The sequence below is a fragment of the Cygnus atratus genome, chromosome 4 (assembly GCF_013377495.2).
Source record: "Cygnus atratus isolate AKBS03 ecotype Queensland, Australia chromosome 4, CAtr_DNAZoo_HiC_assembly, whole genome shotgun sequence".
Lineage (NCBI taxonomy): Eukaryota > Metazoa > Chordata > Aves > Anseriformes > Anatidae > Cygnus > Cygnus atratus.
Genome location: NC_066365.1, coordinates 659,146 through 947,503, shown reverse-complemented (window position 1 = coordinate 947,503; position 288,358 = coordinate 659,146). Strand labels below are relative to the sequence as shown.

The 288,358-nt window shown below is 39.4% G+C and overlaps 4 protein-coding genes, 2 long non-coding RNA genes and 1 other non-coding gene across 21 annotated transcripts; 5 read left to right on the top strand and 2 right to left on the bottom strand.

Moving 5' to 3' along the window:
* Window positions 1–56,085: 56,085 nt before the first annotated feature.
* On the top strand, window positions 56,086–124,356 carry LOC118245019 (bifunctional heparan sulfate N-deacetylase/N-sulfotransferase 3). 2 transcript variants are annotated; one of them, XM_035540577.1, is made up of 14 exons: window positions 56,229–57,066; window positions 79,463–79,550; window positions 83,146–83,300; window positions 90,418–90,603; window positions 93,345–93,473; window positions 106,436–106,618; window positions 108,580–108,676; window positions 109,487–109,610; window positions 112,335–112,509; window positions 114,193–114,363; window positions 118,023–118,132; window positions 120,282–120,384; window positions 121,036–121,146; window positions 124,086–124,356. In XM_035540577.1, exons 1-14 carry the CDS (start codon window positions 56,272–56,274, stop codon window positions 124,131–124,133), a joined length of 2,475 nt encoding a protein of 824 aa, XP_035396470.1. In that variant the 5' UTR covers window positions 56,229–56,271; the 3' UTR covers window positions 124,134–124,356. The 2 variants fall into 2 exon arrangements, with proteins under 2 accessions (XP_035396464.1, XP_035396470.1); XM_035540571.1 differs by lacking the exon at window positions 124,086–124,356 and having other exon boundaries at window positions 56,086–57,066; window positions 121,036–121,155.
* Window positions 124,357–126,877: 2,521 nt separating this feature from the next.
* Window positions 126,878–192,886, top strand: LOC118245045 (uncharacterized). Of its 8 annotated transcripts, none has more exons than XR_007708255.1 (7): window positions 126,878–127,060; window positions 127,371–127,449; window positions 128,060–129,002; window positions 159,275–159,680; window positions 161,803–161,951; window positions 164,343–164,375; window positions 166,954–167,317. It is a non-coding gene; the product is annotated as an uncharacterized LOC118245045 (long non-coding RNA). The 8 variants fall into 8 exon arrangements; XR_004777745.2 differs by lacking the exon at window positions 159,275–159,680 and adding an exon at window positions 144,101–144,363; XR_007708254.1 differs by lacking the exon at window positions 159,275–159,680 and adding an exon at window positions 192,730–192,886 and having other exon boundaries at window positions 126,919–127,060; window positions 166,954–167,541.
* Window positions 127,125–127,255, top strand: LOC118247886 (small nucleolar RNA SNORA24). The gene has a single exon (XR_004778607.1). It is a non-coding gene; the product is annotated as a small nucleolar RNA SNORA24 (small nucleolar RNA).
* On the bottom strand, window positions 134,603–173,701 carry PRSS12 (serine protease 12). Its single transcript, XM_035540587.1, has 13 exons — window positions 173,446–173,701; window positions 165,102–165,240; window positions 161,799–161,977; window positions 159,501–159,651; window positions 156,150–156,328; window positions 155,361–155,502; window positions 154,213–154,409; window positions 151,071–151,212; window positions 146,880–147,085; window positions 146,132–146,210; window positions 144,196–144,318; window positions 137,490–137,770; window positions 134,603–135,987 (listed from the first exon to the last, which is right to left on the bottom strand). Exons 1-13 carry the CDS (start codon window positions 173,699–173,701, stop codon window positions 135,680–135,682), a joined length of 2,382 nt encoding a protein of 793 aa, XP_035396480.1. The 3' UTR covers window positions 134,603–135,679.
* Window positions 192,887–194,753: 1,867 nt separating the features above from the next.
* On the top strand, window positions 194,754–220,859 carry METTL14 (methyltransferase 14, N6-adenosine-methyltransferase subunit). The gene is made up of 12 exons (XM_035540662.2): window positions 194,754–196,106; window positions 196,607–196,794; window positions 197,038–197,126; window positions 197,852–197,939; window positions 204,645–204,725; window positions 205,059–205,146; window positions 207,458–207,548; window positions 209,124–209,265; window positions 211,668–211,760; window positions 213,106–213,222; window positions 215,868–216,078; window positions 219,259–220,859. The coding sequence occupies exons 2-12, from the start codon at window positions 196,729–196,731 to the stop codon at window positions 219,570–219,572; spliced, it is 1,380 nt and encodes a 459-aa protein (XP_035396555.1). The 5' UTR covers window positions 194,754–196,106; window positions 196,607–196,728; the 3' UTR covers window positions 219,573–220,859.
* A 4,204-nt stretch (window positions 220,860–225,063) lies between these two features.
* LOC118245068 (protein transport protein Sec24D-like) lies at window positions 225,064–283,759 on the bottom strand. 6 transcript variants are annotated; one of them, XM_035540638.2, is made up of 25 exons: window positions 283,606–283,740; window positions 282,399–282,516; window positions 280,512–280,740; window positions 280,223–280,417; window positions 278,185–278,311; window positions 275,898–276,046; window positions 273,563–273,832; window positions 270,635–270,756; window positions 267,117–267,228; window positions 265,643–265,770; window positions 247,507–247,645; window positions 245,700–245,815; window positions 242,754–242,878; window positions 237,599–237,790; window positions 236,881–236,974; window positions 234,588–234,704; window positions 233,936–234,106; window positions 233,064–233,160; window positions 232,286–232,431; window positions 230,549–230,687; window positions 230,007–230,125; window positions 228,540–228,719; window positions 227,847–228,038; window positions 227,239–227,328; window positions 225,064–226,815 (listed from the first exon to the last, which is right to left on the bottom strand). In XM_035540638.2, the coding sequence occupies exons 4-25, from the start codon at window positions 280,371–280,373 to the stop codon at window positions 226,675–226,677; spliced, it is 3,117 nt and encodes a 1,038-aa protein (XP_035396531.1). In that variant the 5' UTR covers window positions 280,374–280,417; window positions 280,512–280,740; window positions 282,399–282,516; window positions 283,606–283,740; the 3' UTR covers window positions 225,064–226,674. The 6 variants fall into 6 exon arrangements, with proteins under 6 accessions (XP_035396531.1, XP_050566500.1, XP_050566499.1 ...); XM_050710543.1 differs by lacking the exon at window positions 282,399–282,516 and having other exon boundaries at window positions 280,512–280,592; window positions 283,606–283,754; XM_050710542.1 differs by lacking the exon at window positions 282,399–282,516 and having other exon boundaries at window positions 283,606–283,743.
* On the top strand, window positions 226,713–235,258 carry LOC118245086 (uncharacterized). Of its 2 annotated transcripts, none has more exons than XR_004777754.1 (4): window positions 226,713–226,825; window positions 227,849–228,080; window positions 231,473–231,607; window positions 234,636–235,258. It is a non-coding gene; the product is annotated as an uncharacterized LOC118245086 (long non-coding RNA). The 2 variants fall into 2 exon arrangements; XR_004777755.1 differs by lacking the exon at window positions 226,713–226,825 and adding an exon at window positions 226,974–227,089.
* Window positions 283,760–288,358: the final 4,599 nt, after the last annotated feature.

Sequence of the window (288,358 nt, the reverse complement as noted above, 5' to 3'; positions counted from 1 at the left end):
CTGTTTTGTTAATGCTGCTCCTCTAGCTTCTAAGTCTCATGATTTTTGCAGAAGAGAGAGTCTCCTCACTTTGAGAGGAAGATACCCTTTCAGCAACCTCTGTGCAGGGGACCGTGCAGCTGAAACACGGCCTCGTGGGGTGTGCAAGGCAGGCCTGGGGGAAGCTGCATGGTGCTGGGGCACTGCTAGGTCCAGATGTAGAGATGTGCTCTGCCACGGTCTTGTCTTTCAACTTCTTGTACCTACAAGTCTGTAATAAAGCACCAGCACGCTGTGCAACCTGTGTGTGCTTCAGAAGTATCCCACAAGTAAAGCATAACCTCACATAAGTATGTGTATGCTCACTTTCTCCCTCTCTCTCTAATAGTTTTCACTGAGATTCTTGAACAACAGAGCAGACGGAAACCTTATTTAAATTTAGAAACCGTGAATGCCACATGCTGAGCTCATTGAAGCAATTCAAGTTGGTTTCCCTTAAATGATTTTTTTTTAATGCTGGATTCTAGTTTGAATGTTTACAATTGCATAAACACTTGACATAAAGCATTTGAAGATACCTGTATTTCTTACCACATAATGCCTCACTTGTATCTAAGTGTGAAATTGTGTCCTAAACAGATCAACTTTTACAGCTAGTTGTCTTAAAGGACATTAACACTCCATTATTTATTAGAGCCATTATAAAAGAAACTCCTGCACCGTCCCTAAAGAGAGAAAATCTGTCATGGTTCCCAGGAAAAAGAAGCAAGGATTATCCTTGAAAGCAGTCAAAGGAGAGAATAGTTTTTACCAACTTGTCAGTGGAGTTGCCATGGGCACCAGCCAGGAGCCTAGGTTTAAATGTCAGATTTCCCTTCCACTACTGTCTTCTCCTTTTCTTTCACTTTATTTTTGCATTCATTCCATTAGTTTCTTTTTATAAGAATTTATCTACCTATATCCTTTCTAGCTAAGGAACAGTTTTGCTTCTTTCTGTGCCTATCCTCAGACATCATGCCAGTCACAGGTAAAGAAATCTGTTTATCACACTTTTAAAAAGACTTAAGACAGCATGCTCTTGGATGCTCATTTGAAAGTCATTAGCATATTAATATTTTCCCAGCGAAGAATGAAAAAGCAAAGAAAATTGTGTTAAAAGTCTGGCACAGTTAAGAAAGAAACAGCAGTAACAAAACCGTGTAGAGTCAGCAGCAGCCTCACTTCAGCGTTATTGTGCCTGGTTGCTCTGAGCCATGTGCCACATTTCATTATTTGCTAAAATATTACACAGAGGGGGATGGGTGGAAGGAAAAGAGCAGAAGGAAAAAGCTCACATCTGTGGTAACGTCTCTGTGGGGGGGGGCGGAAAAGGCAAATCCTACCATTTGTGGAAGGTATTCATGTGTTGCCGGCTGGCTAAACTGCACATCAATTGAATTAATGTATCTGTTAAATCTAGATAAAAGCTCAGAAGAAGCAGTTTAGAAAACACTTTTTTCTATTCTGTTCTTTTTTTTTTCCCTTTCTTTAATTCCTCTAAGCTGGCGCAGGACATCTGGGTTGGTTTTGTTTTGTGCGCTGGGTTTTGATTTGCCTTGTGTGCCTTCACTGTCAAAACCCCAAAACAAGCCCAGCTGTCTTTAAAAAAAAAAGTTTTTTAAAAATTCATTTGTGTTTTGCTTGCTTGCTAGTAGCATTAACATGTAAATGAACAAATCCAGGCTCTAAGGTGATCAACTCAGGAGTGAGCAGGAAGCTCACATCTCCGTTGGTGCTATTGTTTGGCTGCCTAGCTGCAGACGCAGTAGGGCAAGAAGAGTACAGCCTTTTGCATAAGTGAAGGAAATATTTGCAAAAAGAAAACATAATTTTATAAGAACCAAATAATGTTTTCATCGACTGTGTGCCTTTAACCTCCATTTGGTTGTGGAGTTTGTTCTGGAGAGCAAAGATAAAACTGTAGTGCCAGCAGATTTTCTAATTTAGAGCCTGGTTTTAGTCTCAGAGTTTATTCTCACACTTTGTGCCTAACTGTGGCTGTGGAGAGTGTGATAAGTTAATTCTTGTGGTTTTGAAACCTATTTCTGATCTGCCTTCCTATGGTCCTGCCTTTCCTTTAAGAAATGCAGACAATGTTTCTGCATGAATTATTGACATGCAATTAATGATGAGTAAACACTGATTTGAAACTAGCATGTTAATAGAGCTAATAGGATGCAAATTTTAAGGATGCACATTTTTAATCAAAACCAAAGTTCCCACAGTGATTTTGAATGACTTGCTTATTCACTGTCTTGTTTCTATGTTCTTGGCACACAAGCAGTGATGCTGGATGGTGGAAGGCTGCACAATCAGGGAGTTTGGACAACAGTGTCACGAGCAGAGAAATCACTGTTCAGATGCTGAGCCAGAGCCATGAGTCCACTACATGTGGCCTAAAATGTTTCATGCCATGTACAATTCAAAGGTCTGTTACCATTAGACCATCCAGCCTCTGAAACAAATACTTAGAAATCCTCCTGCACAAAAGGGACGAGGATGTGAAAGCTCCGTGTCTACAACAAATCATTTCAAAGATCGGGAGATGGTGTTAGTGGCATTACTGAAGAGCAAGAAATGTCTTGTTTGCTAATGGCTGACAGGAGGTAACACAGATGGAAGCGGTTCCCTTGATTTGGGTTTCATATGGCATGTGGACTGCTCCTGCTTTGCCTTGGACATTAGTCCTTGTCATGGGCTGCTGGTGCTGGCCTTGCACTTTGCTCCAAAGAGCCTCAGCAGCCGGTGAGGGTGCTGGGAGCCGGCACGTCCCTCTTCCTCCCAGCTGGGCACTTGCAAGGGTGCTGGTGCCAAAGGATGAAGCCCTCAAAGCAGCTCCTGGCAGCTCAGTTACAAGCAGAAACATCTGCTCCTTCCTCTAAAGCTTTAGCATTTTATATAAGCATGCATCACCACAGTCATTTAAAATCTTATATGTAAAATTACAGCAACCCACTTCTGGCATCTCTGAAACATCTTTTTGAGAGTAAAGACTCTGGTTTCACTAGTGGTTTAGCACTCTGTATTTAGTTATTTACTTTTTCTTTTTTCTCAAAACATGGCAGGGGGTATGTTTCTTTCAGACAAATTTAATTTATCCTGCTCGATAGGATAACTGATTGATTCAGGTATTTTGCAGTCTAAAGCCAAAGTAATCTTGATCTTCCAATGTGATATGAATACTCTTGCCTTTTAATTCCAGTTTATTTGAAAAATCTGTTTTCATGCCTTATTTCATTCCCATTGAAGTATGATCTTACTCTGAAATATATTAAAATACAAATCCAATGAAAATACCTAATGATTTTTTGCCAGAGACTTCCTGTTTCTTTACACGTAAATTAAAATCAAACTCTCTATGTTATTCGTGTCTGTCATGCCAGTGAAATCCATATTAAGTACACTCTGCTGGGGCACCAGCCTTTTAACAGAGAGATTCCAGCCCTTCTAAGCAAGATATGTACAGAGAAATTAAAATAGATGTGGTCCCAAACCACGTGTGGTCCCAAATGAAAGTAGATGTTTGGGACTACATCTTTTAAAATTTTGCAGTACAAACTCTCTTTTTTTTCTTGTCTGTAAATGAATGTATACTTCCTTGATTCTGCGTACATGATAAATAATGATGATGGTTGTATAAAATCAGGCATGCTATTCTTCCTTTACAGTAAAAAAGTGCAATTCTTTTTTTTCCACACCCCACTAATGTCATTTTGGAACTAATTGGCTGCAGAGCAAATGACAATGCATGTGTAGCCATACGTTAGTTTAGCAACCTTGGACTTCAGCTATGTGACAGTATAAAAAAGGAAATCGGATTACCAGATAGAAACGTAAAGTTGACATATGAACATAGACTAATATTTGAAACTTACTACCCCATTATTAGCAGCAGCCAGAATGGAGAATTAATATCTTGGTCCAACAAATGATTTGATAGGTGAAACCACGTGAAAACGAGGGACTTCCCCTGAAGCATCAGTGGTGGTGTATGTTTAATACATGATCAGTCTTTAGCTGTTATGGTGCAATTCCATTTACATTAGTAGAAGTTGGAAAAGTAACTGCTAAAATTGGTTTAAAATGGCTGTATCAACAAGTCAGCTTTTCAGGGATGTTGCAAAGCCACTTTCATCTGTTGTTTCCAATGGCTGTCATTTATCCTGTAGCACCACTGGAAGCCTTACATGGTATTTAGGCTCTGTGAATTGTGTGATTCCTGTTCAGCTTTGATTTATTCTGTGGCAGTGTTAGGAATTTTATCAGGGCTTGTCCTTACAGACACGATTATGGGAGGTAAGCATAGGGCTTAATTTACAGTGCAGAGCTTCTCACCCGAGGTGCCTGTCCTGGATAATCTTTGATGTAGTACACACCAAATAGCTTCTTCTGGGAAATGCCAGCTGATACCAAGTGCAGATCAAAAATAGTATAAAACACAGGGTAGCTATTCCACTACCTGACGACTGCCCACAAACTTCCTTGTGTTCCATCAGAAAAAATGCATAAGCAGGTGCTTGGGGAAGAATGAAGACAGGGTGATTTCTTAAAATTGTGTCAGCCCTCACCTATTGGTGGCCCCCAGGACTTGTTCAGGTGGATGTGGTTTCCGTGTAGTCAGGAACATTTAAGGATTTACATGCACTTCTCAAGTTTCCCCTTGAGTCCCATTTAACCCTGAGCATTCACAACATCCCTACTGGTCATATGGGAACTTTCTCTGCATGAAGAAGTTAGGTGCAAAGCCATTCATGCAAAAAGATTTATGCTATTAGCTAACTCTGAAAATAGAGAGTAAAATAATGCGGTCAGAAAAAGGGAAGCTATCTGAAAATGCAAACCAAAATACTCTGATACAGGTCTGCGTGGTAACATCTATGAACCTAAATGGACTTCATCCTGTTGGATTCACAATTTACTGTGTCACTGCACATCAGACAACAGTGTCATCGCACTGTAGTTACAATTTCTGTGCATAAGCTATAGAAATTACTAGGAAATTTAATAGACTGCACATGGGAACAGCTGTCGTTCTTATGCTGACAGTGTTGCATACATGAAAAGAACAGAAATAAGAGCAAAGAAAAGAAATCTAAAGTAATGGGGGGGACATGGTAGAAGACATGGTTTTATACATATCAATCAATCAAAGTTTAAATATTTCTCTTTTGATGTTGCACACTGTTGGTTGGTTTTGTCTCTTTATGAAAGTATTATTGATAGCAAACCAGGAGGCTATTTTTTTTCTTGTTCACCTACAGAATTTCTGTTCCAAAGCATCATCAGCTTCCCCCTTCACAGTGCAGCCACTCTGTTAGAGAGACCAGTCATGAACTCAGATGAGGATTGTAAATCCATCCCATTGAAATGGAAATCAGCAAAGATGTTGCACAGGTCTTTCACCACTCACTTTTTATTTCACTCTTTGTTTTTAATTCCCAGACAAGTATTAGCTTAGAAAAATTCCACAAAGGATTTTATTCCCTTTCTCTCTTTCCTTTCTTCCATTTTTGTCTGTTCCATTTTACTTTGTGTAAGAAAGATCAAATCCTGTTCCTGGCTAGACCTAGGAGGAGAACTGGTAACAAAAATGCTCGAGAGGAGGCTTGCCTGAGGAGTACTGGGGACTCCTGCTGGAGTACTGGGGGGCGCTTGCTTTCTCCAACAAATGTATTAAAGAGCAAATCATGAATATTCTGTAGAGTGCACTACAAATTGCTCCTGGGTATGGTGCTCTGGTAAGACTGCAGAACGGGAAGTTTTAGCTGAGGTTTTGCTATTTGCCTGTGCCAGACTCAGGTAAGGCACAGTTCCTTTCTGCCTTGTCATTTATCTCATCAGGCTATTAATCCTCAGGGGCAGGACTGTTTCTCCTTTTGTGCTTGTCTAGGACTTGGGATAATTTTTTCATGATGGGTCTGTAGAAGCCGCTGTAATTCAAATCAACAAATCAACAGTGCTCAGAAGAGTTGTATATGAATGAGTATACTGGATAGGTACACTAATGTTGTTTAGCACCTTCTGCGTGTAAATAGGAGAACAAATAGGTTTCACACCATCCCTCATTCTCCTCCCAGATTTCTAGGCTTCCTTCTGATTTCATCCTTTCAATTACTTTTGATTGCTTCCTTTTGATTAAGTCATAACATACTGTTAACGGACTTCTCTGCGAATAAATGCGATCCAGTTGAGTTCATTCCTACTAACATCTACTAACATATTTCACCGGAGGGTTTCTGGTCATTGTGGATAAACTGCAATTTGTCAAGGATGAATATATGTTGCTGGTGCAGCACTCACTGGTTTGCAAAACATGCTGCTCTGTGGTGTTTTCTGCAGGTGGCTCTGCTAGGGAGAAATGTTAAGCCTTAGGATTTCATCTCTCCTAAGGGAGGAAGACGTCTGTATGCATCTGCCCTCTTTCTACCGTCCGAAGTACTTCATAGTCTAGAAAACAGAAAACAACAAATCACATTTACATTTAATAATATACTGTAATAATCAAGTACAGATCTTATTACTAAAAACATCTAGTATCTGAAATGGAAGCTTGTTATTAACAGAGGAGGCTGCTCTAAAATTCATTTGTATAGTTCCAATTTACAGTAGTTCCTCACAACTGCCAGGTAGTGTATTCTAGAAGAACATCACAGACCTTCCCAAAAGATACGGCTTGATTTAACTGGCGTGAGGGGAGAGTGCATACTGGTATCTACAAGAACACTGCATACATAGTTCAGGAATGGATGATGATAATGGAAGGAGTTAAAGTCCCTTCCTCACATGTTTGTGCCTTTCCCTGGTTTAATAATAGAATTTTGAAAAAATATTTTTAAAATGGGACATGGGAACATATGAGAGAAATACAGTCAGTCATGTCTGTTGTTTGCAGTAGTGTTTTGTTTAAAAAAATCCCAGCAAACTATAAAAAATAAATCAGTGTCACACCCCAAATGCCTAATCCTCTTCAGCATATTTGGATATTATATGAAACAGAAAACGTTTCATTGCCATATGTGAGGCCCAGCTCAAGGCTGTTCTGCTCCTTTACAACATGCCTATGGCACCATGGCTGGCTTTAGTTCCCTGGAGGCAGCTCATTTGCCTGCAGACATCACAAGGCAGCAGTGGCATTGCCAAGGGCTTTAAGGAACAGACTGAATTCCCAAATCCCTTCTAATGTATCAGGAGCATCCTTCATGCTTCACCATTGTATTGTGGCAGTTGGAGGTGGTGAGTTTGTTAGACCATGTCTGATGGGAATTCATCCTTCTCTGCAAGACCAGTCTCATCCAGTCTGGTGCAAAGGAGCCTCCAGAGTCAGGTTCTCAGTCTATCTGGAGGGCTTTCTGAAAGGTGGGATCTCATTCTCAGCCAGCACTGTGAGATAGCTTAGACAGCTTCAGATTAAAAGCTGCAAAAGAAAAAAGGCAAAGAAAGCTTTGATAAAAATTGAAGTTCTGTCTCTAAGAGTAGCAGAAACAGTATCAGAGCAAAATCCTCAGGACATCCTTCTATGTATATTGCAATTCCTCAGTAATTATTTATCATCTGAAAATACGAAAATAAATCTAAATGGCTACTTTACTGTTTATAAATATCTTTCCAAGTGGTTTGTACTTTAAAGTTGTCTGTTTATTCACTTTTAGAAGTTTGGGTGTGCTTCACTGAAGAAAATTTTTTTTTTTCTCTTTTAACCATTCTCGGGAGAACAAGTTCACTCTTTCAGCCCAGGTATCAGTCACTTTGTTTGAAGAATGATGGACACCTGCCTACAATAACTGTCCTTTGGCGACTTGATGCACAATAACATTTTCACAATTAATTGCCCTTTCTTTTAATGTTGTCCTAAAAATAATGGGGATTTTTTCATCTTCTAGAAGTTTTTGTGGTGTCTGTCTTAGGTTGGAGGAATTTGCCTCCACTGAATTAAGAAAGTTTCTCCACCTTCAAGAGCAAAGTAACAAAAAGGAACTCCCAGCATCTCTGGCTCCAGTAAAGAAAAAATGCAAACAGAAGCAAAGATGTTTCTACTTACAGAGCAAATGTTCCTAAGACATGATTAGAAATGTTCAAATTTCCAATAATGTATATATAACATACTCTGTCATCTGCAGCATATTGGTAGCAAACCTTAAACAGCAGACGCTCCGTGGGACTTTTTTACTGAAGTCCAATCAATATAGGAGAGAGAACTTCTAATGAGACATAATGTAGTTGTGAGACAAGGCATCACAGACAATTTCCTGAAAGAAAGAGTGAGATTTAATCACTTTGGGCTGTTTCTGCAGCTAGTGCTGAGGCATGTTAGCTTCTCCGTCATGGAGAGAGATGCATGTCGAGATTGTAAGCAAGCTGAATTGCTGCCAACCATTTACTCACAGACAACAGATGATTCTCATAGACCATTTGTTTTATTTCTGCACATTTCATCTTGTGCTTTGCTGTCTTTCTAAAATCCAAGACCTTTTCTGTTACAACAACAGGGCATTAACAGTTATTGCCGTAAAAATGCTCTATGCACAAGCAAAACCCCCTTTCTGCCACAGTAGTCATCAGAGCTCAGTTTGGTTGTTAGCTCTGTCAGTTCCAAAAGTTCCAATTCCAACAGCTTTAATTACCTCCGGGAAGTAATTTCACAATTTTTGACTGATAAAAGTAATTTTTCAGCTACTTGGAGTGGACAGTCTTGTGTTCTATTTGGGATTTGCTCCTCCCTGAAAGAATTCTGAGTGGAACAAGACATTTACTAGCGTTAGAAGGGGACGGCCACAGCTTCCTAACTGCTAGGCATGGAGAGATGAGGGGGATGAAATTCATGTTATCTCAAGAGTCATATTTTCTGCAGTTCACATGAAATGCTAGCTGCAATTAGCATTCTTGTTGCCAATCTCAGCTGACATTTTGCTTCAGCATTGTAAAGGAAAAGTCGTACCCTGCAGATAAGCAGCTAGGCAATTACTCAGGTAATTACTAGACACCAATTCCTTATCCAAAGGCAAGACGTGGACTGTCTAACGGTCCAGCATCTCTTGGACCATTCTGCCAGCCACTGTGCTGTGTAGTGGCTGCTACTCCTCAACAACATCTATCCAGTTTTCCTCATGCCATCCTCTCCTGTTGAGATTATTTGGAGCTTGCAGTCTCCTTCTTGATTTCTAGGTTATTTGCACAGATTGAAACTCAGGGCAGATTTGGCAGAAGGACTATAGGAGATAAGGAAAGTAGAGACAGATGGGTAACAGTGACTTTGACCCAATTGTCTTGTCTGAACTAGATCGAAAGTTATATCCCTGTCCCATCGCTCTCCACATACCAAATATATATATCTATATGTACAGTATTCCTATAATTAGTTCAGCTGCATCATTTCCATGGCCTAGGGCTGAGCATTCCTAAAGTGAATGCTATACTACATAATCCTTTGAAGCAAGCCTGATTGTCACCACTTTTTCTCCTCCAGTACCTCCAGACAACCAACTTCCCCAGCTTAGACCCTTGCCACTGGCTAACAGCACTGACTAAAAGGCCCACCAGAGCCCATTGCCACAGACTTTACACTGCGCCATGCATCAACTGCTGCTGGCAGATGTCCTACCTCAGTGGCTGGGAAGCAGTGCTCTGCTCTAGTCCAGGATGGTGCAGCAAGAAATCATGAACAAATTCTGGTTTTATTTGTAATTTTCTGGTGAAGGAAGGGGGAGAGTGATAAATTGCTCCTGGAAAAAATAAAGCTTTATTGCAGGACATAATTCAGGACAATGACCTAACTGTAGCAGTAGTTATTGGAATCTCTTTCCAGGATAAACATCACAGATATCAATATATTCCTAAAAGCCAGTTCAGGTTTTTTGTTTTGTTTTATTTTGTATTGAAACTGAGAGCAAGACTGTAATCCAAGTGAGAATCATCCTGTAAACCACTTAGTCTTCTCTAGGGCTTTGTCATACAGCAGATTGAAAATTTCCTTAAAAAATAGGCTTCCATGGCAGTGAATAGGGAATGGCACCAGTTTCAGTGCAGGACCTGTCGAAACAGGAGAGTGTGGTCCAAAGGATTATGGCCTCCAGAAAAAAAAAGGGATGGTGGGAGGGCTAGGGACCCTGTTTGCCAGAAAACAAGAGTTATGTGGTAAGTTTCATCAGAAACTCAGTTCAGCTATCAGAAATTTGTTCTTAGAAACATAAAGGTGAAATAAGAATGTGGAGGCAGTATCCAAACGTGGAAACCAAACTTCTCAAAATTACATGGAAATTAGCATTGGTGGCAGGGGGACTGTCCGTTATTTTACCTGACTCAGTTGCAGTCAGCTTTTGAGTTTTGGTTTGCTTCCTTGTCCAAGAAATCCCTCTGTTGATTTCCATGAGATTTTGATCAGGCTATCAAACTGTCAGGGTATCCTTAATATATAGAAGTAATGCTTTGTGATTGACTTTTTTTTTTTTTAACAAATAAAGGCACATGCCATTATAACATTTCACAATGAGAAGACCATTTTCTCTATTGTATTTAATACAATTCTAGCACAATCTAAATTAAAATGTGAGCAAGACACTTGTTTAATATATCAAAAGCTAATTAAGTCTGGATTTGAAAAGGTGTTAAAGCTTTTCCTTTCATAAAATAGAATTAGTGCTAATTTGCTTATGAAGTTTAAACTGAAATGAATTTATTGTTGAAATATAAACCAATAGTTTAAATCCAAGCCTAATGCAATTAACAAAATGAGGAAAATTCATAAGGTTCAAATTAATATTATTGTTATGCTTGCAAGCTGGGGAACAAATCATCATAGCAATATTGAAATTGTTAGAGCTATGATGATTGATAACCCCTGAAGCTTATGACTGGGAGAGACCAGGAACAGGAAAATAAAGAAATACACAAATACACAGAAGATTTTTAGTAAACTTACACATGTAAATTTTGATAGTTGTTTACAGTGAGTCATTAGTAATATGAACACATGATCTGAAGTCCAGTACTGGGTATAAATATGGAATTGCACTGCAGAGATGTCTTATTTGGGGGTTACAAATTCTCTCTTTGTGTGTTTACATCCTTTTCTGCCTGCTCTTCATCCTATGTACTGAATGAGTTTAGTAAGCCAAATGTGCACACAACTGGCAAATATAATATATAAACATTTGTCTAAATTGCTGAAAACCAATTATGAATTTGGAAATATGACTATTTGTTCAAGATGCTAATTCAGCGGTAATGGAAAAACACCATACCAACCATCAGAACTAAATGATCAAATACGAACTGAAAGCATCAGATAGCAAGGCCTAAATGAGAGCCTGATTTAGAAAATGTTGAAATTTGATAATTAGGTCACTCCTCAGGGCAGATAATTCTGAATTTAATCCTACATTTTAGGCATCTGGTTTTGGAGAGGTTTGATCTCTCAGCCTCAGTTTTTCTTTTTGTTAAGTGGAAGTAGTGATATTTTCTTTTCTTACAGAGATGGTAAGAGGATTTATTCCTTTTTTTTCTTTGAGTATGGAAAGTCCTATAAAAGCGTTATCTAAAAATTTCAGACAGCTCTACTGTTATCCTATTACCCACTCATAGAGGAAAGTAATGGATAATTGGGTTCCTACTTACCTTCATTAGATAAGAGATTTCTCACATAACTCTATCAATAGAAAGATTAAGAGTCCTTGGTACTGCAGAAGGATAAGGTTGTATAAAACAGAAATGAATAATAGTGAGTATAAAACCATGGTTGTAAACCAATAGATCTGTTGCAATAAAGAAGCTTCAGATTATGAAATACCCTCTCTAAACTTTATGGTCATGCTTCCAATTCAATACACAGAGACACGTTATTCTGTATCATGTAAAGCAGAATAAAGCGGCCCATTAATTGCATCAGAAGTTTACAAGTTGACTTCAGGTTTTCACATCTGTCATGTGAAGACAGACTACTCCCAGGAGTTAGAGCAGAGCCTGTGCAGAGGAGCCCATCTTGACTTCCATCATCTCTTCTGGGTAACACTTATTTATCATACCTGTGCATTTTTTTCTTCTTTTGTTACAGCACTTAGGTGTTTACTGGGTGTACAAAATACTTCTACCTTAGAATTCTATTTCAGTAGAATCAATTTTCTATTTGTGACTGGCAAAACCTTTTTTAGAAGTTTGGTTAAAGGAGAATGATAGAAATTAAGTTTTCAGCCTGACGTGTATGTGCCAAGTTCATAACCTTGTACACAAAGTGAGACACCATTAACTCCTCCTGCTTGTCATAGCCCATGGCACAACTGAACAGGCTTTCCCATTGGAAAATATCTGATGTTGCTAGCAGCAGGTACTAGACCTAATATGTTTTCTGAAGCCCCAAAGGTGGTTTATTCTCTGCTTCTATAAGGGAGAGTTTTGATACAGGGTAGCAGTTAGTTCAGAGACTCTTTTTGCTTTCTTTATCCTCTTTTATCCAGAAAGCACTTTGAAAAGTACTTAGCCAGCTTCCTGGCAAAGTTAGTGATTCCTAACCATGCCTTTTCTATAGAAAGCTGTATCTGAAAGAGTGTAAGACTGTTTTTCCAAGAGTCACACAATATTTCTGAACTATTCTCTTTATTTGTCTGTACTGACCTTACAAAAGTAATCCATCCTTATGACTACAGAGCTTAATTACTGTAATTCTGCTTTTGTTTTGCTGTCACTGGTGGTTTTTTTTTTTTTCCTGCCTCATGCAGCTCTAGAGTATCATTTATCAGCACCCTTATTCCTTGGAATAAAGGGATGTAACCAGTTACCATAGGGTGCTGTTTGTCTACAAAGCAGCAGGTAGACTTCAACTTGCTCTGTTATTTTTTAAAGTCTGTAACAGGGAGACAATATCATATTATAAGGCCACCTTTCTGTGTCACCCCCCTAAACACTCTCTTTGTTTTGATACTGTCCATATTTCTCAGATTTCCACTGTTCTTTCTGTAGCACCCAGTTTTCTGTTGCTGCTCACATGTAGAAAAAGTGCTCTTCTTCTGGGTATTTTTTGTTGTTGTGGTTTAGCCCGGCTGGCAGCTAAACACCACACAGCTGTTTGCTCACCCTCCCCCCTCCCTCTCTGGGATGCGGGAGAGAAATGGGAAAGTGAAGCCTGTGAGTTGAGATAAAGACAGTTTATTAAGACAGGAAAATAATAATAACAATAATAATAATAATAATAATGATAATAGTATTAATAATAATAATGTGTACGAAACAAGTGATGCACAATGCAATTGCTCACCACCCGTTGACCGATGCCCAGCCTATCCCCGAGCAGCCGCCCCCCCCCCACCCCGGCTAGCCACCCCTATATATTGTTCAGCATGACGTCAGATGGTATGGAATACCCCTTTGGCCAGTTTGGGTCAGCTGTCCTGGGTCTGTCCCCTCCCAGCTCCTGCTGCATCCCTAGCCTGCTCGCTAGCAGAACAGAGCAAGAAGCTGAAAAGTCCTTGACTTGGTGTAAGCACTGCTCTACAGCAATTAAAACATCAGCATGTTATCAGCGCTCTTCTCATCCTAATCCAAAACATAGCACCCTACCAGCTACTAGGAGGAAAATTAACTCTGTCCTAACTGAAACCAGGACAGATATCCACCCCTTATTCCATACCATTTATGTCATGCTCAGGTTACACTCTTTCCAATACCTTCTAATTAATCACCATTTTTATCTATGATATATAGCAATCATGGTAGTGATGACATACAGTATTATATGATAATTAACATACTACAATTCAACTCATGGGCTATTCTCACCCAGTATTAGGTCCCCTTGAGGTACACACCAGACCTCCCCATTCTTTTGCATTACCCACCAAGTGCATCCAGGTCCCTGGGCAAAAGCAATCCCACGAATGGGCTTGCCTTTTCCTGAGGCAGGAGTAGCCCAGACTGTCTTACCCAGCATGTTTCTTATGTGCACTACAGGAACTTTATCCCCTTCTACAGTGCATAACAGGTTTGATTGGGCAGGTCCAGCTCGGTTGGCAGATCCCCTAGTATTGACTAACCAGGTGGCCTTTGCCAAATGTGTATCCCAATTTTTGAATGTCCCAGCACCCATTGCTTTCAGTGTAGTCTTTAACAGTCCATTGTATCGTCCAACTTTCCCGGAGGCTGGTGCATGATAGGAGATGTGATACACCCACTCAATACCATGTTCTTTGGCCCAAGTGTCTATAAGGTTGTTTTGGAAATGAGTCCCATTGTCTGACTCAATTCTTTCTGGGGTGCCATGTCGCCGTAGGACTTGCTTTTCAAGGCCCAGGATAGTGTTCCGGGCGGTGGCATGGGGCACAGGATATGTTTCCAGCCATCCGGTGGTTGCTTCCACCATTGTAAGTATGTGGCGCTTGCCATTGCGGGTTTGAGGGAGTGTGATGTAATCAATCTGCCAGGCCTCTCCATATTTGTATTTCAGCCATCGTCCTCCATACCAAAGAGGCTTTGACCGTTTGGCTTGCTTGATTGCAGCACGTTTCACAATCATGGATAACCTGTGCTATGGTGTCCATGGTCAGGTCCACCCCTCGCTCATGAACCCATCTGTATGTTGCATCTCTACCTTGATGGCCTGAGGTGTCATGGGCCCATCGGGCTATAAATAATTCACCTTTATGTTGCCAGTCCAGGTCCACCTGAGCCACTTCAATCTTAGCAGCCTGATCCACCTGCTGGTTGTTTTGATGTTCTTCAGTAGCCCGATTCTTGGGCACATGAGCATCTACATGGCGTACCTTTACAACCAGGTTCTCTACCCGGGCAGCAATATCTTGCCACAATGCAGCAGCCCAGATGGGTTTGCCCCTGTGCTCCCAGTCATTCTGCTTCCATTGCTGTAGCCACCCCCACAGGGCATTTGCTACCATCCATGAATCAGTATAGAGATAGAGAACTGGCCGCTTTTCTCATTCAGCAATATCTAAGGCCTGCTGAATGGCTTTCACTTCTGCAAACTGACTCGATTCACCTTCTCCCTCAGCAGCTTCTGCAACTCGTCGTGTAGGACTCCATACAGCAGCTTTCCATCTCCGATGCTTTCCCACAATACGACAGGACCCATCAGTGAACAGGGCATATTTCTTCTCATTTTCTGGTAGCTTGTTGTACAGTGGGGCTTCTTCAGCACGGACCACCTCCTCCTCTGATTATATCCCAAAGTACTTGCCTTCTGGCCAGTCCATAATCACTTCCAGGATTCCTGGGCGACTGGGGTTTCCTATTTGAGCCCGCTGAGTAATCAGTGCAACCCACTTGCTCCATGTAGCATCAGTTGCATGATGTGTAGAGGGGACCCTTCCTTTGAACATCCAACCTAGTACCAGCAGTCGGGGTGCCAGGAGGAGCTGCACTTCAGTACCGACCACTTCCGAAGCAGATTGAACTCCTTCATATGCTGCCAATATCTCCTTTTCGGTTGGAGTATAGCGGGCCTCAGATCCTCTGTATCCCCGACTCCAAAACCCCAGGGATCGACCTCAAGTTTCCCCAGGTTCTTTCTGCCAGAGGCTCCAGGTGGGACCATTCTCCCCGGCTGCGGTGTAGAGCACATTCTTTACATCTGGTCCTGTTCGGACTGGCCCAAGGGCTACTGCATGAACTATTTCCTGCTTAATTTGTTCAAAGGCTTGTCGTTGCTCAGGGCCCCATTCAAAAGTATTCTTCTTACGGGTTACTTGGTAGAGCGGGTTTACAATCAGACTGTAATTTGGAATATGTATTCTTCAAAACCCCACGACACCTAGGAAAGTTTGTGTTTCTTTTTTGCTAGTTGGTGGAGATATAGCTGTTATTTTGTTGATCACATCCATTGGGATTTGACGACGTCCATCTTGCCATTTTATTCCTAAAAACTGGATCTCTCGTGCAGGTCCTTTAACTTTATTTTGTTTTATGGCAAAACCGGCCTTCAGAAGGATTTGGACTATTTTCTTCCCTTTCTCGAAAACTTCCTCTGCAGTGTCACCCCACACAATGATGTCATCGATGTACTGCAGGTGTTCAGGAGCTTCCCCCTGCTCCAGCGCAGACTGGATCAGTCCATGGCAAATGGTAGGGCTATGTTTCCACCCCTGGGGCAGCCGATTCCAAGTATATTGGACTCCCCTCCAAGTGAAAGCAAACTGTGGCCTGCACTCTGCTGCTAGAGGGATGGAGAAAAATGCATTAGCAATATCAATTGTGGCATACCACTCGGCTGCCTTTGATTCCAGTTCGTACTGGAGTTCTAGCATGTCCGGCACTGCAGCACTCAGTGGTGGCGTGACTTCGTTCAGGCCACGATAGTCCACTGTTAGTCTCCACTCACCATTAGACTTTCGCACTGGCCATATGGGACTATTAAAAGGTGAATGGGTCTTGCTGATCACTCCTTGGCTCTCCAGTTGACGAATTAGCTTATGGATGGGAATCAGGGAGTCTCGGTTGGTGCGATATTGCCGCCGGTGCACAGTTGTGGTAGCGATTGGCACTTGCTGTTCTTCAACCCTCAGCAACCCCACAACAGAAGGGTCCTCTGAGAGACCGGGCAAGGTAGACAACTGTTTAATGTCCTCTGTCTCTAAGGCAGCTATGCCAAAAGCCCAGCGGAACCCTTTTGGGTCCTTGAAATATCCTCTTCTAAGATAGCCTATGCCAAGGATGCACGGAGCATCCAGGCCAGTCACAATACGGTGCTTTTGCCACTCATTTCCGGTTAGACTCACTTCAGCCTCCAATACAGTTAACTGCTGGGATCCCCCCATCACGCCATAAATACAGATGGGCTCTGGCCCGTTATAGCTTGATGGCATTAGAGTACATTGTGCACCGGTGTCTACTAAAGCCTTATACTTCCGTGCGTCTGACGTGCCAGGCCATCGAATCCACACAGTCCAATAAACTCGATTGTCCCTTTCCTCCCCCTGGCTGGAGGCAGGGCCCCTCTAGTCCTGGTCAGAATCTTTGTTTCTGTGTTTAAAGGACTGCCTGCTGGAAGTTGGAGCAGCAAACTTTTCAGAGAACCCCTTTTTCCTGATTCTTTTCTTTTGCAACTCACGTACCCGTGCTTCTAGGGTCGCGGTAGATTTTCCATCCCATTTTCTCATGTCCTCTCCATGGTCACGTAGGTAAAACCACAGGGTGGCGTGGGGTGTGTACCCACCATATTGTCTTCTTTGCACAGATGAACGTTTACCCCTAATAGCCGAGACACTGGTTTGTACAGGTGGGGAAGAAAATAAACTCTCTTTAAGTTGGTGGACCTCTTCAGAAAGTTTCTCCAAAGTATTCTCTTTTAGTTGGTGGCCACTGGTTCGTTCAGGTGGGGGGGAAGATAAATTCTCTTTAAGTTGGTGGAACTCTTCAGAGAGTTTCTCCACAGCCGAGACACAGGCCTGTAGGGAAGAGGAGAGATTTTCTTCGTACTGCCGGAGTTGCTTAGCCACTTCATCCACTGTGGGTTCATCACCATCTTTCCAGGTTATTATTGCCAATGAGCTGGCATATGATGATGGTGCACTCCGTACAAACTTCCGCCACATGGGTCGGGTACACTGGACTTCATCTGGATCTGTGGATATTTGTGCGTCGTCTAGGTCCTTATAAATTACTTCCCGTATGGCTAATTCCCTCAGGTACTGAATTCCCTTCTCCATGGTGGTCCACTTGCCTGGTAGACATACAAGTTCTTCCTTGAAGGGACACCTTTCCTTCACAGCTGACAGGAGACGCCTCCAGAGGCTGTGAGATCGTGCTCCATCTCCAATTGCTTTGTCAATGCCTGCGTCTCTAGCAAGGGATCCCAGCCGCCTGGCTTCCTTGCCCTCTAATTCCACACCATTGGCTCCAGTGTCCCAGCACTGGAGCAGCCAGGTGACAAGCTGCTCACCTATACAGCGACTAAAATCTTTTCGCACATCTCGTAGCTCACGCTGGTATAGGGTTCGGGTAGTTACTGTTGATTTTTCAACATCCTCATCCTCATCTTCATCCTCCTGCACATTTGATGGCCCAGCCTCCATGCCTCCATGGCCTCCATGCCTAGACCTAGCAGAAGACTGTCTGCGTTCTAAACGACCTGAGTCTCTATACCATTTTTTCACCTTGTCTACAGGGGCAACTTGCACTGCTACAGCTCGCTTCTCTGACCCAGCTACAGGGTCCGTCACAGGGGTTGGAATACCCTCTGCAGGGGCAACTTGCACTGCTACAGCTCGTTTCTCTGACCCAGCCACAGGGTCTGCCACAGGGGTTGGAATACCCTCTGCAGGGACAACTTGCACTGCTACAGTTCGTTTCTCTGACCCAGCCACAGGAGTGGGAGCGGCTGCAGGAGCTGGAGCAGCTGCAGGGGCTGGAACGGCTGGGGGAGCTGGAACTGGAACAGCTGCAGGAGCTGGAGCTGGAACGGCTGCAGGAGCTGGAACTGGAACGGCTGCGGGAGCTGGAGCTGGAATGGCTGCAGGAGCTGGAGCTGGAACGGCTGCAGGAGCTGTCACTAGGTTGATAGTAGCATCAATTGCAGCTCGATAGGCACAAGCCAGACCCCAGCACACTACGGTGATTTGTGTCACTTTGGAACTGCCAGAGTCATGACGCCTTTTTTTCAAGCATTCTACCAGTTTTTTAGGATTTTGCAGTTGTTCAGGGGTGAATGTCCAAAATACTGGAGGTGCCCACTGCTCTAGAAACCTGCCCATATCCTCCCACACTCCCTGCCACTCGCAACTATCCCGCCTCAAGACAGATCTCCGGATGAGATTCCTAAGTAGTTGTTTAACCTTAAACAAAACCTGAAGCGCATTCAGGAGACATAACAACAAGAACATGCTGGTCTGAGTATCCCAAGGATATTCAACATCTTGGAGAGCTACCGTAACTAGCTCAGGGGATAAGAGGGTGGTGAAGGAGAAAGGGAGAGTGAACAGGTAGGAAAAAATATCTTCCCCTGTCCCCTCCACAGATTGACTCCCTGATGAAAAAAGGCAATAGGTGTAATTGCTAATAGTTTCTGAGATATGGTTTCCGAAGTATAGAGTCGACGACAGTGCTGAGTACAAATACCAGGTTAGAGTCATGACCAGAAATCTCATAATTTCATAAGCCATCGTTACACCACACAGTACCATAACAATCTTAAACCAGGGCCTGGAAAGGATAAACAGCGCGACAGGGAGCACATACAGAAAGTAACATGCTATAAAACTCAATTTGGGAAACAGGCACAGCAGACTTGAGATTAAGGCAATCAACATTGTGACCAGCAACTATTAAGCAGGTCGAATACTTGTACCAATTTTAGTTTAACACACTCTGGTCAAATCTGTCGTTATCTCAACCCTTCGGGCCCCACATTGGGCGCCAAAAAGACTGTTGTGGTTTAGCCCGGCTGGCAGCTAAACACCACACAGCCATTCGCTCACCCTCCCCCCTCCCTCTCTGGGATGCGGGAGAGAAACGGGAAAGTGAAGCCTGTGAGTTGAGATAAAGACAGTTTATTAAGACAGGAAAATAATAATAACAATAATAATAATAATAATAATGATAATAGTATTAATAATAATAATGTGTACGAAACAAGTGATGCACAATGCAATTGCTCACCACCCGTTGACCGATGCCCAGCCTATCCCCGAGCAGCCGGCCCCCCCCCCCCACCCCGGCTAGCCACCCCTATATATTGTTCAGCATGACGTCAGATGGTATGGAATACCCCTTTGGCCAGTTTGGGTCAGCTGTCCTGGGTCTGTCCCCTCCCAGCTCCTGCTGCATCCCTAGCCTGCTCGCTAGCAGGACAGAGCAAGAAGCTGAAAAGTCCTTGACTTGGTGTAAGCACTGCTCTGCAACAATTAAAACATCAGCATGTTATCAGCGCTCTTCTCGTCCTAATCCAAAACATAGCACCCTACCAGCTACTAGGAGGAAAATTAACTCTGTCCTAACTGAAACCAGGACACTTGTCTATCTTGAGATCCCAAGAGGGAAACATTTCTCCCAGTATACTACTTAAGGAGCATGCTATTTGGATAGTGCTGAGGTTGATATTATCTGTGTCTATGTTAATAGCTTTTTTATTTATTTGTTCATTTTTCCTGACATACATGAAGATACCATACAGTCAGCAGTCCAGGTATTTTAAAGCCAGTGCTGGGCAACTGATATATGGCTCAAATACAAGGTATTCATGAAGTTGGTATTGTCATAAACCATGATCATGCAAGTTAGTCAAGAGTTCGTGATGACTTTCATACTTCCTTTGAACAGGGACCAAGCGTACCTGCTGTCCTTACATCTCATGTCAAACAACAGGCATGCTGCCCAGGTGTAAATGCTCCAATGTTTGATTTGCTGGAGAGTAGGTAAGATACAGACCCACAGCCTCCTCCCTGTATCCCCATCTTGTGTCCATCGCCTGGCAAAAGTGTAGAGGGATACCCTCTTTCCTCAGGCCCTGGATGAGCATCTCCACACAGTCCTGGCTGTACCTCTGCTAAGACCTTATTTATTCCTTCCTCCTTTTAGGGTGTTTACTTTGCAGCAACTTCACTGCATTGTTTATAAATTTAAAAATAAATCTTGTCAGTCTCTGAAGCACGGATTGACTAGGTTTTTCATGGCATACTCACAAACCTTTAAATAACTGGGACATTGTATTGATGATGAGAAACGAAAGCATTTACATAAAGAACAGCTTGCCCAACATTATAATTTTCTTCTTCAATAAAGAGAAAAATAATGCCTGTGGATTCTCCTTGCACAAATTGTAATGATTATTCTGTGCTATTATTTGATATGAATATTTGCAATAAGACTATAGGAAAAACATTGTTTGTAATCATCTCATAATGGAAAAAAAAATTCACATGGGTCAGGCAATGTCAGGAAGGCTAGGATTATATTGGTATGCAGCAAAGGTCACCAAGGTACAAAATACATAATTATGATGTGGCCTGTTTCATATCCATGGTTAAGGAAAAGTAGTCCAAATGCAAAATCTTGGTCCTTTTTTTATTTTTCTGATGTTATTGTAAATGTGTTTTCCTGCAATATTTGTATGTCAGTCTTCAAAGTAGGAATTGGTGAGGAAATAGCAGTGTGCTTACAGTGCAAGGACTGAGATAACAACCATGAGAAAGTACATTAGACAGTCAAGGGAAAGCACTGCAAACACAGTTTCTGATTTGTAGCATTTTCATGATTTTCAAAGGAAAAAAAAAAAAAAAAGCCCTTTGAAAAGTGTATGATGGTCCCTGAAGGAGATTTCCTTCATTATAGTTCCCCAACACAGATTATAAAACAGAAAGGGAAAGTGTGGTTCAAAATAGTGAACAGTTTCAATGGCATCCATCAACAAAAAGCAGTGACAAAATGAGAGGGAGGAACATGAACAACATCAGCTAGTGTTTTTACATGCAGAGAACAAGAGAATACACCCGCCTTAGGCTTCCCATTACCATAAAGACACGTGGGCCTGAGCCTCACTAGGGAGAAATGATCATATTTTATGCACCAGGTACAAGCATGGACTGTGTTTCCCAGACTTCACATATTGAATTATACTGTTTTTCAGCTGTAATCTTTTCAAATTTATGAACCAGACATGATGGGGAAAGAGATTGTTAATAAAATTTGCAGGTGATACTGAGGTGAGAGGTGCTATAAACACTATGGGAATAGAGACGTAATAGAACAAAAAAGTGCCTAGTGAGAAATATATATGTGCTGGAAATGCAAAATGAGAATCAAGCTGGAAGAAATGCAGGCAGATGTCTCCTGGGGAAAATAATCCTGAGAGCACACATTCAATGAGCAAGAGAAAATTGGGAAATAGTAATGATTAAAGAGACCCTCAGGTGAAGCTAGTCAACAAATTAGACAGTAGTAACAATATGATATGGATAAACAACGGGGCAGTTTTGGGGATACATCCTGTCCCAGAGATGGTCATTTCCTGCTCGGAGGAGCGGTGCGAACCCTTGGATAAGAAATAAACTGTCATTTTACCTCTGTGGTGTGGGGAAGCCCTTATTCTAAGATGCTGCATGGGTAAGTTTCACTCCGGCTGATTGATGAAAACAGAGATTAATTTCTTGTGATGTGAAACACAACAGCAACTTTCCTAATTATTATTTTCAATCAAACCATTGTGATTTTCTTGTGAGAACAGAAATAATTAAGAAAAATAGAGGCCTGAACAACTACATTGCTTTTAAATGTATTCAGTTCATACTTTAGTCCTGGAGAAGAGAAATCATTTCTCTTTGTATTCTGATGGAAAACTTCCTCCTTCCTCCCTACTTCACAATTTTTTAGAAAAGAATTTTTAGCACGATCATCTAGAAATCATCTCAAGAGTAAAAAATTGCAATCACCAGTATTATCATTTAAGACTAAGGCTGACATGCTCTGATTCAGTATAAAGAGATGAATGCACAAATGCCAGAAAATCCCTTTACACTAATAAACTCCCTGGTTCCCAGTAGGAAAAAATAAATAAATAAATTACAAAATGAGTTAAAAAAAAAAAAAACAAACACTCAAATGTCATCCCAGTACTTTATTTTCAGCCCTTCTTGTAGCTCTGAAATGTGTCCTGAGCCAAAGCCTGTTAAAATGCATTAGTTCAGGGAAGTACTTGAGTATGTGCTTAATTTTAGTGAGGCACAGAAGCATGCTGGGCTGAGCTGTGATAATCCCTTGAACGGAGGGCTCATTCATATACTGACCCCCTGTAGATTCAGGGGTAAGAACCTCCTCAAGAAGCGACCAGGTAAAAGCAGATGCTAACAACCTGCTCAAATAATAATCTGCAACCCCTCCAATGCCCAAAATATATTTTCTTTCCTCAAGAAAAATATGCTTAGACATTGGCAATCTCTTTCAAGTGAAGTAAATTTTTATTAAATTTTGTCCATGAATTAAATTTTGTCCATGACTAGCTTTTTCTTAAGTTTACAAACTGCACAAAAAAATAAGATGTAAACGTTGAATTTTTGCTTGCTTCTTCACTTTGGGCTGCCATAGCCCAAATTATGCTAGGGAGCCCATTCCACAAAGCTTTGCAGAAATGTTAGTAGTCGAGAGGCTCAAGATAAGTGCTCTTTCAAGAGCTGTATTTGCTTATCTCTAACTTTTCCTCAATTCTTATTCTGCAGTGAAGAGCCTGTATGCATCTCTAGTTTACACTTTTTTTTCCTTTCACAGAAAAAAAGAAGAGAGACCCCAATCCAAATTTTGATCCCATCACCTCAATATAAATCTCCACCAAAATAAGCAGAGTCACTTTGGAAGAATATTTTTCTATTGCCTTTGTCTCATTTTGGGTTTATCCTTCCCTGCCATTTCTGTCACTTATCACAGTACATTTCTTGTGATGCCTGTCCTCAGAAGGAGAACAACAGCTTCCCATAGAGCCTGAATGAGCAACATGACATTCAGTGCTTTTTTAATTAGATAATACAGTTCATGGAAGAACCGTGAGCCACAGCTGATAAGTGAAAGTAAAATACAACCCTTGCTCTTTTAATCCTTCTTACTTATTTTACATAAGAAGGGAGTCTTTGTAAGTGCCATACTGGAAGCTAATTATGCAAGAGGAGTAAAATTCAGCTCCTTGTTTTTATGTTACTGTTGTTGGAGACATAGCCCATATAGGGATCTCAACTATAAAGAAGCCTTAATATAAAAGAAAGAAACGACAGGATCAGGGACAAGCTTAATTGGCTTTTTCAGATGTTTAAAACATGAGGCCCGCATATTCATGTATGTAATGTACATGAGATGAGTTTCTGGTAAAGAACTAAATGAAGGATCTTGTAATGGTATACTGAATATGTGAATTTCCAGGGTTTGGTTCAGGGCTAAGACATTATGTTAGGGTAAATAATCCACAGGAGCTAATAGGACCAGCTGTACAAGGAGCACGACACATCTGTGGTAGTGGTGGTGCGTTTTGCTCTAGTTTAACAAATCTGGAAAAATCTCATTATGTACAGAGAAAAAAAAAACGTTATCTGGGATTCAGGAAGACCCCCAGAAAGATTTACCCTTGAGTTGCAGAACACAGAGCCTAGATTTCTTTCCATAGGATGCAAAATCTGTCAGGCAGGTGAACAAGTCTGTCTGTCCTCTGATCTCCTTAAAGGCAGTAACGCATGGTCAAGTGCTGCTCTCATTTACTCTGGTGTCCATAATGTCCTGCAGTTACTGAGAGCTTTCGCATGGGTTTTGTACCAGGAGGGCTGGGGGGCATCCTTCAGCCTTCCGTTTCCTGCAAGCGGGCACAGGAGAGGCGGCTGGCAGTGGAATGTGGTCCCTCATGAAGTCACTTGTCTGGTACCTAGCCCAGCGGCTTCCTCTGTATCTCAGTGTCACTACAGAATCCAGCTTGAATCACATTTCTTCCTGTTTTCTTGCTGGTTTTTATATCCTGAATAGAGTCCTGGAGCTTCACAGAACCCTAATCTTTTTGAGTATGCTGTTTCGCATCTACCCTGAAAAAAGGTTGTTTACAATTGCAGAATAGCCTCAATTAAAGCCGCTGCAGTTCTAACAAACATTAATTTTACTTTCCAGTGCTTACATTTCATTTTTTGTGTGTTTCTGTATCAAGTTGCCTTAGCATAACAGTATCTGAGCAGTGGGGAATTTGACACTCGCTCGCTGACACTCAAAGATTACGATCAACTTCAGTGGATTTTAGATGATCCCCGCTATAGGAAAGAGTCAGAAATGTAACAAAGGTGGTTCAAATTGTAATCAAGTAATTGATTCTCAAAAAGCATGCCCTCCTATCTGTGTAAATTGGCACTGAGCTCAGCAGATTGTTTATCCAAAAAATGAAATTCTGAAGCTCTGAAAATAAAATACAAAAAATGTTCTTCATTTCAGATTTATATCATTAGATTACATTTATTGTCTCTTTAAAACAATGAAGAATTGAAAATATAATAGCAGAGTCAGTTGGGTGTGTTGTGTTTTAACCCGGTTGGCAGCTAAACACCACACAGCTGTTTGCTCACCCTCCCCTCTCCCTCTCTGGGATGGGGGAGAGAAATGGGAAAGTGAAGCCTGTGAGTTGAGATAAAGACAGTTTATTAAGACAGGAAAATAATAATAATAATAATAACAATAATGTGTACAAACAAGTGATGCACAATGCAATTGCTCACCACCCGCTGACCGATGCCCAGCCTATCCCCGAGCAGCCGCCCCCCCCCCCACCCCCCCGGCTAGCCACCCCTATATATTGTTCAGCATGACGTCAGATGGTATGGAATACCCCTTTGGCCAGTTTGGGTCAGCTGTCCTGGGTCTGTCCCCTCCCAGCTCCTGCTGCATCCCTAGCCTGCTCGCTAGCAGAACAGAGCAAGAAGCTGAAAAGTCCTTGACTTGGTGTAAGCACTGCTCTACAGCAATTAAAACATCAGCATGTTATCAGCGCTCTTCTCATCCTAATCCAAAACATAGCACCCTACCAGCTACTAGGAGGAAAATTAACTCTATCCTAACTGAAACCAGGACAGGATGATAAAAAATAAGAATTGTTTTGGATCAATTCACAAGTTTATTTGTTTGTTTAGCTGCCAGAAAATATCCCAAATCAGTATTTATTCTTAAGTACTGTGACTCTGACTGCAGTTTGGATATAGGACTGTACCATTTGTGAAAATAGGACCATGTGCTCTATGAAGCCCCTGTTTTTTGAAGCAGACATTCATTCTGTTATTCCTCAGAAAAGTTCTGTTAGATTCAGGAGTACTTTTTTTTGAATAAGGTTACTTGCTGCATAACTGTTTAATTGACCACATTTGCAAGTTTTTTTTTTGATTAATGGGGAAAAAAAACTCATTTCTTAAACCAAGCTGTTTTCTGGGTGCTTCCTGAGTAATACCTGAAGTGTCAACTTAAAGCTAGTAATACTAGGAAAGGTCAAAAACCTATTTCCAGAGCCCTGGTCTGAAAACTGTTACAAATTCTCTATAGCAGGCTTTTATTGCACATTATTTTTAATAGGTTATTATTGGTTTGTGAATACCCTTTTCCCAGATGCTGCCTACGAAGTATTTTTATTGCATAGCACTTTTAATATGATTTTACTGCTTTATAAATACACTTTTCACCATTCTTTCCTTGAAACCATGGATATATCAATATGCTTGCACATTACTGTTACATCTTCCTTAAAATCAAGGTTAAAGCAATCACAGTCAGGCTTTGCAGAATGAATGATAATTGAAAATGCATCTAGCAGGATGCTCTTGATATTCTATAAATAAACAATGCAGAATCTTTATTCATTATTTATCACTTGTTCTTTGTGACATTTCTTTAGAAGATGTATCTTCTTTCCACAGAGTAAAGCCAAAACATGTCAGGCCAGATGCATACATTTACCCGTGTCCTTTTCTCCCACCTTGACTCAGAATCTCGTGCTCTATTTTGGTTCTGTCTGTACACTGAACCAAGTGGTCCAGCACCATCAGCCGTGGACTTGTTTCATCTTGCAACACGTTGGTGTATGGTTATCCCACTTGTCTACTCCTTTTCAGTCCATGTTAAGTTCTGTGCTCACTGTTAAACAGCTACCTTGTTCTCCATCCAGCTCTTCTGGGTCTTGCTCAGCAACCCTTCTGCCCCCATGAGCACACGAGGATTGAAGAGTTTTATGCAGATCTGACTCGTGTCTACTTTTATAACCAGCTGAATCCTTAGCTAACACTGCTTTGTTTGCTTGCTTTTCTCCAGTAGGGATGAAGGTAAAAATTAAGCCATTAATTTTCTTTGCAGCTCAAAACACAGGGGCCTTGTTCAGAGGAGTATAAGTAAATGCATTTTTGTCTATCTCCATGTTTTTAACCAAAGAGATTATTGGACTTACAGTCAGTTTTTATTTCTCTGAATTTGAAAAACAAAACAAAACTGTCAATCTTTTGTTAAATTAAAAGTGTAACTAATCATGTCTCTCCATACCTATTTTATTAAGTTGCTTTTACTGCCTATAGATTCTGATTCCTTTGCGCCCTATAGCCTCCTTCTCTCCCCCAGTTTTGATTTGTTGTAGAACATTGCTATATCCAACTTTTCTTTATCTAGCTAGTCACTCTTAAGTTAAACTTCAAGTCTTCTGTTTTCCTTTGCTGATAAGTCTCCTGTACATATTTGAGGGAGTCACTCTGATGGCTTATCTGAACAGCTGTATGCTATAACCCTTTTTTGCTTGCAGCTGCAGCTCAGATGTCCCGATTGCCAAAAGGCAATTCACCTGACTTGATTTTCACCAAACTGTGCTTTTTATATGGAGTCACTGTATTTGCAGAGTGTACCATGCAAAGGTTTTAAAATACTGGCACAAGATTTTGGTACCTTTATATTCTACCTATGTGCTGATATTACAGCATGTATTAAAAATTAATATCAATAAAAATTAACAAGCCAAAATTTTAGAGTTATGAATAAAATAGTCTAGATCTGAATAAAATGCATTTATTCCTCTTGGTTGTGGTGTAGCATCCTCTTAGCTACTGATGGACTGGAAAGCACCTGTTCTCAGATGATATGGGTGCACCATCCTGTTTTTTTCAAAGTTCAACAGAATATTTATGATGTACTTCCATCTGTTCTGCATCTCTAGTAACAGCAGTACTTATCTGCCCTCTGGTCACCATGCATTTTAATCTTTGTTTCTTTAACAACCCATATGAAATTTCTATACTTTTTAGCCTGTAATTTTATTGACATCTGTCTATTCCTTGGGTATTCCATGCTTAGAACTAGGTTTTATTTTTATTGTCGCCTGTATTTCTGAAGCAGAAGTTGCCTGCAATCCTCTCCATTTATAGCACAGTTTTGATTTAAAATACATTTTATTCATATTTTTCTTTATAAATTTTCTTCCCAACCCATTTCTCTCACATTTTCTGCCAGTTTGGAAAAAATAACTCCTTTGAAATACATGTAGGGAAATAATTCCAATAGGTTGGTATACTTTCCTGTTCTCAAACTGGACATGGAAGGGTCAAGATGACTGCTCCTCAAATGGCTACCAGTGTTTAGTCCAATGATTTATTTTTCCTCATGCATCATCAAGTTACAACAGACTTAGCCCATGGGGCTTGTGGAGCCTTTTAGACAAGTAAGACCCTTACTGAAGTCAGTGGAAAAATGCCTGACAATTTGAATGAGGCCTGCGTGTAAGACTACTCTTTTTGGCACACCATTCCATCCAAAACAAGCCATCAGAACAGATTTTTTTTTTCATATTCTTTTTTTCTTGATCGGATTTGATTGGGGGTATAGCTTTGCAATTCTGTGAGGAGTAATGTCTCGTTGTCCTTTGCTCTTTCTTACATAGCAAAGCATGCTGGTTTAATTCAATAAGATTCTGCTATGTACTTTTCTTCTGATCTGTGAAGAAACTAATTTAATTCCAAATTAACTGCTCTCAAAAGTACTATTTTATTTTATTTTATTTTATTTTTTGCATTTTAGTGCCTTGCAAGGCTACAAGTAACTGTAGTCCAATTTTAATGAGCACAATTGAAGGAAATACCGTAGATAAATGTCAGTGCATGTCAGAGTTAGGATTTCAGGGATGAAAAGATTGTTTCTTCAATTGATTTGTATATTTTCACCCTATGTAAATGCTTGTTTATTCAAATTTATTTTTATTAGGTCTAATAAGATGTATAGCTTCATGCAATTGAAGTTCTTGTGATGGCAAGTCTTATTTGCGGGATATCTGAAAGGCATTTGAATGATTATGCAGTACCTCTAATGCATAGTGTAAATTAAAGTACAACACAGCCTGTTCATCCTGATGCCTCAGGAAGAGTGTTTCTTATTTCTGTGGGTGAACATACTACCAGTGACTGGAGCAGCTCAGATCTTGTGCAAAAGGTGTAAATTCTTTTTCCCTATTCTGTGTACATTGTGTGGACCTATGCAGTTGCTGGTATAGAATCCAGTGATTGGCTATTACAAACCACTAGAAATATTAATGTAACGCATTTCAATTTCCATGATTGTAATTCAGACACAGGACCAGCTGTGGGTAAGGACAAGGTAGGCAGTTTCCGTGGGGCAACAGGCTACTTGCAGCAGCAATGAGCCATTCTGCCCATGCTGGAGGAGGCAGGGGACTTACCTGTTCGAACAGCAACTATTTCTTAAGCAACCAGACCCTGCTTTTCCTCTGCACGGTTAGACATGGCCTTCCTGCTTCCTTCTGTAGTTCCTGCCTCCACTTAACACAGCCACAAGGAAAGAGGCAAGAACGCAGCTCTTGCTGGGAGGAGAAGATGGGGCAGGGATGCCCTATTACAGATGGCTGCATAAAGGAGTGAATGGGAGTTGGGAGAGGATCCTAGGAGCAGAGATGTTTCAAAATCAGGCTGGTTTCCTGAGGAAGGAGAGCAATATTGAAATCCCACCGGTATTTAAATTCTCTCCAGCTTCTTATTGCTCTTCAAAACCTAACTGACCTTCACCTTAGCTTCCTCAGCCCAGAGTCCCCCAACTTTTGTGATCCTCCTACTTCATCTCCCTCAGTTATTTTGTCCTTAATTTTGCCTGCATGGCATGAAAGCATTAAAATCACTTCAGACATGTTTCTTTGTGTGCCCTTGGTCTGTCTGTGTCCATCTCTTCCCTGATATTTGTATTCTTCAGTAGAGAGAATCATTTTTATTCTGTGTTTGTCCAGCAGTTAACAAAGTGAGGGGGTTCAATGTCAAGGGCTTACAGGAAATAATTTTGGCAATAACTATTAGGAGAAAGTGTTCCAATATTTCTACACCAAGATTCTTTGCTAACTCTAACCTTGCTATGAGTTTAAACACAAGCATTTCATCAACTTGTTACTTAAAGAAGGTTTGCTGTCATGTTCAGTAGGGGTAAGGCAAAATGCTTAAGGTATCCAGAGACATCTCTTTTGAAGAGATGGTCATATGTTCTGTTTTCTCGTTTTCTGCAAAGTCCTCATTCTGTACCTTGTTCATGCAGCCTATAGGAGAATATTCCCGGCTTTGAGTAAAAAACAAAACAAAACAACAACAACAATAAAAAACTGGCCATATGCATAAATCACCAACCCTTCACATTTATCATCTTAATGAAGTTTGTAGTTTTTGTTCCTTTCTTATTCTTCTTCACATAGCCAATGTATCTCAGAGACACCGTCTCCACTCACTCATAGCAGTAGCCCATCCCAACGTGCTAACAAGTTGGAGAGATAGAATTTTGTACTGTGCAACAAAGGAAATACCACAGTGCGCATACTTATCACATGAATACAAAAACTGATTGCATCTCTGTGCAAGGCATGAAAGCACAAGGATATTGAACAAAAATAAAGTTGGTATTTCGTAAATCTCTCTATATTGACCTTAACTCTGAATTGTATATATAAGAATCAGTTATACGTGTCATCTCTTTCACTCTACATCTTATGTAGAATGCACATTCCTTTGTTTATATTAACAATAAAACCAGGATAAATAGCTTTTTGACCTTCAAAACAGTTAATTTTCTTAACTTGCTTAGGAAAAGCAAGAGTTTTTTCACAGCCACATTCCCAGGTATGCCATTCCCACAGACTTTTCCCCAAAAGAGTGACATGAAATAAATTAATTTTAAGGACAGATACATATATATATTCATGAACAAGAACAAAGACTCTCATAATACTCATCATAATAAGACCATAGTAGTAATCTCATTTCATTTTTTGCAGTGGACTATTCTTCAGGCTTCGTTTCTTGAATATAGGTCAAGTGTCAACCAAAAAGAGCAGTGCCCAATTTCAAATTATGTGAATAATGAAGGTCAAGAGAATGGGCAAATAGGATTTGGGGTTAGTTTGGGTTTGGGGTTTTGGTTTGTGGTTTTTGGTGTTGGTTTGTTATTTTTGTTGTTGTTTTTGTTTTTGTTTTTCATTGAATGTAATTCAGTCTGATTGCTTCTGCATACAGTGAATTGAAACTAAGGAAAAGCCTCATTAGCATCATGACATATACTTGTGCCTGTGTTCCATAATTCTTTCAGGTTTGACAGAAGAAAAAGACATGCTCCTTGGTCTCAAGGATAGAAAACTAATGAGTTTTCTTTGGAAATGACTGCAAGCTTCTCTGAAATGAGTTGGGTGTTTTTTTCTAGCTTTTGAATTATTTCCAGTCTCAGCATAGTCTAAAAGTTACAGACCAAGAAAACTGTACTAAGCAGAGCAGAACATTCCTGTAAGAACATCTTCTGTGCCTCAGAGAATTTGTCTGTGTATCTGCTGGTAATACATTTGGTACTTATTCTCAGCACTACAGTCTGCTATTAAACCAAAGCAACTTGTAACATTCAGCAGTCGCCAAGGTTGGCTAGTGCTGTTAACTCGGTACATCAGAATCCCACCCATACCTGAGAGCACAGAGGCTGTATGACTGCTGACATAGCACCAGTCTAAATTCAAGTATGTAGTTTTTGCTTTTAATCATATCATCTACCAGCAGAGCAAACGGCTTTGCAGTAAAAGAGTTGTAAGTTGTATATTCCTACACTGTGAAGCATAAATAAACTGCAGGAAGCACCATAGGCGATTTTCCTCTAAAAATTCAATTTGAGAAAACAAAGGAAAAGTTTTATGGTTTTCTAGGGTTCATACATAGAGTAATTATTACAGCAATATTATCATTAAAATCAGTGGAGGTTTTGCCTCATTGAATAAGGTCTACAGGAGCAAGATAATGTAAGAAAAACTAAAGAGTGTATGGAGAGAATGAGAGAACTGATTTGTTCTCAAGCAAGTCAGACATCTCACCAGAGACTATAAGAGAAACTGAGAAACTTTAAGAATTGAATTTAAGACATTTGGGGCAGAATTCCGTCACTGCAGCAGGAAGTATAGAGTAAAATCCTTTCGCTTCACAGAATCACAGAATGGGTGAGGTTGGAAGGGATCTCTGGAGGTCATCTGGTCCAACCCCCCTTGCTCCAGCAGGGTCACCCAGAGCAGGCTGCCTAGGCTGCCCATGTCCAGGAAGCTTTTGAAGATTTCCAGAGATGGAGACTCTACAACCTCCATCACCCACACAATAAAGAAGTGCTTCCTGGTGTTCAGAGGGAACCTCCTTTGCTCCAATTTGTGCAGATGGCCTCTTGTCCTGTCAGTGGGCACCACTGAGAAGAGCCTGGGTCCATCTTGTTACACCATCCCTTCAGATATTTGTACACATTGAGGACTCCTCCCTGAGCCTTCTCTCCTCTAGGCAAAACAGTCCCAGCTCTCTCAGCCTTTCCTCACACAGGAGATGCACCAGATACTCCATAGATATGCTCTGGTTTGCTTTGGGCATTCTGCTTTTGCTTTCTATTTCTGCTTTTGTACAAAGTCTGACCTGGCCCATCAGTAGCTAGTGGGACAGAGGTGCAGGTTCCAGTAGGTCAGCAAGGTTTCTACCTACCAATTTTATAGAGGTAATGTCTTAAATGTATGCATATGCATGTTAGATCCCTTGCTGTTCTCTTAAATTCCCTTAAACTCCATTCATATAGAAATGTGTCTCAGATAAGGTAATTTGTGTGTCAGAGAACTGGAGGAAAAGGTAGCAAAGTTTAAGTTCTGTTATTGGTAGGCTGAATGCGATCGACTCCAAGAGAACCACAGCAACATTCCCAACCAGCACATTTTTCTTCTGGCTCTCACAACTCTCAAGGGTCATTGTGGATTCCCCCCTTCAATAACTTTAGGATTACCTACTTAAATCTTTTCATTGAGTCTATCCCAGCAGTACAATCTTCTTTCACTGAACAGACCCAGTATCACTGGATCCCCGCTATTCTGAATTTGCTTACTTCTGTCACTTTATGACCCCTTATATCTGCATCCAAGCATCATATTTTTGAGTCTTATCACCTGCATTTAAAAGATGAATAGAAAGTGTAATAATATACCCTACTAGCTGGAAATCCCACTAAGAAAATCAGTATCTTCTCATACAGGTAAATGAAATTCAGCAGCATCCTGGATATAGATTCTGCTCCTTCTGAAGAAATTCTCTTCCAGGATTTCTCTTGTTAGAGAAGATAATAAAAATGAGCCTTTAAAACTGAACTTCAGTCTCACAGGCTGATTAGAGTACAGGAAAGGTTTTGTTATGCAGGAATATTTGGATAAGGCTTATTAGATGTTTTTCAATCAATTTAGGCACCACGTAGTGCTTTATTGTGCACTATATTGTATAAAAGCTAACAAAGAATGAGAAAATTCAGTGAATTTTTGGAAAACTGTGGAGTAACAATGGGGAGTTCACTCTATCTGGAAGCAGTGGGTGACAGCGGCACAAAAACTTTGTGAAAAAGATGGTACTGGAGCACCTGATGTTTTTATTAGCTTTCATTAAGCCAGGTGCAAGAAGCTAACAAAGCAACTCCTGTAAATGTTGGAGGAGAACTGCATGTCATGAAGCATACAGAAGGGGCATTTTTGAACAGATGCACCTTATACCAGTAACACTGCTGCCTTGTAATAGTATCAAAGAAAAGATTGTGTATTTTCTGGTGAAAAATGTATGAAGTCCTTCACCTCATTCACAAGAGGCTAATTGATGAGTCATGGATCCATAGTTGAGATCCTTATGATGTTCATCTTGGCCTGATAGCCCAGAAGAGTACCTGGGTATATTGATTTCATTGGCAATCCCAGCCCAAGTAGAGAGTGGGTTGTGCTGGCTGTTACAGAGGGAAAACGAGACAGTTTCAAAGTAATAGAAGTGTCAAAAGGCAATGTTTTCCACCACCCACAGGGAGAGTGGCATTTGGGGAGATGGCCAATGCCAGGTGTGTTTCCATCCTGGATGTTGCAGAAGGGTTCTGGCAGGTATCTTCTGAAAACCATACAGGTGTTCTTGCACAAACAGCACATGCTGACAGAGAAGCTTTCTCCTCAGACTTCTGTTTCATTTGTATCTGATACTTAGGGTACTCTGGCTATTTCTCTGGGAAATAACATTGCATTTTTTATGGTAAGGAGATCTGAATAACACATTGCGTAACTGAAAGTTAGCAGTAAAAGTATGCCTGCAGGTCACCATAAAGTTGTTTGTATGTACACCTTCGTCTTAGTTAACTGGTAGCTCTCAATTGCTCTTGTCAGTAATTTTGGTTTGGAAAGGAAGAAGTACTGTTGGATGCTGTGACCTTAAAAAGGCATCCTTCTGAACACAGATGCCTTTCTGGTTTGTCCTTTTTCTCGTACTTTACATTTTCCAGCCTGTCTATGCATGTGAAACTGTTCCTATTATGCACAGTCAGTTGGAAGAGGGCACAGAATAAAGCTGAGTTCTTGCATTGACCTTGGGCATTGAGTGATCACTGAACAACCACTGGAGAGCTCACACAAAGTTTCAGTAAACCCAGGACCCCAGCTAGTAGTCAGAGCACTCCTCCCTTTTGTACAAAATTAAAGTACCAAGTGGCAGTTCAGAAAATGCGCAATTACTAATACCGGAAGAGAGATCACTTGTGAAATCCTATTGCTTTTGCTCAGCAGTTGAAGAAATGAATCAAACTGAACAGGCAGTGTAATTTAAACACCTATTTTGTCCATGACCATTTGAACATGAGGTGGCAGGAGGGTTAATGTGTTTTAACTTATCCCGGCTCTCCTATAAGAATACTACTTACCTGTCACTTTAATGCAGAAGGAGCTGCATTTTCAACGTGGTGACACTTTCCCAGCTCTTGAATAAGTATGAGGTTTTTTTCTTCTTCGTTTTCGTAAAATAGTTTTAAAGACAAAGCTCATGGCAACCACCTGATTTCAAAACGTAAAACTAATGTACTGTGTTTGTTAATGACTAGGGCTATAAAAAAAAGTCATATTCTGGCTGCCATAATAAAATTAACACTGCATTATACTAACTCTTGCCTTGATTTAAAATTTGTATTGTCATCTGTTATGTAAAGTTGGATTTCTGTTCTGGTGTAAGGTGTACTGTTAATGGTGCATCTAATTCAAAAAAGAAAAATGAAAAGCTTGCACGGACAACAACAAGAACAAGCGAATGCTTCAAAGTTCAATTAAGGCTGAAAGAAAAAATGCTGCACCAGGGAACATCTACTGCAAAATGTAAGGGGAATTTTCTCTGCAGTCTATAGCACAATAGTCATATAACTTCTTTGAAGAATACTGGAGTTGTCATCACACTCAGTAGATTATGTTGAGAATGCAGCCTTTGCAACCTTTTGATCAGATGGAAAAATGCTATACTTTTGATTTAAAGGGGTAGGGAAAAGGATGCAATTCATTATTTTTAAAATGAAGGCCAATATAACAAGGTGCCTCAAGGACATAGTTATGCTCACAGATTTTTTTTTTGCTTCTGGAGCTGCTATTTCAAGCTGGCTTGTGTCCACACCAATTGGAAATCGCCACCATCTGAGACCTGTTCCTACATTTCCTGGTACACAAAAAAATCCTCTTAAGTCAGTGGTAGCTTTCTATGCACAAGGAATTCATAATAAACCTTCTGTAATTGCTATTCAGTGGTTTTTGTGAAGTGAGAATTCCCTGTTCAGTTCCCAATGGATGGCTTTGGCAGGGAGAATAACCAGCACCACCACAGCTAGTTCTGTCTTAGCTGGGACACAGCAAATGAACAGGTAGCTACCCACTTGCTGCTATCTGTGACCCTGCAACCACAGAGTACTGCCTCTTGCAAATTGAGATGTACAGGTTTGCCTCTCCATTATTTCAGCAAGTGGGAAGTGAGAAGCACAAAAAGATTCACTTGCTGAAAATCTTCTCTTTCATAAACAGTGCGTAAGTTAAAAGAAAAAAATAATAATAAGATGGAGTAAAATAAGAACATGGACTGTAATTAAAAATCTCTACAAAACATTTTTCTGTTTGTCATAGGGAAATTCTTCGCTAGCCTCAGGCAATCCATTGCATAGCTAGGCAGAAATGTGTTAGTGTAGTCTAGTGTAGTGTAGAAATGTGTAGTCTCAAAACTAGCTTTAAAGCAGTGGTCACCACTGGACTTCTTAGCAGTCCAACACTGTGTTTTAAGTATCTTTCATAACAATTAATATCAACACAGCACAATACTAGGAGAGTATCCATATGCTTCACTGCTTGGAGTGTTTCTGAGCACAGACAGCTATTTTTTTTTTGAAAGAAATATTAAAACTCCAGGCAGGTACCTGGTTTTGCCTGCCTTGCCAGGCTGCAGTGTGTCCTTTTGTCCTTTCCTAATGCTGTTCTCTATTAGAGCTTTGTATCATACTGTTGATCCACCATCTGTCTGGGGGACTATATATATTACATACATGGCTGCTATCAATGTAGGTGGGTTTGACTTCTTGGGTTCAAATGAGGTGGTTCATTGCCTTCTATCTGAGTATAATGAGTCACTCCACTTTGGGGAGTGCGATGTGTGCAAAGAGCGACAAGCCAGGACACCTTTCTGCAATGCAAGCACTGCTTCTAGCTGTTCTTCCTCTGGCCTTTCAGTCTCTGCTTTATTCCTGGACCATCACTGCATCTCTCCCTTGCTATTCTCCTCAGTAGATAGAGAATGCCTGGGTAATTATTTTGTCTTTGGGTGTGTATATTCACACAATAGTAACAGTAATACCCCAGATCTCATTCTAAAATATTAATGGAAATTTGAAAACTACTGAAAAGTATTGCAATATGCCAGCCTGAGAACTAAGAGGTAGCGGACATTCTTTGTTACTTCACCAATTCTAGAAGATTTCTGAAAATGCTTATATAAAGACTGATTTATTAAAAACTGTGATGCAGCTTGTCTCACATGAATGCTGTCGGTATGTTTCTTTTGGAAGAAGGAGCTTGAAAATCTATTTTACTCAGTATGTACATGGGTACAAAGTAACATACTGTGGGAGGACACATTAAATTTGAGTTTGATTGCTTCATTTTGAAAAATGAAGAAAACAAAAGGAGAAGGAAAATATAGCTTATATGTCGTTAATTTACTGCTTTGTTGGTTTGAGCAAGAGCTAATATACCTGTCCAGTGAGTTCAGTGCAAACTGCTTTGGGCCTTTTTTGATACCAAATTAACACATATCAACAATATGTGCTTTTTCAAATACAAGTTTTCTATAGAAAAAAATCATAAATTACATACGATAGTTGTGCATGACTTTTCACAAGATGCAAGCTCCAGGCTTTCTGTCAAATAGCAACAAAGCTAAATTATTGCTCTGTATGTAAATTGTCAGATTTGTCTCTGAAGTGTCTACAAAAGCAGAGAGTACTGTGTCTATAATAATGATGGAGGGAGAGAAGGAGAGGATTAATTCCTTTGCTTAAATAACATCATCAACAGCTGGCAGAAATTGGGAAATGGCATCTGTCATAGAACACAACAGCAGCATCGTTTGTAAGTGAGGCAAAGAGCTGCATCTTGCAGCTATGGCAGCCTGCTAGCAATGGAGCCTATTTCAGGACTCCTTCAGGGCCACATGTAGTGTGCATCGCACAGCAGAGAACACCAAATGGAAAATAGCAGCAGCATGCTAAAATACATTTTCAGAAGACACGAGATTGAGCACTAGAAATCTACAAAGATGGATTTTTCAGAAGAATGTGTCCCTATCCAGTAATTCGTCTTCATCTAATAAGATATAGAGCACAGTAAAGTATGCATAAATCATTCCTTGTTTGTTCTATTTGTACAGTTCACGTATGGGATTAGAGTACTTTGGACACTGTTCATGTCAAAGAGAAGAAATATTGCAGTGTTAAGATAAAGGAGTATCCTTTATGTGCTACAGGCAAAACATATGCCTCCACCAGCGTGCAATCAGGAGCAAGCTTCAAATGGCAAATAGCATCTAGAAGGCTACTTCTAGCCAGTTAATTCATTTCAAAACAGTGCCATGTACAATCTAAGTGGGTTTGGTAGGGGTAGGGTAGTGCAACTCTATGAAAAATATCTTAAACAAAAATGTGTTGCGGTGGAAGCACATCAATAGGAATCAGAACCCTTTAGTTGATCCTCTGACTCTGCCACTCGGACGTTGTGAACTTGGGCTTTTTATTTAAACTCAGTGTGCCTCATGTTTCCTGTGTGCCTTATGGCATTTAATAATCTTAAAACCAAAGAGGTATTTTGCCTCTTTACTCCAGTTGATTACTGTATCAGGGGAACAGTTCACAAGATAAATATTATCACAATATTATTTGTCTGAAACACGAAGGAGACCAATAGACTGAATATTTAGATTCAGGAAACCTTCAAGCTTTATCAACATGTCTATGACCATAGCAAACCATTGTGTTCTTAAGACTGAAGGCCATTCAATTGAACAGGGGAATCAGGCCCATCCACTGAACAGAATGAGAAGCAGAGATATCAGTAATTAGCCTCCAAACATCCCAACGGTAGAGATGCACAATTAGTAACACTTTCAGTTGTTCTACTGTTTTTTCTTATGCTGGAAAATTACAACCTGTCCTCTAGCCTACAGACATTCAGTTTTAGGATGTTATATTGATATTACTAAAATTATAAAACTTCCGGATCTGATTTATATGGAAAGTAAATGAAATGGAGGAGAAAGGGAGGGGAAGGTCAGTCACCATGGTGAGATTTATCACAGTGCAGTATCACTGACAGCCTCTAAAGCCAAGGATTGCTAATCAGATAGCTTAGATGTTTTAGTAGGGACTAACAGATGCTAAATATACATTTGTGTAAATTGGCATATAAAAGTTGACAATGCTTCTGTGTATTTTTGGAGCACCACTACTACAGGGTAGACTTTGTCTTTTTTTTCATCTAATAATATCCTTGCTGATATCAATATTATTGTAGTTCTGTATAATGTGTGGTTTTGTTTTGAACATGCAGACCTTATTTATCTCTGGCTCCTGGGGGAAAAAATGAAAAAAGAGGGAAGAAGGATGAAGGGAAGGGAAGGGAAGGGAAGGGAAGGGAAGGGAAGGGAAGGGAAGGGAAGGGAAGGGAAAAGGGAAAAAATGAGAGAAATCAAGAAGGGAGGCAGGAAAAGAAAGGGAAAGGAAAGAAAAGGGGAAAAACTGAATCCTTTCCCTTACTGTCTGTCTAAGATCCTTACCTATTTGCAGCCCTTTTGAAGAGGAAACTTTGCTTCAGGCCATGGGGATAGTGTGCTGGTAGAAAACAAAACCAAGGAAGAAGGGACAATTCCCCAAAGAGGCACGGAGATTCTGAGAGATGAGGATGTAGCTGCTTTGCTGATGTCCCCTTCACTGGTAGGAGAACGCCGTGGCTGCCTCACATTCAGTTTATATCTGAGCTCTGCCCTACTCACACCAGTAGCAAATGGCACTGCCTAGCACACAGAGAAGTGCATGTGCTCCTTGTGATCGCATTGCAGGCCCACCTGGCTTTGGTAATCTAGCTCTTCTGAAGTGCCTCTCGAAGAGAAGAGGCTTTGAGAATTAATCAGGGCTTTCACTGCGGTGGGAGAATAATACTTGAGGAAGTACAAGACTTGTAAGTAGCTTGCTATTTTTGTTTGAATTCATTCTTTAGTTGATAGCAATATGTTTGTTTTCCTTGAAGGGGCAGACTGTCTCCCATGTACTCGCAGCCCTTTCCAGCCCACTATGCTGGTAGGTCCTGCAGAGCAAACCAGCCCCACAGCAGCCATCACCAAAACCCAGCCTTCATTTAAGCCCAGAAGCAGGGGATGCAGTGATGCAGCATGCCACCCTGAATGTGCTTCAGCCCTCTACAGCCATGGGAAGAGACATTAACCCCCTGACCCAACCCATAAGTCCCTTACTGGTATACCAGAATTATTTGTACTCTCATGGCAGTGCTGCAAATCATGTCAATTCCTTGCCCAGGCATGTAAGCCTGAGGCATCGCGAGGGAGGAGGGAAGGGGCCAACTCAGTAGCTGAGTCCAGTCCTCTTAATCTGAAGTCATGCAGAGCCCACTCCTATGGGTGCCGTTCAGTGTATGCTTGATTGGTTTGCAGGACCAAGACTTTAAAAAATAAATTGTGTTGGAGCATACAGCATAGTATTACAGAACCGCCATAGTGTTGTCATGCAAGAGAGATACTGGTTGTGCTCCCCCTGCTGAATTGAAGAATGATAGTAGTATCACTTGCTGTTAGTATATGTAACATAAAGTGTGTGACACTTCTGTGGTGGTGTCACACTGATGGCTAGCTAAGCTCCTCCACACCTCTCTCTCACTTTCTCTCCTCAAAGAAGTGGGGAGAAAATATGATGAAAAAAGGCTCAGAGGTTGAGAGAAGGACAGGGAGATCACTCACCAATTACTGTCACAGGCAAAACAGACTCAGCATAGGGAGATTAATGTAACTGCCTATCACTAGCAGACTAGAACACTAAGGAACTGAAAGCAACCTAACAATGCCTTCCCCCCACCCACACTCCTCTACCTCCTCCCTGCGAGCAGCTCAGGGGAACAGGGAATGGGGGCTGCGGTCAGTCCCCGACGCTTCATCTCCACCGCTCCCTCACGGTCCCTCTCTGCCCCTGCTCCACGTGGGGTCCCTCCCACGGGATGCCGTCCTTCCCGAACTGAGCCTGCAGGGGCTGCCCACAGGCAGCAGCTCTTCAAGAACTGCTCCCACATGGCTCCGTACCAAGGGGTCCATCCCCCAGGAGCAAACTGCTCCATCAGGGGTCCCCCACGGGCGACAGCTCCCCCCAGACCCCCTGCTCCTGCGTGGGCTCCTCTCCACGGGCTGCAGCTCCGGCCCGGGGCCTGCTCCTGCGGGGGCTCTCCATGGGCCGCAGCCTCCTCCAGGCCCCATCCACCTGCTCCACCGGGTGCTCCTCCACAGGCTGCAGCGTGGAGATCTGCTCCATGTGGGATGCATGGGCTGCAGGGGGACAGCCTGCTCCACCAGGGGCCTCTCCACAGGCCGCAGGGGAACTTGTGCTGAGTGCCTGGAGCACCTCCTGCCCTTCTGCACTGACCTGGGGGGCCGCAGGGCTGGTTCTCACTCCTCTCTCTCAGCTGCTGTTGCACAGCATTTTTTTCCCCTTTCTTCAATCTGCTCTCCCAGAGGCCCACCCAGCGTCACTCTCTGGCCAGCTCTGGCCAGCAGCGGGTCGCTTTTGGAGCTGGCTGGAGCTGGCTCTGCTCTGATGTGGGGCAGCTGCTGGACTCTGCTCACAGAGGCCACCCCTGCAGCCCCCCTGCTACCAAAACCTTGCCACGTAAACCCAATACAACTTAATGGGCAAATAATGGGCAATGAGCCATATCTGGATTTTATGTGTCAGCTTCCTTGTTGTAGCTCTTTCTGCATCCACGTCCAGTGGATAATCTAAGACAAGGCAGGATGCCCATGGGGTGTGGCACATTAAGGTAAATAGAATTAAATGGTAAATCTGACATTTGGGGCTATACTGAAGAATCATTTTCTAGGCAAAGCCCCTAGAAAAGTTCATAGGAAATTACATACAACATTCATGGTATTTTAAAGCACTATAATTCAGTGCTATTATATGACCACCAGCTGCTAGCTTAAACCTGCTACAATTTCTTCTCTAGAAAAACACAGACTGAAAGGTAGAATTAAACTCATTGTGACTAGAACCACCTTTTTCATGTATTTGCACAACATCTAATGCAGTGCAGCACTAATAACAATGGGAAATTTCAGCTTTTAATTTTAATCTTCAGTGTTTCCGGGTTAGCATTTACATTTAAGGTAACTTAACTTTTTGCATATAATTATGGTCTCTGGATCTTTGCAAAGAACTGTTTCTCTTGAGTTTTCTGAGTGGAATAAAATACTCTTATTAGCCTGTAACCTTTTCTAAATCCCTCTCCCATATGGTGTTCATGTGGTATCACATATTACAATATAGGATAATACTCTGGATGATATGTGCTATCCTTATTATTATCCTTATTATAGGATATTGTATATCCTTATATAGGATATTATAGGATATTATATATCCTTATCCTTATTTGATGAACTGGGTAATTAAGATCTCTGCGCATGGTGCATGATTACATATGGTCAACCTATTAGTGTAATTCATGATGATTAAATCAAAATATGACAAAAATAAAAGTCCTACCAGCATATCTGATATTTTAGTCCATTTCATGTTTTGCGAGAACTGAAGGCAGGAAAACATTCACTTTTGTTCCAAAACTTCAGTTTTTCTCTCTCTTTTCTTTTTTCTAGCTGTTGACTTCTGGGACAGGTGACAACCTAATACGTTTCCCTGGAGGCTAACATATTATGCTCCAGAATGCAAGCTTTCATTACAAAATCATGACTAGGAAGGTGATGTTCATATTCACGTGAACAGAATGCAGGTGCTTTTTTTTACTAGTGCCTACAGACAGCCTGAAACAATCAATGTGCCAAAGAAAATACTGCAGCTGTGTCAGCTGATAGCAACTCCAGATGTCAAAGATGAGGATTTATTGTCAATGTTCTAGTTGTTGTTGATGCCAGCATAATAAAAAATATAGGGTTATTGATTGATAAGATCCTCTTAAGTCATCAAGTCCAATCTACCACTCTTATGAATAATGTCCTGTAGTCTCTCAAGCTCCATCTTAAAGTTAGCTATATTTTTTGCCCTCGCTTTTCATAGAATCAGTTTGCTTCATTCTGATGATTTAAAACTTTCTTCTAATTTCCTCCCTATGTGCACAGTTTTTACGCAATTATTTGTATGCCAAAAGTCTCTTTCATCTTAAAGAATGGTTAGTTACACTTCTTTGTTTATCTCCCTTCCCTCACATGCAGCATCTACATCAAATCTCAGCCTTCACCTTGCTTGTCATAAGACAGGGCATGTTCCCCTGCTCATGGTAGCAGCTCTTCTCTCCACCTCTCCCACTTTGAATTACTCTTTCTGAACTTTAAACAGCATTCCAGATGAGGACTTATTGCAGCCTTATGCAATAGCATCAACACTTTCAACATTTCCATCTCTTTTCCTCTGTAGGCAATTCTGTGGTATTTTCTTATTTTTTACAGACACATCACTTTGGCAGTTGATAGACATTCTCTGACTTTGACTAGTACCCATGTCCTTTCTCACCTCAGTGATTTCCAATTGATGAGCTCCCAGTTTATAGCAGACATTCATGTCATTGATCCTGCAGTGTGTTACCTTGCATTCTCAACAACCTACAATTCCCGTGCAAACTCCTCTGTTTATTGCTCTTTGTTTGCTGCCTCCAAGGGCACAGGGAAACTAGGCTGTGTTTTAGGTGTTGCATGTTCAAGGAACACAGAAGGCAAAAGGAATTTATTTATATAGAAAAATGTGAAGGTCATGTGGAAGTTGAAGGCAGTGCAGAAGGATGCTTCTGTTCTTAAAAAAAAAAAAAAAAAAAAAAGCTAAATTAGCCTTGGTCTCAAAGTTACATTTGCTGAAGGAAATCAAAGATGAAATTATGATGATTTTTCCAGCTGACATTCTTCTTTTGGAAGAGTTTGGATTATTGCTGGACTGAAGAGCTGGGTGTATCAATTTAGTTCTTTTTCCGCTTTGCAAATTAAAAGATTTTTTTTTAGGACTTTTCTTTCTTTATTGTTGGGAGTTGTTTGTAGGGTAATAAAGCAAGTTCTTCTGAGCCCAGAATTTGTCCTATTTTATTACATATCCTAAAATCAATTATTAACAGACGCTTTAATTACATATTGCTTTAAAAGGACAAAGATACTTTAGAGTGCTGATTGTGCTTATAACAGCTTGGTTTCTCTTTAATTCTTTTCCATCCCCATTATCAATTTCCTCTATCCAATTTCGATATTACTAAGGAGCTTTCAGTCAAATTGACATATATTCAAAACAGCTAACTTACATTAATACATTCTGAATCTGCGCTGATATTTTTTAATATTTTTAACTTGAAACTTATGAATCTGAAATAATGGAAGGAAGTCTTTCCTCTCTTTTCATAAGCAAATTTCCTGGAGTATTACGACAGAACATACTTACTTAGTCCTCCTCATTAATGAATCTGTCTTACACTTTACATGGCATGTAACTTGAGCAGTATCTCAGAACAGAAATACCTAATGATTTCTTCAGCTTCTTGAATTCCAAAGCTTGCTATTTTATCATTCTACAAAAAAAAAAAGACAACTGTTTCAGTACCCTGATTAAAATGGAACAAAACATATTTATAACAATGGTTTACTCTAAGCCTAGAGATAGAAATGCTTTTCCACTGCCAAGCAGTCATCACCAACAGCGTGTAATTAGCAGCTTGCCTTCAACTGTTTGAAAGATATTATTACAATGCATGCAAATAGTAGGATTCTTCAGGGCAAGGTCTTGAAAATGAAATAGAAACTACTGCAGAGAAATGATAGATGTATTTTCTATCTCAAAGCTAGTGATGTTTTAGAGAAATTGCATAAGCATGGCTGGTTTCCCATGTTGTTTGCTACCGAATAATCTTTAATCGCTTCAGAAATGAAGGGCATTGGAAAATACAGGTGGTAGGGGGACGGTTGGACCAGATGATCTTGGAGGTCTTTTTCCAAGCTTAATGATTCTATGATTCTATGATTATTATCTTGAATTTGTGTTTTTTTTCCTCTGAGATAGCCTCTTAGTCAATTACATTTTTGACCGTTTATCATGGAATCATAGAATCATTAAGGTTGGAAAAGACCACATTTTTCTTGTCATTATATGGATGCAGCTTGTAAACAAGTATTTCAGTTTAACCAAGAGGAGAAATTAGGTCTTTGCGTTTTGACACGGAAAAGCATTCCCTGGCTTCAGACAACGTCAGTTATAATACAGTGTGATAGGATGTGGTGCTCTGAACTCAGCCCTGAGTCAAAAACTTCTGACTTCCAATCATAACGTTCATGAGCCACTGCCCAATCTTGGGCAATTTCATGGACTAATCTTCTATGTCAAGTATGCGTACAGCAATATTGATATCAACACTCATGACAAAAATACCCTGTAAGGACTCATTAGTTAATATTTGCATTTACTTAGAGATTTAAAGTATTTTAAGTATTGTTGAGATTGAGTATTTATTAGATTTGATTTTAAATCTAGTTTCTGATTAATCCAAGAGCATTATGAATCTAGAATAACTTTACATTTTGGCTAGTAGAACTTAGTAATAGCTTAAAAAAGCAACCATACAATTACTAATAACAGGCAATTACCTAGGTTGTCTTTGTTGTCAAATATCTATGTCACTGTAATGGCTCCCTGCAAGAAAATGTAAACAAAAATAATACAAACAATAATTAGTGTTTGGATAAAAGATGTACCCAATCTTTGAAATGGCAGGACTAGAAAAAGTATTTCTTTAGTAATTGAAAACTGTTGTTTTTATGTGTAACTCCCCAACCAATTACCTTTTCCTGGTTTATGGAATGATGCCCAAAGTAATCAATCTGTGTATCTTAGAAATAGAAATTTGTGGAGGGAGTTGTAGTAATGACAACCATAACAAAAATACCTAAATTTTCCACTGATTTCAGGAGGACTTTGAAGGACCAAGAGATCATTTGCAGACTTAACAGACATCCAATGGTCAGAACCATTTCTCAGAGTGAGAGCCTGAAAGAGAGAAGACCACCAGACAAGATAGGACTCAGTACATTTGAGAAAGATTGCTGATTATACAGAAGGAGGAAGCACTGTGGGAAGATTTGAATTTGAAGAAAAATATGACTGTGGAAGAGATCATGCATGTGCAGAGGCCAGCAGTAAGGCAAAAAGCTGAGGATATCACCAGGGAAGGTAGGCCACCTCTTTTTTAAGTCTTTCTTTGCTGCAAGAAAACAGGTTTAAAATGTTCCAGATAGGGGATAACTAAAAAGCCAAGCTAAACCCAGATGGAACTGTTGCTGGAGGTTCTCAAACACTTTTTTTTTGGTATTTTTTTTCACTATAATATTCAAGGAAAAAGAGCTTAATTGGAATTACCAACTTCCATGTCTGTGTAAGTGTGCACACATATCTATGTGTATGTAAGACATAAGTAGTCAGCAGTGCTGTCAGAACATGATGTGATTTATATAGATAGGAATTCATTAAGGTATAATTTTCAAAGTAATTAGCTTGAAAATGGCCAATTTATCAGAAACAGGACTGATATTCACACTAAGGATTAAAGGCCAGATACTGAAAGGCATTTCAGTTCTTAATTTACATATTTCAATATGTGACTGAAGGCTTGTGTGTACAAAGCATTTTATTTTTCCCAAGTTTAGTTAATTCATGCTGAAATGACCTGTGTTCACATATACTGAAGGCACCCATTAATGGGAAGTAAGGGAATTCATATTAGAACGCATGCGGTATGTCTGTAGAGGGACCTCAGCAGGCTGAGAGAAGTGGGCTGACGGGAACCTCCTGCAGCTCAAGAAGTGCAAAGTCCTGCGCCTGGGGAGGAAGAGGCGCTGGCACATGCTGGCCAGAAAGCAGTTTTGCAGAAAAGGACCTGGGGGTCCTGGTGGACATCAGGTTGAACATGACCCAGCAATGTGCTCTTGCTGACAAGAATGCCGATAGTATCCTGGGCTGCATTAGGATCCCAGCAGGTATGTATTGCCAGCAGGTTGAGGGAGGTGGTTCTTCCCTTTACTTGACACTGGTGAAGGCTGGAGGAGGCTCAGGGGAGGATTTCTCAATGTGTATAAATACCAAACGGGAAGGTGTAAACCAGATGAAGCCAGGCTCTCTCCAGTGGTGCCCAGTGACAGACCATGTGCACAAACTGGAGCACAGGAGGTTCCCTCTGAACACCAGGAAGCATTTATCTACTCTGCAGGTGATGAAGCACTGGCACAGGCTGCCCAGAGAGGTTGTGGAGTCTTCATCCCTGAAAATCTTCAAAAGCTTCCTGGGCAGCCTGCTCTGGTGACCCTGCTTGAGCCAGGGGTTGGACCAGACAGCTTCTGAGCTGGTTGCAGCCATTTGGTGATCTGTACTGTTAGCCTAGATCCTAGTGTATTGAGTGCTTTATCTGGAATGCAGTTAGTTTGCGGCAACAATCTGAAATGAGCTAAGTATCTCCCTTGGCAAATGCTTCCAGGTTTGGAACAGAGGGCAGTTTGCTTCAGTATCTGTTCCATGCTGAATATATGGACACAAGTGAGTATGTACATCTGTGAGACAGGATTTGGTCTCTGTCTTGTGTGACGACAGCAGCACAGATGTTGCCTTAGTTCATGGTGCAGCCACTCAGCACAGACTAGCAGTTGTCTGAAAGCACTTTTGTTTTGCATGCAGTTAGTAGTCCACCAATTTTCTTCCCACCTATCTCCTTGCCTGAATTAACTGCTCACTGACCTGTGAGCATTCAGTTCTTGGGTGACGCACATTGGATGTGACCTCAGATCCTTACACACAGCCACGACGATGCTATTTGTGGTAGCACTCTGTGATAATGCAACACCACATTGCTACAGCTTGCTTTGTGAAGGACTTGGAGCCAGGAAGAAATCTTGGCCAGGAGCATACTGAGCATTGTATTAAAGATGTATTGCTGAAAGAATGGCTAAGCGTCACGCCCAGTTCACACTGCAATGACAGCTCAAGAGCAAAAAACTGAAAGTAGCACCAAGAAAGATCAAAGCTGTTAATATTCCTGCCAAAACTGCTCAGTACTGCAGCTGCTGACTCACAGTACTGAAGCCCTCAGCTGTGAGATGTCTAGCACATCTCTGTGAGCATCCAGGTGCTTATGAGGACAAGCCCCGTGTAATGCTCTTCCATCCACATTGGCCAGTGATAACTTAAACACAGCACCAGCTACTCAGAAAGAATGGTAGGAGGGAGATGGTGCACATTTGTGAGTTTGAACTCACATCCAAGAATTTCAGTCACTTCTGGCTGCCTTCCACCTTGTACCTCATAGTACATTGTAGGAAAAAGCCTTCATAATAGAGAGGCCCCAAAGCAAGACTGTATCAGGATATCCACACTGCAGAGAATCTTAGTGTGGCAGAAAATCCCTTTGTGTGGCATATCGTGAGGGCAACAGCATTTTGGATGGACACTCCTGCAGATTAATAACCTCATGCAGACCAAGCCCTCGTGTCGACAATTCTTCTGCACGTAGGGGCCTGCGACCTTATGCTGCTTTTTAAAGCAAGAGCAATAAGGGATTAGATCATCTCCATTAAAATTTTTATGTGCTTTCAATATAATGGAAATTTTAATTGGAACTCTGGCTTTGCAAACTTTTGAAGCTTAGAAGACACTAGAATGTGAGGAGTTCCTTCAGTCGGTTATGGAAATAAAAAGGAGGGGGGAAAAATGAAACATGAGAAAGCAGTTAATCACAACGTTTCTGAATCAAGAACTGTAAATTCTGCCGATGTTTGGAAAAGGATGGAGAAAAAATCCTTCAGAGGACGTCGACTCTTCTCCATTCAGTTTCTGTCAGGAGTGAGCCACAAACAGGAGGGCTTGGGCAGACAACCGCCAGTGCCCGACTTATCGCGGCGCACCGGATCCGCAGCCGTGAGGTGAGCTAGGGAGCACCGTGCAGTTGCGAGGTAAATTACTCGGATCAGGAGGGCACTTGTGGCATTTATTAATTTCAGCTCCCACCTGCGATGGCTGGCAGCCAGCCAGCGCAGTTCAGGCCGGGGCCCGGCGGCTCCCTAGCGGCACCGGGGAGCAGACACCCCGCCGGGGCGAAGCGGGCAGCCCCCGACCCCTACGTGACGGGGCTGGGGGCGTCAAAACAAAACGAAGAAGCGGATCCGGGCTGCAAACGCCTCGCTCGGCACTCTCACACCACGCCTGCTCCCGTGGGCCGCCGGCCGGGACCCCCTCGGCGGCGGCGGCGGCACCTCCCAACCCCGGCCCGCCCCTCGCCGGTGGGCGCGGAGCTGGGCCCCTCCTCCAGGGGGCGAGGCGAGCCGAGGGGCGGCTCTCGCACCCCTGGGCGGCCGGCACCGCCGTGCCTGCTTGCAGCCGGCAGCTCCCGGCCCGCTGCGGGGAGGAGAGCGGCGGGCGGCGGCGGTATGGCGGCGGGCCGCGGCCTGAGGTGACGGCCGCGGCGGGCGGCTCCGGCGACGGGCGGGGCGCCTTTTGCCGCCCATCTCCGGACCGCGGCGAGGCTGCCCCCCGAAAGTTGTGCGGGGGACGGCGCCGAGGGGCCTGGGGAAGCCCCCGCGGTTCGGGGCCGTGTCGTGCGAAGCGGAGCGGAGCTGTCCGGTCGCCCCCCGTTCTCCCTCGGCTGGCGCCCGGTGAGCTCCCCCGGCCAAGCCGCCTGCTGCCTTTCGGATACCCGGGCGGGTGTTTCGGCTCCCCCTGGCTGCTTCTGCGCGGCGCTATTGCCCTCTAGCGTCTGTGGGGTGGCAGCGTGAGGGAGCAGGGTGAGTGCCGGAGTGCCCCGGGGTGCTGGTGCCGCCTTGGCGCCGTGCCGAAACGGGGGCCTGTCCCAGGAGACCTCGGGGAGGCGGCACAAAATTCGGCGGTGACTGAACCGCTGCTTTGTGCTGGAGAGCTACTTGGGGGATAGCTCGTGGCGGGGTGAGTTTTTGCCTTTTTCTTTATTGAAGTAGCGGTGGCGTCGCCCCCCGGGCCTCTGTGAGGGGCGCTGGTTGCTGCCGCCTCAGCTTCTGCGGCTGGGGTGTGAGGGGAGAGGGGCTGGCAGTGCCCTGCCTTTTGCTTGTTTGCTCAGTCGCTGAGGAATAATAGGAATAATCTCAGAAATATTGCATGAGGTACAAGGTATCTTAAGATTTTTTGGCTGGAAGTATCACAGGTAAAGTAATTTAAAGCTCTAAACCAACTTTTGTACTGAAGTAAAGGCTTGCAAGACTTTAAATACCATATATTTGATATTTATTTATAAACTTAAAAACAAATTCTGAAGCATTAATTCCTGTCCTGTAAGATACTGGCTAAAGCAGTGCAGCACAGAGCTAAGGATAACAGGTACAATAGAAACTGAAAACTGTTTTCACCAAGGACTTGAAAAAAGCATCTGTCTGACAGAGTTTTTGTTCTGCGTAAGTTGTTCTTTTATTTTTTTTAAAGATATGTGAGAAAATGGAAGCCCTTCAATACTCACATATACGGGACTTGTTATGCGATACTAAAGAGTATTGATGACTGCTGTCAGCAGTCTGTGTCTCATAGTGCTATCTTCTCAAGTTGAAAATGTGTTCTTAATATCCAGTCATAAGACCTCATTCTCAACCTGTGTTTGCTTATCTGAGTTATTACTGCTTGAATACTTCAGTCAGTGGAGTGATGTAAGTCGAGGTACGCAGCATTTGGAGAGCAGTTTCCCATTTTCATAGTTGATTTACGCAAACCTGAGCACTACTGCCCACCCCAGGTGTAGTCATTTTCAGATGTGCTTTGCTGCTCTCTACCCTGTCATTTGTGTATCTGAACAGCTACCTTGTGGTAACACTGACTTCAAAATACTTCCCCTGAGGCTGTATTTCACACTGGCTGGCCAAAGCAGGCTTTTCTGTTCAGAGCAATTATATAGCATTCTAATCGCTATAAATTTAAAGTGCCCATGTTAACACACTGAACAGGATGTCTGTTTCTTTGCCTCTTTGTGATTTAGATCTTGTCCCTCATTTAACGTATGAGGAGTTTGTTGCTATCGCTGTGGTAGCAGCCCCTTTGGGAAGGAGCAGGAACAGAAGATAGTGATGGGGTCTAGTAGGATGGGAGACATTAAAAAATACGTGCAGGTATAGCTAACCAGACAAATGTAGTAACTGAATAATATTGTTGATTAATGAATCCTGAATTTGCAGCACTTTTTGGCCATTCTTGATAAAAAGGATTTTCTTTAGCCTGTAACAATGTGCTTGTTTGTTGGTTTGTTTTTTTTTAACTTTTGTGTATGCGTGACACAACTTTGTTGCTCCTACTGAGAGGTCATGATATATAGCTGACTTTGCACATTTCTGAGGTAAAACTAAACCTGAGGGCACGTTCTGAGGTAAAACTAAACCTGATTTTCATATTTGGCATTAAAAATGTAATTTGAGAGCTATTTCTCTTTTGTTTGTGGTTATTTTAGTTTAGCCCATTGTTTTAATCTTGGTAGTTTAAAACATAAGTGAGTTCAAGAAAAATGTTTTTCATAGTTTTAAGTCTGACTGATATTCATGACAACTTCAGCAGGTTAATTTTGTTCTAAATATAAAACTGTATGCAGTTTTATGTGTCTGTGTTTATGCGGATACCTGGTTTCCTATTTGGGCATGTATTCCTTGCAGTATGAAGACGTGAACATGGAATCGATAAAACTTTTTTCTTTAGTTTCCAAAAGTATAATTATCAGTTATGAAATTGTATGGCCAGAGCAATGTTTCTTTTGAGCTACTGAGTCCAGAAAATAGCATGTTTCTGCTGCATGGACAAGCCACTTGTATTGAGCCCGTGCCGTGCACACTGTGGAAGTCTTGGTGCAAAAATGAAGCAGTGAGGGCACAATGTTTGTGATGTTTGTGGTGTTGCCACGACATGCACGCAGCGTAGGTTTTCAGCAGCTGTGCAGAGCCTGAGCCCAAGGTCTGGGTTCCAGGCAAACTGCAAAGACTTCCCCAGAAGTTGCTTTGATATCATATTAGCTTTACTGCCAGTAAATACAAAAAAAAAACACTATTTCCAATTTCATGTTCTCTATGTTTGCTAGAGAATGCTAATGCATCTCATTAATAGGGGAAATCCCCAGCCAGTTTCGTGTCATGTGTTTCCAGTACGGTTGTTGTGCTGAAATGACTTGTAGAAGCCAGGGATCTGGTCATTTCTGGTTAGCAATTAAACAACAAACTAAAGACAGCTACAAATGGTAGGAACTCACTGGAGTCCTGTGAGTTCATCATGGTATTTGTTCTCTCATCAGTACCATCTTAGTAGGGAATTTGGAGAAGAAGGGGTGGAGGTGGGGGGGAAGAAGTTCATGATCTCTGTTCTAGTGGATCTGTTTCATTCCGGCTGTCTGAAGACACCTGTAACTGTGACTATCCAGTAGTATTGTATCAAAGTTGTAAATCTTCCCATTAATAAGGTGATACTTATTTCCTGTACCCACAAGATTTTCATGAGAACTTGTCTGGGGCTTCAGAAATTGCTTTTGCAGGAGAAGAGAATGATATCGAGCCTTGCTGCATTCAGAATAAAATGGGAAGCTTATTTCCATGACTCAGCTTACTCTTAACAAGATCTTCTGCATAGTGAGTCTCCAAGTTAAAAACAAAATTCTAAATATTCAAACATATTCAAATAATTTTTCTTACCAGTTTTCACCTTAGAGATGTTTTAATACTTTACACTTGGAACAACAAAATAGATAAAAGGTACTGGTCTCAATTTTCGGATGGTTGCATAAAAATGCAAAATTCTGTAAGAGATCAAATGCAAATTCTTCTAAAATAACAGGGTTCTAGACACAGAACACTGAGGCAGCTTTTATTGCTTCAGACTGTGAAAAGTAATATACAAATTGTTTTACTTATAAAAACTTCTCTCAGTGACACCTTTGTGGACCACTGGATTTGTATATTGCCTGGCACACCTTTTCGAGATACAGGTGGGACCATGTCCTCCTTTCATGTGTGGCTCCATTGAAATTAATAAGCTAAGCTTGCTTGTTGTTTCATTCTCCTTCCTTCCTTCCTGTTCTCAGTGTTGAGGATGCCAGGTCTGGCTGTTGTTCTGCTGGTCTCAGATAATTCTTCATTCCTCAGAGTGAGACCTTGGATCTGTCTTAGCATTCCCATCCACTCCTTCTTGCAGCTGCTCTCTGTAGCCCCAGGAGATACCTGCAATTAGGAGCCAAGGATAAAATGGCATGGGCTTTCTTGTAATAAATAAATAAATAATGCAGGTCTCTGGGTTGCCTTCAGATTTTCTGCTCCATGGAGGTGGATTAGGACATCCTTGCTGCAAATATTTCAAGTGCACATGCTTCTTCCTTTAGCAGCCCTTGAGTTGCAACCCATCTTGTATTATCTCATTGAAACAACTGTCTACAGCTGCTGCATCTAGTCAGCCCTTTTATGCCATCAGCTAAGGGCACTGTGTATTTTTCCTTCTCCAGGCAGAATTGTCAAGTTCAGGCAACTGGTCAGGAGCATAGGCTGGTGAGGAAAGAAACATCAAGGTTGCGCTGGTGGGAGCCTCCTGTTGATATGACTTGAGTGGTTTCTGTCCTAAGAACAGGAGTATTTAGGGCTGTGTTAGAGGAGCCTGGGACTAAAAGAAGCACCGTGCTGCTGGTTGTTTGGTGACCAACTGTTATTCAGGGAAGTGATGGTGCTTTGGTCAGCAAGAGTTCCACTTCGCAGGCTATCGTCTCTCTTGTGTACTAACCAGACCTAACCTGTTTGTGGGGTTAAGAAAACCAGGTATGTGGATAGGCAGGCATATAGAGTTTTTCACAGAATGCAGGAAGCGTTAATTTTAGCCACTAAAATTGAGTTTCTTGGCGTTCAGTCAACTGCATTGGAGATGAAAAATAAAAACAGTTTTATTCAAGAATCCTTTGTGCCCATAACAGATATCATCTGTCTGGAAACATGTCTTAAAAAATCTAGTTTTACTCATTTAAGTAAAATGGAGCTGCTTCTTTGTCATCTGACTTCTTACCAGATTAAATAGCAGAAACGGGATACCTGAATTGATGTTCTTGAAGTTAGCATGACAAAAATTAGACAGCTCAATACTGAAATATTCTTTTGAGTTCTTCTAAAGGTACTTTTGGATCTCTCAGTTTGGTCTTCGTGCATTCTTAAACTTCTTTGCAGATACATGCCACCACTTTCTACAGGCACAAATTACATTGTTTTTGGTTAACAGTGAATAATGCATCTATATCTCCAGGTGAAAGGCAAGTCTGTTGTCTAAAAGCTATGTATAAAGCTTTGTCCAGCTGCAGGTAAGATTCAAGGCCAGATTTAAGTCCACCAAGAGCAGAAAGGGTAGAGTAGAAGAGTAGAATATGCCCATGAGGTGGTCTTATCTGATGATACACAGGTTTAAAGGGAGTCTGAATTAGGAATGAGAGAGTTTACGTATGCTTAATTACTCTTTGTGCTCAATTTTGCTGTTTTGATAGATAGGATGCCATGTACTTTCTCTCTTATCCCTTATTTTCCTACTCACTTTGTTTTACTTTGTGCTCATTATGTACCTGGCACTGGGAGCATCAGTCTTTGGGATTTAATTAAAGTAATGGAAGTTACAAAGGTGCTGTTAAGTATATAATTTGTTTTAACTTGTTCTGAAAGCATAGAGTGAAAGGCCACCTTTTTGACAAGAGCTCCTCATCCTAAATTGTGAAGCAGTTGAATGGCCCAGGTACACAACAAGTTGTTTGGTTTTGTTTAGTGTTATTTTATCCCCAACTCCTTTTTCTTTATTGATTTGTAACTAATATTTTATATACTTCAGTCTTCTTTTGGATCACAAGTCTGCCTTATTCTTTGATCATCATTTGGTCCATGATTTAGCACTCAAGGATGCCAGCCATTGTGGGAATAAAAAGTTATAACAAAAAAAAGTGAACTTTTCAATGTATAAAAGGTGGGATAGAGCTTGACTAGGTATCATTTATTATCATTAGCTCTGTCAATCTATATAGAAAAGTTCATATTTGATACGGACTATACTTTTGTAGCTTTTTTACTTTTTGAACCCTGCCTTTTTTTTAAGAGCAGGTAAGGATTAAGTACTCAGGAAGTGACCATGTTAAATATACATGCAGCTTATTCCATTGCCATTACAGATTGTGTGCTGCATGGTGAAGTTACAGTAGCGTGTTCTGTATCTTTAATATTTTCCAAAATCTTCTGTTAAGCTTCCTTTATAATTTCTAGTACTTAATTATTTTATGCTTGTCGCATCTTTCATTTATTCTATTAGAAACTTTTGACAGCAATTGTACTGTTGGCTTGAGAAATGACTGCTTTCTGTAGGTACAAGGTAGAGCATAAATATGTCCTTAGGTGATCTGCCTCTTAAGTTAGCTGTGGATTTATTACTCTCTTTTCTCAAGTTTAAGAGGTGAATTATTCTATGCTTTTTTTAATACGCAGAAATACAAAGCACTTCCAACAATGTAAAGAACAATGGTACATTGTTCAGTAAAATGCGATTTTTATGCTTCTAATGCTGCAGGAAAAATTGTATTTTGTTTAAAAAAAAAAAACACTCCTACAGCACATGCAATATATAGTATACCTGAGTGGGTGTATATTGAACAGTTAAAATGTGCATATTGGGTGAAGGACTCTCCAATTTTTCCAAAATTAACGTAAGAGAGAGTACATTTAATTATGTACACTAATGTTCCCCCAGCTTCTTGGTGTTGAAGGAGGAAGATTATGAAACTTCCTCAGTGTTTGGGTTGTCAGCAGTTGTTTATTTGGAGTTTTTTTGTCTTTGGGTAAAAAAAAAAAAATCTAAGGGAAGCAGTAAGTTCTTTGCCACTATGTCTTGTGTTTCAGTGCCTCCTGTGTGAACCCTGTTTTACGCAGTCTTAGGGAGTGAGGAGCCTGTGAGATTTAGAGACATTCCAATGTAGATGGCAGCCAGTGGTGTTTCTGGAAGGGCCAGATAAGCAAAGCCTTGCTGGACTTCTTTGCTCAACTCTTGGACTCAGGCTTATAGTGCTTGAAATGTTAGGTGTGGTTTCTGTTAGATTGAAGTGGAGGTTCTTACAACTACATCTTCTATGCTTACACAATTGCTTTAGAGCTGGTTTGATGTTGTGCTGTTACTAAAAGCAGAGTGACAGCTGTGTGTTTTTTTTAATAATGGGGAGCAGGAAGAAACAATGCTACTAATGCAAAAATTCAGAAGAAAGCTACCAAAGCTTTTGAACTGTTCACTTCTAAACCTCGGTTTAGCAGTGATTCTCTGTTCTCCATTAGTTTCAATGTGACGATACTTAACAAACTGTGGTGGCTCAATTAAATCTGTGATTTTCTTTTCTTCTAGACTAGATCTTCTGTAAAGCTTTGTGGAAGATAGATGCGTGTGCTGCAATGGTGACATAAATATTTAAGAGGATTGGAACAAGTTGCTGAGAATCTGTTTGTTTTTAATGCTTGGAACAATCTAAGGCAAGTAAACAACATGAGTTTTATCATGAAACTTCACAGACATTTTCAAAGAACAGTTATTTTGCTGGCCACTTTTTGTATGGTGAGCATTGTTATTTCTGCATACTACTTGTATAATGGCTACAAACAGGAAAATGAACTTCCTGAAATCTCTTCAGAAGTGGAATGTGGTGATCTTCAACTGTTGCCATACAAGCTGATGGAGATGAAGACCATGAAGCCTATCGATCCCCTGAGAACAGATCTTGTAGTGCTGGTGTTTGTGGAAAGTCAATATTCAACGTTAGGCCAAGATATAATAACCATTTTAGAATCCAGCAGATTTCAGTACCATATCGAGATTGCATCTGGTAAAGGTGACCTCCCAGTGCTTATAGACAAAAATAAGGGCAAATATGCTCTCATAGTATATGAAAATATTTTAAAATATGTGAATATGGACTCTTGGAACAGAGGTCTTCTAGATAAGTACTGTATGGAATATAGTGTAGGTGTTATTGGATTTCATAAAGGCAATGAGAACAGCTTGCAGAATTTCCAGCTGAAGGGCTTTCCTTTCCATGTCCACAGCAATCTGGGTATTAAGGACTGTTGCATTAACCCTCATTCCCCATTGCTCCATGTGACTAAATCCTCCAAGCTTGAGAAAGGTCCCTTGCTTGGAAATGACTGGGCAGTTTTCCAGATTAATCATACTGCTTACCAACCAGTGATATTTGCAAAAGTAAAGACACCAGAAAACCTTTCACCACCTGCTGCTAAAAGTGCTCTCCATGCCACAGTAATTCATGACCTGGGACTCCACGATGGGATTCAACGAGTCCTTTTTGGCAATAACTTGAATTTTTGGCTGCACAAACTGATTTTCATAGATGCCATCTCTTTCCTGTCTGGAAAGAAGCTCAGACTATCCTTGGATAGGTACATTCTGGTTGACATAGATGACATCTTCGTTGGGAAGGAGGGAACAAGAATGAACGCCAACGATGTACAGGTAAAGGATGTACAGCAACTAATAGTTGTTAGAGCAAAGTACCTGTTTTTTAATCTTATTTTTAAAGTGAACAGTTACTAATAGTTGCAGCTCAGAAAGGACACAGATCACAGAAAGTAGCAGTGCAAACTGTGCCTTGAGAGAAAAGCCAGTTTGTCTGGCTTTCAGTGGTCACTGACTCCAGGTGTAGCAGTTCCTTCCTGCTCCAGGCTGGAGGAGAGTCAACACAACTTTACTTCTATAGTTACTAAAAAAGAAAATATGATATCACTTGTTTTCTCTCAAGTGACACAAGTCCTTCCAGAGCTATGTTCTGTAAACTGGGTGGTGGGGGCACCTCTGAATTACATTCTCTCTACGATACATGGAAAATAGTCTCCCAAAAGGAAATTAAATATGACTAATTGCTAAGTAACTGTTAAAAGAAAGGGGGTAAGAGAGGTAGTGTTTTTGTTTTTCACTGCCCCCTCCCAAACACACATTGTTCTAACTAAATAATTGCAGTGTTTAACTTTCTAGTCCGATGATACCTATCTAAACACATACTTCAAAAGAGCTTGGAAACAGCACAGGACTTCAGAGCTCGACCTAAGATCTATTAGTAGGTAACGTACATGTTGCCAGACTTACAAGCAGGAAGTAAATGTAGTGAACAAAAGTAAATGTCAACATAAATTTTGAAGAACAGATTGGATTATTAGCTGTTTGAAACGGGTTTCAAATGTCAGGAGTTGGTTGGTTTTAGCATTTCACCTTTCTTATCCCTGTTTTATGGCTCTTGCTTGCAAGCAAGGTTTTTGTTAATGTAGGTCTTAAAATCTTGCTCTGTCACTAAATGACTCAATGTTAAAAATGTTAAATTTCTATTTTAACATTTTAAGTTGGTACATTCCTGAAGGTCCCTTTTCACTCTGTATTGTTGTGCTGTTCAGATGAGGTGGTAGGTCAGCGTTGGTAGGAATAACATTATTTCTCACTGTATACCTCACTTTCTTTTTGTGAAGTGTTGTTACAAAGCAGATGGTGAAAAAAGCGCCTTGCAAAACTGATACTTGGTCTAGAAGGTAAAAGTCTATAAGGTGCTGATTCTTTCCCTGTTTGTACTAGAAATAAGGGAAAATGTTTTGTGAAAACTTTCAATATTGAAAGAGGAATGTGGAGCAATGAAGGGCACTCCAGTAGTACTGCATGCAGTAGATAGCTTTTCTTTTTTTTTTTTTTTTTACAATTTTAGCTAGGTTTTCCGTTTGTGGTTTTTTTTCAGTGCTAATGTATTTGTCAAGCTGCAGTAGCCCTGCATTTACTGTTTTGTTAAACAAGACTTGAACTTGTATTTACTTCAATTTGCTTTAAATTTGCATCATATGCTAGTTTCTGAAATGTCCTCTGCATTTGCAATTAAATATGCCTCTCAGATAAGTAGGTGTTTTCCTTATGCAAAAAAAAATTGCGTGGGAAAGGGATGGAGTAAAGATGAAACTCCAATAAATGGAATTTTTGTGTAGGAGGTGGTGGCAGCGTTTGAGTTAGGTGGGTAAGCGTTCTTTGAGAGTCTCCTAAGGGCAAAGTCACATCACAGAAGCAAAGTAAGGAAGGTGTGACCCACATCAGTGGCTAAACTCCTGTTGTTCTGCAAAAGAAGCAATTTCTATTAACAAATTAAATAAAGCCTGAGTAAATCTCCGACTATGTCTTGCAGTAGCAGTTTGAAATAGTACGTTTCATATTGTCTGTCTCTGTAAATGACACCTGAAGATAATCATTCCAATTTATCCTAAAATGACAAATTGCCAGAATTACTTAGCAAAAAGAAGAGTCTATTGAGACAAATTTGATTAAAGCAGATACAAAAGGTTGAACTGTGTTGTTTTGAAAGAATAATTTGCAGCATGTCAGAATGTTATCTTCCCAAAATAAAACTGTCAAATTGAATAGAAATAATATCAAAGTGGAAATAACTTTTAAGTAGGATAATTTCATTTATATAGAACTGTGTTCTGAAACAGTGGAACGTGAAAAAGTGTTCCCTTCAGATTCTTCATCTACTTAAGTTAAAATGTTTTATTAAGTGTGTTGTTAGGACTGTCAGGTACAATGCATCTTCATTACTATTATTATCAAAGAAATTACCCTCTGTGACACAGTGACATGTGGAAGGAATGAAACAAAATCAAATTGTGGTAGTTGAAAATCAGTTACTGTATAGTGTATTTGTGCATGAATGACATCCTGTTAGACGTGAGTGTTTTACTGAGCTCTGTTGCATTGACTGTGACAGAGAATTGCGTGCTACAAGTGTGGAAAGAGGTTGCTAAATGAAGATTGTATACCCAGTACTCGCGATTAACTCATTACTACTAAGATTACACTTTAAATACTAGCAATATAGAATTGGGTATAATGCTTTTTTGTGTTTTAATTTGGTTTTGTGTGTTTCCTAGTTAAAATTTTCTGGACATAGTCATGTCTGGTAAGACTGAGCTTACTTAGAGCAATGTGGATGTTTCTACATGCACTCTGTTAATTAATGCAATGTAATCTAGAACGCTTCAGAAAGCTTCCAACATCCAGAAAAGCTATGTGTTTGGTTCTGCTATCTGGATAGGGCAAAGTTTAGAAACTGGAGGGTTATCACAGATGAGGTAGCAAAAATAATCACTCGTTAGTGATTCAGTACTGAACTCTCTGGAGGCCATCTAGTCCAGCCCCCTGCTCAAGCAGGGCCACCAAGAGCAGACTGTCCGGGACCGTGTCCAGGCAGCTTCTGAAGAACTTCAAGGAGGGAGGTTCTGGTTGCAAGTAAGGCCAGGTTTTCAAGGGAATTTCTTCTTCAGGTGCTTAAATGAGATTTGCAAAGTGGCCAGAATAGTCAATGTTTGGATGTTAGGCTGAGCTGTTTTCATCTTTAAATTTTGTGAATTGGAGTTGAACATAACTGAAAATTGCTGTTGTAAGGTTAAGTGGTAGTTTTTTCAGTAGTATATATTGGTCTCAAAAGAGGTTGAGTCAAAAGCAACCCCTCTAAAATGAGTGTCTTCTGCATCTCTATTAGGCAGAGTGGTGCTACTTCAGATTGAGTATCCGTAGTGTCAGGGATACAAGGTGTAAAGAGCCCTTCTGAAAAACATTTGACATGGTTTTTCAATGCAAATTATATAAAACTGATAAATGGATTGTCTTATTAAACAACAAATGAGGCTTATACTAGTTTTGTCACAGGTTTTTGAGTTTAAAAACAAACAACAACAACAAACCCTGAAACTGTACTTGAGATTTTTAGACTACCTGTTTGTGATTCAAGTATTGCTATATTAAACTTGGACCAATAGTACATTGCTCTTCAATGTACCATACTGAATAGCAGTCACTGTATCAGCAACAACCATCCATCTTCATATTTATTTATCTTCCTCTGGAATAATAGAAATAATGGAAGAGAACATTTTCATAGTCTAATTGCCTCCCACTTTGAATTTAAACGTGGTAATGCAATCTCAGCATTCATTTTTCAGTAGTTCTTTTTTTCCTCTTAATCTCTCTCTAGCAGGAGAGACCATTATGCTGTGACAGTGTTACATTTTTTTCTTTGTGTCTTTTAGTCTCAGCAGTGCAAATAATTCGTTAAAATGGACGTACAGAAAAAATCTATCTAGATATTCACAAAGTTTATCTCAATAGACCATGATTGTCCCCACTGACAGTCCACTAATTTAATATAGTCTCTTTTTGTTACAGTTACTCTGAAAATTTTAAGACTGTAAAGCACTGAGATTTTTTTCAAGGGAAAAGCCATCTGGTATCAGGAGGAAAATTAAAAGTGACTTTTTTTTTCTGCTGACTGTACAGTGCTGGTGGAGCATAATGGCGTAGACATAAGTTGGTCAACCTTTTCCTTCATTTCCCCAATACGTGCCCTTTCTGTATTTCCGTGAGAAATGATCATGCTTTCAAAATGAGAAATTAGAATACTGTGGGGTTCTTTTGTTTATTTTTTTAAAAACCATTAGCTATGTGATCTCTTTATTGTCTGGTCTTTTATGTGCTTTTCAAAAGAGGTAATTTGAACTGAAATCAGGAGATGTCTCCACTTTCTTCATGTAAGACTAATCTTTTTCTCCTCTTGTAACTCCTACATGTGCTCAGTTTTGGATCAGTGGTGTTCATGTTATTAGGGAAGATTCTGGTCTGAATGAGCATCTTTGGTCATGTAATGTAGACAAACAGAGCACAAATGTGATCATGCTAACACGTGAAAATATTGTGATAGGTGGTACTTGTATTTTCTTATTCTTTTATAATTGCCAAGGAAAAAGTTTAATATTAACCATATGCATTCGGGGGGGGGTTCATTTTTTCTTGTTCTGTTTTGTGAGCACTTTGGTGATGCATCTGTTAGGAGACATGCATATGGGAAATACAAGCTTGAATCTGCAGTCTTTCTGCATTATACTCAGTGAAGAGTACAGTGAAGGACAGCAAGAGCTGTCCTCTGAGTGATTCTCTTACATATCATCTGTTCCAAGCAGTGTGCTGATAATGGAGAGGAGTTAGCCAGAAAGAATAAATTAATAGTGTTTTAGTCTCCATCACTCGCAGTCTGTCATCTTGCCCAGACTTTGAGGTTTATAATATACACATCTGTATCAGAGCTAGTCCTCTGTCTTTCCATAGTAGACAACATAAACAAGTAGTTCTTTAGGCTGACAGTGGTTAAGTTAATTGCACCTTAAAAGTATGTATTTTTCTGTTGCTCATAAAATGTTTCTAGAGTGACTAAGACGAAGTATAAACATTTGCTCTTGGTCAGATGAATCTCATTCTGTGTTCCAAAGCCAGTGTTGTCATCGTTATGATATTTCTTCATTGTGGCGGTAGCCTGGTCTTTTGTTTAATGCATCAGATTTCTCCCCTAAGAGCTTATTGTTTATTCCGTACATTGCAAATTTGTCCACATTAGTCAGTATAGTTTAAATAAATACTATTATTTAAAACATTAAAGCGTCTTTTCCCTCCTGTAGTGTATGTGGAAAGAAATAAGAACTTCCCATGGTAAAGCATACCTCTTGGATGCAAACTTTAAAAATACCATGGCATATCTTTTCAACTTCTCTTGCACAGGAGTGACCTGAATATTTGCCTCAGAGAGGCTTAGATCTATTTTATATTGAGGCAGAGTGGCTGGAAGGTGCCAGAAAGCCTGAACTGTCAAGACACAAGACAGTTCCTGTCACAGGAGAGCCTAATTCTGCAAGTTAATTTTCTTTACCTATAGGATCACCCAGAAGGTTATCAATAAAGAAATGATAGATATGTCATCAAATGTGTCGGTTACAGAACTGCTGGAGATGCCCCTGTCAACTCAGTTGCACTGAGCTGCAAATCTTTCCTCTGGGGAAATTCAAAAGATCTTTTTAAAGACTTCTTTAAATGATAGCATGAATTAACTGTTAGGAATTTTTGATTAGATAAATCATTTTATATTCCCAGTTCATGAGCCATGTTACCTTTGTGCAGTTGTTCAATGCATTTACTGCATCTGTACGTACGTTCTGTCTTAATTTGATCTGAAGCTCCTATGGTATTTTATACTGGCTTGGCCGTAATGATAAGTAGAAAGTACATGCCTAAAAAGAGGCAAAGGAAGGGAATAATAGAAACTGTGATGTTTCTCTGGCTGGATGATGCCTTAGGAAGTCTGACTTAACTGCTGGAGCATGTTGGTTCAGATACAGTGCTGTGGAGTGTTCTGCACTGTCTAGAGCTCAGACCGAAAATACAACTTCAGAAAAAGTTATAAAATTATTTTATGTATATTATGGGCTGCAACCAGCTTATGTAACACTTTACCAGTCAGTTTTATTAACATGTGACTTATTAAAGCAATTTTGTTTATGTACCAACTTCTGTGAATCTTAATATAGCAAGACTGATACAACTGCTGCTCAGCACAGGGCAGCATTTGGTTTCAAAGGAGTGTACTGATGTTTGAACAGAAAGCTGTGTAAAACTCCTTGACCAGAGGGGAGAGGCTGCAAAGGAGTGGCAGGAGAGAGGAGAGCTGGGTCTGTCTCACATGCCCTACCCCTGGGATTGCCAGGGCAGTGCTGGGTATTTCTGTGTATCCTTGCTCTTCCCTCTCTGCACCTGTGTACCACTAGAAACAACCAAACCCAATGGAACGAGCTTGGCACAAAGATTAATTGCACGGTTTATCTGCTGTATTAAATGCACGAAGACAAAAACTTTGCACAGTAACCATGTGTCTAATAATAGCCAGGACCTGCATTGCATCTCTGTGGACTGTCAGGCCAAAGGAGAGCAGGCTTCCATTTTTTTCATGTTAAAATATTCCTGGTCTATGCTTGATGTTAATATTCTTACAGGTATATCTGGGAGGGACTGGGATGTGCACAGTGCTTGGGTCACCACTGATGTGCAAGAAGGATGGTGATCTGCGGGGCTGGAGATGTTCTTCCTTTTTTTTCCAGAAGGCTCAGAAATGTTTGCACAAATGATGCTGCCTGCTTCCCTGGGGCTGTGGGACAAGCGTGGTCCTCAGAATGAAGTCTACAAGTAGGGCGTGTGTGTCAAGCAGCAGCACTGGCAGCCGTGCTTCTTGTGCCAAAAGGATAACTGTATTGACCCATTCTCACTGGCTGGTTGAACTATTTTGTTCATTTGTACACAACTTCTCAGGCACAACAGCTGTGAAGAGGGTGCTGTGTGTCTAAGCCATATTGCTCTGTATTAAAAAAGTGGAAGTAAACGCTGGTTGATCTGCAGATGTTCATCTTTCTTGCTCAGAATCAATTTGTGTTGGTGCTTTAAGCATGAGGAAGCTTTAATTTTTAGTGCTGTATCAGATACACAGAAACTAAATTTCATTCCTCCTGTGAGTTTAGCATCTTCTGTTAGTTCTGTGTTTGCTGGAACTCATAGCTTGTGTTTGTTTATTTTGCTGATGGGGTTCTGGAGGACATGTCTTAACAGCTGTTCCTATCTGGTCAAGGGGGGAATCTGAAGGTTGTCCTTAGCCATGTAAAAATATCTGTAATGTACCATATAAAACTGATGTCACCTCATTATGGGCCATCCTTTTTCTAACAAATATATGGACACCCCCAGAGACAAAAGGAAGGAAAAAATGACACATGGCTAAACATAGTTTTCCACTTGATCTGGTTCATGAACTGCATCTTTAGCATGTACTAATAAAATAAATCAAATAATCCCAGAGTCTGGCCAATGAAGACTCAGGATTTTCTGCAGTTGGTATTTTACTTGAACACACGTGAGTTTTGTTAGGCTATCTATGAGAGCAGATGCTTTTCAATGGATGACTTGAGACTAAATCAATTTCTTTTCAGGAAAGGAATTATTTAAAATGTAGGGCAGAAGAGAAAGGGCCACTGCTGAAAAGGAAGCCATGGACTTCTTGCTGTAACTCCTCATTTGTTTGACTGCAGTCGTTTTACTTGTTCAGTGGGTCTTTTTCCACGTGGTGGGGTGTTCCCATATAGCGTTTGTACATGGTACTTTCTCAAGTTTTTGCTTATAATGCCATTAGTAAAATTACAGATATTAAGGAAAAGGAAGTTCCTGATTTTTTGCAATAATCTTCAGATACATGTGTGCTTCCACTGAAATGTTACTTCAATTTAACTAATATGCTGTGGTTCTAGCAGCTGCCATATGTATGAAAGTAATAGAGAGAAGAAATACGACTCCCTTTTTATAACCAAATGAAGGCGAATGCTCTGAGGACTGTCACACATGACATATGGCAGGAGGGCTTCCTTCCACCCATAGTGATTTGCTGCTGTTCAGGAAGCTCATTAGCATTCTTAGGATAACGTTGTTATTGATCCCATTATTTCTTTGCCCAGAGGTTAAACCACTCTAAGTACATTTAAGGGGGAAAAAATACTGCGCTTCCTGCCTGTGTCCCTGCTTAAGTGACTGCTGTTTTGTTTACGTATATCCCAGGTCTTGCAGTCTAACTGCTGTGCAACTGGAAAAAAATGCTGCACTTCTTGGTGTTGATGTAATTTCACAGCTTTTATAATTAGCACACTTCCTGACTTACCAAAGTAAATTGCTTCTATGAATCTACTGTTGACTTCCCAAATAAGTAGATGTGCAGTAGGGATGCAGTCCTATATATGTTTCTACCAATTACAGTAATCTTTTTCATTTTTTAATTTGCTTTTTCTGTGTAGTGGTGAATACTTTGTTCTTAGGCTGAATGAATTACCTTACCAGTGGTGTCTGCCTGTTGTAGTTTCATTCCTGTTCTTAACGGAATTGTGTTGTAAGACCTATTTTATTTAAAATTAGATAATTATGCTCTCATAGGATCAAGTAAGCTAACTGAAAGCTTCCTAACACTGTTTCTGCTTTTCCCTTGACTTGGTTTATTATGCAGAGATTATCTTTACACTTGAGCATAAGGCTTTGCTTAGAGAGAAATCCACACCAAATGCTTCTGTCCACCGAGCATGCCATACTCAAGCAATCATGTTTGGTTCGCAGCCATGGAGCTAGCAAGTTCTGTTGTCTTCTCTCTTCTCAGAAACTTATACTTGAGGAATGTATGAATATTTTCATGGATGAGATGAAAACACATGTAATGCTGCACACTTTACTTTGAGTATTGTCAACATAACCTAAGCTGAGCTCTGTTTGGGTTGTTCCATATGGCTGTCAAAGCAAAACCAGTCATTCCAAAATTTATAAAGTGAAATGTGAGTCAAGACATACTGAAACCTTAGTATGTGCTGTAAGGCATTCAACTCTGCTGGATAGTTCTCCTCCACTGAAAAAGCCTTTTCGAAGTTTCAAGATCAGTACTTTCAAAGCTGAACGTTGTTGTTCAATGAATAACAACATCCAGAGAGTAAAAGAAAAACGGAAGTTGAGGGACATCAAAGTCCTGTAAGTACCTTCTCTACATTAATGCACCAGACCTGAGATAACGTTCAAACTTCCTACAGCATGCGTGGCATCCTAACTCAGGAGTGATTTTGTGCTGGAACTGCTATCCAGGCAGTGTATGCTTTAGCTGCCCTGTCAGTCCCTCTCCTTTCTTATGCTTCAAGCTCTCTAGGTCAGAGGCTCTTTTTATTCTGTTTGCACCTTTCTTTATTAAGCCTCTGGGCGTGTCAAAGGCATTAAGAAGCACTTAGGTAATACAAATAATAACAATGCAACTACAGCTTATTGCAGAGCTGTACAGATTTATCACTGTACAAATGGCTGCTGCAAGATTTATTCTGGGCTTTTTTCAAATGACAAGTTTGCTGTCAAATTCCTGCTGCTCACAGAACTGAATAAAACTTTCACGACCAACAAATAGAAACACAGTGCAGACATATAAAAGACAATAATTAACTGTAAAACAAAATTGGGCCTAACATCTTCCCACTTCCTTCATATTAAGAAGGCACAGTGGCAAGAAGAGAAGAGTGAGGAGTAAAAGTGGGGCTGTGTTTCCATAGCTGCTGTTACAGTACAGCTGCATGGAAAATGTCCTTACTTATTACTTGCTCAGTCTGCAAGAAGTCCATGCAACTGCATGACTGATTCTGAATGACCATGCTTAGGAAACCAAGTAAAAGAAACTCAGTAGTTTGCCAGCGTGTATGTAATTCCTCATGAAATAACAGTGCTGTATCTCCTTCCAATTCCCTTTTCTTTTTTCTGTGCAAACTTCAGTATCTTTTTATAAGATAAAACAAGATAGAAGTGTTACTTCCTCTTTAAAAATTGTTTGACAGAACATAAAGACTTTATGACCACTTTTTAAAAATACTTAGGAGATTTCTTCTGACACTTTACAGCCCTTGCGATGAATTAGTATTGCCACTTAAAATACAGCTTCATGGTGGGAATAAACCATAAATATAATTGTGTACTGCAAAAAAAAAAAAAACAGACTGCGATATATTTGTAAGTACAAATGGGGGAAAAAATAAAAGGTCAGTGACCGTGCAAAGTAGGAATCCATGAACTCATTCTAACCCAAGTCAGTAAATTCACATGGCAAAGGCCATGCCGTGCTGTACAGATGTGCCAGGTTAGGTTTGAGAACACTGGTTGAAATTTTGTGGAGCTAACAAGCCACATAGCTCTACATCTATCTCATGCAGGTCTGCTTTCAGTGTTTAACACTCCTGGGTATAGCTCAAGTGCCTCTGCTCCCATTTTAAAACACCTGGAATAAAGGTAACTTAGAGTTGCCTTTGATAGAACTCTAACAGAACTGAAAAGGAGTTTGAAAAACGCTTTATTTCTATAAAAAGAGTTGTCAGTGGGTTTTTTTGGGTGTTTTTTTTTGTGTGTGCGCACGAGAAACTTTTCTCTTATCCTTTGTTCTTTCTTACTGTCTTCCTTAAAGGTAATAGAAATTTTTTAAATGGTTCTTCTGAAAGTGTCCTAAAAATGAGATAAATAGGAAATTACACCTGAATTTGCAATGTAACATGGATCGAAATTTAAGCTACTAAAAATCATATTTTGTAACAGGCAAGTACTTCATCTTTCTGGCTGAAGAGGTTTCTAGACTGTGCTCAGTTCTGCGCCACTTAATCAGAACCATTGAGAGACTGCTTAGACGGAGACACCAGCGTAGTCAGGAAGTTTCTGAGCTAAGACTGAAAAGGTAAAGGCTAAAGAACTTGGCAAGTGATGATGACCAAAGCAAAAAGCAATAGGCTACAGATGTCTGCAGGGTATAAGCAATGAGGCTGGATAAACATTATTTGATGTAAGGCACTGAGATGTTTTAAGTGTTGGCTGAAGAGCTGCTAGAAGTTCTTTAAAATAGCGTGTGATTGAATAGGGGGTAATATCCAAAAGGAATTAAAAGGGTTATGTAAGTCTTTAAAAATTAGATTCAACAAGAGAGGATGAAATATGCTATTGGAAGCAGTGTAATATTGGGAAGGAATTTGTACTAAGATGTACTCTCACACTTGTACAGTGTAATGAAATGTGGAGTTCAGTTTAGATCTCTGTATGTTGGTTTGAGTCCCCATGTGTAGGATTTTGTCAGTTGGGATATTTATCTACCTGGTTCTAGTTTCTGTAATCTTGTCTTTCAGAAATGTGGACATTCATGCAAAACCAGGAGAGTTGTATTAACACTTCAAACTAAATCCTCCCCCTCTGTTTCTCTTATTAATGTCTCATGTTTCACAAAAAATCCTGTTTTTTTCTCTGCTAAAGTGGTTCTCTGACTCTTACATAATACATAGCCTATGAAGCTATCCAAATTTAGGTTAAGGTAAATTAAGTTCTTACTATGTCTTTCTGTGTTGACTACATATAATCATAAAGCATAGGACTTGAGAAGACTTATATGCCAGCTGTTTCATGCTGGCCTTCCTTTCTTGCTTTTTCATTTTCTGTCAATTCTTTGATATCAATGGTGATGTAACAGAGGACTTTCACTTGACAATCTGGGGACTACTGAAAAGAAGAAGGGTTAAAAACATAGGTATTTGTGACCCTTAGCTGGTGAGCGGGCTGAAGGCTGAATTCCCAGCTGTTCCTGACATCAAGTTTTGAGACAGAAAGAGACAATGAAACTTTATTGCCAGGAAAAAAAAGTCTTTGACCAAAAAGGTGGAGCACAAATAGAAAAAGCTTTGCTGGGCATCAGCTCACCCAAGACAAGAAACAAAGGTGGATAGATGGGTAGGTAGGTGGTTTTACGCAGACTGAGTAGTAAGAGAAGCTCAGGCATCTTCTAGGCTCCATGAGGGGAATGGGGAAAGAAACAAGAAACCTATTTCTGAACAGACTGTAATGTTCATGTTATCGAGTCTTCATTCATTAATCCCTTACTTATTCTCCACCATATACAGCTGAACATTAGTACAAATATTATTGTGCTTGTCTAGAAGCCATAGTGTTACCAGGAAAAAAGAGGATAACCTGGGGAACAGAAAAACACCAAAGGATCTCTCTTTGTCTGGTACCAGTGTTTTAGACATATCATGTGATATCTACTTTTTCAAGCTACCTAAATTGCAACTTGTTTTTCCTTAGTCTGAGATCCGAGTTTTTGTGTGGCCACATAACAAGTTTATTTTGTAATTGCAGTTACTGTGTAGTGATCACCCTTAAATGCTGGAAAAATATAAAATTTTAACTGCTTTAAGTTTTTGTATTCTCTGGAAAAATAGATAAATACCACCCACTGTTGAGCTGTGATCATCTGTGTAAAGATTTAGACAAAATTTCAAGTTCTTGTTTGTTTAAACTTCTGCTGAAGAGGGAGCACAAGCTTTTGGGCTCATGGGACAGCTCAGTCCAAGCATAGCCAGGCTCAGGCACAGAGGTTGAGAATACTGATGCTGAAGAAATAAATTAGAGTTTTTTCAGAAGGACGTAGTCACAGACTGTTAGGGCTTGACGTACACAACAGTGGTACCGTATTTTAACTTTCCTTTCCTGAAGAAATCATGTGTTTTTAATGTCCCCATTTGCCTTTGTCAATACATCAGTCTAATGACTTTTGAACTTGCTGGCCAGTTTCAATCCGATGTGACAGATAGGGACTGTTCTCGAAGATGGTTGAATTCTTCCTGGCTGCTGGGGAATCGGTGCGCTATAAGACACGGACACAGATCGGTGCCTGTGCTACAGCAGAGCTTTCAGAGCGAGCTCTGTGTTTATTCCTTTGCTTTGACCTGCCCCTGGCTGATCAGCACTCTGTGCCCTGGGGCTCCCCATGGCACCTACTGTCCCTTTTTCGTCTAGATGGAGGGGCTTTGGAGACCTGAAGGGAGGTGTGTCCTAGGTAGCAGCATGGGAGAGAACGCAGGCTACTGCATGGTAGGAATAGGTTTGGGGGACGAATATCTATAAGACAAACTTTTTTGAACAAGCTTACTGTTTTGTGTGCAGGCTGTGGGTGAAAAGGTGGGCCTGAAGTCTAACTTGCGTCTCTAAAAACATTCCCATTTTGGATGGGGTCATACAGCCACCGATAATCGCATGCAAACAGGGCACATGTAGTTGCATGGCTGCTGCTGCTTGGTATGTATTCTAGTAAGGCCACTGGGGTCTCTCCTGTGGAGAGATTAAGCCTGGAAGTTCTTAGTGTTGAACCTTCTGGGTACATTCAGCAGCTACATGGAGCCACACAGTGGCCACACAAGCCACTGGTCCTTGAGCCAAACGTTGACTGCTGTGCCTAGTGGTGAAAGCTGGAAGGAAGCATTAAATAAGACACCAAGATGCTGATAATGAATATAGTATTAGGAGCTTGGGTAATTGCTCTGTAAAATACACGCACCCTTGGATTGAATAGCCTTCATGTTCTAACTTCTTTGACAAAATACCATGCATGTCACCAAACCAGGTGCGAAGTGTGTCTTGTCTGAAGAGGAGATGCAAAGGTAGAAATGCTTTGCATCTGAGTGGTTGAGGCCTGACACTTGCAGGTACCAAGAAAAGTGTCTACATGAATCAATAAACAGCTTGTATAACTTTTCTGCTGCTGATGGATGTGGTGTAGACAAACATGACTAAGCAGTCACAGCAAAGTGGCCAAGAGGTGAACTGGAATAGGATCTGACCCTAAGAGCTCCCTCATAGGATCTGTCACCCTAAGAGATGGTCTGTGCTCAGAGTTGAGGCAGCTGAGTGGTGTGTGTACCTTTGCAGTACAGGTACTTGAATGCTTGCACTGTGGCTAACAGACATCAGTTTCCAGCTGTACTAGTTCATCAACAATTGCCAATTTACAAGAATTTAACTGGATTAGTATGAGGAGATTTTAAAAGTATTTTAGAGTTATTTTGTTCATACTTTGATTTTTTATACTGAGAGTTTACCTTTTCCTATGTGTTGTTTCACAAGCAGATGATGTGTTAGACAAAAATGCAAGAACCAACAAGCTTTCCACTGAATTCTGCCTGACCAAAATCCAGGAAAAATATCCTATGCAGTATTAGGGTGTGTATTAGTTCTACTTCAGTTGGCCTAGGTGTTTTGACCTCTGATTAAAAGAAATGCAGGGCTCTTTTTCTCTTAACTGCAGGATAATGAGATCATTTAGCTGTTTAGTGCTAGTCACCTCTTTCATCAAAGTACAGTTTAATTAAGAGCTAATAATGCAGGATTTCATACAGAATCCTGAAAACAGCATGCTAATTACATGACTTTATTTGATATCATTGGCACCAAGTATTTAAAACCTTCAATTTACCTTGCCATAATTAGCTTATTCTCATTAGCTGTTATCTCAATTATCTCAACCTCCAAGAAGTGAAAAGTTGACTAAAGAACTTAGAAGTATTTCTTAAGTCTCTTGATTGTACAAATGATATATCTAGATGAAAGAGCCTAATTGCTTGAAAATGTATGATTGGACCATCATCAAGATCATATTTATGTGACAAAAAAAGCCTCCAAAGGAAGACCTAGTAACATTAAAACTGTGTGTTCTGATAGAACACTTTGGAAAATGTCTCAAATGATTTGTATCAAAAGTGGCTACTTGTACATTTTTAGTATATTTTAGTGGACATCAAATTCAGATCCCTGTATCAAGGTCGCATGTCACCATGGTTACAGTATTCGTGTGCACAAATTGAAGGTGTCTCCCCTGAATTTTTTGACAATCAGGTCTGCTGTGTATCATATTGGACACTGTAAAAACGAGATGCACGTAATCAGGCTTCAGCGTGATACCTCAATTTATTAACACTTGGAAGAGAAGCAGAGTTGCCAAGTTATTGAATTTATTGAGAAGGTTTGCACTGACTTCTTTAACTGTTGGCTATGGTCCCTAATATTTACAGGAGGTCTGTTAAGATCCTCGGATGAATGGATGGGGCAAACAGTCCAAGCTAATGCCATTGGTGGGAGCTCTCCTGCCCTGCACATTAAAGATTTGGGCTCTGAGGTATTCCTGTTAGCTAATTACTGCAGGTAGAAGCTAGCTGTCAGTAAACCATAATGATTTTTAAGTAACTGACACCAGGGACTTAAACTCTTCCTCAAAGAATTTTGCACACATTTTCTGTTTTAAATTGTACCATGTACTTTGTAAACAGGCATCTTGCTGGCGTATGGTACTTTTCAACTGTTAATTTTTTAAAGGACTTGGCAGACTTTTCAAAATCTGTTTTTAATTGAAAGAGTATTTTTTCTGTAAGTTACTGTATCTTAAAGTTTTTTTTCCCTATTTTAATTTTGTTGTACAAAGTAGCAGGCACACTTGTCCTCAGCTCACCTAGAATCTGATGCCTTATAAACTTGAACATAGTTACTGTCAGCAGCTTAGCTTTTCCATCCCTGTTTCAACAGTCTTCATCTTTGCTGGAATGTCTCCTCCTGGACGCCTTGCTTCTGCCAAACTGTAGAGCACTGTCCTCTCCATGCTTACATGGTTTAGGGTCTGTTCATAATTTATGGACTCTGCCTGACAAACACTTCGCTGAAAAGGCTGGAGATTTTTTTTAGTTTTCTTCCCTTGCCCTCTCTGTAGCATCAGCTCTGTTAAGAAAATGCACAGGGAAAATGTAAGCGGTCTTCTCCTTTTGTCTGAAGGATATCAAAATATACCTGGTATACCCAAAGCAATTATTCTTTCTCCTGCATAGATTAAATGTTTATGGTAATGGGTGTTAAGATGGTAGTCTTGGAAATCCAGGAAGAATAGATATTGAATTTTAATGATGTTCTGAAATACATAATTTATCATGAGGGAAACATTCTTCCTCAGAAGCAAAATAGTCTGTCTAATAAAATGATGATTCCCAGCCATTTGGGAGGGACCCTTATTGACACTGCCTTCTGTTTCTCCTTGCCGTGCTGCCTCCAAACACCCCAAATTCTTGCCTCTGCCTTCCCATCTCCTGGTCGCTCTATCACTGGGGCTCACTCTCAGTCCCTTATCACACTCCTGCAACATTTCTTATGGATCCCTTCAGCTCTCCCCATCTCTCCCTTCCCTAGGCAGTGTGTCTCTCCTTCTCCCTTTTCTGCCATAAACCCCAGCAGTGCCAGAAGAAGCCCAAACCTGGTACTGAGGCACAGGTTGTTAGCCTGGGCTCTGCTCTATGCCATGCTGCCACACCGAGCCATGTCTCGCTTCTAACGCTGGACACCTTGCTACTGCTTCAAAGCTTGGGGGCTAGTATGCAAAATATAATGGAGAAACCTCAAAGTCCACATGGGAAGTTTCAAATGGTGATTGTTGAACTGCTGAAAAAAAGCACAGTGCTCTAAAAATCAATATTTTTGAATGTATCATAAATGCAAACTTCAGCTGTATGTTACATTCCTCACTTCTGTATTTCTTCCCCCACTGTCCCTTTTTTTTTTTTCTTTTAAGCAAGTGAATTTGCAGTGTGGATAGGAACTTTAGGAAAGGTTGGATGTTGCAGAAAGGAAGGATGGAGGGAGGCAGGTGGTGTGCTTGTACATACCCAGGCAGCTTCAGTTGCAGAGCTTTCCTCAGAGCTTGTACAAGCTCAGGAAAGGCAAAACAATGGCACTAGAAGTGTACAGTAAAAGGACATCACATCAGTTACGGCTCATTAAAGCCCTATATCAAGACCTTCAGTCAGAAGTCAAAGTGGCTTTAGTTCTGTTTCTCCTCTCTCTCGCAGGGCTTAACCTATAAAGGAAACATGGTACAGAAAGTTAAAGCTGCTTCTGCGTAAGACTGTGCTTAACTCATGTGCTTTCACACTATACTTACTAAATTGTTTTAGCTTTTCAGAAAATCCTTGCCTTTTATAAAGAGCCAGTATGACGTAAGAAGCGAAGTAATTCCTAATGTAATATGAAACAGTAAAGCAAGTGTTCTAGAAATGAGACTGTTTTTTTCCTGGAAAAAGGAGGAGAAGATAGACTTTCTTGGAAAACTATGAAGCTGACCTTTCTTCTTTTTCTTACCAACATGAAAGCATGTACTAATTTGAAGTTTAGTATCTTAATGCTGCAGCATTGTTAGGCTATGTCTATTTCCTTACCAATTTAGTTAAAATTGATTACAAGTAAAATTAAGTGTTATGAACTGTTTTGCTTTTCAGATGTCTAAGTTCTCCAACAGCTTTTGAGGAGGAAAATAGTCATAAATACGTTGGTATGACTACAGAAATACACAATAGTTCATTTTCTGTAAAACAGAGTTAGTGTTTCCAACTTGTTTGGTTGATCAGCCAAGATGTTTAGGTCTGAAAAATTTGATGCTGAAGAAATTACTACTGTCTGTTTACCAAAGACAAGTTGACACTTCTGGTATCTCTGTGACAGGCTATAAAGTGAAATCATACAAGGAGGTATATGAAGAAGAATGGTTTCCTGACTATGGAGACGGGAAGCAAGTTTGGCAATAGGAGTTTTGTTCTTGGCTTTACTACTGATTTACTTGAGGAAAAGCTTTTAACAACCCATGTCATCTGTCTGTGTCTCTGTTTGTCCTGTCCGCAAGAGGAGACAAATGAAATAAAACTATTTCTTCTGTAAACATAGTTCACATTTCTGAATGAAAAGTGATGAAAAGAGCTAAATATTATGGTTGTCAAGAAAGGAGACCATCTATATACAAGGGCAGGGATTTTCATGCGTTTTCATTGTGTGAATATTTCAATTCAAGAATAATTCTCTTGGCTCCTCCTGCTCCATTTGTGATCCTAGAGCCCATTTTCTCTTAAATTCAAAATTCCATGAGATCCCACTGGCAGTTACAGCAGCTTACATTTGCTGAGCTGATTAATCACCTGAGAATCCGACTTTATTTACAACATACACGATTTCTTATATTCCTTTCATTATACTATAAACATGTCAGATGCAAAGATTGGGAGAACTCTAAACTGTCAGGGCAAATTTCATCTATTCATTGGATTGTTACAGGGCCTTTTTCTGAGATCGTTTTGGACTGTTGGAGAACAAAGGGGTCTCTCATCATATATTGAATTCTCACATTTGATTTCTGGTGAAAGGAATTTCCTAAACCTAATATGTGAGCTAGGAAAAGTTTAAAAGAAAATACTCCATTGTAGTTGTATACCTAATAATGATTACACGTCCTGCACTTTATTTTCCTTACAGGTACCAGTGGAAGTATAACAAATATACTAAATAATTATTTATAAACACGTGAAGATTTTACCGAACAGTTTCTAAAATATATTCTTCATTACTAGCATATTTATGTAACATCTCATACCCAGAGGGATGTTTCATAAAGCAATCATAAAATAAATATCACCAGCTTACCTTCAGTGTATAGAATAGCATTTAGAAATGAAATTTCAGGCTTTTCCTCTCCCCTGCTTCTCTTTCAGTGTCTCTAATCGAAACTCACAGTAATAGTCCCCGCCATCTGCTACTATATATTTGTCATGAGTTTTAACATTTTGTTTTTAGAACCTGAAAAATGCGTAAAATGTCAAGTCACTAAGAAAATAATCATAAGCACGACAACTCAAATGTTATCTCAGCTTGTCTGTACAGAAGATGGTTCACAGTAACTTTTCGCACACCCTCTTTGCAGATAGAGCAGGTAAGCAGCTACACCCTTGGTATTAGCTGGTACATTTTCAAACAGCATCACTAGATTCTAGCAAAACACCTGTTGGTTTTAATGAGAATAAGGTGGCCAAAAAAACAACAGGCTCTCTTTTGAAGTTCTTTCTGTAGCAGGTGAACTCCAGATCTCTGTTACTCTCCTTTTTATTTGTGGTGGAAAGAGATCAGTCAGGAGTGGAGCGAGGGATGTCTTAGTGACCACTGCCCTAAAGAAAATGCAGCCACCAGGCAGCTGTGGATGTGAGAAGGTGATAATTACACCAGTAACACTAACTCCCAGTGAAGAAGTAAACCCTAAATTGCATTATCACAGAAACACGGTGGGCTTTTTGCTACCCTTCTCTCACCTGCCATTTGCAAACCCAAAACCACAGCTCTCCTGTCAGCTGGGTGGCTGCAGCACACCTGGAAGTGCAGCAGCAAGCTCTTCCAAGCTTGAGCATTTCCAGCTTCTGTGCTTTCCTTCCTTTCTGTTTTTCCATCACTGGGAAGCTGTGAGGATGTTAGAAAGGTAGAGGATAAGACCATCAGCTCAAAAACAAATCACAGTTCCTTACAGTTCAGAGGTCAATGCTCAGGGGCAGTAAACACACCGTAAAGAATTTAATTTAAATGTTTTGGAGCCAGAGACTACACACAGTAGTCCTCCAGTTTGCTGGGAAGGGGGCAGATAGCTTTGAGATTTTTTTTATATTTGATATTACGCATTTAGAAATAGTCATGTTACCAATCTGATCTGTTCATTTGGGACTTTGACTTTATCCTGTGTAACTAAATTTTTACCACAGTAAATGTAATTTTTTCCCTAAACTTCTTCAAAGTCACACAGCATAGGAAAATCCAGAGGTCTGCCTCCCTGCTGGGTTTCTGAGGAACCTACTTCCCTGGTACGCAAACGCCTTCAGAATGATATTTTTGACGGGTTTCTAAACATATGTTTCATTCTTCTGGCGGGGTCTGTTGAACCTAAATCCGAGGAGCAGAGCTTTACAGCCCATTCATGTCATCTCGCTGTCAAGCTGTACTGAGTCTTTTTCATTTGAAGTTACATACTGTTAATCTAAGAAGTGTATAGCCATAGCATTTACCTCCTACGTTTTTAACTGTGCCTCTCGCTAAAAAGATAAATTTTTCACTGAATCAGTTCCCAGCAGCTCAAGGATGGTTTTAGTAATATCCTCTGCAGATTTGCTACCTTTCATTAGGACAAGGAGCCTCCTCAGTGATCCTTGCTCAGTTCGGCTGTGCAAAAGTCCTCGCTACGCTGGTGCAAAATTTCTCTCAGTATTTCACTTCAGAAGGCTCAAGCTTGTTTTCAGTGATCTCTGTTCTGTGCTTCATTTTACTCATCCCTTTTTAAAGGTCGTGGTTTGCAGGACATTTTTCAGGCTTTCCTTTCCAGTGGAAGAGGATGATCTTTGCCTTACTGCTACTGCTCTGTGAAGCCTCCTCTCACTGTTGCTGGAGCTATGTGCTGAAGAGGACAGTGGGAAAGCCAAGATGATGGGAAGGCAACACGATGGCCTTCCTGACCCGAGGGGACCTATGGGCATGGGAGGCAGAAACATGATGGCTCATTCGTAGGTTTAGCTTTGTGATTGATGTAGTTTTCATGCCTAATGCTCTGGTCTGCCAAAATGGAAAACAAGGCAAGTGCTAATGATGACTCAGAAGTGAAAGTGCTCGTATTTTGTCAGCCATGTCAGCAAAATTCAGCTTTGCAGCCCTCCAGGACAGGGACGAAAGGACTCTCTCTCCTATTGCTGCCGACCAGCTCCCTCAAGCACCAGGCTCCCAGAGCCAGGCAGAGCCACAGGCTGCTGAGCTCCTGCAGCCTCAGTCTCGGGGGGCCATGGCCTCACCCCACATTTCCCCCAGGGCTCCTCCTGTCCCAGCAGCAGCGGAGGCACCAGGGACAAGAAGCCATGGAGGTGAGGGGCCATTGTGACAGCAATGAATGGGTTAGTAAAGAGAGATTGGCTGTTGTGTTCCCCTTCTGGCAGCGCTGTGGTCTGTGGCTAGGGCCAGGTGAAATGCTCGGCTCTGGAAGGGGAGCGCAGAGCAGGGTAGAGGTACCCGCTGTGGTGCGCAGCCGCCTCTCGCTGGGCATGGGGAGCTCTCTGCGCCTGCTGCCTTCGGCCTCTAGAGGTTAGTGTGCAGGGCAGCCCCCTGCAACTGTCAGCCTTTGCTGGGCTTTGTTAACGCAATGTAGGTACAATAGCTTAAGGAGGCAGGCTTGACTGAGTTTGTAGATAGAGGTTGTACTTTTATTAGAACTGAGGTAGGTGAGTCCTCTAAAAGACCTGAAGGAGAGCTTGTGTGCCCAGAAGCATGTCTGATAAGGTAGATATCACTGTGGTCTGTGAAACAGGGCCATATTTTAAGAAACTTAACTGTGCTATGCCTATTTCCAAAGCTGGACTTGAATTCTGTGCTAATATTTTGTTGTCTTTGGCTTTTTGTTTTAAAAAATAAATAAATTGTTAGCTGCTAATACAATGAAAATGGCTATAAGGGTCATGTATCTCAAGGCAGCAAATTGTCATTGAATTCAAAGAGCAGGATGCCTACTTCACCTTTAAACTTTTAAAAATTTCTGGTGATTTTAATATTTTTTTGTGATTTTAAATACTCACCCCTTTCACAACACACTTCAAGTTACTTCCAACAAGGGTATTGTTTTTAACTAGTGTATTAAAACAACTATGGAATAATGTATGTTGACTTTGAAAACTCCTTGATGACTTTTGATGTACAAATTTTCCTTTCTTTCCAAGGTGTTGCTACTTAGCAGTCGGCACGAGTGCCTGGGCATGTCCATGTGCTGTGGCTGGCCATGCAGCTTGGCTGTGCTATGTGCAGTCTCACAAATCTCGAGGAGCCCAATGTGCTGAGAAAGTAGCTACTGTCAGCTCGAGGCGAGCTGTTTAGAGGAATGAGTGGTCTGGGCCTCGTGTTAGAGGAGGCTTTTTGGTTTTAAGTTTTGTTCTTGCTTTGCAGAGGGGTTTGGCTTTTTGTATTTTTTGTATTGGAGAGCTAGGTTTTCTCCATTACTCCTGAAAAATTGAAATAGTAAACAACAACAGCAGAGTAGGAGAGTTTGGGAGATAACTCCTGAAAGTAATCTGTAAATCTTGGGAGTGACAGATGAAGGGGAGCATATTGAAATCAAAGAGTGAAGCTGTATCCGATGAGTAATAGCTTTCCCCCTTCTTTCTGCATGCTGTTTTTTTGTTTGTACTAATGTAGTGCGAGTACATTTATGCTGACAGCCAGGATGATAACTGTCTGAGAAATGAGTCACAGTTTGGGGGTAGGATTAAGTTCTTTGATGTGGAATAGGTTTCATTTAACTTCTTTCTTTCTGTCCTTCTGTGTGTTTTTCTTTCATTGACAGTAATTTCAAAACATGAATAAAATGCTGTGTATGTGCTTGACCTGATCTAGAGAAAAGTAATTCTAATAAATGCTATTCACCCTAGCAAACAGAGCAGCAGTCTGGGACGTAAGATCTGAGTCTTGATCCTGGCCGTGTTCCACATTTGTTGAGTAAAGAGAAAGGTATTTTCACTGGCATGTGCCTTTGTCTCCCTATCTAATGACCCAGGGAGTAAGACAGCTTTTAGTAGCTGGTCACCTTTATAAGAAAAATAATGCTGTTGCATCCTGTCTTTAATCTTTAAATGGTAATTAAAATATCACTTCTTTGTCATACATAAAGTGCTGCTTTTATAGAGAGAAAACAACTGGAAACATATGTGTCTTTGAAAGTATTTATATTGTTACATTAAATTTCTGTGCCAGATGTAGTTTGCTACAGTTATATGTTTTTTTTCAGGCCCTACTTGACACTCAGAATCTTTTGAGAGCTCAGATTACAAATTTTACTTTCAACCTGGGATTTTCAGGGAAATTCTATCACACAGGTAAGAATGAAAAACTAAAACAATTTTCATTTTTATGGTGTTTTTTGTAGTACTGAGGAACATACAAATGACAGGGACTAACAATCTGAGTAGAGGGAGTAATTTCCTTCATTTTAGTATAACTGAAAAAACAAAATGTTCTTTCCTCCAGGTTGCTGTGGGACATAATTTGTGTGATTTATCAAATCAATTTTTTTCTCCTAAATTTATTATTCTGGATTAATCTTTTGTTTGAGCTAAGTCTCTGTGGAAATAATCATGTAGGTAGAGTCTATAAATACCTCTTTGCAGGTACATTTCTCTCTTAAAAAATGATTGCATTCATTCTTTGTGTAATAGTCCAGTAAGGAGAGCACTGACATGGAAGTAGGAGAGCCAAGCTGTAGTTTCTAAGCCTGAGAAGACTAAGCCCTTCAGAAAAGTGTCCTGTCAGGCTATTAAGTTTCCTGAGTAAGAGGAACATTCCCTTCTCCGTCTGCACGGCAAGACACACAGAAATGCCAGAGTCACTGGGCCAGGAAGAAAACTTGCAAAAGGCAGTCCATGTCTGGAATGACAGTTTTCTGTATGGTTTATATGTGTTACACGTGTGTCATAGGATAACACTGAATCAGTTCTGATGGTGTCATAAAAACATCTCATATTGTTTCTTCATGCTTTCATACAAAGTGTGGGACATGAAATTTCAGCTTAGATGCTTACTACAGAACCTGTCCCAGGAAATGGGGAGAGGGAAGCATGTAGAGTAGTGAAATGAATTTTTCTCTGCAACCATTTCCTGAGTACCCGGAGAATTTAGGTAGTAATTTTAGGTGGCTGGAGCATCTTAGGATGAGGAATCTGAAATTTTTAGTAAGGTGTGTTACCTGCAGTGGGTGCCTGTGGGGAACAGATTGAATTCCTCCTCCCCTTTTATTAAAATTCAGTTCCTCTTGACCTTTTTTGAGTGATAAATTCCACCAATCAAATGAAATTTCCTATTGACTTTACTGAGTGATCTTTTGAACTACCACAGTTTGTCCATTTGGATAGTTTAACCTCTACTGTAGAGATACCATAGCAATATATATTATTCATTAAAATAATGTTATACTTAAGCCACTGCAGCAATATGAAAAAATAAAAGATAAGGTATTAAATAGGATGTGATATAGAAGAAGCAAAGAAAAAGGTATGCATGCAAAACAGCACAACATGAGAGCTTGGAAGAGAGAGACGGAAGACAGTACAAGATAATGTCATAGTTGAGGGATAGTAATATGAAAGAGACAAAGTGACAAGTTGGCTGAGACTAGGAAACAAAAAAAAAGGCTCTATTCAAAGCTGAAGAAACACAGAACTTGACAGTGCTTGATTGCTGTGCATGTTACGTAGCAGAGGGATGTGTATAACTCTTTCTGTGTTTGTTTGTGCTCCTTGGTCAGTATTACTTGCCACACGACGAAAAGAGGCAGGGAAAGAAGTCAGTTATTTACAACCGATTAGTCCCTCACAGGTTTCTTTTGGGTACAGCAGAGATCAGCTAGACTCGCTAAATGTTTGACCCCTGACATCCAGGTGTCACCTGCGCAATTCAGAGAGACCAGAGATGCCTTAAATTTTTCACATTCAGTGCATCACTTTCTCCATCCAGTCCCAACCTTTTCTCCTTTCTCTTGCCTAGAATGGCCTAGTAAAAAGGTCCTGGCTGCCAAGCCCGTCACCTGCCAGTTCCTCAGCAGGCAAAGGTACTTTCCAGCCCGCTTCTTTTGCCTCAGTTAACAGTTCAGATGCTTTGGAGGGAACATGCACATGGGTTGCCTATTTTTGGTTGATCAAGATTTGGCAAAGGTATTGCATGTTTGTAGTACAAACTGACCCAGTTACCAGCTGTAAACTGAATGAGTTGAGCCTCGCTCTGTTACAGCCCATCTCCTGCTGTGGCTTTCTTCCTTTCTTGAAGAAAAGTTTCTTCTCCCTGACCTGGCTGTTTTATAACCTTTACCCACTCCTGTCACTTTCTTTGGTAGCATGTGAACATCACATAGGGCCACATGGAGTCTTAAAATCTAATGATCCAACAGATACTGATACATCATTACATGCTTCTGCACACATTTTTCCTTCATTGCTTTAGTTCCCTCTGAGGTAAAGGGAAATACATAGCAGTGAAGGAATGTTGGACAAGGTTTGTTGAAGGAAAGAAGAGAAAGCAATAGGCTTAGAGGGTTAATGAGAGTAAAGCCTTACTGATGGAGAAAACACAGGGGCTGAAAAGACTGAATAAAAGAGAATAGGTATTGCAAAATGCTGAGAAAAAGGATTTATGAAGTTGTGTTGACTATTTTGGAAGGAGTAGGAACAAGTAGCAAATATGCACACCATGAAGATTTGTTAATGAATAGGTTGTCAAAGTTTAGCTCATGCAATCTTTATAAGGCATCCCATTAGGGGTTTATTTAAATATAGCTGTCTTTGACAGGACTAGCCTATCAGTAAAAGTGCACTGGGACTAGGATAAATACCTGAGCTTGGAGGTGGAGGAGCGGGTGTCCTGATCCGTCAGCTCATTAGGCCCTGGTTCTCCCCAGCCCCGAGGTGCTGTCAGGGATGCAGGCTAAATCTCTGCTAACTTGCACAGAGCTGAGGCCCAGGAGTGAGCGCTGAAGGTGATGGTCATGGCTGTCAGGTTACCAGAATGGTCTCTGCAGTGCTCTTGGCCCAGGCCAGCCCCCGCTCCACGCAGTGCCTGGGTGCACCCCGGAGGGGAGCATGGGCAAGGAGCCACTCCCAGCAGGGAGCTGGGAGGCAGCTGCTTCTCTCGCAGGCTAGGATTTATGAGCATCCAAGTGGCCAGCTGGCTCGGGGTCAGGCCCTGTCACTGTCGTATTTCCTGCTGTAGCTGTAGTATATTCTAGGGGAATGACACAGCTACACACTGCTGCCTGAGCAGTTCCTGTTAATCAGCACACCAGTTAGAAATTGCTGCAGGGTCTGTGCCAGGGCACCACATCATTAGGAACAGGCAGGGGAGAGCACCTGAAAAGACAGATCTGGGGGCTGAGAATAACTTGGTGGGCTCCAGCCACTCTTTATCTTCAAAGATGCAGATTTCTGGGAACTCCTAAATAGGTTGTAACTGGAATGCAGGGGAAGAGAAAGCAGTTGTGTTTTGCATAACGTTCTGAAAAGGATGCTAGAAAAATTAGTTCCACATACCACAGGTAACAAAAGGAAAAGAAATTTGATTGGAGAGTGAATTTCATTTGGATACAGAATACCAAAAAAGAGTTGTCAATATTTTCATTTATCCTCAGTACTAAACAGTCTTGTACACAATTTCCCTGCTTCTGTCCCTTAATTGCTGATGTTATTGATACAGCATGCGAATGTGAGAAGTGTTGTGCCATACATTCAAGATGCCATGAAAATGGGACTCTCGGTCTTTTACCTGACTATGGTTATTTCAGGAAAGGGAATATATACTTGGAAACATTTAAAATTCTAAGTAATTTCAACAGTCAAACTTTATTTTTCCAATTTTCTTCTTTTCCAAATATTTGTAAGAATATAATAGAAGTAGAAACTATACTTCAAGATTTATTTTTTTTTTCAGGCACTGAGGAGGAAGATGAAGGTGATGACCTGTTGTTGAGGTCTGTGGATGAGTTCTGGTGGTTTCCCCATATGTGGAGTCACATGCAGCCTCATCTTTTCCACAATGAATCATCACTAGTAGAGCAGATGATCCTCAACAAAAAATTTGCCTTAGTAAGTAATATTTTTACACTTTATATTGAATTTGAGCGTTCAGAAACCACTTTTTCTATTCTGTAAGAAAATCAGTGCTTGTAGGATTTACTTTAATCCCAATGAATGGAAAAAAGAAATTTTTGATAAAGTGATTTTCACAGTCACTTTGTGGTATAAAAGTTCTGTTTCTCTACAGTTTGAATTTCCTTCTCAATTAAAAGTTTGAGTTTGTATTTATTAAAAATAAATAAATGGAAAAAATGTTTCAGAGTGAAGAATGACTATGTTCCAGGCTTGGAAAGGTGTATTAGAAAAAAAAAAATCTTCTAGTGCAGAATTCTTCTAAATAGAATTTTGTCCAAATAACCTCTTGTTTGGATTAGGGAAAAAAAAATCCTGATTAGAATAAATACTCTTGCCAAAACACATCAAAAGACTGTGAAAACACTGCATGTTAGAATTAGTGAAGTGTGCCACTTTTTCAAAGATGCTTTTCTGTGGTGATATCTAATAACATCCCATATATTCCCTTTAGATCAACTTTATCAAAACTTGTTTTGAAAGCCATTGCCATTACTAATTATTTATTTACAGCAAAGTTCTGGAAAAAACTTAAGTGAGAACAGAAGAAAAAATAAAAACAGATCCTTAGGCCTACTGATACTAAAAAAAGCATCCTTATATCTTCTCAACAATTAATTGCATGCAGTAAAACCAAACCATAACATTCACACGTAATACAGTATATTACTTGTCCGGAAATGGATGTTGCTAAATTTAAATTATATTTGACTATAAATATACCTTATTACTTAAGCTTATTTGAAAAGATTGGTTTCAACATTTAAAAGTATTCTGGCGACTAAATTATTTCTGCCATGTACAAGAAAACTAGATAAAATGGTAGAAGAGGAAGCAAATGCCAGAAAAAGGCAGTTACATAAAGCACACTGAAGTGAGGTATTATTTGGGGGATCAAAATTATAGATTAAGTAAAATGAAGGGAAATTACCAAAACTGGTAACCCTGGAATGACAGTTTCTGGAAAAGCTCCTGAATGCTGGGTAGGCTCTGTGTGCTGGCAAGGCGTAATATGGCCACTGTGGTTCTTTCCTCCCCAATGCTCTATAAATACTCCATTTTCCTCCCTGCTCCCATCACTGTCGAAGGTGACTCTCTTAGAAGTTAGTGTAACTGCACTGGGGATGTGAGAGAAGAGGAAGGTCTGTGCTGCCTCAGAAGCATAATAGTCCCCAGATTTGGACTTCAAGTGAAGTTGCTCTCCCACAGATCTTGCACCACTTGACTAAGGGAGCTCCTGAGGCATGAGGTTGTGCTAAGTAATCCTTCCACCAGAACAGCTGGGGGGCTCCTCAGCCAATTGATAGAGCACTTCACCAGGGCTAACCTGAGGGAGTTGTAAACAGCTGTGTTCACCTACAGGGCACACAGATGGTAAAATAGCTCAGGGAAACGTTGTTCTCATCCTTTTGGAGAATACACATTTTAGAAAAATAATTCACACTGAACCTCCTTGTTTTTATAACTTTTTATCAGTTTTTATACAATTTTAATAATCCGGTACTGTCTTTTCTGTTAGGTAACTGTGAAGATCACTTTTACAGTGACTTGTATTTTTGATTAATGCAAAAAATGCATGCTCAGACTGCTCTGACTACACCAGATGCAGTTTCCCCCATTAATTGTGCCCCTTGTAAGTACAAGTTGGCTTTTGTTGTGTATAGGTGTACTACCAGGTGTTCTGAAGCTGTAAAGTTGCTATATAGAGAATGCCTAGCTATTTAAGGATTTTATTTGGAAGACAAGGAGCTCAGAAGTAGTCCTATGAAATAAACTGATATTACATGAGTGTTCTCAATAGAGAAGAGATAAATGAGGAGGCATATCATATAATTTATCAAAAAAAAAAAACAGAACCTCTTGGTTCACCCTCATGTCTAACTATGGGGAGCAATAAGGAAACTTTCTCTGTACTGGAGTAGCCTCCTATCCTGCCATGACATGTTGCAGAGTGTCTTTAATCACCCATGATGATTCCTGGTCACTCTCAGCTGTGGTTTTCAACTACAATACCCACTGCTGCAGTCCACTGTTACCATACTTGTGCTCCAAGGATAGATTAAGGGTTAGGTTACATTGAGATTTAAAGATAGTGAAAACTGAGGTTTATTTTAGATCTGTAAAATGTAGTGTGTTAGTCAACAGCAGTTAGTCAATTGTGTTGAAAATACAAAAAGAAAATACAATGATTTATACAGATAACTGTTAAATTGAGATGAAGGCCCCTCCAGTTCTGCTGTTCGCACACTTATAAAGCTTACAGTCTGAAAAATATGCTTTCTTGTAATCAATTAAAAATTAAATGTCACAACCCAAATCTCAGAAAGCAATTTTTCTGCCTTTACAGCTGTAGGGGGGCAAGGAAGCGGAAAGGAGGCTTAATGGACTATTTGAAAGTTTGGTCTCTATCATGCTGTATTTGGCTTGGTGACACAAGCTTTTCTGTATACAGAATTTTACAGTAATGTTCAGCCAGCTAGGGTGACAGAAACAGGGCCTGAGACTCTTGTGCCTCTAAAGTCCCTGAGTAATACAAAAGCTATTACGGAGCTGCTAACAGCTGGCAGAAGTTAAAGTCTCAATACAGATAATGACCTTACCCTGTCTGTGTTCTGAGCTACCCAGGTGCACTGAGAGCATCAGCTACCCCACTATGCCCTGACTACTGCACTTCTAGAGAAGGGGGACAGAATAGTTAAAATTTGGAAACAGTATGTTTTCAAATGCTTTAGCACTGCAGCTATGTAAACAACTCACAGATGTCTGGAAAACAAAAGCAGAGCATGGTACAAAACATGCGCTCCAGATCTGCTGCTATAAATCCTCCTCAGCTGTTCTCAATGGTCTTTTTAGGCTGGCAAACTTTAATGGAAGTTTTACTATTTAAGTGTTGTGTTTTGCATAGATAATAGGATTTAAGGGCTAATAACAATGGGAGGCTATTGAACTGGTTGAACGTAAGGACATAAAGAAGTGTTACATCAAAATACCTCCAAAAACACAGCTCATTTGCAGAAAAGGTTCTATGCTTCCAACAGCCTAATTTTACTTCCCCCTGTTTATAACACAGTGGTTGCTTTTTAGCTGGTAGGCAATGACTTTGCTCCTTGAAAGAAGAGACAGCTTTGAAGTACCAGTACAAAAACCAGCATGCTGATTGATGGTCATGTGTCAGTGAGTGAAGGAGGAATGTATAGACCAAGAATATCAAGCAATTAAAACTTGTATTTGAAAACATTTTAAGAAATGTGCATCCTTTTTTCCTACCAAAGATTTTACCAAGTCTCCTGTAAACTGTAGTTGTACTGAGTACAGGCCAGCTCGATTTTATTGTTTGCTTTAGAGGAATATTTCAGTGAAAGTTAGAATCATGAAAATTTGAACACCCTGTGTGTTTTCTTAACCTTCCTTTTTCTCTGTGAATCTGCATACTGTTTAAAGATTCTCTGGAAATGAAATGAGTTTTTGTGGTTCTGGTGTGATGCAAAAGGACCTAAGACATCCCCTGGATGTCTACAGGATTAGTATGTTATTAAGTATGTTATCAGTATGTGTAAGTTATGTTATTAGAATAATTCATATTCAACTGTTTTAGGTAACTTCAACAATTCCTATTTTCCTCACTACTTTCAATACTCTTAATACTTATAGATACGTTAAACTTTTTTTTATGTCTGAAGCTACATTATAGTACCATGCTTGTTTCGTTTGCTTAAAGTGTTTAGATTAATAACAAAGATAAGCATTCTGCTTATTTGAAAGAGTCTGGAAATGATAATACATGAGGTATCAGCAAACTGAATGTGTACAATGCGTGTGAAATGCTCAACTTGGGAATTAGTGACTGAAAAGTAATGGAGGCACTAATACATTGAAGATGATAGGCTCATAATTAGAATGAAAGATTTTGATTACCTATTTATTACTGCATATTGTAAAACGTGTGGAAAAAAAAACTTAAAATTCAGACATTTGTTTAGACCTGAATGAGGAAGATTAAATTAGAGAATGCAATTTCTTGTGTTCTATAAAGATTATTCTTTCTGATGTTTATGCATGCTTGAGTGAAGTAGACGAGATTAAGATAAGAGGAATTGAAATATTGATGATGGAATTAAATAGTGTAAAGCTGTGTAATGGGTTGTGTAGCCGTTCTTCATCTCCCCAAGCGCTGAAAGCAATAGGACAGATCTTGCTCATTCCTACTTTGGCACGTTATGCATACAGCACCCCAGCTGCAGAGCCACAGACGATGTGGTCCGTGAGTGTAGTGTGATTGGGTGCCTGGATCTTATCAAGGAGCAACGAGGCAAAAGCTACACCAACCTCGGGGCGATAAAATCTTATGTCCCATTATGTGTTCCTAGTGTGCCATGAATTGCCACAGAGAAATGGTAATTATACCTGTATTTTAAATATTAAAAAATCAGGATTCTCCAATGAGATTAGACGTTATGTGCCTTTACGCACACCATTACACTACGTTCAAAGTAACCCTTAAATTAGGAAAAATTGCCTTTCTTCCCTTGAAGGCTTCATATCTTTTAAGTCTTCTTTCTCATGTTTTTCTGGAGCAGAAGCAAACGGTGATTTTTGTGAGTTTGCTTTGTTCTGAGCTTTTAATAAAGTTATCTTACCTATAACCAATACGTCTCATATTGAGTCCTCAATGTTTAACCTTAGCACAAATGGCAGACATTACGAATGCATAGGTGTGTCTTCATTTGTGCATGAACAACATATACCCACATATGGGTACAAAAACATGCAATTTTAACCCTATATGCACTTAATGATACTTGTGACACATGGAGGATTTACCCCTGTGGTAAGGAAGAGGTAGCTGCTAAGTTTAGGTTGAAGAGCTTCTCATTTAATGAATTAGAGATCTGTGATAAAAACTACAGCAAAATTCAAGAGATTCACTGTTCTGGAAAGCAAAGCACACACCAATTTTACATCATTAAACTAGCGGAAGTAGGGGAAAAAATCTCTTACAACACTTGGGAAGGAAGGAGTGGGTGGCTATCCAGATTTTGGTGTCAAACACCCAAACACTGTGCTGCTGCTTTCTGTAATGTGTCTGGAAACACAGTGGGTGCAATAGGTGTGATTTTAAAAATATTGTGGCTTTTGTGTAAAGTACTTGGGTATTTAAATTACTGTATGTGGTCAAAGCGATAGCAGTTTGTTAAGCGTGTTACATTCCTTATATATATTTATTGCTGTAACGCGGGCTTCCGTGTAATAATCTGCTTACACATCACTTCTGAGTAGGTGAAGAAAATTTGAGTATGGGAGCCTTATTGTCAAAGGGCAGAATGGATGTCCTTACACCGAGGGACCTAAACCTATAGATGGAGACGACTGTCTGATGCTATTGCTCCTGTGCTAGTTCTCAGAGGAAGTTACCTTTTAGATTTTTATTTCATGAGACCCAGATGGCTCAGAAAATTAGCAAGCACTTAACCTTCTTATCAGAAATGTGAATGACTCGTTCCGAATACCAGTATTCCCATTTGCTTAGGCATGCCTCCCAGGGGTCATCCTCGTGCGTTTATGTACCAAACCTTTGTGACCATGTGGTGGTGCAAACAAATAAGGCTGTGCATATTCTATATTTCAGGCAGCACAGGAACTTTTCAAATGTAGGCAGATGAAGAACGTCTCTTTTTGCATTCTCTTCCTCACTGTATTGTGTGGGATCTGTTCAACAATCCTCAGTGTGTTGTTAGCATTTCCTACAGAATTCACTTCCTGCTCAGGCTTTTCCTTCTGGTTGCAAAGACTTCTTTCATTTCTACCTGATCTCCTTTTACGTTAAATCCCTTGTATAAAAATTGGGAAAATTCCCATGTTTTTCAGCACACCGGTTTTTAAAGAGTCTACCCTGTTTTCCTCGTCTTTGTTGTCCTGTCCATCCGGTACATTTGATCTCACGCAGTAGTCCAGTCCTCCTCCAGAAAAGATGAAGAAGGATTATTTTACGAATGTCATGAACCCATTTTTCTTTAAGAGAAGACTTAGAGTTTTTCAAATTCCTTAATAACTGGTTTATGTAATGGAAGGAACCCAGGTATCAACCGTATCTTTTCTTGGCACACAAAGTGTGATTTTAAAATGTGGTGAAGATGATACAAATATAAACAATATAAAAAGCTCTTAAACCTAATGCAACGGTTGTGCAAAAGGCAGTTTTCCTAAATCATTCCACCACAACAACCACCTATGGACAGTGTGTTGTACTAACCAGATATCACAGAAATATCTGCTGTATACTGTTTTGAAAAGTAACCTGAAAGAAAACAGATGAAGTGTCAGAACTCCTTAGAGTACGTTGGAAACCAGAAACAAAAGAGTAGAAACTGAATTTCTAGATAAAGTAACACTGGCAAGATGATTATGTAAACAAGATAAATGATAGAAATCTGCAAAAATGAAAGATGTGCTACAAAAGGTGATAATCTAGAACATCTGCGTGTTATCCTCAGGATTTTACAAGTGGCTAATTTTTCTTCTTTTTTAAAATGATACAAAAATAGTTGAGATGTTTTTTTTGAATATGGTTTATGCTTCTGTTGGATTAGAAGGGAAATCTAGTGATCCTCTGTGAAATTCAACTAAGTAATTGTGTAGGGAAATGTAATGGATATCACTTTTTTTTCTTAATTTTAAATGCCAAATGCTAGCTGTTTTGTTGCATATGTGCCAGTAGTTTTCTCTGTGAATTCTTAGTTTGTGAGCACGTTCCCTTTAAGAACTTGAAAGAATGCAGCAGTGAATAATGTATTGATTAAAGAAATCAACATAAAATACATTTGTATCACTTTTTCCTACATACTAATAGAAATATTTTTAAAAGGCTTATGTATTAAAATCCTGTGTTTTATCTTCACCATTCTGCCTTCAATCTCCCTTTTATACCTCATATTTTAATATCACCATTATTTGTATTTCAGACTTGTTCTCGATCTCTCAGAATCAAAGAATTTGCAAAATGCCCAAACACGAAGTTTCTTAAATTTTTGAAAGCTGTTGTTCTTTTCTGTTTTAGGAACATGCTATTCCAACTGACATGGGCTATGCAGTGGCTCCACACCATTCTGGAGTCTATCCAGTGCATGTTCAACTTTATGATGCCTGGAAAAAGGTCTGGAATATCAGAGTTACCAGCACAGAAGAATACCCTCATCTGAAGCCTGCAAGGTATAGAAGAGGCTTCATCCACAAAAATATCATGGTGAGTTGTATTTATGATGTCCATGTTACAACCAGTCTACCATTTTATGAACTATTTAAGTCGAAAAAGCATGTTATCCTGAAAATTCACTTTGTGAGAAGCACATACTGCTGTGCATAAGTAGCAAGATATATTTGACAGTATCTTGTTAATTAAAATCAGTCTGTTGCTGATGTTATTGCTGAGGAAGGTGGCCTCCAGGAACCTTGCTGTCAACAGTTAACAGGCTGTTAACTGTTCTGTTCCTACTGTTAAATACTGGCTCAGAGAGCTCAAGGAAAAAGTCTACTTTGCATCTTTTAACAGAATATTATGAGTTAGATTTTTAGCAGGTTTTAAACTTGCATAGTACCATTAAGCAGAAGAGCTTTGCCAGTTTATGCCATCTGAAAATCTGGATCTTTATGCATAAATATTTTATCCTCCATATGAACTATGCACAGTTGCCCTCGTTTTGCTTCTTGATGTACAGAAACGTGAACTGTGCTTTGCACTGTGATTTAACCCCTCACCTAGGTTCTGGGCCCAGGTGATCTGTCTGGATGCAAGGCTAACACCTAGAAGGGTGAGGGAAGGAAGACTTCCCCTCAGGCTATGAAACTGCGCAGTTGACGCAGCTACAAATCAAATCACATACATTTTCTGTATTACATAATTCACAGTTTAGCTCACTGACAGCAGTATTTGCCAAAAGTGTTGTACACTGCTGACGTGGAAGGCATTACACTAATACCATCCGGTCACCAGGACTTAAGCTATTTCTGAATCAAGTGATGTCATTATTATCTGAGAAGTGTTTCAAAAGAACTTGAAAAAATACTTGATGGCATGTTGTTGAGTAACCTTCTTCTGGAGCATTTAGGAAAGCGGTGAATGGGAAAGATACTACAATGTGTACTGTGTTACACATCTGGATGCACCAACAGTTTTGGAGGGTTGTGTGCCCCGGCACAAGACTGCCGCTGAGCTTATAACATAATTTTGGTATTGTCCTCCAGTTCCCATGGATACCGCTTTTCTAAGCAGAATAATAATATGGCAAAGTTTTAACGTTTTGATCTATATTTGGATGAAGCAAGATGAAATGATCTCCAGACATCCAGGAAAAAAACTGACACCATACAGATTTGATCTAAAGTTTGTTCTCCTCAAAGAAAGCATTAGCGGCATGTAAAATAATGGGTTTGGTTGTGCTCGGGGGCATAGAGCATTTGAGTAAGATTGGTTGACTCTGAGAATCTCCAGAAATCTCTTTCATAACTTTTTGTAAAAACGTACCATTTGAATACACATAATGAGATTTAACATAAGTTTTGAAAGTAAGGACAGTGGGGCCAAACATTGATTTACTAAGAGCAGTCATATAAAACCACCTGTTCTAGGAGTCTCAAGCTTTCAGTTCTCCAGGGCAAACACATAAATATTTTACATCTGCAGGCTTACAGTGATGAATACGTGCAGTAATAAAATTGTTGTGTAAGATTTGCCAGAGCATTTCCCATCCACTACAGCTTCATTCCCTGTCTCAGTAAAGAATTGTTCTCATATTTAATCAGTGAAATCCGAAGGTTTTAAAAAAGCATATGCAAGTTTATAGCAAACACACAAATTCCATGCAGCTTATGAAAACACAGAATTTATGATCTATAGCCACAGCATCCTGTACAACACTAAAAGATGTTGAGAAATGTATCTGCAAAAAAAAAAGGGGAGTAAAAAACCACCAATTAAGGGAATTGCATGTTTTAAAAGTTTAACCTATTTTATAATAAATGACCTAAATTGGACTAAAATATTTCAGAACAGTCTCAGTTTAAGAATTATACATGAAAATCAATATTCAGCTGTTGAGTTTCCATAAAAATAGCCATAATTGAAATACTCCCCAGCGAATTATTTTCTGAAATTGATAGAAAACATTCTGAAGTTTTACTGGAAATCCTAAATACATTTATTGGTTTTGCTTATTCAAAAGATTTTTTCTTTGAATGTTTTTAAAAATACATGCTTTTTTATGCTACTTTTTATTGCAACTCGTTTTACAAAGCCAGCACACTTGAATGAGAAGCAAGTATTTTTATAACGTGAGCATTTCCAGTAAAAATCATCACATCAGCAGAGACGTTCTATTGGTCACAATGCCTAAGCCAAAAAAATTTGACTTTCAAGTTCCAGTTGAAATTTACAGCAAATCATAGAATCATAGAATGGTTTGGGTTGGAAGGGACCTTGAGGATCATCTAAATCTATCTCTTAAATAAAAGTTGGAACTAATAAATACAAAATAGATTGATATTTCAGATTACATTTCTATGGTTTTTTTTAATGACTTGAAATCTTTGATGAACTTCAAATATATGATATTAGGACCAGGTGTAATGGACAGAATTGGTTTGAGGAGGTTGCTGAATTGTAACAGCTACTGACATCAATCTCCAGTTTCAAACAAAGTGTGATGAATTTTTGGACGACATGATTTAACTGATAATAAAAACCTTGTCTCTTTCTGTGGGCACTATTTATTGATCTGTCAGTGTATTAATGAAACTAAATCACTGTTGACTTTTGGCAATGTTGCAATGCCAAATCTACACAGTAGTTATTACAAAGAAACACGATCAGTTGTGTTATTTATCTGTCTTTTATTATCTCATAGAAAGTATAAACATTTTTGATTTGTGAATTTCTCTTGAATCTTTTGTTGTTTTTTGTTTTGTTTTGTTTTGTTTTTACAAATTCAGGTGCTTCCTAGGCAAACTTGTGGCTTATTCACCCACACTATTTTCTATAAAGAATATCCTGGAGGCCCAAAGGAACTAGACAAAAGTATTCAAGGTGGGGAATTGTTCTTCACAGTGGTTCTCAATCCAGTAAGTACAGTGTATTTTTGAAGTGATTTTAAAAAATCCGTTAATGGAGAACTGAACTAGTGCTTCAAGGATAATCAGAACTGGTTCTCCAAATAGTAATGATTGTGTAAGCTCTTCTGTCTTTTTAATTCATGAATTTAAGATTAATGTTATATGTGATCTGTTGTACAAAGATAATCTCAACTTTTTCTTGAATACTGTTTTGTTAGTAATGTAGTAGTAGAAACCTTTCTTGTTCTGTTTTACTTTTGCATGAAAGAACTCTGAAATGTATTTTTTAAGAGAATTCAAGCATTAAGAACTGTATTACCATGAAACAAATACCTCAGGTGACGTTGATTATCCTGCTCTTCAGAATTCACAAACAGGTTGGGAACATCCATTGGTTTGTGAGGGTTGCAAGCAAGAAGTGCTTGCACTTAAACCTGTTTTGAGAATGTTCAGTTGCTGATTTATAATCGCTTCAAAGAAGAGATTGAGTAAATGAACCACAGAGTTAATATGTCTGTTTAACCTTTCATTTACCTTTCCTGGAAGAATAAAGAACAAACTAGAACAGAACAGTACAGTATTTCAAAATGGCACCAAATTAGGTCGGTTGCATCTAAACTGACCTTTCAGACAAACATTTAGGTGATTTTTTCATTCGAAGTTCAAATGAACTGAAATTAAAAGGAATAATGGCAGAAGCTGTTTTATAGCAGAAACATGTAAGTAAATTTTACTGTACCTGTTTTATACAAATTTAATCACTAGGGCTAGGTTTTCTAGAACACCCAAAGAGAAAATAACATATTTACACTCAAATTCTTTGAAATAATTGCCAAAGTATTTTTGTGCCATTTCTTAACCTTCCGTAATTCAATGCAAGTCCAAAGGAAACAAACTTCTGCCAGCTACCTTACCAATTTATATGCAGGTCTTTTTTTCAAGCCTCAAATTCTTCAAGGCTATCATTTTGATTCTCTAAGAATAGTTAATGTGTTTTGTTCTCCTTTGTTTTCGTGTTCACATAGCAAACTTAGGAAATAAAAACTTCCTCAGCACACATCTGGTCTCCCTGCTAGGGGATGGCAGTAATCCCAGTCCTAACTTCGACGATATATATCATGTCAGGCAAGGCACATAAACAGAGGTGAAACCTGGAGAATTCTTTAGATGGAATTTATTGGTACCTTAGTGGTGCTTTGGCAATGTGTACATACTAACTAAGAGTTTCTAGCTCAACTAATGAGACTTTGCGGAAACCATATTGTAACACTCTGAGTTAGAACAAATTGTATTCTGTGTTGGAAACACAGCTACAACTTAGCAAAAAAGCTATTTTACTGTCTTACAGCAGCAGTGAAACAGCAAAATTTAGTATGATTGCTTGAGGCTTAGCCCCTTCAAATTAAAAGAACAAAGAGAATAGAGGGGAAGAGAAACAGTAAAACAATCATGATTATTGATATAGATCATACATATTTCAGCATCCTGCCTTACATACTTGAAAGCATGTACAGAAATGTCTTTCTAGATACTACGTGATCTTCGATTTGTGCATTGCAGTGTAGACTGCATGATCACATAGTTCTGAGAAATGTTATCCCCAATACAATGCAGGCTACAAGCATAGACGTTAAATGCACTATTTTATAAATACAACTGTAAATGAATATCAGACCAAAATATGGCCAAAACAAATTACTGTAATCCTTTTAAGCACTGCCTTTAAAAAGATGATGTGTTGCATTTTAAATATACGCATATAAACAGTTCTTAAGGTTGTAAGCATTAGCCTGGCAGGTAATCAATTTAAAAATTAGATTTTTGTTTGTTTGTTTTTGTTGTTTGTTTGTTGTTTTGTTTGTTTGTGGTGTTTTTTTGTTTTTGTTTTTGACTGGTTGTTTTTTATTTAAGCATTACATGTATTTGTACCACAATTCATAAGTCAAGGTTTTAGGTATTTGTCAAATTTTGTAGTGGCATATTGGGTTTCATAGGCTTTCCTGTGTTTCATTAAAATTGCTGGGATTCCTTTCTGAATAAATTCACATGAAACATCCAGACTTTCAGAGGAAGCAAAAATTCCATTATGAGGCATTTTTTAAATATTATTGGTCACTGATGCAAAACCTATGAAGAAGAAACACTACCCAGGAATCATTACGCTGTCAGACATATAATCTCAAAAAAGAGTAAATAAATATTTAGTTTCCAAAAAATGGAAAGTGCAGGTGTAAATTAAATGTAAATATTAACAAAGGCCTTCATTACATTCACATGTTCATTTTGGATAGCTAATCTTTAGTGAATATAGTTTGAGGTATAAGTTGTTAGACTGGCTTTAGGAAACGAGTGCCCTATACTGAAATAAACGTCCCTAAGAATAAAATCCAAATTTTCTTTGCTGTCTGGTTGTGTAATGATAGCTAATCACAAGAGAGGCTCTGCTTCCCTATAGTATGCTAGAATCAACCACAAACTGCAGTATAAACCACAAAAAAGCACTAAACCATATGTGAATGTGTAAGCTTTCCACACAAGAACCAGTATTACTGCCATTTTCCCAGGTCATTCTATAGTCAGAGGCCCTGCAGGTAAGAAGAGCATCAGTCTCCACAGGAAATCCTGCTCTGCAGACACTCTACTGGTAATATTTTATCTGGGAAATAAGAATTGGTTTGCTGGAGTAGCTAATCTTGTGGTCTGCAAGCTGTATTTATTTGGTATGCATTTATGTGCCCACACTGCTGGTTAAGTTGTGATCTGATAGTGGTTGTAAAACGATCGTGACAGCTATACCCATTGTGTTTGTAAAGCATTCAGAATGCTGAAGTGTCACCAAGCTGAAAAAGAGACTAAATAGTACTATAACATGCTATCTGCTTTTCCAGTAATGTTTTGTCTGTCTGTCTTCTGTTATAGATCTTGCTGACTACAGCAGCCCTTAGGCAAGATCGTACTATATCAAGATCTTGCACAAAACGTTTTACACCCCACAAAAAAAAAGGAAAAAAAAAAAAAACTTCAGCAGTACTGTATTATTAGTACACAGGTATTAATTTACCCACTTTATCAGTTAGATAATTGACTAACAGGGATGTTGTTTGATTTGCACAAATTTAGCCAGGGAAATCTGTGACAAAGCTAAAAAGAAGACACGAATTATAGAAATCTTTAGTGAGAACATAAATCCCTTATCCAGTAAGATAGCTTCCTATCTTTGTTCTATTATTTCACTTTGTTACTTCTTTTTCTTCTTCATTTTTACTTTCTGAGTAGCAGTGGTTGCATGTAAAAGCACAAAGATGTTTTTCTCCTTGTTCCCACTGCTTAATAAACTGTTATAGGAAAGAACCTGGATGTCAGTGCAAACAGTTGGAAATAAAGAGGTATAACATACTTTTAAGTGGTGTTGAAACCATATTAAGAGAAGCACAGGGAGAGGTGATCCTGTCAATTAAAAAGAGACCGAATTAAGCATATATTTTCATTTTAGCTTCGTTTTGAAATGTTTGAACGTTTAATGTTCTATCTTTGCTATGCTTAACTGCGTATCCCAGAGTAAATAAAGCTTACTGCTAGTTTTGTGAAATATGGCGTCCCCTTACAAAGAAAATATTATTTCTTTATCGATTTATTTATTTTGCATTAGCTGCACCAGAACTGTTCCAAAATAATTCCCAAATAATTTCTGCAAAATTTAAGTCAGCATATTTAAGTGAATTAGGAATCTGTACTGATGTTAAAACATTTAGCAAGCATTTTGCTTGATATACTTGTTAGAATCTTCAGTGACTCCAGATTTATCTATCTCTGTCTGCAATATTCAGTGAAGTTTTTGGATAAAACAGATTTCCATTAAATGTCCTTTGTCAGGATTCTGCTAAAGAGAGCACTGCATATTCCAGCATTTTCTCTAATGATGTACATGTTCTCCCGTGGGACCAGCTATTAGAGATTAGGTATTAGAGCAGCTACTGCCAGATGAACACTTGACAATCACACAGAGCGCAAAGTAAAGGACCACTCAACTTTCCCATGAGGCTGATAGAGGCTACAGAGAAAAAGGCAAACAGGTTGAACAGTTCTTGTCCTCCTGGAGGCTGCATGGCCAGCAGCCTCAGTTGACACGACTGATGTGTTACCTTAGTCTGCGCTACACAGACAACAATGGAGTTATTTCTCTGAAATAACTTGCTTAGAGTGAGTTTGTGTATTTGGTTTCCAGAGAACATACGCTAATTGATAACCATAATGTGCCAATCTGCACAGCAAAATCAGTGGGATTTTTCCCATTTCCTTCCCACTGACATTCTTATCAGTGAGATAAATATATCCAGGTTCCTTTTTGTTAAGGCACTAACACTATGTGGAAGGAATAGGGTGAAAAATAATGCAGAGATATGTATAATGACATTGTGGAAATCCAAGCTTATCCAACACCCTCAGTAGACTCAGTCTTCTGTGTAAAACTGGAAGCAGTTGATTGAAGAGGACTACGAAGCAGTAAGAAAAACTCCACTGTGAAGAGAAATCAAAATGATCAAGATTGATTATATTTGAAAAGATATGAAAAAAAAGCTGGAATTTCACGAAGAACTTAAACAATGAGCTCCCTTTAGATGTCCTGAAACAGAAAAATAGAGTATAGGCAATTAAATGAGGATGAGAATTTATATGAGAATTGTATCAAAATCTTGCTCCAAGATAGCATTTTTGACATTAAGAATTTAGCTGAGATTTGAACTACAGAATTAAATTCGGTTGGATATTCATGCCTGTAATAGCTAATAAGACAAGGGTTCTGTATAAACTTCAATGCTTTATGTAACCCTCAAGAACAGGGAAGACTTTTATTGAGGCTTGTTTTTCACGTCTCCCTGCTGTAGTCTGTGCAGTACTTTCCTCATACACATCTGCTACCATCTGCTTCTGTAGACATCATGCAGCACCGGATAGGCTAAATGCAGGACAGATTTAGTGGTTTCATTGTTTTGTTTTAACATGGAAGAGCTTATTTTTTTCTTAAGTACAAAGTTTTGATTATAAAAAATAAATTTCTGAAACAGACCGATGATATTAAATGCAGTATCTCTCACCTGTTTCCTACCAGTTCACTAGATTTTATCGCTAGAGTCTATTTCAGTTTGTTAATCTAATTGCTTTAGTTTTCAAATCCTTATGTGGGAGATGTATTTTGATTCTAGAATCCAGATAATCTAATAAACCCAGTTTTTCTTAATATAAGACTGTAACTTCCATAAGAGACATGGTCCAAAACAATATTATATGCCTCTCCTTTTCCATTAACATCGATAAAAGTTAAGCTGTACCAGTTTAAATCAGTAGCAGGCATGTATAACCCTGTGCCAAACATCCCAGGGTTTTTTCCTTTGAACTGTGGAAGATACAGATAGGGAGCTTTGCTATCGTACAAGATGAATGTTTAAAGCAAACAACGGTCTATGAAAATCTTCTATGCCTTTTCTGCCTCCAAGAAAAAAAAGCAGAACAAAATACAGTAATTGCATTATATGCACTTACGTGCACTTCCTTACAAAGTACTGTGTGTCTGCAGATCTGAAGAAAAAGGAAAGTGCCCTGTGGAGAGAAATTTGGTGAAAGCCTTCAAATAGTTGACAGCCCAACAATGAAACTGATGTGTAGCCAGCTGTGTGTTCCCCATAAGGTTACAGCAGTACTGATCAAGAGGAAACTGTTAATGGTTTAGGCCCTGTGCCTGATTGATTTTAAAATAATTGTAATCTATATATGCTTTCACTTCTAAGTATTATTTTCCTCTAATTTTTACCTCTCCCAAGTTACAGTGAGTAGAACTGTTATTAAGCTAATTGACTTGCAACAAGAGGGAAATTATCTCCTTTAGCACTGAAAATGAGGGTTTATATGAGCATCAGCATAACCTACTGGATCGTAATGTGACCCTGAGCAAGCTGAATAGTCAGGCCTTGGAACTACAGAGAAAAATACAAAAACAAAGGTATTCAGGCTCAAATCTTCCATTTCTGTCTGTCCTGCTTTCCACATCCTCATATTTAATCATACTAACTGCGAGAGGCAGCAAAGACAGCAAATGTGTTGAGAAGCACTCTGATGGGTGAGTACCTCCCTGAGCCCCGATGTGCTGGGGTCATTGTAGCCTTCCTACCACAGCACTATCGGGAGTGTAGCCTGACCTCTCCTGCAGGCTGCTGCCACTCAACAGGCTCATCCCACGTCACAGGTGAGTGAGGAAGGCAAGAATTTCATCTCTTTCTCATTCACTCCTGCCTGTTTCAGGAACGCATGGGAGCTCCAACAAGAGTTCAGGGAGTTGCCATGAGTTGGGGAGGGAAGGGAAGTCAGTTATGCCTGGCATCTGGTTGACTGCAAAGTACTAATATTCTTTGCCTTTCTGTTCTTCAAAACCCACCCAAAAAAAAGCCAGAATCTGGTATTTTTTGGATGGAATAGAGAGAGTATAGAAACAACTAAATGAGCAGGTAGCATGGAAAGTCCAAGGAACAGACAAGCTATCTAGAGGTGATTCCGTGTAGCAGTGTACAGGAAATGCATTTAAATAAAGCTTTGTCTTCAGAATTCTCAAATGGGAACTCCTATAGAAGTGTTTTACAACCTTTAGTGAAGCAAGTCTCTTGGACAGGCTCATAAATAAGACACTATTACCAGCTAGGATATTGAGTCACAAGCATAGTAAGCAATTTTTGGAGAATGCCAAAAACAAACAAACAAAAAAAAAAACAAAAAAAAAAACACAAAACAACACCTTGTGCCAAAGCTGAAAATAAATTCAGGTTTCCTCACTGTCAGACTAATTATTCAGAAGTATGCAAAATATGTAATTTTGTTTGATCTTATAAATCTTCCCCGGCACTGTCATATTTATAGAGAAGACACTGCTATGCCAATCGAATTCAACTAGTTGCCCTGCTCTCTGTGCAAGTGGGCAGATCCGTGGTAGCTCTGAAACTAGCAGTACAGCCTAGGAACAAAGAGGTGAGTTGCAAGCTGGAATCTTTGTGTTGCGGCATTGAACACAGCTTTTCTGGTAGCATACAGGTCTTAGGGGAATATGGTTCAACCTAGTAAAAATATATATTCCAGCATAGGCTGCAATCTAATTCATTATTCTATCACTTTGTGAGTCTAATGGAGCAAAAACAGCTGTTACCGAGTCTCTGAATACCTGAAACAAAATTCTTCTGAGTAATATGGAGGCAATATCAGAACTGCAAACAGAGTGTACACAATGCCAAATTAATTGGAATATAGGTGTTCTGAGACTTAGGCTTACTCTTGTGGCCTGTAAACATTTGTTCAGTAGCTAAAATAACAGCAATATACTAAATTGGTAGTGCATCTGCTTCTCGTGCCTAGCAGAGATCACCTAATTAATTGTCAGTCATAATTTTACTTCATTTTAAGATGTTGTGCTTAACTTCATTGGAAGACCTCGGTGCTGCCTTACAATGCTGTTGCACAGATTGGAGGATGACACCATGCCCATGACAAAAATACCTTGATGACTGCTTTAATAGTATGAAAATATGAATTAGTTGAAGTGGAATTGCCTGCAATAGATACGTATATGGCAAAAAAAAAAAAAAAATGCCCACTCTGCGAGAAATGATTACCAGCTTTTTCTTTTACCAACTTCTTCTAGTTCCAGATTCAAAATGTCAAAATAATAATAAATCTGGTTTTCAAGGCCAATGTTACTGGTCTCTGTCATCCCTCCGCTTTCCAAATGCTAGCCAAAGAGGGAACAGCTAACCACCAACAGGAGAGTCTTCTGTCTGCTGTGTAATCTTGTGTCACAGTCAGATCCTGACTGCTTAGTGCAGTGGTCTCCAAAGGGGGGTATGTGCACCCCAGAGGGTACCCAAGATAATCCATTGGGATGTGGGAAGAATATAATAGAACTTCAGTAGTGGATGTATGTAATTTATAAATAAATAAACACTGATATATGTGCACTTCCAAAGAAATATGGAGACCACTCACCTAGTGGGCTACTGTTCTCCAGGCTTTTGTGCTTAAATTTGTTTTACTCTGCTGTAGATATAACCATTTTTTTCCCTTCATTATTACTGCTACTGAAACCAAATTAAAATGCCCTTGTGTTGAGGTACACCATTAAGAAAGTATAAACAGATAAGGAGTATGAAAAATAGTAGTGAGGTGTAAGTGAAACCTATTCATCTTCAAAAGAGTTGTATAAAATGGAGTTCGAATATGAGTCAAAGTAAATTTTGCTTATCTGGAGAAATGGAAAGGAGTGGGAATATTCTCAGGTTGCCCAACACAGAGCATGCTGGACATGCCGCTGCTTTCCATAGGAGCAGCTAGTCTTGCTCACCATAAATCATTTATATCCCATGTAGAGGGGCTTCATAATTCACCCTTCCCGACCTTTACAGGAACTTGCAAAAGTCTTTCCCACTGTCTTTGAATGGGTTGTCTTATCCCCGTCTGTTCAGAAGTAGAGTCTGCTTGCTTCCACGTGAGAAAGCCTGGGACACAAACATGCCACAAACCTGCAGCCGTAGGAGCAGCTTCTCACATTTGGGGATGAAGGAATAACCTAATTCCCTTGGGAGGTGGTCTCCTCTGTTTTTGTCAGGAAAACGGCTGTTGTCAAAACTGTAGAAGCTTAGTTAGTAATGTCCTTGCTGTGTGGTTTTTAACAGATGTTGCGTCCTAATAATACTGATTTTGTGATGATTGATATTTATTAGAATATCCACCCTGCTGCAATAACAGCCATCTCTAGAAGCTGGGTAACTTGTTGCAGGTGGTTTGTTTTTTCTTTTTTTTCATTTTGTGTAAATTGTTTGTCAAGCTTGTGTTATTTTCTCAGTTCTTGACACTTAAATGAGATCATGCCAGTTCATCTTTCCCTGATACACGTGATTTAATAACAGCAACTCAATCTCAGTCTTCACTGCAATTTGTTGACCTAGAAGCTATTGCCTCTAATTGGGAAATATTGTTGTAGTAAGAAAATATGCAGTACAAAATGAGTGTTTAAAAAGATAAAAGCTATTTCTCCTGAATGCTTGTCCTCATTTCCCTGCATCTCTGTGGTAGTAGTCAGAATCCCAAATATCATCAAGGTTAGTAATGGGAAGGAGAGCAAAACAGAAATGCCTTTTTGTTCTGGAGAAGAAGGAATACAGAAGTGCCGAGAAGCAGCTGAAAGGAGCTGAGGCTACAGCTGCCTGCAAGGCTCTGTGGGAAGGCAGTGTACAGGGAAGCACCTCTGCTACTCTGAGCTGAAGATGGAAGGAAAGACAGGTGGGAGCGAGAAAGGAGCTGCTGCCTAGAGGCCAGGTTTAGTCCCAAGCCATCATTTTAAATATTGTCTGCGTTCCATTTCAGCCCCCTCATGAAAGATATTAAATCCCGTCGAGAGTGTGTACTGAAGTGCAACTAAGATGATAGTTTGCTTATGAGGAAGAGCTAAAAAGGGTGATCCGTCTTGCACTTGGATAAAGAAAATGCTGAGATGCCCTGGAAGAAATGGTTTTAAAAGAGGGCTAAAAATAATAAAATCAAATAGGCTCTTTTTAGCTGAAAGAGAGGCTAAAATGCTTGTTAGAATAAATAGAAATCCATTCACAGCTGCTTCCCTTTTGAAGAAGGAGTAAAGAAATATATGAAGCTCTATTTATATTATATGGCATTGCCCAAAGGTGCAAGATTATTGAACAAATTTTTTTTTTTTTACTAGATATAGCCTTCTGAGATGCCCACAAAGGATTCTTTTTATAGCTCCTGATCTGTAGTTTTAAGAGAATAAATCTTTAACAGCATAGTATGGTAGTTATTACCTGGGATGGAAAAGTAATCATCTTCATTAGTTAGGACTTGTTTGAATAAAACTTGGAGTCTGGTATGATGGAACAAAACAACGCGTCATGGCTCAAACAGAAGGCAAAAAAGTAATGACTATGTTTTGCCTAGGTATGAAACTGCACACCTGTGAATGGAAAAACAATTGCATCGTTTCCCATCGTCTGTTCTGCCCTACAAATTGCTAAATACTCTTCTTCTGCACAGGTTGGTGGGAAAGCAGGGAGGTAGCTAGCAACTCACCATCCCTGCAGTTGGGCTCACACCAAATTGAAAACCATCCAAATGGTGCTTGGCTGGCATTTTCTGCTGTAGCCAGGGAAATGGGAGGGTGAGCTTAGGCATCTCCCTGATGCCATGGCTGTGTAACTGTTGTCACCAGGCCCTCAGGAATGCCCCTGGAGCAGCAGCGAGTGCCTGGCAAGTTGGCATCGTAGGCTGTGACGCACCTCCTGTGGGAGTCCCCCGTGTGCCAACTGTTCCAGGGTTGTTCTCGGGAAAATGTAAATACGGCCATTACAGCATCGTGCTCCTGTTGGTTTTACAGGCTGGTAGATTAGCCAATAAAGAAAGCAAAAGTCAGCAGTTCTCAGGTCAGACTGGGTGACTTAGGCCCTGGATCAGCAATATTTTCTTGTTTTATGAAACACAGGATTGTTGTTTGCTAATTCGGCCCAGTGGTAGTGGCAGTGATTGTACTAGGAATTTGCTTGCACAGTAGCAACAGGAGGGGAAAAACTTCTGCTCAAACTTTATTGAAAGGTAATCTTAGCTGATCTGCAACATTTTTGATGCTATATAAGTAACGCAGACCTTTTCTGCCATGCAAAGTTATAGATTAGGTCATACATTGGTAACAGTAAATATAGATTTCTTTACAAGGTATAGTTAAAAGTGCTCTAAAAGAGCATTTGTTCATCCTTTTGTTGCTGTTGTAAATAATTATCCATAAAGTATCTGATGTAAAAAAAAGACTGTAAAATGGAACTAAGATCTCTGATATTTCTGCCCTTCATTGACACAGTTCCATATGCTGGAAATGATTTATGATGATGTAGCCAAGCAATTTTTTAGCCTCCACTCTCACATTCTTCAAATTACAATGATATTCCCTCAGGGAAAAAATACTATATATTTTCCCTGAGCTGGCAATCTCTTCAAATTCTCTTCTTTTTTTCTTCCAGTGCAGTGCTGAAGTTGGCAGGTAAGGAGCTGCCAGAAGGTGAACTGGCATTAGAAATGTCAGAGGTCAGCCCATGTGTGGGAAAGAAAGGGGTTGTCAAGAAAGCAAGTTAACCTTTTTTATGGAAACACTCTGATTGTATCTTTGTTGAGAATGACACAGTCCTGTGGCTGGGGTGTTCGTGCCTGGAGAACAGAAGTGAGAAAAGGAAACTTGGAAAGGTTATAGATTTAGCAAAATGCTTGCTGTTGGTTGCCTAAGGGGAGTATTTAAAAAGAAATCTTGCTCTTATCTGAGATGAAAGATTGTACCCTAATGATTAATCGATGTGTATCTCCTTATTTTACCTGAGTCTGACAAAATGAAGCTCTCTGTTTACTTTGTAGGCCAAAGAGGTGTCACCAAATGACACTATTAATAAAACATATTTCCTGTAACATAATGTGTTCATTCACTGCAAGTAATGCATAGTGTTATAGTGAGGTGTTCAAGAAAAGAAATTCAAAAGCTTTGAAAGTTTACTATCATAAAAAGCCAGTGTTTTAAATACTCTAAAACAAAAGGATTAAGCTGTGGATCCACATTTTTCATCTTTCTTTTTCCTTGTTAAATTGAAGGCTGGAATTCCTTTACAAAATTAATTTCAGTTCCTGAGCTGACTTCAGAGTTCTGGTCGTGATAAGTCTTTTTCAAGTGATTTACTTCAAGTTTCACTTGAAATAGAAATTACCCATTAATGGCATTGGCAGATTTATTTATAAAAAGAGCCCTGTTTCTAATGTTTTAATAGAAATGAGTCTGGAGAATTTGTCATGGGAGAGCTCTCCTATTAAAAAAAATATATATATATGTATATGTATATATATATATATATGTATATATATATAAAAAATCCCTGCTAGAGAAGCAGGAGTTCACAGATGTCAGATGTCAATGTAAGAACAGGCTGTTTCATCAGTAAAAATTACTCTGAAAACAGATCATTTTCCAAATCAGAGGTTTCAGTCTTCAGTCCTTCCCCAGCCCCTGAGAGAGCATCCTGACAGGCTGGGTACTGCCGCTCTGCTCAGCACAACGGTTTATGTGCATCCAAGTCGTGTTTCTCTCCTGGAAGGAAACCGTGATGGCAAGCGTTGCTTCCAGGTGGAGTGCAGGAGTGCGTTTGGACCTAGGGATGTAGCGGGGAGGATTTATCTGCGTCACAATTTCACAGTGAGATAAGAGCAAAATGCATGCAGCCTGGCAATTGACAGGATAGGGAGCTCTTTGTGTGTGTGTGGAATATTTTATGAACTATTGTTTAAAAGTCATGCTTCAGACTTTTTGTTTCTGCACGTGATTTAACTACCTGCTCAGTTCTTGAGGAGTAGCTCTGTAGAAGCGATGAGTTACATATCCTATGAAATTTACAGCTGGACCAGCAAGATTTAAATTGCTGTAATAGAGGTCAGCTCTCCTTTTGGTCTCTGACTTCTTTGCTCTTCTGCTAAAACAGAATTATATTTCTAATATTAACTTCTGTTCCCTGTTGCATATGTATTTCACTTGAAGTAAAACTGCAGGTACTGCTTTTGCTGTATTCTCCATTAAGTGAATTTATGTAAAGATTATGTAAATATTATACAACCCCAGGGTTGGATGGCATATCCTAGTTAACACAGAGCTCCTGGTACCTATTCCACAGTTTTCTTCAGTGATTCCACTGAGTTGACTTGAGAAGGAGGATGTAATTCAATGAAGAAGAAGGAGAGTAAAATCTGCACGGATGTGGTCAAAGTCCTGCAGGTCTAAATCAGAGCAAAATGCAAATCGGATTTATATTATCTGTGGTTACACTGCCATCTAGTGACGCAAAGAGTCAATGTATACTTTATTTTGTGTTTGGTGGTTTTTTTTGTTTTGTTTTTTTTTAAAGATTAGCATCTTCATGACACATTTGTCTAATTACGGCAACGATCGCCTGGGGTTGTACACCTTTGTGAATCTGGCCAACTTTGTTCATACGTGGACAAACCTGAAACTGCAAACTCTTCCTCCGGTGCAGCTGGCTCACAAGTATTTCGAACTATTCCCTGAGCAAAAGGACCCTCTCTGGCAGGTAGGCAGGCTTGCTGATAAGGAGATCAGGAAAAAAAAATGGTCTTGATGGTGTTTTTTGTGAAGTTCTTTGTTTCAGTTTTTTGTAAAGTAATATTTTCAGATTTGCTAGTGAGTTTCAATCCAAGCAAATGCTTGGCTTGCTATTACTTTAATCTCCACAGACTGCAAAATTAATACGTACTACCATGTATAGTAAAAATTAATTTGTTTTATTTGTGTCTTTACTTATTTTTAGAATTGTGGGAAATGAAGGAAAGGCATTTGGTGTTAGTTCTCGTCTTCTCCTTTTTAAACTAACAAGACTGAAGCATTTGAAAGAGAGATGTATATGCATGTTTTAACAATTGGCCATTAAAGGCAAACTTTATTGCGAAACAAGTGTGTGAAGAGAAGAGGGAATTCAAAAAGAGCAGACAGCACTAAGACCATGGGTACCTTAATACTAAAATCGACTCACCAAGCAGAAGTAGATTAGAGTAGAAAGTTACTCACAAAAGGGTAAGTGTCCAGGCAAGAACTTGACCAGCACGTAGTAGTACATTGATGTTGTCAACTCTGCTGTTTGATTAAGCCACTCTCCTAAGTGAGCAAATTGAATATGTCAGGAATCTGAAGATAAGCTACGGCTGAAGCCTGCACTACCTTGCAGCTGACACTTCTTCAGCCAGTGACCCAGTGATAAGAGCACAGTCCCTAAAGAGAAACTGCTGCGGGAACCACTGACTGTTGTGATGCTCTGTTTGCAGCCACTCGGTGACAGTTCAGTGGAATGCCTCGGTATTATAGATACCTGTAACCTTGCCTGGATATTGTATATCCCGAATAATCGTATTTGTGAGGTGACTCAAAATATTCTAGAGAGCAAGCTTTACTAAATCAAACCTTAGAATGAATTTAAGCTTGTTTATTCAAATGTTTTCAAGTGTCAGATATTGAATTGCCAATTTAGTAAGAATCTGAATATGAGATTGCAAATTTGGCCTTAAATTTACAGCTTGAAATTTGTGCTGTTCCTGAATAAAGCATTGAACTAGCGGAAGATATGTTGAGCACTTTGCATAATGTTAAGAGAACATGAATTTAAAAAATGGAAATTAGCCTGTAGCCAAAGGACTTGAATAATTAGTATAACATAACACAGACATTTTTGAGTAACAATGACTAACATCTGCTGAAAGTGGTGTTTTTTGTCTATAACTCACATAAACGTAAATGCAGTTAGAAGATAGGTAATTCCCTTCATCTCAGCAAAGTACTGCCAAAGAGCAGTGTCAAAATTTGTATGCAAGTAGCATTTGTAAAACAAATTTAAACTGATTCAGATGTAAAGCAACACGTGAAAAAAAACTGTTACATCAGGACTCACTGTGAACTCAGTAGTCTGTACTGATTTGTACTGGGGGATCAGAAGATGTATATGTAAATGGAAATCCTTCTACGATAGTTAATTCACCATTTTAGTTTTAAAACTGCGGTATATATAAAGTGATACCCGTTAAAATAATGTAAAAGAAAAAGTAATTAGAGATTTCATTAGCAATTTTAAGTCTTCTTAACCTCTATGTAATTGATCGATTTTGAATTATTCCCAAATCTACCATATGTTGGATCAGATCTGTCTTTGGCATAATTCTGTTAAATTTACTGACATTCGTTTGAGAAATGATCCTGTCCCAGGGTCTGTTGAGTAGCTTGGTCAACTATATATAGGAATGAGTTAAAATGAAAGCTGTGTTTCTGCTGCATACTCGTCTGAAATTGTCTATTCCCACAAAAATAAATTACTGAAATAGTTCTTTCATACATAACATGGTTTTCTATCATAAGGGAAAATAGTAGTTTATGGTAAGAATATTTGCGTATTGATGACAAATTGTTAATTTACGTAAACAGAATTTAAGAACCATGTCAGGTATGATTATCAATAAAATTCTTAGTAGTTGTTGTTCTCCATTTTAGAATCCCTGTGATGACAAACGGCACAGAGATATCTGGTCTAAAGAAAAAACTTGTGATCGATTACCAAAATTCTTGGTTGTAGGACCACAGAAAACTGGTGAGAGTTTATTATTTCATCAAGATCGGTAGGCTATGTATAAGTTGAAGTAACTAGACCAATTAATCAGGTTTTTCTCAGGGTGCTCTGTATAGATCTTGGTCATCTAATAGTATTTTTATTTTCAGGCATCCAAATACAGTTTAATAATATAAGTTACAACAAAAGACCATATACATTTTTACATAAACATTTGCAGTGTTCTGGTGCGCATCAGATTTTTGTGAGCTTTATTTCAAAATGAGTAATAGTGCTAAGTCAACAAGATTGACAAGATCTTGTCATAGGTGAGGGAGAGACAGACAGACATTTTTCCAATCATGTAGATTCTTAACTGCAAGTTTTTGTCTGTGCTGCAAGTGTCTTTTTTACAGAAACTTGTTATTTCTTGGAATTTACTTTATGTGAAGAAGTTTCTAATGGACAGTTTGAATTGCAAGGTTACAATAGTTTGTGAAATAACTTCATGGTTAATTTTCTTCTCTGTAATTATAAAATTGTTTATCTGTTTCCTTTCGTCTTCACCTTTTAAATTATTTTTGTAACAATCTCATGAAAAATAATTTTTAAAGCAGTTTTTAAAAGCATGAAAAACAGCATGGGCACTCTAGTTTCTCTGTTACCTATTTAGAGTTCTTTAAATCCCTTTGATTTAAAAGCATAGAAGATACAGATTCATAGGTGACGTAAATCAGCATCCCTTCACTGATGTGAAAAGGAATAAAGTCAGTTTAGTCCATCTGAGGGTATGACCCATAAAATATGTTTGTGCATGTGTATTTTAATCTTGCATTTTTATCCAATCTGCAGGTACCACAGCCTTGTATTTGTTCCTGATCATGCATCCTTCCATCATTAGTAACTCCCCCAGCCCAAAAACCTTTGAGGAGGTACAGTTCTTTAATAGAAATAACTACCACAGGGGGATTGATTGGTAAGATGGGTTATTAGTATAAATATAAAAGTTTATATATTGTGAACAATACAAAAATGGCATTGCTGTTGGTAATGTTAACTGTTTATACATAGATAAAAAAAAAACCTTCAGTGTCCTTCTAAAATAAGTAAATTCAAGTGAATAACAGTCATAGTGCATATCATAAGTGCAGTAATTTTTGTGAGGCTTTCTTGTAAATATACAAGTATTAGTATGTGCAGAAACAGTAAAAACATTAATTTCTTAATTCTCCAAGTCTTTAAAGGTAAATTGTAATGTATTTCTATGACAGGTAACTTATTCCTTACTACACATGCCTCTGAAGTTGGGACAGTGACTGTTGCTAGTTGAATATATATGGATGCAAAAAATATGTTCCTATTAGAAATCTCACTTCTTACAAAAAAAAAAAAAAGGAAATAGATCAGAGATGCAATTTTTCCTTTACCTACAATTTAGGAATAGCAATCAGGTAAAGCGGGAAGAAGGAGAGACTCTCAAAATGTTTTTCAAAGATGTAGTAGTTAGCAGAATGTTAATCGCTCAGTAGGGTAGGTAAGTAGTGCTAAAAAGGACTATGTTTCACTGCCGCCATGCTCACTGTGGCTACCAGGGAATCACCAGATGTTTCTACACCCAGAAGGTCATTCTTGATTTCTCTTGCCTTCAGAAAGTGCTGCATTATAAAACATTACAAGATGAAAGACAGTAACATCCAGTAGTGGCTGGGGAGCACCATTAAAAGATTATTGATGTTTTGTCTTGTTTCTTTTTTTCCCCAGTCTGAGGGAAAATAGTTTTATTGCCTTTGACTTCGTATTCATCCATAAAATTAGCAGGGTGAACACGGTTGTATGGTCGTAGTGTAGATATGTCAGATCCAATTTCTTTTAAAGTCACTTAGTTTTTACAGAGTTATAATTGTTTCAGCAGTTTCTTACACAAAGTGTGGTGAGTCATCCAGTTAATACCAACTGAGAGATTCTGGCTGAATGACTGGAAATTAAAGAGCTGAATCTTTGCTGTTAAGCTTTCTGAAGTCAGGGAAGATGACATGCAAACAAGGCATAGTGGATTTATGCTGATGGTGACAGATTAAGTTCAGTGAGCCAGTTCTACAAAATCATCATTTTCATGTGGCAGGAAGACTGCTTTGCTGCTTCTCTCATTCCTCCTGCCTTAACCACTTCCCTAACATGCAGATACAGTTTGTCTGCTAGACATGTGCCACATTACCTTCATCTTAACACAGCACTGGTGCGTAAGGCTCCCAGTGGTAAACTTTATAGACCAGGTACATCATTTTGTCAGGTCTCGCTCCAGAGCATCCATTTGACTATTGTCTATCTGTGCTGCCTGTCCCAGTCACCTCTGGCAGGTTCTCACAGGTAAGTCTTCGATACTCCAAGCTACCTTTTGATGCAGTTGTTTAACTCTTAGGTTTGTATGCTGTCTGCCAGACAGATCTCTCAGACCTTCAGTCTAATAGAGTATTTTAATGCTGTCATGTAATAAGCTTACCAAGTACCAAGTGTTAATTAAGTATATGGTCTCTCCTCATTAGTCCATGAATTGGCTAGGATTCATTCAAAGCAAGAGTAGTCACAAACAGCAGTTCTCTAAAACCTTCGCAGCTTTGACGTTAGAGTTTAATAAATTATCTGTAAGAATTAGCTTCTCAGAACCAGATGTCACAAAGTTCAGTTTCTTTAAACCACTGTAGATTCCTTCCTTTTCTCTAAATACCTTGTAATCAGTGCCTGTATGCTAATGATGTGTGTCCCCTAAGGAAAACTGCATGTGCATCAGTCAGTTCCAACCTCTCAAGTCTTCTGGCTGTGCCTGCAATGGTTACAATTTCAAAGACAACAAGAGCATGTCATTTATATTAAAAGAAGTTCAGTCCTATGAATAGAACAAGGTCTGAGCACTGGAAGAAATTTCAGTACTTAAGCATGACCATCAGAAGAGATTGTTTTAAATGCCCTTTATTTTATTGATAAAAGGTTTAACTGAAAAATCAAGAAGACCAATGTTTCCTGTTTCTTCTTTCTCCACAACAATAATCAGAAGTAGTCTGAGGGCTAGGAATAAAGTCTGTATGTGACATATGAGATTATTGGACATTAATTGAAATTTTGTAATGGATGAGGAAAGCTCGCAAAGAAAACTAAAAGGAATTCAACCCATGTTTCCATTCATAGAACAATAATAGAAGGATGCTGTCACTGCTTAGAAATGTTTCACCTGCTGAAGCTGTGGTGTTTTTTTATTGGTGCATCTACCCCATATAAACAAACTATTTTCTGCTTTTTAGCAAAAGCAGTTCTGATACTGAATATATTTTTCTTACAATATTTCACAATAATTGGTGTCTGCAAAGGACCAAATTTGGAAAACTCTTTTTTTACTTTTAACATTGATTGGTCAGAGTTTCTTCTGACCAAAGAGTTAGAATTCTCTAATCATAAAAAGATACCTGAATATCATGTTTTCTTCCACCTACGAAAAATAGCTGCAATGTCTAGTTATATGTAGTGAAAAGAACAAAGCTAGTACCAAGTAAAATATGGTCAAAAATACAATGTAAACTTCTTGTTGCTTTTATTTACCAATTAGGCTATTATTTTTATTAATTATTGCAGAATAAAATGTACTTAACAGATTTGTCAGCCTTTCTGTGGCTTTCAAGTAATTCTGAGAACGATGTTGCTTTCCTAGGTACATGGATTTCTTCCCTACTCCTTCCAATGTCACCACTGACTTCCTCTTTGAGAAAAGTGCCAACTATTTTCATTCTGAGGAAGCTCCTAAACGAGCTGCTTCCCTTGTCCCCAAGGCCAAGATCATCACCATCCTCATTGACCCATCTGACCGGGCATATTCCTGGTATCAGGTACGCATTTTGAGGAACACAGGCAGTCACAAGTCAAATAAATAAGTCAGGTTTCCACCTTGAATCCACTCTCCATGTTCTTTCAGTCCATATATATATTTAAAGGGTTTGGACAATACAAGCTTTTATTGGTCAGTTGGTGCTCCACGTATCATTAACCATAGACTAAGGTATCTGTCCATGTAAATCTGAAAAATCTTTTAAAGGTTAAAATACCAGAAAGCACGTTTTTGAAAGTCTTACTAATGTAAGCATATAATAATGCTTGCTTGCTTGATTAATGTATGTAATCAGCGCACAGATAAATTAGTTTATACAAACATTGGCCTGATTCATGTTCAAAATATGGGGTTTGTATGTGTCCATGATCTTGTTGTTTTGCACACACCTAATTAAAATAAAAACAGGTGCAGAAATAATAGCTGAATTGCAATTAAAGGTAGAACTTCCATCTTAAATGCACCATTGGCACTGAGTGCTTTTTTACTGCAGTACTTTACCTTTATGTTTCATAGCACTAAAGCATTGGAATTCCTTTGTGTTGTTGTTGTTGTTATAATATTAGAAGAAACTATGTTAATGCTGAAGGAGTATTCTGCAAACCATGAAAATAAGTAGGTTCCCAATATGTAATTTGCAACATTTATTCAAAGCAATAGTAAATATTTAGTGGAGTTGAGAACATAGCATAAAATTAAAAGGGATGATTGAAGGTTAGTTTAATACAAAGCATGGCTCTCTAGTGAATGCATTTTGAAGAATAGGGGCAGATCGTGGTACCGATGCTTCTTTTTAAAATATTTTTAAAAGATATTTTAGTAACAGCAACAATAATAAAATACCATAAAATCCATATAAAAATATGATGAAATCCTTTACACAGTGCAGTCGTTCATACCTAGTATTTCAGCAGTATAACAATTGCATACAATTAAAAGCTAGGTACCAGTTACCTTGCTATAAGATATTTAAAGCACAGATAGTAAGCTATGTTCAGAATAGATTTCTACTTCTCCGGTCCTAATCCTAGTTAATAGTTTTGACTTAGATTAAGCTATTTTTATTCTTCTGGTCCACATGAAATTGGATAAAATGCAAATACAAAAAATAAAATTCTAAAAAGAACAAAGTTCTTACAAGTTTTATGACATATTTTGTGTTACTGTTATGATGAGGAGAAATGAAAGCCGTAAATCCAGTCTGGCCCTGCTTTGAATAGCAGGCTTGACTTAGAAACCTACTGAGAGCTCTTCTGACCTGAGTTATCTAATGATCCTCATACATACCGATGTTCAAATTTTCCTTTCTAAGTATTTGCCTTGTTTAAGCTGGAAAAAATAAAATATGAAACTACTAGAAACAGAGCTTCATGGTATTTTTGTAAGTTATGCTAGATTCATTTATACAAAATCTGCCACTCAGTTTATTAAAAAATAAACATTTATGCATTCTGTTTTGTTATTGCTAGCATTAGTCTATCTTCTAATTTCTTTTGGTACAAACAACATTAGCAGTGTTTATCCCAGCATTTTCAACAAATCAATACAGATGAGGACTTCTTAACCTAAAGCAACTTCTATTGTGAATAATCACTCATGGCAAGATCAGTAAGACTGACCAGTTTTTTCTTATTTTCACAACTTTTGTGGTCTGTAAAACTCAGCAATGTAACCTGTTTTACAGCATCAACGATCACATGAAGATCCTGCAGCTCTAAAATTCAGTTTCTATCAAGTGATCACAGCTGGACCTCGAGCCCCTTCTGAGCTTAGAGCTCTCCAAAAGAGATGCCTAGCACCTGGATGGTACGCTACACATATTGAAAGATGGCTAACTTACTTCCCACCTTATCAGGTGAATAAGACTGTAACTTGACATCCTAAACTTACATATATAATATCCTAAAAGATTACCTTAGTAATAGTCTTGCCTAATGAGTGCTGGTCCTCAGGGGATATCCTAGGTACACTCTAACATGCTTTAAGACATTGATTATTCATAGCTATGTTCTAATTAGTTGACCTGACATTGCTATGGATATTAGCACCATGCAGCTGGGAACTTCTTCTGCAAAACAGATCAGAGTGATCTGGAAGTTCAGGAAACTTCACTGGTGCTCATTGAATGCTCTTGTACCCTGAACTGCCTTTAACTTACAGCTTTTTCTTTTTTTTTTTAATTTGCTCATGCTTTCATCACTGTATGTCTGATTCTTTGTCTGTAATGTTGAGGAAAAGAGAACTAGGCATGCAGTGCTTTGTGGTCTTTTTAGTGTCAGATATTCCATCAAGCTTCACAAAAGAAAAAAAAAAGATGGAAAATAATGAGATGCTGCTCAATAATATTTCTGTCCTCTCTGAATGGTAACAAGTCTCATCTACTATCAAGTGATGTAAGCTGGAACATTGCCCTCTGTATGTGGGAGGGAAGGGGGAAAATCTCTCTTCAGAAGAGATTTGGCACCTGAAGACTTTGGGGTATACACAATATTTTTTCCATCTAAAATAAGGAATAACAGATGAAAATGGATGTGATCTAGTGAAGCTGTAACACTTCAATCTTTAAATGCATCAGTGTCTTCACCCAGTCCTTGGTTCTTTCATGCACTGCCACTGTGTCACCCTCCTTAGGTTATGATTATAGTAATGAATAAACCTGTACCTTGCAAAAGTTCACACACTGGCCCACTGCTATCCATGTGCATGATTTTTAACACATTTCTGGCAGTTTGGACCCGTAACAAAAAGCATTTTCCCAAGCAGTTCCAAAGCATGGCTCAAAGGATAACAAGAACCATTGCCATCAGGGAGTCTGGACACAGCCAGTTTGGTTTTGTGGGTGAGAGGTTTTAGCAATGTGAATCCAAGTCATGCTTCTGCCATTTAGTCTCAAGAACAAAGAGCTGCCTCTGATTTGTTTTTGTTAACAATATAAATAAAGCTTTTGTGTACATCAGTGTGTTTGCCATCTCAGACATCATCATTTTTTTAGATGAAATCATAGTTTGCCTAACGACTTTTCTGTAACTGTTGGTGCTCCTAATCACCTACATTTGGTATCTATTGCCAAGCCTGAAAATCCTTGATGTATCCTTTGTGTTAAGACCAGTTTTTCTGTGTGTCTTTGAGTCTCAGAGGGTGTCTGCTTATGGGCCCAGAGATTTTGGTACAGATGGAGCATAAGCAGTCTGAAAATTGGATCTCCCCTGTAAACTTCTGCTGGTATGCAACATACAAGTTATTAGTCTATTTCTGGCCCTGTGTAAAATCAGGCCTCAAGAGATTTACATCCTAAGCCCTGAACATGATCTGCTATACAAAAACAGGCAGACAATATCACATGATCAGTATCTCCTTCATAGATTTATTTCTGGAATAGATTTTTCTGACATTAACAGTGTGTCTGGCACTACTCCTCACCCAACATTTAAAGATAACTTTAGCTGAGGAAGGTTGGCTGCAGCCTGAACCTTCTGTTTAGCCTGGACTTGCTTAGCTGAGACAATTTGGCTGGAGTCCACACCTTCAGTTTTCCTAGAGTGTGCCAAAGAAGCTCTGTAGCCTCTACTTGGTGTTATTCTTCACATATTCTCTTTTGGGACAGCCTTGCAGAATTCATGAGATACACAATACTGTCATATCATGATACTTGGATGAAATTTTCTACAACATATTTTCATTAGGTTTTCTCCAAAGTAACCGATGAGTACTGAACAGTGCACATCATCAGACAGAGTTTTGCCAGATTTTGCCTCCCATAATGATGATGAGGAACCAGCCCTGATAGCTTTATATTTTCTCTGTTAAAGTATTAGGAGTTAACTTGCATTGCAAAAGCAACAGCATATGGTAGGTTATATCCAAACTTGTTAGCAATTTCAGAGAACTGCTGAAGCATGAAACAGTTGCATAAGCTAGACCTAAAAACAGATCAGCGTAGAAATATAGCCTTATAGAGCCTTTGTTCTCAAAAAGGGCTCTTCCCTGGGGTATCCAAAGCTATCCACAATTTTTAATGCTGTCTAAATTGTGGAGTCTCTACATGTGTGAGTTGAAGTCTTAATAGCTGTTACAAAGTCAGTAGGCATATAGTAAGTGGTAGAAGTTGCAACAAGGATTGGTAAAGTTCCCCTAATATATTTTGTTATCTGCTCCCTGAAAGTGTCAGGAATTGGAATCAATTTCCATTGGCAAAACTTTTTCTTACACATCTTTTTTTTGGGGTGGCAGAAGCAGGGATGGCCCAGATATTTCTATTTGTTTGTTAAATACTGAAGAAGAAATTTCACTCTTTTTCTTTCGGATGGATATATTCCTCACTTGGGATCCTTTTTGACCGCTGTGCTACGAAGCCTTTCAGAGCTTACTTCTTAGTAAAACAGCGGGTTCATTTTTGGACTCAAGCAGTCATAACGCATCTGATTTGAAAGACTTCTGGGATGAGCTACTACTTTCTGAACAGCTTGATACTTCACTAATCCACATCTCTAAATCCACATATGAGTAATTCCAAAGACTGATCTTTCAAAAAAAAAGACATTTTCTCCCTTTTGATTATGCTCTGAAACCTTATAGTCTTGCAAACCTTATAAGCTTCATCCAATCCTGGAAGCAAATCATAGCCTCTGTCCTTGCATAAAGAGCAAGCTTCAGCACTGCATACGGAATGAGACCATTGAACCGTCTGCAGATTTGTTGCCCCCCTCCTTTTCATCACCAAAACATGATGGAAAATGTAGAGCTGTTTCCATGACAGGAAGTGAATGCTTGCCTAATCCATTTTGGTGGGTCATTTAAGCATGATACTACATTTGATATAATCCTCACATAGTGTTTATTTCCATGAAGATTCATGTCCAGGTAAAAGGGTATCCCTATCTGAAGTAGACTTGTGTGAGTGCATATATGATCAAGCAGTTACAAAAAGAAGAAATTGCTTACCAGCACCTGGCTTTCTAGAGATGTGTCACACATTCTGTATCTACATGCCTGTCGTGATGTCTTCTTTACCTTCGTTCATATTCTCAAGTGTTTTTCATAATATTTTGTATTCTAGTATAGTTTCAGAAGTAAGGCATTTAACTTAACATCTACCTACTATTTTCTGTCTTTTTGGTCATTTCCAGTGACAAGCCTTTCAACATGACTGTAACATATATTTGTATATTCCTGTGTCTGTGAGAATTAATAGGTTATTTCTTTAGACACTAATAGCTTTTTTTTTTTTTCTTTTCTGGACAAGTCTCGTTCAGTTTCCTGCAACGTTTCTTATATTTCTAGGTCCTTCACTGCTATTTCTCTTTTGCCACAACAGCTTCCAATTTAATATCATTTCAGATTTAATTAACATGTCATTATCCTGCTCATTAATGATCATGACAAATAAAACTGGACCAATTATCTAGGGCATTTCTCACCATATAATGAATGACTTTGAAAGAGGTGGAAGTTCCAGTTTGAAACTTGACATAATGAATTTTAAACTAAACTTCCATTTATTTTATTTTTTTGTAGTTGCTAATTATTGATGGCCAGCAGCTAAGAACTGATCCGTCTACCGTAATGGATGAAGTACAGAAATTTCTGGGAGTCTCTCCTCATTATAATTACTCTGAAGCCCTAACGTGAGTTAATTTTGTCATCATTATTGCTTGTTCATATGTTCCTAAAATACTAGTTAGTCTGTAAGTAAGGCCACTACAAAATAAAGCCTCTCATAGTTCTCCCCTCATGTGGGTGTAGTAGGATGTATTCATTGGTGTCTGGAAAAGAGCACAATACAGGGTTAGATTTCCTGTAAATCATACACTGAAGTCACTAAATGTGGAGTCTGTTACTGGAGTAGACATTTGACAAATGGACAAAATAAATATTGCTTTGTGAGAACTGCATGTGAATTTTGGATGAATAAAAAGGAATTTTATTTCCATCAGCAAATGGAACATGGAATACTGATATGCATAAGGAGAAAGGAAGAAGACTTAGTTTCTGTTTTGGACATTAGCTGCAAGATTCAACAGTATCAGTCAAGAATATAACATCCACTCTGTATGTCATAAATACACACGTACACAAATTCTTTGGATTCTGACACTTAGATTTGGTTTCCCTTAAAGTAAGATTGATAGGATTACTCTTTTCAATAGGAGTCTATTATCTGTCCTTATTGGAAGCTCACAGAAAAGAATGTTTTCATTTCTTAGACATTTCTTTATTTAATGGTTTCATCTAGTTGTATTCTATTCTCTTTTATGGCACAGGTAACAAAACAGACTTTCATTTTCCATGAGATAGTAAAGTGCATTGTAAAGACATAAAGGGACAAATAATCCCTGAAGTTGAGTCTATTGAAAACATATTTCATTTGTTTGGCTTTTTGGTTTGTTTTTGGTGATGGTGGTGGTAGCTTGTTTGGTTGGTTTTGTTTGTTTGTTTTTGTGGGTTTTTTTAACACTGAAGCCTTTGGCCTGGATACTGTGAATTAATCCCATCTGCATCTAAGTCTATTGCATGCATTTTCCTTTATGTCATCCTTTGTACCCAGGTAATGTTCACAGAAATAAAGCAACTTTTTCCATTAGAGTGCACTAATACCAGTTTGTATCCTCAGCTGTTACCAACTTGCTAACACCAGTAATTAATTTGTCTTTAAATGACTTCATTCTCACGTCTTTTTACAAAAGAGATACAAATAATACAAATTATTTTTACTCATAATTTTGAGATTGCAGTATAGCAATGTGAAACAAAAAAACACTTGGATTTGTGTATCCTTTCTCCAAAGAATTAGAAGTGTTTTATACCGTCTAGGTTTGTACTGTCCTGCCAATAGTGTATATTTTATGTATATTGGTATACCAATATACCAAATTTACAGAATGGGAGTGAAAGATTTGGAAGTGAACTGTAGGCTAAGTATCTTAAGATTCATGTTTTATAATTTGGGCAGAGATAACTAAGAAGAAGAAAATGTGCATGGTGGTTACACTGTACTGATGAAAGTTGATCAAAAAAAAATCAACCTAAGTCCAGCTGGAAGAAGTGTTTTCCATCTTTGCTATCAAAAGCTCTCTAGGGGAAAAGATGAAACCTATTGCTCAGCCCAGTGTAGCTGTCTGGTAAATACGTTGCTTCCTGTTGGACTTCCAAACTGTAATATGTCTGAAACAATGAACACAGATGTTACCTATGTCTGTGTTGCAAGCAAAAGCCCTGCCTTTTTTTCTGCATGCCTACTCTCCATAGACTAAGAATGTGTTCCTGGAAGACATGATGTAATCCTTAAAATGTGCCTAAAATTGGTGTCCAAAGTCTACATGTTAACATATATAGACTGCACATATGTATTTTTGTTACAGTTATTATACCAGTATCTGCCCACACTAAATCTGTCTTCCCCAACAGTAATCTTAATAATCACCTCATTGTATCATTAGCAGGTACCATCTTCTTCAGTATAAACTTCAGAGATGCATCCTCCTTGCAGCACCTCGTAGCCTTTACACTGCAAGATGCAGTCTTTCCAGGATCACTGTTGGCTCCTGCCTCTCTCCTTTTTCTTCTCTTTATTTACTTCATGCATTGTGTCTGCAGCCAGTTCTTAATGCCTTGCTCCTGTTAACTCCCCTCAGCTTCTCCATTTCCCCACTTGTTTGATGCCTTTTTTCCTGAAATGACAATTTACTGGAGCAAAAAAATAGCTCTTAAGAATAGCTCTTAAGCTCTTATTTTATTATATTTCTGCGTTGAAAGTGTACAAAATACTTGTTTCAGGTTTGATTCACATAAAGGTTTCTGGTGTCAGCTTCTGGAAGAAGGAAAAACCAAGTGTCTTGGAAAGAGCAAGGGTAGAAAATACCCTCCGATGGATTTTGAGGTAAACCATTATACTCATTGGCATTATACAGGGATTTAGCCTCCATAAATGAGACACCACAAAGGCAAAATCATAAGAAAAGAAAGAAGACAAAAGCCATTAATTATTTGATTACCTTTCCCTACAAATGAGGCCTTTAAGGTAGTTGTGGAGTGCACCTTTTTTTTAGTTCTTTATATCAAATGTGAAGAATTTAAGTGGTTGTTTGGGTTTTTGGTGTGGTGTTTTTTGTGTTTTTTTTTGGTGGTGGTGGTGGGGTTGTTTTGTTTTGTTTTGTTTAAGGAAAGAAAATAAAAATTAATTTTGAAATTTGGCACCTGTTTGAAAAATAAACTTCAGTAAATTCAAAGTAGCTGTACCAGCTTCAGAGCAATTCTTAATTTACATGTCTGTCTGAGAGCAGACCAGATCCTTTGCTTTGACACCAGTGTTTGTTATGGACACCTTTTGTTTCTTGAAATTATCTGTTAAAGTTCAGCTGCTCATTGATGAGCTTAAACTTGTATGCAGTAGATATCATTAAAAAAAAATAAATTGCATAGGAGAAAGTAAAGTTTTGACACAGGTAAAAGAAACTTTGAAACTAAGAATTCACAGCAATTACATTACAGCATTTTATTAAATAAAAATATCTGCTTTTATATCCATCAGTGCAGGGCTTTTCTGTCAAGCTACTACAGAGATCACAATGTGGAACTGTCAAAACTCCTACACAAATTGGGACAACCTCTGCCATCGTGGCTGAGACAGGAACTACAGAAAGTAAGATAGCATTGAAAAAAGGCTTTTTGAAATCTCTTCCACACTTCAGTAATCCTACCTAAAGTCTCCAGTAGCTACCAGAAGATCTTGTAAAATATACCTCTGCAAAAAAGAGTAAAAGATAGAAATTATTCCCATATGCTGGCATGTGGATTGTGAAAATACATGTGTTTCTTAGACCTCACGTGGGCCAGATCTTTCTCATTAACATTTCTGGGCCTGTGGACTTGTGGACTACTGTGCACATATGTGGAAGTTAATTGCAGCTGGTATAAGCTTCAGAGATACATGACCTGTCCAATTTCACAGTAAATATTTACATTTTTATATATCAGTTTAAAAGTATTGTCTCCTGTAGGTTTTGTAGTCCATTGTTAGACTGCTGACAGTTTTTCTTTGTATTTGATTATTGTGTCTTGCATAAAATAAGAAAATTTAGTGTAGCATAAAATGCCAAGTGTACTTCTGCCATTGGAATCAGCTTGCTAATACCTGAAGTATATACTAATAAGGGTGAGAAGTACAGCCATCATACACGATTTAGGTGTGCACAGCAACAAAACACATGGAGCAAAATCTGGAATCCACAGGCAGAAGCAGTGTAGCAAAAGAAAAAAAAATACATTTCCTATTATTATAGCCTGTAACAACAAATCCTTATAATGCGATAAGGGCCTTTGTCCATAATTACTGCCTAATTTTGCAGTGACTGCAGCAGCAAAATACAGAATGTAGCCTGTATCTGAACAGAAATTTAATTGGCTATGTAAAGCACAAATGTTGCAATAAAATCCTTATGAGCAGTATTACACTTCAACAATTGTGAACCAAACTGAAGCAGTGCAATAACAGCCTTCACTACTGGCTTCTATGAGCAGCCAAATCCGGATACAGCACGCTGGACGTACATTGCTGTGAATCAGGAATGTCGCCACTCAAATGAAAAACTGGTAAAGAACAGAAACAGATCCATACTTAGATTGCCTTAATTTGCACCACTATTTTTCCTTAATTTATTTGCCTTCAATCTATGCTGTGTGTATTCCAAGAACCCTCAGCCTGATCAAAACTGTAGCATCATGCAGTGACCTTCAGTTTATGTCAGCTGCAAAAATCTGTCTGTTTTCCAGATGAAAATAATGGTTCTGTTTCCAGACATTTTAATCAAGTTTGGTATTAAATTTTAGAAATAAGCTTTAGGAAAAAAAAAAAAAAAAAAAACTTGGTATAATCATGGTAGAAAATTGGGCTCTAATCATGAAAAAACCACAAATATCCAGCTTCACATTTTTGGTACATTTCAGTAACACATCTCATATCAGTTTAAGTGTGAGATAAACTCAAATTAATAGTACTTAAAAGTTGAAAAAGAAGATTGTTGAAAATTTCAGCTGAGTATGGCCTTACTGTTTCTCCACTGAACTTTGGCTCTGAATGTTTCTAAAGACATGAAGGGGTAGTGAATACAAAAGATAGCTACAGTACTAAATGCAATGCTTTTTACAGTAGATCTGTACTATTATCATAATTTGTTTTGGGATGACTAGATAAAAACATGCATCAGATGGTGGAAAAACTTTCTACGTCTCAGTGCTGTTTTACTACATTTATGTAATCTCATAATTTAACTTTCAAGGTAATAGAATGAAAAGCAGTCTGTTACTCCCTAAATAGAAAACAGATGTTGAGATCCTTACTGTACCTCTAGCTGGTAAACTTTATTATTTATTGATTTTGTGTATGTAATACCTGGTTTTGATAGGCCTGTAAAGCAAAATTCTAGACCAATTTGCTGTATATAACAATATTCTTTACGCAGCACATTTTTGCTAAGGGAATATGCATGATTAATGATGAGGACCTAGTAGAGTAGACATTTTTAAGATGAACATCTTTATTATTTATTAGAGAGAATGAAAATTTACATTTCATTTTAGACATTCACTGTCATACGGATTTGGCCCAAAAGCTGACTTGTCTTAAAACACTCTTATTTGATAAAAGAAACACTCTGAATTCTGAATACCTGTAAATACAAATTCTCTGCATGCTATGGACAGCTCATGTGTTCTGTAAGCATTTATATGGATTTGTTACAAGTAAATTGACTAACTGGAGAAAATACTTGGATTTTTCATCCTGGCATGATTGATTTTACCATTTATGTAACCTGATGTAACATCACTCAAACATTTAAAATAGAAGAAAAATGTATAATAGAAGAAAATTGGAAAAACTTTGAGCATTATAAAATGCCTGAGATCTTCACAAATTGAGTGCTTCCTACGTGCTGGAGAAATGAGCTTCAGCCACTTTCATAGTTCAGTCTCTGTTTTCAGGAGCTCCATTTCTGTCTTTCTCTGGGAAACCAAGGCCCCAGCAGAACTGGGACAAAAAACCCCACATGCACAGCCATGCCTTGGGTGGACTAGGCTTGGTTTGGCAGCCACACATAAAGGTTGTCCTCTGGCAAGAAGTGCCTTGTTGGCTCTCAAGCCCTGGTGGAGGAGCTGTTGTACTGTCCTAGTGCCCTTCCTAAGGTTGAAACAAAATTAATGAGTCCCGGGGCAAATCTTCAATGGATTCCTCTGCTAACTTCACCTGGGTCAGTACTGTGAACCAAGTAACTTGACCTTTTGGCCCTGGAACTGTGTATCCAAAAAGGGCATGATCCTGGATGTGTGTTAAGTCAGAGCTCCTACTGAGATGCAGCTGCTAAGCATTAGCATCTCCAGAAGAGGTGCTGGAGGGGCAGCTGCTGGCAGACTAGGTGGGCTAGGCTCAGGCTCCAGAGCAGCAAAGTAAAGGCAAACAGCTAGTGGTCTTTGCAGTTCTGAGTTTGTCATACTGGGTTATTACTGGTTTATACAAAGACAATATGAAGCCATGCTATTTTCCTCCAGAACTATTCTATTTAAAGATGTTCTTACATTTAACAGGAAGCTTTAAAAAGCAGAATGACTTTTAATGTGCAGTCAACTTCGTGAAGAATGAAGTCTGAGCAAAGCATGCAGACGAGCTACATGTGTTACTCCCCAGATAACAGGATGCATATGAGTACAGTTGAGTAAGCAAGTCATACAACATGAATTTACCTGGCAAAGTTTGCCTCTCTGTTTACAACTTCCCTACAATCAGCGTTTGATTTTCAGAAATAAACTATCATTATTAAAACTTTTAAAAAACAGTGATTTATCACAACAAATTTATACTTGCTAGTCAAAGTCAGGTGTTTTACTGTGGTTGGTAACACAGCTATGGTTTTTGTTCCCGTGGTTGATAACTGCACAAGCAGTTCCTTTAACAAATGTTTGATTATGTGAGTTTCACATTTATTTTCATAAATACGATTCTGAAATTTGATTTCCTCAAATATCTGTGCCATTAAAAATCAATGTGTGAGTATGAGTAGAAAGTGACCATTAGGGGGTGTAAACACAGAGTCTGATATGAATTCACTTAACTATTTGAACAAACATTCCTGAAATACTGTGATATCTTCCCAGTTCTACTTGTGCAGAAAGAATTAGTTTCAATGATTTGCAGACTATCTTGTACAGAATATCCTTTTTCATTGCTTAAAGATGTGAAACTTCCTCAGGAAGAAATTAATTAGATATTTCAATGTTTATAGATGTAATACTCTTGTCATTCACATTGAATGAAAATTGCTGGAAACATTTTTCTCAATTTTTTTTAAATAAAAAATAGATATTATTCTGATAGTGGCATGATATCTGAAGTGCAACAATAAACTCTGATAAGAAAATGCACTGATGTGTGGAAGTGATTTTTATGTTCATAAAAGTTGTCCTTTTCCAGGTTTGTTAGCAGCTTGACGCTGAGCTACAACACAACCCAGGAGCATGGGAGCAGCATGAAATGTTTTCACAAATGAAAAATATTGCTTACTCTCTCTGTGAGTGAATCTTACTGCTTTGTGCAGCTGCTCGTTTTACTGCTTTTGCTACTCTCTTACTTTTTTACTTCTTGTGCCAGAAGTTGCTAATGTGCTATAGAAACATTTCCAGAGCTTGGCTATTTTTAAGAGAACCAGCAGACTTTATTCAAATTATTTGCCTTGGGGATTCACTAGTTGTGCCAATGCATCAGCCTACACAGACAGGAAAGAACTTTTTTTTTAGGAGAAATGTCTAAAAGATGGTACAAATGTCCAAAGGAAAATTTGCTGTTATCAATGAAATCAGAATAGAACAGAAAACTGCAGTATCTAGCTGGGCAAAAACTGATTAATATCTTCATATAGGTGTAGAGAATACAAACCCTATGTTAACAAAATATTATTTTCATTACGGAGAAATGATGTAGTATATACATTCAGAAGTCTAAGCTTCTTTTCTAATACCCATCTCTATAATCTCTAAGAGTAACAGAAATGGAACAGTAAAGAAATAACAGAAAGGTACTAAGCAAACAGAAACGATCTTTGCTACAAATAACACCTGGCTGACCTCTGGATACAGTTTATCTGCTTTCATTTAATATTTCTTTTCAGTTCTTCCAACCCAAACCTCTCAGAGTTCTAAGGCAAAGGATGCCCTTTTTTGTCTCTGTGGACCACAAGGATGAAGAATGAAGAAAGCATAATAGTCAGCATCAAAGGACAAAGCACAGGAACAGGAAAGGAATTAACAGGTGAAACCAAGGGCCAAGGAAACCTGAACAGAGGAGGAATTTAGAAAAATTAAGGGTGATTGATCTGAAAAGCATATTGTGAGTTTGATTATTCTCCAGTCTGCTTTCCGTCAAGTAACTTTTCTGTCTTTTTTAATAGTTATTTTCTTTCTTCAGTTCCCTTTTTCTGTTCTGATCCTCTCATTGTCTTGAGAAATTGAGACAGAAAAGGCTTATGTACTTTTAATTGCTCAGCTATCTACATACCTAGGAGAGCTGTCAGTCTAGTAGTACAAGGCCACTACCAGATCTCTTCCAAAAGGTAGGAGTCTTTCCTAACAGATGTGGCCTAGTTCAACCATGATGTAGGGGCTTCCCATAACCTTTGTTATTCAGATCAGGGAAACGGACTCTTACCCTTAAAGAAATCTATTAGTCTGTCTCCTCCATTGTCTCATCAAGAATGTCTCTGCTATTAAGTCTCCCGGTAAAGCTCCTTTATTCATCTCAATTCTGAACCCAATTTACTCTGGTACAAAAATAAAAATAAAATAAAATAAATAAAAAATGTGTGTGTAAATGTTTATACAAATACGGCACATGTATTTCAGCTATCGACTGCTTTCTGGAAGGAAAATATCATGACCTAAAGGCAGGAGCCACTGCTGTCATGCACTTGACAGAGTGGAGATAAATTTCTGTACACAAACGGTGCAAGGTGAGAACAGCTGAGGCTCATATGGCACCGACAGGACTGTTGGACACGGTAGGGCTGCATTTTGTCTCCGTACTTTTGTACAGTCCTAGCAGTTATCCTATGGTACTGCTGGACAACCACGTACTCGAGCTGGTGGTGTTTCCATACCCTGGCACACAACTGAGGCCAAGCAACCCGGCAGCCCCAGCCCTGAACCAACTTCTATTCGCCTGCCGCACGGTTCCTGACAGAACCGGCCTGCCATTATTTCTTATGTTACTGCCCAAGCGATTTCCAGACTGGAAGCGTTTTAAACCCGCCATTCCTCAGCGCCTTCTTCCACGTTCGTTGTGAGCAGGCACCGCCTTCTTGTGGGCGCGTCTGCCAGCCGCTCCCCTCACGGGGGGCAGGCAGAGGGACGGAGGGACGTCCCAGAGCCGCCCCCCGCCCCCGCCGCCTCTTCCTTTGTCTGGTGCCGCGCACTCGGCAGCCGACCGTTGGTGGGCGCACGGGGCGGTGGTTGAGGCTCACGCTGGCGCAGCCGTTGGGCCTCGCGCCCCCCGTGAGGGGAGCGGGCGCCAGGTGAGGGGCGCCTGAGGGGAAAATGGCGGCGGGGGGGAAAATGGCGGCGGGGGGGCAGGGTGCGCTCCATGTCTCCATGGGGGCTGCCGCCCGTGGCTGTCCCCCTTCCTAGGCATGGAAGAGCAGCTCCTTGCTAATTGGCAAAGCTCCTACCAGCGCGTTGGTAGCAGTCGTTGACTGTAGCGAGGAACACGGCGAGCCCGGCGGAGGGCGCGGCGCGGTGGGTTGGCGGTCATTTGACTTGTTCAGTTTTCCCTTAAGTGGTCGGAACTCGGGCTTTAAACGAGTCTTTATACCCTTTTTTTTAAAGGTTTCTTTGTTGGCCCAGAGGCCGGAAGTGCAGAGACGCCATTGAAGTTCCTCTTCCCGCCGAAAAGCCACGTGGCTGGGTACGTGCTTTCATCAGTTCTTAGAAGGGAGGTTTTGAGCAGAAATAATACCCTCATACCACTTTGCAGTTTAATCGCTATACGAAACTAGTAGAGACTTGACTGATCCGCACTGAAATCAAGGTATAGGCTTGATTTTTATTTACTTTGATTTTGATTTATTCTGTTTTTTAAGCCATACTTGACTCGTGTGTGGATGCTCATCTTTTACTGACAGAAAAACATAACCAAGAGCAAAAGTGTGCATTTCTAAGAATTGGGCTTGGGTATAGATACATTAGGAGTACTGGGAATAGTGGGTTGTGATTAAAAACTGGTATTGTCATAACTTTTGCCTGCTAAATTAGAGTTATCGGAACCCACAGATTTCTAGGAGCTGTCTGTGCATGGGGCATATCTTTTCTGATCTTCACATTGCTAATTTAGTGAAGTGAGTGCTTAGAGTGATCTGGAATTGCCGGAGCAGGGAGAGGTGTCTAGTTGATTTTAATAGTTTTGTTTCAGAGCAGATTACAACTCCTCCTAGGAAGGCATTGTACTGTTCGGTAATGTTTTCTGTCTTGTGTGTTTTCAGTAGCAATATTAAATTACCTCAAACTTGTTTTTACAGGGGAAAAACATTCTTATGTTGTGATGACAGAAGAAGATGGGGCTAAATTCAACACGTGTATTTTTGGAGTAGTTGTGACTAGAATTTCAGATTTTTACTTAGCTGAAGGGTGGATGTGTCTGAGCTTCCAGAATTAATGCTCTTTGCAAGCAGTAGTATTTCTGGTTGTCAAACAGAGCAGGCAAATTCTACTTTTAGGCTAGGTCTTAATTTCACTTCAGACATAAATGAGCTTTTCTAATTAAGTTGAAACCTACAGCCTAGACGTTCTGCAGTCTCTCTCTGCTCTTTACAAAGAGCACAGAGAACCTGGGATGTAGCTTAATGTGCTTGAAATTAGCCTTGACTCTTGCAGCTCTGTCTCAAACACTGTTCGCAGTGTTTCCCATTTAGCAATGTAGACCTGCCTGTCCATGTGGCAAACACATCTTTCTGATTGTCTGGTGCCCAAACAGACTGGAACGCATGGACCACAAAACAAAACTTACGGAGGAACAGGAAATTGCTTAACAAAAACTACCAGCATAACAAGCAAGTGCGCAGGCACATTGGTCAGGTTAACTTACGTTCACCTACCCTTATGGGGGTGCACAACCACTGAGGACCCCTGATGAAGGGCAGTACCATGTGTGGACAGGAGGAAGATGGTTGTACAGCACATGCTAACCATGTGATAGCAGAGGTTTCCCCGCCTGGTAAGAGCGGTCTTGACCAATCGTAAATACACATGGTTACTGTGTGTGGTGTCTGGTCTAGCAAGATTATGCATGGTGATGAACTGGCTATGTGCCATTACCCTGGAAACCAGATGGGAAAAACCACAAGGGAACACTATGAGACAGTACTTTTGCAAGACATTAGGGACCCTCCCCACCAAACCACTGAAGACAGCAGACCAATGGGATGCTACTGGATCCATGGTGGTGACCGTCTCTTGCAATCTGTAAGATCCCTTTACTTATATTTCCATACTTTCTCTATTCCTTCTTTCTTAACTCTTGCTTCTCTTTTGATCCACATATAAAAGAAATCTGGTAGACAACATTTGACCTTGTTTGTGTTTTCATCTCACTGTGGGTGAATCACAAACTACCCTATGAGCAATTGGGACAGGACAGCTATTATTTTTCTGTGCTGCCTTCCAAAATCTGTCTGCTCCTGCCTCAGGGCCATCTCTAAATTTTAAGCTATTACAATCTCTCAGTTGTTCAGTGGCTATGCTGTCACGTGGCTGACCACACTGCAATATTCTTAAATCTGATGATGTGCGCCTTCGGTGGCTGCTTTTCTGCTGCTAAATAAACTGCCTTAGAAAGGTCTCAAGGAGTATACGTGTAGTCCAAAAGACAAAGGTAAGTTTGGGAAGTCTAGAAAATGCACGTGAATATCCACAGTCTTCATTTCGATATATGCTATTGTGAAGCATTCAAATGTATTAATGAGTCAATAAAAAGACATTGAGTTACGCTGAAAGTGTCACTTCTTCCTTACAAGTGTACTGATAACAAAGACTAGTCTTGCACATGAACTTGGGAATCACTGATGCATGGCCAAATGTACTCTGGCTCAAATGTACTCATGACTCTGTGGATACACCTTTTGGTAGCTGGGCCTCGTATTTGCAGCTCTGTGTGGTTTCTGGCCAAAGTGTTGGCTGACTGATACTGTCTGGGAGCCATTCCACAAACCACATGGTCTTAATCAGACATTACTGCTGCAGGGGAGGAAGAGTGATTTTGAACATAACTGATTTCTCAGTTTTAGTTGTTGAGGGATGTTTTACCTAATGTGTTTTAAAGAATGGGACAAGATCAAGCTTTCACTTCCGAAATGTGTAAGCAAACTTAGTCATAGATAATAGCAGTTCTCTGCTGGTCAGAACTTCCTGTGGAATATCTTTCTTAGTAAGGAAATCCTTTGCAAATCATTCCAAACTGAAAAATTGAAGTGGATGGCTCTGAAAGAACTGGGAAACGATTGGGGCGGGGGGGGAGGACATCAAGCTAGAACTGAGATCAGGTAGGCACTGCAGTAAATCCAGTGTAGTTGATGACTGAGGGAGTAAAAATCCTATTTGAAGTGGATGCAAGGGGAGTTGCAGATTTAAATTACAACATGGATTAGATCTCAGGAAATGACTGTTAGTGAAGCTTTGGAATAGGAAAGTCTGGTAGGGAGACCAGGGAGCTGTCGTCATAGGAAACTTTTTTTTAGTACTGCCGCTGATGACAAAATAAAACTGAATGTGTATTCTGTTACTACACCTGTTTAATTGGTGGTGTGTGATTACTTCCCTTTCAAGCAGCCCTGTATACAACCCTATCATATAATGTTTCTTCCTATGTAGGATTCCAAAACTATGCCTGCCAAACCTGGTAGCTGACAATCATGAGCATGTACTGTGAATTTCCTCTTCTCTGAAAGTGGACTTCTGCAGTAACGAGTGCTTTCCTAAAAGAAGCTAGCCAAGCTGTTCTAAAAGGGCAGTTATTTGATTATCTTAAACAAGAAAATGATAGGTTGCTGGTGGCCAAGAGGGGGCTGCGGCTATGCCTAGGACGAGGTGAGGGCAGCAAGGTGCTACAGCCCCAGGTGCAGTTGGGATGGCTGGTCTGTCAGGGACCCCTCATGCAAAGTGGTTTGCTCAGGTTTTGAGGTCTGTTTTCTGTGACTGGCTTTGATTCCATGGAAAAAGCCAGATGTAGGCAAACAAAATAGGAAGAAGCAGGAGTAGGGTTGGAGATCAGTTTCTCCAGGGATGTGGAAGGCATTAAACAGTATTAATAAAGAGTACAAAATGCAAGAAAATGACATGGAGGCCTGCAGAGAAGCATTTTCTTTCAAGTTTGCTGAAGTGCTGAGAAGTTTAGGCCTTCTGGTGGCAGCCTTTAGCTATGGTATGCTCGTGGCTGTCTGTGTGTTATCCCAAAGCCCTTCAATGTTCATATCCACTCTTACCAGGCAATAGCTGCCTTTTTGATGAATGTTTCATCAGTTTCAGTGTATAATAAGTTATTTTTTAATAAGTTGCCCTTTGAAAACCAACTGTCCAATCTCTCTGGCTCCTGTAACTGAGGATCTTTTTGCATTAGTGCTTGTAAGTCACAGGAGGGCCATGCAGCTCTCCTGTCAGTTCCCTCTGGGAGCCAAATCACAAGTCACTGGTATTTCCACCTGAGTCTCATCATCAGGGGGGAAGTAGCTTTAAGATTCTTGGGAACAGGTTGTGGCAGGCAGGCCACAGGCTGAAGTAACAAGTCTGATAGATTCACCTGGCCTCCAGGTCAGATCTGTGAACATCTAATTTGGAGCTCCTTTGCTGTATGTTTAGCATTTACACAGTGGGTTTCAATCAAGAGAGGATTTTTTTTTTCAGGGTTATGGTCAAATAGAAGAGTTTGAACTCCGATGTTTGTTGCAAGTATCTCTTGTGAGAGCTCTTAGAGAGATTATGTAGCCTTTCCAGTGATAGAAACTTTCCATGAGCATGCAGTCCCCTGCACAGAGGGTAGTTAAAATCTGTTTTCCTTCGTTACTCAAGTAATGACAGAGGTATTCTTACACGAAGCAGCTTTTTCCTTTCTCTGTGGTTTAGGATGGTTTGTTTTTCAGGATTTCTCGTAAAATTTAATTCCCAAACAACTGTTTTTCTATTTTTCCCATCCATTCATCTTGCATTTTAGCTCTTACCTTCATAGATGCTACTTACTTTTTGCACCCTGCTCCATCTGCAGTTACATCCAGCAGCTCATACCTCTCTACCTTGTACCCAACCCAGTCTTTTTCCTTTGCACTTCTACAGAGGTAAATAGCAGCTTCTTTTTGAATTTGTTCATCCTTGCTTTGTTAGGTTTGCAGGAAATTGTGATCAGTTTCTGTTTTCTATGGAAAATAAATGGAATAGGAATTGCTGCATGTGAGCAGGTATATAGTTTGGATGAGGTAGGTCCGGTGTCTTAATACCTCAGCTAACTGCATGTGCTGTTACCCAGTACAAAAAAAAAAATCCATCTTTTTTATTACCACTAGCTTACTGATTTCCTGCAGAGTTTCTTGCTCTCCTATCTGCTACATCAGCATAATTGTTTTAGCTTTCTAACATGGTAAGTGATGTTCTGTAATTGCAAATCTGAAATCGTAACAGCATTAAATTTTTTTTTTGACTATAAATATTGTAGCACTTGAAAGTATGAAAGTCCTGTTCTAACACCAAAAAAGGATAGAGAGTATTTATTCAGGACTGACTTCTTGTTAAATATAAGCCATTATGGTGCTGTGGTTATTTTTTTTCCAGAAATAAGACAGCTGAGGTTGTAGATATTCTGTATATGATGCCCAGAAATGGGATCTTGGTTTATCTGTGGTTCAGTGCTTACATGTACCATGCCCTATACTTTAGAGAGTTGTTGAGGCTCAAAATGTATTTTAAATGAGTTTGTGTGTCAGTGCCAGTAATGCTTCCCTGTTCTTTGATTCTGATGTTTCTTCTCAGGAAGATAGACAAAAACTTAGGAAGTTCAGAGGGACTACATCTAACTATAGATCTTTGATGTTGTGGAAATTAGATGAATTACACACTGTTTAAGATGGTCATGTAATCCAGTAATAGAAGTGACAAGTGTTTTCTTAGTTTATGCTACTGTAAGCAATGTGATCAGCCTGCTTTAACAACAAAACCTCCACAGCCATGTATGTACTAAAAAGTTAAATAAAGGGGAGTGCAGCAAGAGTCAACAAATTCTTAAATGTTCTTAATAGTGTAGGCTAGACTTGTTCATGACAGCCTAACTGGTCTAAATTAAAGCACACCAAGCACTAGGAATTCCGTGGTACAGGACAAACTTTCATCCCTAAGAAAATGTCCTCAGGCTTAGATGCTTTTTCAGTATTTTCAAGAGCAGCCTTCTTCATTTACGAAAACTGACACACAGTTTACCCAGCTGATGTCCCTGCAGCGTCTGCTTGTACATTATGTATAGAAGTTCTAGTCAGTGTGGCGGTTTTTATTGCGTACGTTTACATCGTCAGGCTCACTGAACAAAAATGAGAATGGCATAACATAAAGACAATTTCACTTTCTTTAGAAACTAAAAAAGGCATGCTGTTTGCATGGAAACTGTAGTGCAACATTTTAAATTCTAATTATTAAAGCATTCTATTAAAAGAGAAAAACTAATGAACTACAGTACTAAATGTTTACTCCATTTAGTATGCAATTTCTTCTCTGTATTGTACTTCTGTTGTGCAACTTTTAAAATGATTTCCCCTGTGCATCACACATGTATTGCACTACATAGTCTATTTCACCACAAGTCTCAAAATAATGGGTCTTTTATAGGAAGACTTTGATGGTACAGGTAGTTACCTTTTGACAGATTTACGTCCTCGTTAAAAGGGCTGTGTAGAAATAAGAACATCAATGGTTCTGAAGTTGACTAGCAGTCTTTCACATAGGTCTACCAGTAGGTGATCATAGTACTATAATTTTATGGTAGGTTTTTAAATAATATACTTCACACCAATCCAATAGTGCAGAATTAGAGAAAACTAAAATATAAAAGCACCTCATATATACTATTTTAGCACCAGTTCCAACAAGACATTTAAGCTAGTTGAAGACTAAATTTGAGGTCGGAGAGAAATTGAGGGTCAAGTATGCAATCACCTGCAATAGTGTTGCCACTTTTTGTATGCAAATCAAGTTGTCTTGGATATTGTTACAACAGCAGAGAGACATAGAAGCATACAGAAATGAATGAATGCCCACTTACAATACGAATACAAGCATCCTACTTTGTTCACAAAAGGCCACACAATACTGTCACAGCTTGAGTGACTGGGGAAAGGAAACACAGGAGAACAGTAACTGGTAGTCACAGTTTGTACAGTCACTATGTGGTGACACACATCTGCCACACTTGTCTCACTGGGGTGTTTCACGGCCCACAGCTTTCCTTTCGTCATGTTAAGAAGGTTGTTTGTTAAAAACATACTATGCAGAGTACACTTAGAGGCAGTCCAGTTGGCCTTAGAGCTTACAGATGTAGTATGGACTTTCATGGTTTACTGTTGACTGGAGTCAGTCTCAGGCAAACTGTTTGAAAGACTGATCCCAATTAGTGTTGCACTAAAATGGTATTTGCTTCCTCTGTTCTCTGTGATAATACTGGATTGGACATTAGGAAGAATTCTTGCACAGAGAAGGCAGTCAGGTGTTGGGTGGGGCTGCCCAGGGAAGTGGGGGAGTGCCCATCCCTAGAGGTATTTAAGAGCCATGTGGACGTGGAATGAAGGGAAATGGTTTGGTGGTGGGACTCAGTAGGTCAGGTTCGTGGTTGGAGTTGATGATCTCAAAGGTCTTGTCCAACCCAAATGATTCTGTGATTGTAAGTTTAAGGAGGCGGCCCTTTCTAAAAAAGATAGTAAGTTGTTTAATTTTTGTCTTGACATTGGAGTCACTTCTTATTGGTGCATTTTTATAATAAACCATTAAGGTTTTCTTAGCATGGGGAAAGTATTTGTGAAAGGAATTAACACAGAGAATCAAGGTACATAAATACTTTATAAGTCACTGAAAACTGTAGCTCATAGGTATTGCTAAATGATATTTAGAATATAAGAGGGCATTAGAGAACATATGACAACTAGTTCTTCATGTAGTATCATAAATTACTATGACGAATTTGAGCAGTTACTGGATAAAAAATAAAAAGACTTTTGCAGTTACTGATTTCAGATAATTCTCACTTTTCCTATGAGACCAATCTGAAACAGTATTGCACCTAAACGTGAGTGTTGTCAAAGTATTATACAAACTACTGTATTGTACAAACTACTATTTCTACAAACTACTGTAGAAAACAGTAGTTTAAGACTTCATAGACCTTTTCAGATAGGCATTATCTGAACACCTCCAGTATTTGATCTCACTCTTACAGCTGTGTAGGGAAGCTTTGCAGGGAAACTACCTTCCAGCATACTACCTACTTCACTTGGGAATGTGCTTTATGAAGTAAGCTGTAACAATGTTTATCAGGCTAGCTGGGCATCTGATTATTGACACTTACTTTCCTTCTAACATTTAATATATAGAATTGCTTACCAAGAATCACCCTGTTCATGGTCTCATCAGCTAATGAAACATGAGTCAAAACCAGAAAGCTGAGTGTAAGATCATAGGAATAATAAGAAAGCAGTCAAGAACTGATGAAATAAACTAGACTGAAAATGAACTTTGAGATCTGTAATTAGTTCCAGAAAAGCTTGTAGCATAAATAGCTCGGAGCTTCCTGTGAACAGCGAGTCTGAAAGGGACCTCTCCAGCTGGCCTGCTCCAACATTATTCTAAGCTGGAGGTCACTTTTCCACTTATCTTAGGTGCATGGTAACTTGTTCATGCAATATAAACTTCCTCAAAACAGAAGGATTTTGTTTGCATAGTAATCCCTGACTGGAAAGGTTGTGTGTATACAGCTTGGATTTAACAAAAAAAAAAAACCACCATGTGAATCAGGAAAATGTGTGTTTCCACCCACTATGGGCCCCAGCTGTGTGCACAGTGCTGCTCAAGCTGTCCTGCCTCAAACTTTGTTGGTCAAGTTTGGTTTTGATTAAGGACATTCATAGTTTGGTCACGCTTTTTATCCAGGGGACAAAAGATGAAACTTTGGTGTAGACACCTGGAGAATCTTTCACTCCGCAGCCATAGCCCCAGGAGGTCACACCATACACGACCCAGCTTTCCCCTGGGCGTTCGCACATCAGCGGTCCGCCGCTGTCTCCTTGACAGCTGTCAACACGTTTCTGTTCCTGGACGTTTCCAGCACAGAGCATTCTTCCCGTGAATCTCCTTTTATAACGCTCTTCACATACCCTCTTGGGAAGTAAGGGGATGGCAGCTTGTTGTAATGTTCTTGAATAAGCCCTTCCTGAAAAGAGGACTCAAGTTACTGTCTCAATATGATGCTTTGTCTCAGAAACATAAATAGCATTGAATCCAATTTATGCTGTCAATCCTTTTCACTGTTTCGGCATTAAGTGTACTGAAAATAAGTATTGAAAAAAATTGTGCGTTACATACAAGATTGTAAATATAGAAAAACACTTTTTTTTTAAAGCTCAGAGTTTAAGATGTAGCTTTACACCTCATGTAAATCTCACTGGATCCTTCCAAGGTTCGAATTTGTTGTGTTATAAACCCACTTTTTGTGACTTCTAGAATATATGCTTTAAAACTTCGTTGGGGAATCTATTTTTTTTCTCTAGTTTGCACCTTTTTTCAGTTGGAAACATGGGAAACTAAAGCTAGTGGGAAGTTTTTTTTCCTAAGGTAAAATCGTAGTGTTTGTGACTTAAGTATGACTCATATAGTGAGAGTGAAATTTCAGCTGAAGCACTGCAATTATGTAATAATTTACCATAATTAGAGGCAATTATTGCAACAGCTAATGTTTTCTTAAATAGATGCCCTAACTAAACAATACTGCAGAACTTTCAATGAATCATGTAAAATGCCTAGACAAGAGCTAAGCAATGAATTAGCAATTGTTCTTAGAAAAGAAAAAAAAAAGAAAAGAAAAAAAACAGACCTAGAAGTTTATCTCCTTACTTTTAGTACCCTGACCTAGACATCTGTGCATACAGTTTGATGCGTATAAAGAGGAAGAACTGATACTTGGCCTTGCCTCTGCCAGTTCGAGTGAATGATTGGAACAAAGCATCAAGTGTGGTTGCTCTCTTGCACTGTATTCAACCTCACAAAAACATGACAGTAAAGCGTGTTTATTAACTTGTAAAATATTTAAAGGAGAAAGACCCTTGAATAATAATCTTGTACTGACCTTAAAAGTGACTAGCTAGTTTATTCCAGAAACCTGGATTGCAGGTTGTATTGAGGCTCTCAAGATTTGGCAAGATCTTTTCTCATATAAATCCAACTGCTGATTAAAAATGTCAATGGTAACAAGAGAGACTAAAAATGTTACTTGAAATTCTACTACGTATTTATTTTCTATCCCTGCTTCCATTGAAGCAGAGTAATTTAGATAACCTTTCTCAAGTATCTCTTGTACTCACCTAAAAACCTTAAATATATTAGAGCTGCTAGTTACGTTCTGAGGCAGAGGGAGGTGATATGCTGCTATTCAGGGTGTGCCAGGCAGCAAATAAGCTTTTCCTTCATGCTTGTCAATCTTAATGAGGCCATCATTCCAACTGTTTTGTATGACATGGTTAATCACCACTTCTCAAGCACAAACTAAATTCATTAAACAAAGTGTTGTCCTTCCTGTTTCAGGACCAGGAGAGAAAATATTTCTGTAAAATTGTTACTTTTTAGCATTTCCTCGCTTCAAGTATTCAATTTCCTTTTTTTCAGTAAGCAGCCTCAGGTAGCGAGATCAGAGGGTGGAAATCATTAAAACACTTTTACCTGTGTCACCCCATCCTGTGATGTAACAGCTAGGAGCAGTTTTCTGTGGTCTCTCTCTCCGTAAGGGCAGGCAGGCAGGTAAGACATGGGTACTGAATCTGGCACACTGTTCCTCCGGGCCCTGTAGCCTCACCAGTGCAATGTCATAGTCGCTGCTGTCAGGCCTGTACTCTTTATGCATCACAATCTGCTGGACTCCGATTTCTTCCTCGTACTCTTCTGGTACCAGCGTATGATAATCTCCCACTCGCACGGCATAGTTCCGAGTGTTATTGCCATATCTGAAATTGAGAATAAAGCAAATAGGGCTTGCTCATGCAAAGTCAGATTTGATCAGTGTCTTTATTGCTCACATATAGCAATACCAACATTATTGTTTTTTTTTACAAGCAAAACTGTTATGTCAGATACTTAGATTGAAGTTCAAGTGTCTCCTAAAGAGTACCTTCTAACTTTTCCTGGCTTTCCAGATTAGCTGATGTTCCTTTCTGTATATTTACATGTGCTCGATTTCTTACAGCCATTTGCTTTGACTGGCACTTAACTTCAAAGGTGCAAGCAAAGTGTGCGTTATAAATGTATATAATAAGGGTAATACAAACTGCCAGTGATTCTAACAAAAAGTTGAGTACTTAACATCATTGTAATGCCCTGAATAATTACTGAAATGAAAACAGTATTCAAGCTAGCTTTCTTTGTAGGTTGGCTGTGAAAAATCTTGAGGAAGGAAAATGCTCTTTTAATTCTAGAGACAGATACCCTGATAAAAACATCTTTGGTTAACTAAAGGTATATTAAGGAAAATGAAGTGTATGTGAATTATGAACACCTATTCTCAAAGTCACAGAAAGCCTGTAAGTCAGATTTGTTATTATGACCCCAATCTATTTAGCATTTAAGACGGAATGGTAAATACTCTAGAGGTGATTGCTATGGCTGAAATAACAATTTTTTATGCATGCCTTTGGATATTTTGAATTACAAGGCACACAGCCCTTCTCAGGAAAACGCAATCAAGGGAGTAGTGTTGAGTGTATTTATTTATTTTAAAATCTGGCTAAGCTTGCCCAAATATTTTTGCTTTGACTTGTCCCATTCCCTTATAGCCTTCAACAGGAAATTTGTAATACATGTGCAGGAAATAGCCCACAATGTTCAGTCACCTTCTAAGCTGCACTTGTTTTTAATACCTTCCAGCAATGTGCTGATCTCCATAGCGTAGGAAAACTTGCTTGAGGAATAGTGGGCAAAGCAGGAACATTAGAGTGCTTCTGAACAACATACCATGGAATATTTCTTCTAATTGCAGGTTGCATCCATGGCTACCTGCAGAGCTCTCTCTGTAAATTCTGCATGTCTCCCTCAGGTATTGTATGAGCAAAATTTCACTTCTAGGCTTGTAAGAAAAGAAGGCTGCAGGCTATGACCAAACATTTATTCATCTGAAGATTACTTGTGTAGGAAAAATGAAGTCACTTGTCTGCCACAAAAAAACTTGCCAGGTCATCCTGTGTAGTATGTGTGAAGTGTTCACTCTTCAGATATACTGAAATTTCTGGTTGGAAATCAAAACTGTATAGCAGCTGGAAGTGAAGAGTTGTGACTAATGCAGTATTTTTAATGTTATCAGAAGTGTTGAACAAGTATTCGTGTTGATTTTCGTCTCAGAGGGAGAATGAGAAAAAAATAAGTTGTGTATTCAACCAAACACATTGTTTATTTCCTACCTGAAAAAAAATACCTCAAAAGATTTGTGTTTCAGTAAGTTTACCTTAAAGATATTTAAGAACAAAAGCTCTGTATGTGTCACACTGCTAATATCTTTCTGTTTTGACCATTTTATAATTTATCACTGTCCTACCATTTTATAATTTATCACAGCATCAATTTTCAGTAGGAATTTCCATTAAGAAATCAGAGCATGAATAAGACATTAGAAAAGGCAGAAGCTTGGATTCTGATTTTAAAGGCATTCTGACTCCAGCTCCTTGAAATTTCTGGAAGTATTTTTTTGTAAGTTTCTTTAACCGAAACCAAACAAAAAACACTCGAATGTATCTCACTCTCTTGCATTAGATCTCACTTTCTCATTTCTAGATTAGTCTGTCTCTTTTTTTTTTTTTTTTTTCGTTTTAAAAGGTCACTAAGGCCTCACGGTTATTTCTTTTTGTGATAGAATATATGGCAAAATTCCATGGGAGTGGAATTAGCACCTGATACATTGTTTTTACTTTTGTTTGCTCTTAAGGAGTTTTTTCAGAGTAATAAAGGTTGATAGGTCTTAACTAGCTTCTGGAGTCATATGTATGGTCATATTTGGCCATCTGAAGTATGACGTCAGTGAAATCCTAAATTCTGCATCCCTACAGATAATCTGTCAAAATCCTTGCTATCTGCCACCTGCCAGGAATTTCTGCTCTGAAACTGATGAATCCCCTCTCAGGTCCCTGTTACCACATATATTACATCAGAAAAGGCTAATCTCACTATACTTTTCTGAGACAGTATGTTCTTATCAGTCTACCCTTACATTATCATTACTCTGAGCTATTATGTGGGAGCCAGTAAAAGTATAATCTGGCACTGGATTGAAAACACTTTTTTTTATAGCAGTGCTGTGATCTGTTCTGTAACCTTGGGTGAGTTTCGTCTTGTTCTCTTTTCCTTTTGCCATCTATGTGGCTTTCCTTTATAAAGGAGAAAGCTATGCATTTTCAGTAAGGTAAAATATTGTATAGTATAGGCATTACTTCACACAGCTTTTTTTCTAGTGTTATTTCTGTGAAAGTGGATTTTTTGTGAGTAACTTGTGCATCTTTACAGTAAAATGCCTTGGATATTGCTGTGCCAGTTTGTACTGAATAGGTTCTATATATTTGCTCATTGTTACTTCTGGGAATTTTTAGAAACTATAATTCAAAGTGTAATTTAGCATGTTTACATATGGATAGAGTTGCAAAGCAAGTTTTCCTGGCCCATGAGAAATACTTTTCAGTAATGCTTTAACATTCTAAGTTAGAAACTTTCATATATAAAAGTAAAAATTAGGGGGGAAATACTATTTCTCTAGTTATGCTTTGGACTCTGTATTGGTTGCTTTGGCCATCTTTTTTTCATGGCAGTACCCGTAATGTGCTTGCTTCTTTGACCGAAGACATGTGACTGTGATATATAAGGCAGTTTGAATACACTGTGAAAACGGAACTGACAGACACTGGTAGTTCATTTTCTTGTGTAAGCTGATGAATGCATTGGTCCGCTGTGAAACTCAGGTAGCAGGGGAATAAAACACCCACCTGCAGAACTGACAGCACAGCTCTGTGCCCCCCTCCAAAGTGGATGAGGGCAGTGCGAGACAGGTAGCTGAATGCTCAGGGTGCACAGTATTAAGCAGTCTTCTTTCACTGTTACAAAATCTATTTGCAGAACAGAAGTGATGCATGGCATCTAAGTGTGTAATAGCACTGGGGTGGATTATGCAGCTGAGTGAGTGCTTCTCTGGTGTCACTCCTTGCACAGGGTGAGATTACAAACACCTTCAGCTGGTGCGTTAGCCAACTTCCTAGGATCTATTTTCCCTAGAGTAAATTACAAAAAGGAAGCTGGCACAGAAATACTTCCCTTACTATTGCAGTAAAATGGCTTTGTATTATTTTCACTTACTTTAATGTAAAACCCCCACTTAAAATAGGAGGTGGAAGTGTTATGGGTTTGTTATTGAAATCTCCTTCAGTTATATTTTTCCACTCAAATTTCATAACTGTGTGATGACATTCCACTTAAGCATCTAAATGATAGAATTAAGCCCAATAAAATAAGTAAAATTATGGGTTTCTTTGCCAATTAACAATACTAAATGGCTTGATAATATTTGCTAGTCATTGTTTATAACATTGTTAGTTGCAATTAAAAGCTATTTTAAGTAGGATTCTATACCCCAGAATGAACTGCTAGATACTGTCTTTGAATACTTGAAAGTAATATTTTACTGCGTTTTGGTACACATGTGAGTGTTACTATATTAGAATACAAATGTACCAGGTCGTTAGCATTGAATATATTTTGCCTGACATAATCTGCCAAAAACATTTCCAAAAGGTCACTGAAAATACTGTCGTATAATTTATAGATACACTTCTGGCTCTGTGCAGCAAATCACATGTAAGTGCTATTCTAAAAATGACATGGTCATTCTAATTTCATTTTTATTTCATGCCTCATATTTCTAATTATCCGAAGTTAATATTTTTTCATGTATAGGACTGGAAATTCCCTGTAGCTGTCAGAACCACTCAGGACAAATCTTGCTAATAAGATGGGTGGGTTGTAAAAGGAAAAATAGCTTCAAACAACCTTCTATCTCAATTGTATATATGAGATCACAGAAACTAGTAATGCTTCTATACTGCTGGCAAACAATTTCTACCATCATGCGAAAAAAAAAATATTTAAGTATTTAATTTTTTATCTATAATACAGTTGAGGTCACTTTTGTTATTTAAGCAGTACTCTGATTTCCAGGATATAGGAAATGGTATACTAGACTTTCTCCTGTCTGTCCATGGCAAATATGTGAAGAAGGCATTTGATCTATAGTTAGCTCTTAGAAACCTATCCTAGCCCTAAAGAAAATCACTCTGAGAGCATTAGGAAGTTCTGTCCTGTCTGTCCAGTGCCAGCTCAGAACCAAAGGGGTCTTCTCTCTTTTACAGTAAACAGTAGTGCATCCATCGTCTGCCAGAGCCACATGCTTAGATTTAGGTTGTGCTATTTTAAATGCAACATCAGGGGTAAAACAATGTGTAAACATGTAATGAACAGTTCTAGGAGAGCCTGTTGCAGACCCTTGAGTGGCTGAATGAACAGCCACTCAGCTTCCCCTTATGTTGGTGTTCAAGAAAGGATCCAAAATGAGCATGCTTTTGGCAGCACATTGTTATGACTTGTAGCCCCAGTGAAATAAGCAAGCCATAGGGAAGAGCAGGTGATGTGTTCTCTGGGGAGTGGGAACTGCAAGGACACAGTTCCAGGCACAGCAGTAACTAACTTGTATCATCAAATGTGTAAAAGCATTCTAATAAAGAGGACAGCTGAGTAGCTAAGATCTTGATTTGCACACAGAAACAGTAACTGCCTTCCTGTGACCTCCCTTTCTTCCCTGTGCTTGAAGAAGATCTTTGAGGTAAAACAACAGAAAGGACTGGCATGTTTTCAAGTCTCTAATCAAAGGCTTTCTCAAGAGTTTAAGGTGCATCCTTAGTAATCACTATAGAGATGAATATGAAGCCATTTTATATGAATTTTGATGACAGCAGATGAAGTGCTTTCGTAGGTCTACAGAAACAACTGGAATACCAGTGGAAGTAAGCAGTAATTTTATTGTTTGACCATTTCAACTTGAAATATTACGAAGAAAAATCTTTCATGATTTTCATGAACCATAAGAACAAAAAGAAGTGCATCTGGCACTAAGCAAAGGTAATGATTCCTATTCACTTGAGTAAAAATATGCCTGACTCTTCTTTTTGCTTACTAGTGTACAAAAGGAAAGGCTCGAAAGTCCAAAGGTTAAACATTTGCAGCCCACTCAGGCCAATTTTAGCAAATTTCCTCAGAACTGCAATGCAGTTCTTCTACACTTTTATTCCAGTCTGTACTGCAATCTTCTGCAGGAGTTCCAGTGAAATAATTGCTGTTGAAAGCTTAAAATATTACACCAACTTCCTTACTTTGCAAGTTGATGTTTTTTTTTACTACAGTAACTTCATGGCAATGAATTTCTGATGTCAAAAATACTGAAAAGGGCATATAATAAAAAACGAGTAGGAAAATCATCAGTAACAAAACATGTTTCTGCAAAAATGTGAAAAGACATTTAGAAAAGCTAGGTAATAGTTTGATATTGAGAACTGCAGAAGTTAGACCAAGTAGACCAGATGTGATTTATAACAGAGTGTCAGTTGCAGTCTACGTTGAAAGGAGCTGAATTGGGCATAGTTTGCTAGATACCAGTGTCGGAAAATATCCTAGCATAGCATCTTAGGCAACTATTTCTTTGTTTGAAGAAGTTCTATTAAAGAGGATGCAATCTTTATTTAGATAGCTGCAAAAGACACAGTTCTGTTTGTGCTGTGAAATAACAGAGTAAGGCAGTTGCTCCAGCCTATTTGTGAAGAATGAGCAGAACTTGTTCAGTCTCACTAGTGTCCAGTTTACGGATTTCCTTTCCTATTAGACTCTGCAAAATACGTAATAATGCTTTACCCTACAAAGAGTTTGGGGGGACTAATACAACTAGTCACTATAATAACATCAATCATTTACAAAAAAAAAAAAAAAAAAAGTTCCTGTGTTCGATGTTTGCTCATTTGTCTTTGCTATACGCTAAATGACATAGGCTGCAGTTTTGTTGAAATAGAAAGATCTGTTAAAATATCAGAAGTATTGGCTATGCTTTTGCATGGAAATGCTGAAGTTTTGAATATAAATCTCTTGGATGATGACACCTGGAATATTTCAATTAATTGTTTTATTGTTTGTTTTTATCGGGGGGCAAAGGATGTCAGTTGTTTGTTTTTTTTTTTAAATCAAAGATGAACTCTTTTGAACAGTTTTCAATGGGCTTGAACCAGAATGATTTTGCCTACACCCAGAAATGTGATGTAGTTTGAAAATGCACTACATTGCTAAAGGGAGACAGACCTACCTTTTGAAGCAGTGTGCAGCAGTGAGGACCCAGCAGCTGCTAATGAGAGTAGCACCACACAAGAGTCTTCCATCACCATGAGAAGATTTCAGTCGGAGGGCAACCTGCCATGGCCAACCACCCCTGCAGAGAGCACAGACATTGCTTTCAGGGTACAAAAGCGGAAAGGTAAGGTAGCTTGTCAGTTACCTTGACTGTAAATCCCATGTAAGCTTCTTTGACTGACAGACCTTACGAATCATGGTATGTATTGAGTAGCAGTTGAGAATACCTTTAAATTCCTGCAGCATCCACAATTCCATTTAACAATGGTTGGGATTACTTAATGGATTGTTTGGACACCCAGCACTCTGAGCACTTCCTCCCACTGTGAATAATTTTAATTTTCCTTTCTCAGATTGCATTCATTGTACCAGAAATAAATTCTATGGATTCCTCACCAAATACTATCCAAGTCAACAAACCAGAAATTTCCTATCAACTGGTGAAGGGAAAGAAGGGAAATTCTTGAAAAATGTATCCCAGACTGCTTTCCTGTCTGAGTTGCTATCTGCCTTGTTGATCCTGAGCTGGTTGAAAAAGGAAGCTTACAGATCAAGAAGTCTAAAGCAACTGTATAAACACAAGTAATAGGTTAACACCTTGGTTCAGCCTGTTATCTTCTGTTCTGGATAGTAGATTCGGGATGCATTATTGCAGGCCTATCAAGACAGGATGGATTGTTTTTTGCCAGTTTAATAGATTAGCAAAATACACAATCTGAGAGGAAGGAAGAGGGAGAGAAAAGGATACTTCCATAAGCAACATCAACATCAGGAAAAAGCAACAAATATTTTCTGACTACTGTCAATTTGAATAGGTATGCTGGAGTACAGGAGCTGCCCAAGATCATCTAGACCAGCATGCTATTTCAGAGTTGCCAGTGCTAAATGTCAGTAAGGTGGAAAAATTTACTTCCCAGAAGGCATAAAAGCATAAAACGTTAGACTTTGAAAAAAAAATAAATAAAATTGCTGTTTAAATTGCTGTTTCCAAAACTGGGGGTAATTCAGACAACTTTGGATTTCTGGTATATATGCAAGCATCCACTTCCTTTTTGAGCTTTGTTGTGACGATGAGTCCTTTTCTGATCTCATTCTTTTTCTTGATTTTGAAGCATTTCTAAGTGTATGGTTGGGTTTCTCTCACTTTTTTTGCTTCATCTTGTGTCTCTGTGCTTCTTTATTATGAGACCAAGTTTCTTGCTTAGACTTAACTGTGCAATCCACTACTTGTCATCTTTTCATTTCATCCAGTGTCCTCTGTATGTGTATTCTGAGAATAATTCTCAACCTCCTTCTTCTATACAATACACTCTTTATTATTCTCATTTGTCTCCTACTAAAGTAAGTAATCCTAATTTGCTATGACTGCATTTAAATGTTTTCTAGGTTCCTATTGTTATGGTTCTTTGAATCCCCTCCACTTACAAAGGATCTTTTTTTGAAATTAACTGTTCGGTTTTATAGCTGTGTCCTCATCAGAAAGGTGCATTTTGTGGAGGAAAATCAGGCAGTGAACCGTACCCAGACCTTCTTTCAGTATAGGTAGTATTTATAGCCTTGTACCATATTCATAGCTTTCTTAGTATAGCTCACATCCTGATATCAAGATATCCTCTGAAAATAAGTGAAATGACTATTTTGAAAGTAAGAAATTTAACCCAATCCAGTAGCTAAACAGCCATAAGTATTTACAGATTTTCAACTAATACTCCAAGATTTTACCAATGAACGTTTTTGAATTTCCCACCAAATTTGCTTTGAGTGTATTTCTGCTTCTCATGACAAACCAAAAAAACCCTACAGTAAAAGCATAAGTTACGCAAACAACATATTGCAAATAGATGTCCTAGAAGCTTTATGTTGAAAATGATGTTACTTTACCAAATATTTACCGTAAAGAATTTTTCCCACCAATTATTCGCTTTTGTCGGCGGTGTAGTAACCTCAATCCACAAACAGAGGCAAGAGAATCTAAGCCAGAAACAGAGATGGAGACAGTGTTAAACTTTTAAAAGCATCCATTTTGCAATGAGAGTTAACTAAAAAACACTACCTGTGTTTCATGACAGTTTTTATCAACCAAATTTTGCTTTGGGAATGTACACTGAATTCTCTCAGACTCAGAAATTCTTTTTAGCTATTTTTTTTAACTGTGATCAAAGAGCAATTTACACAGTTGTGCTCTGCTTCTCAAGTGTACATCTGGACTTACTCCTAGGACTTTCTATGGGCTTCTTTCTTTATTATCCTCATGAAAGTGTAAGCAGAACTTGATGTACCACATGGGTCTCAGTCCTCAGCTGAAGATATGTTATACCTTGAAAAGGTTTGAGGAGCTGTCTAGGCTTTTGCATTTTCATGTCCCTTGTACGTTTTAATAAACATGGTTGCAGCAAATTATGGCAGACAAATGCCTTGTCTCATTGGAATAGTCTTAATGATTCCTTTGCAGTGCTGGCACAGCAAGATTAAACAGTGAAGGCAGACAATTTCCTTCCAATTGTGTTTCTAGAAATTCTTTTATATAAGTATTTCCTCTATAAGGTGGGATTGCTTACTTCCATTTCTTCCTATCCTGACGGATCCCCATCCAGTTCCCCATCCAAAGTTGTTTATTTACCACTCAAAAAGGGACTTCACCTTTATTGCTGTTCCCAGGAGTCTTCTTGCCTAGGTGGTCACAGATGACCCCTGCATCCTCGCTGTGACGGCAGTTGTGTGTTCCAATGTCCTGCTTAATGCAGTCCACCAAGGATCTCTCGTTTCCAGTACATTTCACGTTATCTGCATGGATTGGGCCCTTGCCCTCCCCAAAATATGCCATTGTCCTTGCTCTAGCTGGACCTCTGGAAACAGAACATATAGATATAGATATATAGATGTAGATATAGATATATATTAATTAAAACATTTTGAGGCATTGTTCTACACAACTGAAATAGGGTATTAGTTGTGAAATGAAGATACCAAGGTTTCATTCCAAGTCATGTCACTGATTCACTGGATGACAATTTCTCTTATGGCCTCTGTTACTCTGGTAAGTAGGAAAAAATAATAGTGTAACAAAATTGCTGCACTTCATTAATGTTTTAAAAGTGTTTTTATGTCTCTAGTTAAAAGGCACTATGCCAAGTATTTTACATTGTAATGGCATTACAAATATCTACAATAAAGAAAAATATGTGAAAGCTGCTTTTTCATAATCCCTTTAATCCTTATATGAAAATCAGCATCTGTGAATGCTAAAAATATATTTTTAATGGTTTGGTTCCCTGAGAAAGACAGACTAGTTAACTTAGAAAGTATATTTGAAGTGTAGTAGGAGCCACGATCTATTAGTTGTTAATAGTTATTAACATATTTTGTTATCATGAGTACAAATCACATCATTTTTAAAGTGCACTTCCATAGTTAAATTCTAAAATGGCAATGTAATTGGAGAAAGGCAGTGAAATGTAACTATTGCAATACTTATGTAAAAAAAAAGAGTTAGTGATGGATCTTTTTGAGGCCATACAAAGCAAGTAAGGGTAGTCCAACAAATAAGTATTGAGTCAGTGGGAGCAGCAAGAATTAATAACAGTAACATAAAAAGGGATAAATCTATTTACCAGACAAACATTGCTTTTCCTTGACCATATAAGTAAGTCAGATTTGTGGCACATTTCTGCAAAACTATTTGTCTCGTTAACGCTGGATTTCTGCTGGATCAAACTCAAAGAATCCAGCCCTTAATTGCCCATATTGATATAATTTAATTCATAACATAGAATATATTGTAATTCAAACATGAAAGCAATACATACAAATTTCCTCCGTTTTTCAAACTTGCACGTAGAAAGCCTTGCCTATGTGGATTTCGTTTCCATGTATTGAAGGGAAGGGGACAGGATTTCTAAGTAGCAAATGTTATTTAGAATTCACAAATTGTAAAAAGCCAGGAAAGGGAAGCATGATGCTTATCTCACAGAGATGATACTACAAGGTCAACTGTCCTTAGACATTTTTAATTTCCATGGCCACCAAGTATTTACCAGATAATCCAAAGCCTTAACTGACTTTGGAACCAGTATAGGACAATCTTTGCCTGATGAGTTTAGGATGATTAGTTTGTCAGTCACAAGCAATGTGTCTCTTACTGCTCCAAATATTTTCTTTTGTGAATAATACTTTGATTACAGAGAACTAGAAAGTATGTCCAACTCCCTGATACCGAAGGGCAGCTGAACCATGTATGGTTTTACAAAATACTGGGACAGCACAGGCTCTCATTGCAAAATCTTAACCTGGTTTAGGTATCTCTGTGTCAGAATACAAAGTTTCTGCTTTAGGGCATTGCTCTAAAGTTGCTCCTTTGTCGTGAGTCACCACAGTAGATTTAGCCTTTCCCAGAGAAGTAGATAATTGTCTGTACAGACTTTGCAGGCACTGCCTCCACTGGCTTACCAGGCAAATCTCAAAGAATACTGACATGTATGAGGTTGCATATGTAAATATTATAGATGAAAGACAGAGAGAGGAGGAAATTTAGCATATGTGGATTACAGTCATGCGTTGCCATGAATTAAATCATGGAACTTGTACTGCATAGACTGTTGATACCTTTATACGATAGCTATCTGTCTCTTACTGTGCATCAGTAATCTGTCAGGTAATTGCTATGAGAAGTATGTCCATACCCATTCGACAAAAAACAAATGAACAGAGCTGCTTAAGAACATCTACCAGGAAACAAATATAAAAATCATGGCATCCTAAAGCAAGGAGTACAGGTTAATAGAGTAAATTATTTCATATAATTGGGAAGGCTTTAAGTGTAAAAGCGTTAAAAGTCTTGTGTTTGTTACATGCTGGAACATGATCTTACAAGTGTTTTTAGTCTTTAGACCACCCTTATCGAAGGTGCGTGTCACTTAATTGTTGCTTGCCAAGACAGCTGTCTATGCGGAAATGACCATCAGAGAAATAACCTTGCTTGCTCGGATCTGTCCCTGGAGAGAAGGGTGGGCTCAGGTCTTATCCTCCAGCTTTTCTCAGACACAAGGCCATAGACAATAACATGCTGAGCTCTTCAGAAGTGGTATTACCATAATTAATAATGCTGTTAATGAGGAAATCTAGTTGATTAATACAGAGGGCCATCTAGCTGAGAAGACTTCTATTTCTGTATTAGATCATTTTTGGAGCACTAATGGCAGGGTATTTGTTTATTTGGGGGGTTGCACACGTGTGTTCTTATAACCTTGTCCTAAATGAAAGGAATACAATTTTATTGAATTTTATTTATTCGTTACAAAAATGAAGGAGATTCTAAAACCCTCTTTTGCTCTTTGCTCACTCTATCAAAATACTCTTTTGTATGCTAAATACAATCACATTGTAGATAGTACTTCAGAAAAGGTGCATGTTCTCTTAGTGTTTATCCTGCTACAAATATACTTTGACTAGGTTGCTATTAATTATTTTGTTTTCATGACTTCTTAGCCAATTAGTAAGGCTGTTTTCTTTTTTTTTTTTATGTTTTCCTAACGTTAATCCCAAGTTTGACAAACCAGCTTAATGAGGCATCTTTAAAACTGGTATTGTTTTGAACCTAGGGATTTTGCCAGCTCAAGGATTCTCTTGTTTCAGCCTCAGAAATGAACTCTAATAAATAGCTGAGAATTTTCCAAAGCAGGATTTCATTAAATAAATGTACAGACAACCACGGACATTATGAATAATATATGCAGGAAAAATTAAGTACATGTTCTCAATCTTTACCCTTTGTTTACATAATTCTTCCTTTTTAAGGCAGTCATTTTTCCCATTTGTAATAATAAATATGTAATTTTTTTCCAAGGAATGTAATGCAAGGCTAGGTATATTAAAGATTCCCCAGCAGGAAAGACTTGGGAACTAAACATAGCATTGTAAAGGGAGTTGAATGATAACATTTAGTTCTGTGATCAGTCTTAGGAAAACTGATGTCAACTTCAGTGTTAAGTGCTTTTTGAGTTCCTCCCAGGAAAGGGTCATCGTGTTTATTACTAAAGAAACAACATTCATCAACCCCCAAGCTCAGTTGCATGAACCCAGTAGCTCCAGTCTTGCTTTGGAACAGCCAAGTCACCACTAAATATAATTTAAACTTCAACAAAAAGATCTGTGCGTGAACTCCTAGGCCCAGAAGCAATTCCAGCTTATCATTGTACTTAACAGCACAGTCAGGTTTGTGGAATGCGACTGTCTAGACACAGGGTCACCAAGATCCAGTATTTCCGACAAGCTCTCCCAGTTTCTGGAACCTAGTTTTAGATTTCTAAAATTTGTTTATCCTTAGCCCTTCAGGAAACATGTATCTTGTTGTATCCTATAATCTTAAAACCCTGTTCTCACATGACAGAAATTGAGAATCCATCCAACTGCCTACCTCTGCAAAGACTTAAAGTAGAAGGTGAGGATAAGTGATTGAGTTTGGTCATCTGTGAGAGAAATATAAAAGGCTAGAGAGGCTGAAGATGGAGCAGACCGAAGAGATGATTCAGTCAGAGATAATACAAGTTTTGTTGTTTTGAAGATATAATCTACTACTACTTACAGTATAAATGTTTTTCTAAAAGAATACCAAACATACCACTTTTAAAATGTATCTGTTATGTGATGAGACATAAATCAGTGATATTGAGTTGTGCAAACTTTGTTAGATACAGCAATTATGCCAAACAGACAAATTTTAGAAGACATATATTATGCAACAGATGTAATTTGGTGATATTTGGTTGCATAAACTTAACATTGTTAGATATGGCAAACAGATAACTTGAGAAACAGCTTAACAAGTTTTCTTACTTGTAGCCAAGCTGTCGACAGACTACAGCTGCATCCTTATCAGACCATCCATCATCACAAATTGTGCCCCACAGACCATTGATAAAAATCTCTACACGTCCTTCTTTCTTATTCTCACCATCCATCAGCCTGATGGGAGGACCTGGGAATAAATTACAGCTGTCAACCCACAACAACATAAGCAAGAACTAGTACTTTAAGTCATTACATTCAGCATACAGGGTCAACTGATCTTTATGCTCAGCAAGCCTAATGTCAGCTGATAAAGTAGTCACATATTTTTCCCTAGCCGACAAAAGGAATTAGTTTGTACAAAGTGTAAGGCATTATGAAATACTACTGTACTCTCTGTGCTTTGGACTTCATAGTGCGTAGGGCATAGGGCATAACTTGACCACAGTGGGCACAGAACAATTTTCCCCTTAATGGCAAAGACACCTGAGGTGTTTTTGTTGTGGTAGCTATCCATGGGACACCTTCTCCTTGCAGAAACGTTGTGGATAAATGTAACAATACCTTAGTTCATAAATCCATTCTCAGACTGGTTGATACCACTCATCTTACCACAATCTCACCATAAAAGTACAGCATTGTGCTGAAATTCAGTTATTACTTGTTATACATGCTGTTCTGTAGCGTATTTTGTGTGATAGCATAATGATCTACAGTGTGTTTTTAACAAAGTGTGATTATTTTTCTAGCATTTTAAATTGATTTTTTATTCAGATATGTTCATAATAGAAAATCTCACTCGTGGATTAGTCAGACTTAATTAATCATGATTTGTTCAGTGCTCAGCCTATAGTTAAATTTTGAAACATTAAGTGAAGTACATATTTGATTCTTACTTACATTAAGACTCCTTTATAGTATGAAGGTAGCCTTAAAACAGTTACGAATTCCTTTGAGGTCTCTTTATACTGTTTAAGTAAGAATCACATTCTGAATCTTCTACTATGCCATCTTTATTGTCTGATTAGTATTCCTTATTTTGAATAATTGGTAAGGTTGTCCTTCATCCTTCTAATCTATTCCAAATCTCTTCTAACACTGTAAGGATGAGAAATTAATTAATTTTGCTCTTAAATAAAAGCCTATTTTGAGATACTTGCATTTGAAATTTAATTCAGATTAATTTAGGGCATGAATTACCTTAATCTGGTGCAGAGCTGGTTAAACCTGGTTTAATTCACTGATTAAATTAGGGAAAAAAAAGTCTTTTTGCTTCAAATGTAATTTAAAGCATATTGTTCTCATTGGAGTTCATAGTGCCTGGACAGTTACAAGTGTTTGCTTCATCAACTTTCTGTTTAGTTACATTGTCAGGATCTTATATACTAAACAAATGTTGTGGGTTTTATGGTATATTGTATTTTTAGCGTCCCTTAATGTCTGTATTTCCTCAAGTTATATCATCTACTCATATTTTTCCACTGAATTCATTCTTAAAGGGAGAAAAAAAATGATTTTTTCAAGTGCTGGAAAGTAAAGAGCAACAATAGTCTTTGTCCCCTGTCCAGTCAGGAAGCCTTTAGGAAATGTTAGACACACCATCTTCATTTTGTTGTTGAAATGATGTGTTGCACTGGAAGAATATGATTTAGGTGTAAATTATATTACCCAGCTAGAGGCATGGGATATTCACAATACAGTATATCTGTTTTATTGTTAACTCATCAGCCTGTGTTTTAGCATGTATTTATTTATGAGCACAAAATTAATATGACTTTCTGGTAATGGGGATGTGAGAATGTTGCCATATGGATGCATTTAACTGAACCGGACCTCCTTCAGCTAAGATTACACTTTATAGGAACTTGAGCAAAGCAGCACAGATGGTTTGCATCTGTAAAGACAGCAGCGATGATTTGGATTCCTGTTATTTTTGGTCTGAGAAAATTCTTTCTACCAAATATGATTCAACATCATCTACACATAATGGAACTGTACTGCAAAATAAAACATTCATTGGATTCTTAAAGGTCAAAAGGCTGTAAAGAAAAAGACCAGAAAGAGGGAGAGACTAGAAAAGTGCATGTGGAAGTGCAGATTGTTTTAAGAACAGGTAGCAATGCCATGCAGTGAATCCATGTCTTAGTTTCCAACATAGGCCTTCAGCCTGTAATTTCCAGAGAACTTCAAGAACCCAGGCATACAAGTCCATTAGATTTCAGGAGAAGCAGTGAGTCTAATTCCACTAGCTCCTTTGTTAATTCTAGTTTCGAATCAACTAAAATATACCTGGTTAAATTTCAAAGAATATTGGCAAGAATTTTGTAAAAAGTTCCTGGCAAGTAATGACATTTGTATGTAGCAAATCAAAAAAGTGAAGCCTGTTTTCAGAAATGCTGAGCAACACATTGTTCCAGTCTTTTTATTGTGCATATCTGATAGCCATAATTCTTGTTTGATTATCTACATCTGGATTTAGGAATCTTTGGAAAACATTTGTATGTGTTTTGTTCTACAATATCTCTATGTAATTGGTATTTCTCTCTGATTTCTTAACTGTTTTTTATTCTTCATACAAGTTTGTATGCTTTTTGGCATTGGAATTGGCTTTTCGATCTGTGTTTGTGTCATTCTGTCCTGGTCAGCACCCAGGCACAATCAGGTGAGAGACAATAGTAATACAGAAAGGATGTCATGCTTCTCACCCTTTCTTCCTGTTCTCTCTGAATTTGCCTTCTTTCTCTGTAGCTCTTTTTTCAGACTGTCTATATGTAAGGCCATAGGAGGATATACTGTTGATTTATATTTTTCAATGTACAGTTTCCTCTCCAACTTTTGATAATACGAGACAGTTCCTTAGAACTTGGAGAGTGCTGAGTGCAATGCAGTGTACCACTGGGAAGGGCTGAACAGTTCTAAAATCCAATGAAGTTATCTTCATTTAGATTTAGAGAATCTAAACAGGACCGCTGGAATCTGACTTTGCTACTTTACAAATTCATGCTGATCTCTCTCTACTGTTTCCTTATGATCTTCAGGAAAAAAATGAGCTTTTCCCCTTCCTCGTCTTAAATTGAGTACTTCTGCCAAACATTAAGATTTTGGGCACCCTTTTAAGTACACTGTGCTTTGCTTGGATCTGTACCCACAGCATTACTCCAGTTGAGATGTTACCAAAGAGCTGCCTTACCAAGCGAGAGCTTATGGCTGTCATTATCTGGGTGGCAAATGAGTCTGACATCCTCCTGATGACTGCAGTCATGCTTTCCCCAGTCTCTCCTTGAGCACTGCAGGAGGTTTGTCTCCTTCCCTGAGCAGCTGACATCATCCAGCCAGATGGGAGCAGAGTTTCCTTCTGAGTAGCTCTCCGGCACGCTTTTTCTGTACCTGCATAACAAACACGTGTACATAATGTTTGGGTCCACAGTGATCAGAGGGCATGTGATACTTCAGCACTAGAAAGGAAATGAATTGTTTCTTAAGAAGTAAGGATTTCTCAAGCGTAACAGTGGACAGTGTTAACCATGACAGAGCAGGTTCAGTTAGCGTTAAAATCAATGAGAGCACTATATGCTTGTTTCCTGATATTGCGTATTTTTAAGGCATTACTGTTACACTGAACCAGACTTGAGAATGTATCACATTTGATTAAGGCCTCTGTTCAACCAATTACACATCTGTCTCACTGACTTCGGGACTTAAAGCATGTTCTTAGTATCATATATACATGTTAATGTCAGGGTCTCGGCTTTTTTGAATGTGATCTGACATAGTATGAAGGCACAACAATGATTACCTAGTGAGAGTGTATCTTCTAACCACAGCCAGTGTGAAAAATAGTTAAGAACGAATTCATGAAACTAGTGGGAATTTTTCTAAAATATATTTTTCAATACATAACAGTGTCTCAGGGCTGGACTGTCGTTTTTTTTGAGCTAGATCCACAAGGATTTATACCTTGGAAGTCTCTGTGATTTTTGAAGGCTGTTCCATGAGCAAAGATTTTGAAGAATTGATCTTTTTTAGGTAAAGTAGAATACAACAAATCTATTATTCTCTGTGGATCACTTAGCCAAAAAGATGATTGGAAGGATCTCAGTGAATGGAGACTGCTGAACCATAGACTGAGCTGAAGCTTTTTGTCCTACCTAAACTGAAGCCATAAATATTTGATGGAGACTGAGGGAAGCAGGCTTTAATGGATCATAACTCAGTAGTTTCTAGGAAGCACTCACCTAATATTAATAAAACAGCCTCTTGAAGAATATAGGGTTCACGTAAATGTCTATCATCATTGTCAAGTCAAAGAGTCAGATAACTAATACCAAGTAATCTTACTTAAATCCCAGCTGCCGGCAAACCACCTGTGTATTCAGCTCTGTCCACCCATCATCGCAGATTGTGCCCCACTGCCCAGCATAATAGACCTCCAGGCGTCCCTCATGACCGCCTTTCCCACTTGTTAGCCTTAATGCACCATCTGTGTCATTAACAAGTAAGGAAAAACAAAAACAAGAATCAGTTTTTCTTAGGTCCAATTATTGTTCTGAAATAAAATTAATAGCATCATATTTTACTGTATCTCATTATTGGATTACTAAATCTAGTGCTGGTCACTGAATGCCACTTAATGAGAAGATGAAAGAAATGCCATAATGCGCCCAGGTTGTTGGGAAGTATTGCATAGTGCAGTTGCTTAAGTGCCAGAGAAAAAGTGTGAGATTTTGATCCCCCAAGCCCTTATTACACGCCAACTTCACAGGAATGGGTTCTAATTGCATGATGTCATTGTACAGACACCCTATCATTTTCTTTGCGTATTCTGCTCTTTCCCATTGCTTTTATGCTTTACTGTTACTGATAGATGCGATACATGACTAAGGCATGCCCTGTACAGTAAGTGCCAGTTAGCATGCTGCAGAAGAACAAAGGCTTTGTGTGGAATAATGAGGTTTTCTGTACCTCTAAAATTTCCACAGACAACAGCCAGCTCTTTTTGATACTGACACAACATGTTATTACTGGGGGGGGGTTGTGCAACCGCAGACTTTAAAAATTCTCTCTCCAGAGATGACAGTTCTACAGGTGTCACTGTTGTTCTTGTGTGTTTATTGGTAATTGAACTACCTGCAAGAGGCATACAGGAGACACCAGCATCTTCTTTGTGGCCGCAGTTGTGTTCCTGCCAGGAGCTTTTTGGACACTGTTCTATAGATAGCTCATTTCCTGTACAGCGCACTTCATCCAGCAGCACGGGGCCTGAGCCTTCTCCAAAGTAAGCCTGGCTCCATGCCTTGGCAACACCCCTGTCAAAATGGAACAAACACCGAGTCAAGTATAGGCAAGCTGAAGAGTCTTGCTTGCAGTGGGAACACCTAAAATCTTGCATATCCAGCTTCTAAAATAGCAAACAGGACTGCCTGAGAAGCTGCTGCTCAGGTAACCAGCTGACAGTGCAGCCCGTGTTATACCTCCACTGCGATGTCATTCGGTGCCCAGCTTCCATCTCAGCTTCAGTTCAACTAAGCTGAACTTAAGCATGCTGTTTTGACATTTCCATAGTTTGAACATGCTTTTGACATCAAATTCCATTGTTTCATATTTATGACACTTTCCTTTTCTGTCTCTTAATTTTTAAGCATAACATTCCAAAAAAAAGATTGTAGATTTACAGATGGGTACGAGGCTTCCACTTTCAATTTTCATCTAATATTTATATGTGGTCATAATAATCCTATAGATTCCTACAGCGACTTTCATCTGTTGACCCCAAAGCATATTAAACAAATCTCAAATACATATCTGAAGCAGCTAAACATGATTGTTCTCCATTTAGTCATTTAAAAACCGTGGTAAAGAGATCTTAAGTGAATTGACAATGTCATAAGGTAAATTAGTTGTAGAAATAAGAACAGCAAACAGACCAATAAGTACCCTTGTGCTTGTTATACGCATTATGTCAGCATAGGGGATTTTGAGCACAAAAACCTACATAAACTGAAAACACTCCATTGGTTCAGCATTACAGAAATCATGCAATGTTCAACACTTTATGATCTATCAGGATTTTTCCAGTTCTATTTGTTAAGATAAAATATCTTTCATATCTAAATGATTTTTCATGGTTTGTTTTCCTTCCACTCAATGGTTTCTTCATTCATATATCCAGTCTTGTTTTTATGCAAGTGTTTTCAATATCTGTCTTATTATGAATATCGTTACATAACACCTAGCAGGAAAGGGATATTCAGTTTATACTGAACACATGACAGATCTTGGCTTTTTTGTTTCAGACTGTAGTCATTCAAACTTTTAAAAGGCTTTTGCGAAGGTGTGTCAGAATTGTCCATTGCTGTGATCTTTTCAATGTGAGTTGCATTAGTTCATGTTTTTAAGGCAGTGCTTTATTGATCTGTATATGGATTTAGATAGATGTGGATTTCATTTCTACTGCTTTGTATAAAGCTATACAATCTGTTCTCTCTTTTTATAGGAAAACAATACTAAATTTACAGTTTGTGATCATACAAATTCTTGATAAACAGTAAAAGGGGTATGGGAAAAATAGCAACAATAAGAGGCTTACAAAAAGTTAAATCAAGATCAGAAAAAAGTTCTATGAAAAGGAAGGAAGTAGGAAGTCGTGGTAGATACCATGTAGATGATATGTGCCCAGTAAATAAAAGCACATATGAGAAAGGTAAATTAAATAATCTGTGTTTTGCATTCATGTCTTGTTTAAAATCTATTTGTTTTTCATATTGTTAAGCTGAAGCGTTTCAATCTTAAAAGTGCTGTGAATTTTCAGACTGTTTCTCTGATGACCAGATGCCTTCTTCAAGTGGTGGGGTGCACGGAAAATATCAAAAAGCAAGTCTTATTTACTCAGCAGGGAGGTGAGCTGTGATCTGCAATTGCTTCAGAGAGGCAATTGAGCAAAACAAAAATATCGTCGAGCACTCAGCAAGTAACATTTTAGCAAAACACATTCTGCTTTCTTCTGGGAATTTATCAGGGCAAGTTAGTAAATTCAGTCTGAAGCTAGTACCTTTTTTTTTTTTGAGAGAGAGATTTTTAATTAGCCATTACCTTTTCTTTAGAATGACCTTTCTAATTCCAAATAACATATTAACATGCATGGTCATCTAATGATGATGATTCTATCATTAATCATATACACAAGAGGGTTGAACTGACATTACACAACCTTTAGATGCTACTAATACCTGTAATGCCTTTCTTTGCCTTTTTTTTTTTTAATGTAGTCTTTTCTATGTAAGCCTTAGACTTAAAAGGAAAATAAACTGGGGAAAAATGGAAATCTGGTGTCAAAGGAGCATGTTGGTTCCCACACGGCTCACCAGTAGGTTTAAAAGCTTTGTAAGTACAGCACAGATCTCAGCCTTTTGAGCTAATTTGGATGGCACCAGCAGGAGTACATGGCCTCAGTTTCAGGTTAAAAAATGAGTGCACTCTGTGGGCTACCGGTTAACACCACAAAGCTTGCTGCCTTCACCACCACTTCTTTTAATTGTTCATAATTCCAGCAGAGTTTTGCAGGTGAATTCTATCCCAATCTCCTCCGCACTGGCCTGTTTAGTTCTCAGCCCAGGCTGTCTCATATATGTCCCTAGTCCTCCTTGGTTTTATATCTTAGTATCGTCTCTGCATCTTGCTCATTCTTTCCCTCTCCAACCCATCTGTCTTTCATCCCAGTTGTCCCCATCTCTTTCGTCTGTGATTCAGCAGTTCTCCACTTTGCCTCCCAGTTCTGCAGCATCTTTCATCATGTACTGGATAGTTATCCTCTGTGTGGTATCAAAATCACCCCTGGCTGTTCAGAAGAGGAGCAAGAAAATTCTGTTGTGCTGCTATGACTAGATTATGGACCATGCTTAGTTCAGACAGAATCACTTGCATCTTACTTGGTATCTACTTCAAAATTTCAAACTGGTATCTACTTAGTGCATGCAAACTGACAGTTTTCAGAGATTCATGACTTAAATCTTCAGAGATTCTCATAGGTAGGCCAAAAAGATTATCCTTTCTGACAAAAGCAGTGCTCTCGCTCCAAATCAAGGATGCTGTTAAAACTCTTCAGCTGAATGAAAATGGATGAAAGGATTTTAACAGTAAAAGCAACTTCCTTGTCTTCACCTAGGGTTTTTGATTGCAACTTTTCTGAAATTGTAATGCATGTTCAATAAAAAGTCAGAATTTATTCTGAGAAAGATCCTTTGTCTGTGTTACAGACAAAATTGCATCTATCATATGACACTGAAAACTGGATCGTATAAATGAAAGTTCCAGAGACTTGAAAGTATTGGCACTCTACCTGACCTTTCTATAAATGAACGTAGTTCCTGCTTCGAAGAATTAGTGCAATTTTAAAGGAACATCTTTGGAAAACTCCAGGCTATGTATCTTACTACCTTCCCTGCTTTGCTGCTGGAGTAGAAAACATATAGAAAAACAAACCCAAGGCCAAGCTGCCGACAGACAACTTCAGCATCTGCATCATCCCACTGATCATCACAGATAGTGCCCCACTGGCCCGCATGGTAGACTTCTACTCTTCCTTCGTAAGCGTTGTTTCCACCAACCAGCCGGATCGGAGTAAAGACAGAAGCTGTGATCAAACACAGATTATAGGAACAGGTCATTTTGTTATCCTGATAGTAAAGGGAAAAGAGGGTTTCTCTGACGCTGCTCAAGAATTAGATTTTAATTTTTCTAATTAGATGGAAAACCTGAAATTAAACTTGCTAGAAATTAGCAAGTTTCCCCTGAGCTCCACTCTCAGAAGATGAAAAATATTATACAGACAAGAAGCCATACTGCTCTCGAGTTTCTTAAGTGTCCACAGATACTTAGGACCAAGTACTACACCCTGTCAGTGGTTGCATTTCTACCAATAAGGGCAAAATTGGCGCTGTACAAGCTTGGTCCCAGAAGACAAAATCTATAAGAGGCAAAAAATTCTTTCATTGCCACAGAAGTAGAATTTCACCCTCATGTTTTCATGTGAAAGCATGGAAATCTCATTGACTATAATGCCTCACTTTAATTGTGCAAGTATTGTGTCCTTCCTTAACCTGTCAGCCTGTTTCTGAGATGTGGTTTCATTTTTGGTCTTTTCAAATAATTAGACCTTTTGCGGTGCAGCAGGAAATGTTCTTGGAAGCATCATTTCCATAGAAAGCTATAACAGAAACAGCTTAAAACCATGTAAAAAAATTAGTCACTTTTGTATTTAAAAGGTTATTTCAAAGTTTAACCATATATAGCATTTGAATGATGTACAATGTGATTCATTTTTGCGTATGCCTTCCAACCAATTAATGCTACTATTTCATCTATTTCTTGACTGAAAAAAAAAATCGAGGGAATTTCTCCAAGTCTATCTTACTACTCAGTGGTGTGAAATGGTTTTGTTGTTGTTGTTGCTGGGTTTGTTTCTTTTGTAATTAATTAAAATGCTAATGGCAGTAAACCCTGCAGAACAGGCAACTTCAGAAAACTCATCTAGTCTGCAGAATCTCAGGATCAATTTAACTAATTTCAGATATCCTGGGCTCTGAATTATTGATAATCTTGCTTTCAACATTATTGAAACAGACAAAATGCCTTCAATATGTTTATCTAAACAAAACAAGCTTTTCTGGTGAACATTTTTATAAGCAGAAGGAAAACCTTATGGTCAAAAAGTGTAATTTTCCAAATGTATAGTTTTCAGTTTCTTTAGGCAAAACTGTTTCTCTTGCCTTGGCCTTCAAGTTCTTTCCTAGCTTAAGGATTTTTCTTTCCTCTACACTACTGTTTTCTAAATTAAGAATAAAATTATGGTTTGGGAGGTCATTCATCAAAATATTCCTCATGAATAGTGGAGCTTTAGGACAAAAATGCATCTACCTTTGGGTAGGAATGCAAGTAGGAGAGGAAAAGAAGCACAGGGTTGGCTGCAGCCATACAACATGTTTTGCTTACAGCTGAAGAGACTGCCACTGCAAGCTTCTCAGCACTGCCAGCCTTCCTTGAGGTCAGCAGCATCTTAAACCTGGTGGCTCAACTGCCTATTTAGATGCTGTTTATCACATCAGTTAAAATAATATGAAATACCTTAAAAGCCTTGGTAATATGTTTTCCTGGTAATATCACTTGATTTGTATGAGTGATGTGTGAGGTGGCAATCTTCAGGTAGGAGACCTCGGACCTGCTGTTTTAAATGTACACAGAACAGGACACAAATTTTATAGCTCCTTGTGCAATGCCAGCCACAGTCACAGTAAGGAATGTAAGCCCAAGACTCATCAGACACTTCTGTACTAAAGTTGTGTTTAGCCTCTGAGTGAAATTGGTGCTCCTCCCTATTGTTCAAGAAAAGCTAACAAATTGATGTGTAGCATGTGTGGCTACCAAAGAACCTCTGAGTGAGTAAGTAAATAAATAAATAAATAACATGAGAGGGATAAACGATCCTACTTTTACAGCCAGAAGCCCCCTGGGGGATTCTAGCTGCTTCACCCTTCCTCACAACCTGGATCTCAAACCAACAATTTGCTTCTTGATTATAAAAAGGTAAAAGGTGGTTCTGCTAAGTTGCAGCTTGCACAGCATAGTGGAATCTGAAATAGTTAATGATGCTATGAGTCAATCTGTTTAATTTCCTGTTCCAAGAAGTCTAATAAAGTTTATTTATTTAATAATGATTAATTATTACTACTTCCATTTAAATAAGGTAAATACCATATGTTTTTTGTTTTGTTTTTTTTTTACCCAGGGAAGAGCTACATGTGACAGCAGCAGCCATTTTTTGAGGACACGTTCCATCCTGCCAGATGTCTTTTTCACATGACAATATAGTTGCTTCATCACCACGACAACGCACTTTGCTCCAGTAAACAGGAATAAGGCCCAGTCCAGAAAATGGTATGTGTTTTGCTGTACCTTTTTCACTGTAAGAAGAATAATCAGGATGTTAGAGTTGGGGGCAAGGGGAGTGGAACATTTGTTTGTGAAATCTGTTCATTCCTGGTACTTATATATAAATCTTGGGGTAGAAAAGAAAGGGCTTTCTTGAACAGTGTAAAGTCATCACATTTTCATACAGTTCAGCATTGTCTTCTGCACAGAGCAAAGTAACAGTGTTACATATGTGACCCAGATCTTGACATTTTATCATGGGATATTTTAGTATACTGGCCTGTGCTGCTGCAAGGCCAGCCACATTCCTGTTCTCCCAGTTCTTAACTACAAAAGTCAACACAGAAGTTCCTTCCACAGTCCATACGTGAATCTACAGTACCATCCTCTTTAATATCTTTATCCTCTTTAATATCTTTATCGATGATCTGGATGAGGGCGTCCAGTGCACCCTCAGTAAGTTTGCAGATGACACCAAGTTAGGTGCGTGTGTCGATCTGCTCGAGGGCAGGAAGGCTCTGCAGGAGGATCTGGATAGGCTGGACCGATGGGCTGAGGTCAACTGTATGAAGTTCAACAAGGCCAAGTGCCGGGTCCTGCACCTGGGGCGCAACAACCCCAAGCAGAGCTACAGGCTGGGAGATGAGTGGTTGGAAAGCTGCCTGGCCGAGAAGGACCTGGGAGTATTGGTTGATAGTCGGCTGAATATGAGCCAGCAGTGTGCTCAGGTGGCCAAGAAGGCCAACAGCATCCTGGCCTGTATAAGAAGCAGTGTGGCCAGCAGGTCTAGGGAAGTGATTGTCCCCCTGTACTCGGCTCTGGTGAGGCTGCACCTCGAGTACTGTGTTCAGTTTTGGGCCCCTCGCTACAAGAAGGACATGGACGTGCTCGAGCGAGTCCAGAGAAGGGCAATGAAGCTGGTGAGGGGTCTGGAGAACAGGTCTTACGAGGAGCGGCTGAGGGAGCTGGGCTTGTTCAGCCTGGAGGAGAGGAGGCTCAGGGGCGACCTTATCGCTCTCTACAGTTACCTTAAAGGAGGCTGTAGTGAGGTGGGGGTTGGTCTGTTCTCCCACGTTCCTGGTGACAGGACGAGGGGGAATGGGCGAAAGTTGCGACAGGGGAGTTTTAGGTTGGATGTTAGGAAGTACTTCTTTACCGAAAGGGTTATTAAGCATTGGAACGGGCTGCCCAGGGAGGTGGTGGAGTCGCCATCCCTGGAGGTCTTTAAAAGACGTTTAGATGTAGAGCTTAGCGATATGGTTTAGTGGAGTACTTAGTGTTAGGTCGGAGGTTGGACTCGATGATCTTGAGGTCTCTTCCAACCTAGAAATCTGTGTCTGTGTCTGTGTCTGTGTCTATCCCGCAACAGATACACTTCCAAGAGAAATAATGCAGAGGGGCCTTTCACTTTTCTCCCTTCCCCATATGCATGTCATATAATATGGTTATGATATGGGGCTGTAAAATCACCTCATGCTGCATTAGATCAGGCTCATGTCCATTATTGTCTTTTCAGCCATTCCCATCCATCCATCCATCCATGCATCCATCCCCTGAACATTTATAAACAGCTTCCTTTCCTTCCCAGACTGAATCTACTTACTGAATGTTCTTATCTTCCATATAATGCCCAACAAAAATAAATTAAAAACAAAACCCAAGTATTGTAAAGTCAAAGGAGCAGAAAAATGGAAGCACCTGAAAACCATCACTAAAACCTAGTGAATTCACCTTGTGGTGTATAGATCCACATTTCTGCCAAATACTCAAGACAACATAAACATAAACTTTCAACTACATGCTATTTCAAATACTTTCAAATACTTGCTTTTTTTTTTTTTTGGCCTGGATTCAAGTGTAAGACATTTCTGTTAAAAAGACCAAGCCATTTACCCATATCAATGAACTACTTTTGCTAATAACAGTCTTGTTCAACTGAAATGTTTATTGGAATGGGATGGATATGGAAGGCAAAAAGGACTTAAATTAAAATGAGGAAAGGAAATATTGCATGTAGACACCTAAGTCATAAGCAAAATCACAGCCTCCAGATGGCTGAACTTTTATCCCACCTAATCCTTGTATTTTTTAAGTTGGCATGGTGTGTCCAGATTAATATTGAACATTATAAAACAGCTTAGATATTGTTCTGGCTTGCAGTCTTAAAAAGTGGAATAACCATTAGGAATGCCACAATGCAAATATGGTATCCTAGCCCCCTGCTGCTTGTAGCAAACATAATCACTTCTTTGATATGTAACTGCAAGAAATGTTAGAAAGGCAATATATTCAGCCATACTTTGTGGCTTATTGAGAAACTGCAAACTGAACAGAGTTCTAAGGGAGGATATTTAAGTAATATTTGTTTGCCTAACTTGGATAATATTCATTTTCTAGGAGCTGAATTTGCATTTTTAAAGCTTCCTGGAGGTATGGGCATTTTCTTCCTTTTCCTCAGTTTCATCTTGCTATTGGAATTGCAGCATCACTATAGGCATTATCTGGAGTTGAATGACTAAATTATGTTAAAAGGTCCTGTTGATTAAAATATATATATATATAAAATGTTTTCATGAGAATGTAAAGCTGCAAAATTTGATTTTTTTGTGTGTTTAGTTATTGAAGTGTAACAGTAAAAGTAAACCATACAGATTATCTAGTTGCAGGAAGATGCACACAGCAAAAATACCACATTTCCCAAAAAAATCTAGGATGCCTCCCAGATGTCTTTTGGCAGGATATTATGGACGATTACCAGGGTAACACCATGCTCCTGGAAACCAGGAATATTTCTAAGATTAGGAGGCCATGGAGAGGCTAATTCTGACCACATTTACATTTTTATAGACTCAGTAACTTAACAAGAGCTGCCCTTAATTGACACTTACATAAGTGAGATTAGGATCAGACCTCATATTTCTGTGCTCATGGACATCTCCTGGATGCCTACTAAAGCAGATTTTGTTTTACTTTGAAAGCACAGATCTACCCTTCCTCTGCTCTTCGTCAGATCCCACACACAGCTTTCAGATGAAATACTGATTCACACAGTGACCTCTTTGAAATACAACACAATTTAAAGAAGCAAAAGATCACCCTTTACACTGTAATGTCATTAAAATAAATCCACTGACTTTTACTCAGATTAAAACTTACCCAAGTGCAAGCTGCCGACATATGACTGTTGCATCATTATTGTCCCAATGGCTGCCACAGATTGTTCCCCAGACTCCATTCAAATAAACCTCCACTGTGCCTTCAAACTCATTCTTGCCACCTTGGAGTCTCACTGACCCTAGTTAAAAGAAGAAAGTTAGGTCTCCAACATGCTCCATCACTCATTTATCCTACATAATAGACTCCGAATCTGTTTTTCCTTCAGCAGAGTGAATTCCTGTTTCATGCACTACCATCTTACTTTGCACACTTGTAAGCTAAGAAGTACTCTGTCATATCTAACATATATATGTGATACATAAAAGCAGACAACCTTATTCCATAACTTTTCTGATTCTTCTGATACTACAACCTAGTTAAAGGTCTAACCACCAAAAGAAAGTATGTACAGACTGTATAATCTACCCAAATGAGCAAAATCTATCTATATATGTGTTACGCTTTTATCTTCCACATAAGTCCATCCAGCATAAAAAAAAAAAAAAAAACACATGGATTGCATAGCTTTTGCTCTGAGCCATGTAAGATTATGTATGTCATGTATGTCAGTAGTTTTTAGCCAAAAGATTATTTTAGCCAAAGAATGCATTTGTTCATACTCGTTCTCAGACAGGAATACACTTGATGTAGTTCTATTAATTCATGAGGGGTTTTAAGGAAATTCTCAGACAAAACAAGCTAAAAACATTAGGAATTTTCTAAAATAAGTGAAAAAAAAGTCTGCTTCTTGGGAGCAACAACACACAAATCCAAGAAAATTAATAGATTTTGCATTTTTATATTACAGTAGTTTTACTTGAGGTGCAAGATGTATCTGCCGTTGAATGTAGCCAAGTGGCACTCATAAAGGTGGGAAAAAACTGATTATAGGTCTAACTCTACAGAAGCAGAACAGAGAGTCAGAACAGTAATTCAGCAAGAATGAATTTCTGTTAAATTATCAAACAGCCTAATTGTGTGCATTAATATTGCCTGAAATCTCAGTTAATCCATCTGCCTCTGCTCTGTGATCTACTTAAAATCAGAAGCTATGCCATCATCCAGCTTGCAGCATTTTTAGCAGTAGAAGAAAAAAGTCAATGTTTGTCCCTGCCTTCGTTGTGTATGTGTTCATATATGAGTATATAATAATAATTATAATAAAAGCAAAAATAAGTCGATCTACTTTTTCTTCTCAGCTTTCACTCAGATTGTGTTCTGGTTTGAATTTAGTTCAGTATAGTTTATAAAATTCCCAAGCCAAATGACTGCCAAATGACTTGAGGAATTAATTAACCTCAAATTTGATTTTGTGTGTTCCTTTTTGCCTCCTATTTATTTTCTCAGTGGTAACTTACTGTGCAGTAAATTACAAAGAAAAGTTATTCAACTTATGTTACAGGGCGAGCTATCATTCAGCACAGAAGATGATTAATGGATTAATTATAGCAACACTGTAGACATACTGCTTGTTGTTTTTCTGTCTTTATAGTCTTTCTTTTCATGCTTCTCTGACACATGCAGACAGGCTCTGGAATTTTGTTTATTTCTGCTCGTCACCAGACTTTTGTGTAGACTATTATTTCCACTTCAAATATCAATTGGAGTCATAGCAAAATGATTCCTGCAATTCCAGAAATTGTTTGAAGATGTCGTCTCCAAAAATGAGTTTATTTTTGTACATGATTGCTTAAGGTCCTGCATGACACCTATTGAAATAGATACAGTGTTTCCTGAGTACACATTATACAGCATTTCTATGCAAATATTTGGATAAGGGAGTACTAGATTAAAATTATCTTCTAATGCCTCCATGGCAGAATGTGGCTCACTGCTCTTTCTATACTTGCAGAATTCCCAATGGCAACAGTGGAAGAATTTATTCATGTACACAGAGTAAAAGATGATACCAGAGATAACTTTCTCACATCAGCAAGTCGTTTCCCAACAATTAAAAATGAAATAAATGTGAAATCCTTTGCCTGTCTGATGGAAGCCTCATGAAAGAAGTCTGAGAAGCATGGAGATCTCGCTGTGGACACGTACTGTTAAACAAAGAAAACAGACTTCACCCTGCTGCCCACTTGCCCAGAGAACCCCAGGTGACTTATGGTCCTCCTTGAGGTGGAAAAACATACTACTGGTATCAGTTGGTAAGGAAGGGACAAAGACTGGAAGGGACAGAGCCTTATTTCCGTGTGCCTCTGTGACAAGACCTATAGGAAAACAAAAAATGAAGGATTTAAAAAAAACTAATCTCATATCTCAACAAAATATTTCGGTTTGCCTTTTTCCTGCAGATCTACAGCTGCTTATAGGAACACCAACATTCTTTGAAAGACAGTGGAATATGTAACAGACCTCTGTTTATCTCACAAGAAAATACAATAAAGAACAAGCTACCATCATATGGGAAAAAGACACAATATGATTATTAAAGGTAAATTTTTAGCAAATTTAAAATATTCTTGACTTCAACCTATAATCTCAAAGGAAATAAAGACAGAGCCTATTCTTACATGTAACTAATATTAATCCTTTTATTACGTCTGAACTATTAACTGAATATATGGTATAACAAAACTATTTCTAACATGGTTGCATTGATTCATACTTTTCTCTTAGGCTGGTGTTGATATCTACAGCTATGCCTAACCTAAAATATCCATGGCAAAATCCAGCATTTGCTCCTCAGGAAAAACATTAAGTAAAGCCTTTTTTTTCAATAAAAGTTGAACCCCCCCCCAAAAGGTTACTTAGTATTTTAGGAAGCCCAGTCTAAGTGTTTCTTGCTCAGTATTTCAGCACTGAGTCTAACAAAAGTAAAATGATACAGTACTCTATATGTTTCATATGCACTTTGAAGTATGTGTTAGCTTATGATAAGTCATAATTATGTAGCAAGCAAACCAAAGAGCAGATTAATGAGAAAATGATTGTTCTGTAGTTTATTCAAAATGTTGCAGTCTTCGGTCCGGGTAGTTATTTTACTGGATCAAGAGATGCATTAATAACAGTAAAATGGATACCTCAAAAAACAGAACTTTAAAATGTATCACTTCGCTTCAATAGGTTATTTTTCCTTTCCAATAGACTTTCCAAAACTTTTACTTCATAACGAAACAGATTTATTTCATGTGCAAATGGATCATAGGGAATTGCAATCTGACCAACATTATCTACCATATTTATGCTATATTACTGTTATCAGCTGATGACTCTATCTTTGTTATTAAGAATGTGTTAATATCTTCATTGTAGGGTAGTCAGTGTTTGCCTAGTTAAAATGAGCAGGAAACACTCTTTTACTTCATGGGTAGCAAGAAAACTAATATTTAGTATGATCAAAAGGATACCAGTTAAATCTTAATTTTATTAATCCTTAATTCTTAATTTCACTGGTTAAGTCTTCTACTGTTACATTTTAACACCACAAGTCCATACTGCACTTCAACACCTGTGTTCCAAGTGGCTTCCTTCTGTGCTCTCCCTAGGGCAGCTCTGCAGAAGAGCATTTGAATTACTTCTCAGCAAACAGGTCAAGCTTCAGCATATGTAATGGAACATCTAGGTTTCTGGAATTGTAGATATGGCAGAATCTCAGATTTTTTCAGCTGCAAGTTTTGAGCTGGTTTGGTTGCTGAAGAAAACTAAACATGATGGGAGCAGAGCTAGCACAGTAATATCTATTCTGGCTTGCATGCAATGCTCTGAGAAACGCACACAGCTCAATAAGGTGTCAAGCCTCTAATTGAAGTGCTAATCAATCCCTCACTGCCTCAGCACCAAGCTCAATAGCAGGGAATGCAAGTGAGTACAGGGACCCTGCCCATAGCTCTCAGTGCCCTCCTCAGCACTAGTCAGAAAGAGGAAGGAGCCCCTGCAGGGAGAGGTGAATTGACCCCACAAGAGTAAGAGAAAAGGACACATGAGCACAAAGCGGGACTGACAGGCAGCTTTAGGACACATATTGTGGTCTTAGGATGGCATTCATTCAGCCCTTTATTGAAGAATACAGATTTACCATCTTCACAGAAACTCAATCATTTATATACACTCAAAATGCGTACACATTTCTTTCAATTATGTTCTGCCCGAGGTTACTGATGGTCAATCACGTTGTTTACATACAGTCTGGTAATTTTAGTTGCCCTGGTATCTGCCCAAGTCAGAATCTTTCCTATCTGCTATCACTGTTTAAAAGAGATTAAGTTATACTTGCAAATGCAAGGAAGTAAGCATATCCAGCGGGTGCTGCTGAGACTTGCTCAGCAGCACCTGCCATATAGACTCAAGCTGAGACACAGCAATTAAAAAAAAAAAAAGAGGAAAACTGCTCAGCCAACTTTTAAAAAACTCCAAAAAGAAGTGCTTCAAAGGAATTGTGCTTTACACAACAGGAGTGGTCCACTTGGCTCTTCTGCTATACCACTCCCATGCCCAGAGATGCTGGATAACTTCAAACCCTATTTTATTTTCTACATTTCACTGAGAACAAGCATTGTTACTATGTGTGGCTGAATTGAAAATAGAATGAGAATCACTTCCATTTTTGCTTATGTGTAAGTACTGCAGTGATAGGGTTTATGATAAAGGTGTACCAGTATTTTCTTCATAACACCTGTGTTCAAAGGCTTGTAGTTTGGGTATAAAATGTAGATTTTCAAGAGTAATCAGAAGGAGAATTTTCCTGTGCCTTCTCCTCTGGTGCTACATTCAGAGGTCTGAAGGAAAGCAAAAGAAATATTACAATTCTGGAAATTTGTAGAAACAGCCAATGTTATTTTTGCTTTCATTTGCAAGGTGTTACGATGTGGGATAGTGCCACAGAAAGGCCCTGCATTGATAATTCATCTCTGTTGCCTCATAGTCAATTAACTAGGTATAAATTAACACTACATGTAAGGGTCACCCATTGATACATGCTCTATATCTCGCCTAACAACTTCTAGTATTTCCAAACACTAGTGGATTCAGAATACATATAAAAGTGTCCCGGTTTCAGAATTAATTGGACACATTGGTTTGCACAAGGTTCTTGAAAAAAAATCTACCAGCATTATAGGCCCAGTCTGACACCAGTTCAAATAAATGGAAACTCCTCTCCTCCCACGGTCATCCCTGGATGAAATTAAATAAAAGATTCCTGTTGACTTCAGAAAAAAAAATGGATGATGCTCACTGTAACCAGTGCAGTTGTCCACCACTTTCAGTCTAAAATTATAATTCTTTTCTCTTGGTAGTTACACCTTGAAAAAGGGTGCATCCATCAGAACTGCTTTGTAAGATCTACTTTAGTACACAGCGTTATTGCATACTCAAGGAGCCTTATACTAGGAGTTTCATAAATATTATATAAGAGTATGTAATATGCTGACTTGGTTCCTCTGTAGCAGTGAGGTTCATCATGTCAATAATCAATGGTTTAAGGCTCTGAAAAAAAATACAATGAAATCTTAGGAATGTAATGGGTTCTAAAGGATTGCAATTATCTTATGTGATACAGAGCTGTAGAAACTGAGGGGGTCTCATGCTGTGCAGCTGTAATAAGAATGGTTCCAGAAGAGCTGCTTCAGTCTTAGAAGGAGAAAATAAACATTCATGTTTAATTTTTCATCTTTTTTTCTTTAACCTTATGCTAATAATTAAAAAAAAAAAGTCCCAAAATACCTTCCATCAACTGCCCAGACCATAGTGGAATAAGTAGGGAGAATAATCTGGTGTTTGAACTATGAGCCTGAGGCTTGATTCTTCTCTCCCAGAACTTTTGTGAAGCATTATTTGATTGGCATTAGTGGAATTACCCTGTGATGAAAGAGATTCAAATGGAAAGACTCCACACTTGGGATGTGTTGGAGGTGTGTATTTGATTTCCAGTTCTGACACTGACTGGTAGTGTGACCTCTGGCGAGAAACGTACCCTCTCTTTTATTGTTTCCCCTTTGTAAAACAAAGAAAAATAGTTAACCCACTTTACTCAAAGAGCTTTAAATTAGATACGTAACAACATATCATGCAGAATACTGTAACTACATGCCACATAAACAATGTGTGGCAGCAGTTGCTTCCAGGCGCTGACAGGGACTTCTGTTTTCAAGCATGAGTAAGGTACACACAGCTAAGTTGCTATTAGCAATGCCTAAAACTCTAAATTCTGCTAAATTGTAAATTTTGCTGGTTCTGTATACAGCATACTCTTGTACTCATTTATTTTTCTCTATGATTTCCTTGTTTAATCACGATAATTTATATCTATTTGTATTTAGTTTACTTGCTTTCAAAGATTGAATAAGAAATATTACCCAGATGCCTCTCATTTTAGAAGGAGGAAATAAAACACCAAAATATATTATTTTAAACTATTGATCTGATTTTAGGCTGGTATCGTGTGGTATAATTGCAAAGGCATTTTTGTTTTATTTTCCAGCATTAATGTTAAAATATAAAGCTCTTTAATATATATGCATGCACAAAGTTTAACCAATTAACTTTGCACATTAGTCTTAATATTTAAGCTAGAAAATCCAGAAGATTTGCAGTTAGGGCTTTGAACACAGTATTGTATTTAGTTATTGCAGGTGCCCAATAACTGAGTGTGGGCTTCCTCAGCACATGTACTAACGCAACAGATGCAGGAAGATTATCTCTAGTCTGTCCTCTAGGTATAAACTGCCTCATAACATTGCCTTGCTTGCATTTCTTTGCTTCTTGTGAGAAAGAAACATATTTCAGGACCAAAGTTATAGTAATGTCTATTTCTAGTCAAACAGCTTGATGTATTTCCCTGTTCCACCTTAAGCCATTTCATACATTCCGTAATTCTTTGGTTTCCCCTCCACAAAGACTTTTGAGCAGACTTTTGGCCCATGGAAATCACTGAGAATTTACTGCTGAGTCCAAAAGACTCAGAGGGAGGAAAACAAACAAACAAACAAACTCTGAAAAGAGTGAAGAAACATAGCTAAACCCAAATCATGCAGCATTTTTGGCATTTTTTTTTCATTATCAAGTTCTTACTGAACTTACAGGGGATTCAAGAATTTGCTCCAGTAAAAGTACAATTGGGTTCATAGCAATAAAATGATACATTATTCCTCACTCTGTTAGATTAGTCCAAAATCCTTACAAAGTACTTTGTAAACCAGACTGAACAATTCTGGAAAAAGCTATAAATATGATAGACTAAATTAAAGAAGCAACTGTGGGACCCTTTTTCAAACTGAGACCAGTTAAAGGGTGTGAAATCTTCTGGATTCTTTTCATCTGTGTCTAGTTATCTGTTTTCTCCACCATGGCATCAGCTGCCTGGTATTCCTTCCCAGGAAACATTTGTAATACATAACAGCATTCAGTCTTCTTGAAGGAGTACAGCATTGACTTTGAACATGGCTTTGGAAACTACGTTTTTTTTTTAATGCATAGATTGACACTATAGACCTCGGTGCCTCCATTTGCTCTTCATGTGATATTTTATACCAATATGTATAATTATCATATTGTTCAAATTATCATCCTTTTTTCAGCTCTGTATCTGATACGCCTTCTTAGGACTATCGTTGGAAGAGAAAGATAGCCATCCTCTTCAGGGATCAGAGAGGAAATTTAAAGAGAAAAAAAAAAAAGGAAAAACTTCCACAAGAACAAAATTATTAATACCGGTATTAGTAATTAATGCCCTTGTCGATGTTGCGATATTATGAAATATGTAAAAGGAAGGGCAACAAAGAAGACAGTCTTAATTTTCATTGCAGCAATTATACTTGATCGTTTTTAGTATGTGTATAGATAGGATGCAATTCTTACTTAGGTAGGAGATAATACCAAAGAGATGCAGAAGGCAATGTTTCCATCCAGTGATGTCATTCCAAACCCGCCTGTACGTAAATATATTTACGGAGGGCTGCCGAAGACCCAACCATGCTGCTGAAACCTACAGCTGCCCAAGTGCCCAGGGGCTGGGTGCTGAAGCGGCAGCACGACTTCCCTCGGCGGGGTGCACACACAGGCTTGCCGACCGCCTTCTCGCTTTTCCCCCCACATTTCGGGACAGAGAGGGAGGGAGGGAGCCCAGCGCCCCGCGGAGAAGCGCCCCAGGTTAGAAAGTCGGGATCCAGCCGTGCTGGCCAGCCCTGAGCAGCCGGGCAGCCCGCGGCGCACTCACGGCGCGGCGCTTGAGGCGGGCTGCCTAGCGCCGGCATAGCCTAGGGACAGCGCAACGCGGGACCTGCTGCCGGGGCAGCCGCGGGTGTCAAAGTTGGAGACCCCCCGGGCTGCCTCCCGCTCCGCTCCGTTCCCCACCCAGGTGCCGCCCAGCTCCGGGTCCCCCCCGCCGCCCCCCGCTCACCTCGCTCGCCCTCAGCAGGGCGCCGCCCGCTGCCGGGGCCGCCCCGGGGCCGGGGCCCGGGCAGGGCGCAGGAGCTGCGGCGGCCCCGCGGCCCCCGGCCCGCCCAGCCCCGCTGCGGTAGGCCCGGGGCCGGCGGCGGCCGGGGGCAGGCGGCGGGGGGCGGCGGGGCCGGGAGGCCGCCGGAGACCGGTCCCGGCCCGCGGGCGCCGGGCAGCGCCCCCAGCACCAGCGCCAGCAGGAGACCGCCGAATGCCATGGTGCCGGTGCCGCCGGCTCGGGCCCATCGCCCCCTCGCACCGCCGCCGGGATGCGAAGGGGGGAGGCGGGGCCGCGGCGTCCCGCTAATCCCCCTCCCTCCCGCCTCCCCGCCGTTCCCCCGCAGCACGGCCTCGGGGTCGCCTCTAGTCCCCCGGCCCTTCTGGCACCCTGGTGTGTTGGAGGGTTCGCAAGGAGCCGAGGGGGAGCGGGCAGAGCCCGGCCCGGCTGTTACGGGGGAGACATGCACTTAGTGGGGCCGCACGTAGGGCTGCGGGCACAGCGATGGAGAGAGCCGTCAAACAAAGGGGCTGCGAACAAACGCCACCGGGAGCAACGTCTTCGAGGAGTCAGCTTTATCCCGTGTGCTCTGAATAGCAATCTGCTTACTGCCAGCCGCCGCGGTGTTTTGCGTGAGCTGATCATCTCTGATTTCTCCCTCCTACCGGCACAGCCGTCAGTTAGTTTCATCTCTGTCTTGTATCGTCCAGCTAAACAATACCATGCTGGTTGGGCTGTTTGTTATCCTTTATTTACCACCGTTTCTACTCTCTGCTGTTCATTTTTTGCCAAGTGTGACTCTGCCTGATAGAGCACACACCCCTTATTTGCCAGTTTGTCTGTCCTGTGAGTTTTCACATTCACCTCCGCAGAGGATCTTTGTCCTCTCCAAATGTTTTTGGCTGAGAAGCGCTCACCTGGCTTCTGGGTGAGCTTATCATTAGTTGCACAACCTTGCCTTGTGGCAAGGGTCTAAGAGAGCGTGCTTCCTGCTTTCCATGCAGGACCACATGTAACACCATTAAACAGTGGTCTCCCTTCAGCAGCCTTCAAACTGCTCAAAAGGGGCTGAAGGCTGCTTTGCTGATTTTAAGCTTTTGCTCATAAGGACAAAAGAGCACCAGTGCTAAGGAAAAGCAGGTAATACAGCATTTGGTATCACCTGTATTCGTTTGAGTTGTGCTGATCTGTGATTAAAGTATTCTTGTGACAATACAGTTGGTACATGAATCCCTTACGAAGTTAAAGAGCACTCTGCTAGGGTTTCTACAGCAATATGATAACTATGCTGTTGCATGTGTCCATTGCATTTCTGGGTGAGTTTAAGCACACAGGTTGGTCTTGCTTTCTGAATTTTCTTCTGAGGCACATGTGTATGCATTAGTTTAGAAATTGTCAGGACTGGCAAGAGTGTAATTTGGTCTCAAAAAAAATGGAGTATGTACAAGATACTAGCCTGAAAGCAACTCATTATGGCCATTCTTTAATTGTCAGCAAATTTGTTGCTGTCATGGCAAGTCGGTTGCTTTCATTCTTTGGAAGGATGGGTTAAAAGCATGTTCAGCCTAGCTGGTTAAGGCTACCTTCACTACCTAGTAAACACTTTTTGGCATTACAATAACAGCAAAATTTAATTTTCCCTGACCTAAGCTCTTTTTTCCTCCCCTCTAGCCTGGAAGAGGCAGGGTTCTGCAGATCAGCATGGGAGCAAGAGAGCAGATGAGTGTGATGAATCTTGTAAAACCCTTCAGGCAAAGCTTTGAGTCTGGTACTTATTCATGTATTCTGATTTCATTTGTCTCCCCTAGGTGTGTGGGCCTGCAGGAATCTCACATGCAGGGAACTTTCTTTGCCTGTGTAGGGTAGGGGAGTTTGTATTTTAGGTTACAAAATGGTACTTAAGTGGGGGGCATGGAGGGAAGGGAAGAGAAGAGGTTACACAGGTGAGAAGGTTAGGAAGCAATATCTTGAAGAAAAGAGTACTTATCATTATGACCCCTTTCCCAAGATGCAGTTCAGATTTAATCGGATAATCGAAGTGCACAGGTTCAGACTTGAAGATTTTGATTTTTATCATGATTTTTGTTTTTGATGTAATCATATAAGGGGAATGAGCATTAATTTGTTTTAATAGCTGTGAATTAGCTTTCAGCATGATGGGAGGTTGCTAATGCTACAGGAAATACTACTTTTGTTAGAATTTACATATTAGGGACTTAGTCCAGTTTCCATTTAAGACACTAAGTAGGCAAGGCCCTTTTCTAAAAATCCCGGAACTAATGGAGTCTGGTTTTCTCAGGTTGTATGGTCTGTGCTTTGCAGCTTCTGTCTTGGCTAGACCATTGATGAGGGTCTCCCCCATTTGGTTTCTCATGTGTCTGAACTGAGCACACGCGCATGTTGCAGTCCTTTCTGCAACTTACAGGTGCCATATATAACATCACTCTCATCTGCTCGACTGCCTACTGTTATTACACTTGTAAGAAGCTCATTATCTCTGTGACTTCTGCCTCTGTCACATTTCTCACAATCAGTCAAAAGTTAGTGGGAAAAGTGAAAGCAGCAGTTACATGGACAGTGTGATTTGCTTGATTCTTTTGGACATTACACTGAAACTAACAGTAAGAATTACAAGTGTGCTTAAAAAGAAACTGCGTTATGCTTTAAGGGTAGACTTTACATTCATGTATTTATAAAGAAGAAATAACTGCTTATTATTGTGATATAGCTAGGATTCTTTTAAAAAGATGCCGATACAAGATGTTCTTGATGCTTCTGGTTGCCTTTAAAGGTTTTTGATCTTCTTTACAAAACTGATAAAAACTCATTCACAAACTGAATTGAAAAGAAAAGAAAAGAAAAGAAAAAAGAAAAAGTTACATTTGCTCAATTAGAAAAATAGGCAAGTAAACCTCGAATGGTCTCAGTGGATCTGGGAATTCAATACAATTTTGATCCTGAAATTACAGTATCAAACTTTTCAGAAAATGACACAAAATGTTGAGAAAATAATACATTTTTTGAAACTGTGCTAGTTCTATGCCCTCAGCAACATTGTGAGATTTAAAGTTAGTAATCTGTATTTAACAAGGCCCACATTTTTATATGGAAAGAAAGGCTTGCTTTGGTCATTTTACACTGGTAGAGAAAATAATCCATTAAAATGACATTACAGTGGATGAACTGGCTCCATCCGAAACCCATAGCAATTCTGCCCTTTACAAAACATTTCCAACACTTCAGCTTAGTATTTGGATTGCAGCTCCTATGCATGGAGGTAGTACTTATTGACAGCAGTCCCATGGAAGCCCATCGAATAATGATTATGACCAAAGTTAACAAATCTGTGCTACATACCTAAACACTTCCATGAGAGTGATTGTAGGAAATCACCTACTAGAATAGGTCTTAATTTGTGTTCAATGCCATAGGGTTGGCTGCTTTTTTCTCTCCTGGTATTTGACAGTCCAAATACCAAACTGTTGATAAAACGAGGAATAATAAATATTTCATAGGTATGAACTGTATAATCTGACTACTTCAAAAAAAAAAAAAGCCCCAAACACCTGCTATATTTCCATGCATAGGTTCATCGTATTCATCAGATACCTGAGAAATGCAAATAACAGAAATACTCCCATAATACAGCAGCAGCATGGGTTATTCACATATGCAAAGCTTAAAAGGAAACTTACACAAAAGCTTCCTTTTCCCTAATAGGTACTGATTTTCAATAAATTGTTCTTGTGAACAGGTGAAGGTATCTGATGTGTGGGTTACACTTGCAAAAATACAGTAGTCCTTCTGCATTTGGAAAGCATCTCATACTGAGCATTTGAAACTCAGCTGGAAAATCAGCCTAATTCTGCTCCCATTCAAATCAATAGCAAAATTCACTGATTAGCCTCTTCCTGTGTGCAGTAAAGCTACTTACCTTTATCTTGGAGTGGCTCATACAGTGTGCTTTCAGCATAGATTTTAGAAAAGCTGAGCATTTCCAGCTGTTGGTGGAATTCAGTTAAACTACTACTGACAAACGAAGTCCTGAGTCGGACCTATTTTACTGCCATGGATGCCCCTAAGCCGTGGTATTCCCTCCTGTATTCCCTCGTGAGCAGGTTAGAGGCAAAGAGCAATGTAGATGTGAAAGATCAGAGCGAGAGCTGACCTAAGGCAGTGCAGAGGAAAATTCAGTCCCTATATAGAAGTTCTCCCAGGAAATAATTACAGGTACAAAGCAGAGAATGTAGCCAAACAGGGAGGCATAACACATACTGAAATGATTTTCAGAATATCAACCAAGTAATTTCTTGCTATCGTTTCTTCTCACTTTCAAGAGTGCTGGGGCCAATAGATCAGCCGCTGGAATCAATGGAAAAAATTATACACGACCTAGTGGGCACTGAGTGAGATCAAACAGCAGCAGACAGGCTCTGAAGACAGGATTAAGAGAAGAAGCAAGGCTTCACATAAAGGAGATTTCCATGTTGAAAGTGGGCCACAGAATGGGTGCTGTAATGAGTCAACATTTTTAGGGTATAAATCAGCGCTCGTATAGAATATTTTTATTCAGTAATCTCATTCTTTTTAACAAACACAGGCAGCAGAAATTTGAAGTCCTGCCAAGTGTGAGTCAAAAGTAATTTGGGTTCATACTTATATGGAAGAGAATAGGCCTTTTGTCTGTAATTGTATAGAAGGTCCATAGGGTGACCCCGCATTAGAGAGGATGTAACTGAACAGCCTATAATTGATGAGGTTTCCATTACCATATAACGCAGTGCGCACAGGAATGAGATCACAGAAAAACCTTTTTTAAAGTGTTAAGTATTTTCTTGTACAACAGGATAAATTCATATTATAACATAGGAAGTACCTCAATTTCCTGGAACAATTCAATACATAGGTATATATATACGTGCCTGAAACTGGATTATTCAGACATCCATGAAGTGCATTTAAAACTGAAAAGTAATTGAATCTTGCAAAAGCGATGAACACTTTTTGTTTAATACAGTGAGTGAAAAAAATGCTGAGGTAACTGAGATAATTTTGATACATCCAACATAACTGGATGTAATTTTAAAAGTATCATGGTTTTCCACAGGAAAAAAAAATAGTTATTTGGATAGCAGTAAAAATATAAAGATATTTGTTTAAATTAAAAATAAAAATAAAACTACTGCAGTCAGTAGAGTAAAGGCTCTAATTCTACGAATAAGTAACCTCATTCTTAGTAAATTAACATCTGCATACTGTAATGTGTCCATGTGTAAAGTAGGCTACACGAGTACGATGTGTAAAACTTTGGATGGCTGAAGAAATAATTTGTCCATGCTGTTGCTCCTATTTCAGTCACACAGAGGAGCATACAAGAGGTCCAACATACGGTCTTTTCGGGCAGTTGCAGTGTGATGGTGTTTGCAGCAGGAGCAAGCCCCAGGCACACCTTTGTGTTCCTCTCCCCGCCGGGCCATTTGACAGATCCCAGGTGTGCTGTGCCATGGAGACGCTGCAGCTGAGCGGGGAGTGAGACTCAAGTGCAAGATTTGGCGTGAACCAGCACAGCTGTATAAATGCTGCAGAAGTGCTGCTTTGTTTCCTGGTGCTTAGAGGAGGTCAATATGGCATCGTGTGCTGCAGGCTGTTAACTAGGTGAAAGGTGAGTTTGTGAGGCCATTCTATAAATAAGCACACATAAAGAGGAAAGGATATGCTAAAAGAGCATTTGGAATGGAAAATGGCATTTGTTAACAGTCTTAAGGATTTGCTAAAAAACAGAACTTTAGATGGAACTTTAGTTTCTAATGTGACTTGGATACATATGATTTTGGGCACTTGATTCAGTCAGTCTGTCCTTTAAGGAAGCTCTGTGATACGTTCTGTGCTCATGCTGGAGAAACAACCCACTTCAAAAGAAAAAAAGATCAGTAGGCAGGCTGCACCTTTGTTAAAATATTTAAAATTTGTTGAAATGTTAAACATTTTGGCTTAGATCTAAGAGAGATAAGGTGAGAAAAAAGAGGGTTTTTTGTTTGTTTGTTTTCATGCCTTCATCATCATACAACATACATTTTAGATTCTTTTTTCATGTAGAAAGCGGCCTGTACGTTAGTCAACATTAGGTCAGCCTACCATGGAACTGGGTGAAGCCTTTTGTATTCAAAACACCCCCTGTCAGTGAAGACAACTGTTTCACAGAGCTGAGATATATGACCTTCTACAATTTCCTCTGACATTCATGCTGTAGAAGGTTCCCTGGTGTAAACAATCATTTATAAATGCAGTTTCTTAAATAAGTTCTTCTCTCATTAGTAATCCAGGTAGTCCTATCACTATTATTTATGTCTGGAATGGTAGCAGGTATCTTCTCTTTGTTTGGAATGAAAACATTTCCTAGTAACATATCTCAGAATATTGCACTTCATTGTTGTGCAATGAAACTGCCTATGAAATGAAAGTCACATAGCACAGAAAGAGAAGTCAACCAGGCCTGGATTGTGTTTTCATCTCTAACCTAACCCTAGTGTCAGCTTCCCACTAGCAGCAATGGAACGAGGCATTTCTCATTTTTCCTGCAAGGATTTCTCTGTTCTGCATGAAATCCTACAGCACTGTGTGTATAATGTATAAATAAATCTTTTTTTCCATAATTTCAGAGGGATGCAAGAATAACTTATGTGCTGAGCTAGAGTTAGATATATGAAGTGACCCTTCAAGTATTTGATTTATCTTAATTAACTTAAGATTCTGTTACTGGGAATGAGAGAGGATAAAGTGAGTCAGAGCTTTATTTTTACCGTTATGCATAAACGTGCAAAATGCAAGCATAATACATCCATAATGCAAGCATGTATCTTTAATAAATTATCACTAATACACAATTAAAATATAACTAGCTTATTAAAACATATAAAACAAGCATAAAAAGGGGTGGAAAAGATAAATACTTATTGAATTAGGAATAGTTTTGTCCATGAAGCCATATTTAGCCTATTATAGAGCATGAATTTCTGAATGTTTTTGATCTTGAAAAGCTGCCAGCACTTCAGATTAGCATAAGCCTTACCATAAGGGCATTTGGTCTACAAATTGAAGTACAAAGCAAGATGTTCCTTTTTCCATCATTCCCCTCCTCTGTGTGTATGCAGCTATAATCTGGTCCATATCGTTTATTTATTTAACAGAAGAATATTTTGGGAGGTACCCATTTTTAAAATAAAAATCTGGTTTATACATCCGTAATTTTTATATACACTTCTTCAATGTGATCTTAACTCAATAGATTTGACTTTTAAGACTCCGTAAAATGTCCTATTAACATAAAAATATTGCTATATTTTTTAAAAAAAAATGAGGTGTTAACATGTTTCAGTACACATTTTCCCAAAGGGACACGGAAGTATCAAACGTAATTCCCCAGACACTTACTGTTATATAGATTTGCTTTCCTGTCCAGCTCCAAGTGCTGGAATATAGTTGAGGATGTGAGGAATTTCACATTTGTCCAAAAGTCGTGGTTTTCATCTGTAATTTTTGATCAGAGCACTGAAAGACTTTTAAAAAGATTTCACTACTGTATATAATTTGAGAAGTTCATTGTATATTAACTTGAAAACAATTAGTCGCACAAAGTTGAAACAAAAAGAAAGCAGGATTTTGCCAGTTCTTATTTTCAGACACAAATTATTTTTTCTATCAAGGTTGTAAAGAGAGACCTGACCTACTGTGGAGACATCGGTGTCTCTTCTGCTAAGTGTTGCATATTATTGACTCCCCACTGAAACAGGTGCTTGGTCAATACTGCCCAACTTTAGTCCTTCCTATTTTTAGTGGATTTGTTTGTTTTTTAAAATAACAACTTGATTTTTCTGGATAATGCAATTAAAATTTCATTTTGTTGTTGTTGTTGAGGAATAAATCATGACAGCTGCATTCTCCTATCCTTAGTAGCAGTTTACAACATAAGAACATGTGAATGTTCCTGTTTCCCTTATCTAATGAAGGAAAAGCTACGAAAACCATTTGTACTCACTTGATTCAGGGAGGTTGGGGTTTGTAATTAAAAAATTAATCTTGCGCTACCAAGAAGAGATTCTAGAAATTTCAATTCTTCCCTCTCAAGGGTATTGAAAGCACTTGGAAATAACCAGCACATGTTCATAATACATGTTTGTTACATATTCTCTTTTGGGTTTGTATTGGGAACAGTAGGGCTAATTTTAAAATATTTTTTTCTTTCACTTGCAATTTCAATTAGTTGCCAAGTTTCACAGTTAAGAAGTAGAGTGCATTTTATAAGTGTTTATGAACCATGTCCAGTTTGCCGTATTAGTTAAGAATCTCTTCAAAATCAGTGAATCTTCTCATGTTAGTGAATAGTTTTTGTACATTACAAAGACAATCATTAGGTTGCCAATATTCTTTACAATTTTTTAAAATATAAATTTCCATAGCTCCTAGCTTGCTTTCACAAATATACACATATTTGCTTGAGCAACCATTGCACATTGAACAGTATTTTAAAGTGATACCTAAAGGTGTATTTGCTATTTGTGCCTCCTTTCAACATTTTAGTTGAAATTTTCAAATACAACTACCTAAGTTTTAAAATACATAAAATGAGGATATTGTCTACCAAGTGGAAGGAGATCATGTATAAAGTGGGACTGACCTTGCACTACTGAACTCTTGGAACAATGCTGGCATTGTGCAGACCTGTTGTGTGCATTTACACTTAGATTGTCTTCATTATATGAAGAAATATGAATATTTCCAGAATATGGAAAATGTCTGTCAGGAACTTTGGGAAGGGCATGGAAGGAAGGTGATGAAGAAAGTGGGCAGAGAAGCCACAATCCACTGCTGTAGCTGTTGGCAAAAGAAACTGCTTTCTTACAATCTGCATTGTTGGCTTAATCATCTCTCATTCTTTCCTGACTTCTGACTGGTGTCCCTTCCTATCTCTTCTGATCCCTCTTGTCCCATCATGATTTCCTCATTGCTATTTTTTGATAATCTATTGGCATTGTGGAATTACACATTCCAATTTAATAATTTCATGTTTAGTCATCTCGTTTGGGATAATGATTTTTCATTAGGTAAAAAATGAAAATTAAACTCATTGGATTATGAAAACCCAAGGATTTTTGCTATGGATATAGTTATACAAAAGATATGTAGTGACTTCTTATGTTTTTATGTTGATCTGCTTAGCACACCTTTTTTTTTTTTTTTGTAAATAAAATAAACACTGAGTACACATTACTTTCTGGATATTAGACTTGCAAATTTTTTTTATTTTGCCCAATGCATCCTGGTGTGTAACTAAATCCTGCTAGACTAAATACACAGGTTTTATTAACTAGAAATACTAAGTTTATTAATTGTAAGTTCCCCAAACCTCTTGTTTTTAATATTATTCTTGTCCTGTTTTGGAAACAGGTTCGAGTTTTGCTATTAGTTTCAACAGAATCTTTGTTTGGCCATTAGATATCAAACACGTAACTCCTGTTTGGAACTGTAGGAGATGGACTTGCAACTCAGATCATGAGTAGTTCATGTTTGCGCCTTCTTTTTTCTGTACACATAGATTTTTCTTCCCGAAGCTTCCTTCCAAATTTCCTAGAACCCAGGAAAAGTAAAAAGCAGGAGAAAAACTTACTTCTGCAGGATTTAACTACAAGCCATCTTCTGGAGTAACAGTTTCATTGTTCAGATTTCTTTACTGTCCTTTGTCTGTACCTCTGGTACTTCTGAGGCTGTGTTGCACATTTGCTGGGAAAAAAAAAAAAGCACCACTAAAAAAAAAAAAAAGCTAAGTCAAACAAACATATTTTTTAGCCAGATTTTATTCCTGATCTGGTTCGTTGCACAGCCACACAAAAACCAGAATGGGTTGTCATGAATGTGGAAATAAGGGGCTGTTAGTGTGCTGTAAACTTAAATAAGAAAGTATTAACATGTAGATAATGAAAAATGCAGGATTCATAGAAGCAATTAATTGATGATGCTGTAAATGCTCTGAAACACACATAAGCAAATGGGAGACTAGAAAAAAAAAAAGATAAACAATAAGTTCAGGAATATGTTTGTATATAACCTGTATATTTTAACTATATCATGCTGATGCAAACTACTCCAGCCTAATTAGCTATGGAGATATGCAGGAAAACATTAAATAATACTAAAATGTAAAATGGAAAAGTACAGAGTGTATGATGTAATAGATAAGAATGGAATACAAAGACTTCAGACATGAGACTTTCAGTATACAAAGCTTATACTGTAATGTTATGTAAATAGCATAATCTACTCACCTTTATTGTAATTTAGGAACATCAAAACATCTCTGAGACAAAGTAAGGGTGGTATAATCACATAAAATATGTACCAGTACTTCATTTAAACATAAACATGTATAGCATTGTTCTGTAAGTATTATAGGACACATTTCTGTCTGTAAGATAAAACTGGTAGTATACTTTTAATATCTTGTGCGAGAAACAAAGAGAAAGAGGAAAAATGATACATAATATTTTCTCAGTGCTGATAGATTTAAGTCTGTAAGTTCATACTGACATGTATAGAAATAAGTTTCTTTGTTATTCAAAACATAACACACTTCTTCACACTTCTTTAACACTTCGAATTATAATAATAAAGCCAGCAGATGTAATTAGATTTATACTGCCCTTGAGGGGAGTGGATCAAATTCTGCTCAGTGTTAGAACATGTAACATTGAAGTTCTGGCAGTTACCGGAGATTTTGCAGCACTGGAGTCCTGCCGCACTCACTGAGGGCTAATTTTTGGGCAGTTTTAAAATGAGAAGGAGGAAATACATATCTAGGTGTAACATCCATATGTTTGCAACATAACCCTGTGTTCCCTGTACTCTCCACATTCTATTTTTTGAGGCATATACGCAGACATTTTAGTTAAAAAGCCAGTTGTATCTTAACACACTCTCTGAAGGTGTTGGGAAGCCAGTAATGCATGACCTCTCCAAGCAAATGAGGTTTTGGGGGCTCAGGGACCGATTTGGCTAAAATTCTTGCTAATTTAAAAGGAGGATTGTGATTAGTTTCATGGTTCGTTGAATCTGTGTAAAGACTGTGTTAAGCTATTTTTTAAAATATGGATGTAACTGTTGGCAAGCTATGGGGATGACTATAGTGTGCAAGGTAGCATCTTTGAAATTGCATATGCTTAGCACCTAAATCCTTACAGTGAGAGGTACCAGGCACACATCATTATAGCTCCAGAAGAATAAATAAATAAATAAATAAAAAACACAACAATATGCTACAGTGAGGAAGATGAGTTAGGGTCATATTGTGCCAACCTTATTCACATTTAATAGTATTGTATAGTCTATTCTCTGTGAATAGTCCCAGTGACTTCAGTGGAACTCTTAATGGCAGAAGGGATTGTGTGAGCTGCAATGGTGCAGTACAACTGTCTTGTGGCCTCACGAGTGCTGAAATGCCCCAAATGCCCAGGTTACATGGGAATTATGGAGCAAATTCACAATTCTGAGGTCCATGGCTGTATGTGGTTTACCTTAAAGCATATGGACAAGTGGGTACTTAGTTTCTGCAGTAGGTAACCAAAAAAGAAGTTAGCAAAAGACAAAAAATGTAAAACAGCTTGCTTTCTCAGCTTTCTCACTTCCCAGCCCTCGCCCCCCCCCCCCCCCCCCCCCCCCAAATAAATCTTACCTTTTGGTGTAGAAATGAACACAAAGGAAAGAAAGAATGAAGGAGTTTATTTCTGTCACACTAGAAGCTTACAAAAAAAAAATAGCTATTGCATGAGCAGAAGCATTTTACAAATGTCAGCATATACAGCTTTGGTGGTATAGTGATAAGACTACATATAGTTAACATTAAAAGTTCAGTCAGTGGAGGTTCATATGATAGAAGGTATCATAGAACAGCTCAGGTTGGAAGGGGTCTTAAAGCCCATCCAGTTCCACCCCCTCTGCCACAGGCAGGGACACCACCCACTAGATCAGGTTGCCCAGGGCCTTGTCCAGCCCGGCCTTGAACACCTCCAGGGATGGGGCATCCACAGCTTCTCTGGGCAACCTGTGCCAGTGCCTCACCACCCTCACAGTGAGGAATTTCCTTCAAGTTGTTAGATGGAAATTTCCTGTACTCCTGTGCAGAGAAGGAACAATATCTGTTCCACTGAGCTGCTTTCAGAGTAGCTGATTTTTCATTTTAATTGTAGTGCTAAAAATGAAACAGGGAGGCTTTTGCTTTTAACTAAAAAATAAAATTAGTAATTTTAAGTGAAACAATTTCACCTTCAAAGTAGAATCAAGTAAATAAAAAAACTATATTAATAATCTGAAATGAATTTCTAAATAGGACATATTGAATTAAAAATATATTCTATGTTTTTCTTAATTTGAAGATTTTAGGAAAAAAATGTTGATTGGAGAAACTTTAAAAAGTGAGGATCATTTTAATTCCCAACAATTTAGCAAATTCAGTACAAGTTCTCAAAATGTTCTCTTGACCCATCCACATTTTTCAGGAAAATAAAATTCAGATCAAAAAGCTTCTCCAACTCTACTCCAATGCTGCAGCCCCTCTGGCAATGCTGAACACAGCTTGAAGAAAACAGAACAATGTTTTGCTCTGAACTTTAAAAAAATGAAATGAGTTTATTCTGTGTATTTTTTAAATATTTCTCTGTAAGTTACTTATTCTTGCTGACAAAGTAGGATGAAATATGACACCATGCCAAAAGCAAAGAGATGAAATTCTCTCTTTCAAAATTCCTTCCTATAGCCTCTTCCAGGTTTGTAAGGAGGCTGTGATGAGCTGGTCCAGTGGTGCCTGCTCTCATGCGGTGAGCAACATGCAACACCAAGGCTTCATGTTGATTACAAAGGATGTATACAATGCTGGATTGAATGGCAATGAAATTTGATCTAGATGAAGTGTGAAATCACAGTACATGTCTGTCAAAATATCAAAACAGCATGGTATGGTGTTTATGAAGGCTCTATTTAGGCTGTGTGTTGCCTTACTGAGGGCAAGTAGTACTGGGCCTAATAAAACCTCTGTTGGGCCTAAGTTACTAAGAGATTTTTTAAACAAAACGTGAACAACCATAGGGAGTTTGTATAGGTGCATGGTTGTAGTGCTTTTGCAATATGCCCTTAAGGTCAGGTTTGACATTTTGTAGAGACACAGCTTAAGGCACAGTCACAGCTGTTATGGATACTCTTGCTTATTCAAAATGGACCCCAAAATTGAAGATGCCAACTTTTAAAGATGTTTTTAAAGAGGTAGATCTAGGTACTTGACTAGAAGCATGGGAAAAGGGTCATGCAATAGGAAGAGCCTATGATTATTCCATGCTAACAATTTCCTGTTTGTCTGATTGAAGAGAGAACATGCTCTTTTATTTAATTTATTTGGACCATTCACTGCTTTTAATTAAGTAATTTATTGAGCATCTATTTGGGCATTATTTTGAGGTTTGGAATGTGAAGAATTACTAAGGTGAGAGTAGTGATAAAATAAGCAACTTGGGCCTAATTCTCTTCAATTTTTATAACCATTTGTACTGATGTAAAATAAACAAGATTTTTTTTTGCTAAATGGAATAGATTAGGCTTGAATAGATGTCAGTACAACACAAATCCCAAATTGCTTTGAAATTCTACCATTATTTGGTAGTGTTCTATAAATAATTTATAGTGCTATAAATGGTTAAACAAAGTAGCGTAGAAAGTCTCCTAGAAGCTGGAAGTAGATACCAGTATGATGGAAGACAGGATTAGAATTGTCTTAACAATAGAAATAATTAAAAACATAGGATACAGTTCAGTAGAGAGAAGTGAAGGATAAGAGAATCAGGAATAACCAGTTAAACAAAAAGAGGATGAGAAAACAGTTGGTTTCTTAAATCTGAAGGAGCAAATCTGGGTAATGGATCAGAGCTGAATGAAGTTTAACAAAATCATTTGTTGCAAAAATGAGGAAACCTGCACTGATATCCCTGAACAGGTCTGAAGCCTACAGCGATACTACACCAGGTCTGTATTTCACACAGCATTGCAGCTGAATGCCTGTTGTGGTTTAGCCCGGCTGGCAGCCAAACACCACACAGCCGTTCGCTCACCCTCCCCCCTCCCTCTCCGGGATGGGGGAGAGAAACGGGAAAGTGAAGCCTGTGAGTTGAGATAAGGACAGTTTATTAAGACAGGGAAAATAATAACAATAATAATAATAATAATAATAGTAATAATGTGTACAAAGTGATGCACAATGCAATTGCTCACCACCCGTTGACCGATGCCCAGCCTATCCCCGAGCAGCCGGCCCCCCCACCCTGGCTAGCCACCCCTATATATTGTTCAGCATGACGTCAGATGGTATGGAATACCCCTTTGGCCAGTTTGGGTCAGCTGTCCTGGGTCTGTCCCCTCCCAGCTCCTGCTGCACCCCCAGCCTGCTCGCTAGCAGGACAGAGCGAGAAGCTGAAAAGTCCTTGGCTTGGTGTAAGCATTGCTCTACAACAATTAAAACATCAGCATGTTATCAGCGCTCTTCTCATCCTAATCCAAAACATAGCACCCTGCCAGCTACTAGGAGGAAAATTAACTCTGTCCTACCTGAAACCAGGACAGATATCCACCCCTTATTCCATACCATTTATGTCATGCTCAGGTTACACTCTTTCCAATACCTTCTAATTAGTCACCATTTTCATCTATGATATATAGCAACCATGGTAGTGATGACATACAGTGTTATATGATAATTAACATACTACAATTCAACTCATGGGCTATTCTCACCCAATATTAGGTCCCCTTGAGGTACACACCGAACCTCCCCATTCTTTTGCATTACCCACCAAGTGCATCCAGGTCCCTGGGCAAAAGCAATCCCACGAATGGGCTTGCCTTTTCCTGAGGCAGGAGTAGCCCAGACTGTCTTACCCAGCATGTTTCTTACGTGCACTACAGGAACTTTATCCCCTTCTACAGTGCGTAACAGGTTTGATTGGGCAGGTCCAGCTCGGTTGGCAGATCCTCTAGTATTGACTAACCAGGTGGCCTTTGCCAAATGTGTTTCCCAATTTTTGAATGTCCCAGCACCCATCGCTTTCAGTGTAGTCTTTAACAGTCCATTGTATCGTTCAACTTTCCCGGAGGCTGGTGCATGATAAGGGATGTGATACACCCACTCAATACCATGTTCTTTGGCCCAAGTGTCTATAAGGTTGTTTCGGAAATGAGTCCCATTGTCTGACTCAATTCTTTCTGGGGTGCCATGTCGCCATAGGACTTGCTTTTCAAGGCCCAGGATAGTGTTCCGGGCGGTGGCACGGGGCACAGGATATGTTTCCAGCCATCCGGTGGTTGCTTCCACCATTGTAAGTATGTGGCGCTTGCCGTTGCGGGTTTGGGGGAGTGTGATGTAATCAATCTGCCAGGCCTCTCCATATTTGTATTTCAGCCATCGTCCTCCATACCAGAGAGGCTTTGACCGTTTGGCTTGTTTAATTGCAGCACATGTTTCACAATCATGAATAACCTGTGCTATAGTGTCCATGGTCAGGTCCACCCCTCGGTCACGAGCCCATCTGTATGTTGCATCTCTACCTTGATGGCCTGAGGTGTCATGGGCCCATCGGGCTATAAATAATTCACCTTTATGTTGCCAGTCCAGGTCCACCTGAGCCACTTCAATCTTAGCAGCCTGATCCACCTGCTGGTTGTTTTGATGTTCTTCAGTAGCCCGATTCTTGGGCACATGAGCATCTACATGGCGTACCTTTACAACCAGGTTCTCTACCCGGGCAGCAATATCTTGCCACAATGCAGCAGCCCAGATGGGTTTGCCCCGGCGTTCCCAGTTGTTCTGCTTCCATTGCTGTAGCCACCCCCACAGGGCATTTGCTACCATCCATGAATCAGTGTAGAGATAGAGAACTGGCCACTTTTCTCGTTCAGCAATATCTAAGGCCAGCTGAACAGCTTTCACTTCTGCAAACTGACTCGATTCACCTTCTCCCTCAGCAGCTTCTGCAACTCGTCGTGTAGGACTCCATACGGCAGCTTTCCATCTCCGATGCTTTCCCACCATACGACAGGACCCATCAGTGAACAGGGCGTATTTCTTCTCATTTTCTGGTAGCTTGTTGTACAGTGGGGCTTCTTCAGCACGGACCACCTCCTCCTCTGCTGATATCCCAAAGTACTTGCCTTCTGGCCAGTCCATAATCACTTCCAGGATTCCTGGGCGACTGGGGTTTCCTATTTGAGCCCGCTGAGTAATCAGTGCAACCCACTTGCTCCATGTAGCATCAGTTGCATGATGTGTAGAGGGGACCCTTCCTTTGAACATCCAACCCAGTACCGGCAGTCGGGGTGCCAGAAGGAGCTGCGCTTCAGTACCGATCACTTCCGAAGCAGATCGAACTCCCTCATATGCTGCCAATATCTCCTTTTCGGTTGGAGTATAGCGGGCCTCAGATCCTCTGTATCCCCGACTCCAAAACCCCAGGGGTCGACCTCGAGTTTCCCCAGGTTCTTTCTGCCAGAGGCTCCAGGTGGGACCATTCTCCCCGGCTGCGGTGTAGAGCACATTCTTTACGTCTGGTCCTGTTCGGACTGGCCCAAGGGCTACTGCATGAACTATTTCCTGCTTAATTTGTTCAAAGGCTTGTCGTTGCTCAGGGCCCCATTCAAAAGCATTCTTCTTACGAGTTACTTGGTAGAGCGGGTTTACAATCAGACTGTAATTTGGAATATGCATTCTCCAAAACCCCACGACACCTAGGAAAGTTTGTGTTTCCTTTTTGCTAGTTGGTGGAGACATAGCTGTTATTTTGTTGATCACATCCATTGGGATTTGACGACGTCCATCTTGCCATTTTATTCCTAAAAACTGGATCTCTCGTGCAGGTCCTTTGACTTTATTTTGTTTTATGGCAAAACCGGCCTTCAGAAGGATTTGGACTATTTTCTTCCCTTTCTCGAAAACTTCCTCTGCCGTGTCACCCCACACAATGATGTCATCGATGTACTGCAGGTGTTCAGGAGCCTCCCCCTGCTCCAGCGCAGACTGGATCAGTCCATGGCAAATGGTAGGGCTATGTTTCCACCCCTGGGGCAGCCGATTCCACGTATATTGGACTCCCCTCCAAGTGAAAGCAAACTGTGGCCTGCACTCTGCTGCTAGAGGGATGGAGAAAAATGCATTAGCAATATCAATTGTGGCATACCACTTGGCTGCCTTTGATTCCAGTTCGTACTGGAGTTCTAGCATGTCCGGCACTGCAGCACTCAGTGGTGGCGTGACTTCGTTCAGGCCACGATAGTCCACTGTTAGTCTCCACTCACCATTAGACTTTCGCACTGGCCATATGGGACTATTAAAAGGTGAATGGGTCTTGCTGATCACTCCTTGGCTCTCCAGTTGACGAATTAGCTCGTGGATGGGAATCAGGGAGTCTCGGTTGGTGCGATATTGCCGCCGGTGCACAGTTGTGGTAGCGATTGGCACTTGCTGTTCTTCAACCCTCAGCAGCCCCACAACAGAAGGGTCCTCTGAGAGACCGGGCAAGGTAGACAACTGTTTAATGTCCTCTGTCTCTAAGGCAGCTATGCCAAAAGCCCAGCGGAACCCTTTTGGGTCCTTGAAATATCCTCTTCTAAGATAGTCTATGCCAAGGATGCACGGAGCATCCGGGCCAGTCACAATACGGTGCTTTTGCCACTCATTTCCAGTTAGACTCACTTCAGCTTCCAATACAGTTAACTGCTGGGATCCCCCTGTCATGCCATAAATACAGATGGGCTCTGGCCCTTTACAGCTTGATGGCATTAGAGTACATTGTGCACCGGTGTCTACTAAAGCCTTATACTTCCGTGCGTCTGACGTGCCAGGCCATCGAATCCACACAGTCCAATAAACTCGGTTGTCCCTTTCCTCCCCCTGGCTGGAGGCAGGGCCCCTCTAGTCCTGGTCAGAATCTTCGTTTCTGTGTTTAAAAGACTGCCTGCTAGAAGTTGGAGCAGCAAACTTTTCAGAGAACCCCTTTCTCCCGATTGTTTTCTTTTGTAACTCACGTACCCGTGCCTCTAGGGTCTCAGTAGATTTTCCATCCCATTTTCTCATGTCCTCTCCATGGTCACGTAGGTAGAACCACAGGGTGGCGTGGGGTGTGTACCCACCATATTGTCTTCTTTGCACGGATGCGCGTTTACCCCTAATAGCCGAGACGCTGGTTCGTACAGGTGGGGAAGAAAATACACTCTCTTTAAGTTGGTGGACCTCTTCAGAAAGTTTCTCCAAAGTATTCTCTTTTAGTTGGTGGCCACTGGTTCGTTCAGGTGGGGGGGAATGTAAATTCTCTTTAAGTTGGTGGACCTCTTCAAAAAGTTTCTCCAAAGTATTCTCTTTTAGTTGGTGGCCACTGGTTTGTTCAGGTGGGGGGGAAGATAAATTCTCTTTAAGTTGGTGGAACTCTTCAGAGAGTTTCTCCACAGCCGAGACGCAGGCCTGTAGGGAAGAGGAGAGATTTCCTTCGTACTGCCGGAGTTGTTTAGCCATGTCACCCACTGTGGGATCTTCACCGTCTTTCCAGGATATTATTGCCAATGTGCTGGCCCATGTTGATGGTGCATTATGTACAAACTTCCGCCATATGGGTCGAGTACACTGGACGTCATCTGGATCTGTGGATGTTTGTGCGTCGTCTAGGTCCTTATAAATTACTTCCCGTACGGCTAATTCCCTCAGGTACTGGATTCCCTTCTCCATGGTGGTCCACTTGACTGGTAGACATACAAGTTCTTCCTTGTAGGGATACCTTCCCTTCACAGCTAACAGGAGACGCCTCCAGAGGCTGTGAGATCGTGCTCCATCTCCAATTGCTTTGTCAATGCTTGCATCTCTAGCAAGGGATCCCAACCGCTTGGCTTCCCTGCCCTCTAATTCCACACCATTGGCTCCAGTGTCCCAGCACTGGAGCAGCCAGGTGACAAGCTGTTCACCTATACAGCGACCAAAATCTTTTCGCACATCTCGTAGCTCACGCTGGTATAGGGTTCAGGTAGTTACTGTTGATTTTTCAACATCCTCATCCTCATCTTCATCCTCCTGCACACTTGATGGCCCAGCCTCGTCTTCTCCACGCCCAGACTTAGCAGAAGACTTTCTGCGTTCTAAACGACCTGAGTCTCTATACCATTTTTTCACCTTTTCTACAGGGGCAACTTGCACTGCTACAGCTCGCCTCTCCGACCCAGCCACAGGGTCTGCCACAGGGGTTGGAATACCCTCTGCAGGGGCAACTTGCACTGCTACAGTTCGTTTCTCCGACCCAGCCACAGGGTCTGCCACAGGGGTTGGAGTACCCTCTGCAGGGGCAACTTGCACTGCTACAGTTCGTTTCTCTGACCCAGCCACAGGAGTGGGAACGGCTGCGGGAGCTGGAACGGCTGTGGGTGCCGGGACGGCTGCGGGAGCTGGAGCTGGAACGGCTGCGGGAGCTGGAACGGCTGTGGGAGCTGGAACGGCTGCGGGAGCTGGAGCTGGAACGGCTGCGGGAGCTGGAACGGCTGCAGGAGCTGGAGCTGGAACGGCTGCGGGAGCTGGAGCTGGAACGGCTGCGGGAGCTGGAGCTGGAACGGCTGCGGGAGCTGGAACGGCTGCAGGAGCCGAAACCGGGATGGCTGCGGGAGCTGGAGCTGGAACGGCTGCGGGAGCTGGAACGGCTGTGGGAGCTGGAACCGGGACGGCTGCGGGAGCTGGAGCTGGAACGGCTGCGGGAGCTGGAACGGCTGTGGGAGCTGGAACCGGGACGGCTGCGGGAGCTGGAGCTGGAATGGCTGCGGGAGCTGTCACTAGGTTGATAGTAGCATCAATTGCAGCTCGATAGGCACAGGCCAGACCCCAGCACGCCACAGTGATTTGTGTCACTTCGGAACTGCCGGAGTCATGACACCTTTTTTTCAAGCATTCTACCAGTTTTTTAGGATTTTGCAGTTGTTCAGGGGTGAACGTCCAAAACACTGGAGGTGCCCACTGCCCTAGAAACCTGCCCATATCCTCCCACACTCCCTGCCACTCGCAAATATCCCGCCTCAAGACAGATCTCCGGATGAGATTCCTAAGTAGTTGTTTAACCTTAAACAAAACCTGAAGCGCATTCAGGAGACATAACAACAAGAACATGCTGGTCTGAGTATCCCAAGGATATTCAACATCTTGGAGAGCTACCGTAACTAGCTCGGGGGATAAGAGGGTGGTGAAGGAGGAAGGGAGAGTGAACAGGTAGGAGAAAATATCTTCCCCTGTCCCCTCCAGAGATTGACTCCCTGATGAAAAAAGGCAATAGGTGTAATTGCTAATAGTTTCTGAGATATGGTTTCCGAAGTATAGAGTCGACGACAGTGCTGAGTACAAATACCAGGTTAGAGTCATGACCAGATATTTCATCATTTCATAAGCCATCGTTACACCACACAGTACCATAACAATCTTGAACCAGGGCCCGGAAAGGATAAACAGCATGACAGGGAGCACATACAGAAAGTAACTTGCTATAAAACTCAATTTGGGAAACAGGTATAGCAGACTTGAGATGAAAGCAATCAACATTGTGACTAGCAACTATTAAGCAGGTCGAATACTTATACCAATTTTAGTTTAACACACTCGGGTCAAATCTGTCGATATCTCAACCCTTCGTGCCCCACGTTGGGCGCCAAATTGACTGTTGTGGTTTAGCCCGGCTGGCAGCCAAACACCACACAGCCGTTCGCTCACCCTCCCCCCTCCCTCTCCGGGATGGGGGAGAGAAACGGGAAAGTGAAGCCTGTGAGTTGAGATAAGGACAGTTTATTAAGACAGGGAAAATAATAACAATAATAATAATAATAATAATAGTAATAATGTGTACAAAGTGATGCACAATGCAATTGCTCACCACCCGTTGACCGATGCCCAGCCTATCCCCGAGCAGCCGGCCCCCCCACCCCGGCTAGCCACCCCTATATATTGTTCAGCATGACGTCAGATGGTATGGAATACCCCTTTGGCCAGTTTGGGTCAGCTGTCCTGGGTCTGTCCCCTCCCAGCTCCTGCTGCACCCCCAGCCTGCTCGCTAGCAGGACAGAGCGAGAAGCTGAAAAGTCCTTGGCTTGGTGTAAGCATTGCTCTACAACAATTAAAACATCAGCATGTTATCAGCGCTCTTCTCATCCTAATCCAAAACATAGCACCCTGCCAGCTACTAGGAGGAAAATTAACTCTGTCCTACCTGAAACCAGGACAATGCCTCATTTTGTAAATAGCTGTTTGAGAAAGAGGTGACTCGATCAGATGAAACTGCAGGAGGGAAAGAGATCAGAAGTCTCTGTCCACAGAACAGTAGGGTGAGAAGAAATGCAGCAGCAGTCTTCCCAGACAGCATGGACTGTTGGAGAAGAGAAACAAATAAATTCTGAATGCTCGTGGTGAGCAGCATGAAGTATATTTCTCTTGCTGTCTGTATGAAGTAGCAGTTGTAAATTCCAGCAACAAATATTCAGACTGCAGAGTAGGCAAAAAAAAAATCTAACTGTAAGTACCATGAATTCTGGCATGGATTGCCCAGGGAAGCTGATGCATCTCCAGCACTGCACATTTGTAGGTTTGACACAATGTTAGGAGTGGCATCAGGATGAGGATGAGTTAGACAATTTGATTCATTCTTTTTGATGATTCTATGGTAAGGTTCAAGGCCATAGAAAATCATGATGTAGTGAAAACACACCAGTATCAGTAATCAAGCTCATACCTCTAGATTGGAGTATGGTATGGTATATGCATGTGTGTAGCTGTTCTTCACTTCAGATGAGCAAATTTTGGCCTGATCATTATTTTAAAAGAAAAAAAAAAAAAAAAACAAAACACAGATTGCAGACTAAGCTCAGAGACCCAAAAGTGTGGTGTGCACAGAAAATAAAGGCAAGGAACATCCTGCAAAAATACAGGCTTTTAATTTGGAAGCAGTGTATGTATATAGCATAACATTTTCTATAGCCATTAGTGTTTGTAAAGATTAGCTTGTCTTAGCAACCAGTTCTAAAAACGGAATGCAAGCTCACACTACCTTCATCGTATCACCTCCAGGAGGAAGTGATTTTGTTACTGTGCAGGCACTTCCACTGTATTCATTATAGCCAGCAGTATCAAATAAGCGTGCAATAGTATGGGATGGCATTTCCTTTTCCATAACATTTCCATAGATAGGAGAGTGTAACTAGTAATGTATTCTCTAAGGAGATAATAAATCGCCTCTTGGTATTTTTTTTAACAGTTAAAAGCTCCATCATTTTCCTATGATGCACAATCACTGAAAATCACTGGAAGTGTTGCTTCTGCACTAGTCTACAGTGTTCTAATTTCCTTTTCCTCACGTATCTTTCTCTGTTTCACGTGTGACCTGCATAACATCATTGGTGTGGATACTGCTTGTATCATGGAACTGGGATGGCACCTGGCACCAAGATACTGGGAGAGGAACACGGTGTGGCATGTAACAGAGCTGAAGGTCGCTGTGCAGCTGTGGTGCCCACATCTTTTGGTCCAACAATTACAGGTAAAAATGGTCCATGTCATCGAGGCCCTGGAGCATGTCCAGAGCAGGGCTACGAAGCTGGTGAGGGGCCTGGAGCACAAGTCCTGTAGGGAGTGGCTGAGGGAGCTGGGGTTGTTTAGTCTGGGGAAGAGGAGGCTCAGGGGAGACCTTATTGCTCTTCACAACTGCCTGAAAGGAAGGTGTGGGGAGCTGGGTGTCAGCCTCTTCTCACAGATAACTAGTGATAGCGCTAGAGGGAATGGCCTCAAGTTGCGCCAGGGGAGGTTCAGGTTGGAAATGAGGAGACATTTCTTTTCAGAAAGAGCAGTCAGGCATTGGGGCGGGTTGCCCAGGGAGGTGGTGGCGTCACCGTCCCTGGAAAGGACAAGGAAAGGACGTTCAAGGAAAGGTTGGACGTGGTGCTTGGGGACACGGCCTAGCGGGTGACGCTGGCGGCAGGGGGTGCTTGGACCAGCTGACCCCGGAGAGCTTTTCCAACCCATGTTATTCCGTGATTCCAGGCCCCGCGGCCCTCAACCAACATGGCCCCGGCCACTCCTCCGCCACGGCGCTCCCCCATTGGCAGACGGGGCGGAAGTGACGCACGGTCGGGATCCCGGCGGCGCGGCGCGGTGTGGCGGGGATGAACAGCCGTCTGCAGGAGATCCGCGAGCGGCAGAAGCTGCGCCGACAGCTCCTGGCCCAGCAGGTACCGACGGGCCCTGCCCTCCCCTCCCCGTCCCTCCCCTGCCGCGCCGCGCGCGCGGGCCCTGCCCTCTCCCCACGCGCAGCGGGCGCGCGGAGCGCCAGGTGCGGCCGTGCCGTTAACGGTCGCCGGCGGCCGTTGGGAGCGGGGGGGGTGGCGGTGCCCGGCAGGGGTTCGGGGCGCGCAGCTCTCCGGTGGGTGCTGGGGCGGTGACCGGGGCGTGAGCTTGTGCTGCCTCTCCTCCAGCTGGGAGCCGAAAGCGCGGACAGCATCGGCGCCGTGCTGAACAGTAAGGATGACCAGCGGGAGATCGCCGAGACCAGAGAGACGTGTCGGTCAGTATCGGCTTGCCCCCGCCGTCAGCAGGCAGCCTTCTGTGCTTTTTAACTGCTAGGAAAGTAGGGCGAGATCACTTTCCAGGCAGCAAAGTGAGAGCATACCACTTATGTATAAACATACAAGTCGGTGACAGGCAGTGCTTTAATTACTCACATCCGAACTTTTAATGAGATGTGTACAGTTTAGTCAAAGCCTCTAACATCAGTTCACAAATCAAGACTTATCTTCTTGTGTTAGAAAGTTACTGTGAAGCTGAACTGAGGTGTTAGTTTAGGCTATGCTGCCTGCACTGTCCCACAGCTCTCACTAAGAGCAGTTACAGTGCAGTTTAGTTTAAAAGTTCTTACAGTTTGAGAGAAATATTCAGTTAAAAACTAGGATGGAGTAGCTGGTGCTTATTGATTCTCACATGTAAGTAATGCAGATTTTCATGTGTGAGCAGGCCCAATTTGGGATAGGTACTGCCTCAGTTAGCATAAGCTGTACCTGTTAGAACAGAAGAACAACGACACAAGGTAGCTGTTGTCAGGAGTCCTGTCATTAGGAAGATGTACGTGTGTCAAGTATTCTGAGAGGGGAACAACTTCCCCTATGTGATGTTTCAGAAGCATTTCAAACTAATGGAAGCAGGCAGCTAAGACAGATCTTCAGCGATTTCAGAAATGTTCTCTCTGGAGTGTTAGAAGCTGTTTTGTATGAGGATTTTTATGCATGTTTTTAGGGCTTCTTATGATACTTCTGCTCCAAATGCAAAACGCAAATATCCAGATGAGGGAGAAGCTGATGAAGAAGAGATTGAAGAATATAAGGTAAGACAAAAAGGAAAAAGTGACTTTTTTTTCTCTGGTGCTCATGCTTCCCTGAGAGGCACATAAAGTGCGTGTATGTGTGCACGTATAAATAAAAATAAATGAGATGTGTATAGGTTCTTTAAATACTCGTGAGGGCTGAAGTAGTTGCTAAGCCATTCTCCATCATATTAGAAAAGTCATGGTGGTAGGGCGAAGACCCCAGTGACTGGAGAAAAGGGAATATTACACCCATTTTTAAGAAGGGGTATAAGGAGAACTTGGGAACTACTGAGCAGTCAGCGTCACCTCCGTGCCTGGTGAGATCATGGAACAGAGCCTCCTGGATGTTACAACAAAACGTGTGGAAGACAGGGAGGTAACCAATGTAGCAGCCTTCTGCAGTGGAGTGACTGCATCAGTGGACAACGGAAGAGCTGCTGATGTCATCTACCTGTATCAAAAGCTTCACAGAAATACAGTTTCCCACGGTATTGTTGCAACTAAATTGGGGTGATGTGGGTTTGATAGATGGGCTGCTAAAGAGTAAAGGATTGTCTGCATGGCTGTGTCCAGAGAATTACAGTCAGCAGCTCAGTGTCCAATGGGAAGCCACTAATTAGAGTGGTGCCCCCCAAGGGTCTGTGCTGGGGCCAGCACTACTGAATACTTTCATCAGTGATGTAGATGGTAGGATTGAGTGTGCCTTCAGCAGGTTTGTGGGTGACAGCAAGCTGAATGGTGCAGTTGATATGCGAGAGGGAAGGGATGCCATCCAGAGGGACCTTGTGAACCTCCTGAAGTTCACCATGGCCAAGTGTAAGGTCCTGCACCTGAGCTAGGGCAATTCCTGATGTCAGTGCAGAGATTGAGAGCAGTCCTGCAGAGAAGGACTTGGGTTACTGGTGGATGAAAAGTTAGATATGAGCCAGCACTGTGCGCTTGTAGCCCCGAAAGCCAACTGTATCAGGGGCTGCACAAAGAGCAGCATGGCCAGCAGGGTGAGGGAGATGATTCTTACCCTCTGCACTGTTCTTGTAAGACCCTACCTGGAGCACTGCATCCAGTTCAAGATGCATCCCCAGTACAAGAAGAACGTGGATGTGCTAAAGTGGGACCAGAGGAATGCCACAAAAGTGATCAGAGGGCTGGAGCACCTCTCTTAAGAAAGGTTGAGAGCATGGAAGTCGTTCAGCATGGGCAAGGCCTCTGGGGAGACCTTATAGCAGCCTTTCAATATATAAAGGTGGCTTTTAAGAAGGAGGGAGAAAAACTTTCTACCAGAGTATATGGTGATGGGACAAGAGGCAGCAGTTCTAAACTGAAAGAGGGTAGACTTAGGTTAGTTGTGAGGAAGAAGTTTTTTCGTGATGAAGTTGGTGAGGCACTGAACAGGTTGCACAGAGAAGCTGGCAATGCCCTATCCTTGGAAGTGTTCAGTGTTAGGTTGGGTGAGGCTTCGAGCAACCTGGTCTAGCAGAAGGTGTATCTGTCCATGGCATGGGGTTAGACTAGATGATCTTCAAGGTCCCTTCCAACCTAAACCATTGTATGACTTCTGTAATACGTCCTTCAGTAGCATCTTCCTTGATATTTTCCTTAGAAAATGTCAAGGATATCAAGGATATTTCCAAAGACCTTAGCCAGCATGGTTCTCTCCAGATGTGCTTTAGGTACGTTGCATTGGAAGCTCACCAGAACCTGATGTTTGGAAGTTTATTTAGCACAGCTCCTTGGAGAAGGTGGGTTCAGGTGGTAGTGCCCACAGGGAATGGCAGTGTGCCACTGCTGGTTGTCTTGTGTGGGAAGAAGTGGTAAAATGTGTATGTGCATGGCTACACGAAAAAATCTTGAGCAAAATTTGTGTCAGAAGAGAAGCCTGCACAGGTCACTAGATGAGGTATGGGGAAGCTGAGGGTGTCTTCCAGCCTCCCTGCTAAGTGCAAAATAATGCTGTTTTGGATGAATGGACAAACTAAGGGATCTTAAGGGAAGGGTAGTAGGAGGCTTGGTTCGGGATATACCTTAAGTCTCAAAAATAGCCAGGAAAAGTTCAGTTGGGGTGGAACAAAAAAGCCTCCATGGTCATTGAAAAATGAGTGGTTGTCAAACTCTCATGCCCTTCATTTTTCAAATAATCTTCCAAGTGCTGTTTGATAGCTTTCTTGTTTCGTATCTAATGTAGCACTTTGGCTAACATAGTAGAGAAAGGAGGTTAAACAAAAGAACAATTATGATACAGCTGTCTTTCTAATTTGCTTTGTATCTTGTTGCAGCATGTGTCCTCCCTCTTCCTTTTTTCCTTGTCCTCATAATCTTGCTTCTGTGATTATGTAGAATCAAGCTCAGTTTATTTACGAAATAAATAATGTCTGCTGTTCCCCTGGGCACCTAAAAATAGATACATTTATTTTTTAAAGTGAGGTTACGTTTGTCTTCAGTTTTATAAAGCTTTCAATAGTACTGTCTTATTAAAACCAGAAGTAGATGTATGACAGGACATTTTGATGGCTTAGTGTTGAGGTCTATCTGTAAGTAGAGAGATGTTTCTTTTTTTAATGTGCTAAGTGGTAGTCTGTACATCTTGTTTAGCAAACCAATTAAATCACTGTCTCAAAGAAAGGATTTTCAGAGTGCATGCAATATTTGCTCACGCATGATCAGTTCGTATTTCTTTATTATATACCTTATCCATTTTTCACCAAGTATGTGGTTAAACGATTTTTTGTGTGTATGTGTGATATATGTGGCTAAGTCACTTTAGTTGTGTTTAGCATATGAATCTTGTCGTTAACATGGAGAAACTTACTCTGAGGTGGGCTGTAACCACTTACGGGGGGTCAAACTCTTGCTATATTGTTGGAATTGGAAAAATGTTACAGTAATGCTATCTCAGATCAACTTCAATCTGGCAGATGAATAGATTTACGGAACATGAAATGCACAAGTTGAAAATCTATAATGGAGCCATCAGCTGTTTTTTGCAGACATTGTTAATTCCATTTTGGCAAGGAGATAAGAACATGGTAAAATCCTGTGTGTTTATATAACCTTTTTGTTAGTACTTGAGCAAGTTTAAATTTAGTCTTGTAATATGAACTGGTCTAAAAATCTAAATACTTAGGGTATCAAGCCTGACTGGATTGAATTTAATGCGTGTTAGAAGAAGCAATAGTAGCCTTAGCTACCAGCGTTACAGACAAATTTTACAAATGTGTCCATTTTGTTAGGAAAATTAGAGGGAAATATTTCTGATGGAAAGTGACTGGTACATCTGTACAACCCTGACTTGCTGAATTGTTGGGTTCTGCGTGAGGTAGTCAGTCAGTCCTTTGTGGGCTTTTTCATTACTGGGGGGGAAGTCTAAGAGCAGGATTTGTTGTGAAATATTGTGTGTGTTAATCTCAGCCATTTAGGAAGTTCTGATGCAAAGAAATGTGCTTTTGTTTGTTTTTGGTAGAACAAATGTTAAGTTATGGTGGTGGTTTTTAGTAAGCTTTCGTCTCATATGAAAACAAAGGGCTACTTAGTGAAAAAGAGGATGGGATGTTTTTCTTGGTAAAATGCCAGGATTTCTTTTTATGGTTGAAAGAGTCAAAAACCTGGCTGCTACAAGTAGAGGGGAAAAAAAAAAACCACCAGGGACCCAGAGACTAGGCTCTGTTGAGTCCTGTCCATAGGTCTGAGACATTTCCGTGTCTTGATTCTTTTGATTATTTGGAAGAAACAAAACTCAAATGTAAGGAGTTTTAACTCTTACATCAGTATTTTGTAACTTGTCGCATCTGAAGTATTATGTTTGTTTAATTTAATGTCTCCCGATTAAATGCTAGTCTGTATTAGAAGTTGTTTTTGAAGTATATTAAAATCCCAAATTTGTAATCAACTTTTTTTGTCAGAAGAATGTTGTGAAGTGGAAGGAGATGGAGCAGTTAAATGAGGAGGGATGTTCATTGATGGGTAGTCTGTGGTGTTAGACAAGTCCTTTGCATATCAGTTTTATCATGTCCTCAATTTGACACTTGTATATTTTTAGCAGTGCTGGTTGTCTGACAGTGTAAAATACAGTATTCTTTTCATAAAGAAGAAAGGGAAGGCAGAAAGGGGTATTCTTCATGAAACTAGAAGAAATCTATTGTATAACTTAAAAAAACCAGATCCTTCTGTCTGATCCACAAGGCTGACTTTACAAGTGCCAGAAGCAAAGTAGCATAGAGAAATAGAGTATGCAAAAAGAATAAATGTTTAGTGGAGACGAAATCAAAGTAAAAGGCTATTTTCTATTAAATCTTTCTAGGCCTTTCAGGCTGCCACAGTAGCATCCAGCTGCATGTGAAGCTCCTCACTGTCTGAGTTGCATGTCATGGAGCAGACTGCTTGTCCAGCTGCACACTGGCAGATTGACTTCTGCCTAGGAGCTGGGCTCTGCACTGCACACCACAGAGGTGGAGGATGTGGGACAGATGCTTCACTAGCAAAAATGAATAGTGGAGATTTTAAGGTCAGAGGGTTCAGTTGTGGTTCTGAAGAACTTGTGCAGTACTTGTGTTTTTGTCAAACCGTAACAGTTGTACCAGGATTAGTTTGAGCTCTGTAGCCTGTAACTGAAAGTGATGAGTACTAAGACTAGGCTATCTGCTGCCCCTCCCAGCCTGGCTGTAGGCTTCTGGGAGCTGCGCTGCTCCATCTCTCCCCTTCCCCAGGTGTAAATTTCATCAATTTTGCTTGTACCTGTATAAATGTCTGGTGTCAACAGCGTCCTGTGGCAAAGAGTTCCAGAGTTTTACCTTTTTACTAAGTACAATATTACAAGTCCTTCGAATTTGCTGTCTGCCAGCCTAATTTGATACTTTTTTTTTTTCACTTTGTTTCTGCAAGCAGTGGTCTGTGAGCTTGGAATGCCTCCTTGTCATTGTTCAGGATGCCGAAATAATCTTACTCTGTTGAATCTTCCTAATTGCTTAATGTATCTTTAGTCATTTGAAAGAACTATGCACTTAAAAATTGTGGTTAGCTTTTGTTTCCCCAACTTAGCAACAATAAAACAAATTTGTAAATCCAGTACAAGAACATCCTATCTTGTACTGTTGTTAATTTCACTCTGTATCTGTTTTTATATTGTGCTTTGCCATTGGAAAGTTGACGTTTGTTTTTTTCTTTGCGGCTGCAAGATTTTTTTTTATTTATTATGAAGGCATAAAGAGGACTGGGATGACTCAGAAGTCTAGAAGTTAGAAGGTATCTAACAAGTGCTTATCATCAGAAGGCTAAGATTTAGAGGAAAATGGGAGAGGGAAAACAGGTGTTATCTTATGATCACACAAGCAGTTTTTAGTAAAACTTGAGCTTTCTGCTTTTTTTTTCCCCTGAATAGCACTTGCTGGTGTTTGCCTGCTGTTCATTCCTTTTCTTTGTAAATACTATTGCTGTTTCTGATAATAATCTTTTTTGGGGGGAGGGGTCTGGTTAAGGAAAACAAAAAAATGTCTGTTGCCTTAAGTTATTCTTTTTATCTAACAAAATAACTGGGGAGATGGGGAAGAGAGGGGAAAGTCTCTGACCTGTTGATTTTGTGAGGCATTTCAGAAGTTGGTTCTAAGCTCCAAGTTGAAAAGAACACAGAGCTTATTTCACAATTTCAACAGCTGGAGGGATCAAAACAGGGAGAACAACTTCTTGTTCCTGTTTTTTGACAAACAGCTTATCTAGTATGGGGTAAATGCAGAGATAGTAAGAGCCTCTTCTCTGCATCTTTTGACTTAGTATGTGTGGTGGTGGTGGGGAGTTGTTTTCTAAGAGAAATCTGTCTTTCTTAAGAAATCAAATGTCTATCTTAAAATGTCTTTTCTTTGTATTTCAGCCTTCACACAGCTTTTCTCACACAAAGCACCATATTAACTGATTAAGTTTTCTGTTGTAATCAGCAATGTATGAAAGAGTATGTGAGTAGTACTCAAATATGGTAGATGATGTTATTCAGTGGTTCTTCAATTTTATTTATGTATAATGGACTCTTTCAGGATGAACAGAAAAACAAAGTGACGTGGAGAGTCTGTTTTGTTTCTGTTCTCTCTCTGAATGCTGCATTGGAAGTTCAGAGTGTGTCAGTGTGACAGATCTCTGAACTCAAGAAATCTGTTGAATGGACAATTGCTGACTTTAACTGGGGAAAAAATCGTGATAAAATTCCTCCTTCCTGCTTGTTTTGAGACTGGCAAGTAGGAAGTTGAAAGTTACTTTTCAAAAAAGTCCAAATGAAACGTTGTTGTGTACCATGCAGGGTTTCTTCATGGTGTGGACTGTAACAGATCTATATAGGGAGATGGTTTCAGCTGCTAAGGTAAAAAAAAGATTGTACTAGTGAAGAACTTCAAGAAAATCTATCCCTCATTTTAGTTCAAGGAGTGAAAAAATGTTGTGAAAAAATTGAAGTTCTACACCTTGTAAAGCGCAATCTACACTATTGGTGTCTAGAAATGAATGGTTTCTTATTTTATTCACCGACCCCTTTTCAGTAACCCTGTCATCAGTGGTGAGAGGCAGAGCTTTTTGGCTACAGGTCATTTCCCCCTTCACCCCCAATACAAAACTTGAACTATTCATGATACACTGTTACAGGTGACTTATGTTTGCAGACAGCTTGCTCACTTCATTAAGAAGCAGAATCATAAGAAGGAGAGAAACAGCATGATCTTATGCACCTCTAAAATCTGCTCTGTTTCCCAGGATGAAGTAGAGCTGCAGCAAGATGAAGAGAACCTGCCATACGAAGAAGAGATTTACAAAGATTCCAGTACCTTTCTAAAGGTGAGCAGTTTGTGCAATTAGAAGTCTAGTCAAAGATGGTATAGTTGTGTTAAACTGTTTCTGCAATTTATTACATTTGAAACACAGCCTTAAAGGTTGAAGTAATTAACTGAAATTCACAGGTTCTCGTGAAAGATGTAAGAGTAACAATGAGCAGTAGTAATGGGGAGTCTGATTTGGGAGGAAGAATGCGACAGTCTTGAATAGTTTGGCTTACAAAGGCATGTTGAAAAAAAAAATGTTACTTTCTCTTTTATCAGACTAACACATGCAGTGTGTGTGTGTGTTTAGTTATGTCACTGTAGTTCTAACTGATATTCTTTTGTTCTCTAGGGTACTCAGAGCTTAAATCCCCACAATGATTACTGCCAGCATTTTGTGGATACAGGACACAGACCCCAGAACTTCATCAGAGATGTCGGTATGTCATACTAACTGATTGACATTACCTCATTTTCTTCACTAGCACTTTGGTTTTTTTCCTTTCTTAATTTCTCACAGTTACTGGAAAATGTAGATACACATGTATGTACTTCATTGTTTTGTCCCTCTGTGCATACATATCAATGTATAAATTCATGTGAATGATTTTTTTTAATCGTTTAGAAGATTATTATCGTTTAGTAGAATATTAACCAGTCTGTCTTGGGATTTTATTTGAAAGTATTTAACCAAGAAAAGTTTTTTAAAACTAAGCTTGATGAGGTAGATGAGTTTAATGAGCAGATTTCGAAGCCTTTGGAAATGTAACGAACTGACTTGTAGTTCAGCTGTTCCTGGGATGTATTGCCTCCAAGAATGCATGTAGCATGTAGAGTACAGATAATACTTAAGTATTCAAAGCAGTAAGCAATATGGATAATGTTTACCAGCTAAAGTTTGTAACTTCTGACAACTCATTAGAAGTCCCAATGCATTACTGCATTTAGAGGATGTCATTTTTTAAGTTTATGTTTATTGGGCCATCTAAGGACTTGTTCTTGAGGTCTTAATTTATTAAGCCTGAATTTAATAGTTTCAAAACCAAGGGTTCTGTTTGGTCCTGTTTCCCAGAATGGGTGTCTAGTAGTTACCTGCTTTAAAACAAGGCGGGACACTTTCCTGTCTGTAGCTGTCTGCAACATTTTATTCAGCCCATATTTTATCATGTTTACAGTTGTCAGGGAAAGAATGGTGTATATATAGGTGCCAGCCTAAAAAGGGATTGTTTGCCTATTGAGGCAGTTGGTATTAGTTTTTCTTCTCTCTATTTTGTGAATGCTTCTGTAAAACACGTCAGGATATTTAGTATTAAAACTGTTTTGACTCAGTTATGTCTTTTATTTTGAAAATATCTGGGCCTCACAGTTACACACTAAGAATTGTGTACAACACAAAGTAGTTGTACATTGTTCTTGGAACTGAGTATGTAGAGAGTGGATATCAGCCCATGTTATTTACTCTCACTTCTGTGCTGCATAAAGAATGGCATATTGGTTAGCATAAGTTTTCTGCGTGAACACTGAGACTCTGCTTGGGTGCTAGTTCAAAATTGGAAGCTACGCTGTAAAAAGCTGTAGGGGAGGTAGTGGTCCCATAATACCAGGGAGAGACACTTAGCATCTGAGAGAATGCTTTTGTTTTGTATTGTTTTGTTTTAAACAATTAAAGTTCTCTTGATTGAAAATGTTTTTATCTGTTGCCTAGCTGCTGGTAAGGGAAGCTAGCAGCTTCCATTTCCACTGGTCAGGAGTATTTGACTTCCACTGGAAGGAATACAGTAGTGGATATCAGAACAACATGGTGGTGTTTTTAAGATGTTAGGTGTTTGAGGGAAGAGATGAAAATTTGTGGTTTTCTTATACATAAGTAACTGTGGAGACAGCAGGGATGCATACTAACAACTTCTCTTTTACCACTGTAATGCCTAGGGTTAGGAGTTTGGAAGTTTGAATTAAAGGAGAGGAGTTTTGTTTTTGTTTTTCTCACTCCATTGAAGTAGTAAATGTGAATGATCATGAGGCTTTGTAAATAACTCTAAAGCTGCTTGGGGACTGGGATGGTTACCTTTTCAGCTTCTGCTGCGACTATTGTTAACAATAACAGAAATATACTCTTTCTGGCTACGTTTTTGGAGGGGAACTGTAGAGTACTGATTTATTTTTTTTTTTTTTTTTAGAAACGTTTACTGCAGAAAACCTAGTTAGGGTTCTCCCTTGTGAATTCAGTGCATGTAAAAAGTTTGAAAATTAGCAATCATAAAGCTAAGTCTTGAAATCCAATAAATAAATATACCGATGTTCAAGTCTCCACAACTTACCTAAGTACTAGATCTCTGTATAAGGGGCCTAAGGGAACCAGCTACAACCCAATTGTTTCTGTAGAGATAGTCCTCAAAGATCAACTAAAACAATGGTGGAAATTAGTGTTAATTATATCTTAATATAAATTTATGGATGGGGGAACAGCAAAATAACTCTCATCTTTCTTCCGCTATTAGTTTAAATGAAAGATATCCCTTCTTATAAAAGGAGTTGTGAACTCTTGATCAGTGTGGTGCTCTAGAGAAGATTAGAACATGGACACTGAATTCAATAATATCCAGTCGCATTAGGCGTAACTAACTGGGTAAAGGCAGGAAGCTTTTGTTACGTACTGAACAAAAAACTGCTTTGAAAAGTTTGGTTTGTTTTAACAAAAAATAAAATAAGGCTAAGTGTTAACATGTTAACTTCATGTTCTCTTCTTCTAAGGCTTAGCAGATAGGTTTGAAGAATATCCAAAACTTAGAGAGCTCATCAGATTGAAGGACGAGCTGATATCTAAATCTAACACTCCTCCCATGTAAGTGTTCTTGTGGAAAACACCTTTCTTCTCCAGACCGATTTGAAGTTAGCTGTCTGCTTTGCAAATTTCTATCTTTAGCACCTGTTCAGAATTTACATTTTCTATTTCTGTTTGTGCATACAAATTAATTGAAACTTCAGAAGAATAAAATCAGTTTGTTTTCATTAATCTAGATGTTTAATGTAATATATAAAATAAATTTTCTTCCAATGTGTGATTATTTACAGCATGTGAAGCTTTATTTTTTTTAAGACTGAGCTGCCAAATGATTGAGCTGCAGGTTGTTATTTGGGAACTGAAAGAAATATACCATATGATCATGAATCTCTTTGTATCGTGTAGTATATGCTAACAAGAAAACCTTTTGAAAACTGGCCTCAATGTAACCTTAGTTGTTCTTTTAAAAGTGTTTTTTTATAATATTCAGGTGTCGTCTCAGTGTCTATTAATCAGATGTTACTCTGTAGTTTAAGACCAAAAAAGTTTAGGTTGGCTGGAAATAATTTGTCCTATTAACTTCAAATTGCCTCTCAGTTTTTTGCTGAGAGCTAGATGCAGTATAAGCATGCAGCATGTTACTCCCAGGAGTTTGAACCTATCTGAACGTGAACCTCATGCTTTTAAAATGCAATCCTAATCTGTACCCAGAAAAACAGCATTATTTCATAAATGACATGAAAAAACTTGAAGAGGCTGTCTAAACAACTGAGACACAAACTGCATAACTCAACTTGGTATTTTGAAGTTAGATGCATTTTTGCATGCTTAGCCTGAAAGCAAAAAAAGGGAAAACTTGTAATCAAATGCCACATTCTGATAGCAGTGAATACATTCATGGAATAATCATCTCTTCCAGATAAATTTTTGGGAGGAAGGGTGGTGGTAGTCTGCTAATCAAGTGGTTTGAAACTAAAGGTATTGGGGGAACAGAGTATCATTTTTTTGGACAGTGATACAACAGTACCTAGTGGGCCAGTGTAGATGCCAGGCATAAGGGTGAGTTTGAGCTTATTTAATTAAACGAACTTGTTAGGGAATTATGCTTTTGCTACATGGGTAGAGAAATAAATTTATACTATGTGAAAGTAACCACGTTTCCAGTATTCAGAATTATCTCAACATAATATAAAACAAATGGCAATTCTAAAAATATGCCACTTTTCTGAAGTGAAGCAAACCAGAAGTCTGTTAGCCTATCAGTAAGCATGTTTAACTCAAATGTTGATGTTTTCTCCTATATTGTCCATGGAATGTACGAAATGTTCAGTGATTCTTTAGAAGATATTGCTGTACAGTCTGTCTAGGCATCTGTTTCCTGCTTGCTAAGTAGAACCCTAAAAAATGTTTATTGAGAGAGAGACTACTTTTAAAAAAAATGTAACGTAACAGCATCCAGTCTAGGTTAAGCAAGAATGCATTATGCATCTTCCTTGTGTTTAGTGTGTTTAAGCTTTCGTGAACTAAATGGGAGTCTCTCCTCTTAACTTGCTATGCAGAAGTGCTGTGTGGAGTCTGAGTTTCAAAGCACTGTTGTAACTTCTCCAAGCAATTGATCATCTTTTGTTTAAATAGGTACTTACAAGCAGACTTGGAAGCTTTTGATATTAGGGAACTGAAGTCCAAATTTGATGTGATTCTCTTGGAACCACCACTGGAAGAATACTACAGAGAGACTGGCATTACTGCCAATGAAAAGTGCTGGACCTGGGATGATGTAAGCGTTTTTCTTGCTATGGAAAGGATTTCATACATGTACTTAAGGATTAGTTTGAGGACTTAAGTTGGTAGCAGAATGTTTTAGAGATGTGTTTAAATAAAAATGGGATGTGTTTCAAAACCAAAAGTCTAGATTCTTATAAAAAAATAATTTTTATATCATACATGTGCCTACAGTGTTTGTGTTAAAAGACATTTCTTTCCCTGAGGAGTTTAAGGAATTAGAAATACCATTTTGTTTTCCAAGAGCCTGACGGAAAACTTAAATGTACTAAGTGGATTTTCTGTCTACTCCCAAATTCAGAGTTTCCTTTTCTCTTTGATTTTTGCTGTTGAAATTCACAATATCTCCACTGTAAATAGTCCCTTGTTTCTTGAAATTCTTGAAGAGGTTTCTGAAGTATGCTTTTTAATACATTGATCTTTAGTCAAAAGAGTAGATGAGTATATGTCACTGATGTACCTTCTTTCTCTGAAGTATTGACTAGGTATGAAATTTTAACAATCCAATTGTAATCTTGAGAAGCCAAAATAGATCAATCTTGACTATGATTTTTTCTTGTATTTACATATTCCTTTACTACTTAGTCACCTCAAAGGCTTTTGGAATAAGGAGAAATCTCAGCGTGTAAGATGTGATCTTTCTCAAGATCAGTGTAGGTGTTTTTGTTTTATTGAGCTTCAGAGAACTGAGTTACAGAAAAGATTTAAAAATTGTTCCAGTAGTAACACATGTAGATGTAAAGAAGAAAACAGTCAAGACTTAGTGATACATAACTGTTTTATGTCTGTACCTTTTCTATGAAGTCAGCTCTAGAAATGTAGGATGAGACCTAGAGGCCTTAAGTACTGAATCTCATTAAGCACAGCAATTTGATGACACGAAGCATGTTGCCAAGCTTGAGTATTCCTTCATTTGGACATTGAACAAAAAATCTTGTAGTACTAATGTTGAATACCAGTAAAGTGGTCCTAGTCTATGTATGTACATTTCACCCATTTATAAACAAAGAAACCATAAGAAAACAGACCATCTCTAGTAGTAGAGCAGAATAGCTGATTAAAAACTGTTAGAGTAACCGTGTCAGGAATTCTTAGATTCAGGCATATTGGTTGGAATATGCAGTTAATAGGTACATATTATTCAGAGACCCTATTTGAAAGGTATGCAGACTGTCTGTGTTAGCAGCTAATTCGTCATAATACAAGTGAATCATTGGATTGAAGCAGCTGTAGCGGAGATTTTTCTCATCTGTCTTCTATGCTGTTTGGAGGGAGGGTTATGTGGGGGACAGCTTCTTTGTAGATTAGATTGAGTTTGTCCCCTAAAGCCAAAACCTGGAGTATGTAACTTCAGAAGTGAATCAGTCAAACTAATCGATCAAGTGAACAAAATAAAACTCAGTCCACCTTTAAGGAATGAATTTGAAAACAAAGGTATTCATACCCGTAATAATAGATTAGGTGTTAAGGAATGTTAAGGACATGTTAAGGAATAGATATCTTCTGTGTTAGCCATCCTGTTATGTCAGGAAAAAATGATGCCTGGCAGTGTTGTCTGGTGGAAAAAATATTCTGTCCTAACAGAAAATCTGGAAGTTTTCTTTCTTTTTTCTTTTTTCGAGTAAGGAGTCATTCTCTTAGTCCTGAGTTGTATCGTCTTGGACTGCCTTCTACTGCATTATTTTTCTTCACAATGATGCTGAATGAAGCTTAATTTAATGTGTTGGCAAGTTACAGATGAATCTCTTCAATTTGTACTGAGAAACAGCTGCTTTGCATCTGAAGTTATTTCATCCTGCATGTTTCTCGTTTGTCATTGTTGAACCACTGTCCTGATAAATTCTTATTTTTTCTTTTTCTGAAAGTGAAAATGGAGAGAATGTCTTTTCTATATGGTAATAGGAATTAGGCTGTGTGTATTTTTTTATTATTTTTTTATTTTAAACATGTTTTCATAAGCTTCACACAAGTAACTTCAGGGCTCAAAAGAACCAGAGCACCCCTGTTCTGTTACTAAATCTTTTTACTACCAAAGAATGATGCAATGAAGCAGTGGTTTAGAAAGAAAGTCACGTGGATTGTACTAGTCTTTTAAGAATGGAATTTTCTATGCAGATAGAATTTATGCTAAAAATAATAATCAAGCTGATCATCAACTACATTGAAAATATACACGTACTGATAAGTTAACTTGCACAACATGCTTTCTGGAAAACTATTTTAAGAAGATGGCCATAAAGATAATGTTATCTGAACTAACATCTTTAATAAAAGTGCTTTCTGATGGTTTCTGTGATAATGCTTCAACACTTGTTAGCTATTTATCCTGATATAATTGAGGATTATATACAAAAAATAAGTAAAATATTTAATTCAGAAACATTTTATTATTCTTAGATCATGAAATTGGAAATTGAAGAAATTGCTGCCCCAAGGTCATTTGTGTTTCTATGGTGTGGTTCAGGAGAGGGTCTGGATCTTGGCCGAGTGGTAAGACAGTGTTTTAATTCAATTTATCAGGGACATGCTTAAAAGTTTATTTTTATCATTGACTTTCTCCATATAGAATTCTCAGCTGCAAAGGCTCAGAGATATTTTGTTACTCTGGTAGAGGATATGTAATTTAAAGTGGATTAAATACATTTAAGTGAATCTGGCATTAACTGTTTTGATACTAAAATTTTGCAGATGAGCTGCTGTGACTGTGCAGAAGCACAATTCTTTCATGACTAGAAAGCTGTACTGCTGTCTTGTTTTTTGGTGCATGCATGTTGCCACAGGAGCAGGTTGCCATGTTTAATGCATTTAAATCATTGGTTTTTAACAAGTCTTAAGTTTTCTGCTAGAAATGTTCTTTCTAGTAGAAATGTGCTACTGTTTCATAAAGTGGGACAGAATTGTGTGTGTGGCACTGTTAAGCAGATCTCTGCTGTAGTAAGCTGTGAGGTTTTATTACCCTGGAAGATCTTGGAGTTTTAGAGTAATCTTTGTGTATACCAGGGTAGCACTGCTTCGTGTTGGGGCTGGTGGACTAAGAATTTCCAGTATGCTGGAAACATTCTTTTCTTAGTTTGAGCAGTGCTTTATTAAAAAACAATACAATATTTGTTAAAAGACAATCTGTGGTTACTAATCTATTGGCTTTATCACCTATTTTTCATTCTGAGGTTGGTTAAAGTAGTTTTTATACATACATATGATTTTGGTCATGGACTTGCTCATAGTAGCTGGACAGTTCTTGACCACAGCCGTAGCTGAAGGAGTTTAGGTCTCTAATACTGAATTTCCTTCTTTTGCAAGAATGCACAAGCAGGAGTTAAAGGTTAAAAAGGCTTATAAATAGGCTTGTAAGATGATTTCTTTGTTTGTTTTTAAATATAGAAAAAAAAACACAAAGTGATAGTAAAGGCTTTTGGCTGTTTATCTTGTCCTTTATAGAATTTTATTTGGATGTAAAACACTACCTGATTGCAGGTATTAGTGGAGACAGGGCCAAGGCAGCTGTTGTTTTGGCTAGTTCTGATTAAATTTTTAAGTGTCACGAGGTTAACAAAAAAATAAAAAATGTGTGCCCAGTTCAGTAGGGTATCTGTGCAGTGGTTAGATATTTAAAAAAAAAAAAAAAGATATGTAGACAAATCAGCGTGTGCATAAATTTTTTGTTTTGTTTTGACAGCTTGACAAAGCATAGTACAGTCATGCCAGTGTCATTCATCTATGACATATTTCTCTTCCAGATACCTTTTAAGAAAAGTCAAGTATCCGTATTAGTTTTCAGTTTAGGTTCCTTTAGTTTTTGGTGTACTATGAACTGTTTTATGTCTGTAACATGTAGTGTCTACGCAAATGGGGTTACAGAAGATGTGAGGACATCTGTTGGATTAAAACAAATAAGAACAATCCAGGAAAGACGAAGACACTAGACCCTAAGGCTGTTTTCCAAAGAACCAAGGTAAAGGTTGGGCTCGATTCCTCCTCTGTTCCCATCCTGTCCCTTCATGCTAATTGAACACCTGGTGCTCCACAGCAGTTGGTGACCTGTTTTCAGGGAAGTGGATACCAAGGCTTCAGAATTCTTTTCCACAAAGTGCATTATATGAAAATATTCACATACAACATATTCACAGGATGCATGATGAACTTCTGTCCCCTTCTTGACTTCACTCAGCGTGAGATACAGAAGTATCATCTACGTTTAATAATGCATTGTAAATTTCTATTAGAATATTCTAAATGTGATACTTTTGAGCCTCATTGAAATGCAGATGGCTGAAGAGGGATTGTAGATTGAGGGAACAGGAACGAAATCCTGAGAGTGAGAATGGAAAAATGTATAGAAAATGCTACTGTACATTGTAGTGTTTTTGTCTTCTGGGTCATTTCAGTCATGGGTGAATAGTAAATGAGCACTATTAGTAAAACCTCTTGTGTAGCACACAAGCTTCTTTCCATACCAGAGGGGAGAAGTTGTTGGTAGAGGAACATCTTTTGGCTGGAATTAAACTTGGCAGGAGATCTTGGCTGAATTTGATGTCTGAATCTTTAAAACTGTAGATTATAAATTGATGTAGTCATGAAAAATCATTGTGGAAGATTGGCTAATGGTTCTGAACACACATATTCAGGTATATGCCCTAAACTTGAACCAGATGGAAGACTGTCGGGGACCGTAGTTTAGTCAGCATCTTCCTGAAGATGACTGTCATGCACAAGTGACAGAATCAGTCAGCTTGGTTTAAATTAAGCAGTTTCATAGGCATGTGTTGTAGATGATGTGTATTGCAAGAGATGCAGAGGACAAAAAAAAATGTATTCTGATTTAATAGACTCAAATGTATATTATTCAAGACCTTAGAAAAAAGTTAATAGGATTAATGAATTATTTTGTGTATACTGTAATATAACTGTGGCAGTTTTACTGAATGCAGAGAGTTGGTTGATAATTTAAAGTGTCATTAACCTCTGGACTCATTCTACATTCATTACTTATTCATTAGTGTTAAACATCCTCTACTCTGTCTCAGATTTGCAAGCTTTAAGAAGTATAAACTTCCCTTTAAGATATCTGGAATCTTTCTTTGACTTGCATTTACATTAATCTGAAGTTTGTTTGAAAGTGTGTTGTATTAGCTATAAATATTTGTAAGTATAAATACTGTATGTTTATTGTATACAGTATTGCAAATATGTGCAGCTTGCTCATGAGGGAGAGGCTAAAACAGGAGGATTTGGGGGGCACTTTCATGTCTTTGTTAACGGAGGAGAATAGTTTCTGGTATTAGGGAATTTCTCTGTTTATTGAACAAGGGTTGGGCTGAGGTCACTACTTATGTACTAAACATGGAAAATTCAGCTAGGTTATTTTGACTAAATAGCTCTGTTGTGCAAAATATAATTACTAGTGATTACAATAGCAAATACTGTCCATCTGTGTTTAGTTCAGGTGTCTCTCCAGATGGAGGCTTTGTGCTGTGCTACCTGTTGTAGAATCTGCAGTGCTAATGAGTGACATTCCATATATTATGAAAATAAGGCATTTTGGATAGTTCTTCTAAAGACTAGAATCGTGAAGCTTTGCTTGATGGGTAATTTATTTAGCAATGTTCAAGCTTTTATTTAGGTACATATAATGTCCAAAAATGATGTAGCTTCCATGCAGTTGATCAACTGCATATATTTGATAGGTCACCTATTTTGCCTTTCATATTTATTCACTAACTCTTAAAACCCTTGCCAAAAGTCTGGAAATGATTACATACTTTTGTCTTCATCTTCTTTAGAGCCATCTGGTGATGGTTAGTAAATCAGGGCTTTATGGTATCAGGGAAAATAGCTCATTTGAGGTTTACTATTCCCAGAAACAGAACTCTGAAATTAGTATGTAGAGCCTGCATTTCATCCTGTACCGGTTAGGGTGATTTCTTATTCATAGATCCTACGTACTAGTGAGTTCCAGAGATCTATAACATTCTAGAGGAAAGGAAAGCAATGCTTGTTACACTTAAAGAACGTTTTTAATGCTGACAGAATTGACTGAGATTGTACTGATAGCTTCATAGTGGTTTTACTTTTTGACGCAGCGATATCTTTTAGAAAGGAATCTGAAGGTAAAGGCTATTTTTGTAACAGATACGATATTAAAAAAAATAGATCTGGTTTTCACTGTTTTGTGACTGAGAACTTTGGGAATTGTTTGTGTGAAAAAAGTTAGGATCAGAATGCTGATACAATAAACTGTTCTCTTGCTCTTACCTTTACCTTGCGCTTTCTTTTCTTGTGGCGATTTCTCAGCTTTTCCAGCCTAAAGCGGCTCTAACTTTGCTGTAATTGAAGAAGTTCAAATATCTTACCTCATCCTCTGAGTTCTAGCACTTCATTGCGTGTAGTTCACCAAGCCAGGTAACTGGTGCTCTCTCGACTTTGTTTTCAAACAGCCCTTTTGGTAGCTTTTGCTCGTTCTGTTTTTCTAGTTCATGCTTCGGGCTGTTTCTGTATAGCAGTGAGATGTACTCTGCCTAGAATTTCCTTCCCTTAACCCATGGGTGCCTGTGCTGTGGCAGCGTGTGACGGGTGCTCTTCTGTGTTGTCTGTGTGTAGGAGCACTGCCTCATGGGCATTAAAGGAACCGTGCGTCGCAGCACAGATGGTGACTTCATCCATGCTAATGTAGACATTGACCTGATCATCACAGAAGAGCCTGAAATTGGCAACATAGAAAAGCCTGTAGAGATTTTCCACATCATTGAGCATTTCTGCCTCGGACGACGACGTCTTCATCTTTTCGGAAGGGACAGTACAATTCGACCAGGTACCTGAGGTGTTTATTTTGTCAACTAGTTAAATTTTAGTTTACTTTAGTAGCCCTCCTCTATCTGAGGCCACTTGATAGGTTCTGGTGGAAGCTGACAGTAATATGTAGTCCTTCTGCACTAGCTGCAACTTCAGACAGTGCAGTATAGATTTCAGTAAACCTTTTGAACAAGTTGTGGCATGAGCCAAAGTGTGTGTTCATCTTGGTGACTTCTCTGTAGGGGCAATTAGTAGGAAGTGAGAAGCCTGCTGGATGGAGAAATTCCCAGGTTTCCCTACCCTTCTGTTTCCAGACAACTAACCAGCCTGACATTCTTCAACAGAGAAGGACTGAGGCATTGCTGTGACAGTATCAAAGGGACTTTTCCATTAGTGGCAGGAGCATCGCATGGAACCGTACCAAGTGATATTACGGTTATAATTTCTGCTCTTACTATTATGTTTAGGAACAAGTCCATGTCACAGATTCAGGTACCACTGTTTTCTGTTTAGTTTTATAAATACTTGTTTTTAGAAGTAAATACTTGCTCAAACAATAAGAACGATCTTTAGGCTTTTGTGCTCTCCATATCCTAATTGAAGGTAAATGCTGAAATTGTGCAGTATTCTACTAGAATACTGAAACGTGGGTTTTTTGTCTTTCAAGGTCAGAGTCTGTATATTTCCTTTCTACTAAACTTCATTTTTTTGGACTTAATAGTGAAGTAAATGCCACAGCAGCTGTAAAAATTGAGATGTCTTTATCATGTGCAAGACACAGCAACAGAACTCTCTGCTTGTAAAAATCATACCAGTGTCCTACAGAGGTTTCCAGAGGTATGTCATAGGTCAGAGAATAGATTTCAAGGAGGTCTGTGTTTAATTTATGTGAAGATCTGTCAGTCATGAAGCTGTGTTGTTTGGAAACTGTGAGAACTATAATTTTTTCAGAAATAGCTTTTTTTTTTTTTAAACCAATGTTTTTTCACCTGTTCATGTGTTTAATTCATCAGTGAGTATAACAAAATTCAGCTGAGATTTCTTTTTCCCCACGTGGCATGTGTTTACACCTCTCAGGAGCATGATTTCTTTTTCTAAACTGATTTTTAAATCCCTCTGAGCTTGGTGCTAGACCTGTTGTTGGTATCTCAAGAGCTAGTGTCTTACACTGGGTGCTTCATTTAGTATGATAGATAACGTGGAAATATATGGATTGGATTGAAGTGTACTGCATTTTATTTGTTTAGATGGTCAGGCTTTCCAATTTGTCATGTATGATGAAGTAATTTTGCTGCAGGAGAGTAAAGGCTACAATAATATATAAAAGCCAAAAATTGTGTCCAGATATATCAGTTGTCAGTGCCACTTCTGCCTTAAAGTCTAACGTGAAATACAACACAACGGTCCCAGTTCTTTCAGTTATCCGTGGCACTGTCCCAGGGACCCTGTTCCAGTGCACACGGCACCGAGGCTGCTGAAGTTCAGACACAGGGTTTGATTTTTGGGTGGTACTGTGTGGAGCCAGGAGCTGGACTCGCTGATCCCTGAGGGTCCCTTCCAGCTCAGGATATTCTGTGATTCTGTGGGTGCTTGAGGTGACCGACTTTGTACCTGATGTCATGGGTAGTGCATTCGTGCTTTACGCACTGACAGGTGCTGTGAGCATTGGTCTCTGAACAATGTATAGCAACAGCATGACCCTTTCAAAAATAAAGGAGATTGGAGGATGGAGAGGTAAAAATGCTGTGGTTTCACTTGATTTAGATTCTTCTAGCAGTTCTGTATAACGCTGTTTTCTACCAAGTAGAGATGAATAGTTTGGATGGCAGAAGAGAAATGGATACAAGTCCAGCCATGGTCTGTTTTACTGAATGTGAATGTTAATATCTATGACAGAAAAAATACTGCTTTTTATTTTATTGTGCTTGGAAAAAGTGGTATATCAGTAGAGGAGCTGTAGGCAGTATTACTTAAGTACATATCAAAGTACTGCTTTGGTTTTGCTCACACGACTGTAGATTAATGAGAGTAGTGGTTATTGGCGCTTCCTATTCTTTGGCTTGCCTTTGCTTTGAATGTTCATGGTGATGTCTCAGTGTGGTTTGTGTGTGTGTTTTTTTTTTTTGTAGAAATGCATTGTTCAGGCATTACTTCAATGCTGTAGTAGGTGAATTCTCATAAGTTAGTGTCACAATGTCATGTCTTTCTGATTCAACATTTGTATTTTTAAATTTAGTGGTTATCCTGCTATTAGGTTGTGTACTTTAAATCCCTTTAGTCTTTGGGAAGTTGGCAGAGCACGCTGTTTTTTTATTGATTAGCACTTTGAATATAGAATTACTCAATTTTGAATTTGTGAATCTCCACAGTGCTCTATGAAGTATGAAAACCTAAACAAATAGACCTTCTTTCTTTTATTCTTGTTTTTCCATATTAGCATGTTGTTGAGATCGCTGAGCCACATTTTTCTTCATTAAAATGAATGAAAGTTAAATTTCCTGTGACGTTTTCAAGTGGTCAAGCCTTATTTTAGGCCCAAACCCAATTTTAGTTCATATTCTGAGGAGATAGGCATTTAAATCAAGTATGTTCCTGCCTCCTTGGTTCACTTGGTGAAGCTGAAGTGCTCACTGAACATTGTTTGTACATAAACAGGTTGGCTTTTAACTCTTTAAACTCTGTTTTCATATCATGGGATTCAGCAGCATTGATATTTTGCCGTGTTTTCAAATGTGTGCTTACTGAATGCTGTGCTCCTGGCTGCAATGTCACAATTGGTTCTTGGAGACAAAGTTAAAAACCTTTTACAAAAGGGGGAAGAAAAAGAGGAGGAGATTATCTTTAAACTAGATGAATTTACTGGTCTGGTTTACAGTGCAGCCCCAGAGGGGCTAGAAAATGTAATATAGGAACAAGTGAAAAGAGCAGGGAAAGTGGTATTGTAAAACCACAGCCTGAATGTTCTCATATCCATATGTAACCAGAAGAAAAACAAATAAACCACAACAAACCCAACCCAAAAAGCCTGTACAAATGTCAAAGTAACATCTTAACTTTTCAACAACTGTAGTTTTTCAAGAGGTGACCTCTTCATCCTGTCCAGTACAGATGACATGTAGATAAGGGTCTTTCCCCATCACTTGTGGTGGCCTTGAAGCACGAAGTTAGTGCTTTGGTTGACTCTGCTTCTGTTCCTTAGGCTGGCTGACTGTAGGACCCACCCTCACAAACAGCAATTTCAACGCAGAAACATATTCTTCATACTTCACTACTCCAAATTCCCACCTGACTGGCTGCACTGAAGAGATTGAGAGACTTCGGCCCAAGTCACCACCACCCAAGTCCAAGTCCGACCGGGGTGGTGGCGCTCCGAGGGGAGGAGGGAGAGGCGGCACTTCAGCAGGCCGAGGAGAGCGGGGCAGAGAGAGGAACAGAACTAACTTTCGGGGTGAGAGGGGGGGCTTCAGAGGGGGTCGTGGAGGTACCCACAGGGGAGGCTTCCCCACGCGCTGACGCCTGCTAGGAAATCACTCCCCAGTCCCTTGCCTCATCTCCAAACCTTTTTCTTAGTCTTGTTTTTGCTAAAGTGAATTATTCTGGAGACTCAAGCTAGGTGACTTTTTAAATTGGTTTTGGTGCAAGCAGTTCCGAATACTCTGCCTTTCAGTGACTGGCCTGGCACATCACCTCACTTCGCAGGCAGGATCCTGCACCTGATGGCACTAAGCTCAGCCTCCCAACAGTTTCTGTTGTCAAAGCAGAGAGCGCCATCTGTTCAAGCCATGCATAGGACTGAAGCGAAGATACTTGCTGTTCGCTTACAAAACTTGCAAGCTGTGTGTTTTGTTTTTTTTTTAACTGTCACTTTCTCCAAAACGTGGATTCCTTTTCCTTCCTTGTAGGTCCGGGTTGGGGCTGACTTGCATTAATAGGATGGAATGGGCATAAAATGCAGTTCTGAATTGCATGGTAATAGCAGACTTATTCTCTTATTCATGGAAGAAAAAGTGCTGTGTCTATACTGACACCTGTTTTAACTTCTTTTAAACCAAGGAACAAATTGAATAAATAGAATTCCATTTTTTTTCTTATTTGGTTTAAATTTCCCAAATTATTCCTGGGAATAGGGAACAAGTTTTATTTTTTCATTTGTGAAGTATATGCACTTGCTCTTCATGTCAGTTGTGGGAAGAGTGGTGATTCTGTGCAGTCACATGTTGTACTTCGTGAAAGCAAGAAGTTGTACATTTATATCCAGTCCAGAACTTGTACAGGTCTGGATCATTTCTTGAGTAGGGATTTTCACCCAGCCTCTGGCAGTTCTCTGGCCTTGTTCTTGGGAAGGGAAAACGAGTCTCACTGCAAAGCAATTGCAGTGTTTGCAGTAGAAAGACCTCGTTAGATGCCATACGGGAAATTGAGGTGATGTGAGGTGAGTGAGTGCTTCCTGAGCATAAGCAGCTGAACAAAGAAGGCGCAGTCATCAGACTGATCGCTTTGCTTTGCCTGTGGACCCCACCTGCATTGGGAATGGATTGTTGGTGATCAGCTCCGGAGAGCAGCATGAAAAGAAAGCGCTTCACTGCGGTATGTACACTACTTGCTTTCAGCAGAGCTGCAACTCTGAGCTTCCTGGACAGTACTTGGTAGAGTGAACGAACCTGGCTGTTGGCATCTCAAATTCTTGGGTATGAATTTGGGAAAATTGGCTTTTAAGTCCCAGTGTTTATCTGTTGAAGCCAAGCTTTTAAGTAACTGTCCTGTAAAGCAGTGAATTATTAAACTTGTTTATCAAAGCCAGTGTTGAAATAATTTTGTAAATATTTTGTGGGTTTACTTTCTTCTTAAGGTTTTGGAATAAGTAAGTTTTATTGTGGTTTCCTACCATTGTGGTTGTCTGCTGTTTTAAAAAAAAAAAAAAAAAAAGGGGGGGGGGTTACTCAAGTTTTCTTTCAGTGCATGAAATCTTAGCACGAAGGTTTTTGTATGATCTGGTCAATGTCACTGCCTTGGTGTTGTATGTATTAAGGGGCTGTTAAAGGGTAAATGAAAGTCATCTATTGCTTACATTTTGTTTCTTCCTGTTAGATCTGGAAAGCTGAAGAAGGACTGGAAGGGGGAGAGGGGAAGGGGTCTGGTTAAGCATTGTGTTCACTTGGCTGTCAGCAAAGTCTGCCGAACACTACTGAGAACAGCACTTAGTAGTTGTGTTATGCCACAGTAAGAAAACATTTTCTTCTTGATTTTTGCCCTAATCATGTTCTTACTCAAAAAGTAAATATTGGAGACACTTAATCTTAAGAAGGTAGCCTGTGTGCCAGTGGCATATTACATATTTTTTTTCCTTGGTTAGTAGAAAATATTAATTTTCATTTTCTTCTTTTAATTCTATATCCATAGCTGGCAGTTTGGTTCTTAGACTGCTCTTAACATAGAAGAGTAGGCTGCACTGAAGATGGGACCTAAAAAAGAAGTGAATGAGCCCTGTGTCTGTATTGGTTTGCAGAAGCAGGGATGTTGCTTGAGACTTGTGACATGAAATTAATTACACATGGTCTTGTAAACAATTCTAGGAAATCCCTCTTGAATATGCAAAGTTGAGTTTCTGGGTTTTTCCTTCAAAGCTGAAATAGCTGAAGTAGTGTAAGATGGGAAAAAAGAAGTCTGCTGTTCCAGAGGGTGTTAGATTGTATTTGGATGGGCCAACTACACCAAGGAATTGTAATGTTTACATTGGTAACAAGTAACTTGCCTTACTTTTCTAATAGAGGTTAACTGGCAAGGAAATAAAGCTTCCTGCTTGTCACCTGTGAAGGAAAGATGCCTTCTGGTCATATTCTGAAGGTGCTGTTTCAACAGTGGTGGCATGCCTCTAAAGGTAAGAGTAACGGCATGGATGTAACATACTTGTGGTTGTGGAATGATACTTAGAAAATACTGCACTGTTTTTTACTCCACTTAAAAACATCTGGTCTTTTTTTTTTTTTTTTACTGTTTAATCACTGATGATTTGAGCCACATATAAAGTAGTGACTAGAGATGAAAAGCTTTGAATTTTATTACCAGTTGTCAGTTAACTTCTCAGTTTTAACACTTTAACAGAAGTAGGATAATGCTCATAATTGGTGAAGTGATGAATATTTCAATTACTGTAGGCGACTTAATTTGAGCATGTTATTCTTGAAGATTAAAAAGCCTAACAAGTTTCCTTTCCAGTTTTAATAAATGCATAATGCCACCAATCTGATTTGGGACGCCTGTCTAGATCTTGTCATGCCTCTCCATTCTGGAGGAGGTTTGTAGTACTTTGAATATCGTATACACCCTCTGTGAATTAGGTGCAGGATTTGACAATTGCACTGACAAGATACTCAGGATGTTCTGGCATTTTGCGTCAAAGGGATTTCAAAACATCAGTCAGCTGTAAATCATTGTGTGTAAATCCAGCCTAAGAATTGTTTCTGCCTCGGATAAAGCCAGCTGCGATAAGTTGGTTGAAATGTGAGAGATGCAGTGCGCTTGGGGATTTCTGAGGTTTTTCTCCAATGCAGTATATCATGAACATGGTGTGTATGTTCAGTCACTGAACACTTTGTTCAGTGGAGTTTAGGCTGCAAACAATTTTGATCTGAAAATGGGAGTTAAATAGCAGAAAGTCAAGGGATATGGTAAGTAACAGGGGTGGTACAGAACAGGTATGTGAGGGTACAAAACGGTTCTGCTGTCTCAGTAGGTTCTTCTTACTAGATTTGTGTGCGTCAAATGGAAGGAGTAAAATGTCACACTGCTTGTGATGGATCTCAGCTTTTCTTTTGGCTTCTACTCAAATCTTAACTCTCCTAAGGTGGAAGGCTGTAGACGTTTTCCTATTGTGTGAGGACATAAACCTGAATGCAGCGCGTTGAATATCCACCCCCGTGAGAAGACAACTCAGGGAAAAAAAAAGTCCTCCACTCCTTCATTGTTTATGCTCCATTACACTCATCTAAGAAAAAAAAAAAGTTACAAGAAATGAGGATGGAAGTATCTGAATAAGTAGTAACTGCTGTTATTTTTGTTCTTCAAGTATAATTTTGACAGCTTCTTTTCTTTCCTCATGCCTGAAACCAAAAAAGCAGGGGGTAGTCTTATAATTACATAGATGCTGTTGTGATTCCACCAGTTAGCAAAACAAATGGCTCAGTTGTTGCTTCTCCCAAATTCATGGAAGATGTCTGTGGGTTTTTTTGTATGTGTGAAGGGCAGTGTAAAAATTGGCTTTAATACGTAATACTGGCTTGCCAGGCCACTAGTTTTTAAAGTCTCTTTGAATATATTAAATACTTTTTAGTAATTTGTCAAATTATGTATCACATCTCATTCATAATAGCTTTAAAACAATTGGCTTAGCCAACAATCAAGTCTATAAAAAGAGGAACTGTTAATCAATAAGAGCAGTGCAAGGTGGAGCTCAAAGTCCTGGTGCTTGCCCAGAAGAAGGGTATCTTAGTGCAGTTGGTTGGTGGCCCTGCATAGCAGAACAGAGGCAAAGGAAAGTTTATCGGATGTAGGTGTGTGACTTCAATGTTCAGCGTGGCTGGTTTCCTCCCCTTTTGCTGGGGTGGTGCTGAGGCTGCACAACACAGCGTGGTTTGGGAATGTCTGTAGTCAGAGGTGGCTCAAACAGGACACCAGTGGTGCCAATGGGTATGGTCCCACTGCCTTCCTGCAATGCTCCCTTTTCATTGTGACCCAGCTGCTGCGAGCAAGTAGAGAAGTGCTGTTGTTGTCTGGCTTCTGTGCTATCACAACCAGATGTCTCTTTCCTTAAAGGCACATTCAGGCAGACCAAGCCTTTACCTTCTAGCCCTGTGGCGTGATGTGGATGACATTTGAGAGTGATGCTGGGTATTTCTCCACCTCCTGTTAGAGGTAGTAATGCTGAACACTTGCTGGTTTGTGTTACCAGTTTTGTACATTTATTGATGTAGTTATGTTTGTAATGCCAAATGGAATTTGGAGAAGTGGCAAACCTGCTACCAACTGTATTGGCTAGCTGCAGCACCAGTGATCAATTTTCTGCTGCTTTGGTCTGGGAAAAAAAAAAATCTAATATGGAAGTACCTTCACGCATTGATCCAGAATTCTAGCTATAAAGCAGGTGTCCTAAAGCTGTTGATGAGCATTATTCATGTGGCCTGAACCGACTAAGTCAAAGATGCGTGTCTGTGGTACAGCCATGGTCTTCTGGCCATCAGAGGCATGGGGTAAGGAAATCACTTCTAAGCATGGCTGGGGCAGGAGCAGTCTGTGAGCAGCTCACTGTCCTCCTGCCTCTGAGGGGGGACTCCTAGTCATTGCAGTTGGCCTGACCTCTTTGTTCAGCAGCTGGGTACAATCATTTCCCTAATTACACTGCATGCTATGTGAGAATTGCAGCATCTTTCCCCTTTCCTGACTCACAGGGTAAGTGGTTTTTTTTGGTTTGTTTTTCTAAAACAGTTTACTTGTCCTGTTTTTCGTTTGTTTTTCATCACGCTGTTTTGGCACATTTGAGACCCAGTTTGCCCCTTCCAGTGAGTGTCCTTATCATAAACAGGGCTTGATGCTAATAGGATCCAAACACTGAAAGTCTGTAATCCCAAATAAGCTTGCCTGTCCTTAAGATTTGAGTAGGCAAAATTGACCTACAGTAGCCAAAGCCGCAGTCTTTGCTTTTGGACACATACCAAAAAACGTTTATGCTGTATAGGAATTAGTTGTTGTTGCTAATTTAACTTTGTCATTTTGCCTGACCTCTGAAGTCTCTTTATGAGCTTTTTATGTTGTTTCGCTCTGTGTCCAGGGAAAGGGGTAGAGAGGGAGTTGTGTGAACCCTGAGGCCAGTTTCCATTGCTAGTTCTTTTAAAACAGCCCTGTACAATGTCCCGGGGTACTAGTTTTAGATGCTGCTGTTTAAGAGGTAGTGTGTAGCTTTTGACAGAGGCTAAGAGCATTTAAAAAAAAAAGACCTTAGTCTATGACAGAACAAACACACGTAATAATTATATTTAATAATTGCTTATGTCTTTACACTTAGAGTTGCTTGTGTCATTTTTTTTTTACAAAGTACACTGATGGAGAAAGGCAACAAATACTTTTTACAAGGTAACATCTTCAGCTACAAAGTGCTCGTTTTGACAGCTGAATTCAGTCTGAGTATCCTTTTGTAATACATTCCTTTGTTGTAAGAGTTCTTATTCAATACACAAGGACACAACTGTTCTGATAAGCTGTCAAACCAAAAATATGCATTGGCCTGCTTATCTTATACATGAAAATCAGTAATACTAATTAGTGGCACTAGCATGGTCAAAGGCACTTCTTTTTTTAACTGAGGCCCAAGTCTGATTCTTTCTTTTGAGGTGGTCGGTCGGTCTGTCTGTCTGCCTTTCGGTGAAACACTGGTATTTGTAACAACAGCTTTTCAAGTTTGCAGAAGTTCAGATCTCATGCGCGGAGGCATTGGTCCTACAGCTACAACCAGCCTGAAGAAATGTCTGAGGTAAACAGCTCATCCTTACATGAGGATTTTGGCTTTCTAAATTCTACCTTAAATATTGATATTTGCAGAAGTTTATTTTTCAAAGCGTTAACTGATGAATAAATCAGTTACTTGAGAGGAGGTCGTTGTAATAAGACTGGTATTAAACACAAGGATTTCTTTTTATAGCACCAGAACTAACCTTTGGTTAATGTGTCAACTGTCTTATGGTTGACCTGTCACTGTAATTTTGAGGGAAGCAGATGGTTAGCTAAGTTGTATTGGGAGTATTCCAGTTAACATAAAGCCAAACATGTTCAATTTTGAAAATTTAATTAAATAGCATTTTAAAATAACTGCTGCCCTTAAGACTGGGAAATTGTACCATAACAGTGTGACATAAACTACGCAACTCAGAATAAGCATTGCTCAATTACCATTTGTCCTGTGGTCAATTGTTAAACTTACTCAAGTCCAGTTTTATATAAACCGAGGCATTTTTGTGTCCTGAGTAACCATGGGTGTAGAAGGTTACCCAGAACTGTTTCTGTAGAAGTTAATAACGTGTCTTTTCCAGGAAAAAGGGGATTATTGTTTAGAAAATTTACATGCAGGACGTTGAAGTATTCAAATCAAACTACAGGATTGCCATAAAACCTATTCACCTGTATGCCTTAGAAAAAGCAGCGTCTTATAACTTCTTCCTTTTCTATGTAAATTTTTTTAGCATCTTTCCTGGCTCTTAGAACGCTTTATGACTAGCAAAAGGAATAATTAGTTTTCTAAATTGCATTTTGATACTTGAAAATGCATATCATATGCTTTTAAGCGTTGACAGTTTGAAATCTGACAATTCAATTTAGAGAAACAATCGAGACTCCTGAAAGATTACTACCTGAGTACAGAACTTCCTATTCTACAGCTGAGTAAGTAAACTAAATATTCAGTGAGAGTTGTGTGAAATGAAGCTGTACAAAAAGAGCACAGAAAAGGTTCAGTAAAGCACAGCAGAATGCCTGGGTACAGTGAGGTTGTGGGCTACCCTTCAGGCACCAATTACTGTCCCTCTTGCAAAATCAAAAAGCAACTGACAAATTATGTACTCAAGTTTCCTTAATTGAGCAGCTGGCAGATCTCTTTGTGAACGCAGCATAAGAAATCCACATAAGAAGCTCCTCCATAAATACTCTTGTCTTCTACCAGGAACTGTCGGAAAAGCATCTCTGGCTGTTCCCGCTGTTTCACTATCATCAGCTGAAAAGAGGTAAATATATATATATTTAGGATACAGTCATGCTAAATGCTAGTACCACTTTTCTGTCTCTATTATTATGTGCTACCAAGGGGGGGGGGGGGGGAACACAATAATAAATCTCCACATTTCAGTAGCTGTGTTTTAGGAACGCAGGAGCAAGACTTGCATGCAGCCAACAGCTAGTGCAAAGTAAGGTTTCCACAGTAAAAACAGTGACCTTCAGACTGCCTATCTTTGAAAATCGCCTTGGATGGAGAACTACGTACATTTGAGGTACTTGCCCCTAGAAGGCATGCTAGAACTCCCTGGTGTACATGGCCATTCCTGGTATGCCTTGTACAGCTACGGAGAAGTTTTGTCAAAGCCCGTCCTGTTCTGTTCAGCAGCTGTGAGGAACCAGCTGAGGCAGAGACAAGTCTTACCTTCATGGTGTAGGGCTTTTGGCTCTGGATGTGCTCCATTATTGACTTAACTTTCTTAGAGTATGGATTGTCCAGGTCAGGCAGTAATGTCTGTTAGAAGTGAAGCGTTGCAGGTTGTTATATTCCAGTTGCATCTCTTACAAATTCATACAAGACCAGCTACTGATATTTATGGTGTGACTTACTGTGCATTGCATTCTAAACTGGGAAGTGCCACCTCCTTCACAAAACCTTGTAGAATAATTCATCTGTCTGTAAGGCATTTTTCAGTTTAAAGTAATCACAGTGTTAAAATTCATTATCAGGAGACACTTTAGCTATTACCAAGTGCTTTGTTCCTGTTTGAGCAATACATATTCAATAGGATTTTAGTATCTGTCATAGTGAAAGTTTAAGATACTTTGAAAGCTTCTCTCTTGTAATTGCTCAGAGGGTAAAAGCTTATTACAGTTTTTTTTGTATTGTTTTTGGTGTCTTAATACCTTCTGCTGGTCACCTGTTTCTGCTCTTAGCTGAATGATGAATGCTGAAAATCCCCCTCACTGGTCTCTGACTACCATAAATCATAAATTCTGAAAAATTTGACTGGTTTCTCTTCATATACTCACAGCTTCTGTGCTGATGTGTGCAAAGGATGGCACGTTGAAAAGCCCTTGAATGAGCTCCGGGGGTGTGCTGACCCCCAGCCACAGGAACATGCTCAGACCGTTGGCCAGAATGAAGGTGCCTCCTTCTGAGAGACATTCCTCAGAGCAGCGGACGGCAGCTGGAACAGCATCACTCTTCAGATCCAGGCTGTGCTGTGGGACAAAAGTCAGAGTTGCAAACCTGGTGATTTTAAGGTAAAAAATAAAGATTAAAACGTTTATCATGCCTTAGCGGCTCCTTTCCAGATGAGAGGAATATATAGAGAGAGCAGTCACACTTTTGTCAGTTTACACGTTGCATGCTAAGGAAGACTTCTCCACACTATTAAGATGCTTGCATACCAGTGCTGAGCTTTACTAAAGTGGGCACCTTTCATTAGCCTGGGCAAAAATCTTGTTAGAAGTACAGTGAGAGGATGCTGCTGTCGAGGATTGATCATGCTGCTTACCCGTTTACTTTAAACTAGAGCTTCTGCCCTCCCTCCTCAATTTAGTTCAGCCTAGCAACTACATCACTGTACAAATACAGTCCAGCTTGGTCATATAACACTTGCCTAGCACAAAGAAAATCTGCATCTGTACAATTTAAAACATCACAGCACACTGGAAGCCATCCTCACTGAAAATGGACAAATGTGCAGGCAGCACACTTACAATTGGCAGAAGCTGGGGATAGAAGAAGAGCTGGGTGTCGGCCACCCCCATGGCCATGACCAGCTGCCGATGGTAAGCTCTCTCGTCAGTTGGAATTTCTGGTCTGCCAACGAGAACGCAGCTCTTGAGCAAGCAGTTAATGTACACTGGCAGCACCTTCATCGCGTCTGGAAGGATGAGCTGAGGGACAGAGAAGACATGTTGTTTAATGTATCCCATGTGCTGGGGAATGACAACTGGGCTTTCAAACATACTACTGCTTAATTCTTTTCTTTGATTTAAAAAAAAAATAGGAGGGGAAATATAGGTCTAGAGCAAATATCTCATGGGTATTGTTTCTAACATTTGGTCTTCACTGAGACTAAATGATTTATTGCCCAGACTTGGGATTCTTAAAAGCACATTACATGGTATGTAAAAGCCTAATTGGAAAATACAGTTTAGAGGAGACCAAAGGAAATAATAATCTAAACAGAATGCCTCCAAGATTGTTGGGAGTGCAGCCTCGCTATTAACTTCAGCAGTCATGTAGAAAATAGCCAATTTTTACTCAGAAAAGTGGGAAAAAAGCCACCTCTTCCAGCTATCTTTTGAAGTGCCTCAAAAGCTGGAAGAGATGTGGCAATATCTTGGGAGTTGCAAGAAAAATTCAGGTTTAAAGGTTTATAGGATTGGAGTTTAGTCCATCCATCTTTGGATCTTTTTTTGAACTGGGAAAATACTTTTTTCAGAAACAGTTGCTGAAAGAATTTGAAAGCACCTTATTCAGTAAACTTCCCCCCCCCCCCAATATTCTGTATATATAAAAAGGGGAAACTGATGATTATTACTAAATTTGACAGAATTTGAAAATGCTAGCAATAGCATAATTTGAGAGAATTTTCAACTAGTGTGGAATAAAAGTAACTGTTTCAGAGCTTCTTACTACCCTTTGGTTTAAAAAAAAAAAAAAAGTTGTTAAATTGTATTTTAATCACCATGGATTTTTTTCTCCCTAGGAGTATGGTCCTATCTAGACATCAGGTATTTATCCCTCCAGCACTCTTAGAGAGCTACATGTAAATTCAGGTTGTTTACTGAGTTACAATGCTATTTTCAACTTTGACAATAACAGTCTTAATTGTCAAAAATCAAAATACTAATTTTTTTAACAGTACAGAAGAAAAAAAATGAAAACTTTTATTGTGAACTAGCATATAATTTCAGCAGGAAGAAAACCAGCTCTCTCATCTGTCTGGTATGAGCATGATAATCAGCTTCCTCAATGGCACTGCCATTTGTCCCAGAACAACAGCCTCCATATGCTGCAATTGCTACCATTGAATCAAACCTGCCATTAATTAGACTTGAAAGAAGATGAAAAAATGAGAAGTATGTTCTGAAATTTCCCTTTCTGGCACTGCATGACGTTGCAGGGGTAGTTGTTCCTCTGCTGCAATAGCCTGACTTAGGCAGGGAGGTCCTTACCTGGCTTACTGCTGACAGGCTGGCACAGTTCTTGCGGTAACACGCCAGCATGTGAGCCGTCTGACTGACCAGGATCTCTCTGACTGTCTTCAGGGGTTGGCTTAGAATAGCTTTAAAAGCTACAAATACAGAAGAACAAAAGAATATGTTAATAACAGGGACACTTTTAGAGTATCTACATTTTGCTAGTTTTTAATTAGTTTTTAATGTAGTAAAACTTACCTCTATGGGTGCCTTTTCAATCTTTCCTGTATCATTTTAGAGGATGCTTATTAATCTTCACAAAAAAATGCCTATACACTTTTGTGCATTACCTGTTTCTAGCTACCTTCCCCAGCATTATTTTTATGGCATGTATATCTGAATACCTAATCTAGTTCTCTTTTCTACTTTGTAATAGAGTTGCTAGTTGCTGAGGCTTGGAATAGCAAGTTACAAAACACAATTTCCCACTAGGCAATCACTTCATCTCTCCTATCTTCCTCTTCTTCCACCCCTAGAGAAAGCAAAAAGGAAACAAAACCAATCTGCTATAACTTTACCTGACTTAGCAAAGAAGTTGATAAGTGCGTCAGTCTCGCAAGTCTTGTAGATGTCAGCTAACTGGGAGCTACAGTTTAAACCGATATTGTGTATGCGCAGTCTTCTTTGTCCACTTATTGATGTGTAAAGGACAGCACACTGCAACAGATGAGCCAATTACCATTCATTTCGAGTTTAAAACAAAAAGTCAATCCTCAAAGTGTCCATTGTGTAAGAGTCACCACTTAGTGCGTAAAAGGCATGTAATTAGTCCCAAGGACAGCCCAGCCTAGTAGTGCTGCTTCAGCATTAATGAACTAGAGGAACACCATACCTGTACATTTTGTGGAAGTAGATTAGACATGTAAATGCATTATAAAAATTATTAGCCTTAAAAGTATATAAGTGTCATGAAAGTGTATAACTACATGACTGATTGATGAAAGGCTTATTATTCTCTCATTTGCTACATACTGATGGTATCATCTGAAAACAAGAGACCACTGATTAGAAATTTGTAAAGCATCCCCTGTAATTGTGTAGTATTTGAACATGCTATTAAGAAGAGTGCCCCAAAGGAATGTAACTGAAAAGACACCATACGAGACATCAGACACTTCCTGAGAAGTATCTGCTCATCATGTTATCAGCAACAGCAACACAAAAACTTAGTAATCTTGAAAAATGAAGGGGGTCTTCTTACATGAATAAATTGCTTATGAAGTAACATGAAGTCCTTCTAACCCCACCCCTGTATCTCATCCCTTCCACTGACTTAGATATTAAAATTGGAGGGATAATTTAAGAATTTGCTTATGACTCCAATTCTGCTTTAATATAACGTTAGCATTTGGGAAAACCCTTTTCCAAGTATGAAAAGTAAAGGAACTGAGCTCAAGCTTTCCTGACTACTAACATTTTGCTGGCACATGCTTGTTTCCTAGCACCACAATCAAAAAAGAATCTCATCATCTTGTCTACAGCTACAAACCGAAGTCTGCAGGGCAAACACCAACTGCAGTTGACTGCAGTCAGACGTGCACTGGATCTGCCACATGTCTCTGTCACAGGGAAGCCAGGTAAAGACAACATCTACATGGCACGCACTTTTCCTGTCACTCCTGCAGCACTGCTCCAGGAAGTGACGGCAGACATACCAAACCGGATGTTCCACAGTACTGTATTTGTACAAGGATTAACCGCTAGCCTATAAAGTGTATTTATAGGGGCGAGATAAAAGCTAAGCAGAGCAGAAGTGAAAGTTCAGATAATTCCATGGCTTAAGTAAGTTCAAAACCTTGCAAGCTGTAACATTTTCTGCCGTTGATAAAAGAAAAATGTCATGACAAAATACCTGGAACAGTAAATGGCAACCTCGCATTATCTGCTGATGGTTGGGGCACATCTTTTGTTAGGCACAGGCTTATCACAAGTGTTGGCAATTAGGCAGAGAAATGCCAGTTTTAATTATTGCCTAATCTGCATTTCCAGGAACTATTACTGAGGCATGCCCTATTGCAGAATAAGAAGGGAAGCACAGATTTCTTGAGTTTTGGAACAGCCTGGCATTGCAAGGTAGCGATCTTTGGCTAGTTAATTGAAAACTTACTTTATTAGTGGTACTATGACACCAGAGTCTGTGCAAACTGTACCTTCCTCCCCTCAGTGCTTCGGCATGATGTTTTTATTATTATTATGGCTGCAGAAGTTCTTACTCACAATTTCAAGACATGGTATGTCTTTAAGTTTTTTTTTACCTGAATTAAGGCGCCACTGTCTTCATTCAGTTTGTCATCATGTTTGAACTCTACCGTCACTGCCTTGTCACAGTCAACCGCTGCCATTTCTACATCTGTGGTGTTGTCCATGTAAATAGCACCAAAGAAGTCAGTAGCCCTGAAGCCTGTAGCCAGATGAAAACAAACAAACAAACCATATTATTTTATTTAAAAATCACAAGTATAAGTGACATTATTTTGTGACTTCTTTTTTGGTCATTCAATTGTGCTTACTAAAATGGGAACCATTTCCCCTCACGCGTGTGCAGCCTCAGTCAACACCTTCTGTGAGGACAAGCAAAGCTGTTCTGATGGGCCATGAAGTGGTGCTGTGGCTCACAGACCCCCCCCAGAACCTTTTGCACTGTTCACTTGGCCATTTGTTTGTATTTCTCAAATACTTGCATTTGAGGCAAGAATGATTGGTTGAAAAGTAGGAACATTCGTTTAATTTGAAGTAATGAAAGAACATGTAAGTGTTCAGCAACAACACCCTCTTTTGTACAACTTATTTGCATTTCAGGATGCATGCATAGTGATCAGCAACCTTAATCATATTTGCAGATTTAAGTAGGTATATACAGTAAGGGCACACTCATTTTTACTAGTCTATACTGTTCAAAAGGTACATAATGAAGTTAAAACAGGAAGCCTGATGTTACGAGTGATCTGTAGAGCACTTCAGCACTGTATTATTTATAGTTATATATTCTCATATGCATTCATATTTATTTTCATTCCCAACGGGTACCGTTACCTGTATTTGTCCGAACCCTCATTATTGCATCAAAGCCGGTCTTTTTTTCTATGTCCTTCCTGAGGTCGGTGAGGAACTGGGGGCTATCAGAATTGAGCTAAAATAGCACAAAGCACAAGTTGCAGTTCACCACGGGGTGGCAGCAAACCAGCAGAAATCCAGCACTCCCTCAGCCCGCTGTGAACTCTGCCCCTGCCCTCCCCCCAGCAAATCTTTTCACAAGTAACATCTCTTTTCTTTTAAAAATGGCAAGAAATGCCAGTTGCTGCTTTATTAACAGAAATAGAGATGTGAAAGTATCCACCGTTAATTCATCACTAAGCTTGGACAAGCAGAATTCCTTTCAATCAAACCTGTCTTCAGTAATGTCCGGTCCTTGCACCTACCCTTGCAGGCTAGCTGGGATTTTGTGGTACAGCCTTAATAATTAGAGTAGTCTTGTTCACTTAGCAAAAACTGGTTTTGCAGATCAGCTGATGACACTGAGAAAGTCCCTTATTTCCCCATGAAAATTCCCATGAAATTTTAAACAAGTGAGTGTTGTTATGGCATTTCTTTTGGGGGGGGCAGTGTCTTTATCATAAGCATTAACTGTAAATGCAGGAGTAACTGACTACCCTGCTCAGATGGCACCATATGTAGGTAAGTGGGTTTAATTTTAAGATACCAACCAGCTTATGCAGAAGTAAAATTACGGTCTCAAGATATTTGAGCCTGATCTGCTGTTTCTACATTTGAATTTTACCCCCTGGGGTTTATAAATAATTTTTCTAGAGTTGCTCTACTTTTACGCTGTCAAAGCATGTTTTGAAATAAAAACAACCAATCCCCAGGTGTTACTATCTGCTAGGTAGGAAACTTGCACCACTTACCTGGAAATTGTTGTACTTGTACAATGTTCCTCCGGTGTACATTGTGACAAGACCCAGGGAGGCTACGTCCACGTACTGATTTGGGAAGAGGAACAAATTCACGCAGCAGCCATTAGCCACGCAATCCCTGGCTAAAGTCTCGTAATAATTTACTTGAGGCTGGAAAAGTGTCTGCACAGAATTAAAAAAAAATACACATGTGATAACATTAGATACTGTCGGTGGCCAATCACAATCCAAATACCCAAATGAAAAATAAAAATGAGACATGGATTTGATTGTAATCGTGTTGCCCCTGCTCATACATTCTATCACCACTTATATGCATTGAAAAGTCAGTCTGTTCTTGTAGAACTAAATCACACCTTGCAGGTAGCAAAGGCTCTTGGTGGGTGGAATTATTTGCAGCTGGTCGATTTCCTTTACTGATGGGTGTTGCTGCTCGGCCCATACTTTAGCCTCAGAGTTCTTGTAGGGCCAATACCTATATATTTATTCTCTATATCTAAATCATCAGGGCACAGTATAATTTGGGAATATTATATGTTTAAACAACAATTCTTTGTAAAAGAAAAGAAGTGAAAAAGACCAAGGCTCTACTAGAGGAATTCAGTGTAATAGCAGTCCCCTGTGAACTCCAAGTAGAAAATACCTTTTCTTTATCTGTATTGAGTAGTTTTTTGTCATCTCTGTTTCTTAGCTTCCCTGGTGCTTCCGCAGTTGGCAATGAAGAATGGAAGATAAACAATTTTCCAGCACATTCTGCAGCCTGTTGCAAAGACACCATATTGACATTTATTCTATTACTCAGATAAACAAGCCTAATTTTCATTCATATGCTGTGGTGTCTCTAAGAACAGTGCAAACTTTCTGCAAAAGTTCTTCAGAGCCAAACCATTTATTTAGTCTTTACACTTGATGGAAGTGAAGTCCCAAAACAAACTGGGAATTTTGTGTCAGTAAATAACTTAGTCTAACATAGATCCTTTGGATATTGTACCGGTACAGTAATTCCTACATGGGACGCTAAAATCTTGGTAGGCAAAACTAGAAGTACCTCTCCTAGAGACATTTCAGTTAGATACAAGCATTATGCAACAAGAATAAAAGGTAGAAACACTAAACAGGATAAAATTAAAAGGAAAGGTAATTTAACAGAAAATACTGCTCCTTCAGTTTGGGTGCACTGTTATCCATTGTATTTTTAGAGAAGAACGACAATTACATTACTGGACTAGATTCCACATTCAAACTACACTAAAATGCAAAGCATCAAAACTTGTGATTAACTCCTGTCACTAAGAAATAAAGTAAATGCTGGTTTTACTCAAGTTTTCATTGTTATCTAGAACTCTAATGAGGCCATAGGATTTGCAAACTGGGATGGCAAACTGCTGACAAAAAAAACTTCTATTCTCTTCTTTGGAATTGCAACGGTAGCAGTACCACAGGCATCTATGTACTGCTAACAAGCTCTTCCACCAAAATTTACAAAATCCAGTTTTTCACTTGATACTGAGACAGTTAATAGGAATGTAAACTGGTTAGTCTTAGAATTCTGAAGTCCTTAAGCACTGAAGAAGTTGGGTGAAGGTGAAAGGAAGGAAGGAGGCATTTGCCCTTTTCCTGCTCCAGGCTTAACCATACATCTAGTTTAAAAATGTAATACCCAAGTCTACCGGCAAATGGGCTTTGGTACTCCTTCCCCTCCAGATCTTAACATGTCCGCAAGATACTCCACATTTCAAAATAAGCCATGGCATTCTTCTGGGAAAACTAGGAATTTGCTTGCTATGGCAGAAATGCAATCAAAGACAGTATCTTTTAACAGAGCTGAATCTCACCCCTAATAGCACAGTTATCTTTAATCATGAATGCCAGTTTCTTCAATTACTCTTAAAAAGTAGTCTCTAAAGAATGCAAGATTGACTTACCACCATACGCATCAAGAATTACTGACACTGCTTTTGACAATGTGTCTAAAATGCATATATGATTTCTAAAGATTTATTAATCTCAAAGAGGAATATATTTTACTCTTTTCAGATGAGTTATTTTCTTGAGCACACGTATATGCATATTAATAATTCACAGGGAACATCCTTGCAACTTATAACTTTAAAATACAAGTTAAATAAAAAGTTTGAGAAGTGTTTTTTTTATAGGAACAACATCAAAAGGAAATTTACATTTATGGGTGTTAAGTTTGTTCTGTCAAATACTGGGAAAGAACATTTTGATAGAAGTGGTAACCAAATGTATAAATATTTTGCACACATACATTCTACTACTATGAATAAGAAGAAAACAAGTATTAGTTAAATATTTAAGAAATGGGATTTGAGAGATGCTGTACAATTTTGGCTCAATATATCTACTCAAAGTTTGAGATCTACTTGTACAGAGCTCACAGATAAATCAACTATTTTAAAGCACCACTGGCTGTTTTCCGCCCCTGCAAATCTTGTGGTGGATCGTGGTGTCATTTTTTTAATTGGCAGTGCTCCACAGAAATGCCAGCATTTCAAGGGATATCTGACATACAGCAAGTTACTTAGATGTATCTAGAAGTCTGTACAAACATCCCGAGTTATGTATTAATTATATTAATTATGCTGTAGTGACTAAACACCTTCTTATCTCTTAAATGCTGAATAAGAAACCGACTCCAGGAACTGGTCTTTTCCAACCTAAGTGATTCTATGACTGGTTTCCCTCAATAAGGAGAATCTGGAAACAGATGTTACACTTGTCAGTTGTTTCTAAACAAAAGAAATTCAAATGTGCTGTTAAAATAATGGGACATCAGTGCTGGAAACAATCAGTGATTTTTTTCTAATTTCCCATTATGATTTGTAGGATTTGGCACTGGTCATTAGCAACCTATAGGTTATCAAGTCTTGTCCTAATTAAAGAACTACTTTGACAGAGAGGAACATTGTAACCTTTAGTGCCTCCATGCCAGCCTGGATAACAGGAGCAAAGATGGTCTCACTCTCATTAGTGTCTGCAAACATCTCTGGAATCTGGTCCAACAAGCTATGAAAGAAGAAAGGTTCAGTGTCTCAACTGGTTAGTGTATTTGGGATAATCCCCCAAAATGTGACATACCAAGTCTTCATAGAGGAGTTTCTTTTCCATGCAATTTATACTTAAAAATATTGATTTCTTAGGATTCCAGCCAGAATAAAATGAAACATGAATTTTAAAATCCTATTGAAATGCATTATTTCAAAGCTGATAACATAAAGGAACATGCATTAAATCAAAAATAGCTAAAAATAAAGGAGTTCTGGTGTGGATAAAAGACTTAAGAGTCTTTAGATCATACCTAGGTGTGCATCACATATATAGGAGGAAAACCAGGAAAAACATGCAACATGGCACAAAGCTGCAACCTGCCCTCCCACTTCTGACGAAGCAGAGCTGAAGATGCCTGGCTCACAGCTGGTCTAAACAGGCTTTCAAATTCAGCATTGCAAATTGCTGCTACCACTTTTGCTTCCCCTCAGAGGTGGAAATACAGGACTTGATGCATCTGCTGACTTGTAAAGCATTTCAACAAATTCATGCATCCTCCAAAACCCTGTAACACGACTGACTAACAGGGAAAATGTCTATTCTAAGCATTCAGCTCTTATTCAGATATGGAATGTACTTTACTTGTTAACAACAGATCGTGATTCCTGAAAGTTAACAAGGAAACCATCCAGCAAAGGAACAAAAACTTCTCCGACATCCGAGACCACCATCATCTGAGGCTGAGCTAGGTTGCTTTTTACATTAAAGAAGTGGAGGACCTTGTTATAAGTGACAAAACCAACTCGAATTGCTGAGGATTCTTCTTGCTCTTCTCTGTGAGAAAAACAAAAAACAAGTGGTTATTATTTTGAAACTCTGGCCTTGCAATAAAAGCATTCCTTTGAAATGCAGGGCTGCTTTCAGATCATTATCTGTACTGGGAGCAACAAAGCAAACAACCAACCAGATGTAATTGCCTCAGTCTTTGCCTCAGGTCAAACTAAAACAACCTGATTAAATCAACTGTTGTAATTTTATTTTATTTTTTAATATATATTAAAGTCAACCCTATCAACTGTGCATCCCATTCAAGCAGGCTAGAGTATCTAAGATAAAGAATAGACCATATCTTCAAAAAATGGAAAAGAGGTAACAGGACAATCCTTTACAAGACACAATCAGAAAATAAGCTTTATTTAGAATACACTGTAATTCAGTGACACTAATGATCAATGCCTGGAGAGAACAGTTACTAGGCTTGAGTAATGTCTGGTGACTTTCAGACTTTGGTGGCTCAATCTTCTGCTTTGGCAGGACTGCTTTTAAAAGCAGCAAAAGGTCTTGGATCCCTTATAGCTGTGCATCATGCAGGAAATGTACTGTAGAAATTGTTTGTTATTCCTGGTGCGTTCCCAGGCCAGCTAAAGCTCACAAACCGCTGCCGCGAGCTACACCTGCAAGAACACTGTGAGCAGTGAGCTCAGGAGCTCTTTTTCAGGAGGTAACTCCCCTAAGCACTAGCTACTGTGTCATTAGCAGCAGCATCATTAGTAAGACTAATGAGACCAGGTTTGCAACCCTAAGTTTAGTAAAAGTCAATCGTATTCCAAAAATCAGTCTTAATTACTTACAAAATAGCACATTCTCTTGGTTTTACAAGCTTCACCTAAAACCTTGAGCTTGGGAGGGAAACGATTTTTTCATGTCTACGATCTTTAACACTCGTGTCAATAAAGAATGCTAAACCACCATTCCTGTTTTGTGGAAACAGCTGGATGAGAAAGGAGCTACCTTTGATTTAAAACAAACCAATATTCTGTATGAACACATTCCATAAAGAAGCATTTTAAATAATCTCTCTGAGATCCTCTAACTCAAATAGACGCATCCTTTCTGAATGCAAGTCTCTAATCACTCCTAGCAATCAGACACTACTATTTTCTAAGTAACGTGATTAACAGGGAGCATTCAGGACAAGTTATTCCTAACTTTAGGCACATAAATTAGCACTTTCCTACTTCAAGGAGAAATAGCCGCATCATCCTACTGGTTCCAACACTTTTACACAGCCGGTATGTGGGACAATTTCATCAGACACTGCTCCTTACAGTGTGGCAGTATACACTTTATACAATTTGATTTCTTCTATCATTGTTTTAAAGGTCACTTGTCAAACACAGCAGGTGATTGCTTGTGTGGCTAACACACTTAGTTCTTTTTAATGTCTCAGAATGAGATGCCTGAATCAAATATACTCAAATGCTTTTAAGTTATATGTCTGAAAATCGTACTGGTACAAATGGTTGACGACCTGCTACAGCACTTGGATGTACGCAAGTTGATGGGGCCGGATGGGATCCACCCGAGGGTACTGAGAGAACTGGCAGAAGAGCTGGCCAAGCCACCTTCCGTCATTTATCAGCAGTCCTGGCTATCAGGGGAGGTCCCAGTCGACTGGCGGATAGCAAATGTGACGCCCATCTACAAGAAGGGCCAGATGGTAGGCCCGGGGAACTATAGGCCTGTTAGTTTGACCTCAGTGCCAGGGAAGTTCATGGAGCAGATTATCTTGAGTGTCATCACGTGGCACTTACAGGGCAACCAGGTGATCAGGCCCAGTCAGCATGGGTTTATGAAATGCAGGTCCTGCTTGACGAACCTGATCTCCTTCTATGACAAAGTGACACGCTTAGTGGATGAGGGAAAGGCTGCGGATGTGATCTACCTTGACTTCAGTAAGGCTTTTGATACCATTTCCCACAACATTCTCCTCAAGAAACTGGCTGCTCGTGGCTTGGACTGGCGTACGCTTTGTTGGGTTAAAACCTGGCTGGATAGCTGGGCCCAAAGAGTTGTGGTGAATGGAGTCAAATCCAGTTGGAGGCCGGTCACTAGTGGAGTCCCCCAGGGCTCAGTGCTGGGGCCAGTCCTCTTCAATATCTTTACTGATGATCTGGATGAGGGGATTGAATGCACCCTCAGTAAGTTTGCAGACAACACCAAGTTAGGTGCGTGTGTCGATCTGCTCGAGGGAAGGAAGGCTCTGCAGGAGGATCTGGATAGGCTGGACCAATGGGCTGAGGTCAACTGTATGAAGTTCAACAAGGCCAAGTGCCGGGTCCTGCACTTGGGGCACAACAATCCCAAGCAGAGCTACAGGCTGGGAGATGAGTGGTTGGAAAGCTGCCTGGCAGAGAAGGACCTGGGAGTACTGGTTGATAGTCGGCTGAATATGAGCCAGCAGTATGCTCAGGTGGCCAAGAAGGCCAACAGCATCCTGGCTTGTATAAGAAGCAGTGTGGCCAGCAGGGCTGGGGAAGTGATCATCCCCCTGTACTCGGCTCTGGTGAGGCCGCACCTCGAGTACTGTGTTCAGTTTTGGGCCCCTCGCTACAAGAAGGACATCGAGGTGCTTGAGAGAGACCAGAGAAGAGCGACAAGGCTGGTGAGGGTTCTGGAGAACAAGTCTTACAAGGAGAGGCTGAGGGAGCTGGGATTGTTCAGCCTGGAGAAGAGGAGGCTCAGGGGCGACCTTATCGCTCTCTACAGGTACCTTAAAGGAGGCTGTAGTGAGGTAGGGTTTGGTCTATTCTCCCACGTTCCTGGTGACAGGACAAGGGGGAATGGGCTAAAGTTGCGCCAGGGGAGGTTTAGGTTGGATATTAGGAAGAACATCTTTACGGAAAGGGTTGTTAGGCATTGTAATGGGCTGCCCAGGGAAGTGGTTGAGTCACCATACCTGGAGGTCTTTAAGAGATGTTTAGATGTTGAACTTAGTGATATGGTTTAGTGGAGGACTTGTTAGTATTAGGTCAGAGGTTGGACTAGGTGATCTTGGAGGTCTCTTCCAACCTAGACGATTCTGTGAAATAGCCTGATTTTCTGAGGTCAGGAGCAGAATTTCTATAAACACATTTCTCTGTATTTCTCTATAAATAGAGAATCAGTGTTCTGGTTTAGAACATCTGAAACTTCTAGCAAGCAAATAATGTGTTTTCTGCTGTGCTGCAAATCTGCAGAAGCATAAAGCCCTTTTAACACAAAGTCTCTACACACCTAACTTAATCCATTATTTGCTAGCTTTAACTTCTCAGCCATTCTCACAGGCTTACCTGCCACAAGCCACTACACCAGTGGCCTTTTTGTTACACACACTGCTCTGTTAACCAGAAGTCTTTCCTCTTAAAGAATTTGGGCTCCCGGAAATCTGAGCACAGGGTGAATTCCCAGCATGATGTTTTCACCTCATGTGATAACAGCACAATATTTTTGCAGGTGTCTTTCTTCAGCAACAGAAAATGAACACAGTGAAGTTCATGTCTTGGCACCAAAATAAAAGTTTCACCACAAATGCTGGTGGAGTGAGTGCCTGATTATTATTATTTTTTAATTCATATTGTTTAAAGCAACAGACCACTCTGAAGAAACCCACGGGCACGGGCCTGCCCTTTATTTATTTATTTATTTATCTTGCTTTTTTCAGTGGACATGAAAACTTTGTCCATGCAAACAGGGTATTTAGCAGTAGATATCTACAGAGTGCTTGTGAGGAAAAGAGTATGTTATTTCCTGTGATGTAGATACACTTGCTTTCATTTTTCCTTTACTTTCTCTATTCAAGACTAGGTGTTCCTAAACTGCCAATTGTTTTTTGCTGCTATGCTCGCGGCCTTTTATTATCTTCAGAGTCATGACCAATCCTGATAGAAAGCTCTGAGATATGTGCAGGACAATATCAAACACTCGTGCCTCCAGTGTAATCTTCAATGACAAAGTGCTCAACGGATGGTCTTGCATGGGCATCTGACAAACTAACTCCCCACCCTGAACTGGAATTTCTTTCATGCACAGAGATCCAACAAGCATATACGATAAAAAGATTTTTAACATGTCCCAGATTATCTCAAGGATCTTGTCTCCCACTCTTCCTCACTTTGCTCCCTCTGTTTCTTAAGCATGTTCTCCCTCTACAAATATTGTTATTTGGAATGCATTTTCTTTCTGTATGCTCTTCAATCCTTTTGTATGCCTCAACTAAGAAACACCTTGTCTACTTAATTTTTTCAGTCTGACTTCCACTGCTTCCATTTAACTGTCGGCATTATTTAAATGATAATGAAAACTGCACTAAACATATACTAAAAACTACACAAAACTACACTAAAGTAATATACTGTGATTAATACAGATGAGTAGTAATAGTACTACTACACATTTAACACTGACATAGCAAACATGCCATATTTAACAGAATGTCAGTTGCCTACAAGATTTGCTCCCTTCTAAGATACATACCAGGGCAGAAAAATCTCACAACAAAGCAAGCTAAGAGTTCTGCTGATTAACAAAAAAGAGCTAAAGATACAACCCACCAACACTGGCTTTAGAGAGACTTTACTTTCTTGAGATTCTGGTTTGTGGTATTTCTCTGCTTAATCTAACGAGAACAGCAGCACTGCAGTAAACAGAACTACAGCAAGTGAAGTTAAAACTGCAAGCTGTGACTTATCTGATAACACCACTATAGTTCAGTACAGGAAAAGAAAAGAAAGAATGCTACATGTTCAGTCAGTACAACACATTCCTTCTGTTCATATAGTAAACCCAGATATCAATCTAAGTTTTTCAAAAACTGCCAGCAATTTTAAAATTACCATTTAGTCACTATCACCTCAAAAATGCCTGTATTGTAAATTCTGTCATTTTTTGTACTTTCTTGGTTTTACCTCTCAACATGCATAGCTTCTTGAAAACTGTAGTATGGTACATTAAGCAAAACACATGTACGTTTCTTTACCTTGGAAGCTTATCTAGCAGAGTCTTCAGTTCCTCACATATGAGTTTAACTAGGCCACTGTTTATATTTCGATACGATACATCAATCATGAAGATATAAGCTGGTGGATTTGGAGGCTTGTTATTCTACGGAAAAAAATATTCACAGGGAAAATTAGACAGTGTCCTGTTATGTCAAAAAGATTTACAAAAGGTACCATAAGGCAATCTAAATACTGTGTTTAGTCATTTGAAAAATGCTATGAATTAGAAAGAGTAATTATTACAGAAAGATGGCATGTACTGGGTAAGCACCATCCTTGGAATAAAACTGTACTACTGGAAAATAGATCATAATAGAATAAAATATGTAAAGGGTAACAGTTTATTAGGTAAGATGAGACACTAGCATTTTCTATTGGAATTCAAGTGTTTAAACAAATTTGTTTCTGTATTCCATATATGCTTATGCAATACCATTTTGTTAACAGAAATGCTTAAATTCAGTTTTTGTTAACATTTGCCTCTAAAAACCGTTAAGCAATTTCTAACCAATCTGGAAACAGAAAATGTGACTTAGGTACTGAACCAGAATTAAAATAATGCAGTCCCTAGCAGCACTGAGTGTTCATCTGCATCCTCTCTGTCTTGCTTTCTCATGCCCCAGTACACTCTGTACAGATAAGAAAACTGTACTTTCAGGAATAAGTTGATCTTCTGTAACATAATTAAAGCACTACAGTGTAATGCTCAATGTATGCAACTGCTACATACAGAGCAGTGACTCAGACTAGCATGGATTCCTTTTGGCACAACTTCTTAGCCACAGTCGTACGTAAGAGACATGTAAGTAGCATACATATTGTGATATACACTACTGACCAAGCTTCTGTAACTAACAAGATGTTTATAAACAAAGCAATGTAATGCTTACAGATGTACCCAGGAAGATCATATAGAGTGCACACAGCAACAGTAATCATCATGGGCCTAGCCGTACGCCTAAGTTCAGTTTTTCTAATTCTCATTAAGTTGAGTAGTGGTCATTACCTGGTGTCAAATTCAGGACAACTTTTCCATTACAGTTATATATGCTATTTCACTGCCTTCATATAAAGACTTCTGACCACTTACCAAATTATACTCATTACAAATAAACTGCAGAAAACTCCATCTAAGAAAAAATCATCTAATCCTTGAATTATGACCTATCCATAGTCATATCCTCAGAACACATAAAATTGAACATTATACCCTTGATCTCACTTCATTTGAATCATGTAAATCAAGATTAACTCTTGTCAACTAAAACCAGACAATATTTTTAAAACCTGTTCTGTTTTTTTGTATTTGGATTCTAGTTTCAAAAAACATATCAAACACTACTTTCTGAGCTCTCGTAGCACATCGCTATTTATAAAGAATTCCCGCCTAATTTCTGACAAATATACGGCAGAAATGAGAACTTGTGCTCTTGCCACATTCGCTTAGCAGGAGCACAATAATGCAAAACAGCTGTTATTTGTTAACATTTTTTGTAGCTGTTCATCCTTGTAATTTGATAAGCACAAAAGGAAATGGCTTTTCAGTTCTGGTCTTAAACTGATTTATAAAAGAACTAAACTTTTCTAACTTGGAGCAAAATGAGAAAATAATTATAAAATAATGTTAACTTCTCTAAAATTCAATGACTTAACATTGCCAGTGTGAGTGCTGATTTTATCAGAGATTTATTTTTTGTAACATTCTGCTGAGTCTATGGAACAGGTCTTTGAACAAGAAGACAAACCATGCTGGATGGCTTATCACAGAAGCTCCCTCATTTAAACTATATGGCAAATTCACTGCACTGAAAGCAAGACTGTGATGATGAACACAGGGTTACACAATAGAGAAAAAGAACTGTGAATATGGCATGGAGCTATTCAGTATACACATTTTCAAAAGCTTAGCTGCAGAAAGCAGCAAAGCTGAACCAAATTTGATGGATGTACACCAAGGATCCCACGCTATTTCTATAATGCCCCATTACAGCTACTGAGTTCTCTCCTGTCCTGGGGTTTAATGCAGATGTCAATGGAATCTCTAAAGGCAGTCTCAGGGATTTCACTGGACTTGGAAGCAGTACCCCTGTGAGAGACCAGAATTAAAACAACTTGTTCATTTCTTTGTACCAGCAATAATCTGATGGTCTGAGGAAGTTACTTCTACCTACTTCAAGGCTTTCTTGGATCGAACCTCCTTTCCTAATTTTATCATATCCACATTCCACTGATGGAAAAAAAATTCCACCCAATTTCAGAAAGAAACAAAAAATATGTCCATGCTGTTGGCAGATGAGGTCACACTGGATATTTTGAAAAATTTTGTAAAAAAGTTTGAAAAGCTTAAATAATTTATGCTTTGGGAAGTACAAAATATAGTTATCTAATAAAATCAACTACAAATACTTCCAGTGGCTTAAGTAGACTTTGGACCAAGTTCTTAACTAATTTATTATTAGGAGAGAGAACCCATTCCATTATAACTTACTGGTCAGAACACTAAAACTACTCATGCCAAGACAGGATTCAAATTCCCATGCTAAGGTTTGAAAAGCTGAGAATGCAATTCATTCAGGTGCATGTCTGTCTGCAAAATTCGTAAGTCATGCACTTAAAAAGCAACACTGCATCAGAATTTGAACATCCTCTAAATGCTTCCAAGGACCAAACCAGCACCTCAGCTGAAGACTTGTGATCCATGACTTTGAGACACTATTTATTATTGTTAGTTGCTAGTCTCCATCCAGCACAAAAGAGCAAAACATTATTGTGAGCTTAAATCCTCCACATCTGTACATTTTCTAAAATGTTCTTGGACTCTGATATTCAGCTTATAAGTGCATTTACTCCAATGTAGGTATTTAAAGAATTTTGTTTGTGTTGACATAAAATCATAAATAATTTTGCATATTGGAAATACTCACTCGGCAATAATCCAAAGTAGCAACGTATTCATATGATCCCATAGATAGCTCAGGTCTTTCATAATGGTCTACCCGTCGGCCAATGTGGTCCAGATGTTGAAAGAAGAACGGCGGGACTAAAAACCAACATAAGAGCAGGAAAAAAAATGTTTACAGTGTGGAGAGGAACAACCCAACAACTCCTTCAATAGTTACCATGTGGTAACATAGGCTCCTCTGTTATTGATCAAGGAGGTGTGCAAACACTTAGCCAGGTTATAATGTTTTTTTCTTCACACTGATTTAAGAAAACAAACAAACCTCACAACATTCTGGTAATGTCAGCTTCTCTTGTATTTGGAGAATACGGCATATTCCCCCATGAATGTCAATTTTCTCCTATCTCTACCCTGTTAAGCTTGAGTAGGTAAAACTGACCCAGGTTATTTCCACAGGCAGGAGTCTGCTATCCTCAGGCTACAGAGTAAATGATGGCTATTTTGTTAAAAAGATACCATCTACTCAAAGCTTAATTCACATCACCGGAGTTAAAAACAGCACTTTTCCTAAAGCCTGTGCTGCTTTATGCAACATTACCATTCACTGGAAATAGCTCTGCAACGTTCACAAACCTGGCCTACTGTACAATAAGCTGCCTTCAGTCCATCACATCGTGAACCTTCTGTAGCTGCAGATAAAGGATGTAGAACTCCAAAGCAAGCATTAAGAAACCAAGTTGTTTTGCCACCACCAATTTACAGGCAGCTAGTCTAATGGCTAGTCACACTGGGAAGAGTCACCTCTGGATTTTAGCTCTTTTTTCCTCCATCAATCCACATTTAGAATGTTATTTTTTACATTTCTGCCTGTTAAAAGCAGGGGATGCAGAATATCTACCTAGTTTTTGGGGCATTTTAAGGTCTCATTAATGTTTTTAAGTGCTTTCCAATTTGGATAAAAGACACTACTAATACAAAGCATGATTGTAAATGATACTGCAACTGAAAAGTCTTTCTTAAAATTTTCATAACGCATTCAAATTTCTCTTTATGAGAGTTTAAATTGCTAACAAACTAGGAAATTTACTATCTGCTATGCTTGCACAAACATCTGAGCCTCAGGCAGAAAAGAAGTTGGAATGAGCCTGTCAAGGTTCACGTTTCAGAGTTGAAAAGATTACTGTATTAGGGAAAGCACTATACCACTGTGATCCAGCTGAGGAAATCCAACTTGATACAAATGTCTAGAAAGGCTACTTCTGGCAAAGATCTGGGATATAGCCAAGAGCACAAGAACAGTTATGAGTCACATGCAGCACACTTGAACAAATATGGCATGGTATCTTCTGTGAAAACCAACACTTGTCACAGGAAGATTAATAGGCTATTTAACCACTGCATCCACAGTCATGGCCAGGACTAGTCTAACATGGTTCTAAATAACTCTTTGCTGAACATTTAGATTTCTTTAAGAAATTAATTTATCTACACAAAAGTTGCTTTTGGTTAGCAATACAAGCAGCTTTTTATCCTATGTTGACATAATATTTTAAAATAAACTTTTGACCATAACAGACTGGACTTGGACTTCACGGTTTAGCATTATTTTTTCTTATATTTATTTCTAAAAATTGGACTGAAGAAGTGTTTTAAGTATTTTTACTAGGTAGTATTTTTTTTTGTTGTTTTAATTTGCGAAATAGCCCTTGCTACTGCATCTCACTAAACTATTTTCAAGTCAGCTAGTCAAGAAAATCATTTCAGGGATACAGTTCCTTTCTAGTTTTATGCAATTTGTATGAATCACGGATCAGAGAAATACCACTTACCATCGTTTACACAATTGCAAAATCCACACTGATACCTTCTTCCACCTTCAATAAACTGCATGAAGGGACACATGTAAGCTTTGCACCTGTTACATCGGATTGGTCCAGTCTCACCATGGTTTACAACATAAAGAGGTGTCTACATAAAGAGGTACATGAAGTTATAAAAAGCACTGCAAACTTGAAACCAAATAAAGTGAGCTAGAAAGCTGCTGCTCAGCCTTAACACTTGTTAGATTTCACCTGACCAAGAAATTATTGTTCAGCATTTATCTAAATTGTCCAGTACAGCTGGCTCAACCTTGTAGGTCCCCTAAAGAACTTAATTTTCAAGCTCGCAAGCTCCCTATTTTGGTATTTATCAAAAAGAAATAAAGCATCCACACAAAGAGCCTACAAAACTTTGAAAGCATCAGAAGTTCAGGGCTCTAGGCTGACTTTCTTCAGGAAAGGATTTTTATAGCTCACAAGGGAGAAATCTGCTAGGGCCAGGTATTTCGCCTTCTCTATCAGATAGAGCTTTTCTCAAAGAAATTTGTTGATACTCACCGATCGCATGCAGCTATCCCAAACAGGTAGCTACTAAGAAAGCTTCTAATATTTTCAATTAAATGCCCTTCCCCCTAATGCTGCTGTGTTACATGCTATACTAAGGTTTAATGCTGTCAGGGTCACCAGCTAGAGTAGAAGATTTAGAAGAAATACTAATATTTACTGAAGGAAAGAACATACAGTAAACAAATACAGTATCTCAAACACTTGTCAGCTTAATTACACTGACCATGCTTGCTTATAGCCTCTGCCAAAAACCACAGCTAATGGAAGACATTTTCCAGATGCCTCTTGCAGTAATAACTGTGCAGCAACTGAAAGATTCCTGTAATTGTAATTTATGTTAGAAAAGTCATACTTGAAACAACTGCACAAATGGAAGTTTGTTCAATTATCTGTGAAACTCTACGGAGCATAAACAAATGTGGTTTTTATTTTTTCTTTTTTTTTCTTACTCCCTTCAACCCTAACTAAAAATCTCTGACTGTAAGAGTAAGAAAATAAATCCAGAGTTGGGCCCCATGATAGATCTCTACAAGAGGAAGAATGCTGACAACTCTTGAATGCTAAAACTTTTCCACTAGCATATTCACTAATTTAAAATTACTGTCTCTTATAGAATGGACATATTTAATCTATCATACATTTTTATCTTTTATTGGAGCATAAGAGTCTTTGTATACCTAGAGAATCATCCATGTCCTGCTAGCATTCACTGCTTACATGTATTTTACTGTTTGTTTATATTTTACACAGACGATTATTTTACTTATTTATTTCTCCAAAGGATTTGATGCTTTTTGCCAAGATCTTTGTACATACGAGTAGATTTTACTATGTGGGTTTTAAGTGATCCCTCCCGCTCCACTGAGGTAACACATTGCTTCATATTCTTTCTTCTACGAAAATTGAGTTTAACGCAAATTAACACACCATGTCAGCTGGAAAACTATCAGGGTCATTTTTCAGACACAAGAGCCTTGGCTATAAAACCTGCTCACTAGCCACAGTAACTTAAGTTTTAAAACTTCTGGGTTTTGTTCATTACTTGGCAATTTTCTGATTATCATTCTGCTGTATTAATTTAATGAGGCCTGGATCTGACTTGCCATTAATAATATAGTATCTGAACAGGTAGGGAAAAAAAGGCACCTTACACAACACCCGATGCATTTCTACACATTTTTTAGTGATTTAAAACCCTGTTCTAATACATTTAATGTTATTCAAGAGCAAAGAAAAATTATCCTCGAATGATCATATTTTGAAATACCTTATTAAAATTAAGATCTTTACCTATAAAGCATGAATAAGAAAAATCATAAAATAAATGCCATAAAGTTCAGGGCCTAGGTATCAACATTCTTATATGTACTTAATAAATTACCTTTTTAATGACAGCAGAAATAAAAATATTATTATTTTTTCCCTTGTCTTTCCATTTCTGGAGTGGAAGTTTTTATCTTTCGTCTCCCTTTAGCTTCATTAAAAAATTTACTTATTACAAAGTCTTTTTGTAACGTGGTTTTAAAGCCCTAGTAGCCTAAGGGTTACTAAAATCTGCATGTATGTTTAACTTTCTGCATCAAATGGTCTTCTTGAAGTCACTGAGACTATGTGCAGTGCATGAAGTTAAAATATGCTGTCATGTTTTACAAAAACGGTATTCCAATCTTATGTAGAGAAATAAAAGATAAAATATCAATAAAATCATACTGCAGAGGCTGGCTATTTTTAGTTTCTAATAAACTTGCAAAAACTTTAAAACAAAACAAAAAAAACCAAAATCAATGAAGTTAAGCCTAACCAAGAAATGCATGCAATAGACTAAAGGATTTTGTCTAACAGAAAAATCTTGAAAAAAGCCCTGTTTTTCGATTTAACGTGAAATGTTCATTTACCGTTCAGTATTTTCTTAAAATAATTTAAACCATTACATCACTAATGAACATATCTAATAATAAAGCAATTTATATGGTAATTTCTGAATAAAGACCCAGACTGAAATCATCCAAACCCACTTCTTCACAACACAGTTGTTACAACAAATTCATTTCTGTTTGGGTGTGTAAACTGCTATTACGTTTCCAACTGTCAAAATAATTTCCATTGGAGTCAAAAAACTTTTTAATACCTAGATCTTATAGGAATTTACAAAGATAAATAACGTACAAGCATTTAAAAAGCAAAAAAAAGAGTAAAAAGTCTACACTAATGAATACATAAAACAAAAACTGTTGTCATCCACAGTCCAAAAGAAATGGTGCTAAATGGGAAAGCCCTGCTTTCTATGCTCCACAGCCTGTACTTCACTCTCTGTAGATGTCACTGTACACCAGAAGATAGAGAGATGTGTTTACGGTCCCATGGAAGTCAGTGGCAAACTTTCACAGAAGAAGGGGATTAAGATAAAATCAAAAAATCTCAGATTCCCCCTTTTTTTTTTTTTTTTTGAAACCAATGCAGTACTCCTTTTTCTTTTGCTTCTCCAACTATAAACTGTCAGCATTTTCCTTCTCTCCTCCTGTAATTTTCTACAAATAATAAATGAATCAATTTAGGTATCTACCATAACTATTTGAACATTTGCTGTATTTGTGTGTTTTGCTCTTGCACCTCTCCTACTCCTTTATCTCCTCAAAATGCCTTCCCCAATTTACCTATTTGGATCACCTGACTGAGAACAGAGACAGTCCTCACAAAACTGGCCACGTAGGCATTGATTGTCAGCTTTCCAGCACTATCAAATTATAAATATTTATCAAAACCAATGACTAAAACTACTACTCAGTAGCATAAATCTGACCTTGTAAAAGAGATTCCTTTTATGTAAGCTGAAGGACTGGAGAGGCAGAAAGAATCAGCTGCACTGGGAGGCAGAAACAGTATGGTTTTATGTTAAAGGGAACTGGGCAGAAGAGATGGGAAATACTGTGCAAGACCCGAATAAACTTTCCCTTCTCTGAAGCCTCAGGGCCCCACTACAGTGCAAGCCCTGAAAGCTGATCTGATAAACTATAAACTTACCTCACTATTAGTCCAAATATAGCTGGGATAGCAAGAGTTATTTTGGAAATATTTCAGCCAGGACATCTCTCTGGAGTCTGAACTGTATCGCAGAGCAATAGATAGGCATTGGTGGCACCGCTCCAAGATGAAATACATCCATAAAAACTTCCAAAGGGACTATAACCTGTGCTTTTAAGTCTCAGAGAGCTGAATTACTATTGCTTGCTATAAAAACGAAGACCTGACCCACTCCTGAGGGTTCCCTGTGATGCCTGCAGAGTATCACTGTATTCATATTGCAGGATCAGGGCCGCAGCTGGGAATTGTAAGTGTAGGAACAAGGGACTGCGCTGAAGCTCAAGTTCATCATGGCACATCTCTGGAAAAGCATTCTGAAGAGAAAATCAGAAGACAGTCTGGAGAATGAAAAAGTGGCATATGCAAACAGTGAAGAGAACTAGCTATTTATCACAGAACAAACTGAAAAATATACACCATCTGTTTTCATTGCCAGACTCAGCATACATAGACCGGGCTACAAGAAAACCTTTCGTAGCTGTGCTGCAAGTAGAATCTCCACATACAATGTAAGGCAAAATGCGTTTGCATCACAGCCAACGTGGACTCCTAGCCCCCCACAACATACACCCTATTAGTACCTGATGAATCTGCATTAGGAGTAATATTTTTGCCCAGAGTTTGACTCCATCATCATTTTAATGGATTTAACACCCCAGCACTAAAACAACAGGAACGTGTATTGAAATGAGACCCACACAATTTGCAAATCTGGCTACATCCAAGAGGAACACGAAAACTCGTACCAGGAGTGCAATTTTCAATTACATCAGTATCTCCATCACAATCCCTTCCTCCTCTTCCCCGAAAGATGAGGAATTTGCCACCAGTTTCTCCATATACTTTTGAAGAACTTTACCAGCTTACACAGAGAGCTGCTCTATGCAATGTTACACTGCATACTATACATGACAAATTGCCTGTTCAACTGCAAATTATCTCAGTACAAATGATTTTGAAAGTATAACCCATGAAAGAACCATATTTAATATCTGAGATTTCAGGAGACTAGTTAATTGACATGTTTAGATGAGGGCTATTTGTTTCTAAAGGAAGATTATCTCACAGGTTTGGAAAGCTGCACAGATACATATCTCTTGATGACTTATAATATGATAGTTCCTTAAAATTACACTCTACAGTATGCTAGCAGATAAAACATTTTATACTTCAGTACAGCGAACATTAAACATACTGTATTTGTACAACTGATTACCAGAAATAAAGACACAACTGCCAGTTACTCAATTCAGACAATTCATCCCACAGATAAGCTGTGCAGGGCAACAAAATCCAGAAAGGCACTGTTTCTAGAGTTATTATTTACATTGACATTCACGTAAGTCTGATTATTAAAATATTTATATGAGCATTTTAAGCAAGGCTACACTATATAACTTCCTAATGATCAGGGAGATGATTGTTGGCCAAGGTTGGTACCGCTGCCCCATGCAAATCTTGTGCTTCATTTGTACAGTAGAGAGATGCATAAAAAGTCCACAGGATAAATAGAGAGAATTTTGAAAGGTAGCGTTATTTTTTTTTTGGGGGGGGGGGGGGGGGAACGACACGACAACAACAAAAAAAAAAACCAAACCCTAGGTCATGAACCAAACTGCCTATGTTTTCTATGACTGTTGAAGCATTTTGTTGTTCTTTCATTATACCGTCATATAGATTGCTTCTGAGAAAGATTAATCAGTCAACAAACAATCCCTCGGTTTTGAGTTGCTTTACTGGTTCACATTAAAATGCCAGGAAAGCATTTCCCTTTGTGATGTTCCTACTGTCTTGAGAAGCCATTCCCTCTGAAGTCGGAAACAACTTTGCTGATTCTTGATTTTTGGATGTTGAACACTATCAGCCTCCTCAGCTGATATGACTCAAGCCAGTCTGTACTGCGTGCTCTACAAAGGTCACAGCAGGTTCAAGTATTTTCTGTAATAGTGCTTTTTCATCTGTTTTATTTGTTTGCATAATGCAGCATGGCTGAAGCATCAACCCTGTGATGCAATCTTACCCTCTAACCCAATTTTTACAGATTGCAGTGAAATGCAAGGAGTATGTTCAAATCTTCTTGTTCAAAAATCCTTCCCACCCAGGCCAAACATTCACCTGCATACATCGTAGCATGAAAAGTACCAGGGCACAGTAGATGAGCTTCAAGTTGGCACTGCACATGGGATAAGATCCAGCAAGTACCAAAATCAACAGAAATCTAGTCATTTATATCAGTCATAGGTCAGACTATCCACGAAATATTTATTCAGTCAGCACTCCCTTTTTAAGGGGAACGTTGCAAATTACTGAGTACAGCTAGCAGCATGAAGAGTGCAAATACAGGCTGCTCTAAAAATTCAAAGGATTTAAAGAAGTTTGAGAACGGGGGAAACATGAAATACTGATAAAATTTTGACACAAAGAAACCCCAGAAGTAGGTAGCTTACTTCTTTAGAACTTCCATATCATAGTGGTGGCAGAAGGGGAAAAAAAAAAAAGTTTAATATCCATGCTTTAATAGAGACACAATTTCTTCTGGTCACGATGCCAGGTTAGGAATACCAACTGTTAACAAGTCAGCTCTCTCCAGCACTTCTCAGCTTTGAAGTAGTGACTGTTATTTGAATGTACGGACATGCTGCATCTCAAGGTGAAGGTCAGCAGCCAGGATTGACTGATGATATAAGCAGGAGTGTGAAATTGGATAATCAAGAAACTGTGCTGAACAACAGACTTCAAAAATGTTAACACTATAGAATCAGATCTCCAGCAGGACATCTCTCAATCTAGAGAGATACACCTATACTCATCAGCAAAAGCGCAAGCTCGTGCAGAGGCATGTGCACAAGGTGAGAATGGAAGGAAGTAGCAGACAAAGCTACCCTAGGGCAGCTCAGCCCCCTCTTACGGCTGCTGAGGGTGACATGCACGTGTTAAATCACGACAGGATACTGGTTCATAGCCTGGACTAATCCACCAGCTCCGTTTCCCAAACATCAGTATCACAGATGGTCCAGCACTGCAGTCCTTATCTGAGATTTTTTTTGTCATTGTCACATTAGTTGTAAAACCACAAGAAAAATAAGACAAGTTTAAGGTACCTTTTCTACAGAGAAACGTTAATAGTTACAAGAGAGGTAATCTAGCTTTATTGATCACAGAAGTTTCACAATAAAATCAGGAGTTTGATCTTCCATGAGAAGGCATTCTGATTTAAGATGTCTAGCTTGACATTCATTCAGCACAAAATGAAATAAAAGATAGCGACATATTTTACAGAAGCAAATGGAATTAGCAAAGCGTTTTATTTTTTCCAGATCACTGCAGGAAAGCCCTAAAGTATCTTCGAAACCAGCTGAACAGAATTTGGGCTCCAAATACTATTACTACTGACTTCTTGACAGGTCCAGTCTCTACATGTTTTGTATGGTCACATCGGTGTTAGATTACACACACACACACAAGTTTTCAGGATTGTTAAATACAGGATAAATCTAACACCACAGTTTAAAACACAGGCACAACCTATAACCTGCAAACATAATGGATAAACTGGCAGATCAATTCTGTTTTAGAGTGGCCAACGGCCTACTTTTCACAAACACAGCTGTGACTGTTTCTAACGTGCTCTAGAATATCCTCAGGATAGCCAATCAAGCAACTTCGCTAAACAGTGCTCAGGGAACATGCAGCTCTAGGTTTAGGGAACAAATATTTAAGTTTGTAAATAAACTTTAAGTATAGTGTTGTAATCTCTTAAGCAACAATTCTGGATGAAGTTCTGCCACAGGAGAAGTATGCCAGTGTTATTCAAGCCTTTGCAGAAGAACAAAACCAAAACCTAAATGGATTTCAGGATCATTGTGGCTTACTGTCAACTTCAGTGCAAAACAGATGGGGTTCTTCTGTTATTTTGTACAGACACACACACGCAGCTAGGTAGACAATGTATACATATAATTTTCTGTCAGCATTGAGAGAAGAGTATCTTACTGCATTGCAGATTTACAGCATGAAAGGTCTGTTGAATGGAGGGTTTCTTACCATTCTCAAAAACCTGGAGCTGTTAGTTTTTTTTTTTTGTTAGAAGGTATTGCTGTGACTTTTTAAGCCAAGCTTACAGGTGTTTTAATTCAAGGTGTATAAAATAGTTCTGCTTAACATTGTTGAAGAAGGCCAGCAAGAAAGTAGTAACCATGCCTCTAGGGCTAGTTAATTTACTTCCATTGAAATCAGAAAGAAGTGGAGAATACCTGAAGTGTCATGCTACAATCACAAGTCAACTCTAGCTGGTCACTTGCCTCTATTAGAGGAATACTTAGAATAAGGAGAATTGTTATTACTGAACAAAAAGCAGCACAGGATATCTTAACCTCTGAAGCAAGGATATCTGGTGTGAGTTTAATATCCTTTTTAAGTCCTTTCCATGATAGAGAAGCTTAGCTTTGAAGGTCAGTAGCAAAACTAGCTGTTATTTTAAAAATACATCATCAGGTAGGAGTATTTATATTCTGAGTCTCCCCTTCCATGATATACTTTTCACTGCTATGATAGCTGGATGCTTCAGGCAGTCTCCAGGATCTCCCAACAGTAAGTGTTTGTATGCAACTACACTCCTTTCTTTATTTAAGGATTAAGCTGCTGCTGAACATCACAAGTAAAGGGGCTGTGCAAAGAGCTATGAGCTAAGCAGTCCTGGGAAGGACAAAAACCTGTACTATTGCTCCTGTTCTCTAGGGCTGAGGAGATCATCTTTGCATCTATTTAGCAAGGACAGATTACCTGATTCTGTTAAACACTACAAAAAGAGCAGGCCCTCCTTCACATTTATTGTCCTGTCCTACAAGAAGAGAAGGATCCCTTCTCACAGAATAAAGTGGCACATATGTAGAAGGCTTAGTCTCCCCTATTTTCCTACAGGACAGCATTAGAGCCTGCTATTATGATTAGGCCCTAGATATAGCCTCATGCTGCTGAACTTCACTTGAGATGCAGCATGTCCATACATCCAAATAACTGTTTCATACTAAGAATAAATCTAAACATTAAATATAAAAAATAAAATCCAAACAATATCAGCTTCTTATTCAATTTAATACAAAACTTCTTTCCCCTTTCAAATTACATACCTTGTTCCATTTCAGATAGTGTATTCTGCACTACTGGACAGATAAGTAAAAATATGTAGAAAACTGAACATGCAAGAAGAGCTTCAGTTGTAAAAAGCAAAGTAAAGCTTTTCATCCGGAACCTAACTAAATATCCAGGGTGTGCTGACGTCTGTCCAAGTTTTCGCAAGGTAATGAGTAACATCCCTGCAGGCTTAATGTTAGAGCTCGCAACAGGTCTTAACAATGGTTTAATTTACTGGAGAGGGATGTTCTGTGGTCAGCTGTGGGCCAGTGCAATAAGAAGAGACAAACACCATTTCAGGAGAGCAACAGTGCAGACCATTAGAGGAAAAAATGCACCCACAGAATGTCAAGTGGCAATTCGAGGAGCTATTTTGAGTTACAGATGTATCTAGCAACAGCCAAAGTAAATTTTTTTATGAAGTATAATTTTTGTTGATGAAACTATTAAGTGGCTATGATTATTATTTTTATTCCCTCTTTCCCCTCGATATTTACTGGTGCTTAGTCAGGCTTTTCTTCTGCCGTGACCATTCTGAAGAACAGATGGTTTCCAACTTATCAGAAACTAATTACATCACTGTACCTAAATCTTTAGAAATGCACTTTTCCCAGTCTAACCTTTCAAGACTGTGCAAATTAATCAGGGATTCTGATTAGAATATGAATAAAGTATATATGAGTGTCTATTTTCCAAGTCACTTGTCCCCATCTCTTTCAGAATTAAGTCCTTACTGTAACAACGATGCATGGAACAACACACTACAGAAGTATGAAGAGTATTTTAAAAAGTGTACACTAAAAACAAAAATGGGAAAAAAATAAATAAGGAAATTTACTTGAATTAGGAAAAACTATGCTGCCAAAATCTTGCTAACTTTGGCTCTACATTCTTGTTACACCATGTAGTTATAGCCCAATAAGCTAACAAAAACTTTCTCCTAGAAGATGAAGTCTTGGGAAGCAATCCAATTCCAAATGCTTTACTACCAAATGCAGACTAGTGCTGGACATACTCCATAAAGAGAGCCTTATCTAATACAGGATTTATGCATCTCTAAATTAGGCACTGCAAAACCTAGCTCACAGGCACTGGCCTCCCGAGTGATATAAAGCTTTCGGGGTAAGGCACCTGGAGATGCATGTAAGTTCTGGGCTGTATATACCACGCATGGGATAGTCAGGCACCCCAGAGAGCTATACAAAAAAACCACAACATTAACCTGGAGCTAGTCAGTAGGAGGAAAAAAAAAAAAAAGCACTGAAAGAGCAACAAGGCTCAACAACTCTTTTCCAGATTCTAGACAGACTCAGGAGCACAAGACCAGAGTTTCACAGTTCCCTCTCAAATGAAAGTGTTAAAGGGATGCTTTGGAACATGTTTTAACATCTGAAAAATGGAGGAAATAGTAATGTTTAGGCTCACATTTAACACAGCAGATAGACAGTGATGAGTTCAGGATACAAGCTTATGCTACCTGGACAGTTTCTACATGGATTGACTGTTCCAAATAGCTCAACAATGGACTGGTTGTAAAAATACCAAGGCAGTCCTAAGAACATGGCGGAATGTCCTGTAGCATGGCCCTATCTCTAAGCTAAATGGCCCAGTTGGAATCTACAATGCAGTACTGGTGTATTTGCTTTCTTTCTGGTCCCGTAACTTCCATCTCTGGAAGTTTAAACAGAGGCAATAAACTCTGCTGTACAGACTGCTCAACAGCTCCCCATTCCTGAAGGGTGAAGAAGCCTTTCAACATAGTCAGACTGCGTCCTAACTATTAAGTTACATCACACACTCATCCTGTTTTAGAAGAACATGACAACAGGCACAGATTACTTTGAAAGTATGCCCAAAACACATCAGCAAAACTTGGACACTGCTGGATCTTTGACAATCCAGAGAACTGCACAACACGCAATGCAATATGCCCTAGTTACTATTCGGAGATAGCAAAACTTTATCTCTTCACTGGTTAACAGGTGCTCTTTCTGCTGTGGAGTACTAATTTGAGAGGAGGAAGGCTTTGTCACCCACAATGGAGAGGAGAAGTGCAGTATTGTCTACAAACACACAACAATTTTGAATAATTTCAATATAAAGAGTCATATGTAGTTTACACAAAGGAAAAAGGTCATGAAACATTCAATAAGCCCTGACATTTCATTTCCACTAGTGGTGAATATGAAGTGGAATCTCAGTTATGTCAAGTCCCATATGAGGATTACAAATTTACAAGCCAACACTGAGAACGATGAGATATTTCAAAACAGACAGCAGAGCAAAACAAATGCCCAGCTCTTTCAGAGCCTTTCCTTCAGAAAGGTTTTTTTTTTTTTACTATCATCTTTTGCTATTTAAAAAAATCTTTCTAGTAGTAAGGACAATTTTACTGCCTAATCATGGAATTCCTATCTAAAAAGACTCACAGTGCAAAATTGCTGAACTGCATAAAACCAATTGCTTACATGAGCTTCAGTGCCCAAAAGTAAAGGCAGCACCAATATAAAAAGAAACTTTACAAAGAACTTCTGGGCGATCCTAGAGCTACAGACCAGCAAGTCTTACTTCCACAGAAAGCAAATTGGTAGATATTACAATGGAGGAGAACATAAAAAGACACGCCAATAAACAGGACATACAGAGGGAGAGTTGATGTGTCGTGACATCCCTCTGCAAGAGCCACAATCTATTGAGTTCTGTCAAGAGTCAGACAGCATGCAGACAAGCGTGACCTAGTTGATATAATGTACTTTGCTTTTTAAAAGTCTTTTGATAGAATCCCTCATCAAAAGCCCTTAAATTAGCTAGTCTTCCACACAGTATTAGGGAACATCCTCCTGCAAGTCAGTAACTAAAAATCGAAGGGTAAAATAAAAAAGTGATGGCTTTTTACGGTGGGTAGATGCTATCAGTGAGCACTTCTGTTCTGCAATCTGTGCTTTTTAACACATCCCTAATGGAAAGGAAGAATCAGTAAGGTATTTCCATTAAATCATTTTGTACTGCCTACAATTTAAGTGTTCCTCAGTCCCCTCAAACCAAAGCTCTGCACAAGCACAGAACCATTAATAAATACATGTGCCTATATAAAAACGTGTTTCAAACTAAAGGTACAGACTGCTTGCCATCCTTACTGGCCACTGAATACAAACTACAGAATCTGAGTCCCCACCGATCCCACAGTAGATCACAAGAGTGTAGGGATTTCCCTGAATTCTTCAAATTTATTCAGCATTTGAATGACTTGTTTCAAACCCACTTCTTGGGGTCTAAATGAAAATTCACACTCTGTTACAGAAGAGAGATTTTGTAACATTGCATCACCTGCTAGTTACTCACCCAGTTTGTAGCTTCTGCTAACCTTACACCTGACACAGCTCTACCTAGGAAATGCACTATCATCCCTGTAAAAAAACATGGCTTTCCAAGCAGCTCAGCTGCACTGGGTACCATCACATCTCAGTATTCTTCTGAAAAGGTTAAATGGCTTTCAGCTCATGAACACCAGAATTTCTGAGAAGCAATTCCATTCCAGTTTTATCTTTTTAACTTGTTAATCTACTGAGGAGAAACGTGAAATAATAATTTCTCACCACTGAATATTTCTATGAAGAAATAACAAATAAATAAGTAATAACAATGTAGAGAGTGACAACACAAAACTACTAAAGAACAAGAAAGAAAGTCACTCTAGATATTTTAATATTTAAAACTATATATATTTTTTGGAGTTGTTTATATTTGATTTTAAAACTTGAAATACTCTTTAACTAACTTTTTAAGCAGGCAGTATTAGATGTTAAACCAAGATCACATGGTTTATTCAGGCTCTGTAAACATTCGTGCATCTCCAAAACAAATTCACGTAGAGCTTTGTCCATGATGATAACTGTGAGAGCTGGTTATTTTTATAGACTGTTGCTAAAGCACCAGTGGACTAAAAATAAGTTCTGTCAAACAATGATACTGTATCGTCAAAATCTTTAACAAACAAACACTTTTCATAGATCATCCAAATCAGGGGAGTGAAAAAGAACTTTTTTTTTTAGAAATAATAAGTGAAGACTTAGTACAGATAAAGATTCAGAAACATCTAGAGCTGTTAAGACACCGGCCAGGGGTGAGGAGGCATGAATGTTCTAACAACCTTAGCTTCTAATGATATATAGCATACATGTAAGGTTCGCTAGTCTACGGTTTTCTAGATTGGCTGTGGAAGGCTTTTTGTCATTTGTAATCATGAGAGACTGTGGGCCCTCCATGGAAGCTTCCTCTCTTTCAACTCTAGGGCCTTTCCAAATAACCTCATTTCACTTGCTCTGCTCTTCTGAAGCTCAGTGTCCATGTGCTGAGTGTTACTAACCTTGCTGTTCTTAGGACGTCAAACACAAGCAGTCAGCGATCTCTATTGAACAGTCTCTACTTGTGTCTTAAATTAGCTCTCACTTGTGATTTACCACCACTGACACAAACCCGCCTTCTTGAGCTTTTCTTCAGCAAGATCAGTATGACATCTATTTAAGTTTTCCATAAATGGCTGCCATAAATGAGAATGTTCTCACAGTGCAGTTGCACCAGGTTACAGGTGAGCACCTGCAATCTGGCATCTTAGCTGCACTAGATCTTTCCTTACTCTCAGCTGTCAATTGTTGAGGAATTCAGCTTTCCTCCCTTGATCTGAGGACTGATATTGCAACCTACTGGTGCATTTCTATGCCTTTCTTTGTATTCACTTATGTTGGTCTTGTGTCCTCTCTACTCACAATTTCCAAACTTCTAGGTATTATGGAACTTCTCAGACACACCACCACTCCACAGAGTCTCAATTGCATGGGGCTTTTTTAGCAGTATATAAAGCCACACAGCATCTTTGTCTTCTCATTCCACTACATTTCTGTAACTTTTCAAGGTTCCTTCTCTTCGAAGGAACAAATCCTGTATATTTTTTTTCCTGAAACACTGCACTGATTCAAAGGCATACATGGGTTGTTTTCATTTAACACCCTTACCTAGCACTGTGTTGATTTTACTTTGTGTTCTTATTTTCTCCCACAGGGGTAGCTTGTATCCCATTCTTTACTGGACATATGGATATTTTTTGCACACATCTTCCAAAAATGCCCCTGTTCAAGCCTGTGTATTTCTTGTCTCTTTTTTTTTTCCTCAGACCCTATTTTGGGAAGGAAAAAAAAAAATCTTATTCCCATTGTATGCTAGCATTCCCAAATGACTTTTGGAGACAGAACACCAGCCTGTATGTGTAGACACTCCACTTCCCCCAAAAGAACCCATGGTGACTGAAAAACTTAAATCTACCTTCCAGACACGCTCAAACACTGTATTATTCTTGTCCAGGCTAGACCTCCAGACTGGAAGGAATATTTCTGAGAAATACTACTGAACTTTATTAAACTTTTTATTTGGAAAAGATCCCAGGATCTTTTACCTCCACCCCTTGTGTCAAAGGAAACAAATCCTCAAAGATCAAATTCCAGTTGACTCAAAGTGATGACTATAATCTTGACTACGCATACACCTCTAGGACCCCAGTTACTTTTTCCTACATCCTCATGTTCATTTACTATAGATGAAGAATCTCTCAGGCATTCCCTCCTACTGCCTGCACAGGCAAGAACAGTTCAACAAATTGCTCTGTTGGTTAAAATGTAAAGCCAGCAGGAAACTCTAAGCCAAGTGCACAACCCACCAACGCGTACCAACACGTAACACCGCTGCTTACAAGTCATCCACCAAAATGGTGAATGTGTTCATTTAAGAAAGAAAATAAGTAAACAAGCAAACAACAGCCCTCAATAAATCAAAACCCACACTCAAGAATGGAGAAAGGAAGAACAAGACATCTGAAGACCACGCTGTATCCTCAAATTGTCTGGAAGCACGGTAAATTTTTCCCATTGTTTCTAACTGACCTAGTACAGTAATGGCATAGAAAGAGAGTCATATATGGCAACAAACCACTGAACATGCAAATATACCTATGAACTATTTCAAATTCATCCTCAACTATAAGCGGTGATGACAGCAAAATGCCAGTCAACTAAGTCTTACAAGTATTCCATAAATATAATTCTATCAGTCACTTGAATGACCGTGGAAGCCCATGGCTTTTCAAATACAGCTTTACTAATGCAGAAAGACGTGCATCATAATGGGTTTTGTATAGTGTGTGGGTTTGCTAAAGTCCTTACAGTTCAATTGAGATGTGTCTGTTTCTCAGCTGTTCCTAATCATATTACCAGCTGCACAAAGCATTTGTGGGCATTTCACAGCCATGGTCCACTAAACCCTTGTAGCCATTGTTTTTCTTCCTCCTTTGAAAAAAAACAAAATTGGAACTCACTGGATGATAGTGCTCTGTATACTAGTAATGGAGGCATGTCTGCAGCTGAAGCTGCAAAGATGAATGAATTGATATTATTCATTAAAAGGCAAGAAAAAAAATCACGATGTTACTATATATAACATGCTGTTTATCAAGAGATTAGACAAATTCCCACTGTACAGAGCCCTGTAATGTGTGATGAGCATCACCTGCTGGCCTTGTTAAAAGGCACTTACAGGCATCTGCGAGATAGGATACACAGCCTGAAGGGAAAACCTTCCCGTGCGTCAGTCACTAGTTCCAGGCAGAAAGCACCATAGTAGGAAATTCAGAAACACAAATAAGCACTTGAATATATTTTACCTCCATAAAAAGCCCAGTTCCTTCAAATTAAGTAGCTTTTCAGAATTGAAGTGGTTATAAATCCCATATGGAAGACCATGGAAGACTTTTTTTTTTTTAAGAAGATCTTAAGGGTAAGATCTTATTTTGGCAGCAGCAATGAAGACATGTCATAGGCAAGTCTTGGAAAAACTGCCCCAGCTAAGACTCCCCAGCACTTCCTACTGTGACACCATCTCTTCAGTTCTTTAAAACTTTACCAAGTGTTGGTAACAGAAGATGAAATATACATTTATCCAATGAATATTGCTTAATATGTGTTACATTTGCGATATACTGTGCTTGTGCTGCACTTGGAAAATACAAAATATATGTGCAAAAATAGCATGAGAGAATGCACAGATTCATGATGAGGAGGACTAAAAGAATGCCAAACTTGCAAGACATCTAGATAACAGGGGCCCCTCGGACCCCGGGAACCAGGTCAAACCAACCTTACAGTTTGGACTGAGGCTCAGAGAGCATGCACAAGAAGAAAAGAAAAAGTTCAACTCTGATGAAGACATCTTACTTCATCCCGACGACCACCAGAGAGTACTACGCAAGCACAGAAGGACTGATAAGATAACTAGCATATGAAGCGGGACTAGGCGGAGCTAGGAAATGAATATGCATAGATGTGTTGTAAAACTTAATGCATATGTAATATTTTAGGAGATAAAAGAGAACGTGAGTGAACGAATCGGATGAAGTTAGATTTGGGCAGGCATGCCCCTAACTTCTGGCGCCTAATAAAAGCACCTTCATATAATCACTTTGTGGATTATGTGTCTTCATGAATGCTAACAAAGCTACAACTTTTTAGACTGAAATTTTCCACACTGAACTTTAGTAGCCAATTTTGAGAGACATTTTTCAGACTTAAGTTTTTTAGCCTCTTCCGATAAAGAAGCTAGGAAAAAAACACTGCTCTTTACAGATTAATGAATTCTGCTGACCTTTCCAACAGCTTGAGAGCACTAACTCTTCAGAACCAGGGGGTCACCGCGTACATTTCTTTTTTGCCAACAGTGGAAAAATCCTCCTGAACTTGGCCAAGTGTTTGCACATACTGCTAATTTACGTATGCAGAAGAGATTTCAATTTAAGCAACTTGATCACTCATCCAAACACTGTACAGGAGACGGAGAAGCCATGTATGCGAAGCATAAGTGACTGGAAGCAGACTGAAAGACATGCAAATGAGGAGCCAATGTGACAGCAGAATGATGTGGGCACAGAAGAGGGGTAAAGGGGACTGAATAGCAAAGGCTGTCTGGTAAGGTGAAGGAGTGGGGAAGCAACAGCAGGAGTTTCATCTAGAAGAAAATGCAGGGGGTAGCAAGCCAAGTCCGCACATTCTCCTCAAAAACTGTAATGAAACCCAAAATTGCTGTCTAGCAGACAAATGGTGAGACTTGCTATCTGCAGAACTATAAGTAACACACCCTATTTCCCTGTGGACCCCAGAGAAGATAACTACGTAGTTATCTTCCCTGCTAAAATAAAAATCTTAATTCAAACTACAGAAGTCTGTTGGATTGGAAGTTATCCATCCAGATAAAGAACAACATCTGCTTTCTTCCAACTTATTTTTCCAAAAACAAAAAAAAAATCCCAAAGAATTTACAAGCAATAAAACAAAGTTAAAGAAAATCAAAGACTGCAAAAACCAAACACTGAAAGTCTGTGCAATTTTTATTAGGCTTTTCTGTGCATGTTTTATGATGGAGTTTCTGAAGACACAATCACATATTATAACTTATATGAGATCCCCACTTTTTTTTTTTTGCAGCAAACAATACTCTGAAAGTAAATTAGCATTGCATGTGAAAAGGAAATGCCATCTACAGACCTTTGTTGCAGAATTTAGAAGCTGCACAATGAAGAAGGCAGGCAGTTAAGGACAAGAAAGGAGAGCCCAGATGCAGCTGATGATGCAGTTACAAGCTACACTTGCAAACTGGTTGTATCCCTGCTACTGATGCAACCCACTGGGGATGCCAGGAAGCTGTGTACCCATGTAACAACTATCCTGAGATCATAGGACACTGCTAATCTGCAGAATTATTTTGCACATGAACTAGGGCTATGCTTGGAATAGGAGGGGCTGTCATAGATGGCAGTGTGAGAAAAAAAAATGATTAGGTTAGTGTCTCCAAATAACTGCCAAAAATGGGTAGTTACATTTGTCTTTCTATGACTCAGTTCACCCAAGTAGAAAATACCCTAATCTTCTTTATTTTGTAAAGAAATAAATGGAAAAGTGAGATTTTTTGAATGTAACTATTAATGTAGTAAAATGAATTTAGTCTCTGTTGATACTGTTCAGGGCTATCCTCTTTTAATGTCTTTGCCTATAGCTATGTAATTCTAGCAGCTGCCAGTCACAGCATAAAGTAGATAGTTGGGGCAACACCAGGAACTTGCTGGTTCAGATTACATAGTTACCACTCTTGTACCTTTTCCTAGATATTTATCCCTTGAAGTTGCATCATGACCCAAGTGCAACTCAGTCTTCTGCAGCTACCTCTCTAACTCCTTCACAGTCACCCTCCCAGCCCACCCACCCAGAGAAGAAGTCATTAACGTTTAGGAGACAAAACCACATGGGACTAATATTCTGTTAGTCCTCACCTCATTTTGCGGAACAAGAGCAAAAGGCTGGATGACAGCTGCCAGTGGGATGTGAGCCTGTTTGGCCATATCTGAAGATGACGGGAAGCAGTAGGTAGTACATCGGATATAACGAGGGCTGGCATGGCCTAGAACACCCGACAAAGCATGCACAGTGAAAGACTGATAAAAGGAATCTGCCTGTCCTAAACACAAACCAGAAAAACAACAACAAAACAAGAGCATATGCTAAGTTAAATACATGCTTTTTGTTCTCCCATGGAAGCTTCTGCCCATCTCATGTATCAATCCACTGCCTCCCCCTGTAGGCAAACCTCTCCTTGCTGTTCGAGTTTAATGAATAGATTTAAAAGTATCAAGAAAAAAAAAGCACCATTATTTGCAATGAGAATCTCCATAGAGATTAATTTGAAAATATCCATATCTGAGGTGTTAACAGGAAATAATATGGATGAAAACCCCAATAAGAATGTCAACACTGTACATAACAAAATGCAGCAAACTCATACTTACTGTCAAGACCATGCTAATGAGCTAGCTCTAATTCAGAAGGTAGGATACCAGTGTTAACATGACCATGCTCATATATCCTGCAAGATACAGTGTGCTAAAATCACTACCCCATTTCTTGTAGCACAGTTAGCTCAGTTCCCTCAATGAGAAACTGCATTCTGCAAGGCAGATGAGCACTAGAAGTCCAAGGCAGTTCAGAAACTGCCTTCTTATGTTCCTTTTTTTTTTTTTTTAAACCATCAGACTGCAGTTCTGCTCAGTTTCTTGAGAGGAATTTCTTTGTTCATTAGAACTGCATTATCCCATTCTCAGATAACGTCCAAAAATCTTGATGTGTTCGTATGTTTTGTACGGCTCATCCAAGCACTGATCAATTAATGCTGGACTAAATGATACCATCAGTTTTATCTATATTAAAGTATCAAGTCTGCTGTCAAGAGCACGGAATATGGTACTTACAGGGTCTAGGCTGAAGCAAATGGAGGTGCACTAGTCAAACGAAAACATTAAGCCAACTAGACAGGCCTATACTATGCCCCCATAGTTTGAATACAATTTTCCAAAATTCTTATCTTAACACACAACAATGATAGAGTCAGTGCTTTTTATAGTGTCCATCTTTTAAAATTTCAGAAGAATCTGAAGAGGGCCTTTTACTTGAAAACCTTGAAAAAATTTACGTTAAGAGAAGTTGTGTCAATTATGCATATTACTTTAAATTTCAGCATGGGTAGAAAAGGTAAGGACAAGGTGATCTCACGGCTTTCACTGGAATTAACCAAAAGTTTAAGAATTCAGTTCTCCCCCCAGCTCCCCCTCCCACATGCACCTGGGAGCAATTTTCCCATTTTATGTCCAATTTAGAGTAAGAAACACCATTTTTAGGTGATAAATGTGAGAATTTAGTCATATACACATATATTTACTTCATTTTCCCCAAAGCAGTAACAAGGACAGTTACCTTGATCTTGGATTACGCAGTCTGTAGTGACAAGAGGAGGAACCTGTCCTCTTGTGTTTGTAGCATAGATCTGCCCTCCCCTAGAAGCTTTGTCGTTTTCAATGACTTGAATCTGATGAATAAGAAGCAAGAACAGCGTGAGAAAGATTGGCCATGCATTCAGTTACATCCATAAAGAGTTAGACCAAGTAAAACTATTGTCTTATATAGAGGTGCCATAAACCCATCACATACAAACTTCTAGGATAGTTAAGAACTAGAAAACTATATAGACACAGCTGAGCAGTGTAACTCACAGCTACAGTTGCCTGTTGGAACTCTGCAGAGGTAACACTACACATAGGGGTTGACCAGACCTATATACAGTGAACAAGGGAGTTCAAAGCATGTTGACTGCAGGAGTCAGACATTTTCAGGAGAGTCTAGCCAGCAAACTGAATAGAGTGGTTGTGTAAATAAGCCTTGTTACTGAATCCGGCCTTCCAAGCTCCAAGATCAAACTTAAGTGCAAACAGGTTGCATCACCTTACTCAGATGTCACGTATACCAGGTTATCTTTTGTATGGCCATAATTGTGCCAGATGCTGTTCTTCATAAATGAATGTGTGGCTAATTTATCTGATTGCAATAGTGGGAGGGGTTGGCCCTCAATTCCTCCCCCCACTAGGCTCTGTGCACAGGATGGTTAAAAAGTGAATGATAACCTATGGAGAATACCACCTTCCTAGCTGAGCACTGCAATTTAGAAGGTAGTAATTTCAATCCTCAAGAAAAGCCTGTCTGGCCATGAGGTAGTCAACCCTGGAACTGAGTGTTTTCATTCCCTGAGTCATACTACCATGTTGTGAGCTTCCTCCTAGAAAAAAAAAGTAAAGGAGAACAATCACAGAAAACTTCTGGTGAAGCAGGTCTAATCATGTGCATTCTAGTTGAAGACTAGTGAATTATTTTCATGAAATGCTCATGAAGCTGGCTTTACTACTTAACAAATTCGCTTTGTGTACACTGTCTATACTGTCACTTCTGCAGTCCCTCATGCTTAAGTTTGATACTTTTCAGGGTACAACTGAAGTTATATAAATATGGGTATATTGGTCCACACCATAAACTGGATCACTGAGACGATACCACTATTCCTTCTCATCCTCAAAGGAGTTATCTTTTCAGTAATCCATTTTAGTGTGTAGCCTAACAGCTGTGAGAAAGAGGAAGAAGGCAGGGATTTTTTGAAACTGCCTTTGCCACTGCTGCTGGTATCCCATGCAATTGTATCTTTACACTGCACATGAATTTCTAATAATAGCTATGGAACTTCAGAAGCCTCTGCTGGAAAGCAAACAGAAGAAAAACAAAATTAGTCAGCACGGAGTCTATTGATCATTGTCCAAGAGGTATTTCCTAACACACTGGAATTAATCTACGGCCTGTAACATTTTCATTCTCCTTAAAGTTTTTTTATTGCAATTTAAATATACAATACATTCCTCGGAGCTTGTTATATCTTCTGCTTGATTACTTTTCCCTGCCTGCTTGGCTTGTATACTTATCAGTAACTCTTGGATTAGAAGTGAAAAAGGCTTTGTTCTACAAAGGTCTGCTAGCTGAAAGAAGCAAACCACTTTCAAGACTTAGCTCTGCAAAGGATCAATGCACCATGGTATTCTGCAGTTAACTGACCTAAATATATCATTGTTCTTGGAAATAATTGTTGACAAAGTCCAGATGCTAGTTTTCATAGATGTTGTCAGAGAACATATCAACCTCTAACATATGTAAGAAAATATAAATCAACAATGGCTACAGATAAGAAGTAAATTTATCTGGCAACACTACTGTAATTGTATAATGTAAATATAACAAGAGAAATACACATGATCATACTTACTCCTCATTCTGAGTTAGCTTTTTGCCCTCTGCAGACATTGACCCAGATCATGTTTCTTTTAAACATGTCATTTTGATCCTCTCTGTGCTGCTAAAACAAACCTTTTAACCTATTTTAGCATCACTGTCATAGTCAAGGCTGTTTATTCTACATGTGTAATTGAAACAAGACATCAGTCCATGCTTTCGTGCCAGACCTCCCACTCCCCTGATGCCTTTTTTTCCCTAAATGTATTATACAAGATGATTTTGTACTTCTTACATAAAAGCACCATACTGAAACACTAAGAATGGTCAGCCTATTCAGGGCACTATTACCTACACTTGCTAATTATACCAAAATTCACTTCAGGTGTTTTTTTGTTGTTTTGTTTTTTTTTTTTAAAACCACAGTGATGGCAATTGCAGTTGTCACATTAACCTCTAAATGGTTACCAAAAAAAAAAAAAAGCATTTTTCCAAGATATTTTCAGTTTTTCAGTAAAACCATCACTGGATAAAACAAAGGAAAATCCCAATATAAGGAAGTAAAGCTACACCCTACTGAACAGGATCAGGATTTTGCACAAGTGATTTTCTCCCCTCCCAGTAAAACACACTTTCCTGCACAGTAGTACTGCTTCAGCAGAGAAATGGGAGATTCCTTCCCCCAGACAAGCTTACAGTGTGGTGATTAATTCATCTAAGTAGAAAGTCCTGTGTCAAAGCTACAAGATAGCCTGCTTCAAGAATCCTGACTCTCCAAGGACCTTTTCATGTGTTCGGCTGATCGCCAAAACCTGTGTAAGCCTGTGTAAGTGCGTGCATCAGTGCGCTTTCCCCATGAGTTCAGCACATTTCCCCCCCCACTTTGATCAGCTGTTTCCAATAAAAAAAAAAAAACACAAGTTAGAGCCTGCATCTGACAATTCATTTGGGTAATAATTAGACTACTTTATTCAAGAAAGATTGACAATCCATATCTTGTTTTATTTTTCCTCTAACACAATTCTAAATAGAAGAGGCTTTGTCCCACCAGTGCACATTCAGGCAGGCTTCAACAGCTGAGCCTTCTGAACCTGTAGGAAGCTTAAGCATTACGTATACCCTGAGCTACTGAAATCCTTACAAGGGTGGAAAGATGCTCAAGCAAATAGTTCTGGTTGCCTGAGGAACTCCTGCAAACAGTGACGTCGCTTTTGAGCATGGGTCTTCTCAGCTTTTCCATGTTTGCAATTTTAGAGTTCACATACCTGTGCTCTGCACCAGTCCTACTTTAGGTGTCTACCTGTTACTAAGTTTAAGCCTTGGATCTTTCTGGAGTGGAAAGGAAAGGTGACCAGCTGTAGAGAATGCAAGTAATCCCTCAGTACTCCTTACTGTCATAATAAGAACCTTGTTGAGAATTCCTATTAATGTACTCTGAGTTGTGGGTATGTCCCATGTCAGCTAAAGTTATAAAGCCTCTTCAGTTCTAAACCTAGTACCATGCACTACTCAGTTATTCCAAACTGACGACACAAAGTAAAAAGCCCATGTAGTTAAAATACTATACAAAAATTGCAACATAACCTGTAAACCAAGCAATGTAAATGCAATGGCATTAAATGGAGCAGAAATTTACTTTCATAAAACATAAGTGCCACATTACTTACTGGGCTTGGAATAGAATCAGGATCAAGCTTCTTCTGCTGTGGACTGGAGAGCTGTGCTGGACCTCCAGGAAAGGCACCAGGATAAGACGGTTGAGATCCTGCCATCTGAGGGCCATAGTTTGCTGTACGGTTACAAATGACCATTGATATAAAGTAGTTAAGCTCTGTTATCAATTTTAACATCAGTTTTTGCCATACAAATCATTCTTTCTTCTGCTAAATGCAACTTCTCCTTCCTTTCTGTTTTCAGCAAGTACAAGAAATGGGTTATTTTAGCTCATGCAGTCTGTATTCTAAAGGTAAGCATAAAACTAGGCGTGACAACTCTAGTTCCAAAACTTTTCAATTATATTTTTTGAGCATAATTAAAGTTTTTGCTATTATATAGCAAAGTAGGATTGCTGGTAGAGGTTATTACAGCTACTCAAACTAGGCCTTTCACAGAATGGCTTTTGTTGGAATGGACCTTAAAGACCATCCAGTTCCAACCCCTCTGCCATAGGCAGGGACTCCACCCACTAGATCAGGGTGCCCAGGTCCTCATCCAACCTAGCCTTGGACACCTCCAGGGATGGGGCATCCACAGATTCTCTGGGTAATCTGTTCCAGTGCCTCACCACCTTCAGAGTGAAGAATTTCCTTTTAATCTAAATCTTCGCTCTTTTAGTTCAAAATCATTCCTCTTTGTCCTATCACTATCTTCCTTTATAAAAAGTCGCTCTCCGCCTTTTTTATAAGCCCCCTTTAAGTACTGAAAGGCTGCAATGTGGTCTCCCTGGAGCCTTCTCCAGGCTGAACAGCTCCAGCTCTCTCAGCCTTTCTTCACAGCAGAAGTGCTCCAGCCCTCTGATCATCCTCATGGCCCTCCTCTGGGCCAGCCATAACAGATCCACATTGTTCTTGTGCTGGGGGCCCAGACCTGGATGCAGCACTCCAAGTTGGGCCTCATGAGGGCAGAGCAGAGGGGACTACTCCCTCCCTTGACCTGCTGGCATCACCTCTGTTGATGTGGCCCAGGATGCAGTTGGCCTTCTGGGCTGCAAGCACATACTGAAGGTTCATGTCGAGCTTTTTATCCACCAGAAACCCCAAGCCCTCCACAGGGCTGCTCTCAGAGAGTTCTTCCCCCAGTCTGTGCTCATGTCTGGGATTGCCCCGACCCAGGTGCAGCACCTTGCGCTTGGACTTGTTGAACCTCATTAGGTTCATGTGGGCCAACTTCTCAAGTTTGCCTAGGTCCCTTTGGATTGCATCCCTTCCTTCGGTTGTATCAACCACACCACTCAGCTTGGTGTCATCTGCAAACTTGCTGTGGGTGCACTGAATCCCACTATGTCACTGATAAAGACAATAAATAGCACCGGTCCCAAGACAGACCCCTGAGGGACACCACTTGTCACCGACCTCCATCTGGACACATACCCATTGACCACCACTCTCTGGGTGCGACCTTCAAGCCAACTCCTTATCCACTGAATGGTCCACCCTTCAAATGCATCTCTCTCCAATTCAGAGATCAGGATGTCATGTGAGACCGTGTCAAAGGCCTTACAGAAGACCAGTTAGATGACATCGGTCAGTCATCCCTTGTCAACTCATGAAATCACACCATCACAGAAGGCCAGCAGATTGGTCAGGCAGGATTTGCCCTTGGTGAAGCTGTGCTGGCTGTCTCAGACAGCTCCTTGTCTTGCACGTGCCTTGACACTGCTTCCAGGAGGATCTGTTCCATGAACTTCCTAAACACAGAGTCAAGGCTCCATAGGTGAGGCCTGTAGTTCCCTGGGTCCTCCTTTCTATCCTTTTTTAAAAAGGAGAGTGATGCTTCCCTTTTTCCAGTCACCAGGAACTTCACCTGACTGCCAGGACTTTTCACACATGAAGAGTGGCTTGGCAGTGACATCAGCCAGTTCCCTCAGGACCCTTGGAGGCACAGCATCGTGCCCCATAGACTTGTACCTGTTCAGTTCCATCAGGTGGCCTTGAACCTGCTCTTTGCTTACAGTGGGAGGGACTCTGCTCCCCCAACACCTGCCTAGAGGTTCAGGAATTCGAGAGATGTGTGTGGGAAACCTGACTGGCAGTGAAGACTGAAGCAAAGTTTTTGTTGAATGCCTCAGCCTTCTCCATGTCCCTTGTTATCAGTTCTCCCTTCTCATTTATCAGGGTGTTACACTCTTCTTGGCCTTTCTTTTCTGGCCAGTGTACCTCCAGAATCCCTTAATATCTATATTAATTTATTACTAATCCCTTTAACATCTTTAGCAGGTTCATCTGCACTGGTGAGCACCAGGCCCAGGAACACTTCTCAGGTTGGGTTGCCTAATACCTGGACGAGGAAGTTATCCTCAGTGCACTCTAGGAGTCTCCTGGATCACTTACAGCCTGCTGTGTGGATTTCCCAGCAGAAATCTGGGTGGTTGAAGCAGCCACCCATCAGGATGGGTGCCTCTGTGCATGATGCTTCTTGAAGCTGAAGCAGGAAGGCCTCATCAACAGGCTCCCCTTGATCAGGCAGCCTGTAGGAGACCCCAACCACAAGGTGTCCTTTACGGGTCCGGTCCTTAACCTTTACCCACATGCTTTCAGCCTGTCTGCGGCTGTTTCTCAGAGCCAGCTCTGTGCAATCTATCCATTTCTCAACATCCCTGCCCCTCCTTCCCTGCCTGTCTCTTCTGTAAAAAAAAAAAAAAAAAAATCTCCTTTTTCTTGTTAAGTTCTCAACAGAACAATGAACTTTTGAGCAAAATTATATCCTGCCTTGAATGCACTGACAGGCAATAACAACTTCCATTCTACAAAAAGGCGATTAAATTTTCATTTTTCCAATGCAACAGAACATCAGCTGTGAGTGGTCACAGTTCCACCAGTGATTCTCAATACATTTGTTTGTTTGTTTTCAATTAGATACCAAACATCATTCTCTACCTTGCTGCGGATGATATCCAGGCCCTGGAGGCTGTCCTGGAAGCTGTTGCAAGTTAGGATTCGGGGGGCCAGATCCAGGGATCCCGTCTTGTCTGGCCATAGTAGGCAACGAAGGTTGAGCACAAAGGCCACTGAAATTATTTGCTGGTGGAGAAACCTGTGATCCAGGTGGCAAAGCCATTTGCTGCTGTGTCAGAGGTGTTGGCTGTGGACCCTGAAAAGATGCTGGATGCCCGGAAGATGTGAGAGAGCTCTGAGTAGTGCCAGGACCTGAGCAAGAAATTATTTATCAATTGAGTCAAAAATGACAATCTACTAACTCTGTGTGAAAGACATTCTATTTTTACTCCATATATTCGTAACATACAGGGAATACTGAGTTACATACTGACATGCTTCATTAAGCAGATTCTAAATGTCTGTTCATAAAACAAATCAGACCTCACAGTTTAAGTATGAACTGATTCAGATGTTCAATTTTATTTCCTTCAGCTCTATTTTCAATAAAACCCTACAGCTGGGGTGGGTGGGGAAAGGGAGAAGGAGGCCAGCCTTCAACAATTCTTGATTAGAATACATATAAATCACTATTGGCTTTTGATATATTTAAATTCTTAATGTGAAACAACATTCCTTTTGGCTTAATAATCAATTTCTCTTATGTAGCTTTTTTTTTTGTTAGTTTGATCTTCCCATTTCACCATGACAAACTAAATGGAAGTTAAACCCACTCAATCTGTTTTACAACCATCTTCTGGTTTTGATGTTAAAAGATGAAACGTGGAAATTATTTTGCACACACTGGTGAGGAATAGTTTGTTGCTTGTAAAATCCAGATTCCAATTAGAATTAAGAGGACCCTGCAAGTGGTTTTCTTTTTGAGACTTAAGATCTGTAAGTGCTCTTTACTTTACAAAACCTGCATTTTTAGTCAAACATCCCCCAAAAGACCTATGGAAAATTAATTTTCAAGAATGCTAAAAAAATAGCAAATTAAGTTTGGAGCAAAAGGACTAATGTTAATAAATAAATATTAGAACGTATCTTCTGTCAGACTTGTGAACTGAAAAGTGTCACATGCAAATCATGCTCAGATTCTCTACTGGTACACATAAACATTGCTCCAGCAGCATAACAAGCCATGAATTTCAGTGCTCGGTCAAGTTACACCAACTTAGCCTTACCTCTAAGCAAAAACCAGAAGAATAAAACCCAACACAGGGGCATAACTATAAAGACACCCTTCAGACCACTGAAGACATGGTATCTCAACATTCCCGCATTTAACAAGATAAGCGAGAACGTTATATAATTGTTGCTGGAGGCAATATAACGAAGGCAGGAAGAAAAACAATACTTTTTGCTCTAAATAATATGAGTTGCTGCATATGAAGTACTGAAATTGCTGAATATGAAGTGCTGCTGTAGAGGTGCTGCGCCACACTTCATCCTGTATAGAACTATCTGACTTAATTGTGCACTTGCAGTTCAGTACACCAAGGCTGAACTCAAGTCAAAATTACTTTTTCTAAGGTGAAGAAGCGAGTTTTCACAAGCCATTGTGCAAATGGAGAGTCAGACCCCTGGCAGTTACACAACTTTCATTAAACTCAGGTTAGTAACCTGTCAAGTCAGAGAAGGAACAATGATATAACATCAGTGCAGCCTGAACTGAAAAGTTCATCTTTACACATATCTTATGATGATATGAGCCACTAAAGTGATCTTAGTTTAGCAAACTCATCCTTATAAATGCCCTGGCCACAGAGAAACAAGATGCTAACTAAATTCCACTGCTTTCCAGTCAAATGGTAAATTTGACCAGGAAATACTCAGAAAAAGCAGATATTGCCAGACGAAAATTACTGATGGGAAGCAATTTATGTGGAAGAATCACATGATCACATCTGTGCCTCATGTTTTAGTTTTAACCGCAAATTAAATGCGAACAGAATTTAAATGAAAAACTAAACTATAAGTTTTGGGCAAAAATAAGATAAGAGAGAAACTATAAAAAGCTGAGAAAAACAAAACAATGTCTGTATATTATTGATCATGTCTTGGCCGTCACTGCCAGCATGAACAAATAATGAGAAATGACAGATAAGGTAACCAACATGTATGGAAGGCTCAACAAATTTTGATTCAGAACTAACTCAAGAACACTGATGTAAAGAACTGGATGAGAATAAAAATGTAAGAACTTGAGCAAATGATAGTGGGCAAGAATTTATTATCTGCTTATATACAAGTTCAGTAAGTTTCTAATTATTATAGTCTTAATAGCTTTAACTCAGGAAAAAGTCAAACAGACAAATCGGATAAAAGTGATTACCATAGCTATTTATCTGCATGCTGTTGAGCTGGTTAGCAAGTTGTGTTGTAGATGAAGTGGATGCAGTATTTGGGTAGGCTGGCTGTGACTGATGACTGTAGGGAGGATAGGAAGGTCCTGTATTTTTTGGAGGTGGAGGGCCTTGAAACCTGAAGGGAAAAATGAGTGCGGTTATGCAAGGAACTACATCAACCAGTCATAATCCCAGAAGGTCCAATACCTTCTCAAGGGTGGTGCTGAAACAATTAATTAGGTTGACCAAACCTTCCAGAGAATTCTCATGTTCTGCTCAGAAGTAGTATATTTTTGTTAAAATAGTCACGAAGCACAAAGAGAGAATGCATTTTTTCAAACATGTTTGTTTGTATACTTACTAGAAAGAAAGAAGCTTGAGTATTCCACGGAGAAGAGACAGAGTTAGTAACTATATGAAAGCTTGAAGATAAAGAAACTGAAGCTTCTGAATTTAGCACATCCCTCCATCCCCTCTCCATGCTTATGAAGTAAGCTCCCCTACCAGGGATGAATGAAAGGTATTCAGAGAATATCTGCAAAGAGAGGGCAATGGACAGAGAAACTGTTAAGGAGTTCTCAGTTATAGCTGGAAGAGGAGGATGAAGGTGGGGAAAAAACTGCTGCATGGTTACCAGACACAGGAAAGCATACAGGCAAGAGAAAGAACTGAAAAAAAGGAAGAGGTAACACGTGGCACTATTTCATTCTGATCAAATGAGATCTCAGGCTATCTCCTAGATATCTACATTGTTTTATCTACAACCGTTTTTAAAACTGAGGACAGTCCTAGGTATATCAAGAGAAGAAGAATTCACTTTCCTTGAAATTTTGATATAGAGATTTCCTTTCCTAGGATAGCAGCTCTCAGCAGTTTGGGAATAAAACAAGATCAGGTAAAAACAATAGGTGTGTAGCTGTCAGGACAGTGACCAAAACTTAGGGAAGAGAATCAGTATTTTGCTGGGCCGGTCACGTCACTTTGACTTTCATTTTCCTTGTTTTCAGGTCTTCAGGACAACCGCTGCTTCTCCCCATCCATCTGTACACCTTTTTTTTTTTTCCCCCTCAACAGATGACCAGTCTCTGTGGGTCCTCTTTACACAGTTGTAACACACAGACAACAGGCTTTCCTATTCTGATGCCTCATAAAACATACGCATGGCTTTACTTGAACACAAATAACTTCGCCACAACCAAACAAGCACAGAAGCAGAGTAAGGCTTCAATCAACTGAAACAAGAATGTTGTTACATGAAATTAAGGTCACTAAAGCTAAAATAGCTATAGGTGCACAAACTCTGATTTTGTCACTCATGGGAGGTCAGCAAAATAATTAACAATTGACAGAATTAATTAAGAGTTAAGTGCATTTACCCACTTACAACCCAGCCTGCAATACAACCACTGTGTAATCAAGCTTGTCCACCCTATCCTTTCATCCCCTCATACCATAATTTTTCCAAGATTCATATTTACAGCTTCAACCTGTCCCTAGTTTTCTCCCTTCCCCGCTCCCATCTCCTTCACTTCTTCCTGTAAGTTCTGGAGGCAGGAAAACAACACTTAAATTCTTCATAATTAATCTCAGACTAACTGACTGAGCAAAAGAGCAGCAGTCATCCATCTGAAAAATTATACCAAACCTGCATTATAAAATGTCTTTAAAGTACCCTACAAATCCTTGGCTGTGATCCCACAGCAACGAAGCAAAGACAAGAGAGGGGAAAAAACCTACAGCTATACCAACACGTACCAGCTTCTAGTCAAAACTCACCAGCAACTATTAATTTTTAAATAACAACTTCTTGGTACCTCACAGCAAAGGAGAACTAAGACATCAGAAAACAACTAAAAAAAGCAACTTATATATAAATTTTATATATAACTTTTATATATATATATATAAGCACCTTACTGCTGCTTTTAAGCAATGAGTCTAAGGTTCAAGCAGAAATAATAGTTAAAAATAATATATAAAATAGTATATAAATACATAAATATATTTTATATATAATTTACAAATATGTAAAAATAGTTAAAAATAAAACAACTCACGATAAAGACCTGACTTGTTCTAAAAATTTAATTAATGAGATTATACTGTATGATCTAGCAGCTTAACATCACAGAGAACTGAACTAGAAGATCCAGTTCAGAACTGGAGTAAGTCAGAACTGCTGAAGATAAAAGGGATGCCATACTTAAATGCCAGTGAAACAGCCAAAGAGAGGTCAAATAACTTAGATCTCATGTATTAATTCTTGAAAGTCACCTGTGCGTTGGCTGTCCCACTGCACTGGGCCCATTCTGGAAGCTGGTCTGGCTCAACTGATGTGTACCAGGTGGTGGAGGCCCAACAGGAGCTGAAGATCCAAGAGGCACAGTTGATTTTAACATACCTGCCAAACAAGAAGTACTTTCATGTAAGAATCCTTAAAAAAAACAACCCACAAGATCATAAAAAATTACAAGTGTACAGCCCTGCTCCAAAAATAAGAATAGCAGCTCCAGGTGGCCCTACTTGAGCGGGGGGGTGGGTGGACAAGATGACCCCCAAAAGTCCCTTCTAACCTCAGCCTTTCTGTAAGAAAGGGAAGATTCTTGGTCAGCTATAGAAGCATATATGAAAGACAGCAAAAAAGGAGCCAACCAGTAGTTGTTAACTTTCCAGCAAAAGAACCCAAGAGGGACATTAAGAAAGAATCAAGAATGGAGAAACAGACCCTCCAGTCCAATTTGGGATACTGGAAGTTCCCTATCATCTGGTTACTTTTGTAGGGAGAAGCATGAGATCCCTTTGCTTTCAGAGACCTCGTCAGAAAGAAAATTTGGAACAATCTTAAAAAAAAAAAGCCACAAAAACCCCCACCAACGCTGCTTCCACATGTAGGCCCAGTAAATCTACGCTAAGAAGGGTTAATTCAGATCTAGAACATCAACTATAAAGGGATTATAATTTATGTAAGAACCATTGTTGAATAAACAGTTTTTCAATCTTTATTTCTTGAATTATTTTCATTTAAATTAGGTGCCAAACAAATTTTTGATGTTAGAGTAAACTGGTATTTTTTCCTAGCATTCTAATAAGCCAATTACCAGAAGTAATTCTGACTACATTTAGCATTGGGTTAAAGCAACACAACTCCTGCTGTCTTTACAAAGAATATTTTATATATAAAATAAACAAACAAGCAGTTGGATATTTGGTTCTGTTATTACCCTACCCAATCACAAATACTGAGTTTAATGTAAATTACCATAATCTGACTGGTATTAAAAAAATAGTAAAGATGTCTGAATTATTTAACTGTTATTTTCCTCTGTGAAGTCATATTGAGATGATCCCTCTCTTTCCTCCCTATTTTGCCTAGGTGTGTTAATAGACTTAATGAAGGAAGAGGGAATCTTATTTTTGGGATATTTCCCACAGTCCCAATTCACAAGTTTAGTATGCCTAGAGTTTGCTGAAATTAGACCGGTATGACTTCCAGCAAAATGGACTTCAGTTCTATGCTCTCAAATTTCTTTTGTTGATTTTTTTTTTTTTAAGACCTCAGCCACTATATTCTCATTTATTATACTTCCTGAAAAATCTGAAGCCACATACCAAGTTAAAATGAATGAAACGGAAAGGAGAGACAGTAACAATCAGGTTTATCTTTTGGATGTCAAATTACATTATCTGTAGCATGATTTCATTTGTAAACAGCAAACAAGCCATCTGCATGTAAAAGCTACCCAAGTTCCCTTTCCTCATGGAAAGTAACTAACTCCTAAGTGGTCAGAAAGCAGATGGGCTCCACTTACCGAGCATTATCCAGACACGTCACCCAGCAAGCAAGCTTAAGTAGTAAAACATCAACCTGTATTTATAAACACATTTGTGCTCAGGAACCTAGTTGGACACAGGTCCTATGGCAAAGAATACAACCCATTTCTGAGAGCCTGCTTGCCATTAACACATAGGAGTTGAGAAATATTTCTTTATTCCAAGAATTTTGTTGTTGTTGTCTGTATTAACACCTGTATTACATTAATCACAGCACAGCGTTGAGCACTGGTGTCTACTGCTTCCCTGACAAAGGAATTCAGACAGAGGTCGGAATCCCACTACCAGGCATCTTACATCAACACCTGAGCACAAACAGTAATGCAAGCAAAGCTGAGGCAGGATCCTACTGCATCAGCAGTGTAAAGCTGAGCACCGTGTGTTGACACAAGTACAATGAAGAGATGCAAAACACCAGAAAAGATACAAAACAAATCACAAAAAAAGCAGATTGAAAACATATTTTAAGTCAATTTCATACCTGGTTGAGGCGCTGCGTATGAGGAGTTGGGATCGCTATAATGCCCATAATGAAGTGAAGAATTAGGTGGTCCAAAACTTGTAGAAAAGCCTCCCGTTCTTGGCTGGGATTGGGAATACGGAGGAGCTGCAACATAACCTTGTTGACTCATGATGGCAATATTCTTACTCCAAGTATGGGGTCCTCCTTAACGATCTGCAAAAGAGAAAGTGATACCTGCTACTACTCTTCACTCTTTGGACATTTTAAAAATTTAGAAATTACACTTCCAAAAAGACCTAAGACAAACCTGGAAGCAAAAATGGATTTGGAGGTCAGGGGAAAACGATGCTGTTGTTTGACTGCAACTGGTTGGTTGCTTTCCTTATCACTGCGTGAATTCAAACAATTCAATGAATTTATCTGAACAGGATTCACCTCTCCCAGGCAAGAGAAAAACTGTAACTGAAGGATGTATAGGTGGAAGAAAACATCTCAAATTGTTCTCTTCACAGGGAAAAACTAGACTTCTGCTACACCTGCAAAACAGACAGTGAGTCTCACACACCAGATACCATGTACTCGGAAAAACCAGGAAAAGCAGAGTGACTAGAGAACAGAACTCCTAGCAAATCTTTCTCCAATGCTAGCAGACTTGTTTTAGATGGGGTATTGAACAGAGTACTAGCTCTTCATCAAACCTTCTACATCATCCCTACTCCCAGCAAGTGAGTAAAAGCTTGCTTTCAATGCTGGTGAAACTGTGAATAAATTACAGGATGGACAGAGATCCTATTTCCAGCTGTCTTCCACATTACTGGCCCAGACCTGAGCAGGCTCTTTTACTAAAGGACTCTGTAGTGTGATGAAATGGAGCACAAGGCATTCCACAAGTGAGAGGCTGTTTTCTGAGGGCAGTATGGACAGCGTATGGTACTGTTGAGGCCAAACTGTTACCAGGGCATCTTTTACCTAAGCTTTCACATCTTGATTCTGTTGTTTTCAGAGAAAGAAAAAAAAAGAAAAAAAAAGAAAAACAACAATAAAATGCCAGAATTTGATTAAAAGCAATCAAAAGAAGTTTTCTGACAATGAGGACATTCACAAGACATTTTCTCTCTTTCCTGCAGTGATTTTTCCTGCAACATACTTCTAGGAAACTTTCAGGAACCAGAAAAATCTGATGAACGCTACACTACTAAATCAGATGACTGTATTTGACATGACCAGTCTGCAAATACAGAGCACTTTCCACCATGGGATCTGAAAAGTTACTGACGTTGTACACTCTGCAGCCTTGATTGCCAACTTTCACTTTTGTAAGATTCTTCATTTTTGATTGCACGTTGAATTCAATAAAAATAGAATACCCCAACTTTCTTTAAACCTAAATTAAAAGTGTTTTGAGAAATGAAATTGAGGAATGCTCTGAGCGAGCATTTAGTGCTTCTGTGAAGCCCCAACTAGGGCATCCCCAAAGAACTAGAGATCCATTACCTAAACCAGCATTTCATATGCTAAATGTTCCTTTGAAATAGCTTTGCCAGCCACCTATATTTCACATTCCTTGGATTGCAGCATGAGGTGATCTTTGAGTATGCAGACTGTATCAGGAATTGCGATCCAGAAGCGTGCATGAAAGCACCATCTAAATCAGACACACCTACACAACCACGAAATAGACAAATTCATGCTGCACTGACACATCAGTAGAGAAAAGCTACACTCACCACAAAACCCACCTCTTGGCTTCTCTTATTAAACATACATTTCTGAAAAAAAGTTTTACTGATCTGCCGTGTCAGACAAGAAGCCACTTGGAGCTGGGTGCAGGGCCCAGCCCTCCTCACACACTGCTCGTGGCACAAAGCCACACTCCTCAGAGAGGCATAAGATTTCTTGACTGAAGCATTAAACTGCTTTGGGTGGGCAAGCTTAGGGGTTTGTCTCCCATTTCTTAGTTAAGAAGGTAAGCACAAGAAAAGGGGAAAAATATTTACACAGAGGGGCTTCTTGCTGCCAGCCATACTTTCTTCCCTCCCCTGCCCCCATCAGAAGAGACATGACAGTGTGAGTTTTTTACTCCAAAACAGTAAGTCAGCACCAAATTACCTACACACTGATATAAACATATAAATACTTTAAACTTATAAAAAGGAAGAGATTTGCACTTTGAGGCAGCTGCAGCAGCCAACACCTTTAACTGTGACAGCGTCCACAGGAAACGACTTCCTCCACAGCTTCCTCACACACAGCCACACAAAATCTTGCCACGTCGAACTTCCCACAGGCGCTATAAACACGCAGGGGTTGTGCTGGAGAGAGACAGGAACTCTGAACCACACACAGGGAGGGCAACTCAAGCTTATCCAACACTTTTCCAGATCCTATTTAACACTGAGAATATTTAATCCCTTCTCAGATACATACATATAGAAACACACAATGAATCTGGTTTGGAGACAACATCCAAGGTACCAACTGACACAGATCCCTTAAGATTTTAGTGATCAGGTTCTGACAAGAGACGCATGGATTCATTCCAGAAATGGCATGAGAAAGATCAGAGGATCAACTAAACTGAGGACTTTCCCCGGGTTTGTTTACTACAATGTCATTACACGAAAGGACAAAATAAGATTTTGTCTTCCTCATTTAACACGAGGTGACCTTACGCCCTAATGGCTGAAGAACACCACTGACACAAACACCTCTCCACAACGTACTGCTACCCCAGCACAGGTTGGCAGCATTCCTCAGAGGACTGCTGTACCTACACTGCACTCCACTTCCCTGATACCTCTGTGAAACTGTAAAATCCCCTCGTGTGCACATAGAGGGAGGACAACGGATAAAAATAAAAGGCCATGCTCTCCGCTACCCGAAAGACAACTATTACCTCTGCACTTCTGTAGAGGCACCGTGGCGATGCTACCCCTCCCCAGGGCATACTGCAACCTCCGCTTGGCAAACAGCGTTTGCCATGCGTACCTCCGCAGACACAGAGAGGGAGAGAGAGGGAGAGAGAGGGAGAGAGAGGGAGAGAGAGGGAGAGAGAGGGAGAGAGAGGGAGAGAGAGGGAGAGAGAGGGAGAGAGAGGGAGAGAGAGGGAGAGAGAGGGAGAGAGAGGGAGAGAGAGGGAGAGAGAGGGAGAGAGAGGGAGAGAGAGGGAGAGAGAGGGAGAGAGAGGGAGAGAGAGGGACATACGGCCGCACCCCCCCCCCCCTCCTTTATTTTTATAGCACACACCTGGAGGAAGTTCGAAAAGCACTGGCTTAAGTTACCCGAGCCCCGGTCGGCCTGCGCGCCGCCGCCGCCCCCCTCCGGCCCCGGTACCTGTGCGAGGACTCTCCGCAGCCCGCCCCCCCTCCGCGCGCGGCCGTTAGGACCGTTAGGGCCGTTACCTGGCCGCGTCGTTCAGCCCCCGCCCGCCGCCGCTCAGAACCGCCGCTCAGCCGAGTGCCACGTCTGAACCCGCGCGCGCCCCGCCACCGCCCCCGGGAGCGCGCCCGGCGCCGCCGGCTGCGCCTGCGCAGTGCGCGCAGCAGAGCCCGGCCCGCAGCGGCTGGGAGGGAACAGCTGGGGTCGGGTGGGGGAGCTATGAAGGACACGCAGGAGCGGGAATGGGGCTCTAATTCGGCTTGGCCCTGCTGTACGGGGACACAATTCCTCTTTAAACATAGACAAGCACTAAGAATGCAAACACTTTTCCTCACGTGTGCTTTTAAAACGTCTATCTGTGGCAATAAGTATGCATGTATTTACAGACGCAAAATTACACCTCCTGAATATCCAGAGTGAAACACGACCCAGGTACCGTACCTGCTTGCCTGCTCTGGTTTGAGTTAGTGTCCAAGCACAATTAAAAACACCGCCTTGGTTACAGCACAGAATCAATGGTTTTCTAATTAACAAAGTAGAAACACAGGAGTAACAAGACGAGGAAGATGTACTGGTGAAGTTTGTCTGTTCTTTCCAGTCAAAAAACGAGCAATCTTCATGGTGTTGAGGTTAAAACAAAACAAAACAAAAACACCAGACAATTAGCAAAAGAAAAACAAAAAGTCATTCAATTAAAGACAACTTCAGAATTCAAGTGTTTGTGGAGTTCAGGCTTCATAGGCCTCATCCTTTGAGTGTCTATTCTACAACCCTATTAAGGCTTTTGCAAGTAGGTTTTGGGGCTGAATTGCTTTACATGGAGCTAAATCTCAGTAGTAAGACAATATTGTCAGACAAGATCGTCAAAAACATTCATTACTATACAAAATAATCCTGAAAAAATAACAATGCCTTTGAAATAGATGTCAAAAATGGAGGGGCATCCTTTACATGACAGATTTGGAAGAAGCCTCTGTAGGCAACACAAAGAGGAAAGAACGAGTCTCGATGAGGCTTCGCACTTGCTCTCCAGGGCCGGACTCACCACTGAATAACATAAGCTGATTTTCTAGACGGTATTGGAATTAATGCTGTTGGATATTCTGCTCAAATTTTTCCAATCTCTCACTCTTGTCTAACCAGAATGGAAAACTTAGTCCACGAGGTGACAAGCATCAGTTAAACTGCATGTGGTTTTGGCTGTGGAGTATCAGTGACTCTTTCATAAGCAAGATGCAAAACAATGCCTTTCATCATTGCTGCACTGCCATTTCACCCGTTGTCCCTCACTCTTTTGCTGGTTATATGGACGCATACAATTACCTTCAGTTACACAGAATTGTTTTGATGTACCATGCCACTGAGAGGAAAATAATGACGCTAAGTTTGGACATCCCCTATTTCGCTGTGGAGACAGGCAAGTCACTTGTCCCACCAGCTCTGTTGTGTCTAGCCTGCAGCTATTAACAGTAAGCAGCTGTGGATAATTCAGCACAGAAAAGCCTTGCACTTACTTGGCCACTGAATACTTACTATCAGACTTCTCCTCCCTGAAATCAGCTCTAGTGAAGCTGAAAGTGGAGATCAGCAAGAGATCGCATAGAGAAGCTATGCCATTGCCAGTTCTTCCCCCATTTCAGGCCAGTTCTGGAAATGGATCAAAACACCTCTTTTTCAGAGGCCACAGCTTGGCTTCCATCTGCCATTAGTGTGGAATGTTGAGACAAAATGTACCCAGCATGTCATGGTCCTGATGTTTGAAGTTACAAGTAATATTTATCTGCAGTTTCCACCTATAAACATTAAAAGTAATTTAAGGTCTTCAATTTCAGAAGTGTGGAAACATCATTGAAGATTTAAGTGCATTACTGATCTGGAAAATAATTTCATAAAAATGACATTGCAGTATCACTAAACTGTTGTCACTTCGTTTTAGTTAAATTGTTTAAATTAAACTTTACCATAAAATCTATGAGTCAGACTGATTTCTTCTCTATCATCATCAGTAATGAAGATCTTGTAGGTTAAAAAGTCATTTAATCCTAAAGTTGTACCTATACAATGCTGCCGAGAATTAACATGATTTACTTAAGACCTAATTTGGAGTTAGTATTGGTGAAGTCAGTAGAGGAATTTGTCTAAATCTAGATGCTTTTCTTCATCCCAATTAAAAAAATAGCAAATCCTCTGCCACCAAAATCTCTAATTTAAAGTTTTCAGATTTTTTTATTAGTTCTGAAACAAAGAAAACAAATAGTCTTCCATCACCTTGGGAGATATTGGTTACAGAACCCAAACAAACTAACTCAGAACCCAAAGAAGAGTAACTCAAATCTTTCAGAGACTTTTTTTTTTTTTTTTTTTTTTTATTGGGGTGGGGAGGGGGACGTGGATTAATGACTTTAATTCATAGAACCATAGAACAGCTCAGGTTGGAAGGGACCTCAAAGACCATCAAGTTCCAACCCCCCTGCCATATGCAGGGACACCACCCACTAGATCAGGTTGCCCAAGGCCTCGTCCAGCCTGGCCTTGAACACCTCCAGGGATGGGGCATCCACAGCTTCTCTGGGCAACCTGTGCCAGTGCCTCACCACCCTGCGAGTGAAGAATTTCCTCCTAACATCTAATCTAAATCTTCTCTCTCTTAGTTTAAAACTATTCCCCCTTGTCCTGTCATTATCTGACTGAGCAAAAAGTTGCTCTCCATCTTTTTTATAAGCCCCCTTTAAGTACTGAAAAGTTGCCATAAGGTCACACTGGAGCCTTCTCTTCTTTAGGCTGAACAGCCCCAGCTCTCTCAGCCTTTCTTCATAGGAGAATTATTTAGGATTAATAATTATTTGGGATTGATCTGTTCCCTGAAATAACTACCAGCGGCCTACAGAAGCCCCTCACAGACAAACTGTGCAGAACTCCATATGTTTATGTCATAGCACACTGCATTAAGACAATGCATGTTTCAGGGAAAACTAAATCCTTACCTAACCTTTTCATTTAGAGAACATCTTTAAAATACACCCTTAGCACAAGCTGCCAGGAAGAATGAGAACAGCACTGTGATGCATGAGATACGGAACAGCACTGTGATGCATGAGATACGGACATGTTATCTCTCCTGGTGATAGCTATACTACAACTTTTGCAACAGTTAACATTGAATGTGTTAACATATAGCTGTGACAAGACAAGTATCTGCAGTTCAGTGCTATGTGAAATATTATCTATCAAATATATTCTAAACTATTCTGTAAGGGAAGATGTAGACAATATTGGGTATGTTCTTTAAAGAAAAGACTTTCTTCACAAGGAATAACACTCCAAAGGTTCTACATACTAGAAGACTTTTTGTTGTTTTTGATACTGGTTTTTTCTCCACTTAATTTCATTTGTATGTCCTGTAGACATAACAACAGGTTTGGTTTTGATAACATCAGAAGGGTCTTTTACATATAAAGTTGCCTTTCTTTTTCCTGTGTTGCTTACATATACTCACAAAAATCTTCTCTGATGTTTTGTCTTCTGTATAGTTAAGATCTATGGAGAACAATTTATGGTTTGCTGTAAAGCACTTCACAAGCAAAATGAAAATGCATATTCACAAAGGTTGCATTTTTGTTTAAAACAAAAGAAAACTTTAAAAAAGCAATCAAATATGGAAGGGACTTTTTTTTTTTTCTGGAAGGAAAAAAAATGTGATGATGTGGTCAGACAAAAAAAATGTGAGAAAAAGGAAAGATGTAACATTTCAGGAAACAGCATCCTACTGAAAGAAGAAACAGATCAGTGTTGTGACTCAGTTGCATTTCTAATATAAAAAACTAAGCATACTAAAAACATATATAGGGTTACAACAGAAGTAAATACTGATCTCTTTGTTAAATAATCTCAGTGGCAGTTAGAAAATATTATTGGAGTACACCCTTTAAACACTGTCCTATATAAAATAAAAAGACAGCAAAGGGTTTTTAGAAGATTATGTTGATCTAGCTGCTGTTATATAGGGAAAATAATTCAGTAATTTTAAAATCCGGGGCATACATTCATTGCTTCATAATTTTCTCCTAAATAACTGGTGTTAGTTAGATACTTCCTACAGTGACTATCCACTGTCCATTAGTCCTATTTCATGGGGCCACAGTAAAGGAAGAAATAATTCTTTACCCTTTTTTTGCAATATCAGACACTAAAGAAGCAGCTGGTCAGAGTACCCAAAACCAAAATCAGGTCTGGCCAGAGGGGCCACTGAGACACAGTTAAGAATTGCTGAGCACATGGATTGTACAAGCAATTCTCCCTTTTCCTTCCTGCTAAGTATGGACCTACTGCTCTGTAGTGGTCAAGGCTGTTCTACCTCAGGCTGCTTTCAGAATAAGAGGTCCTGACACTCATTATAGTTTCCCAAATATTTTAGATGAATAAAAGTGTAAATCCCAGCATCCTGCTGAAATTCCAAGTGATAAAATTATAGTCTGTCTATTTGAATTCTTCTGCAAATTCATTTAAACTTGATATTACTCTCTGTTCCCTACTGTAAACTGTGCAATTTTGTTGCACTTGTACAATTGCTGGTTGCCTTTGAGCAGCTGCATTGTTCCACCCTAGAAATGGCTGCATTTTTGTTATACTCTGCATTGGCAGAGGAAAGACTGGGAGTGTGTCATTCCCTCCCAGTCCCAACCCTCTTTAAATGTCACTGGCAACTGGTCAATCCCCAGTGACAGACCCTTTTGTCTTTACGGTCCCTGGCTACCCCCAACAGAGGACAAAAACCAA

Bases quoted from the DNA above. Each gene is read 5' to 3' on its own strand.
- METTL14 (XM_035540662.2), top strand. From the start codon at position 196,729: ATGAACAGCCGTCTGCAGGAGATCCGCGAGCGGCAGAAGCTGCGCCGA. The intron at 197,127-197,851 runs GTCAGTATCGGC...GCATGTTTTTAG, and splicing joins GAGACCAGAGAGACGTGTCG to GGCTTCTTATGATACTTCTG. The intron at 211,761-213,105 runs GTAAGACAGTGT...TGTAACATGTAG, and splicing joins GTCTGGATCTTGGCCGAGTG to TGTCTACGCAAATGGGGTTA.
- PRSS12 (XM_035540587.1), bottom strand. From the start codon at position 173,701: ATGGCATTCGGCGGTCTCCTGCTGGCGCTGGTGCTGGGGGCGCTGCCC. The intron at 155,503-156,149 runs GTAGTTCAATTA...TTAATGACACAG, and splicing joins CTCCTGTATGCCTCTTGCAG to ATGGTGCATTAAGGCTAACA. The intron at 146,211-146,879 runs GTGAAGTCCCTT...TTTCTGGCTTAG, and splicing joins TCCTGGGAACAGCAATAAAG to ATTCTCTTGCCTCTGTTTGT.
- LOC118245019 (XM_035540571.1), top strand. From the start codon at position 56,086: ATGAGTTTTATCATGAAACTTCACAGACATTTTCAAAGAACAGTTATT. The intron at 83,301-90,417 runs GTAAGTAATATT...TTTCTGTTTTAG, and splicing joins TCAACAAAAAATTTGCCTTA to GAACATGCTATTCCAACTGA. The intron at 108,677-109,486 runs GTGAGAGTTTAT...TCCAATCTGCAG, and splicing joins TGTAGGACCACAGAAAACTG to GTACCACAGCCTTGTATTTG.
- LOC118245068 (XM_035540631.2), bottom strand. From the start codon at position 280,373: ATGAGTCAACAAGGTTATGTTGCAGCTCCTCCGTATTCCCAATCCCAG. The intron at 242,879-245,699 runs GTGAGTATTTCC...TTTTTTCCGTAG, and splicing joins CTACTTTGGATTATTGCCGA to AATAACAAGCCTCCAAATCC. The intron at 237,791-242,753 runs GTAAAGAAACGT...TTTTTCTCACAG, and splicing joins CTGCTAGATAAGCTTCCAAG to AGAAGAGCAAGAAGAATCCT.